A 288358-nucleotide genomic window follows, 5' to 3' on the forward strand; every position below is an offset into this window, starting at 1 on the left:
TAAAGTTTGTGAAGTGTCTGTCTCTTTAATATATGGGTGAGCAATCTAACCTAGGATGCTTACAACACTTTACAGATTTTGTAGGCTGAGACTCTGAGTGTCTCACACTTTGCAACATACCTTGGTCTCTGTGTTGCAAGGACACCAAGGCATTATTACAGGTAACTACTCATATGACTCTTTTCATTCTTAAACTATGCTTCCAGGTTAAGCATGTGGCAGGAAACACCTCTAAGTACATTCCAAAGAGCCTCTAGGATGGTAGGTAATTTGCAAATGGACTAGCCTGGGACTCAGGCATAAGGCTACTGCTTACTATTTCCTGTAGATACTTGATGTCTTAACTCCTATGCAGAACAGATCACAGGGCCTGTCCTCTAAACATTTATATACCAAGACAGTGTGTCAGTATGTATGTCATTTACTCATCTGCATTTATTGAGCCAGTTCTACTACATGTCAGGTCTTGTGCTTGTTCTCAAGAAGCTAATAGTTAGTAGGAAAATAGACAAAACCACAATTACCATTCTATGTGATAACTGCTAGAAAGAGACAAGGTCCTATGGGAGCACAGCTAAGAGCACCTAACCCATACTGGGGTGGGACAGGGCTAGGTGGCAAGCAACAGGGAAGGGTTCAGAAGGGAATTGATGCTTAGTCTGAATAATGAAGGATAAACAGGAATTAGGTAAGAAAAAGGTGGAGGGTCAGGACATAACAAGAAAAAGGAGTAGCATATGTAAACATGACATACATGAGAGAGTATGAGAAGAGTGGAGAACCCAAGTAGTTTGCTGTATGCAGAGTTATTCATTCCACGTAGTTACTATTATGCTTGTCTCCCTCGCAATGTTTGAGTTCTTGAGATAGTGTGTAATGGTTTCTTTGTCCCCAGGTCCAGCAGTAGGCACAGAGATGGAGCACAGTAAGTGATGAATAACAGTATTCATTCAGGACATGACATGAATGACAGGGGGTAAGGGAGAATAGTTAGGAAGAAGGTTAATGGAAGAAGGTTATTATCTAGTGACAGTGAATAGGAAATGGGATAGGTTTAAGAATGACTTGGGAATTAGAATGGATAAGACTCACTTGGTGAAAGTGAATAATGACTTTTCAGGTTTATGTTTGGATGATACATGGATGATACCAGTAATAATGTTGTTAATAATAATAGCTAATATTCATTAGACATTCTGTCATGCAGTACAGCATTTTACATGTACTAAACCATTTGCTCTCTCACGAGTCAGAGAGGTAGATACTCTTATTATCCCCATTTACTGATGAGAAAATTGGTACTATTAGAGATCAACTTGACCAAAGGCACCCAGCTAGCACTAGTGATTTCAATCCCAGAAATCCTGATTGCTATAGTCATACACATAATCTACTCTTCTTTACTGCCTCTAACAGATGTGATCAACATTTAGAATGATGGTCCTGGTCAGTATGTCTATCACATAAATTCCATGTCTTTTACTAAACACAGAGACACATATGGCGATCGCTTCTTACTGATCAGATTTTGGGAGCTTGGTTCTGTATTTTCACTTTTCCTACCCAGAGAACCTAAAGTGCGGTGGAAGTTTGATAAAAGAGTTGACACAAAAAATGAGAGAAGGCGGATACAGAAAGAACATTCTCGAATGCTCTAGCCACTGATCAGATGATGGAATCTGGTTCTATCAGACTTCTCTGCTTCCATCCCTCATAGACACACGCACACGCTGTAAGATACATATGGACGCCAAGTTTGAGGTTGGTTCTAGTAGTCCTCAACTCACATCGAAAGTTCATTTCCCGACTCCTGGACAGTCCAGCACGAAGTTAACTCGAGGCGCCCATAAAGCACAGGGAAACTTGGCTCAGCGCCGCGGGTGCTCGTTCCCAGGGCAACCGCCCGCGGAGGCACCTGGGGCAAGCTCCTCGGCACCTGCGAAGAGCCCCGCCTGGCGCCAGGGGGCGCGGGAGCGCGTCGACTCCTCCCGCCCCACGCCAGCCCCACGCCAGTCCCGCCCCCGCCCCGCCCCCAGCCCCGCCTTCCCTCCACCGGGCCGGGCCGCTCCCGGCTCCCGGCTCCGCTCCCGGCGCAGGCGCAGTCCCGCTCTCCTTCGGCGGCTCCCAGCGCAGTGCGCCCACCTTCGTTGAGTGTAGCGGCGTCGACCGGCCGGCAGTCCTCTTCTTCCTCTCGCTGCCTCAGGACAGGCTCTGTACAGCGCTGCGAGCGCCCCTGAGCGCAGGCAGCGACCGCGGTGGTTTCGGCAGGTGAGGGCAGCCGCGGGAGGGAGAGGCCCCGGACGCGGAGCACCGCCCCCCTCGGCGCCCGCGCGCCCGCCTCTCTCCCGCGAGCCGGCCTGGAGGGGCGGCGGTGGCAGGTGCAAGTGCGGGCGCGGCGCGCGACGACCTGGCCCGGCCGCCCCTGCCCGGCAAGCGCGCTCCCCCATCTCGGCACACGGGCTCGGAGAACGCCGGTGGAGGCGGCGGCGGCGGGGGGCGCGGCGCGGCGCCTCAGGGCGTCTGGGGCCGCTGGGGCGTCGGGCGGCGGCGGCTCCTCCCCCGCCCCCCGGACGCGGGCGCGTTACTCATTAACTGCGCGGTCCCGAGCGCCCGCGACTGTGAGCCGGAATCCCGGTTACCTGTCGGCGGGGCGCGCGCGGCCGGGAGCTGGGGACCTGCGGTCGCGGAGGGGGTGGGGGGGTCTAAGAGAGTTCCCCGAACAAGTGTGCAGCCCCGCGCTGCGCGGGACCTGGAGCAGGGTGAAGCGGTAGGCTTGGACCTGGGGTCGTGGAAAAGGACAAGCGAGGCTCGGTGCCGAGGCGTAGAGGTCACGCTCGGCGGGTTTCGGCGAAACCTGGGCGACCGGAGCGAGCGCCCGGAGTCGCGCGCCTTAGAGTGGCAGCGCATTTCAGCCTGACTTTTGTTTCGGGGAGTTGAGAAGAGCTGCACCGACGTAATTGTAATTACACTGCCCTTTCAGCGTTGACAACTCTCTGACCGCCCTGGGACCAGCCGGCTCTAATGGACTCTAGAAGTGATGATGTTAGGTGGAATCTGCAGCACGTGAAGAGTTGCCAGTTGTTATGGGATTAAGAAAACAAATCTGTAATGGCTAAAGGGTAAGGTCTCGAAAATTAAGAATGCTGAGTTCATACTGGTTCCTAAGAAGCAGACAGTTTAGTTTCGTGGAAATACAGCCTATTTTGAGGCTACCTGTTTCACACTCCTCTGTTTCTCCAACTCCTTCCTTTCAGTGTAGGAAAAAAGCCGTGTAATCTTTTGCCGTGGAATGATTACATAATTGGAGGAGGCCCATAAGCGGATTAAAACAAAACTGTTCTATGTAGATCTGTTGAAAGACCCAGTTTTTGTTCATTATCCTCTTTCTTATTTTGTTGTCCGTAGGGTTTTTGGAAAATGGTGGATGACAAATCAAGGAGAAAAGAAGCAGAATAGATTTGTAGACTGATCACAGTAAATATTTGATACTGTTAAATATTCCACCAGGTTTATGGGGCCTTGTTCTGTTAACATTTGTTATTTATTTACCAGTACTGTGCATTTTGATAGGACTTTTCATGTTCCGACAGACATTGAATCCCAAGTATGGTTTATGTGATCTAATCCTAAAGCCCATGTAGAATTTATAGAAGTTAGTTTAGCAGTTCTACATTTGTACTACAATAGTGCATTTCTTACTACTGGAAGAAAAGCCTTATGAGTTTTGTTTCTTTTTCCACTACAGTAAAGTTACATATTAGTCCATACCTTTGTTAACCAAAGTGGACACTTTAATATAACTCTTCCTTGTGTGTTTGGCAAACAATACTGCTGTGGTATTAGATACCTGTACCCTTTCACTAGGATGGACATTTGCTGTTCAGCTACTTGAGGGGTTTCTAATTACATCTAGTTGTACTTTTTGAATCAGTATAGTTATGCATATGCTTCCTTTAATATTTTTTTCCTATAATTTTCTTTAAACCCTTAGTTCACCACAACACATACATAGACATTGCACAGATAATTTTTACAATGGAAGGTTTCTTAGAAATCTAGGTCCCCATCAATTTTTAATATGGCAGAACAAAAACTTGTAGGTTACAGTAATTTTGCATGTATTATGGTACTTAGTATACCTTTTTTTTTTCCCCCTTCCTGAGAGGGACTCACCTAACCAGTTAGCTAGCTAGCGAAATGAAAAATTTTTAATCTGTTTTAAAGCTTTAGCTTCATTACTTACCGTGCATGTGACCTTGAGTAAATCATTTAACCGTTCTGAGCTTATTTTCTCTATTTGTAAATGGATAGAGTGAATTTGCCAGCTTTCAACTATTTTTACCTATTTATTTATTTTTAAATATATTATTAATTTACTTACTTAAGTAATCTCCACACCCAGCTGGGGGCTCAAACTCACAACCCCGAGATCAAGAGTTTCATACCCTTCCAACTGAGCCAGCCAGACGCCCCTCGATTCTTTTTAATGTCATTCAGCCTGATGTGAATATCATAATGAGGGGATGAGAATCAAATGGGATAGTCCATGTGAGGTATGGGAGTGGGAGAAAGGAACAGATATTAGCTTGGTAGTTGGCCATACACTGTGCTTGTTGATTTACATACCTTCACCCCTTGGTCGTCAGGACATTCCTGGGGTATAGATGGTATTACCACATTATACAGATCAGAGAACTGAGGCTCAGAGAGGCAAACTAACTTGCCTGTGGGTACTTAGCTGTCAGTGGTCCTGTAGATGATTAATGGTAGAGCCAGGGTTAATGGAACTCCTAACATGCTTGCTCTTCCATTCCTTTCTACATCTTCTGTGGAAGAGCTTTGTAATTATAAGGAGACCTCAAATAAAAGGTGTTACTATCATTTGAATTTCTGGCTACAAAGTATCCAGGTTTTTTGGTGATGGCAATACCACTACTGCTACTACTATTATTGAACTTACAACTTACTCTGTGTCAGGTTCTGGTATAAACACTGTACCGAGTCATTTACTCTTACAGTGACTTACGAGTTAGCTACTGTTTTATTCCATTTTATTTCATTTTTATTTTTAATTTTAGAGAGCATGCAACTAAGGACAAAGGGCGGAGGAAGGGAGAGAGACAGAGACAGAGAGAGAGAGAGAGAGGGAGAGAAAATCCCAAGCAGGCTCCACACTCAGCAAGAGCCTGATGTGGGGCTCGATCTCATGGGATCATGACCTGAGCCTAAATCAAGAGTTGGACACTCAACTAACTGGGCTACCCAGGCACTCCTGCTTTATCCCATTTTATAGTTGAGAAGATTGAGACACTGAGAGGTTATGTAGCTTCCTTAAGGTCACACAGCTAATTAAATGATAGGACTAGATTAGAAGTCAGGCAGTTTATCTTTAACCACTGAGAGCAGTGCTCTTAACCACTTTGCTCTGCTACTTCATGTGTAGGTTGTCATGCTGAAGAATTGTTTTAATTAAGCTTTTATGTGATACTTAGCATAATAAGTAATTCTTTATGTGTCACCAGAGATTTTTAAATCAAATATTCATTGAGCATCTACTTTGCAGGTCACCGTGGGGGTTAAAGGAAAGTATTCATGGAGTGTGAAAGGCAGACCTTATAATCATTCCTGTAGCTTTTATAAGTTCCTCAAAATTTAGAAGGCATCTGTGTTTCTCATATATGTGTTATTGTTGTAATTTTTTTTTTAATGTTTATTCTTTGAGATACAGCCAGAGTGTGAGCAGGGGAGGGTCAGAGAGAGAGGGAGAACAGAATCTGTAGCAGGCTCCAGTCTCTGAGCTGTTAGCACAGAGCCAGATGCAGGGCTCAAACTCATGAACCATGAGGTCATGACTTGAGCCGAAGTTGGGCGCTTAATGACTGAGCCACCCAGGCACCCCATTGTAATTTTAACGAGTACCAAATAACACAAAGTGCTAGAATAGTTGGAGAGTGGAGAGAAATGATGAGTTGTGGGTAGAGATACTGTGTGTTGGTTGAGGTAATGAGGGAGAGCTTTCAGGATATTCTGAGGAGGTACACTTTTCAAGTGTAAAAGCTTTGTCTTGTGTAGAGTTTTGGTTAAGGTATAGTTCAATAAAGGATAGTAACTTGGTTACTAAGTTACTTAAGTACACTTGATATTTAAAAATAAAATAACAAAACTTTTGAAAACTCCTGGCTAGCTAATTTCTCCTTTTCTCTACTGATCTCCTTAGCTTTGCTAGGTAGTACTTTTTTTTTTCTCTTTTATTCTTCCAGAGCACTGAGTAAATGCCTCTATTTTGATATTTATTAGTTTTGGTATTCATACTGTCCTGTAAGTTTTGTTGACCTTGAGTTCCCTTCCTCTAGTGTGCACATGCTTTGAAGGCAGGACTTAAGTTATCCTAGCCCTTTTATAGCATTTGAACTGGGCCTGGTATACCTGTAGGTACCGGGCTGTGTTTGGTGATGGGTGTCAGTGGAGGAATGTCGGGATGTATTAAAAGTCATCTAGCAGTAGTAATGGAAATGTGTTCAGAGTGAGAACTGTGTGGGCTAAGGGGAGGAAGAGAGGGATACTTCCAACAGGTAGCATTAACTTGCTCTCTGTGTTTTTCTCTTCTGCTTTCCCTTTCAGTTTACAACAAATGAGGCAGTTTCATAAGCTTCAGCTGTATCTAGTCATGGTTAGAAAGAAGTGAAATAGTAGTCTTGATTTATCTTAGAATATCAGCAACACAAAATTGGATAGCTATAGCCATAAGCTGAGATTACTTAGATCAGAGGAAAAGAATGAAAATTTCTGTAGTTAACAGGATTGTAAACATAAGCATAATGGAAGTTAATAGAATTCTACATATATGAATTGACAATCTAGTATAAAGGAAATCTATGGAAGAATGTGAGAGTACCTTAGAAGTTTATAGGAGCATACAAATGATAGCTTTGAACCAGTTAAGTGCATTGTAACTTTATGTGTCCAGATAATAGTATTGAGTATTTGGGGGCACCTGGTTGACACATCAGGGTAAAATACAAAAAAAGGAAAACAAAATAAATTCAAAAGGCAATAAGTAAATGTGCATTAATTTCCTGTTAGGAAAAGAATTATATTTGATCCCTAGACATCAGAAAGAAAAACTTGTTTTCCCTTTTCTTTCCTTTTTTTTTTTTTTAAGTTTATTTATGTGTTTTGAGAGAGAGTGTGTGAACGAGTGGGGGAGGGGCAGAGAGAGAATTCCAAGCAGGCTCCCCCCTGTCAGCGTAGAGCCCCATTTGGGTCTCTATCTCATGAACCTTGAGAACATGACCTGAGCCAGGATCAAGGGTCAGACGCTTAACTGACTAAGCCACCCAGGCCCCCGAGAGAAAATGATTTATATATAAATAACATACTGTTATATCTATATCTATCTATATATATGTAAATAACATACAGTTTTGGTCTTTTTCCTTATTTATATAGTGTTTGAATAAATTTGAAAGCTCTCTAATTAATGGAGAATTTCAAATAAGTACTTGCAAAAATGTAATGGATCTCAAAGTTCCTGTCATTTAACCCCAGTAGTCAGCAAGAAGAGTCAGTCCTGCCACATCGGTTTCTCCCCTTCTTGTATTATTTTGAGCAAATTCCAGGCATTGTATACTTTCATCTGTAAATATTTCAGTATGTTTTTTTTAAAGCGTGAAGGGCAGTTAGCTACAATACTGTTACACACTTAAAAAAAAATTAACAATAGGGGTGTCTGGGTGGCTTGGTACATTAAGCATCCTACTCTTGATTTCGGCTCAGGTCATGATCTCATGGTTCATGAGTTCGAGCCCTGTGTTGGGCTCTATGGTGACAGCACAGAACCTGCTTAGTATTCTCTTTCTCTCCTCCTCTGCCCCTCTCCTACTCATGTGTGTACTCTCTCTCTCTCAAAAATAAATATTAAAAAAAATAAAAATAAATTAACAATAATTCCTTTGTATCAAATATCCACACGTTTTTGAATACATAATAAGGCTGCTATAATAAAATCAAGTCTCTTTATTTTTATTTATATGCTTCTTTCATTCCCCTAAGTTCTATAAGAGGCTAAATAAGTATTTTAAACCCCACATAGCAAAATAGAGGAGGAAATGGTGATAGCAAAGAGAATGTGGGAAGAAAGAATAGAAAGAACACATTGCAATAGCAAATGCTCATTTTAGTAGCTGTGCATTAGAGAAACTTTAGTTTTTCCCTTTCTAAAAGTAAGTACAAGATTAAACTGTGTTCTTGTTTAGATTGTTCACTTACTTATGGTTGGGTGAGACCTGCCCTAGAGTGCATCTGTCTTGATCTACCATTTATCTGAATCTAGCCTCCCCCCCCCCCCCATCAGTTTTATCTTTTAAGTGATTCTTGGATGTAGTGGAGTCAGGTGTCAGAATCAGACACACCAGGATTGAATCCTAGCTGTTATTTATTGACATGTGTGATCTGGATGAAATTAATTATTCTCTCTGAGCCTCAAGTTCTTTTTCTGTAAAAAAAAAAAAAAAAAAAAAGATACGAGGGGCGCCGGGGTGGCTCAGTCAGTCAGTTAAGTGTCCGACTTCGGCTCAGGTCATGATCTCACAGTCTGAGTTTGAGCCCCGCGTCGGGGCTCTGTGCTGATGGCTCAGAGCCTGGAGCCTGCTTCGGATTGTGTCTCTCTCTTTCTCTCTTCCCCTTCACTGCTCTTTCTCTCTCTCTCTCTCTCAAAATAATAATAAACATTAAAAAAAATTAAAAAAGTAAGAACCAGTTCAAAGGGTTGCTGTGAGGAATAACTGGAATAATGTATATAATGTGTTTGTGTGTGTGTGTATCACACATGCAGAGTATAGGTGTGTATGTGTGTAACGTATATGTGCATGTATGTGTATATAAATACAAATGACGGTGTCCTGAAGGTTTTTCATGTGTGTGTATATATATATATATATGTGTGTACTTCCATTCCTTCCAATATCAAAGTATCGAGATTGACATTAGATCAGACCTTTGTAATCTCTTGGCTAGCCTGTTGCAGTAACCTCTTAACCAGTTGCCTCTAGTCTCTTCTCTCTAGTTAAAGTCCTTATTGCCTTGGGAATTATTTTTTCTAATCTACACTAACTGCACTAATCTTTACTACATCAAAGTGTATCTACACTTGGTAAAATGTAGATCTGACCATCTCTCCAGGATAAACTACAAGCAGCATTTTCCATGTTAAATGAAGCTTTTAATGATCTGTCACATATCTGCCTCTCTAGCCTGATGTTCTGTCCTTCTCTTCTTTGTTAGTTTCATTAGTGCCAGACTGTTATTCCCTGACTGTCCTGTATTATTGACCTGCCTTGTCGACCTATTGAATTCCTACACAGGGTTTAAAATTTTATTTTTTATGTTATATTTTATTTACATTTTATAACTTATATTACTTATCACTTATATTTTACTTCTCCTGAAACATTTCCTTCCCTCCCCCAGCCCTCAGGGTAATCATTTAGTGGCTCACAACAGGCTGTGCACCTTCTCTTTAGTCCCATTTCATTGCACCATTCTTAGAACTTGGTGCCAGGATTTGCCCCGAGGAGTTGAAGCTGGCAATCATCCTTCCATTCCAAATAGAATAGACACAACTGATAAAAAAAACTTATTAAATACACTAATATTATATATGGATAAATGTATTTAATAAATAAAATTTAAATATTGGTGTTTTTTTTTTTAATTTTTTTTTCAACATTTATTTATTTTTGGGACAGAGAGAGACAGAGCATGAACGGGGGAGGGGCAGAGAGAGAGGGAGACACAGAATCAGAAACAGGCTCCAGGCTCCGAGCCATCAGCCCAGAGCCCGACGCGGGGCTCGAACTCACGGACCGCGAGATCGTGACCTGGCTGAAGTCGGACGCTTAACCGACTGCGCCACCCAGGCGCCCCAATATTGGTGGTTTTTAAGGAAGTGACTTGATGGAATTTGTAACACTTTAATTTGTTATACACTGTTGAGATAGCAATCTAATTTTTAATGACAGGCTGTTTCTTCCATAATTCATGCTGAATTGAGTCATTTGGGAATTACTGAAAGCATCTGTACCTTCCTCCCTGCTTTCCATCCTCCAGCAGTCTTTCAATAAGTTGAAAGAGGAAAATAATACAGATGTAAACATTTCTGTATGTTATATACAGTATATATAGTATAATATATAGATGCTTGCTTTGTTGAGGAATAACATTTAGAACAGTATGCCTATAATTTAACAATATTTAAAAAAATTTTTTTTAACGTTTATTTATTTTTGAGACAGAGAGCATGAACGGGGGAGGGTCAGAGAGAGAGAGAGGGAGGCACAGAATCTGAAACAGGCTCCAGGCTCAGCTGTCAGCACAGAGCCTGACGCGAGGCTTGAACTCACGAACCGTGAGATCATGACCTGAGCTGAAGTCGGACACTTAACCGACTGAACCACCCAGGCGCCCCGAACAATATTTTTAAACCAAACAAAACAACCGTTGTTTTTTTTTTTCTCTTGATGATGTTTGTGCTGATATTTGTCAAGTATTAGATTAACACTGGTTAATTCTTCCCATCAGAAAGTCAGAATCTGGTCTTCCTTCTGGCCTACAGATACACTCACCCACCACCTTATAATCAGGATCATTGGTTCCAATTCCATCGCTAAATAGATGAAGATACTGGGGCTCAGAGAAGTTTAATTCACCTGCCCACGTTTGCAGGTGTAAGTTAGAGGTTGATCAAAGCTAAGACTTGAACTTTCTTCTTTAGGTACTGGTGTTTCTGTTCTGCTGGGGTGCATATAGCTTGGAGGAATTTTAGTAAATATAGAATTAAAATTATTTAATTTTCAGATATTGGTCTAAAAAAGATTAAAATTACAGCCTTAAAGTTTTCTTTCCTTAGAGGTAAATCTTTTGTTTCTTGTTAAGTAAGTCAAATAAGGGGAATATGCTTTTTGTGAGAAAATGGATTTTATTTGTTCTTTTGGACTATAATAGAAATTGAGTTTCTCGATTTCATTTAAATTGTGTATGTATATCCATTTTATCCAAGTGCTTTAGTTTTTAATTGAAAATATTGTAGCAGCAATTCATCTTAATTTCTTGAGTTATTCTAGGGATGTTTTTTATTTTCAGTTAGAAAATTCACTTTAAATAGAAAAAAGAATTTTTATGACAAGTTACTGGAAATTTTCTAGGCATTTATTAAATAAGTTAATACATACGAACTTTTTAGCAAAAATATCTGACACAGAGTTAACTTTAAATATTGGCTGCTGTTTTAGCTGTGATAATACTGACTTGTAAAAAGAAGAAATAACATGAAATACATATGGCTAATCAGAAATAAACTGTTTTGGGGTGCCTTGGTGGCTAAGTTGGTTGAGTATCTGGCTCTTGGTTTTGGCTCAGGTCATGATCTTGCCATTCGTGGGTTTGAGCCCCGGGTTGGGCTCTGTGCTGACAGTAGGGAGCCTGCTTGGAATTCTCTGTCTCTCCCTCTCAAAATAAATAAAAACTTGAAAAAAAAATGAAGTACATTGTTTTGGTCAACTTTTCCTTATGATTCAATGTCAGCTTTATTGCTTTGAATTGAGTAATAATAAACCAGATAGGCTGTGTTGGTAATTCACCCATAAGAATTTAATGTCGACTTTTTCACACATTGGTAGTGGTCCTTAACAGGTTTAGTTTATGGATTAGGGTACTCTCCAAAAGAAATTAGTTTTTTTGAATTACTCATTACTTGATGCAAGGAATACTACTGCTTAAAAATAGCAGCTTATTTTACTCATATAAAAACTTTGAATTTAAGATAAGTCTTAAAGCTTCCATACATTTTATTTATTTTGTTTAAATGTTTATTTGTATTTATTTTTAATTTTTTATGTTTATTTTTGAGAGAGATAGAAGGGGGGGAGAGAGAGAGAGAGAGAGAATGAATGAGTGGGAGAGGGGCAGAGAGAGAGGGAGAGACAGAATCTGAAGCAGCCTCCAGGCTCTGAGCTGTCAGCACAGAGCCCAACGCTGGGCTCAAACTCATGAACTGCGAGATCATGACCTGAACCGAAGTCAGCTGCTTAACCAACTGAGCCACCCAGGCACCTCTTTAAATGTTTATCTTTGAGGGAGGGAGGGAGGGGGGGGGGGAAGAGAGAGAGAGAGAGAGGTGCGCAAGCGAGGGAGGGGCAGAGAGAGAGGGAGAGAGAGAATCCCAAGCAGGCTCTGAACTGTCAGCAGTGAGCCCAGTGTGGGACTGGAACTCGTGAACCTTGAGTTCATGACCTGAACTGAAGTGGGATGCTTAACTGACTGAGCGACCCAGGTGCCCCAAGCTTCCATATATTTTAAAGAGCAAAAGATTTTCAGACCAGTGTGATTGGTGGCTGATTACTAGCTAAGTTACATTTTATGGAAATTGTATATGCTTGAAAAAGGCACTGAATTTAATCTTAAAATAATCTTTTTCAAAAAAGTGACTTGAATTTAAACAAAGTTTAAATGTATCCTCCAGAATTAAAACTTGTAGGTAGATGCCCTGCCCAAGGGTGCTGTCCCAAGTGTTATGTACTTTTCTTTTATTTCTCAGCATATAAGGTAGAAAACCCAGGCACAGATTTCCAGATGAGAAACCTAGGCACAGGTTGGCCCAATAATTTGACAGAAGTGAATTCAAACCTGCCTCTCTTTGAGACTTGCATTTTATGTTTGTTACTTTTGTTTCAGTTTATAGTCTATTTGTATTCTCCATAAATGCTTTGCTTTCACACCTCAGACATGCCTGAAAAGCCCTTCAAAGAGCTTTATCTTTCTCATTAGTTTCTTGTTCTTTGGGTCTTTTCTTCAGCTTTACTTTTTCTGGAAGTCTTTCTTGTGATTCATTTGCCCCCTCCTCTCTGGTCTCTTAATACCCTTTGTGTCTTCTATGGCATTTATTACACTGTATCATTGCTTCTACTTGGCAGTCTCCTACTTTCTTCAGACTATTTGGGAGCAGAGACAATTTTTCATCTTCTTTCCCCAGAGCCTGACACATAGCAGGCCCTCAAAATACTTGTTGAAAGAATAGCTGAAATAGTATGTATATAGGTCAGAAAAATAAGATGGATGTTGCAGGGATGATGGATTTTATTCCAACATAAGAAACATTTTTACTCAAACATTCTAACACTGGAATGGCAAAGCAGTTCAACTGGTGGTAGTATGTTGTGGTTAAGAGCTCGGAGTCTGGAGTTCAACAGATGGAGGTCTTCGTCCTGGCTGTCTTAAGCTGCAGTGTCTTTATAAATGCACTGGAACTACGCTTGATATTTAGTAAGTGCTCAAAAAATACTAGCTGCTATTCTGAGAGAAACTGCCTTACCATCCTATATGATTGGGACTGGTAGTTGGATGGCTCAGAGTCCTGGTCCCTCCTTCTCCCTCTGGGTTATTTTGAAGCAAATCCAAGTAATTTTCAGTACATATATCTAAAAGGTAAGGATTTTTTTTTATATAACCGTAATATCATTATCCCTAAAAATTGACAGTAATTCATAACATCAGTAATATCCAGTGCTCAAGTTTCCTTGTTTGTCTCATAATTTTGTTTTCTAGTTGGCTTTATTCAAAAATTCAAACAAGATCCTCACATTGTATTTAGTTATATCTGTTAATTCTCTTTTTAAATTTGTAAGTTCCCTCTACCTTTTTTTTTTCTATTTTATTGAAAAAACCAGGTGGTTTGCCTAGTAGAGTTTCCCAAAGTCTAGATTTTGCTGTTTTGTCCCTGTGGTGTTATTTAACATGTTTGTTTCTTTTCTGTATTTCCTACAAACCACTGAAGACCTACCTACAGGCTTGATTTATTTGGGATCCCCCCCCCTTTTTTTTGAGGGTGGCAAGAATGCTTCATGGATGGTGGTGCTGTCCATTTCTTACTTCACCACATAATCCCATAATGTCTTAATTTCTTTTTGTGATAAGATGTCATCAGTGAGTTCAGGTCCTGTTGTTCTGATCCACTAACTGTAAAGTTCCCCACATAGCTTTTTACCTTATGGCTTTAATAGCTATTCATTATTGATGCCTAGACCCATTTTATTAGGATTGCAAATTCATATTTATTAAATGGAATTCTTTTTTTTTTTCAACTTTTTTTTTTTTTTTTTTTTTATTTTTGGGACAGAGAGAGACAGAGCATGAACGGGGGAGGGGCAGAGAGCGAGGGAGACACAGAATCGGAAACAGGCTCCAGGCTCTGAGCCATCAGCCCAGAGCCTGACGCGGGGCTCGAACTCACGGACCGCGAGATCGTGACCTGGCTGAAGTCGGACGCTTAACCGACTGCGCCACCCAGGCGCCCCTAAATGGAATTCTTTTAAAAAGAGCGTTTTCTCATAAACTGTTTAGTTCTCTGATGTACAAGAAAATCAGGGTAAGTACCTGATTCTTTATTTTACCAGTTTTCAAAATAATGAATCGGCTCCCTAGCACCAAAGGGGATCAGTGAGATTTTGTTTTTATTTAAGATCATGAGTTTCATAAATTTAAAAATATTTTTGTTTTCGTTCCTTACAGATAATATCTTTTTGATGTTCAGGTTGTCTCATCTTTGGTGAGTGGGAATCCTTTTGATGCCACTCCAGTAGTCTTTGATGGCCTTCTTGCTTCCTGGTATAACAGGATGTTCCAGGGTCTTTTTGTACGTTACTGCCCTTGGCCTGGAAATCAGCCATTCCTCTGAGGAGCCCTCGTTCTTTTTTTGTAGGAAATGGTATTACTCTGGGCATTACTCATTGCTCCTGAGTGGTTACTGTTGTTACACCACCTCAGTGGATACATTTAGGAATTTTTGTTTTAATAGAAATTTTTTTTCTGATTTTTCTGATTCAAGTGTAGAACTTCAGAGTTTTTGCTTTGATTTTATATTTATAGCTCTTCTCATGTGCTGAAAATCTTAATTCTGAATGACATTAGCATAATAACTTATCTGCCTGATATTATATAAAATAGTTTCAGAATAGGGATATCAACATTACTAATACGATTACTGAAAATAGTTTATAACTCTTTTCACATTTTTTATCTTTAGAATATATTCTGTATAGTTTTAATGTTTTAAAATCATTTGCAGTAGCTCTTTTCTATGTTGGTAAGCTACCATCTCAGTACATAGCCTGAATCATTTGTTTTATTTTTAGAGATTCTTTTTTAAAATTTAATCTTGGTTTTTTGTTTATGTGGTTCCAAGGTCAAATTCAAATACAAGGCAAAATCCATTTGGAAAAGTCTAGTTTTCATGCCTATCTCCTCTTCCTATTATCTCCCTCTTCCTATAGATAACCATTTCTATTAGTTTTGGTTTATCCTTCCACTTTTAAAATATAAGTATGTATACATAGTAATACATCTATATGTCATATATACATAGAAATTAATATTTATTTTCTCCTTTTTTAGGTAAAAGGTAGCTTCCTGTGCATAGTGATTTATTTTGTTTTTTAATGTTACTGTAGCCTCAACATCCCCTCATAGCAGTATGTAGATATTATTTATTTTTTAAGCTGCATAGTGCTTCATTATGAGCATGTACATTATTAGCTCATTCAGTCTTTTGCTGTAACAAGACTTTTGCTAATGTTGCTAGCCTTATGCATTTATCTGTTCTTTTTTATTTTGCCAGTTTATCTTTGGAATAAAGCCCTAAAAGTAGGCATGTTGGGTCATAGGTTTAATGAATATGTCATTTTGCCAGATATTGTCAAATTTTCCTCAGTAGGGCTTGTACCATGTTGCATTTCCAGAAATGCAAATGCTTTCACATTCTATGATTCCATGAACTTCCAAGGTGTAAAGACATGAATTAAAGGTATATGGGATGGTTGAAAGAAAGTATCGAATGGTTACCGAGAACATATGGAAAGGTTAATGAGAAGACCTGTTTTCTGCTTAAAAGTGAGTGTGATTAGTAAACCGTATTCAAATGAAAATGAAATTTTCAGGGTTAATGTTTGTTTGGTATATGCATGTATTATGAATAGGGAATGAAAATATTCTTTTGGATGAAAAATAATAAGTATTAAACACTTTAAATTCCTTGTTAATAGGACCTTTCATTTGGTGTAGTGAATATTTTGGGTGAAAAAACAAGAATTAGTTTCATTTTGAAGACTAAAATTATTATTTGCTACAACAGAGAAAATACTGGATTTGAAATTTGGCAGTTGCAGATATAATAGCTATAGCTTTCATTGTCCGTATATATCTTTGAAGGTTTGTGACATGTTGTAATTGCACTTTTGAGAGATTATATTAGGTCACCTCTCTTCTTTGCCAATTTTACTGCGGCCTTTTTGTTTTCTACTTGTTTCAAACATTTTTTAAAGGATATAAAAGTATAATTTTTCAGTTTAATGAAATTTTCTGCATTTTATGAAGAAATTAGGTACTATATTGGTGCTTGCGTTTGAGAATTTTGGTAGGGTATCACTCACGATTATCAAAGTTTTATTGTAGGAAGGAAAAAATTGGGAAGAGAGGTTGGGCTCAGATCATAGAAGACTTGGTTTCCAGGCTGTTTAGTTTGGACTGTATTCTGTAGACAGTGGAAAACTAATAAAGGATTTATGAGTTCTTCCACATTCAAGTGAAAAATTTGAGTGGTACAGTTTTTAGTTTTAATGTAAACTTTGTGATGTAATTGAGTGGTTATATGAAATATTTTTTGATTATGTAGATGCAGAAGTATACATGTTATTGTTAATGGCCAGTTATGGTAACAAATGTTTTTTGAGGCCATACTGTGTACCAAGTACATAGTACACCACTGAGTACTTTATTTGGATTGTCCCCATTAATCCTTACAGCACCTTGGAGAATGGAGACAATGTTGTCATTCTCATTCTCATCCTATCAGAGGAGAAATTTAAATTTTTTTAAATGTTTATTTATTTTGAGAGAGAGGGAGAGCAGGGAAGGTGCAGAGAGTGAGGGAGAGAGAGAATCGCAAGCAGGCTCTGAGTTGTCAGCACAGAGCTTGACGTGGGGCTTGATCCCACGAACCACGAGATCATGACCTGAGCAGAAATCAGCCTCTGAGGCTTAACCAGCTGTGTCACCCAGGCGCCCCAGGAGAAATTGAAGGCTTAGAGAAATGCAACACATTATCCTAGATTGGATCCTGGATCTATAAGTAAAGCCATTATTGGGACAATCAGTGAAATTTGGGGCCTGTTGAATAGATTGTAATATCAGTGTTAATTTCCTGCTTTTGATGGTTTTGTGGTTAGGAAAATGTCCTTGTATTTAAGATACATATATTGAGATATTATGCAGTAATGGGCATCATGTCTGAAACCTATTCTCAAGTGGTTCCAAAGTGTTAACAGTTTCATAATCTGGGTAAAAGGTATATGAAAATTCTGCAGCTCTTACCTGAACTTGAATTTATCAGTTGATCCTTGGCCAACATGACTTTGAACTGGATGGGTTCACTTTATGTGGGTTTTTTTTTTTTTGGATAAACACAATACAGTACTATAAATGTATTTTCTTTTCCTTATGGTTTTAATATTTTCTTTTCTCTAGCTTTATTGTAAGAACACAATATATAATACATATAAGTACAAAGTATATGTAATTGACTGTTTATGTTATCATTACGGTTTCTGGTCAAGAGGAGGCTAACAGTAGTTAAGACGTTGTGGAGTTAAAAGTTACATGTGGATTTTCAGCAGTTGGTGCCCCAACCCCAGTGTTGTTCAAAGGTCAACTGTATAGTATAATGTATATATCTCATTTTAAGTGTGAGTATATATGTATATATGTGTGTGTATATATATATAAAGATATGTATAGATATGTATATAGATATACATGTATATAGATATATAAAGATATATAGAGATACGTATATATATCTTTATGTATATATATCTTTATATATATACATACACATACATACACATATCTTTACTGCATCTTCTATTTACTCTAACCAATATCATATGATAGAAAAGTTAAAAATATCAAAGAAATTTTTATTTATTCCTCATTGTTACTTATTAAATTACTCAGTTTGACAACTTTAGCTATAACTTTCAAGTTTATTCCAAATCAGATTGTTTGTATTTTGTAATATTTATGCTCTGAGATCACTTAACAAATGTTAAGTGATAATAGTGTTTTTTTTTTTATATTTTTATTAGAAGTTTATTCTTTATAATGGACTGTTGTTAAAAACACATTTTATAAAGGGGCGCCTAGGTGGCTCAGTCAGTTAAGCGTCTGATTCTTGGTTTTGGCTCAGGTCATGATCTCATGGTTTATGAGTTTGAGCCCTGTGTTGGGCTGTCTGCTGGCAGTGTGGTCCTTCTCTCTGTCCCTCTCTCACTGTGTCTCTCTTTTTACCCCCTGGTTGTATGCATGCTCTGTCTCTCTCAAAAATAAATAAACATTAAAAAAACATTTTACAAGTTATATATTTAATTTTAATTTAGTTTTATTTTGTTAATATAATTTTAAATGGCACTATCAAAATAACTCCGCTTTTTGTTTTAACATAGGTTATCTTATGATGAGGCTTTTGCTATGGCTAATGACCCCTTGGAAGGCTTCCATGAAGTAAACCTTGCTTCACCTACTTCTCCAGACCTTCTTGGTGTGTATGAATCAGGAACTCAAGAGCAGACTACCTCACCAAGTGTCATCTACCGGCCACATCCTTCAGCTCTGTGCTCTGCCCCCATTCAGGCTAATGCCTTAGATGTTTCCGACCTTCCTACACAACCTGTGTATTCATCCCCCAGACGTTTAAATTGTGCAGAAATATCTAGTATCAGGTAGGAGATCATTAAGATACTTATTTTGGAGTATCATGTTAAACAAATGACAGCTTGCTTGTTTGCCTTATTTTCAGTTTTAATATTTTAGAAAATTTAAATAATAAAAGCATGTCCATGAAGAGAGCAATACATGTTAATGTTGAAGAGCAGGGGTCAGCAATCTTTTTATGTAAAGGGCCAGGTGGTAAATATTTTAGGCTTTGCTGGCCATACAGTCTCTGTTGCAGCTATTGAGCTCTGCCTTTAAAATGTGAAAGCAGCCACAGACAGTACATAAATGAAAAAACTCCAATAAAACTGTACGTATGGACACTGAATTTTGAATTTTATATAATTTTCCCATGTCACAAAGTATTTTTATTTTGATTTTTCCCCCCAACCATTTGAGAATGTAAAAATGAATCTTGGTTTGTGAGCCTTATAAAACAGGTAGCAGGCTGAATTTAGCCTACATTTAATTTGCCGACCCCAGTTCTAGAGTAGCACTATCTGATAGAATTTTGTGATGATGAAAATGTGCTAGCCATTGGCCGTATGTGGCTATTAGACTTGAAATGTGTTAGCTTTGACTGATTTTTTAATTAATAAATAATTTATAAATTACCTTAGTTTTAAAGCTAAGGCTATTAATTAAATATTAGTGCCATTCCAGACTTTTTGTGTTTATGCTAGTTTTGTATGAGCATATGCTGATGTTTCCTGAACTCTCCTTTATAGCATCCATGTTACAGATCCAGCGCCTTGTTCTACCTCTGCAGTCACAGCTGGGTTAACTAAATTAACTGCGAGAAAGGACAACTGTAATGCAGAGAGGGAGTTTTTACAGGGTGCTACTATACCAGAGGCTTGTGATGGCAGTGACGATATATTTGGGTTGAGTACTGATAGTCTGTCCCGTTTACGAAGCCCATCTGTTTTGGAAGTCAGAGAAAAGGGCTATGAAAGATTAAAAGAAGAACTTGCAAAAGCTCAGAGGGTAAGCAGAAAAGATGCTTTATTCTTCCATGTTTTGTATTTGAAATTAATGTTTACTCATGAAGTGGGGCAACTCAAATGAAATCATTGTAGTTTTATACCTACCTTCTCATATGTGTAGCCTCAGCTCCTGTTGGGCAGCATCTGGGAATCTCTGAAATTGGTGGAGTAGTAGTAAAGAAGCTCATCTAAGATTACTAACTGGAAAAATGAGAATCTGAAACCACTACATTGCCTGCTCCCTGTCTTACATTAATATTAACACAGATTTGATGGGTTATGTTCCATGTGTGGGTTTTCCCCTTCTTGTATATGGTTGACTTTATGGTCCTTCACTTGAAGTCATTTAGTCCAAGTCATTTTTTTGGGGGGGGGGGCGGGAATTGTTTTAGTAATAATTCCCTTTGCCATTCAGCTGGGCTTGAATATTTTCTGTATCTTGGAGAATTTTCCTTTTTTGGTAATTTGTTCTGTTTCCCATTTGGTCATCTTTAAAATTTCTGCTATTTATTCCCAGATTTGTGGCTATGTCCTGCTCTTTTTCTGTGACTGCAATTAAGTTTCAGAGGGAAATTTATAGTGCTAAATATTTATAATTAGAAAAAGGAAAAAGTCTCAAATCAGCAATCTTAAGCTCTCACTTTAAGAACCTAGAAAAAAGGGGCACCTGGGTGGCTCAGTCGGTTAAGTGTCCGACTTCAGCTCAGGTCATGATCTGACGGTTCGTGAGTTCGAGCCCCATGTTGGGCTCTGTGTTGACAGCTGAAAGCCTGGAGCCTGCTTCAAATTCTGTCTCCCTCTCTCTCCCTGCTCTTCCCCCACTCGTGTGTGCTCTCTCTCTCTCTCTCAAAAATAAATAAAAACATTTTTAAAAATTATAAAAAAAGAACCTAGAAAAAAATAGCAAAAGCAGAGCAAGCATAAGGAAGAAAATAATAAAGATAAGAGGAGTAATCAGTGAAATTGACAACAGAAAAACTAGAGAAAATGAATGAAACAAAGTGCTGATTCTTTAAAAAATAATGAAATTGACAAACCTCTCACAAGACTGACAAAGACACAGATTATTAATAGCAGGAATGAAATGGGATATCACTACAGATTCTGTAGACATCAAAAATACAATAAAGGAATAATATGAACAACTTCCTATATAAATTTGACAACTTAGGTCAAATGGGCCAATTCACATTTAGAAACTTGAGAAGATAGGGCATATTTTAAATATGTAATTTTTAGCATGTTATGACATTTCACAAACACATATTCCTTCTCTCTTGCTACCAGATTTGTCTCTTAAGAGTGTAAATTGTTGTTTGTATCCCTAGTGCTTAGCAGAATTCAGTATGATGCCTGACATTTATGCTTCCTTATGAATGCTTCAGTGAATGGCTGATAGCTAAAATAGCCACACAGATATTTTAAAACATTTCTGGTTAAATATATTTTATCGAAAAGAAAAATCAGTAGCCTTTTTATCTTTTTTCCAAAGGGAAGGGATATGTGATTGTATTTGGCAGAAGCCATCTGGATCAGACTCTGTTGTCTTAATACACAGTAGTAAGTGCAATTACAGTTTATGTAGAGCTGAACTATTGAGCATATATATCTATCATTGAGAATATGTTGTGGTTACTTATTGATGAGAACAGATTGCTAATTTCTTAGCTCAAGTTGAGAATTTCTTTTAAAGTCTTTTATTTGCTGTATTTAGAGGTCCTGTTGAGGTAATTGAAATAGTAATGACATGTGAATGTATACATATGGTGAATTATGAATGTACAAGATAGTATTAATACTTAGAGGTTAAGTCTTGAAAATGTCTTGAATATGAAAATATTTCTTGATTGTATCAGCCTGTGAATTAAAATTATGTCAACGACCATTCTCTTTATTCTGATTATTCTTTTAAGAGACTACAGAGAGTTACTGTTTTTCCATTCTTTTACCTTTAACCTATTTTTATCTTCTTCTGTAAAGTGATTTTTTTGCAGGTGGTATATAGCTATCATTTTGCTTTTTTATCCATTCTGTTAATCTTTGCCTTTTAATTGGTGTGTTTAGACCATTTACATTTAATGTGATATTAATATGGTTTTGTTTATATATGCCATCATTACTGTTTTTGTTTTGTTTGTTCCATATGTTCCTTTTTCTTCTTTTTCCTTCTTTTATGCTTTCTTTTGGATTAATTCCATATTTTTGCTGATTTCATCTTGTCTCCTTTGGCTTATTAGGTATATATCTTCGTTGTGCTAACTCAGTGATTGCATTAGGGTTTATAATATACATAATTAACTTATCCCTGTATTTTCTAATGACGTTATACTATCTCACATATAACGTAAGAACCTTACAAAAGTGTACTGCCTGTCTCTTCTTTTCCTGCCTTTGTGCTATAATTGTTTTTTGCTCATGATTGTATTTTGAACGCATAATTGGTTTTCAATACGTTTTGTTGATTAAATGAATGTATATATATGTATGCAGTTACATCATTGTATGAATAGACACTTGTTAGGTAGGGACATGCTAGCTGCTTATAAGCAACCCCTAAATTTTAGTAACTTGAAGTTAATTTTTATTTATTGACATTCTGGAATAGATGTGCATAGTTGTTAGGCAGATCTTTATGAAATAATTCAGGGCTCCTTTTTCTTCTGTCTTGGATGTTTGTAATCTTTTGGAATTTTATTATCTATATCTAACCAGTGAGATGAGGGGAAAAGAAATCTTGGAGAAGGCACGCTGGCTTCTAAAGAGCCTTGACTTAGAAGTGACACACACAATTTTTGCTCACATTCCATTGCAAACCAATTTCATGCTGATACTTAGATGTGTGGTGGGCTAGGAAATGTAGTCCCTACTGGGCAACCACTTCCCAGCAACAAATCCATACCATGTGTAGGGGGAATACTAATGTGATCATTGATTTTGAGGTACAGAGTTGCCAGAAATGATACGGTAGTTCACTTGTTTGGCCTTCTGTAGGTCATTGCTGAAGAGCATTTTTGATGGAATTCTGAAGTAGAAGTTGGGCTTTGGTTTACCTTTTTTAAATGTTGCTTCTTGGGTACTAACCAAAGCAATCTACATATTTACTGCAATTCCTATCAAAATAACGCCAGCATTCTTCATGGAGCTAGAACAAACAGTCCTAAAATTTGTATGGTATCAGAAAAGACCCTGAATAGCCAAAGCAATCCTGAAAAAGAAAACCAAAGCTGAAGGCATCATAATTCCAGACTTGAAGCTGTATTACAAAGCTGTAATCATCAAGACAGTATGGTACCAGCATAAGAACAGACACATAAATCAATGGAACAGAATAGAGAACCCAGAAATGGATCCACAAATGTATGGGCAACTAATCTTTGACAAAGCAGGAAAAGAATATCAAATGGAATAAAGACAGTCTCTTCAGCAAGTGGTGCTGGGAAAATTGGACAGCAACATGCAGAAGAATGAGCCTGGACCACTTTCGTACACCATACACAAAAATAAACTTAAAATGGATGAAAGACCTAAACATAAGACAGGAAGCCATCAAAATCCTAGAGGAGAAAGCAGGCAAAAACCTCTTTGACCTCAGCTATAGCAACTTCTTACTTGGCACGTCTCCAGAGGCAAGGGAAACAAAAGCAAAAATGAACTATTGGGGCCTCATAAAGATAAAAGCTTTGGCAAAGGGAACTTCTGCAAAAGGAATAATCAGCAAAGGTAAAAGGCAACTGACAGAATGGGAGAAGATATTTGCAAACAACATATCAGATAAAGGGCCAGTATCCAAAATCTATAAAGAACTTATCAAAATCAACACCTAAAAAACAAATAATCCAGTAAAGAAATGGGCAAAAGACACTAATAGACAGTTTACCACAGAAGATATCTAGATGGTCAGCTGACACATGAAAAAATGCTCAACATCACTCATCATCAGGGAAATACAAATCAAAACCACAATGAGATACCACCTCACACCTGTCAGAATGGCTAAACTTGACAACTCAGGCAACAACAGATATTGGCAAGGATGTGGAGAAAGAGGATGTCTTTTGCACTGCTGGTGGGAATGCCAACTGGTGAGCCCCTCTAGAAAACCGTATGGAGGTTCCTCAAAAAATTGAAAATAGAACTATGCTGCAACCCAGCAATTGCACTACTAGGTATGTATCCAAGGGATACAGGAGAGCTGTTTCTTAGGGGCATATGCACCCTAATATTTATAGCAGCACTGTCAAGAGTAGCCAAAATATGGAAAGAGCCCAGGTGTCCATCGACTGATGAACGGATAAAGAAGGTGTGGGTGGGTGGGTGGGGGAATACTATGTGGCAATCAAAAAGAATGAAATTTTGCCATTTGCAACAATGTGAAAGTACACTGTATTATGCTAAGCAAAACAAGAGAAAGACAAATATATGATTTCACTCATGTGGAATTTAAGAAACAGATGAACATAGGGAAAGGGAAGCACAAATAAGATAAAAAAACAGAGACAAACCATAAGAGACTCTTAAATACAAAAAACAAACAGAGGATTGCTGGCAGGGTATTGGGTGGGGGGAAGGTCTAGAAGGGTGAGAGGCATTAAGGAGGACACTTGTTGGGCTGAGCACTGGTTATGTAAGTGATGAATCACTAAATTCTGTTTCTGAAATTATTACACTATATGTTAACTAACTTGGATTTAAATTAATAAATAAAATAAAGTGTTGCTTCCTGGACTCGGTCCCAAATTCTGCTGAAATAATATTATCATGCTGAGGCTTGGGGATATGCATTTTTAATAAACTCCCTCATTGTTTCTTATATTTACCAAGTGTGAGACCCACTGGTATAATGTGTTACTTTCAGCTTTTAATTACTCTTCCTTAAAAGAGAGTGAAATAACTTGGAAAATAAAATTCAGTGGAATGACTTGCAGCCAGATAAAGTCACTCAAAAACACGTACCTGTATCAAATCCATATTCAGCATGGTTCTACTAACTGTGGCCATGGATGTTCATAAACATGTACTATGTTCTTTTATAAACAGATATATTTCTTGAGTAACCAAAGTATTAACAGCATTGTTCAAAGCCCTGTAGGGGGCAAAAACAAATTAGACTTGACCCTGTCTTTAAGGTGTTTACTAGTTGGGGAGAAAAGACATGTATACACGGTCATGTTTACTGGTACGGAGTTGTACATTTTTTTTTTCCGATTTTAACCTTCATGACACTCATCATTGCCTACTTGTGTGTGAACTTGGTTGTAGTTCATGTGATTAATTCAGTTGAATTCTGTGAGTTGGGTTTATTTGTTGGTCTTAATTACTGACTTAAATGTCTTCAAAATGACCTCATTATGATAGCATTGAAACAGAAAAATATTTAAAATTTTTTTTTTCAACGTTTATTTATTTTTGGGACAGAGAGAGACAGAGCATGAACAGGGGAGGGGCAGAGAGAGAGGAAGACACAGAATCGGCAACAGGCTCCAGGCTCCGAGCCATCAGCCCAGAGCCTGACGCGGGGCTCAAACTCACAGACCGCGAGATCGTGACCTGGCTGAAGTCGGACGCTTAACCGACTGCGCCACCCAGGTGCCCCGAAACAGAAAAATATTTAAAAAAAGAATAAAAATCTCTGTCTCTGTCAGCTTAAAAGAGTTCTTCCTATAAGTGTAAAATGAAAAGTCTAAGTGGAAAAAAAACATAGTTTCATTGACAGCACTTTTTCTTTCTTGATGTATTAAATGTTTATCTTAAATACAGTAGTCTTAAGTTTGGAATATACTTGATCAGAGACCTAATGTTCTGTGGTTTGAGTATCTCTCAAATTTCTTTTCTTTAGTACTACCACTCTAAATTTGTATCTGCTGCCTAAAGTATACCAGTGATCAGTGAACTGTTTTTCTTGTATCTAGTCTTTTTTAAACGTCTCTACACTTCCAAGTTACCACTTTGAATTGCAGATCTGATTGTTGCTATCCTGTTTAAAATCTTTCAGTGACTTCCCATTTGCCTTTGAGATAATTTCCCTTTGTCTTTAAAGGAAATCCTGATTTCCAAGGCAGTGCTTTTCAGGACAGGTCATAAACCTAAGTTGCTGGCATTATCTTTTTGTGGTAGTTATCCCTCCTCGTCTTTAGCTACTATAAAACATACTCTTTTATTTCTTCCTCTGCATTTGGCAAACTCATACTTTTTCTGGTATGTATGCATCACTATAGTCCTTATTGAATAGCCATGTGAATCTGTTTAAAGATTTGCTACGCTGAACAGGAAAATCATTAATGGGGGTTTACTCCTTTTCTAAGTGTCCCCGGCACCTAGATGAATGCCTGATGCTAACAGAAGAATCAGCACTCAATCAACACAAAATTAATGTTTCTTGAAGGAATGAAGTTTGAATAACTGTTACGGTATAACATTCTGATAATGAAAAGTACAAATTCTGAGAAATAGTCACACGAATTACAAATTCAACTTCACATAGGTAGACTGAGAATAGACATTGAGGCATAGAGAGAAAGTAGTCAGACATTTACGTGGAAAAGGTTAAACCAGATGGATGGGCTCGGATGGGGAGTGAAACGAGTGAATCAGGCCAGTTTTACTCTAGCTTTAGAGTATGGATCAAGGGAGATAACTCGAAAGGGAAATTGAGCACATGTTGTAGAGGGCCTTTAGTATTACAGTGAGGTCCGTGCCACTTTGGTAAATGATAGGGAGCTATTCAAGAATTTTGCCTTCATGAACGACAGTGTATTGCTCTAGTGGATTGGAAATTTCTCTAGGGGCAGTATCTTAGCTGGTTTTGTATCCTGAGGGATTACCATAGGGACCACCTAGCAGGAAATGTTGAATAAATTGGCTTAGTTTTCATAGGAAATTGTAAAATAGTGAAATTTTAGAGTTTGAAAGAATCTGGCATTAGATTTATGCAGTTACAGATTTAAAAATTAACTCAGGGAGAATTGGCATCTTTATGATATCTTTCTACTCAAAAACATGGTGTGTCCTTCCTGTTTGTTTAGGACTACTTCTGTATTTTTGTATTTGGCAGTATTTTAAAGTTTTCATTTTGCATTGTGGTCTTTAGCGTTCTGAAGTTTTGTCATCAGTGATTTTTGCCCTGTATTCTGTCTAGTCTGATATCAAGATTCAGATTCCTATTTTATTTTTATTTGTATTACGTTTTAAAGCATACTTCACCCATTCTTTTTTTTAATCTGTCTGAATCACTTTGTTTTAGGTGTGTCTCTTATGTATAGAGTACAGAGATAGATTTTGTTTTTTTAAGCCAACCTGAAAATCATTTTCTTTTAATTAGGTGAGTTACGCCCATGCACCTTTATTGATAAATTTGTTACGTTTGGGCTGGTTTCTGTCACATAGCTTTCAGATGGCTCCTGGGTGTGTATGCAGACCCTTATGTGCTCTGTTTTCTTCGTGTCTTCTTCCTTTTTGGTGTTTTGGAAGGTTTGATTTCCGTTCTAGTTGTTACTTTCCTTTAATCAAAGATGTATATATCTCCCAGCCTTTCTTGAGATACTGCCTTTGTTCCCTGCCATAAGCAATACTGAAATTATCTAGCTCCTGTTTATTTCTCTTATATCATTGAATTTTAAAGTTTTATCTCAGTTTTAATCTCTTGCTCTTAGATATGTTTAGGTTTATATTAAGTTGTGAGTCTCAAGTTGTATACTTTTGCTCCCCATGAATATTTGAGAAGTTTATGACTTTAATTTCATCTTTCTCTTATTTGTGTGTATGTATGTGTGTTATTTAAAAAAAATTGTTTTTAACATTTTTATGTTAAGAGACGAGAGACAGGGTGTTGGCGGGGGAGGGGCAGAGAGAGAGGGAGCCACAGAATCAGAAACAGGCTCCAGGCTCTGAGCTATCAGCACAGAGCCTGATGCCGGGCTCGAACCCATAAACTGCGAGATCTGAAGTCAGATGCTCAACTGACTGAGCCACCCAGGTGCTTAATGTTTGTTATTTTTATATTCCTAAAGCTCATAACATTTAAGTAGCTGTTTTGTCAGCTCTATCCCTTTTTAAAAAATAGACTTAATTTTTTTAGAGCGGTTTTAGGTTCACCTAAAATTGAGAGAGAAATACAGAGTTCCCATACACCTGCATGGTCCCTCAGCACTATCCAATCCCACCCCAGGATGATACATTTTTTATAATCAATGACCCTATATTGGCATATCACTATCCCCCCAAATCCAGAATTTATATTAGGGTTCCCTTGGTGTTCTGCATTCTATGGATTTTGACAAGTGTATAATGACATGTATTGACCGTTGTAGTATTACCCAGAATAGTTTCACTGCCCTGAAAATCCTCTAAACCTGTTTATTCCTCCCTACCCCCAAATTCTGGCAACGATTTATATTTTTATGGTCTCCATAGTTTTACCTTCTCCAGAATGTCATATAGTTGGAATCAGAGTATGTAGCCTTTTCAGATTAGATGCTTTTATTTAATAATACGCATTTATTTTCCTCCATGTCTTTTCATGGCTTGGTAGCTCATTTCCTTTTAATGCTGAGTAATATTCCATTATCTCAATGTACCACAGTTTATTCATTCACCTACTGAAGGACATTTGGGTTGTTTCCAAGTTTTGGCAGTTAGGATTGTATAAACATCTGTGTACAGGTTTTTGTGTAAACCTGTTTCCAACTCCTTTGGGTAAATACTAAGGAGTGCAGTTGCTGGATCATATGGTAAGAGTGTGTTTAATTTTATAAAAAGCGGCCAAACTGTCTTTTAACCTAGCTGAGCCATGCTAAATTCCCAATGCATGGGAGAGCCTGTTACTTCCCGTCCTTGCCAGCATTTGGTATTGTCAGTGTTCTGGATTTTGGCCACTCTTGATAGGTGTGTGATGGTATCATTGTTGTTTTAATTTGCATTTCCTGATGACCTATAATACAGAATATCTTTTCGTATGCTTATTTGCCTTCTTTATATCTTCTTTGTTGAATTGTGTCTTCAGGTATTTTGCCCATTTTTTAATCCGATTGTTTGTTTTCTTACTGTTGAGTTTTAAGAATTTATATATTTTTGATAATAGTCTCTTATCAGATACGTCTTTCGCAGAAATTTTCTCCCAGGCTTGTCTTTTCGTTCTCTTGATATCGTCATCTTTTAGTTGTAGTTCTACAGTTAAATATGTTTGCTTCTCACCCTCAGTCCTTAGCGTTAAAGCTTCTCCAGCTTCTCCTGGATTATCTGAATCTCATTCTTTATTTGGTCACTCAGTCACTCATAGGAGAGAGATTCTCTGAAGTTTTGCAGGTTTATAACTCTTTGTCTCTGACTTTATACTTTGGCTAAATATAAAATTCTCATTTCACAGTGTTTCCCTTGACTATCTTAAAAATGTTATTCTGGGGGTACTTGGGTGGCTCAGTCAGTTGAGCATCCAACTTTGGCCCAGGTCATGACCTCATGGTTCGGGAGTTCGAGCCTCACATCTGGCTCTCTGCTGTCAGCACAGAGCCTGCTTCTGATCCTCTGTTCCCCTCTTCCTGCCCCTCTCCCACCTGCAGTCTCTCAAAAATAAAATTAAATATTAAAAAAAATGTTATTCTGGTGTTTTCTAGCATAAACTGCTGTTGGCATTTTAATCCCAATCTGATTACCTTATAGGTGACTTGGATTGTGTTTAACTTTTTTTATAACAGTAACTTCACATATCTGTGTTTGTTTTCCATATTTAAATGAATTGGATTTTCCTGGACTGTTAGGAGGAGGTTCCTGTGAAGGAGGAGGATAAACCAAGGAGTTTCATGTTCAAGAGCTTTCCCTTCTGTTGTTATTGGTGTATCTGTGTAACCACTTCTGTCTTTCAGAGGTAAACCTTGTTCAGGAAGGTTTTCTCCTCTAGCCCAGTGCCTCTGCAAACTTTACAAGCTTAACATTATCTCTAAAAATGGTATTTCTAGTAGAAATATAAGAAAAGATAATTATTTTTTCTTACACTACTTTCTGCGATCTGTTTCCTTTGGAACCTTGCCACCCTCTTTCTCCTTTGATATCTTAGCCTTCTTTCTCTCTATGTCCATTATTCCTGTCCTGCAGTTTGGTTTCAGATTCCAAGCGTTTTTCCCTTGGGGTGGGCTTTGTACTAGAAGGGTCTCTTTGCTGGATGCTGCGTGATTCCTCAGAGTTTAGAGCATTACAGCACTGTTTGCTGTGTCAGGACTACATACACATTTTTGCATTCCACCTGCAACTTGGAGCCTGTGAAAACCTTTTCCTTTTTCTCCATTTATTCTCATACTTGTTCTCCCAGTTTTCAGAGAGGCTGAGTCCTCTCCTTTGGGGTATTTGTAATGATTTTTGGGTTCTGAGGCTTCATACGATACCTCTGTAGTCACTTCCACTTCCTGCTGTCCCTTCCACATAGCTGCTGATTCTTTGGTGTTGGTAGTGTAGCCACGTTCTCTCACAGTCTAAGATTTGTGGGGATTTCCTTCCATAGTTTTGTTGAAGGTGTACTCATTGGGTTCTTCTGACCTTCCAGTTGGTATATTTGATTTTCAGGAGTTGCCCTTGGGGGATTCTATGCTGCCACCACAATTACAACACAACAAATCCATTATTTCATTAGTGTAATTGTGACCAATATATAGGAAGGTGGGATTTTATGTAGCCCTAAATTTGAAAGATTAATTTAGGACAGCATATAAAATTGCATATTATTTACATCTTAATAAGAGATTTTTTAAACATCTATTTGATACCTTTTGAGAACTCATGTATAAATATTAGGAAGTGATTTTGTCGTTAACATTTTTCTTAGTTTTAAATGCAAATATGTTTCATTCACTTCTGGTTGCAGGGCTAAATGGGTATAGTCTACTAATGGAAATTTTAGACTAATTGCCATATGGTACATAGTTATCTATAAGTGAACAAATTTTAAAATAAACTTGAAAAAACCACACTGAACTTTTACTGAGATGGATAAGCGTAATTAAAGAAATTCCCTCCTGGATGGAAATAAATATCTTCAGAGAACAGTTAAGGGAAAAAAGAGTGAAGTTATTGAATTGTGTATTTCACATATAATATATAATCTTAATCTTTGTATGTCTCATGACGGAAACATTAAAATTTAAATATGTAAGTTGGAAATATTTGTAACTTTAGACTTGCCTCATTGTCTTCCACACAGCAAGTGCTAGATCAACATTTTCAGTGTGAACCTTAGGAGGGGACAGTATTAATATTTTGTAATTTTATTAGTAAAGATTATGTAGTCTGCTGAATCTAACTTCAAACTATGGAGATTCAAAGTAAAATGATCAATTTCTCATAGGAACTGAAGTTAAAAGATGAAGAGTGTGAGAGGCTTTCTAAAGTGCGAGATCAACTCGGACAGGAACTGGAGGAGCTCACAGCCAGTCTGTTTGAGGTTGGTCTATTTATGTCTTGGCCAAGAGCAACGTCTTGCTTTTTTTATATTCATAGAATTGTTCTTTGAGGGAATCTTGGAAAAGTAATGCTTAGCTTTACATAGTTTCTAAGTCATCTAAGAAAAATGAAATCTTTAAGATGGAGTCTACAATTTCAAATGATGGGAAAAGGAAAAGATACCGTAAGCTACCAGTATCAATCAGGTTGTTTAAAAATGCCCATGTGGGAAGAAAGGTTGTAAATTTTAATTCTGTTTTTATCAAGTATTTAGGGGCTACTTTAAGATAATCTTACAATGTGACTCCAGAACAAAGATGGGAAACCCTTGAGGTAGCTATCTGATAGGTGATGGTTTGAGGATTGTTAGAAAGCACACCTACTTGTTAGACGGCACACTTCACCTACCTTTCTTTCTTTCTTTCTTTCTTTCTTTCTTTCTTTCTTTCTTTCTTTCTTTCTTTCTTTCTTTTTAAGTTTATTTATTTTTGAGAGAGCGATTGGGGCGGTGGTGAGGGGGGAAGGATCCCAAGCTGTGCTATCAGCACAGAGCCTGACATGGGGCTCGATCTCAGGGTTCACAAGATCATGACCTGACCTGAGATCAGGAGTTGGATGCTTAACCGACTGAGCCACTCACGCATTCCCACACTTATCTCCCTCCTGCCAACAGGACCAAAATTTCTGCCCAGTTCTAGCAGTGTTTCTCATTAAGGGTTCCACTGACATTGTCATTTTGCGTTTTTTGACATATTAGTCAGGGTTCTCCAGAGACACAGAAACCAATAAGATGTGTATATAGAAAGAGATCGATCTAAGAAATCAGCACCCGTGATTATGGAAGCTGGCTGTTCCCAAAACCTGCAGAGTGAGTTAACAGGCTGAAGACCCAGGAGAGCTCATGGTGTAGTTACAGTCCAGGTACACAGGTCTGAGAAACCTGAGAACTGATGGCGCAGTTCTAGTCCTAAGGCTGACAGGCTTGAGATGCAACAAGAGCTGATGTTTCACTTGGATTTTGAAGGCAGGAAGACTTTTCTTGTACTCCGTGGGGATCAGCCTTTTTGTTCTGTTCAGTCCTTCAACTGATGGGATGAAGCCCAACCACAGTATGGAGAACAGCCTGCCTTATTTCACGTACCAATTCAGATGTTAATCTCAGAAACACTTCCACAGAAACACCCAGAATAATGTTTGACCAAATATCTGGGCATCCAGTGGCCTAGTCAAGTTGACGCATAAAATTAACCATCGTACTTAGTGTTGGCCCTAAGATAAAAGTTCCTTATTCAGAAAGGTTGTTGTGTTACTGGAATGACTACTGTCATTATCACATCAATAATTTCTTTTTTTTCCTCTAAAAATTTGTTTTTAAAACTTTGTAGTAAAAGATTTTAGAAAAATTTCTTCCGTTTTTGTTTTTTTTATGCAACATTTTTTTCAGTTTTAGAGGTATGCATATTTTCTTACATAATTGTAATCCTAATATATTTTGTATTTTTTCTTCAAATAACACGTTTTTGTGTTAACTTGCATGGTCATTGCAGTGATAGTCCTAATCTATCAACTTGCATACTCCACCATTTTTAGTGTTGTAAGTAACATCATAACAGGTTAAATGGGGGTTTCTTCAGATGTGGACTTTTCTGTGCCACACACCTTTGGCCCCTCCTCTGTCTTTTTTGGGATCATTTTCTTTCATGAACATTGGAAAACTGATCTATTATTATTTTTTGTTAGCTAGTCCTCAGAGATGAGAGGAAGATAAATGTAAGGATGGGAAGAGTGGGGAATTAAAGCTCTAGAAGACAAGAGTTATAGGACTTGTCACATTTTTGTTTGCAGAAGGGGTATGCAGAAACCTTAGACTTTTTCATCCAGTATTGTCTGGCCAGAAAAATTTCATAATGATGTATAGGTACCAGATAAGAAAGCAAATGTGTTAAGTTTCTCACGTGCCTGCCCATAATTTTAGCCTTGCTTAGTTCCTCTTGTTTGCACTTGTATGTATATTCTATTAGATGAAGTAGGAGGAGAACAAACAGGAGAAACTTCTCCCTCTCCATAGTGGGATGTGAAGGAACAGAAATGCTGGTTTTGCAATGAATGAAAAAGTATACCAAAAAAAGGTTTTGGGTCCCTGATCTATCCCTGACCCGACAATGGCTAATAACCTTGATACTATGTATTCTTTCTGGGAAAGAAGTTACATTAATTAAAGGTGATTTCAGTAATGAAGAGAATTGTCTTCAAACCAGTTATTTATGAATTTTGTGAAAAGGTGCTAAACATTTTTCTGTGGTCTTTTTAATTATGCCTTCATGATCTCAGTTTACCATTGTATTATGAAAAAGCTTTTTGCTTGCATTTTAGGTATGTGTACATATAGTTTTTTAAGAATTAAATATTATTTTGAATAAACAATTTGTACAACTTTGGCAAACTTAACATGTAACTTCAAATTAGGAGTTTGTTGTGTATGAATCATCTTGAATATAATATACTTTGTAGCAAAGTTGTGTCTTAAAAAAAACTATCAAAAATAAGAACTCTAAAGTTATATAGATGTATTCCCACCTAGTATCTCAGATTTTGAGATAATATAGAATGAAATCAGTTGAAATAATGCTTTACAAAGAAAAAAAGAGGGGTAGCCTTAAGATTTTTCTTTTATTTTTTTTTTTACATTTTGTCAACCACTTTTAGTAAATGTCTGTAATATGCCTAGTTTTCTCTCTGTAATGCCATGAGGCATATAATGAAAATTATTGTCATTTTATCGGTGAGGAAAATGAGGCATAAGAGGTTAAGGAGCAATGTTGGGATTCAAATTCATAACCCAACCCTTACTTTAAGTACTATGGAAATCATAAATGGGACTTCTGTTCGTCTGAAGCCACAGAAAAGGAGTCATCATTGAGGACTCTCCTTTTTCTCACATTCAGACTGTCCGTATTTTACAAGCCATTAGTATTTATTACCTAGCCCAGTAGATGCCACATTTTTTGATCATGTACTCAATCTATAAAAGAACAATTTGAGCATGTACCTTTATTATGATGAAGATATGTAATATTGAGAATTACCTATGTGACAGGCACTGTTTTAAAAGCATATATACTTACTTATAAATTACATGTATATACTAATATATATAAATTGTTATATAAATTATAAAACACCAGTTTATAAAGCAACTCAATCATAAATGCTTATTTTTTATAATAGTACAGAAATGTTTTATTCTCACTAAAATATGTTGTGATATGTATATATTTTTTTAGTGAAAGTAGTACACTTGCATATGTTACCTTGTTCTAGAGAATTTTAATCTTAACAATTTATGATTCAGATGAAGTTCTGGTCTAAATTCCATATTTTAAATTAAATGTAATGCAGCTAATAACTCACAAATACATGGATCCAAATGGAAGAAATACATCTTTCTCTATATTAAATCATTATACTGAATTTTCAGTTCCATGCCTGGTTATGTGAAACTTTTTCTAGAATATTCTCTAGTGAATTTGTATTCTCTAATACCAACGATGTCTTTGTGAATTAATCAGCAAATGTTGAGTTTAAATGTTATTTGAAAGAAAGAGTAAAAACACCTTCATTTGAATCACTGCTAACCAGATAGGAAAAAAATTCTGTTTTCAAATTCTGGAAGTGTATAGACATGAATGTTTATATCAGGTCTGCAAACTACAGCCTGTCTTTACTTTTGTGCAGCCTTATGAGCCAAGATTGGTTTTTACACTTTTGAGTGGTTAGGGAAAAGAATCAAGAGAGTATTTTGTGACATGAAACCTGAAATTCAGATTTCAGTGCTGATAAATGTTTATTGAAACGGCCACGTTCACTGTCCACGTGTTGTCTGTGGCTGCTTTCACACTGCAGTAGCAGGGTTGAGTATTACAGCAGAGACCGTATGGCTCATAAAGCCCAAACTGCTTACTGTGTGACCCTTTACAGAAAAAGTTTGCTGACTCCTGGTGTACCTGATACTTGCATTTTTTTCAGCTTTCAGAATGGCAGAGTGATAGAAAATTTTCCAACTTGTTTTGAAGCTACTTTTTGATGTCTTTTGTCACCTTGCAAAACCCTATACGTTATCTTTTTAGCTGTTGCTTCTGCCTCCTTCTAGCTCTCTTACCTTCCCATTTGGGACCCCAGGGACGCTCTTTTATTGTATCCCTCATATCACTAAGGGAAAAGGCACCCCAAATTCCAGCTCTCTTTGGGTTTACATCTTCTCCTGGATCTTGGTCCCCTAGTTCTTTACTTTTGTTAGTTCTCTGATGCCTTCAGACACATTTAAAAAAATTTTGTCCTTGTCCAGCTTTTCTGTTTATTCTCCATGTGAAGTTTGGTCCAAATTGCATAGTCTGCTGTTAAGGAAGGCAGAGTGCATTTCCAAACATTTAAACAGATAATCTCTCCTTCACATGAGTTACTTTTGCATTTGTAGTTAAAATGTCACTTATCCTGAAGGGTCAGATGAGATATGTTTATTATTTTGAAAATATCTTCCAAATAGAGATCTGTTGACAGCCACTTGTCAGAAGAATTCAGGAAATCTGGAACGTTTATTATTTTTAAAAGAAAAATGCATACCTCATTATTAAATTGTCAGCTGTTAAGGACTTCGTTACAAGATAACCAGCGTAATTGTGCTTGGAAGATTTTCAGTTAATCTCATTTCATTATAAAGCATTGATAGTAAAGCATCTCTTATTTAAGCTAATGTGATCCTGTAAATTCATATTATGGGCATGTAAACAAACTGCAGTTCACTACAGCACTGGAAAAGCAAATGAACAAACGGGCATGCTGCTGTCAACTCTGATGTGGAGAATGTCTACTCTTCCACTGAAAAGTTGACAGACTTAGTAAGGATGCCATTGTCAAACATGTATTAAATGTCTTTGAAGCCGATTTCCTTCCTTGCTTCCTTTCTCCTTTCCTTCCTTCCTTCCTTCCTCCCTCTCTCTCTCTCTCTCTCTCTCTCTCTCCTTTTCATCCTTCTCATAAACTGCAAAATGTAGTTCTAACATATGTGTTTTTTAAATCCCAGGGGATTATCTCAAGCACCCTATGTACTGTTCCAGTCCATCCTTAATCCTTTATGGGATTATTCCATACAGCAGAGTAATTTTTTAAAAATAAAGATCAGTGACTGTCTTCCTTACAAGATCATAAGGCTTCATATTGCACTTAGAATAAGAGCCAGGATTCTTCCTTGGACATTTTATTTGATTATTACAATGTAAACTGAATGTAAGCTCCTTAAGAGACAAGGACCCGTCTCTTTTCCCAGTAGGTTATTAGCACCTGGAATAATACCTCACAAAAAGGTGTCATGAGTAAATGTTTGATGAATAAATATAAGAAAAGAAAAAGGAATTAAATACCCAGAGTTTCATAGTTATTGTACAAAAAATTAAGACCTTACTAAAGGATAATCTCTGATTTGTCCTTTTAGATTAACTCTGCACAGAATTGTCACTTAATATCATTTTGTGAATGTTTTCATTGGAAGCCCTAAGGCTTTTCAGCTGTCATTCCTACAAACTGCAGCATTATTGATGTATTAATATTTTTACCTGTCCCTTCAGTATATGTTTGCTATGACTAATAACATGAGTATGCATATTGTGACCCGAGTTACAGAAACCTAACCACTGAGAATTTGGGTTTGACATGTGGGATGTTTATTCTTTCACACAGTCTTTTTACACAAGCATTCACCAGGAGGATTGAACTTGGCTACCTCAGTGATACTCGTACTAAAAGAAGGTACCTATTCCTAACTCCTACTAGTTTCTCTGTCAGACGACTGTTGTTATGTCAGGAGTTGACATGGAATACTTCATTTTCAGGTTAAAAGTTGGTAGTACATTTTTGCTACTGTTGTAGATACTTTTTGAGAGATTTTTGAAAACAAATGCTCAATACGTTTCCGAAATTTGAGATTTCACCTTTTTCAGGAAGCTCATAAGATGGTGAGAGAAGCAAATGTTAAGCAGGCAACAGCAGAAAAGCAGTTAAAGGAAGCACAAGGAAAAGTAAGTTTTTGCTGCTTTCATAGTAAAAAAGTACAAAGAAATCAGTGATTACTGTTTTAAGGATACTTTAACATCGATTGGCTTTTGTTCCTATTGTAAACTAGTGTTTATTTTAGAAGATTTGGAAACTGCAGGAAACTATAAAATAGGGAATAACCACTACACAGATAGGGTTAATAGTGAACAGTTGGGGTTCACTGATATTAGAACCAAAGGATTTAAAGTCTTGTGAATCACATGTATTCTCAAAAGGACTAGACAATCACATTTTAAAGTTAATATTTTTCTTAATTCACTGAAAAAAACTCCACCAAACTGTTATTTTATTATTTTAGGAATGAACCACAACTAATCATAAACTATTCTATTTGGAGATTTTCAAAATTCACATGAAGTTTGTGTTAGACATTTTGATAATTTGAAAAATTTCCTTTAACATTGTGAATAGCAGCTGAATCTAAACTGTAAGAAACATTAAAAAACTTGGTTTTACTTTTTATTAGTCCACAACAAATACCAATTAAACTTATATTCATCTTTGAAAGGAAAGTGTTTTGATCAAATTGCTGACATTTAGCTGAATCTGTCATAAAACTTAGTGTATGGGACTATGTTGATTTCTTTTCAAGATTGATGTACTTCAAGCTGAAGTAGCCGCATTGAAGACACTCGTATTGTCCAGTTCTCCAACATCACCCACACAAGAGCCTCTGCCAGGTGGAAAGACACCTTTTAAAAGGGGGCATACAAGAAATAAAAGTACAAGCAGCGCTATGAGCGGCAGTCATCAGGACCTCAGTGTGATACAGCCAATTGTAAAAGACTGCAAAGAGGTAACGCGTCAAGGACTGTCCCCTCTGACTCTATTGATACTTAGTAATTCTCATCACTGACGTGTCAGTTATGATTTTTGCCAGCAAAACTTTTAGTACAAAATATGCAATATTAAGATGGGGGAGGCTTTATCTAGAGCTGGCTGCTTTCAGGGAATCTCCAGTTCCATTCTCTACTTGGCTGACCTTGGAGTACCTGCTAGAAACTTGGTAAGTTTCTTCATCTTGCTATTTCATTTAGGGAGCAAACTGTCTTGTCTTATGTAAAGCAGAGTGGGTGGCTTTAATGATCTGGCTGGTCAGAATTTGTTGGTAGGATGCTCTAACAAAATATGAATTAAGAAATGTGTGAAAATAAGGTAATTTTCTTGAACAGAACATTGTTTTTACTTAAATTCTAGGAGAGGTAGAATTTTGTATTCTTTCACTGAGTCTTAGAGTTAATTCAGATAATTAAGCAACAAAAAATAGAACTAAGCCGTCCCTCCCGCCACTTTTTTAGAGCTCTGTTTTACATTGTTTTATTCAGGTTCATCATTAATCTTTAAGAAGTTGTATTTGCTCATTTGGTTATGTTTTTGCATGGAAGCCAGGAGTTTATTAAATTGAATAACCAGGGTTGTTACTTACTTTAATTGAATTGCATTTGTTTACTTATTAATAAAAAGGATGCTAGTGAGAGAGAAGTTCAATATGTGGCCAGATCTGAATGTGACAGAATCTAAAATCCATGTTCATGAAATACTTAAGAAACTTTTTTAAGTTATAACCTTAATTTCTTTGAATTTAATTAACATTTTTAATTGCTTGGTACAACTTGCATTTTTGCTGCAGTTTCTCAGTGTGTGTGATTATATACCTTGTTTTCCATTGTTTACACTAACGAAATTTAAATGTTTTCTCATGGAACGTTTTAAAGTTCTTAGTTTATGAACTCTTAAAATGTGAATAGGTAACATACAACTTTTTGCTTTGTAGATATCTTCGGTTTTCTAATGTTTTGTGAAAACTTATCAAAAAGGTTTTTTTTTTTAATGTTTACTTATTTATTTTTAAGAGAGAGTGAACGAATGAGAGCACATGAGTAGGGGAGGGACAGAGAGAGAGGGAAACAGAGAATCCCAAGTGGGCTTGGAGCTAACGTAGGGCTCGAACTTACTAACTCACTAAAGGTGAAATCATGACCTGAGCCGAAATCAAGACGCTTAACTGACTGAGCCACTCAGGCGCCCCTCAAAAAGTTTTATTGGACAAAGGAAACACACAAAGTTGACCTGTGTAAGCCTTAGAAGAAGGTAAAACAGTTGGAGAGAAAGTGAAACATGCCCACGTTTCTGTAAAAAAAAAAGTGACAGTCACGATATTTGCAGCATATCTGCTGAAAGCACTTAAAGCACACGGGCGTGCGTGTACGCACACACATTATGCAAGACTTTGCAGTCAAGTCACTTAGACACGAATCTGAACTTGTACTGGTTTTTTGATTTGTAACCTTAGGCAAGTTACTTTTTTCTCTAAGCCCTAGTTTCCTCTAAAACAGTGAAGAGCAGAATGTCTGTCTTGCACAGCTGTGAGGATTAAGTGTTTAGGAAGTGCTTACCCCGTAGTTCCTCGCACAGGGTCAGCTCTTAATAGTTTAAGTTACTGCCTTTAAACTAGAATCTTTCCTTAGAATACCACTTAACCTGCTTTGGGGTTTATGTCCATTAAAGGGTAGACTTTACAAAGAAAATGAATTTGGAAATGTAAGTATTGTTATATACCTTAAAAGAAAGTCTGTGGGGAAGCTTGGGTTTCAGACTCAGCCTTTCATTACTTCCATGGAAACCACCTGCACATGTGATTAAGCTGTCCTAGAGGCCAGAGCTGTAGTCAGTGTATCGTTTGTGGTGTGTCCAGTGCTTCTGGACGAGAGTGGCTTAGAGCTGGATGAGGGGCACTACCTTGAGTGGGCAGCCGGGGGCAGGTGTGGCTCTGTATGTGACAGGTGGTATTGAGCTGAGTAGAGGGCATCTGGAGGGAAGAATACTTGGGGAACAGTTCATTTAAGAGAGGAGGGGGAACGAAGGACAACTGAAGAGTGTATCGGGAGGCAGGTGCCAGCCTGGATTATTGTTGATAATTCAGACAGTAGTCATTGATGTTGCTGTGGCAAAATACGCCTTAATAAATGTTATGTTTTACGGTAGTCAATTTAGGAGGGTATATATATGCTGCTTTTAGACCTGCTGCTTATACAAGAAACATTTTCAAAATTCTTTTGAAAGTGACTTCAGGTGATAGCAGAACAGTTAGTGTCCCTTTTGATCCAAACTAGGTTTCACAATTTAGTCAGTCTCCATTTAGTCAAACACTTTATTTAATTAACTTCGCTCCAGATTACTTTTGGATTATTTTCAGAAAAGACTTCTCATTTGTTTTATATTCAGAGCAGTGTGCACATGTGTCTTAAGAGGAACTCCAGCACTTTTGAGGGGTGGGGTGGAGACAATGGTAGCATCATTGGACACCATAGTGGGTCCGTTGAAAAGGGCTCATTTGGATTTGTTTGAGAGCTTGAATTTTTTAAGAAAGTTGGTACTGTATTATAACTAATCAAGAATGGTTGAATTCATTATTTTAAATGAGGAGGATTTCTTTTTCAGTAATGTTTAAATTAGGTTTTAGTTTTATAAAGTGATTTTATGTTTTGTACCTTTAAAAAGATTATTTTATGTTTTTTTGTTTTTTTGTGTTTTTTTTGGTTTGTCAGGCTGACTTATCTCTGTATAATGAATTCAGATCTTGGAAGGATGATCCCACAATGGATAGATCGTGTCCTTTCTTAGACAAAATTTATCAGGAAGATATCTTTCCATGTTTAACATTCTCAAAAAGTGAGGTAATTTTTTTTATTTTAATAGGAATGCATTAGAGTGGTTCCTGTACCTTTTGCTAAATCATGCTGTATGTTTTCTATTATGTAAATAAATTATTCTAACATGTTGTGATTTACCATTTTCTTTATTCCGTATTAAGATCATGATAATTTCCTGGCATTCAGTTACTGAACATCTTTGCTTATTTGAGCAGAGGATCATTCATAGAGTGAAGTGTTAGTTACACTGGAGTGAAGTATTAAATGTGCACTGGGGGTAGGGATTAGTTCTTGATTCTTACTTAGCCCAACACTCAGGGTAAGGGAAGTTCTCTATACTCTGAGGTGTTTATTAGGTTTATGTATACATGATAAAAAAATCATAGTTTCTTCATCTTTAAAATGGAAAAAAATGCCTTCCTTGCCTATGTCACAGGGTTGTTAAGAGGTTAAAATGAAGCAAATTAAGTACATACAAAAACTTTTTTAAAATGTAGGGTACTATACCAATGTCAGGTCACAGTTTTAATTTGTACGTATGGAAGGTTTGTCTATAAATATCCTGTCAATCAGTGTCTAAGAAATGTAATCCTAAGAGTCTTATGTTAAGTCTTCAGAGGATTTAATTATAACCTTACTTGTCAGGAGAAGTTAAAATGAACAGTAAAACACTTTTGATATGTAGGTATGTTTCTCACTGTGTCTCTGTGTCTGTTTCTAGGTAGGCCATATTCCGTATTAGTAATCTTGCCAGACTGAAGCAACGTGCTGGTTTCAGCTGTTGTTGATCAGTTGCTACCATCTCCATCTGGGCATTTAATATTTGATAATTCAGCTAGTTCTTTTGTGCACATAAGTACAAGTTCAGAAAATACATAGCTGTAATTAGTATATATTGCTGTGTTATGAATGACTAGTATTCAAAAATATGCATAAATTTAGCAAAATGAGGCATTAGGGTATTCATCTTGAAGTGGTGTTAATAGTGGATGCTAATTGTGGGTAAGAGATGGACAGAGATTGGAATTAATGCCTTTCAGTTCTCTTCCAGATAATGAGGTAAGTTACTTAGCTATAACTGAATTGCCTGCCTTTCATAATAATATTTCAGTTGTAAAAATACTCAAACCAAGATTGTATAGTTTCTTTCTTTTTCATTGGCTAAGACTAAGCTTACAGTAGAGCTTGGGGAAAGAATAATTTTGAAGATTAGTTTATTATAGAATACAATTTTAATATTTTTATGCCAGCATAGCTTCTGATACTTTCTGTTTTTTTTTAAAGTTGGCTTCAGCCGTTCTGGAGGCTGTGGAAAACAATACTCTAAGCATTGAACCAGTGGGATTACAACCTATTCGATTTGTGAAAGCTTCTGCAGTCGAATGTGGAGGACCAAAGTATGTTTTTAGAACTGTGTCTTGTAGAAAACACTGAGTTTTAAAAATGTTACATTTGTAAATATTTCGTTTTCCTACTTTTAAATGGTTAAATTTCTTGTTAGTTTTCTATTTTGTGCAACTAAAGACAAATCCTCAGTGCAAGCTGTAGCATTTCAAATGTAGCATCAAAGGGAGAGCCCTTTTAATTCAAAAGTATACATATATGTTAGCTTAGGTGTTAGAAACATTTTTTTAAACCGTCTGTTGTGACTCATTAACTGATCATAAAATCAGTTTAGTGGGTCATAAGCAGAATATTTGTTATACATATACAAATAGCTGTGTGTAGTAGGTTTTGGTGTAGAATATTTCTTCCTAACGTTGCCATTAAAAATAGTTTGGAAAGACAGTGTATTAGACCAGGTCTTATCAAGCATGAAAACAGGACACCAGAAAGACTTGAATAGTCCTCCCGTTTCATGCTGTCGTATAAAGGATTCTCACTTTGGTAAATAATCGGTTCTGTCTTACATGAGAGCTACTTGGCAATTATATACCTTCAGAGGTAAGACTCCCACATTTCATAGCGGAGCAGGCTTTTTTCTCTCCAGTCCTAGGAGGAGGAAAGACTGAAACCAGTGGTACCTAGAACCTTTGGCATAGATGTTTGCAAAGTGACTTGGAAAGATTTGGAGGAAGCTGCTTACTTGGTGGTTCAGAACGATGTATATATGTGACTGGAAAGCCTGAGAAAGCTCCTGGAAAGCAGTAATTGACTCCTGTCTGAGTCATTTTGAAGGCAGAGGAGGAAAGGGCTTTTTGAGATTAACCAGTAGGTCTGTGTTAAAGCCTGCTGTAGGAGTTGTGTGCTTCTTCTCATTTCCTGTTGTGCATATTGCCGTTCTTAAATTTTTTTTAATGTTTATTTATTTTTGAGAGAGAGGGAGAGGTCGGGAGAGAGAGAGGGAGGGGCAGAGAGAGAAGGAGACACAGAATCTGAAGGAGGCTCTAGGCTCTGAGCTGTCAGCACAGAGCCCGACGCAGGACTCGAACTCACGAGCCATGAGATCATGACCTGAGCCGAAGTCAGACACTTAACCAACCGAGCCACCCAGGTGCCCCTGCACATTGCCATTTTTAACAGGATCACACAATGTTAGTATTCAGATAGTTATTTGTGGGGAGTGCCTAGTCAAGTATTTGCTCTGTGAGCCACACATCCACCTAGCATTGTGTCCTGTTTTATGCTCCCATGTGCTGGTAGCACAGCGGCCTCTGAATTTCTAAATTTACATTTCTAAATTCTACTCTTTCAACAAACACCAAAGTATTTTTATCTTGATCAATTATAACAGTTTTTGTGCTTTGAAGGTCTATATGTACCTTATTTTAAATGTAACATATAGCAGTTTTTATCACAGAATTTAAATTTCTACTTGCGTTATATAGAACACATATTATACATGTGCAAATATCATATGATGACAAATGAGCATATCAGAGCGAATTTATGTAGTGTTTTGGTAAAATAATTATAGATGTCAGGTTTAGGGAACACTTTACATAGTTTAGGGATATTGTGCTTGTGGCAGTGGGGTTAGATGTCAGGTGTTTGGGAGTGCATGTCGTGTGACAAAACTTAAGGAAGATACTCTCTTCTGTGAAGTGTGCAGTATGGCCCCAGCCAGGGCTCTCCTGGACTAGGTAGTGAAGGTAATCCCTAAGTAAATGGCACATGCTGTAGGAACGTTGAGAAAGCCAGGACCAGTCTTGTGATGGTGATGAGGGGCTGTTACTGGAGGCGGGGAGATTTGATCTGGGTTTTCGAAGCATGGGTAGAATTTGAGTTTAGAAAAGTACATGTGATTGGAGGCCTGGAAAAATCAGAGAATGGTGAGTGTGTAGATGGGAAAGATGTGACAAATCTGAAGAGCATTTTGGAGGGAAGAGATTCAGGTGGGGGCTGGGAAAAGAAGAGCTAGAGATGCGTCAGGTTTCCATATAGACATGTTGACCTCCCCAAGTGAAAATGGCAGGTGTGGGTTTGAAATCTGGGGACTAGAGCTGTTCAGACATACCAAGGTCCTGTAGCAGGCTGACAAAATGCACTTGGAGGTCAGAAGACTTGGCATTGGGGGCGCCTGGGTGGCGCAGTCGGTTAAGCGTCCGACTTCAGCCAGGTCACGATCTCGCGGTCCGGGAGTTCGAGCCCCGCGTCAGGCTCTGGGCTGATGGCTCAGAGCCTGGAGCCTGTTTCCGATTCTGTGTCTCCCTCTCTCTCTGCCCCTCCCCCGTTCATGCTCTGTCTCTCTCTGTCCCAAAAATAAATAAACGTTGAAAAAAAAAAATTAAAAAAGAAGACTTGGCATTGGATCCTACCTCAAATGAAAATGTATTGGCTGTGACAGTTCACAGGTGGCTTTATAAATGAGATAAGAAACACTGTCATTATTTCAAAAGTTGATACTTGAAACCACTTTAGCAAAGCACTTTCAAAATCAAAGTACTTGACAAACAGGTGTGTGTCTGTTTCTGGAAGAGTAGTGTATCAATTGACTTTTATCAGTTCAATGCAACTTTTCCTTCTTGTGTAAATTACCCCTTTGGCAGTTCCAAGGACTCTTGACACTTGTGCCTGAAATTTCTTGATCTTCTATCCCTCCCAAGCTAGTAATTAGTATTTTTAAATTATTTTTATAGATCATTAAAGGAAATTTCTTTTTTTTAGTAAAAAAATTTTTTTTAATGTTTATTTTTGAGAGAGGCAGGACAGAGTGTGAGCAGGGGAGGGACAGAGAGAGAGGGAGACACAATCTGAAGCAGCTCCAGGCTCCGAGCTGTCAGCACAGAGCCCAATGTGGGGCTCGAACCCACAAACCATGAGATCATGACCTGAAGTCGGACAGTTTAACTGACTAACCCTCCTAGGCACCCCATGGAATTTTCTAAGAAAGGAGCAATGAGGCAAACTCTCTTTGAAAAGATGAGAATTCTTTTGTGGGTGGAATGGCCATCTCCAAAATTATCCTATTTTAAGTACACATTCTCCATTTGTTTTCTTAATATGGAGGTGCATTTGTATCATATTTCTTACAGGTATAGCTGAAGTTTAATGTTCGTGTAACGTAGTTTTCTTTATTATATAATTTATAATGTCATTTCACATGTTGGCCACTTTATCTTAGTTACAACTATATTCATTTTGCCTTGAGAGGGAGTGGTAGTTGTGTTCAGCCATGGTCCTTGCTTCGGAGGGTACCAGCTGGGCTGCTGTAGGTCTGCTCTGGTAGACAAGCCAGCATCATTGTATTGAGCTGTACAGTGACCAGGGGCTCATCACTTAGCCAGCAGTTATTGAATGTCTGCTGTATGCCAGGCACATGCTTGGTGCCTGGCATTTAAAGATAAATAAGATACAGTCCCATCCTCGAGAGACTTACAGCCTCATTCCAACTGGAAAGCCTTCATACCAAACCTTAAGAGTCCATGGTATGCAAACAGAAAGGATGGTATGTTTGAATATAGCGTACTTTGTATAATTATTGAGGGTCAATATTTTTGTAAGGTGGCCTGTTCCTCTGTATTTCTCAGGCCTGGAGCCACATTAAATGCATATACTGCAACCAGACCCACTGAAAAGTACCACATCTAGAAACTTATCCTGCAAGCTGTCTTAGTAACATGTTTTGAGACTTGAACACTCATCATCAGGTTTTTTTTGAAACTGAGGAAGTAGTTGAAGTCCTGATGGGAAACTCAGAACTGCCCTGTGGCTGGTTACTCATTTGTAAATTTGCTTCAGGATAGGACATATATTTGAAACATTTAGTTTCTGTTGGAAAACCATGGTGAACGTTCTGTTGTTGAGCTTATGTTAGAATGTAGGCCCCAAGGGGACAGGGTCTTTGTCATTTTCATCATGATAGCCCAGCATCTATAACAGTGCCTGATACACAGGTCTGAAATATTTGTTGTCTTAGCAAATGTAAAACTTGTACAGAAGATAGGAGCAAAATGTTTTTAATTAAAAAAACAACAAACTAAAATTTGTCATTATTTTACAGAAAATGTGCTCTAACTGGCCAGAGTAAGTCCTGTAAACACAGAATTAAATTAGGGGACTCAAGCAACTATTACTATATTTCTCCCTTTTGCAGATACAGGGTAAGTAACTTAACCATGAATTTTAATAAAGCTCGCTTTGATAGGACATTTGACTAATGACTTTTTTTTTCCTTTTGGCCTAGATCACCTCTGTATGTAACTTCTTTACATACATTCGATATATTCAGCAGGGGCTCGTGAAACAGCAGGATGGTGAGTGTTCTTAATTGGTTATAAAATGTTTACATAAGACTTCAGCAAAAAGTATAGAACATAGTAGTAATGCTCAAGTTTTATTATTGGTGCATTTATATTGAAGCTCTTACAGTTCTAATGTGTGGAGAATTTGGGAACTGATGTCTCTTAAAATGATTCAATCATTGTATTTGCCTCATTTTACTCCAATTTTGAGTTTTAAGCAGGATCAGTTATAACTCTTAAGAGATATATGATAAACCATATGGTAAATGTGAGGGGACTAGTAATTAGCTCATTGAATTTACTCCTCTAAGAAATAAAAATACTCATTTTTATTATTCAATTCAATAATAAATTCACTTTTATTATTCAATTCAATAATAAATTCATTTTTATTATTCAAGCTCTAGACATGGTCAGATTTATTTTAATTGGTGGAAACCATGAGGATCTAACAATAATTTTTTTGTATATTTCCTACTTTTATGTATGAATTAATAAAGCAGTCATGAAGATAGTTCTGAATGGGATAAAGATTACTGTATTGTGAATCAGCAGAAACACGTAGATGATATATTCAGGAGAGCCAACATCATGCAAGTGTTTTAATACTTTTAATACAGTCTTTCATGATTACTGATGATTCTGTAGCCAAGTGTCTTAAATGCCAGGCATAAAAATGAATAAGGCCCAACTGCTCTAAAGCAGTGTTTCTTGAGTACATGTGATTATTTTAAAACAAATAGCAAATACTAAGCTAGGGATGAGTCCATACCCATTTTGTATTCGATGTTGTTAGGGGAATTTCCTACTCATATTTTTTTTAGGCACTGAAAATATTTTTATATTTAAAAACTGGAAGAAACGTATTATCTTTCGGTCATGTAAACCAGTGACTCTTAATTCTGTGGAAAAGTTAGTTATGCTGATAAAAACTTAGTTTAGTATTTCTAAAGCTCTGGTATGTTGAGAAGAGACATACTGATTTAGAATCCCATATAATTAGGTTTTAATGCCTAAAAGAATGAGGGTGAAACCTCTCATTAATGTTTAATTTCAACCTGAGCAGCAAAGCCTTTAAACTGTACAGTACTTTTTATGACTTTTCATAAAATTGAAATATTTTTGAAAACCTGTTGGTAGATCATAGGATTTAAGCCACAGAACAGATGATTTATGTTAAGTTAAATTGTCCATGTTTTTTTCTCGTTAAAATAAAAAAAAAGGTTTTCTGGGGAAGATGAAAGATAATTTCCTTTATGAAAATAGTAAGAAATTGTCATGGGTGGTAGTGGGGGTGATGGTGATAGGAGTGGTCTCTTCTCTGGTTTCTGTTACTTTTCCACTTCATAGTACTTGGTACACATCATATACTGTGCGAGTTTGTAGCAAATAAATATCATTAATTTTAAAATCTGTTAATTGTCTGTGCCTTTTGCCAAAAAGGATTTAGGGCAGCTAAATCTAAAGCAGGGTTTCTGAGGCTTGGTACTATGAATATTTTGAGCTGAATAGTTCTTTGTTGTGGGGGCTATATTGTGCATTGTAGGATGTTTAATACCATCCCTGAGCCTTACTCAGTAGAAGCCAGTAATGAAAAATGTATCCAGACATTGTCAGATGTGCCCTTTAGGACAAAATCTCCCCTAGCTGAGAACCACTGATCTAAATCAATCTAATCGGATGATGTGTCTGTCAGAGGGAGACCTTTTGTCTGAAATACAAAGCCACTTTTTTCAAGTTACAGGAGTGGCTTGCCAAAGTAGAGATAATTGAAATTTACAGATCAACCTTTGCATTTATTTTTATTTCTAATTTGAGCCATATATAAAACCTTTCTTATTATTACAAAGAATGTTACTGAGTTTTCTGGACTGTCTTTTGTTTTCCTTTTTTTCCTGTTTTACTCTCTGTTGGTGTTGATAAACAGTGGAATGGCCAAGATGTAGCAAACTAGAGCAAGAAGATCCATGAATTTGAATAATTGAGGACTGAGTGTAATTACTTATGAAGGCGCTAGGATTGCCATTTATTCAGGACCCTGAAAGTGTCTGCCTTCTGTTGGGCTAACGTGGTCATCTATGTATCTAACAAACAGTTGTGATAAAAGTGGGATGCTCACAAATAACATGAAAAAGTTTCTGTTGAAATAGCAATAAAATGTCGAGGCATTCGGTACATCATTCAGAAATGCCCAATTGGCATTTCAGCTAATGTTAAATACTCAGTGAAACAGTTAAAAAATAATGAGGATGGTAATTTATGATTTATGTGTCTCCTTTTCTATTTGTATAGTTGATCAGATGTTTTGGGAAGTTATGCAGTTGAGAAAAGAGATGTCATTGGCAAAGCTGGGATATTTCAAAGAGGAACTCTGATGCTCTCTGCCTGGGACCATGCATGAACCTCCCTGAATACCTGGAAAATGGCTGAATATTTTTATGGTTACTTGATATTTATTACCAAGGAGTGGGCCCAAGACTTTTTCCCTCTTTTGCAGATTACACTAAGAAGTACTGTGATTTCTTTTAAATTGACCTATGCTGTGTTTGCTTACTCTTTAGTTGAACACACTATAGAGAATTACAGGTGTACTAGTGATTGTAATTTATAGTTGCCCAAAAGACAAAAATAAAAGCTGAATAAATAAGTACATAAATGTTAGATTGAATATGTTTTTGCTTTCTCTTCTAGCTCTGACATGGTATGTAGGGTAAGCTGAATGTATTGAATTGTAGCTTTCAAACTGCACAGCAGCCTGTGACAAGGAAGAAGGCTGAGTGGACAGGATCATCTCTTTACCCCCACAAGAATGACTCTGTTTTTGTCTGTTTTGTATATTGAGCCTCAAAGAAGGATTTTATTTAAAGAAAGAAAGAAGAAAAAAAAAAAACACTTCACTGTATCCATCTAGAGAAAGCTACTGTTAGTATTTCTGAAGAATAGCTTTTTGGCTTTCAGATGTTTTCTCCCTGCATATGCATATTTCTGAAACAAAAAGACTTCCTTTTTTTTAATGTTTTTTTAAATGTGTATTTATTTATTTTGGGAGAGAGGGAGAGAATCCCAAGCAGACTCCGTGCTGTCAGCACAGAGCCCGACGTAGGGCTTTAACTCACATACTGTGAATTCCTGACCTGAGTGGAAATCAGGAGTCACATGCTTAACTGAATGAGCCACCCAGGTGCCCCTAGACTTACCTTTTTAAAAAAAAATTTTTTTAACATTTATTTATTTTTTGATAGAGACAGAGCGTGATCGGGGGAGGGGCAGAGAGAGAGGGAGACAGAGAATCTGAAGCAAGCTCCAGGCTTTGAACTGACAGCACAGACCCGGACGCGGAGCTTGAACTCATGGACCATGAGATCATGACCTGAGTTGAAGTCAGACACTTAACTGAGCCACCCAGGTGCCCCCTCTAGACTTACTTTTTTTTTTTTTTTTTAATGTTTATTCACCTTTGAGAGACAGAGACAGAGCATGAGCTGGGAAGGGGCAGATAGAGAGGGAGACACAGAATCCGAAGCAGGCTCCAGGCTCTGAGCTGTCAGCACAGAGCCCGATGCAGGGCTTGAACTCACGAACTGTGAGATCGTGACCTGAGCCGAAGTCGGATGCTCAACTGACTGAGCGACCCAGGCACCCCCTAGACTTACTTTTTTAACTTAAATATTTTTTCTGCACCTCTTAATTACTACATGGTTTGACTATAGGATGTTCATATAACTTGTTTGCAAATTAGGTTTTAAATTATTTTTTGCATCATAATGCTGTGATCAGTATCTTTATGCATACTTCTTTGCACATTGTTGGGTTGTTTCCTTCATGTAGATGCTTAGGTGTAAAATTGTTGGGTCAAGGTGTATGTATATTTTAAAATATTTGATCTGCTTTGCCACATTGCCCTCTACAGCAGTTGATTGTATTTTTACAAATACGATCTGAAGATGACCTTGTTTTCAATCCTGTCTTCAAAGACTTGGTCAACCTTACCTATGGAAGATTCAGTCACCAAAATGGATGGGACTCTACAGACAAACGGATATTTGAGTATGGAATGGTACGGACTGGTAGAAACCATCACTACCCTGCCCAGTTCAAGAATCTGAAATTGAGCATGAAAAGATCTTTGAAAGTAGAATTTTCTGTCCTGATAAATAGTTACTCAAATGTGAAGGCATAATAAACATGTTCTCAGACTTTGAAAACTTCAGAAAATTTTTCACACAAAGATGCAAGTTAAAAGCACTTAAAAAAAGAAAAAAAAAAAAACTTTTGGAAAAAGTACCTAAGGATGAAGATAAACAAATCCAAGGGATGCTACAAGATATTTGGGCGATAAAAAGAGATACTTATGAGGTTTGTTGATGACTTTAAAAGAATAAAAAGTAAGGCTAAAGAAAATAAAGTATATGCACAACAATGTAGAATTAAAATTCTTTACAGCATCAATATAGTGGGAGTGAGAGGAAACCAGAGATCTTGAGGGTAAAGTTCCTATCTTGTTAGAAGGAAGAGAAACATACTAATTAAATAGGAAAGAAAAAAGAAAAAAAGACCAACTAAAGAAATGAATAGAGTGGTAGGGAAATAATATATTTATACACAAAGCATAAGGACATGGAAAGGTTGAAATAAAAGCATGGAAAAAAGATAGGAAAATACTAAAAGAAAGCTAGTGTGGTTATGCTATTATCCAACAAAACAGACATTAAAATAAAAGCATTATTAAGGATAGAGATAGGTGATATATAGTGCTAAAATTTGAGTTCAAAACTTAGTAAGAAAACCAATAGTAATAGAAATAATTGAAGAAACTTAAAAATACTAGGGTGACTAATACCAAACTTGAAATATATAAAGAACTCCTACAACTCAGCACTAAAAAGCTAATAATCTGATTAAAAATGGGCACACGTCCAAAATAGACATTTTTCCAAAAGAAGCCATAAGGATAGACACACGAAAAGGTGTTCAATGTCCCTAATCATCGGGGAAATGCAAATCAAAACCACAGTGAGATAGCACTTTACACCGGGCAGAATGTCTAGTATCAAAAAGACAAGAAATCATGAGTGTTGACGTGGATGTGGAGAAAGGAAAACCTCATGTACTCTTGGTGGGAATGTGAATTGGTGGAGTCACTATGAAAAACAATATAGAGAGGTACCTCAAAAAATGAAAAATAGAATATCATTCAGTTCAGTAATGCCACCACTGCTGGGTATTTACCCAAAATAAATGAAAACACCAATTCAAAAAGATATATGCACCCCTATGTTTATTGCAGCATTATTTACAGTAGCCAAGATATATCCTAAGTGTCCATCAGTAGACAAATGGATAAAGAAGATATGGTATGATACATTACTCAGCCATAAAAAGAATGAAATCTTGCTATTTGCAACAATTTGGATGGAGCTGGAGAGTATCATGCTAAATGAAATAAGTCCGAGAAAGACAAATATTGTATGATTTCACTTAAACGTGGAATCGACAAAAACAAATGAATAAACAGAAACAGACTCAAACACGGAGAATAAACTGGTGGTTGCTAGAGAGGAGGGGAGTGGGCTTCCAGCAAAATGTGAAGGGGATTAAGATAAATCATGGGGATGAAAAGTATATCATAGAGAATATAGTAATATACAATAATATTCTAGTAATATTATTACAATAATAATTATACAATAATAATATTGTAGTAACTTTGGTGACTGATAGTAGCCATACTTCATGTGGGGAGTATTGAATAATACTATGAAATTGTCAAATTGCTATGTTGTACACCTATAATGTAAGTCATATATATATATACATATATATATATATATGTCACATATATGTTATATATACTTCAATTGAAGAGAAAGTGTAGAGAAAGTAGTGCTTCAAGGAAAATTTTGTAGCTTTAAATCTTTATATGTATATGTATATATATATATATTTTTTTTTTTTTAAATGAGCTAGTGTTCAATTGAAGTTACAGAAGGACAAGATAAAGCTAAAGCAAGAGATAAGAACAGAAATAGAAAATAGAATAGAAATAGGATCAACAAAGTCATATGTTGACTGAAAAGATGAACAAAATGGACAAAAATTTCCGGTAAGTTTATTATGGAGAAAAAGAAAATGCACAAATAACCCATATCAGGAATAAAAAAGGTTATGTCACTATCAATACTGCAGATTTTAAACAGCTGAATATTGTGAACAACATGCCGATATGTTTGAAAATTTAGGCAAAAGGGCAAAATTCTAGAAAATGTTGTCTAGAGAAAGAAATCAGAAACCTGAACAGTGCCATTACTATTCAAGGAAAGGAAGTAGTTTAAAATCTCACAAATAAAACTCTAGGCATAGATGATTTTAACAAACTTTAAAGAGTTAAGAGTTATTCTAATCAGATACATTTTTCCGGGAATAGGATTAGTATGTCTTGCACATCAAAAACCAATATAATCTTGATAGTAAAACCAGATTGGGAAGTTGATACAAGAAAGGAAAATTATAGATCCATTTTGTCATGAAGATATCTGCAAAAGCAAACACTGTAACACACTGAGTGGCATTTACGCCAGGAATGCAAAAATGGTGTATTAGAAAATTTATAAATGGAATTCACATTTATAGAATAAAAGTGAAAAACTGCCTGCCTGATCAATAGATGCAAAAAAACATTTAATGTTTTCAGCTTGATGAAGGATATCTTTAAAAATCTTACAGTAAACACCATCCTAAGGTGGGAAACAGTAGAAGCATTTTCTTTAAAATCAACACTGGGACCAAAATTATTGCTCTCTTCACTTTTATCCAAAATTGTACTGTAACTGTGTTCGTGCAACAAGATGAGAAAAATAAAGTTACAGTGATTGGGAAGAGACTGTCATTGTGATGTGATTGCCTACATAGAAAATCAAAAGTCTTCCACCAATTCGACATAATTGGAGAGTTTAGCAAATGCCTAAATATAGGATCAATGTCTAATTGTGAATTATACTTATATACAGCCACAGTTAGAAAATAAGAGTTTTAAAAAGACAGCAAATAAGGGGCACCTGGATGGCTCAGTTGGTTAAGCATCTGATTCTTGGTTTCAGCCCAGGTCATGATCTCACGGTTTGTGAGTTCGAGCCCTGTGTCAGGCTCCACACTGAGCATTGCAGAGCTTGCTTGAGCTTCTCTCTCTCGGCCTCTCTCTCACTCACGTGTGCTCACTCAAAATAAATAAACTTTAAACAACAAATAACTGCAAAAACAATTCTGATGTATCTAGTAATAAAGCTAACCAAAAATGTGCCAGATCTGTGTACAGAGAGTTCTAAAAGACGTTAAAGAAGACTAGAGTGCCCTGTGTTCATTAGAAGGACAATTAGAAAATCTTTTCAAATGAATGTATGGATTTATTAGTGCATCTCCAAACTAAATCCCAACATTTCTGCTGGAACTGACAAAGTGTTCAAAATTTACATGGCAGATTTAAGGATGAATAATGACCAAGACACTTCTGAAGAACAAGAAAGGAAGGAAACTTCATCCTACTAGAAGGACTTTTTATGAGGTTGAAGTGTTTAAGAAAGTCTTACTGTGCAAAAATAGAGAAAATGACCAATGGATAGAATAGAGAGCCCCAAAACAGGCCCACACGTATTTGTAAATTTCATATTGACAGAGATGGTATGGTAGGTCAGTGACAGGACTAATAATTAAATGGAGCTGACAAAAACAAACAAACGTACAAGATTGGATCTTTTCCTCATACCATACACACACACAAAACAACTGTTTAAATGTCCCAAAACTTTAGAACTTCTGATGTAGAAAATCTAGTTAAAATTGTAGGTGAAATATATTTTGAAAATACAGAGGGATACCTTCCTGATCCTGCTTCTAAGAACTTCGTAAACTGCAGGCAAAAGAAACCATAAAAGAGAACCGTAAAAAAGTGTGCTACTTATAAATTGTTAATTTAAAACTTCTGTCCCTCAAAAGGCATTTTAAAGACAAGCTACAAGCTATGAGAAGATATTCGCAAAACTCATAACCAATAATAGGTTAGCATCAAGAATATATACAGAAATTATACAAACCAACAACGAAAAAAACAAACACTAGCAGAAAAATGGGCAAATGACTGAAACAGGTACTCCACGAGTTGGCAGTGCAGTAAACCTATTAAATGGTTTTCATTTATTAATATTCCGGGAAAGCAAATCAAGAGTGCAGTAACAGGTTTACATTCATTCAACTGGCAAAAAGTCCAGCAAAGCCAAATGTTGCAGAGAATTTCAATAGGATTACTCCTATATTGCTGGTGAAAGTGTCAATTGGTATAACTATTGTGAAAAACCATTCATTTGAGAACTTGAACCTTCCCCATGGCCCACCACTCAATTTGTAGGCATATACACAAGAGAAATACTTGCACAAAGTGCCCCAGAATACAAATATAAGAATGTTTTAGAAGAAACCCGATGTCCATCTAATAAAGTGTGCTCACATAGTGGACAGTCACATGGCAGGCAAGATGAATGAACGTCAGCTGCAGGCAGCACAGCAACTTAATGTAATGGATTGAGTGAAAAAGCAAAATGCTCAGAAGACAACATGACCTAATGCTTTTCTCATAAAGTTCAAAAACTAAAACTGAACGAAACTAAAAAAAGTCCAAATAGTGATAAACCCAGAGTTCAGGATAGCGTTACCTCTGGTATGGAGGAGGAAAAGGGAGAGAACCGGGGGACTAAATATAAGAGTAAGTCATTGTAAACGTTCTCGTCCCTGGGTTGGATGATGGGTTCATTTGTTATTAAGAGTAAATATGTGGATGGAGAGAATCATGCATAGACCACTGATAGTGTGTTACGAACCAAGAGTTAACGATGAATCCAATTATATGCTCCTGCATTCAGAAACAAAAAACAGGACCTGTTGATGAGTTGGATTTGGGACAGAGGGAAGAAGAGAAATCAGGTCTGAATCCTAGGCTTTTGGCTTGAGCTGTTACTGCAATTTATTGATATAGAGATATCTGGGGTAGGTTCAAATTATGTGTGCATGAAATGGAGACAAGAACGCCTTTTGTGACTCATCGAGATGCCCATGAAGCATCAAAGTGGAGAATTAAGTTGGTATCAATACACAAGTCTAAATTCAATGATAAGGTCAAGGTAGGCCATACATTTGGGAGTAGTTGGCCATAGGATTAGATAGGCACTTAAGGGATATGGAGAAGTATGGCACTGGGCCCTGTGTTACCGTGACAGGGAGAGAAAAATCCTGAGAAGACAGGAGCTAGCAGAAATGGCAAGGCAAAGGGGATGGAATAATTTGTGTGTTGATTAACTTTGGCTCTGGAGAGTATATCTGGACAGAATTTAATTGCCTAGATTTCCAACTCTAAAAAAGACGAAAAGACTTTTTGATAAGTTTCTATAAATAGGTTCAGAGCTGAGGAGAGAGCCTGGCCTCATGGAGAGAAGTTGGATTAGGAGTCACTCAGGAGACCTTCGTTCTTCAGGCTTGGCTCCCAAAGCTGATCAGTTAGGCAGGTCACCACTCCCTCTGGTCTTCTCAATAAAGGCTAAACCAGGTGTCCTCTGTTGTGTTTCCAGCTCTAGGACAATCCACAACCTTTGACTCATCGTTTACACTGGAAGAACAGAACAGAGATTTGGTTTCCGAGCATTGGATCTCAGCCCTTAACTTGCCACCACCCACCTACCTACTTAGCACCACCACCATATGAATTCTGTGTTTTTATTTTGTGCAGCCAGTCTACAGTAGATGTGCTTTTATTCAAAGCTTTTGTTTTCGGAGGTTTTCTTTGTTGTGTTTTTCCCTCAGTAGTTTTGACACAATGTTTAAAACGAAGAGAGGTCAAAGCAGTGTGAATTTATATTTGTGTCTAACTTTTGTGCTAGAAAATAGTTCTTTGGGGTGCCTGGGTGGCTCAGTCAGTTGGGTGTTTGATGATCTCAGTTTGGGTCAGGATCTCAAGGTTCATGAGTTCAAGCCCCATATTGGGTTTTGCACTGATGGTGTGGAGCCTGCTTGGGATTCTGACTCTCCATCTCTCTCTGCCCCTCACCTGCTTGTTCTCTCTCTCTCTCAAAATAAATAAATAAACTTAAAAAAAAGTAAGAAAGGGATGCCTGGGTGTCTCAGTCGGTTAAGCGTCTGACTTTGGCTCAGGTCATGATCTTGCGGTTTGTGAGTTCGAGCCCCTTGTCAGGGCTCTGCACTGACGCTTGGAGCCTGGAGCCTGCTTCGGATTCTGTGTCTCCCTCTTTCTCTGTTCTTCTGCTGCTCGCACTCTGTCTCTCGCTCAAAAATAAACCTTTTTAAAAATTAAAAAAGAAAGAAAAATAGTTCTTCGTTTTTTTCACAGAGTGCAGTACAATTACCATCTCAGCAGACAAGTTTCTTGTCTCTGATATATAGGCAAATAAGGACCCAGTAGTTTCTGTAAATTTTGTGCAGAACTTCTAGAGAGAATTCCACCTCATCGTCCACACACTTGAGTCTCATGTGTGCCAGCTGCGACTGCAGGTGTTGGAGATACAGCAGTGAGCAAGACTGGGGAGCTCCGTGCTCATGGGGCTAGCTCTCGGTTCCGTGATGAGTGGACAAAGAGACTAATGTTAGAAGATGAAACAGGTGCTCTGTAGGTACTTAAAAGGGGGTAATGGGCTAGAAGGAGCATGGATGACTACTTCAGATTGGGTGGTCAGGAAAGGCCAAATCAGGAGGTGACATTTTTCAGCTGGGCTCTGACCAGATCCAGGCCTATGAAGAGAGGCAGGCAAGGGAGAGCACTCAAAGCTGGTGGGAGGCCCCTAAGGAAGACCTGCACTTGACATACTTGAAAAATGGCAAAAAGACCTAGTGTACAGTTGGTGGCGGGGAGATTGGTAAGAGAAAACTGGAGAGGTAAGCAGGGGTCAGACCTATAGGTCCAATAAGCTACGGTGGGGAATTTGGAAGTTTTCTGTGACAGCTGTGGCCACAACTCTACCTGGCTCTTTCTTAGCTCTGCTTTTATTTTATTTTATTTTATTTTTTAAGTTTATTTATTTATTTTGAGAGAGAGAGGGAGGGAGAGAGAGAGAGAGAGAATGAAAATGCCAGTGGAGGAGAGGCAGAGAGGTAGGGAGAGAGGGAACCCAAGCAAACTCTGTGCTGCTGGTACAGAGCCTGGCACGAGGCTGGATCCCATGACTGGGAGATCATGACCTGAGTCAAAATCATTAGTCCGATGCTTAACTGACTGAGGCACCCAGGTGCCCCAGCTCAGCCTTTCAATACTGGAATCACTATAGAGTTTTGCCTGAGCCCCCTTATCATTATCTAAATATTCTCTTTTTAAAAATTTTTTTTGAACGTTTATTTATTATTGAGAGAGAGAGACAGAGCATGAGCAGGAGAGGGGCAGAGAGAGGGGGGAGACACAGAATCTGAAATAGGCTCCAGTCTCCGAGCTGCCAGCACAGAGCCCGACGCGGGGCTCAAACTCAGAAACTGTGAGATCATGACCTGAGCTGAGTCGCTCAACCAACTGAGCCACCCAGGCGCCCCTCATTATCTAAATATTCTTTAGATCATCTCATCTGGGTCCCTGACCTTGAAAACCAAATATCAATTCCATATAACTCTATATTTCCAACCCTGACATCCCTTCCCTAGCTTTAGGCTATTGTATTCATTTGCCTATCGGCCCCTCCACTTGAAATTTTAATGGGTGCATCTCAAACCTAACATTGACTCTTGGCCCAGTTGCTTAAGCTACAGCCTAGGGCTTATTCTTGGTTTCTGTTGCCACCACCTCCAATCCAGTCCATCAGCAAACCACATCAGCACTGCAAAACATACCTCGACTAGGTAGGTCTACTTCTCTCCATGTCCACTACCACCACTGAGTTCAAGCCAGCATCTTTTTAAAACTAGAAGAAAAATTACAATACCACAAATGAGCAAAGCTGCTGAAGTAAAGAGAAGAATAGAAACCCTAATTGCTCTCAAGGAAGTACAGATCCACACATGGTCTAACATCAAGATGAAGCACCGTGTTGTGAATACTAGCATTCTGGAGCTGTAGACCTCAGGGACAGACTTGAGAGAGAAAAGGTTCCCATCATTACATTCCCAACTTGAGCCACGTCACCAGATTTAACCACAGCAGCTCAGCTCCTACCTACTTATTTATTGGAGTTCTCTAGGAAACGTCAATACCAAAACAAATCTAAACCACAGCTACATTAGATTACTTCTCAAGAAACTAATCTCCCCCAAATTTGTGCAACATGGGATGCCCAATAGAATTAGAAGATACTAGAGATGTGGAGACTAAAGACCATAATCAAGGAAATATGGATGGTATTTGTTATTCTCTGAGAGTGAAAAACCTTAAATCCCCATGGCCACCAGCTGGATTGCGCCTTTGGCTATGTGCTCTGGACTCATTCATTAATACAGATATATTGTCCAGCCATTCCAACAAATTTCTTCCACATTCTCTTTACTTGCCTCAAACCATGTTGGTTGTTCTAGGTTAGGCTCTAACCCAGAGATTGCAAACTGAAGTCCTGCAGGCTGAATCATGTTTTCACATATATGCTATTTGCCCTTGACAGTGTTTTGGTTTACTTTTATGTTTGTTTTATTTTAAACAAATTAGTTGCAAAAACTAGAAGATGAATTTCTTTAAGCAACTTGTTGACTTGTCCTTAAAGGTCTGGAACCCGATGTGAGCTTCGAAATAGGATTCTAAGCCTCTCCCGCCCCCCCCCCCCCCCCCCCAGTATAGAATTAGCTTGCCTGTTTTCAGGGAACCATTTATATGTATGAAGTTTTAAAATACTTACTAGGAAGCATACCACATCACCTGTACTGAATCTAACAATAACAAAACAGACAAATTCAGAATTGAGACATTCTATAAGACAGTGGGTCTAGATTGTTAAATAAGTGTCAATGTCATAAAAAGCCAAACAACTAACCAAAATGACAAAAGGAGAATGTTCTATATCTTTTAAAAAGATATAACCAGGGGCACCTGGGTGGCTCAGTCAGTTAAGCATCCCACTCTTGATCTCAGTTCAGGTCATGATCTCATAGTTCATAGGATTGAGCCCTACATCGAGCTGTGCACTGACAGTGTGGACCCTGCTTGGGATTCTCTCTCTCCATCTGTCTCTACCTCTCGCCTGCTCATGCTCTCTCTCTCTTTCAAAATAAATAAATAAACTTTAAAAGTAAATAAATAAATAAACAAACAAACATGACCAAATGCAATGCATTAACATTCATTAGATCCTTGACCAGGAAACAAAAAGTCATGAAAGATGTTTTGGGGGACAAAGGTATTAATACTAATGAGATATTAGTATTAAATTTCTATTATATTTCTTGGGTATAACAATACTGTGGTCATGTGGGAGAATATCCTTATTTGTTAGGAGACATATACAGAATTATTTCTGGGTGAAATGTCAAGATGTCAGGAGTATTTTCAAATGACTCAGCCAAAAGTGTATATAGCAAGTGAGAAAAAGCAAAAGTGGGAAAATATTAACTATAAATCTGGGTGAAGAGTAGGTGGGTATTGCATGGTATTATCCTTTCAGCTTTTCAATAGGTTAAAGACTTTTTCAAAATGAAAAGTTGGGGAAAAAGAAAACGAAGGGTTAAAGAGCCGATTGAATATCCTAATTATATTCTTAGGCTATGAAGTAAATTAATAGTTAAGCAGTGAAAGCAAAACATTTATTTGCATGTAGTTTTATATTTAGGAGTGAAACCAGCTAAAAGTGAAGTGTATACTCAACTGTAAGAATTACTGAATCAAATTTGCTCCTCAGAGGCACTTCTCATGCTTTCTAGTTTATACTTTCAAAGAAAATAAAATCTGGAGGAGACAGACTAGGTGTGTATCAGGGAATGTAAGTTTTCATTGTGATTAAATTTAGAAATACTTAACAAATCCCAACTCTTCATTATCACAAGTCTGTCTAAATTATCTGCTCCTCTAGGTATCTATAAAAGTGATTATTGATTTGCCCCCTTTCTCTAGGTAAACACACACACACACACACACACACACACACACACACACACACACACTGTATATTTGCCTGGTTATGGCTAAATTGACCTGGTTGACAGAGGGGGAGATATAAATATATTGGTGTAAAAGGACAAATAAGAGATAAGACTATGTATTTATTGCCCATTTATGTAATTACATGTGTCACTAAGGACAAAGGTCCTTAAAGACAAAAGGCAGAGTAGAAACAGTTCCCTACAGTAAGATAGATTTGTTACCACTTCCCTATTCATAAGGTTTTTTTTTTTTTTTTTCCTGCATGGTCCCATAGCCTGGTCTTACAATCATTTGGAGAATTTAACCATCTTTCTGGACACAATTTGTTGGCAGAAGATATGCTTTACTCCAATAAAAAGAAAATGAAGACTTTTCAAGAGCATTCATAGGCGTCAAGTTGAGAGGACGAGCACTTAGTTCCTGAGGTCTGAGAACCCTTGTTCTATGAGGAAGCGTTACTAGGACCGCGGCACCATGGATGTGGTAGGGGAAAACGAGGCCCTGCAGCAGTTCTTTGAAGGTAAGTGCCCACTTTCCAACATGCAGTCCCTGCTTCTGAGAACTGGCTCTGCTTGCAGTCACTGTTTTGCCTTTTTGGAATTCACTTAAACTTGGACTTGGAAGAAATGCCATCGTACTAACTGTCCTGAAATCTGAAGTGGAGGTTTATTTGCTCTGTTCATAGGAAAAACCAATGGTATAGGTAGTGACTTAAAAGAATACAGGATTTCCATCTTCTAGCTTGGTTGTTAAAAGAGTCACAGGGTCAGCGTATCTGTGTGGCTAGGGTTTGTCTCTGTCCTGTGCTAGATTATATTTCTTCTAATCCCCTACATTTCAAAAATTACAGATTTGTCTTGTCTCTAAAGTTTTTGAGTTTAGCACCAGAAAGGTGTAAGATTTCATTTAAAATAGTTTTTCTCTTAGTAAAATTAAATATAAAACAGTAAAAGAACACCTCCTTCCCCTTCTCATCTTTGTTTTTCACAACACTTTAAAAATGTGCAACCGAATAATGATTGGTTTTTGAAAGGAGAGCCATACTACAGAAATGAGTACTTCTTTCTTAAGGGAGGGGCATATTATAGGACATGGTTACAGAGATTTTCTTTCTTTTACAAATCTAAACTGGCAGTACGGCTTCTATTATTTAATTGGGTTGATATTCTAATGGCGGGTCTGTTGAAAATGTCAGCAAGGACTCGCCATCAGAGACTTCAGTCTTTGGTTCTTTATCAGCAATGCTCAGACTTCCATGTGAAGGGAAATGTGACCATAGCTTTTACACATTTCAAAGGTATTTCTCAGGAGGAAGTATGAGAAGAATTGAGGGTAGACCTGTTTATTCACAGAATCCAGAGGGCAGTTACCAGCATATAGAGGAGTGCTTTTGGCATTTCTGGTGATCAGTAAAGTACCTGACAAATTCTAGATGCAAAAAGGTTGAATGGAATTAACCCAACACCAAACAGTACGAAATAACGGAGTGGTCGTACTAAAGAACTAGTGAGATTCTAGGTCACCATCAGAAAGAATCACATACAATATGGTAGTTTCTGTGGCTTGGATTTTGCCAGAAGTGACAAGAAGAAAGCTAAGACCAAGAGAATTATCACATTATCTCAGTCGTGATCTATCCCATTGAATTTTCTGTCTCTGACAGTAGCCAAATCGGTGTGTCTACCTGGGTCAGGCTGTGTACACGGTAGGCACGCTAACGTTGGATTGCTCGATTGTTATTGCCTGATTTTATATTCTGTGTAACTTTCATCCATACATATGCTTTATTTAAAAAATTTTTTTTCTTAATGTTTTTATTTATTTTTGAGACAGAGAGAGACAGAGCATGAACAGGGGAGGGGCAGAGAGAGAGGGAGACACAGAATCGGAAGCAGGCTCCAGGCTCTGAGCCATCAGCACAGAGCCTGATGCAGGGCTCGAACTCACAGACTGTGAGATCATGACCTGAGCTGAAGTCAGACGCTCCACTGACTGAGCCACCCAGGTGCCCCATATGCTTTATTTTAGAGAAACCACCCATTCATTTTATAGAAGCATAAAGTCTTGGTTTCCTTCTGTAACTGGAGAAGACCTGAAAAGTGAATGTGGTCTACCTTCTGTTCTTTGGAAATTCTGCTGTACTTAGAGGATTCCTATACTATCTTTGTCTTATTTTCAGAAGTCTCCAGGGATATAGTTTCCACCAGTCTTCTCTGTCACTTGCTACAATATCTGATTATTATTTTAATAGTATTTTTCTTAGCTTAAACCAAACTCTGGTCTTCCATTTGAAACCTTTTTTTTTTTCATGAGGGAGGGGTCATTTCTCTTCATTTTTAGAAATAAAAAATGGAGACACCAGCTTAAATGATTCTCTTCCCCCTGAAAACCACACAGCTCATTGTCAAATGTTTATACCTCCACTATTCAGCAAATATTGAGTACCTGCTGTGTGCCTGGTCCAACATCACCTCCCTTAAGTGGTAGCTTGTAAGGCTTTGAAGTCTTTCCCTTAGATTTTAATGATTTCCTTTCTCAAGTATTCCTTAGACTGAGGACAGCAGTGATATTCTAGTGAGGAGGACCAGTTGTCGCTCATCGTTCTCCTGTTGATGTGTCAGTTCTAATTAAATGCGATCTTGTATAAAAAAAAAAAATCCAGGGGCGCCTGGGTGGCTCAGTCGGTTGAGCGTCTGACTTCAGGTCAGGTCACGATCACGGTTTGTGAGTTCGAGCCCCACGTCGGGCTCTGGGTCACCGCTCAGAGCCTGGAGCCTGCTTCCGATTCTATGTCTCCCTCTCTTTCTGTCCCTCTCCCCCTCACGCTCTCTTTCTCTCAAAACTAAATAAACATTAAACAAAATTAAAAAAAAAATCAAGGTCTGAAAAATCAAGAAAAGTTTTGGCAATTTGTTACCCAGCTGAAAGCTATTTTTCTGTTTCCTCAGACCCTTTGTTCTAAGAAACTCAGCCCTAGCTGCATTTTTCCTTATGAACGCATTTGTATGAAAAAGTATCTGGATTGACAATAAATGGCCTTGAGGGTCAAAGCTCAGGATGATCTTAGTTTTTATTTTAAATTTCAAATATGTCTAAATCTTTACGATGTGTCTCAGGAAAATGATAAGAACAAAGGGTGGTTTCGGGTAGCTGGAATTCTAATTCTAATTCTAATTCCCGGTCTGCCCCTGATGCCACAGGTAGGCCCATTAACTAACTAAAGCAGAGGCAGATCAGGTGTGCTAGGGATCCCAAGATCCTCTGGAGACTGATACCATGTGAAATGTTTGGCTTTTTCAACAAAGCTGGTACCACTACAAGAAAAAGGGTGTCAGAAGAGAAGCATATTAGTTTCTTTTTAATAACTAAAACTTGGTTACAATCTAAATTTCTGATGGTGGTGGATTAATTAAATGAATTATGGTTTTTCCATATAATGGAATATTTTATAGCTATTGAAAATGATGATAAGGAAAAATGTTTATTATATAAAGGGGAAAAGTGGTTTGTAAATTGGTAGATACAATTGAATATTTTTATATATGTAGCTTCCCAGAACAAAATTTATTATTAAAACTGATCTGAAAATATTTAATATATACACATACACGCTCACACATATACATAGAAACAACTGGATGAATACACTTCAAGCATTAATACTTGTTATCTCTTAGTGGTAAAAATATGCCGATTTTCATTTTCTTCTTTATACTTTATTATCTAAGTGCTTCATAATTGAAATGTATTATGTTATAATCCGATTATCTTAAATAGAGGAGAATGAGTTTTAATTCAGCAAAAGTCTTGTTTAAGATCCACGTCTAAAGAAACATTACAAAAGACACTGACACAGATGAAAAAGATTATGGACATCTTCCGTAGAAAAGATCACATCCTTCTGGGCTACCAGATTCTGTGGGATTTACACCTTTTATTGTCTTAGAGATATATTAAAACTCTATACATTGTAGATAACTGATATCAATGCAAATGACTTTTGTCTATAGATATGCAAATGAATTTACTTTTAGTGGGATCAACAGTTCTAGTAAAAGACCGTTTTGCTTTTATTTGGAAATTCGTTGCATGGTGTAGCTAGATAGATACAGATGGGGTAGATATAGATCTAGATCTGCCGTTTGAATTCTCCTTGAGCCAGTTGTGACATCTTCCTGCCTCCTTCATTAATTAGGTAGCTGAATAAAATCTTTGATATGCATCCATCTTATATTTGTAGGAAAGTCATGGTTTTGGGGCACCTGGGTGGCTCAGTCGGTTGAGCGTCTGACTTCGGCCCAGCTCATGATCTTAGGGCTCTTGAGTTCGAGCCCCGCATCAGGCTCTGTGCTGACGGTTTGGACCTTGGAGTCTGCTTCAGATTCTGTGTCTCCTTCTGTCTGCCCCTCCCCGCTCGCGCTGTTTGTCTCTCTCTCAAAAATAAATAAACATTAAAAAAAATTGTTTTTTAAAAGAACGTCATGATTTTATCTTTAAAAAGAGATGGTTAACTATTTTAAGTTGGTTAACTTGGAAACTTTATCAATTTCACCTTTAGTTTGACCCTGATTACTAACAACATGTATTAAGCATTTACCATATGCCCACCCCTATGCTGTTGCCTTTACGTTCATTAATTCATTTAATTCTTACAACTCTCTGAGTAAAAAGGAATAAGAAAATGAAATACAGTAAATCTCAGTTCTTCAGTTTACTTCCTTTGTTTTTGAAAGCTGTGACTTCACATTCTTAATTTGTTTTCCTCATTGGTATTTTTGGGGACTGCCATATCAGAGGTCTCACTTTTTATTCCCAGGCTTTTTAGAACATTTTATAAAAACTGATTTGAGAAGACTATTTAGTTTTTCATTGTATCTAATTTTTAAAGAGGAGGTTTTCTGAATTGAGAAGATATTTAGCTCATGCTCTTGGTAACGCCCTGAAGTAGGTTCTCAAATGCCTGTTGGCTTATCCTGAAAGGAGAAGAGGAGATTCATTCCTGCCCTGATTGAATGGAGTGGGGAAAACCACCTACTAGGAGCAGATAACAAGAAGACACAAGAAAGACACTGAGGGACTGAAACTCCAGCACACTCACTGAAGTTTGGGGGGACAGGGACCCCCAAACTCTAATTGGTTGGTGACTCTGAATTCCCGTGAGAGGAATCAGAAGCTCTGAACAGCTGAAAGCAGGACAGAAGGCCGACGCTGCAGTGCCGGGACTGGCCCTGGGCAAGGCAGTCTTGTGGGTAGAGGGTATCTTTTTTTTTTTAATGTTTATCTATTTACTTATTTTTGAGAGAGAGAGAGACAGAGAGAGAGTATGAGTGGGGGACAGGCAGAGAGAGAGAGACGAAAACACAGAATCCGAAGCAGGCTCCAGATTCTGAGCTGTCAGCATAGAGCTTGAGGTAGGGCTTGAACCCACAAACCATGAGATGATTACCCGAGCTGAAGTCAGACTTAACCGACTAAGCCACCCAGATGCCCTGGGTAAAGGGTATCTTTGACCTCAGGCCAGCCTCTTAATCCTTTGTCTTTCTTGCATGTGGGGACCACCACTTTCTCACCCTCCCAGCACCCTTATGCCCTCCTCTTTCTGTCCCAATAAAACCTGAGCTTGCACACAAGGTACAAGCAGCAGATAATCTGATGCCACCATACATCTCTATAGAGTCTTACACTCAATGTACTTCCAGAGAACACAAAGATGTTTGGTCAAATGAATAAAAAAAAGTCACCTTCTCTAAGGGTAGGTTTGGTTGCTCTCTAATGATGGAATTTTAGACATCCTGTTGTGTCCTAGCAACATCCTCCAATAATAACTAGAAATAAGGACTTAAAAAAAATTTTTTTTAACGTTTATTTATTTTTGAGGCAGAGACAGAGCATGAATGGGGGAAGGTCAGAGAGAGAGAGACACAGAATCTGAAACAGGCTCCAGGCTCTGAGCTGTCAGCACAGAGCCCGACGCGGGGCTCGAACTCATGGGCGAGATCATGACCTGAGCCGAAGTCGGACACTTAACAGACTGAGCCACCCAGGCGCCCCAAGGACTGGTTTGTTTTTTTTTTTATTGAGCATTTACTATGTGCTAGATATAGAATTTTAATTAGGACCATGGCTTTGGAGTCAGTAATCCTGGATATGAATCCTGGCTGTGCCATTCATTGCCTCTGGGATGATGGAGAAGTAAACTTCTGCAGGTCTTAGTTTCCTTGTTTATAAAATGCTGATAACTGTATCATCTCGAAATGTGGTTGTAAAGGGCTATGCCTGGCACAGAGAGCTCAATTAATGGTAGCTATTATAATTCTCATTGTTACCCTGTTATCATTTTCTCTGTGTAACATCAAAAGGGCCCTGTGAGAGATTTTTTTTCCTCCCATGAGAATCTTGAGGCTGGCAGAGGTGAACTTGCTTGAAGGTCATCCAGGTAGTAAGTGGCTACAAGTTTGTCATTCATTCCGATCCTTTGTTTATATTAACCAGCCAATCAGATGCTGCCCTAATGGCTGGGGATTCAGTGGTGAACAAGCAGAGGCCTTTTCCCAAAGCAACTCCTCTTCTAGCTGAAGAAAGAAGACCATAAAGATATAAGCACGTGAATAAAATGATTTCAGATAGTCATTAATTATGAAGAAAATAAAGCCAGATAGCAGTGCAGAGAGACACTGAGGATGGGAGGGAGAGCGGGTTACATAAGCTAAGGTAATCAGTGAATCTTCTTAGGAGGTGACATTCGAGCAAGTTTCCCACCAGTCATGATCCATCATCCATCAGAAGAGCATGCCAGGCAAAGGGAACACCAGTGCAAAGTCCCTGAGCTTGGAGTGGGCAGGTGGAGGTGGGGTGCGGTGAAGAGCATGCTGGAGGGGGCAGGGGACAGTGTTAACTGACAATGAGGAGGGTGGTAGGGGATGACGTCAGAATTTGAATATTTATTCTCGGTGTGATAGGAAACCCTTGAGAATAGGCAGGACTTGCAGATGGGTAGGATGTGGGGGATGAAAAGGCAGAGAAGTCAAGGATGATGCCCTGGTGTTGGCACCAATAATTGGCGGATGTTGGTACAATGTACCCAGGTGTGCAAGACTAGGCAGAAGTGCTGGTGTATATGTGTGTGTGTGTGTGTGTGTGTGTGTGTGTGTGTGTGTATGTGGACACACACACATATGAAATCAATAATTCATTTGTGGCACTTCAAGTTTTAGATACCTTTTAGACAACAAAATGGAAAATATGAGAAGGCAATTGGATGTTTGAATTTGGAACCCAAGGAAGGGATCAGGGATATGCATATCAGTTTGGGGGTCATCAGCATATGGTTGGTATTTAAAGCCCTAAGACAAGATGAGATCCTGAGAAGGGAGACAGACTAGACCAGGGAGACCCATGATAACACTTAAGGATGCGAGTGAGAATAACTAACAAAGGGATGTTAAATGAGGTAAGAGGGGAGCCTGCGGTGTTGAGCTGGGAAAGAATAGTGTTTCAAAGAGAACATGATCATATGTTTTAAGTGTTTCTGAAATGCCAGATAACTGAGCATAGAATGTGGGAAAGAAGGTTTAAGTGACTTTGACAAGTGGTTTCCATGTAGTGGAGGAAGAAAGCCCAGTCCATGGGGTTGAAGAGGCAACAGATGGTGAGTGGCTAATATGGGTAATGTTTTTGAGAAGTTCTTTTGTCCCATGAGCCAAGGAGTTGAGCCAAAGCCAGAGGGGGTATAGAGGCAAGAGTTGTTGATAATTTTGTTTTTTGAAGATGGGAGATACTGGGGCGCATGGGTGGCTCAGTCAGCTAAGCGTCTGACTTCGGCGCAGGTCATGATCTCACGATTTGGTTCGTGGGTTCAAGCCCCATGTCAGGCTCTGCGCTGACAGCTCAGGGCCTGGAGCCTCCTTCAGATTCTGTGTCTCCCTCTCTCTGCCCCTCCCTGCTTGCACTCTGTCTCTCTCTCTCTCACAAAAATAAATAAACATTAAAAAAAAAACGTTAAAAAAATAAAGATGGGAGATACTGAAGCATGGTCTGCTGGTGGGAATGATTGAGTGTAGAGGAGTACGTGCATGATGCAGAAGAGGGAGGGGGCATTAATTGTGGGAGAGGAACCTTGAGAAGGTGGGTCAGGATGGGATTCAGAGCACCTGGAGACGCTTGCAACTCTTGCTGTCTTGTGATAGCAGCAGAGGTGGAGTATCTGAACAGATGCAGGTGGTGTGGCAGATTTCAGGGTGGAAACCCATGACAGGTTACTTCTGCTTTGCCTATGAAGTGTGAGGTGTATTAGGAGGGAGCTGGTGGCTGGAGTGTGGTAGGGGATGATTTGGGGGCATTAGAAGGGAGAATAAGTTGTGAAATTCTTTTCTTTGAGAGTATATTAGTCTCCTAGGCTGACATAACAAACAACTGCAACATTGATGGCTTAAAACAACAGAAATGTGTCCTCTCACAGTTCTGGAAGTCAGATGTCCAAAATCAAGGTGTTGGCAAGGTTGCATTCCCTCTGAAGGCTCTAGGGGAGAATCTGTTCCATGTCTCTTACCTAGGTTTTGGTGACACTGACAATCCTTGGTATTCCTTGACTTGTAGACTAATAACTCCAATCTCAGCCTCCGTTTTTACATCATCATTTTCTCTGTGAGTCTCTTCTCTTATCAGGACAGTCATCATTGGACTTAGGGCCCACCTTCATCCAGGATGATCTCAGCTCGAGATCCTTAACTTAATTACCTCTGCCAAGACATTTTTTTCCAAAGTTCACATTCAGAGGTCGTGGGCGGTCAGACATTTCGGGGGGGGGGCATTTTTCAACTCACTACAGAAAATAAAGAAGCAAATATGCTAGGAAATAGGATTGCTGGTCACTGCTGTGTCCACTTAAGATTTGTGTTCAATTACTTTAAGTGAGGCCAGTCAGTACACTTGGATGATTTTCTGAGCAACGTTCAGATGCTTAAGTGCAGGGTTGGGGTGGGTGAAGAATTGGGTTTTTACAAAGTTGAGGTTTTCCCAGATGAATCCTGTAGATGGAGAGAAGGGAAGAGAGTGACTAGTCTTTGCAAGGGAGTAATTAGAGTGATGGGCCCTGACATCTAAGCTGGGTAAGAAGGGAAATGGGGATAGCAGGGGCGTGAGGAGGTGTGCAAAAGTGGTAATAAGGTTCATGAATAGGGGATCCCAGTGGGTGAACTGATTCGAGTAGAGGCATAAGTGTCAGTGAGTGGAAAGGATGGGCCGGTCAGAGAATACAGCAGGTGGAAATGAGATCTCAGAGGTTGATGCAGTTACTGGGTTGATGCCAGGGTTTAGCAGCGTGTCAAGAGAGGAGGTGTCTGAGGTGAGTTGGAGTAAAGGTGGTGGAAGTAGTGAGGAGTTTACGAATTCAAGAAGCTGGGAAGTATCGGGTGGATGTTGAAGCCACCAGCAGTGATGGCAAGAGTGGTGTTGCAGGGAGGAAAAGAGGGAACCAGACGGTGAACAAAGTGAGCGACCAAGAGGTTGCTAGATGCTACTAACAGGAGGTGGCCCAGTCATGTGGGATCTGCTTCATTTGAAGAAGGGAGGAGGGAAGCTAATCTGGAAATAGCAGTGAAGACCAAAAACACCTCCCATTTTCAGCCCCCAGGGACATGTGGGAGAACCTCTATTGCGGTGTTTCATAAATGTTTTCAAAATTTATTTATTTTGGGGGTGGGGTGGAGACGGAGTGAGAGGGAGAGAGTATCCCAAGCAGGTTCTGCGCTGACAGCCCAGAGCCCGATGTGGGCCTAGATCCCGTGAATCCGGAGATCATGACCTGAGCCAAAATCAAGAGTTGGACGCTTAACCGATGGAGCCACCCAGGCACTCCGAAATGTTCCATAATTTAACCAGTTCTTATTGCTAGCCATTTGGGTGTGCTCTAGATTCTTACCTGTGAGAACCTTTAGTTATTTGCTTTGCATGAATTTCCTCAAAATAGAGTTGCTGCCATATAGAATTTTTTTTTTCAATGTTTATTTATTTTTTTGGGACAGAGAGAGACAGAGCATGAACGGGGGAGGGGCAGAGAGAGAGGGAGACACAGAATTGGAAACAGGCTCCAGGCTCTGAGCCGTCAGCCCAGAGCCCGACGCGGGGCTCGAACTCACGGACCGCGAGATCGTGACCTGGCTGAAGTCGGACGCTTAACCGACTGCGCCACCCAGGCGCCCCTAGAATTTTTTTTTTTTTAATTAGCTCTTTGATAAATATTGCCCAATTATCTGCCAGGAAATTTTTTTTTATGTTTATTTATTTCTGAGACAGAGAGAGAGCATGAGTGGGGGAGGGGCAGAGAGAGAGGGAGATGCAGAATCAGAAGCAGGCTCCAGGCTCTGAGCTGTCAGCACAGAGCCCGATGCGGGGCTCGAATTCATAAACCGCGAGATCATGACCTGAGCCACCCAGGCGCCCCTCTGCCAGGAAATTTTTTAAAAATTAATCTGTAGACTCTCACTGTTACGGCTGCCTGATATTTTCATTTTTTGACTTAAAAAAGTTACTCTATTCCCAGAGTCCTTAACCTAGGGTAAGATTCAGGTGGGCTCCAAGCCTCTGGCAGTGAGTGGAAGTAGGTATTTGTGTAGGCTCATATGTTAGGGAAAGTCTCCACACCTTTTATCGGAGGCCCAGTGAGCTCTACGACTCAGAAGATGTGAGGAACCCCTGCGCTGGTTTCAGGCCATTGACAGCTCCTCTCACCTTCCCCTCCTGAAGGAGCCAGAGCCTGGAGCCACCCATGGTGGAGAGGACGTACTTTGAACCAGTAGAAGATCCTGGACTGGAGCATGTTTCAATGATCAGAGTCTAGAAACTTATAGACCCTACTTAAAATGTGGTTAAGAGATGGGAAAGGGAGGTTTGATGACATGATTAAAAGCAATGATGAAAAAAAAATAACTGTTTCATCTCTATATTCTGAGTTGTAACTGTATCGGAAAACACTCCTACCAGAATGATACTGTAACCTAAAAGGGAGTGAATTCTGAAAAGTCTGCTCTCAGTTTCATCGGTGGGTATAGAAAACCACGTGACTTCTCCCCTAGCAGTTGACGTGACCAGAAAAGGGTGATTATTTCCTCTGCACTGGGCTTCCTTCTATCCCTGGGGGCTGTTCCAGAAGTACTTGAAGAGATGCTTCCGGAGGCCCAGTCAGCCAGGAGGAAGCTCTTGGCAATGGATTGACATTTGTTGATTATTTGTGCCTAGCCTGCTTTTGAAAAGATTCTGGGAATACTTTACATTACAGGTTACCTTAAAAATTGGTATAATAAAGTCCCTACAAGGGAAAGGCAAGGGTAACAACATATACTCCCAGGGGGCGGGGAGTAATAGCAAAATTCAGGTATCAATGGGTCAGTGAGGAGATTTAAATCTCTTCTCTCAACTCTATCCCTCCTTCCAGACATTCACTTCTCTTTCCCCTCTCTTTCATCACCAAACTCTGAAAAATACCCATTCTCTTTATTCTTTGCATCTCAAGCCCAATTAAATCTGGCTTTTGCTCTGACTTGCTCTTCTGAAATTTCTAATTGCTAGATTGTATTAAAAAAGCCTTCAGCGCTCATCTTCCTGGTGTTGTCTCTGGGATTGGTCACTATCACCCATTGTTTCCTCATGGAAGCTCTCTCCTATGTAATTCCATGGCACCTTCACTCTGGTTCTCCTCCAGGCTCTGTTTCCTCTCGGATGCTTTCAGTAATTCACCCCCTCCTTGTCTGCCCAAGAGTCCTGTCTCAGAAACTCTTTTATTTGAACACCAAAAGCTTACCCTGAGTGGGCATTCCCATGGGTCAACATAGCCCAAGTTTCAGACCTGTATTTGCCAGGTTTCAGACCTATATTTATAGCTGTTTAAGGTACATATATATGTATGGATGGATCTCCGTTTTCCCAAATCAACACATTCAATGTGGAACTCATTCCCTCCCTGATTTCAGTCTTCATTGCCTCCTCTGTTCTCTTCACTCTCCAACAGACCTCCCAAATTAGAAATTGGGTATCACCCCTGACGACTCCTATACTCTATAGCTAATCCTTTATCAAATGGTTGCTTCCACCCTAAGGTGAAATGTCTCCCTGCTGCAACCTCCCCTTTGTTCAGACATTCATCTCTTGCCAGAGCCTCCTAACGTCTGTCCCTGTGCTAACCACCTTCCACTTTGCCATTGGCTCATGTGGATGCCATTGCTTAAACATTGCTGTTGAATCTCCATTGTCTGAGCTCAGTGTAGTTGTCCCAATATAACATTCCGGGCATCCTTACACTGGGGACTCCCTCCATACTGATATCTATTGCACGTGGTTTGGTACAAGTGGTTGAGAGCATGTTCCAGGGCCAGAGTTCTAATCTTGACTCTGCCTCTTGCTAGCTGTGTGATTAAGCTGTACTTAATCTCTCAGTGCCTCAGTTATGTATCTATAAAACTGGAGTGTTACTAGTAACTGTCTACTAGGGTTATTGGGCAAGTTAAATGATTCAGTATACATGAGAATAGTACCTGAATAGTACTCAGAATAGTACCTGGATTCTGTATGCCTGTTATTACTATATTATCTTCAGTATCGTTCTTACTCTTATCTATACCTCAGCTACACAGCTTTTCATGGTTTCTTGAAAACATTCTTTTACTCTCCCTTTCCTAACGCTGGGTCTTTGTGCCTTCTGCCCAGAATGTACTTTCCTACTTCTTTATCCAGCCAACTTCCTTGGGCAAAGTTAGAGGTACAGTTCTCCATGCTTCTGCAGCTCTTTGTCCATACCTTTGGATATGCACCCTTTACATTAAAGTTCAAGTTGTGTGTTTACATGTCTGTTTCCCACAGAAGACACTTTAAGCATCTCCGTGTGAGGATTTGCCTTTGGGTCGTTCACCTCTGCAGGCTCAATGTCTTGCATGGAGCACTTACTTAGAAAAATGTTTGTTGAATATGTGTTCCGTGAATGAGATTCTTGACCAGAATTTCTGGTGGAGAAGCAGGGCCCTTATTTTATTACACATAGTGGTTCAGTTTGTGTTCATTTTCTCACCGACATTTTAATATCCAAACCAGCTCTGGAGAGGAAGTCACAGCTCTTCATCAATACTGGCTATGTATATTACTGTTAGATCCATGACCTATAGTAATGATCTTCCTCTAGTATATGGTAACTCTGTTTTCCTTAAAAGCAACTATTAGTAGGGAGGGAATGAGGGTGGTGTGGCACTCAGTAGAAAACATGGTGGAGGTGCTGGCTGGGGACAGGCAGATTCAAAACCCTAGTCCCTTTATAACAGGTTAAGGCTTTAACTCAAACTGGGTCATAAGCTGAGAATCAGAATCAATACTTAGAAGTCACTAGGAGGGGGCACCTGGGTGGCTCAGTCAGGTAAGCATCTGACTTCGGCTCAGGTCATGATCTCATGGTTCACGAGCTCAAGGCCTGCGTCGGGTGAGCTCAAGCCCCACTCCAGTCTCTGCATCCTCTCTCTCTCTCTTTCTCTCTCTCTCTCTGCACCTCGTGGGATTCTCTCTCTCTCTCTCTCTCTCTCTCTCCCTGTCTCTCTGCCCCTCACTCACTCACACTCTCTCTTTCAAAAATAAATGAATAAATTAAAATAAATAGATCTTAAAAAAAAAAAAAAGAAGAAGGAGAAGTCACTAGGAGGCTTTGCAGTCAAAATAGACAGGTGGAGGGGCGCCTGGGTGGCGCAGTCGGTTAAGCGTCCGACTTCAGCCAGGTCACGATCTCGCGGTCCGTGAGTTCGAGCCCCGCGTTGGGCTCTGGGCTGATGGCTCAGAGCCTGGAGCCTGTTTCCGATTCTGTGTCTCCCTCTCTCTCTGCCCCTCCCCCGTTCATGCTCTGTCTCTCTCTGTCCCAAAAATAAATAAACGTTAAAAAAAAAATAGGTGGAAGCTGCAGTCTGGAGAAAACTAAAGGTCCAAGCACCAGGAAACAGTCAAAGTAATGGCCCTGGGGGTTGTGGGAATGATCTTGGGGGGACTGTCTGATTACACAGCTTTCCCACCCACATCACCCCTGGAAAGTGGGCACCATTACAGATCACACACATTAACCCCAAGCTCCTGACTCCAATGTGCAAGTGTGGTGATGAGTGACATAGTGGTTAGAGCACAGGTTTGCATCCAGATTGCCCTGGGATCAAATCCCACCTGTACTTACAATGGACTTACAATGCAATCTTGGAAAAGTCTCTCTGAGACTGTTTCCTCATCTATCAAGTGAAGTAGATATTATTTCATAGGAGAGGAGTGAGAATTCAGTAAGCTGATATGTGAAGTACTTTGCATCGTGCCTGACCCAGAGTTACTGCCCAGCGAAGTGGTATTATCAGTAATCTATAATTAAGAAAGTGTTTGTTCTTTTAAAGGAGGTCCCTGTAGCAGCCTGTGTGATCGGGAAGAAAACCACTACCATTTAATGAACACTTGACCTTATGTTAGACACTGTACTAAACTCTCAGGTGTATTCTTAGTTTGTACAATAAAATGAGCAAGGAGATAATATTATCACCACTTGAGAGATGAGGATACAGATTCAGAGAAGGTTTGTACCTTGCCCAAAGCAACACAGCCATTATGTAGCAGAGCTTGAAGTTGGATAGAAATCTTTCTCTTAAGGTTTGACTCCTAGTCACTGTGCACGGTGTCTTCTAGACAGGTTGCGAAGGAACATCTGTAGAGTTGGCTGTGGAAATTATGGCTCCTGTTCAAATAACCAGGGTGGTGTGTGTGTGTGTGTGTGTGTGTGTGTGTGTGTGTGTGTGACAATTTGCACGTAATTCCATTCCTTAGATGAAATTATTCTGGAGTGTGAGTGCTTGGTACATTAGTGCTTTCTGGCGTTTTTTTGGCAAAGCCCAGCTCAGGTGTTAGTGGTAAAAGGGCAATAGTTTATGTTCATAGAGGAGGCAGCTACAGACACTCAAAAGATAAGGCTACAAGAATACAAGGATATAAGAACACCAACGCTGGCCTACAGTACTGCTCAGTGCAAACCAAAACTTTATAGAGAGAATTTAGGCAGCTGGGTTGCTCACAAGTGTAATAGCAGATATCAATTCTCGTTGGCTTTTGGAAACCAGAGTCAGGACAAATAGTCCAGTGAGATGATACCCTGATATTTGATACCCTGATGTTAGCAGCATACGAAACAATTGTTGGGGGTGCCTGGTAGCTCAGTTGGTTAAGCGTCCGACTTCGGCTCAGGTCATGATCTCATGGTTCATGGGTTCAAGCCCCATGTTGGGCTCAGTGCTGAACGCTTGCTCAGAGCCTGGAGACTGCTTCGGATTCTGTGTCTCCTTCTCTCTCTGCCCCTCCCCCATTCATGCTCTGTCTCACTCTGCCTCTCAAAAATAAAAAAATGTAATAAAAATTTTTTTAAAAATAAAAAAGAAACAATTGTCAGGTATAGCCATGTGGGGTCATGTGTTCTAAGGAGAACATTAAATGACTTAATAGTTGGAAATAGTGTCACTCCCGTAGGGTTAAAGTGACCAATAGCCTCAAATACTAGGAGCCGAGAAATATGCTTCCTATGAATCTATGGCTGTGGATGATGGCATAGGCCTTGGTTCAGGCATACTTGGGTTTGAATCCTGGTTCCTCTGCTTCTTAGTTATGTGACCTTGGGCCAGCTACTCAACATTTTAAAATTTCAGTTTTCTCTACCTGTAGGATGGGTATAATAATATCTGTTTCTTAGGGTTGTGAGGATTAATGATGAAATAAATGACAGTTATTGATTTTATTATAACATTTTCAAGGTGAAGGAACCAAATTTCTTTCTTTCTTTCTTTCTTTTCTTTTCTTTCTTTCTTTCTCTTTCTTTCTTTCTTTCTTTCTTTCTTTCTTTCTTTCTCTCTTTTGAAATAAGAATGAGTACAAGCTATATACAAACACACACACACACACACACACACACTTTTTTTTTTTCCCAAAGAAACACTTCTGTCTCCAGGGAGTTATTACAACTTTTACATGTTCACATTAATTCCTGAGCCTTTATAATCATAAAATCCATTTATAGCCCTTAGTTGCCAAGCAACATAGGACAAAGTACTGAGTATTTCCTTTTATTGCAAAAGGTTCAGCTTTTCCATATTGGTCTTGAAATCAACATTTTTCAGAAAAGACAGAACAGTGAAAGTACTATATTTCCAAGGTTTCATGAGCATTCCTTGTTTGGGGATAGAATCAAAACTGAAAGGAATATATTGTTATTATTGTACTGTTCTTGAATAGCCTAAAGAATTTTGTGCTAATTATACAGTCCGTTTGTGAGAAATTCTGAAGACGGGAGACTGCAAATTTAGTTTAAGGAGAGAACTTGCTTTGTGTAACCTATGTTCTGAGACACTCTCACTGTAGGAGAACTAGATCTTTGATCTGTCAGTGTCTTTCCAGAAAGGCTCGGGGGTGGAGGGGTGGAAAATTCATATGAGAAGTGTTATCTGCTGACCTTGGTAACCACTGACCTCAAACAGGTCATTCAACTGGGCATTGGCAGGGTTTGGGGAAGCTGGCTTTGAGGCACATAACTAAATTCTCTTCTTTGAAAGGTATTAATGCTTTTAATTGTTTTTGTTGTTTTTGCCTGTGGATAATCAGCAAGTAAAGGTTGGAAATCCAAAGAAGGGCACTGTCTGATGTCGGCTCATGTCGTGATCTTGCTGCTTGCTGGTTCGCGCCCCACATCGGGCTCTGTGCTGACAGCTAGGAGACTGGACCCTGCTTCAGATTCTGTGTCTCCCTCTTTCTTCCTCCCCCGCCCCCACTCATGCTCTCTCTCTCTCTCTCAAAAATAGATAAGCATTAAAAAATATTTAAAAAAAGAAATCCAAAAAGAATCAAAAGAGTATATTACTGTTTAACATCCTATAAAGTACCCCAGTACAACTTATATTTTTAAAAGCCCATAAAAGCATGCATAGAAACAGTTTTTAAATTCACATAGCTATTTTTCTATTTGTGTGTATTAAAACAGTGCAAAAGCAGATTAGAGTATCTCAATGGGAATTCTACCATGCAGTGGGATTCTATAGACGGAAAGAATAGAAGCAATGTTCCTCTTTCCTTTCTTCCCTTGTTGGGTTAGGCAAGCTTGTTGCTTTGAGACAAATCTGTTAAGTCACGTACGATGTATTATATGCAGGAAGAGGCAGAAAGGACACCTACAAACTATTTCTTCTAAATTTTACAAGGTAAGAGCTAGTCAAGTCTCTTCTGCTAAGAGTAAATGTACTTTGGGATGACTCTGTGTGCGGGTATAAAAGAGTAAGATCTGGCTGTTAGCATGACTAGGCTAATTCCAATCGATCGGTAGAAGGGCACTTTAAAATCTATTATCCACACATCTCCAGAAGAGTTGTGTCTTAAGAAGCATTTGGAAAAATTCCATTTCTTCTTTTTATCTGCATGGGGATAAGACCCAGACAATAATCTGCTCCTCTCCCCAGGGGGCAGCAGGCTCATTGACCTTTCATGGTAGTGAGGATGTCAGGGCTACAAGCTGTGCTCAGGACTTGGTCTTCCCTTTGCTGGTTGTTTATGGAAATGTTGGGAAAAAAATAAAAGTCGCTACTTGGCCACCAAATTTTTACATTTTCTTATTTCGCCAACTCCTTCCTACCCATCTTCAAAGTTTTCTTCTCACCCTTCCATTTGTATTATGCTTGTGGATAATAGAGTTTGACATTTCACAGACTTTTTCATTTCCGTCACTCGTTGGTCCCTCTCACAACCCTGGGAGGAAGGCATTTTACAGATGAACAAAATGGAACCTTAAAGAAGTTGAAAGACGTGTCTAAAATCACACTGGTAAATGCCAGTGGTCGTGGCAAAATCTTTGTCTTCCCATTCCCAGTCCAATGTTCTTTCCATCTTCATACCACTTTGGTTTCCCAAAGGAAAAAGAGATAACACTGGCCATGACTCACTGGCTTCCATAGTCTAGGGTAGATGTCAGACAAATACTTCAGTAAACTTAGCAGGTCTTTGGAAAACGCTCCTCCATTTTATCGTCCTCTTGCTTCCTGAAACCCAGTTACCACCTTGATTTCCCACAAACTGGCCACTGGCTACCCCACTACACCTACTTTCCAGAGCAGGGCCAGCAAGTTCCTGTTATTTGGGCCTTCGCTTAACCCCCTGCTTTGATGAAACTGATCTTCTCTGATTTCAGCAATTGGTTCATTGTTCTGAGTCCTGAGTTTGGGAGTTGGGGGCAAGGAGCAGAGAAGGAACAAGAAAGGAGCGAACATTTATTATGTGCTGAACATTAGTAGTGTTAAAGAAAAAAAAATCAGTGATATTTGTTAAAGCCTAGTAAGGATGACTTTATTCAAGGGAAGGAGTGTCACAACAGGTATAGTGACAGCTGTGATGGAATTTTGCAGTAGGGGAGAGAGACTGGGCTCAACCCCTCATGGGTATAGCCAAGGAGCAGGGTAAGGGGGGATTCTGGCTAGACCAACCTAACAGGATTCTTTCTGAGAGCTGACCAAGGTGACCAGACACCCCCTGGGGCAAGGTGGGGGTAAGGGAGCTGATCAGACAACAAGGGTGATCAGATGAGGATGGGGGATTCTGGTTAAGCTGATTTGTCAGGATTCTTGCTCAAATTGGACGATACAGACAGAAACATGAAAGTAGGCCTTGTTGAAAAGGTCAAGGGGGCCTGAGTAGAGTTTGATCTGGGAGTCAGTCTGACAGCAGCAGGATGACACGTCACATTTAGTCTGTGAGCAGTGCTCTAAGGTGCTAAAAACTCATCTTTTTTTCCCACCTCCTCCCCCACCCCCTCACCCCCACCCAAGATAAGGAAACAGGCCCAGAGAGGTTCAGTAGAAGTGGAATTGACCCCAAGTCGACCTGATTGTGGTTTTCCAAATCTCGTTCTTTCCTTGCCTGCAGGTTACATGGGGCTGCCTCCTTCTGGAATGCCCTAATCTGCCCTGTTCACCTGGCTGATTGCTGTGCACTCTTGAGATTTCCACTTTGGCATCATTCCCTGAGGGCTCCTGTGTATTCCATAGTATTTTGTACTTCACCTCTAAAAGCATGTATTGCCTTTTTTTGTGTCCGTCTCCTATGGACAACAGGAAGGAAGGAAATCTGTCTCATTCATTCCTTCAGCCTCAGCAGCTAGGACTGGCACATAGTAGTCGCTGAAACATATTTATGAAACCAATCAATAAATACCCCAAGCCTGACCTCTTTCCAAGTCTGCTGGGCTTCCCTCCTTATTTCTCCTACCCAAGAAGACATGAGCCTTCATCCTACACTTGACTGAAGACTCAGCCCTCAGTCAGTGCTCTGCTGGGCTGTCCCTTCCATATCTGTCTGGCTTGGCAGGAGGAAGGCATTGCTGCGGCAGGACAGACACGCCTGAAAGCCACAGGGTGGGCAGCTTCCGCGTCACATTTTCCTTAATTTGTGCCATGCAGGGTCTGCCCACTGGGGCATCAATTTCATATTCAACACTGTGCATTCCAGAGGAACCAAACCACCCGCAAAGACTGTGGGTGGACATCCCCACTTTAGCTGACCTTCCTGTGGGGTGTCTTCCTCTTCATCTTTTTCCTTTTTCCTCTTCTTCCTCCTTTTTGGCCCTTGGCAACATTAGACCAAAACAGAACAATAATTCTTCAAAATCTTCAACGTAAAACAAATGGGATTCCTTGATGTGTTCCTATACCATTTAAAAGAAAGTTTTCAGGGCACCTGGGTGGCTCAGTCGGTTAAGCATCCGACTTCGGCTCAGGTCATGATCTCACAGTTCTTGAGTTCAAGCTCTGCATCAGGCTCCGTGCTGACAGCTCAGAGCTTGGAGCCTGCTTCAGATTCTGTGTCTCCCTCTCTCTCTGCCCTTCCCCCGCCTGTCTCTCTCTCTCTCTCTCTCTCAAAAATAAATAAACATTAAAAAAAAAAAGAAGGAAAGGTTTCAGCTTCTGTTTCCCAAATGTATCTTCCACAGTTAAAAATTAGTATTGGTTAACATGCAGTTGATCGTATTTTATTTATTCCTGTATATATTAATGTTAGTATATGCTATTGAAGAGAAAATTGACAAAGCATAAAAGTTTAATCCTCATGGTGAAGGGCTAGGAGGAAGTTCAGCTGTAAGGTTCCAAAACTCCTTGAAAAATGGATTCCCGGACCCCCAGAAAGGCCAGAGGATCTTGCCTAATTTATATTTCCAATCACTAATTTGAGAGGAAAAGAAGTGTGAACTTGATAAGCAACTAATGAAGACATTGAAATACTTTCATGAAAACTGAGGTCACGTGATGCAATAGACGGACCATTTTCACCTCCTACTTTAAAATCCCAGGCAAATTTTTAGAGTATTCACTGAGAAGCTATGCAAATCACAAGGGCAGCTCTCCAGAGGTATTGAGCAATCATTTATTATTTACACTGAATGGCTCCTGAGTTTGTGAAAAAGCAAATTGGGCACATTCATATGGAATTATAATAACGTTAGTGCTGAAAGATCATAGATCTATTACATTCTTAAGCTGTATATGGCAGATGCTATAAGCTGCCTTCCCAGTAGTGGTCCAGCCACCTTCTTTTCTGCGGGCAGAAGCTTAATCTCTTTAGAGAGAGGAGAGTCCTTGAGCTGAGGAAGGGTAGGCTGTAATGTAATTGATTTAAACCAGTTATCACAATCTCAAGTTCCTCCTCTCTCTCCCCTTCTCTTCATAACTCAGCAGCTGTAACTCTTTTTTTTTTTTTTTTGCAACCTTCTTCCATCATCCTTTTTATAAAGGGTAAGTTTCTCTATTTGCTGAAGCACCTAACAATATTAATAACTTGACATGTCCTTTACATTTTTATTAGGAATGTTATTATTTTTGTTAGTTTTTGAGTGGTTTGTCCCAACCCTACTTTCCTACATTCTTTCGCATGATTTTGCAGAAAGCAAGGTTGTTCAAGAACACATTCATTATGGTAGAGTAGAAAACACCTGAGTCCGTGCAAGAACAATTTGTTATTGCAACTTGAACAAGTTATGTAAGTTGGCTAAGAATATTTGCTCTTCTGAAAAATGGGGATAATAATAGGACCTATTTGATAGAATAAAATTATTATGAGGATTGAATGAGAAAGAAATGTAAAATTGTTAGCATGTTATCAGTACCCAAAAAGTGCTCAACAAATTTACCAAGTATTTATTATTATTATTATTATTATTATTCTACATTGACCATCTCTCATGTGGCTTGATTTGTGATTCTTTCCCACTCTGTTGGATCTCCCTTAGACACCCTGTTTGTCAACATTCCTCTGAAATTATGGGGCCCAGGTCATCATGGCTGGACCTATGCATTGAGGAACAGGGACCTCACCATCCTACTTCTGTACTCAGTGATTTTATTGGTATAATTCAACATTAGTTTGTCTTCCCAATACTTCCTCATGATGACCCAACGAAAGGACCTTTGTCTCACCTATTCACTCATAAGCCAAGTTTCCCCATCTCCTATTCACATAATTTAAAAAGTCAATGTAGAGCTGAATGCTACACCTGCTGAATGTCATCTTGTCGAAGTTAGCCATCAACCCAGTCAGCGAGATTCGACCTGACTCTTTCAAAACATATTGTGCCCTGCCTACCTCCTTTAGGCCATCTGCATACTTGGCCATTTTGCCTTCTTTATACTTCTAAAAATCACAAATACCCTTATTGACAAGGATGAGAGCCGAGTCATTTTGTGCTGAATTTTAGGATTTTTCTCTCGGTTAGCATGGTGGGGTACAGTTCTCCCAGGTATGAGTTCACCTAACGCTAATGTAATTTCCACACCTTTCTCCATCTTAGCTACAAATACAACCATCTTTGACTGCCCCTCCCCACGTTGGATTGGAAGCCCCCCAGGTATCTCCTTGGGCCTGACTTACCACACTATGTTGGTGCTGCCTGTTTTTTGTTTTCTTTTCCTGTGCCCCTCCCTCACCTTGAGGGTAAGATTGAGTGTTGCTCGCGATTGCATACCCAGTGCCTAGCATATACACACTTCATTAAATATTTATCAAATGCTGAATGAATTAAGAATTCTGTTAAGCGTCCAGTTGAAGTCAGGATACACATTTCCATGGAGAGTCTCCTGATCTGCCAGTCTCAGGCAGCTGGACAGGCAAGAAAATGAAGTTCACCCACCTGGCTTGTTTTTGGTGGGCACATGAAGACTCTTCAGTGTCTTCTGCTGTTCGTAAGAGTCCGGCAGCCAAGTTTTTAGTGATCCTTTCTAGAATTTTGCATCTGTGACAGTTCTGGAAGCCCCGTGTGGGCGTTGCCATCCTGTTACACAATGTGCTGAAACTATTTATTTACTCAAGTTGCATAAAGGTTAATTTTTATTTTATCGTTTGATTATCAGGCACATAAATTTCAGGTGATTCATATCATGTTAAAGTCCAGACAGTCTTTTAATTTGGTCACGTTTCCAACAATGGGTCATGTTCCCTCTGGTTAAAAGAACTGATTAGATTCTTCCTGGATCAATGTAGAACTTCCTGTGCAAGGGGAACTGGGGAGACTCCAAGGATTCTAGGTCATTAGGTGGAGTTTTTCTTGGGAGCAGTGCCCTGCTGCTCCCTTCTGTGTCTGAGTGCAAAAACAGGATGATATGACACGAGCAGATGAAACCTCCAAGCTCCTTCTCAGGCTCCTCACCCAAATCTCTCATATTTCTTACCTCAAAGCATGAGCACAACCTCCCACCCAATCACCAAAACTAGACTAGACTAGAGAATTACCTAGCTTCCTTCCAATCAGTCACAAAGTCCAGTAGGTATTCCTTCTCAAATACTAGTTTCATCCAGTGGTGTGCTGGTGAACATTCAACAACCAACTCTTTGGGGAAAGAATTCCCAATTTGTAGTGTTTGCCAATTTCCATTGTGTAAACCCTCCCTCGTGGCCAATTGCAAGCTGCTAACACAACACAGCAAATAGGGATTTGGGAAGAGATGTGCACACGCTTTGTACAAGCTGGCTCCAGGACACCAGGGATTTTCCACCTTCCCGACACCCCCTCCCCACTGCTGCTATCCTGGATCAGAGTTTCATGGCATTTAAGACCCCAGGATCTGTCCCTGCTGACAATTCTAGCCTCATGGACCCCTATTCCTGGAAGCTTTGCCTGACACCTTTTTGTCCTTGTTAGGTCATTTAGGGGACCCATAATGCCATGTGTACATCTCTGTTGTCATATCACATTGCTGTGGTATGTGTTTATGTCAGTCTTTCTCACTAATCTGTGAACTTGCTGAGCACAGAAACTGATAGTACTGACAAAGGGTGGTAGTTATTGAGCTGGGAACTATGCTAAGCATCTTAAATGCATTATCTCATTTCATCTTTGGGTGCCTGGCTGGCTCTGTTGGCTGAGCATCTGATTCTTGATTTTGGCTCAAGTCATGATCTCATGGTTTGTGGGTTTGAGACCCGCATCAGGCTCTGCGCTGACAGTGCAAAACCTGCTTGGGATTCTCTCTCTCCCTCTCTGACCCTAACCTGCTCGTGTTCTGTTTTTCTCTCTCTCTCAAAATAAATAAACAACCATGAAAGAAAATTTAATCTTCAGAACAATCCTATGAGGTAGATGCTCTTATTATCCTCATTTTATAGGTAAGGAAATTGAGGCACCGAGGGGCTGCATGATTTGCCCAAGGTTGAACAGCTGGTTGCACAAATCTACAGCCAGAGTTGATCCCAGGCCTGATTGTAGAACCAGGACCCTTAACTACTAAGGCCTCTTCGTCTTTGTGTCTCTAGCAGTTGGGACTCTTCCTGGTCCGTAGAGGGTGTGTTGAGTGATTTAATGAGGGAAGGCTCATGTTGGCAGCATCCGTGACTAGTCTCGCTCAGCTTCAGGCCAGTCTCCCAACAGCAAGAAACTATAAACCTGCTCACATTACCCCTCTGATGGAAATGTTGCAATGTCTCCATAACTTTCAAGATGAATTCCTTACCTTGGTACCTATGAAGCTTCATGATCTGGTGTCTGTTAGTTTCTCTAGATACCCCTTCCACTCTTCATCATCACATTTATTCATTCAAATTTTATTACTTATCCAACAGATGCAATATTTATTGAAGAGCTAGGCCTAACAAGGTTCCAGCCCTTGTTCTAGGATGTATACGAAAGAGGCAGTTTATCCCCTAGAGAGGCTTAGAGGTTAGTGAGAGAGACAGACACACACCACACAACCACAGGGGTTGGAACAGAAGTGCATTCAGCTTTCACCAGGGTCTGCAACAGGCATTGTCTCCGTCTCTGACGTGTTCTTTACCTGGCTCTGGCCATACTATTGGCACATTTCCACAGGAGTCCTGCTGCTGGTTTTATAAATTCATCTGCACATGCTCTTCTCTGTTCTTAGAATTTTTCTTAATAACTACCTACTTATCTTTAAAAATTCCTCTCAAGTGTCACCTGCAAGGAGTCCTTCCCCTCTCCCACCCCTGCCAGCCTAATTGAAAGCTCCCATAGTATTCATGTCTACACCCATCCTAACATTTAACACGTATGGCTCTAGCTGACTTTCTTGTCCCTCTCACTGGATTGTGAACTCATTTCTGATTTTATTCCCGGACACAAAGTGGACACTAAGTGTATATTGAATAAATGAATGGAAAAATTAGTGAATTAATGATTGGAAATACCATCTTTTCTCATCTAACTCTGAATTGGCTGTGGCTCTAAACACTGACATTAGATTTGAAATCCAGCTTTAAAGACATCCAGATGGCCAACAGGCACATGAAAAGATGCTCAAGGTCGCTCCTTATCAGGGAAATACAAATCAAAACCACACTGAGATACCACCTCAGGCCAGTCAGAGTGGCTAAAATGAACAAATCAGGAGACTATAGATGCTGGAGAGGATGTGGAGAAATGGGAACCCTCTTGCACTGTTGGCGGGAATGCAAACTGGTGCAGCCACTCTGGGAAACAGTGTGGAGGTTCCTCAAAAAATTAAAAATAGATCTACCCTATGACCCAGCAATAGCACTGCTAGGAATTTACCCACGGGATACAAGAGTGCTGATGCATAGGGGCACTTGTACCCCAATGTTTATAGCGGCACTTTCAACAATAGCCAAATTATGGAAAGAGCCTAAATGTCCATCAACTGATGAATGGATAAAGAAATTGTGGTTTAGGGGCGCCTGGGTGGCTCAGACGGTTGGGCGGCCGACTTCGGCTCACGTCATGATCTCGCGGTCCGTGAGTTCGAGCCCCGCGTCGGGCTTTGTGCTGACATCTCAGAGCCTGGAGCCTGCTTCTGATTCTGTGTCTCCCTCTCTCTGACCCTCCCCTGTTCATGCTCTATCTCTCCCTGTCTCAAAAATAAATAAAACGTTAAAAAAAAAAAGAAATTGTGGTTTATATACACAATGGAATACTACATGGCAATGAGAAAGAATGAAATATGGCCTTTTGTAGCAACGTGGATGGAACTGGAGAGTGTTATGCTAAGTGAAATAAGTCAGGCAGAGAAAGACAGATACCATATGTTTTTACTCATACGTGGATCCTGAGAAACTTAACAGAGGACCAGGGGGGAGGGGAAGGGGGGAAAAAGTTACAGAGAGGGAAGGAGGCAAACCATAATAGACTCTTAAATACTGAGAAAAAAACTGAGGGTTGATGCGGGGTGGGGGAGAGGGGTAAGTGGGTGCTAGGCGTTGAGGAGGGCACCAGTTGGGATGAGCACTGGGTGTTGTATGGAAACCAATTTGACAATAAATTATATATATATATATATATATATATATATATATATATACACACACACACATCTATATCGATGTATATATACACACACATCTGTATAGATGTATATATACATACATATGTATAGATGTATGTATATATATATATATATATACATTGATATAGATGTACATATGTATATGTATGTATATATATACATCTATATAGATGTGTGTATATATATAATCCAGCTTTATTTTCAAAACAAAATGTCCTTAGCAAATGAGAGAATTTGGTTTCTCCTCCTCTCCTCCATCTTCTCTTCTCCTACCCCTCCTCCTCCTCCTTTGGAGTACTCATTGGCATTTCTGCTTGAATTTCTCATGAACACTGGTGTATCATAGGGAAACTATCTTTATGTTTAAACCCAAAGGGCAACCATTTAAGGGGATCCTCACTGTTGCTTTTTAGAATCTTTTAAAAACCTAGGGGCACCTGGGTGGCTCAATTGGTTAAGTGATCAACTCTTGATTTCAGCTCAGGTCATGATCTCATGGTTCATGAGATCAAGCCCTGCCTTGGGCTTCAGGCTGAGCATGGAGCCTGCTTAGGATTCTCTCTCTCCCTCTGCCCCTCGTGTGCTCTCTCTCTCTCTCTCTCTCAACTAAAAAAAAAAAAAAACCTAGAGTTGTTGTAATAGACAAATGTTGTCATCTTGGCTGTTGTCTGAGTGCTCTGGGCAGGGATGCTGCAGGACAAAAGGTGAAAGAGTCAGTAAAAGAAGGGACAGGTAGCATCTGGGTTAAGGAAAGTGATGTGGGAAGGGAGTCTATCAGAAGGTAACAGGAAAGGACTGGTGGGTGGTGGATGGGCAGGTGGATGGAGAAAGCAGAATAAATAAAAGGAAGGTTCTTGCTCCCTACTCACACCTCTGGAGAAGTATTGTTTCCTCAAATGTATATATATGTCTATTAACAAGTCCTGTGTATTCAACTTGGACTTGTCTGTGCTAATCCCTAGTGGATTGATCCCCTATGTGTTTTTTTCTTGTCTGTCCAAGGCCGAGGGGTAGCAGGACAAGTTACCATGTGTCAGCTGTCGCTGTGCCTAGAAGGGGAGGCAGAGACCTAGGGTGAAGAAGGGCTTTCTTTCTGAGAGCAATAAAGAGGGCAGTTCTCTGGCATTCCCAGGAGGCCTGGGCAGCTTCTCCCGTCTGAGTAGGATGGTGACAGCCACAAAAGACAAATGTAGAAAAGGGTAGAATCCAGGCTTGAAAGTGAGCCTCCCTGACAGGGGGTGGGCTGCCTAACAATGCCATCTCTGCAGGCTTGGGTGTAATAAATAAGTGTTTAAGACATTTATAGCAAAGTGATTATTTTTAAAAGCATGAGATTTATTTAACAGTCATTTAAGAGTTTCCCTGTGTGCGTGTAAAGCCTTCTGAAAACAATTTTATCTGACAGTATGGATTTATCTTGTTGAGTAATTTCCTTTGAGTCTGGAAGGCATAGATGTGATTTTAGAGTCCTAGAGAAAGTTGGCTACTGCGGGGATCAACTCTCCTTGTTCATTAAAGTGTTTGGACAGGCTACATGGGGCAGGTCCTGGGAGCTGTGGACCGTCTCCTATTTCTGCCTGGGGGATGGAGGTGGGGGAGCATGGGTCATAGAAAGCAAGTGATACATTGGTCAGGTCTTAGCATCTGTTGTCCACCTCCAATTTTTGTCAGGGCATTGTGTGTGTGTGTGTGTGCGCGCGAGCACACTGTATAAAGCAGATGGGACACCAGCAGGGGCTTCAGTGGGAAATTAAACAGATCCTTCCCTCCATCTGCTTCTCTTAGCAATTGGCTTGACCAAAGCCCAGTGAAGTAGTAGAAGCAAGTCAGTCCTGCCTGCAATTTGGAGCATGGGATGGGGTGGTGATGGTGGGGAGGGGAGTGGGCGCATGCTCAGGAATCAGGCAGCCTGCTTGGATTCCCTGCGTACCACTTACTAGCTGTGAGACCCTGGACAACCTAGTTACCTATGTAACCACTTTGTCTTCTGTGTAAGCTGGAAACATTAGTGTCCACCTCCTAGGGCTCTTATGAGGATTAATGAGTTAGGTAAAGTGGTTCTCTTTGCCTTGGCTCAGAGTCAAAAATCCAAGCTACCTCTGAATGTCCCTGGACAGCTATGATAGCTCTGGACTTCATTTTCCTTCTGTTCTTATCCCTTTATAGTCCTTTCCCACAAAGCAACCAGAATGGCCTTCTTTTTATTCTTTTTGTTTATTCATTTATTTTTTGTGGATTCCACACATGGGTGAAATCATATGGTATTTGTCTTTCTCAGTCTGACTTATTTCACTTAGCATGGTACCCTCTAGGTCCATCCATGTTGTCACCAATAGCGCTATCACATCCTTTTTGTGGTTGTGTAATATTCCATTGTAGATATATACCACATCTTCTTTATCTATTAGTCCAGTGATGGATACTTAGGTTGCTTCCATATCTTGGATATTGTAAATAATGCTGCAGTAAACATAGGGTTGCATGTATCTTTTATTTATTTTTTTTTAATGCTTATTTTGGAGAGAGAGACAGAGCGATCAGGAGGGTGCAAAGACAGAGGGGACAGAGGATCCAAAGCAGGCTTTGCACTGATGCAGAGAGTCCAACGTGAGGCTTGAACTCACAAACTGCGAGGTCATGACTTGAGCCAAAGTCGGATGCTCAACTGACTGAGCCACACAGGTGCCCCTATAACTTTTCAGATCAGTGTTTTTATTTTCTTTGGGTAAATAACCCGTAGTGGCATTGCTAGATCAGATGGTATTTCCATTTTTAATTTTTTGAGGAACCTCCATACTGTTTGTCACAGTGGCTGTAGGGAGGAAAACTTTTAAAGATGTCAAGCGTATCATATCGCTTTCAAAAGGCTTCCCATTGCCCTGACCACCTCCCCTAGCCCCTTCCTTGTGCTCCTGTGCTTTAGCCACCCTGGAATTGTTTCTCAAACCGGCCCTGTGCTTTTGCCCTTCCTGTTCTCCTCTGCCTTCCATGCTCTGCTCTTGGTCTTTGCATGGCTGGCTCTTTTCTGAGATGCCCTTCCAATCAGAAGGAACTCTTTCCTTCTGATATGGTAAGCTGCAGCTTATCATATCACTCTGTTTCACTTTCTTATGAAAATATCCTGTTTACTTATTGTTTCTTATATGTTACATTGGTCCTCCCCTGGCCCCCATTGATGCCACTTTTCCCTCCCTTAGAATTCAGGCCCCCTGAGGGAATGAGGGAATTTGTCTTTTTGTCTGTTTTACCCCCTCTTGGTAGGTGCTTTTTTTTTTTTTTTTTAAAAGAGTGCAAGCAGGGGAGGGGCAGAGAGAGGGGGACAGAGGATCCGAGGCGGGCTCTGCACTAACAGCAGCGAGCCAGTTCACCAACTGTGAGATCATGACCTGAGCTGAAGTCAGACATTCAACTGCTCAAGTGACTGAGCCACCCAGGTGCCCCGGGTAGGTGCTTGATAAATATTAGTTGAATCAGTGATAGAACGAATATGTCTTCCCCTGCTCATCTCCATCCTATTCTTTCTTTAACACCTCACTCAAGACTAAACTCCAGTATGTACTATGAGGTCATTTCTCACCATTGCAACACTTAAGAATATCTTCCATCTATTTCCCTCTTAGTTTATGTCACTGAAAAAAGTGGGTGATCTCTCTTCTCATTCCCTCCTCTTCTCTTTCTCCCTCCCTCTCTTCCACCTGTCTCTGATATCCATCAATGTTTCCCATTTGGGAGGTGCTCAAGATTTTAAAAATTTTGTTTTAATTGGTGAAGTAGAAAGCCAAAAGCTAAACATATAATGGTCCTCCTGTCACTAGTGCTGTGATCTGAATGTGAGCGTCCCTTGCCCCTGGAAGAATACAAGGAACTGGATTACATGAGGGATATTGGTGTGGGGGCTAGACAGTTGATGTGTTATATATTAAATTTTGCCTAGGAAAAAACCCACGAAGTTAATAATTGGTGAATATAAGTGAAGGGTGCAAGTGAGTTCCTGTAGCTTCTCTTTGGGTTTGAAATTATTTCAAAATAAATTGTTAAAAATTCTTTCCCTCTCAAAAAATGCACAAAGTTAAATTTATCAATCTTTTTCAACATAATTTTTGGCTTTTAGGCTGTGTTTGGAGAAACCTTTATCTTAAGATCATAAGAATATATTCTTTAAATTTTTTTAACGTTTATTTATTTTTGAGAGAGAGATTGACAGAGTGCGAGTGGGGGAGAGGCCGAGAGAAAGAGGGAGACACGGAATCTGAAACAAGCTCCAGGCTCCGAGGTGTCAGCACAGAGCCCTACATGGGGCTCGAACCCATGAGCCATGAGATCATGACCTGAGCTGAAGTATGACACAACTGACTAAGCCACCCAGGCACCCCAAGATCATAAGAATATTAACTCACACTTCTTTCTATAGTTTTATTTATTTATGTTGGAATTTTTGCTCTATCTGGAATTTTGGTGTGGAAGTAGGAAAATAATCCATATTTTACCCCTCATATGACTAACCAGTGTTCCCCAAAACTTTTATTGAATAATCACTCTTTTCTCACTGCTGTCAAAGGATTTGTTTATTGTGTACTTAAAGTCCTAATATGTTACATGTATATGTGATATTTCTTGATATATCCTGGATATATCCTACATCCTTTGATGTGTCCTTGCGTGTATTTCTCAATATTTATTTACCTCCTCCTCCATAATTTTTCTGGTGATTTTTGACTATTTATTCTTCTAGAAGAACTTCAGAACACTCTAATTCGGGGATTAATTTCAGGCAACACACAAACCAGTTCAAAGGGGTTAATAGGGTATATGCAAGAGTTTGTCATGTAATTGGAGTAAAAGTCAAACAACCAGGCTTTAGTAAGGATTAAAAAATCAAGAAGGACCTGGGTTAATGTTATGGAGATATTTAGACTATTACTCTAGTTTGCCTAATAATTATACGACTTAATCTCAATCATCAGCTCTAAAGTCTAGTTCGGGGCACCTGGGTGGCTCAGTCAGTTAACCATCTGACTCTTGATTTTGGCTCAGGTCATGACCTCAGGGTTTGTGAGATTGAGTCCTGTGTTGGGCTCTGCATTGATGGCACAAAGCCTGCTTGGGATTATCTCTCTCTCTCTCTCTGTCTTTCTCTGTCCATTCCTCATTTATACTCTGTCTCTCTCAAAATTAATAAGTAAACATTTATTTTTTTATTATTTTTTTCAATATAGGAAATTTATTGTCAAATTGGTTTCCATACAACACCCAGTGCTCATCCCAAAAGGTGCCCTCCTCAATACCCATCTCCCACCCTCCCCTCCCTCCCACCCCCCCCAACCCTCAGTTTGTTCTCAGTTTTTAAGAGTCCAATAAGTAAACATTTTAAAAAAATAATAAAATCTAGTTCAAATTCTTAAGAGAAATAATTGAATTGGTCACTGGCTAGCCAATGGATTGGTTCTTCCTGATTCAGGTGCCTGTAGAGGTTGTGTTACAAATATGGCTGCTAGAGACTATTTTCACAAGGGTAAAGTTCTTAGAAAATGAATATATGGGTTTGGCAGATGTTATCAATAATGTCTAGTAAAAGTTTTATGATACTGAATCCTTTAGTCTAAGATCAATGTCTTTCCATTTGTTCAAATCTCTTCCTATGACCCCTCATAGAGTTTTTTTTTTTAATATTGTCCCCAAATATATGTTTAGGTATTTTATACTTTTTGTCATTTTGAATGGAATCTTCTGCACTATATTTGTCAGAATTGTTGATTGGTTATTTTTTGTGTGTAAGGAGGTAATTATTTTTTTTACTTTTAATCAACTACTCTGTTGAGTTTTCTGGTTATTTTGAATTGTTGTCACTTTTTTCTCCTGAATTTACTAGGTATAGAGTCATATTTTCTACAAATATTGTTCCTACAAATTGTTCTACAAATATTTCTACAAATATTGTTTTGTTTCTTTATTATATATTCCTATGTTTTATATTCTTTTTAAATTCTAACATCTTTATTATTATCAGAAAGAAACCAGTAAGTTTATTTTCATTTTTTTAGATCAAGGAAAAGGATAGAAATATTGTGTTACATTTTGTGAAGTCTAACAAAAATGTGAAGCAAGATACTGAACTTCTTGTTGAGCTTAACTGGAAATAATCTGCCCAACCATCCCACCTTCCTCCCTCCCTTCCTTCCTTCCTTCCTTCCTTCCTTCCTTCCTTCCTTCCTTCCTTTACTTCATCCATCCATCCATCCATCCATCCATCATCCATCCATATATGCATACATCCATCCCATAAATGTTTATTGCTGCCTTTTTTATACCATAGATTCATGTGGCTACTTTAAGAAGGACAACACCCCTGCTCCTAAGGACTTTAGATGGAGAAACAGCCACAAAGGCAAGCAATTATAATAGTATATAAGGCAAAGCACAGGGTGTTAATGGAGGCACATAAAAAGGGTACCTACACCAGCCTTAGACAGGCAGGGAAGGAGAGTAAATCTAAAAAGATTTCTAAGGAAATATTTGAATGGAAGAAAGATCACACTCTCAGTAAATATATTATGCCATTTAGTTGCTTTAAAATTCTTGGGTGTAGCCATGTGAATATCTTTAGCTGTTAGCCATTCTGAAATCTTCATGAATCTCAAGATTTTCAATTTGCCTTCGCAGCTCACGGGACCAGTGACAGTCTGGGGAACCCGACGCTGGATACAAGTCTGCTGGAGGAATTCTTGGGCAGTGATTTCGATCTGGGGGCCTTGTAAGTAATGAAAGTATTGCTCTCCATTTGATGTTTTAAAAGTTATGAGATAGTTAAGTGAACTAGGAAGTGTTCTCTCCTCTTCTGTTTTCCAGAAAGGCATGGATGGAGTTGATGTTTCTTCTATAAATCTTTGGCAGTTTTCACTGAGTGAGGTCAGCTGGGCCTGGAGTTTTCTTTATAGGAAGGTCCTCCCTTTCTAATTCAATGTCTTTACTAGATACTGGGCTATTCAGGTTATCTATTGGTAGTTGTCAGCTTAGGCAGTTTATGTGTTTCAGTGAATTTACTGATTTCATCTAAGTTGTCAAATTCACTGGCATAAAGTTATTCATCATATTCCCTTATTTTACTTTGAATGCCTATAGAATCTGTAGTGATGATCCTTTTGCTCTTCTTGATATCAGCAATTTGTGTCTTTTTATTCTTGATCCATCTGGCAAGAGGTTCATCAGTTTTTCAAACCCTTTGAAGATCCAGCTTTGGTTAAATTTATGTTCCTAATCATTTTTCTGTTTTGTATTTCATTGATTTCTGCTCTTATATTCTGATAATAGCATAGCTACTTCAGCTTTCTTTTATTTTTAATTTACATACAGTAATATTAAATTTTTATCCTGTATATAGTTTTGTGAGTTTTGACAAATTCATAGAGTTGTAGAGCTGCTATCATGATCAGCACAAACAATAGCTCCCTCACCTGAAACATTTCACTGATGCTTCATAAGGGAAACTTATCACCCACCCCAAGACCTTAGTGACAGTTGATCTGTTCTCTGTCCCTATAGTTTTGCTTTTCTGGAATGTCACATAAATGAAATCTATGGTGTATAACATTTTTAGTATGGCTTCTTTCACTAAGCATAAAGTCTTTGATCCATAGTTCATTCCTTTTTATTGCTGAGAAAGACTCTGTTGACTGTTTATAATACATTTTGTTTATCCACTTGCCCATTGGATTATTTCCAGTTTGGGACAATTACGAATAGCTTCTTTAAATATTAATGCACAGTTTTTTATGTGGTCAAGAGTTTTAATTTCTTTTTTTTTAATGTTTATTTATTTTTGAGAGACAGAGTGCAAGTGGAGGAGGGGCAGGGCGAGAGGGAGACAGAATCTGAAGCTGGCTCCAGGCTCCGAGCTTTCAGCACAGAGCCTGATGCGAGGCTCAAACTCACAAGCTGAGATCATGATCCTGAGCCAAAGTCAGACACAACTGATTGAGCCACCCAGGTGCCCCAAGAGTTTTAATTTCTATAGGGTAATATTTAGAATAAAGACTCCTGGGTCGTATTTTAAGTGTAAGCTTAACTTTATAGAAATTGCCAAATTTTCTAGCGTGGACATACCATTTGCCATTACCACCTGCAGCATATGAGACATCCGATTGCTTCTCTTTATTGCCAGTTCTTGGTATTATCAGTTTAAAATTTTTTTCTTATAGCTGTTCTGTAATAAAAAGCTATTCTATAGTGGTATCTCACTGTGTTTTAACTTGCATTTTCCTAATGATGGATGATGTTGAGTATCATTTAATGTGCTTGTTTGCTATTTGTAGGTTTTCTTTGGTAAAGTGTCTGTTCAAATTTTATGCCCATTGAAGTTTTCTTACCTTTGAGTTTAGAGAATTGTTTAAATATTCTGTATATAAGAACTTCGTTGGATTTGTGATTTGTGAATATTTTCTCCCAGTCTGTAACTTTTCATTCTTTTAACAGTGTCTTTCCCAGAACAAAAGTTTAAATTAAAAAAAATTTTTTTTAACATTTATTCATTTCTGAGAGACAGAGAGAGACAGAGCATGGGCGGGGGAGGGTCAGAGAGAGAGGGAGACACAGAATCTGAAGCAGGCTCCAGGCTCTGAGCTATCAGCACAGAACCCGATGCACGGCTCGAACTCACGAACTGTGAGATCATGACCTGAGCCGAAGTCGGATGCTCAACTGGACTGGGCCACCCAGGCGCCCCTAAAATTTTTATAATGTCCAATTTATCCATTTTTTCCTATACAGTTTAAGCTTTATATCTATGCAATATAGATACTGCCTACTCTAAGTTCCCCCAAATTTTCTTCTGTTTCCTTCTAAAAGTTTTAGAGTTTTACATTTTACTTTTAAGCCTATAATCCATTTTGAGTTAATTTTTGTGTAAAGTTTGAGATATAAGTTGAGATTAATTTCCTTGTGTATGGATGTCCAATTATTCCAGATTTATTTGTTTAATAACCATTCTCCATTAAATTACTTTTAGTAAAAAATCAGTAGTATTTTTTATCTAGCAAAAAATCAATTGGCCATATTTATGTAGATCTATATCTAGACAAATATTCTGTTCCATTGATCTATGTGCCCATCATTCTGCCAATACTACACTATCTTTAAGAGATATATTTTCTGGCTAGAAGTCTCCCCCCTTTTCAGCCCTGAGAAATAGAATAGAAACAGATGAGGGAGAGGGAGAAGATGAGAAAAAAAAACAACTCTGTCACACAGTGAAGATAAATCAGACATAAAATGAGGCAGTGGGAATATAGGATATGACTATAGCTTGAACCCACATTCTGCAAGATCATGACCTGAGCTGAATTTGGGCATTTAACCCAGCTGAGCCACCCAGGCACCCCAGGGAATTTCTATTTTTAAGGGATATATTTTCTGCACATAAAAATTCCCCCCTACTTTTCAGCCCTAAGAGACAGAATAGAAACAGATGAGGAAAAGGGAGAAGATGAGAAACAAAACAAAACTCTGATTTCTATCTTGGTTATTGTGCTTTTATTATAAGTCTTGAAATCATATAGTGTAAGTGCTCCAAATCTGTCTTTTTCAAAATTTTGGCTATTCTAGTTCCTTTGATTTCTCATATAAATATTAGAATTATCTTGTTGGTATCTGTACAGTCCTGCTGGGATTTTGATTAGAATTGTATTAAGCTCAGAGATCCATATGTAGAAAGTTGGTATCTTAACAAAATTGAATCTCCCGATCCATCAACATGATATATCTCTCCATTTATTTAGGCCTTCTTTGATTTCTTTCATCAATGTTTTATACATTTCAGCATGTAAATCCTGCACATATTTTGTTAGATTTGTGTCTAAATATTTCATGTTTCTCTTTGAGGTATTATAAATAATAGTTTTTTTCCTCAGTTTTAGGTTCCAATTATTCATTACCAACATATAAAAATAGTATTGATATTTATATATTGGTTAGGTCCTGCAACTTAATGAAGTCATTTATTAGTTCTAAGATCTTTTTTTTTTTTTTATAGATTTTTGGGGATTTTCTGTGTTTACAATGATGTCATATGCAAATTAGGACAGTTGTATATCCCAAACTCTATGCCTTTACTTTTTTTTTTTTTTTTTTTTTTTTTTTTTTTGCTTTATTGCACTGGGTAGGACTTTGGGTATAATGTTGAATAGAGAAGTAGAGACAGCAGATGTACTTGCCCTGTCCCTGATTTAAGAGGGCCATTATTCAGTTTTTTAAAATTATTGAGTATGGGGCGCCTGGGTGGTGCAGTCGGTTAAGCGTCCGACTTCAGCCAGGTCACAATCTCGCGGTCCGTGAGTTCGAGCCCCGCGTCAGGCTCTGGGCTGATGGCTCAGAGCCTGGAGCCTGTTTCCGATTCTGTGTCTCCCTCTCTCTCTGCCTCTCGCCCGTTCGTGCTCTGTCTCTCTCTGTCCCAAAAATAAATAAACATTGAAAAAAAAATTAAAAAAAAAATTATTGAGTATGATACAATGCTTTTTTCCCCCTTTAAAATGTCTTTTTATTTATTTTGAGAGAGAGAGCATAAACAGGGAAAGGGCAGAGAGAGAGGGAGAGAGAGAATCCCAAGCAAGCTCTGTGCTGTCAGCACAGATCCTGATGCAAGGCTCAAACCGACAAACCATGAGATCATGACCTGAGCCAAAACTAAGAGTCAGAGTCAGTTGCTTAACTGACTGAGCCACCCAGGTGCCCCAGTGCTTTTTTTTTTTTTTTTTTTTTTTTATTTTTAACTGAGGGAGATTCTCTTCTGCTCCTGCTTCCTCTCCTTAACTTTTAAATTTTGAACAAACCTTATATTCCTGGGATAAACCTCAGTTTGTTGTGAGGTATTGTCTTTACACGTATTGCTAGGTTCAATTTACTAGTATTATGTTGAGGATTTTGCACCTACATTCATGAGGATATTGATCTGAAGTTTTCATAGATGGTGTTTTTCTGGCTTTGGTGTCAGGGTAAAATAGCTTCTTAAAATTATTTGGGAAGGGTTCCACCCTTTTAAATTCTCTGGGTAAGATTGTGTGGAATTGGATTTATTTCCTCTTTAAATATTTGGTAGACTTAACCAGTGAAACCATCTTTGCCTGTAGTTTGCTTTGTTGGAAGATCTTAACTACAGATTAAATTTATCCAATAGATATAAGACTATTCATGTTATCTCTTTCTGCTTAGTGATTTTGGTAGTTTGTCTTCCTTCTCTGTTGCCCCCAAGGAGTAAGTCCATTTCAAATATGGACACAGTTCAGAGTATTTCTTATTAGCCCTTTACAGACTCTGAGTCTGTAGTGATATTTCCTCTTCTGTTCATCATATTGATAATATGCTTCTTTTATCTTTTTTTTTCTTGATCAATCCGGTCAGACACTTAAAAGTTTTATTAGCAGCTTTTGGTTTCATTGATTTTCTGTATTGTGCTAGTTTTCAGTAGCACTGATTTTTACTCTTTATTTCCTTCTTTTGCTTGCTTTAGGTTCAGTTTGCTCTTCTTTTTCTAGTTTCTTTGGTGGAAACTTAGTTCCTGATTTGAGATCATTCTTTGTTTTCTAATATAAGCATTTGATGTGTACGTTTCCCTCTCTCTATGGCTTTAGCTGCCTGCTTCAGTTTTTGACATATTTTAATTTTCTTCAGGCTTAAAATATTTCCTAATTTTCCTGAGGCCACCTCTTTGACCCATGGGTTGCCAGAACTGTGCTTCTTAATTTCCAAATATGTGTGATTTTTTTCTATGTTTTTCTGTTACTGATTTCAAGTTTATTTCTCTTATGGACAGAGAACATAATTTGTATGATTCTAATTCTTTTAAATTTGTTAAGGCTTGCTTCATGACCCAAGATAGAGTCTATCTTGGTAAATTTTCCATGTGCACTTGAAAAGAATGTGCATTCTGCTATTGTTGGGTAAGATCTTCTATAAATGCTAATTAGGTTAAGTTGGTTGACATTGTTGTTCAGGTTATCTCTATCCTTGCTGATTTTTTACTGCTTTCATCTATTAGTGTGAGAGGAATATTAAGCCTTCAAGAATGATTGTGGATTTAGAATTCATACTTCTTTCCCCAACATTTAAAAAATTTTGACCTACTGTCTTCTGACCTCCATGGTTTCTGATGAGAAATAGACAGTTATTTGAATCATTTTTCCTTTGCATATGTCATTTTTCTCTGACTGTGAGATATTTTATCTTTGGTTTTCAGCAGTTTTATTATGATGTGGCTGGGTAGGGGCATAGTTTTCTTTGAGATTATATTGTTTGGGATTATATTGTTTCTGAATTTGTAAATTTATAGCACATTTGTATGCAGATGGTTCACCTGCTTCTTTTCTTTTCTCTAAGTGTGGGTCAGGGAGCAGCAGCACCCGTATCACCTGTGAGCCAGAAATGTAGCATCTCAGACCTTACCCTGGAAAAGCTGAATCAAAATTTGCATTTTTCATGAGATCCCCATGGGATTCACATGCACATTATAATTTGAGAAGCCCTGCTTTAGGTCACATAAACATGCCTCCTTCCCCATCCCCTCCTATGTTCCAATCCAAATGATTTAGCATGGTTTGAGTATGTGTGCTCTGTGGGGGTCATATCGTATCAGGCTTTAAGCTGGCCTTGGGGTCCTGATTGTGGAGTAAGAGAGAACTAGCTGAGGGCACTGAGGTAACACCTATTCACAGGTTTGAATGGGTGACTTCACAGGAGGGGGACCTTAAAGGCACATTAAGTCTGTGAGGAATCAACTGCAATCAATATTTCGTTCTAATGATGGAGCTTATTCTGGGTTTTACTTAGGACTTGGCTCATTGGGGTTGGACGGCAAAATGAGCTAGGAGTCAATGACCAGCTGCGTGCTTTCGTTCTGCCGCCAGTGGAGTGGGGCTGATAAGCTCTTTACTGTGGTGTTGTGAAAGGGGTGAGGTAACGTGTAGTTCTGTGAGAAGAGCTTGTCAAAGGCTGTGTGACCAGCTTGGCTTCTGGGTTCAAACTGATGCAGTAGGAGAAGGCTAAACAGAATCCTGTGCTGAAACGTTACTGGCAGTGTCTCCATTCTAAAGATATTTGTGGGAAGTGAAATCACCTATAGTAATTAATTTGATTAGGAGAGTCTGTATTTATTTAATTTATTTTAATTTTTTTTAATGTTCATTTATTTTTGAGAGAGAGAGAGACAGAGTGCAAGCAGGGCAGGGGCAGAGAGAGAGAGACAGAATCCAAAGCAGGCTCCAGGTTCTGAGCTGTCAGCACAGAGCCTGATGCAGGGGCTCAATCTCATGAACCACAAGATCATGATCTGAGCCGAAGTCAGATGCTTAACCGACTGACCCACCCAGGCACCCCAGGATAGTCTGTATTTAAATCACTGTGTTCGTTAGAGCATTAACTCTGGTGGGAGACCGTTTGACTCCAGCTTGACTACTTGCCAGATGAATAACCTTGGGCAAGTTATTTAACTGCATCAAGTCTTAGTTTCTTTGCCTGTGGAATAGGGGCATAGCTTTTCCTGTGATGGTCCAGAGCTTCGATAAGATAACACATGCAAAGGGGGAACTCAGTGCTTGGACCAGAACAGGTTCTCCATAAAAGTTTATTTCTAAAGCAGCAGAGGAGTGGTGGTAAGAGGCTCAGGGTCCTTGCAGTTTGCCAATAAAGGGCTGAAGGGGTGGGGTGACATCATACTTCCTTTGCCTTGTCAAGAAATTATTTTCTTGGGCTACCTTATCTACTGACAACATTTCTGCCAAGACTCTTGCTCATCCCAACTTCCAGGTAGTGGGTACAAGCTCTAACCAAGCTCGATCAAGTATTTATTGTGTGCCTATGACACGTTCACTACCGGGGCACTATGCAGCGCGCACACACACACACACACACACACACACACACACACTCACACATATATACACACAGTATTAAGACATATTCTTAATGCAGATATCCATGTGGGAGGGTAAATCACATACTTAAAACATTGGAGAAAGCATTTTCAATAGCAGTTATTTCTCTAGTTGTTTGATGGGGTACAACAGTGAACCAAACAGATGAAATCGCTGCTAATGGTTTACCAAGGGCAGTGTGTTGGGAAGCAGTCTTCCCTGGCAGGACACCCAGGAATTTTTCTCTGAGTTGGTGGTGCATGGTGATGATAAAAAGCACACTGGCTTTTTGTAGGTTTAAGTATTGTTTTTAAGTTCCCAACAGACAATGCATTTCCTTATTGCCTGTTCCTGGGGTGAGCTGTTCCTCTGCCTTCACTCTTGATGCTCCACTGCTGTCATTCTGCTGTAGTGGGAAAAGAAAGACAATGGCATATGTCAGAATAAAGGCAGAATTTAGTGTAAAGTCATTCAGTAAGATGAAGAAAAATAAGCATTAGAAGGTGAAGGAATAGGTAAAGGGGGTAGGGAGGCCATTATTTTTGATTGGGTGGTCAGGAAAGCCATCTTTAAATATATATATATATATATATATATATATATATATATATATATATAAAACACCTAGGTTATATATAACCATATATAACCTAGGTTTTATATATATATATACATATATATATATGTATATATATATATATAAATAACATGTTATATATATATAACATATTTATGGTCATATGTTGTATAAAAAAGCAGTCATTCATATTTATTAAGTACCAACTCTGTACCAAGCACTGTGCTGAGTTGAGATCACTGTGTAATAGAGTTTAAGAGAAGGCGCAGTTGGTGTGTGAAGGCACTAGGGGAGTCATCAAAGAAACTGGGGATTGGATTGTGAGTAATCCCAGCTGGGCATTCACATGAAGCCCATGTCTCTACTGTATTTCCCACGCAGTGCCTGGTATAGTCATGAGCACATAGTAGCCACTCAATAAAAACTTGGTCAAGCCTGGTTACAATCTGAGAGAAATATTGGCTGCTTTGGGCACAGTATGCAGTTGTCATGGATATACATATAATCTCACCAGCTGGAAAGAAGAGTCTATTTTGCACTCCCTCCTTCAGTTTGCATAGCATTCAACCCCCAGGAGACCATATTTATCCATATATCCTCCCAAACACAGAAACAAATTATATATCTGAGAAGAGGAGATTTAGAAGGCAAATTATTCATTTTTTATTAGTAGCTAAGAATCTCTTGATTATTACAACTATCTCCTACAGAAGGTGGAGACAAAGATGGCCACTGAAGAAGTGATCCATGATTCTGTTCCTTTCCAAGTCCACTTCATGGAAATCACTTTAGCATAGTAGGCAAATTCAGAACACAAAGGCCAGAACAGTCTAATATGCATGACTGGGTGTAAAGAGGAGATTAACAGCTCATTAACAGTCCCAAACAAAAGTATTTTTCTTAAAGTTAACTATTGCCTTTGTTTTAACAATTTGCTCAGTTTCAGAGGTAGCTGTCATTAATTCTTCCTTCAGATTCTCTTTTTTTTTTTTTTTTAATTTTTTTTTTCAACGTTTATTTATTTTTTTGGGACAGAGAGAGACAGAGCATGAACGGGGGAGGGGCAGAGAGAGAGGGAGACACAGAATCAGAAACAGGCTCCAGGCTCTGAGCCATCAGCCCAGAGCCTGACGCGGGGCTCGAACTCACGGACAGTGAGATCGTGACCTGGCTGAAGTCGGACGCTTAACCGACTGCGCCACCCAGGCGCCCCCAGATTCTCTTAAAAGGACTGTAAAATTTTTCTCAATACTATAAAATGCATCAAGCATGGAATGCAATGAAATAAAGGAGTAGCTGTGGTAAGTTTTGGAAGGGAGAGTAAACTGTAAGGAAAGCATTAAAAAATGTCAATGTTTTCATCTTGAAACCATCACCATATGTTGCTGCCACTCAACACAGGGACCTTTGATTCTCCATGCCTGTATTCCTACATAAAATATTCCATGCCATATTTCTCGAGTGAATTGATAATTTACTTCCGATTTTTAATTTTTATTAACGTTATTGAATTCGGTGGTGCCACTAATGTAGAGGTAACAACTGCCTAGAATCTTGAATGTGGAATTGTGAAATCACAGAGCCAATCAAAAAATTTAATTTATAAATCTATAGAAGTGATACATGTGCAGAATTTAAGAAGTCAAATAGAACTGTGGGTATATGGCTTATAATGAAAATCAGCAATCCTCTGCCCTAGTTTTCACCATGTTTCTGAGTCTGGCTCTCCTAGAGGCAGATACTTTCCAACTCTTTTAGAGATTTCTACCACTTTATATCGGAATGGTGTTTTATATTGCTATTCTTGCTTTATGTGTTTTAGAACTTAATATCATCTTCAGGGAGGATTTAACTTTCTTATACCACATCTGACATCCACTTCTAGCACCAGCCTCCCAATATCATAAAGTTGTATAAAATTTTTGGTTAGGTCAGTAGCCAGGACTTACATTATTATCACTATGTGTTCACATATTATTTATTACAATTATATTTTCTTTCTTGAACTTATTGTTTTTCTCAAACCTAGTCTTGTTTTCATGATTTTCTTGACTTTGAATATAACTATCATTAATTCTTCCCACAAATTCTCTGAAGAGAATTGCCAAATTCCTCTCAGTATTAAAACATATCAATTCCTGCATTCAAACCCTTTCCAGACTCTTCCCAAGGCGTCTGATCTGGCCCCTCACACTGGCCTCACTAAAACACAATCAGTAGTGGGGGTGCCTGGGTGGCTCAGTTGGTTGCGTGTCCGACTTTGGCTCAGGTCATGATCTCACGGTTTGTGAGTTCGAGCCCCGTGGTAGGCTCTGGGCTGACAGCTCGGAGCCTGGAGCCTGCTTTGGATTCTGTGTGTGTCTCTCTCTCTGCCCCTCCCACGCTCATGCTCTGTTTCTCAATAATAAATAAACGTTAAAACAAAAATTAAAAACACACACACACACAAAAAAAACATATCAATTCCTTTTCTCCCTAAAGAAATTTCTCAGATGATCTTTGTCATTACTGACTTTTTTGTTCTATCAATTTGTACTACCTATTTCTATCAATTGATAAGAGAGGGATGTTAAAATCTCTATGATTGTACAATTATTTATTTCTCCTTTTATTTCTGCAAATTCTGCGTCATGTATTTTGAAGCTATTAAAGAAGCAATCATGATTGCTATGGCTTCTTTTTAAAAAAAATGTTAATGTTTATTTATTTTTGAGAGAGGCAGAGACAAAGCATGAGTGGGAGAGGGGCAGAGAGACAGGGAGACTCAGGCTCCTGTGTCCAAAACATGCTCCAGGCTCTGAGCTTGTCAGCACAGAGCCCGACGCGGGGCTCGAACTCATGAACTGTGAGATCATGACCTGAACCAAAGTCAGACCCACTTAACTGACTGAGCCACCCAGGTGCCCCAGCTATGCCTTCTTAATGAAAGAACTGTTATTGTGGAATGAGCCTCTTTATTTTTAGTAGTGCTCTTTATTATGAAGTCTATTTTACCTATTATCCATGAAGTCACTTCTGCCTTCTCATACACTTTTTTCTCCATTAATTTTCAACTTACCTGAGTGTTTATATTTAAAGTGTTTCTTGCAGGCAACATAAAGTTGGGTCTTGCTTTTTAAAGACCCATTCTTACAATCTCTACCTTTTATTGGAGTCATTAATCCATTAACATTTAATGCAATTATTGATGATGTATTTAATTTTGCAATTTTATTATTTGTCTTCTTTTTATCCATTTCTTATTTCTTTGTAACTACTTTCCTACTGTATTAGAATTCCATTTTATCTTCTGACCTTACCTATATACTTCTTTGAATCATTTAACTTTTCACTGTCTACTTAGAGTTAATGAATTAATATTGTACCACTTTACATAAAATGTAGAAACCTTCAACTGTATAATTCTATTTTACCCCCGACTCCCTTCCTCTATGGTATAGTTATCATAAGTGTTATACTTTCATACATTGTAAATGCTACAAGATAATGTCATAATTTTTGCTTTAAATAGTCCTATGTATTTTAAAGAAACTGAGAAAAAATGATTTTTTATTTAGATATATATATTTTTTTATTCTCTACATTCCTTCCTAAAGTTTCAAGTTTCCATCTGATATCATTTTCCTTTAGCCTTAAATAATGTCTTTAACATTTCTTATTGTGCATGCCTATTCATGGTTTTACTTAAAATTTTTTTTAATCTGAAAATGTCTTTATTTTGCTTTTATTCTTGAAGGATATTTTCATCGTATTTGAAATTCTAGATTGTCAGTTTTGATTTTCTCCAGCACTTTAAAGATACTGTTGTACTGTCTTCTTGTCTCTGGAGATTTTGATGAGAAGTCATTGGTCATTTGAATCACTGTTACTCTACATGTAATATGTTTTTTTCTGGTTACTTTTGAAAGTTTCTCTTTATTTTTGCTTTACACTGATTTGACTCTGATGACCTATGTGTGGTTTTCTCTATATCTTGCTTAGGATTTGTCGATCTTCTTGAACCTATAAATTTATGTCCTTTGCAAAATTTGGGAAGGTTTTGGTCACTATATCTTTAATTATTTTTCTGTTATGTCCTCTCCATGGTTCATGAATCTTTTTCTCTCCCTCTTTTTAAATTCATTTCTCCCTCTCTGTTCTTTAGGTTGGATCATCCCTGTTGATTTTCTTCAACTTATTCTGCTACACCACCTAGGGATTTTCTCATTTTCTATTTTTATTTTCATTTCTAAATTTTTTCAATTCTAGAATTTCCATTTAGTTCTTTTTTTAGTTTCTATTTATTGGCTAAGATTTTGTATTTTTTATTCTTTTTTAAAAAAAAATTTTTTTTTCAACGTTTATTTATTTTGGGGACAGAGAGAGACAGAGCATGAACGGGGGAGGGGCAGAGAGAGAGGGAGACACAGAATCGGAAACAGGCTCCAGGCTCTGAGCCATCAGCCCAGAGCCTGACGCGGGGCTCGAACTCACGGACCACGAGATCGTGACCTGGCTGAAGTCGGACGCTTAACCGACTGCGCCACCCAGGCGCCCCTGTATTTTTTATTCTTTACAAACACATTATCCTCTCCTCCATTAGGCTTAGTTGTAACAGCTGTTTTTATAATAGCTGCTGCTAAAATCTGGATTTGTGTGCTAATCCAATATCTGAATCATCTCTGGGTTGGTGTCTTATAATTGTTCTTTTCCTCAAGGCTAGGCCATATTTTCCTGGTTCTTTGTTTGTTGAGTAATTCTTAATTGTATTCTGGAAATTGTGAATGTCTGGCTTTTTTTTTTTCCTTTTTACATTCCTCTAAAAAGTATATATACTTTTGCTTTCCAAGCGGTTACTTTCTTTAAACTCAAATATAAACTCTGTCTCCTGTGCAGCAGCTCAAATATTTGTTCAGTTATTTATTTATTTTTTGTCTTGTTTTGTTTTTTTTTTTGGTTGGACTGTGTATAGTCAGCCCCATACATTGATGGCTCAGGAGTCAGCCAGACATTTGGCCAGAGTTTTTATACAGAATCTAGGGTTTCTCCTCTCTGAATCTCTTTTCCCCAAGATTTCCCTTTCACTTTAAGCAGCTGTTTGCCCCCAACTCTGTTCTCTGGTTCTTTAGGTCAGAAAGTTTGTGTGTTTCTATCAGAGTTTTAGCTGTTCTGTGATTCTGCCGTCAACTGGGCCGGAGGCTAAAAGCTGTAAATAAGTAATTTACCTTATGCTATTTCCTTCATCCAAGTTTCAGTGTCCCTCCAGAATCTTCTTGCTTTTGACCACTTTCCAGTGTTTTCAGGCAGATTGTTTTTTGTTTTGTTTTGTTTTGTGTTGTTGTTGTTGTTTTAAATTTTTCAGAGTTCACAGTTTTTATTTATGGAAAGGTCAGGTCTGGTAGGAGCTTACCAGTCATATGAGAAGCAGAAGAGCTTTTTGTGGATTTTTTTTTTTTGCATCCCTTCTTTATCTATTTGCTTGTTCTTTGTGTTTAATGTTAACGGTTTCTGGAAATGTCTAGTCCTTCATCTTTTGTTCCCGTTTAAGACGTTCTGTTTGCAAACCATTATTTTCAAAGGATGCGTTTCATCATAGAGTGATCAAGCGGGGATTGGCTATGTTGGGGGGGGGGTAACTTCAAAATATCCTTTTTTCCCTTGAGGTCATTCAACTTTTCTGGGGAACAATCTTTCAATTTCCTACGGTAGGAAATCTGCTCGGATGCCTACAAAGTCAAGTTGAAGAAGGCTCTCAGGGTTCGGTATTTAGACTTTTAATGAATCCTTCCATTTTTAGCTCAGTAGTTTTACGATCTCCCTGGATCTGTTTCTTCAGAGAGTAAAACTTTCCAACTTGCGTTGCAGTGATGGAGGTAGTTGTCTGGCTGTACAGGTTGGGAAAGCTACTCTTAGGATCCAACCATTCTTTAATCAAGGTTTCAATCAATTCTTTTGTTTTCAACTCCACCTTCAGCCTGAACTCAGAGGTTCCTGGTGACTCCAATGTCTTGGGCTTTTCTGAAGTTGTATTAAAATTGGATAACTTCTTGTCGGCTCCTATGTCCCTTCTGCCATCCCCAGGCAGTCTTGTTTTTGCCTTTTCCATTCTACTAATTCAAGTTACCACCCATCCTACTTCAGTGTGCCACAATGTTATTAAAATATAGTCTTGTTGTACACTCTCTCTGCACATGTACTCTATGTCCTTTCGTGTTTATGCCTCTTTATTCCTTTACTTTCATTTTTGGTGGCATTTTTGGAGGAAGGTGGTGTTTTTGGAGGAAGGTTTTCTGTTACTCATAAAGAGTGAATAAATTATGAAAGACTAATTTGAGGAGAAAGCCTAACTTTTCTTTTTTTTAATGTTTATTTATTTTGAGAGAGAGAGAGAGAGAGAGAGAGCGTGCAATCAGGGGCGGGGGCAGAGAGAGAATCCCAAGCAGGCTCTGTGCTGTCAGTGTAGAGCCCAATGTGGGGCTCAGTCTTAGAAACTGAGATCATGACTTGAGCTGAAATTAAGAGTCAGACGCTTAACCAACTGAGCCACTCAGGTGACCCGAAAACCTAACTTTTCTAATAAATAATAAAAACAGACTTTTCATTGTACGAGGTTGAAATCTTAATCAACCAAGAAAAACACGATAGCTTACTCTTCCAGCAGGAGAATCAAGTAGAGGGTGGTAGTGCTTATGAATGACTTAGAATCATGGAGTTTCTGAGCCATAAGGGACTTGTAGGTTTTTTGGAACAGAAGATTTCACACTTTTTTAGTGGTGGTACTCATTTTTTTCTTAAATGAAATTTTACTTGCACCTCAATATATAAAACAAAAAGTTATGATTTTTTTCCCCCAGGCATTTAAATTTTTTCTTTTGTAAAACCACTGAGCTCATTCCAATCTCTTTGGGATTTCCCAGAGCACAGATGGAAAACCATTGCTTTAGTGGTGACATTTCACAGCGCTTTAGCCTAAACAGTGTGCTCAACCTTCTCTCTGGTATAAGAGCTTCAAGAACGTTAAGAAGTCAACAATACGGTTAATTAAACTGTATTGAGCATGCACTACATTTGGGGGTAATTATGTTATGGGTTTTACACATAGTATCTCATTTAATTCTCAACAGTGTTATGAGGAAGGCATGATGATTATTTCCACATGGTAGGTGAGGAAACGGAGACTAAGGTCTTGTTCATGAACACACAGCTAGGAAGTGGAAGAGCTGGGACCCAAACACAGGTCTGTCTGACTCAAAGCCCATTTACTTAACACATGACACCAGGCGTGGCCTGGTGGGCTTTGGTCCCCATGGTGCACTGTGTGTTGTACCCAGCGGTGCCTCCCATTTGTGGCCAGGGTATAATGACCGCACAGGTTACAACAAAAAGCAATGCATGTCTCTAATCCTCAGGCAAGGGCAGCTTCCGGATACTCCACCGTATTCTGCGTCAGACTCCTGTTCTCCTCCGCAGATCAAAGGTGAGTGCCATCTGCCTCGCGCACGCCTTGCAGCGTCCCTCTTCTTGGACTCTGGGTGGTCAGAAGGAGAGCTCTTCTCACCTGTGTGTTCCCCCAGGTGCATGCTGCCCAGCGGTGAGACCTGCAGCCGGGAGGACTCCAGCTACTTTTCTCCACTCCGCGGCTGCACCTGACTCGCTGCCTGCGCAGCTGCCGCAGAGCTCGCGTGAAACGAGCAACTCTGCTTGCACCCACAGCGGCGTCCACAACTGCTATCCAGGCTCCGGTCATCTTACGACCCCCCCGGACCATTGCGTGTCCTGCCGTCCGGGGATAAGCCGTTCTTACCATCAGCAGCCTCTGTGCCACAGCCCTGGGTAAAGGGCAAAATATTTAGTTATGAAAGACCTCAGAGCAGCCAGCACCCCCCGCAGTGCCGGTAAAGAATGAACAGTGGCGTTCTCTCTCCAGGAGATGGCGGTGTTGAGACATATATCAGACACGGCAAGGCCCCAGCGCTCTCGGCTTTAGGCCGTCTTTTAACTAACAACCCGCTAAACCCAAAGTCCTCGTTCGATGGAAAGTGAAAATGTCAGAAATAGAGAGAGACATTCTGAGTGATGGAGAAAGCACTATTTACATTTGCAGTCTCAGCTAGAATACGCAAGTAATTTGTGAATTACTTAACACATAGAGTCCTCAGATAAATATTAAGCACGAACTAATATGCGTTTTAATTTTCTCTCTTTTCCTTCTTCTCCTCCTTTTTTTCTTGCATTCTTCTGAATCTACAGAATGGCAAGGAAAGTAGAGGTCATCAAAAATTGTAGTGAAATTCCATGTGAAAAAAAATGTCAGATGTAAAATGGATACATATTTTATATACTTATATTTATAAGTATACTATAACACTATCTTGTCTATACTGTATTTATATATATAAGTTCATATACTATATTTTAACTTCTCTGTCTCAATATCTTCTCTGCCTTTGGAAACATTGGCAGTTTATTTTTCAGGTAGGTGAGTCTCCGATCCATTGGATATTGGGAAACTAAGTTTCAGACTCGCGGGTTTCTGGAACAGAAGCTTGTTCTTTCCACTCATGCACAACCTAGTGTTGCACACCAGTAGGGCTCAAGGAATCTTAGCTAACTGGAATTAGTCTTAAGAAGTCTGAGAGAAGACACCTGGGAAATTGAATCTGCTTTAATGTAACATGGAGAGCACAAACTCCTGACCTGCATTTTGGGTTCTTGATTTTAGAGCCTCGTTGCCACCAACCAAGAAGAGGAAGTGCACACAGGCGCTGGAGGACTCCGGGGACCATCAAGTGTGGGCCCACCGCTCCAGACCAAGTGAGCCAACCTGGGGCCCATCTCTGCTTTCGCCATTAAGACCAGGATTTTGACCAGTCTTGCAGTAGCCCTACAGGATAATTTTCTCTCTCATAGAAGGGCAAGGATAGGAGTTTCTTTCTTTCCTTTTGACATACAGTTTTGTGCAGTCTTCGGTGGGGTCATGTAGGTCCTTCTCTCCTAGGAAGAGGTGCCATTGTCTCTCTCTTTGGTGGAGATGAAATGCCGGTCCTTTCAATTTTAGGGGCAAGGTTCTGATTCAGTAGGCTTGAGGTGGGGTCTGAGATTCTGCCGTCCGAACAGGCTTTCAGTGTTGCCTGCTCATGGAGGGTACTCTGAGAAGCAGACTTGGGAAGATTTCTCCAGTGGGGCAGGAAGGTAGAGAGCTGAGCTCCTCTAGCATCTGCTTCAGGTTAGCGGCTCCCAAGTAGGTCTTTGAAATTTTGTAAGATCATTTGCGAAGTCTTTCAGCAGACTCATATGATGCCCAAGTGGTGAGACTACCTTATTTTTTGCCTTCTACAATATGTGACACATCGTGTTTCAAGCTTAGAGACCTTTTCAAGTTATGAACAAATTGGGGATTTGGAGTCTGAAGGCTTGAGCTTTCAGAAGAGATGCTATGGCACTTATCGGGTGAAAGGAAAATGCTCCATGCCAGTTCTGTTAGCCCCTGTAAATAATCAGATGTAGGCAATGTGAATAGAACCCCGGATTCAGGGTACATCTCTTTTATCCCCACATGCAACAGCTTGATGGGAAGGTCAAGATTTCTGTCTTCCAGCTCTCCCTCCCGTTATTGTCCCCCAATTCCAGAGGTTTATACTGCCCTGAAAGGTGATGTGGTGGCTTCCTCACCTGCTTGAGTTGCTGCCTTTGTCTTTCACAGCCTTATGACAAGTGCTGGTCCTCTGTGCCCATGGAGCCTGCTGGTGCTTTCAGGGATGGCTGGCCTCCGCTCCAGCATGGGCTGGAGGGTCCTTCAGCCAAGGCCCACACGGGGCCATTCCCTGGGAGTGCTGTGGCAGAACTGTGCTGGGTATTGGGCCCTTGCATGAACCAAACCTGTCACTGCCTTTTCTTTCACATGGATCCACTCTGGCCAGCAGGGTGCTTGGTTTTTCTTATTCAACGCTTGAGACACAAAAGGCTAAAGTCTCCTTTCTGGATAATATAGAGTTCACCATCCACCTTCCTGTGCAAAGCTTACTCTAATTTCTTCAAGAGTCCTTGCATCTAGCCTGCAACCCCTTTGTGATCCTCAAACATAAAAGGCTGAGTGAATTTCTAGCCAGACGAGGGAACCATCTGTTCACTTCCACAGATGCACCAGCTCACTGAGAGGACTGGGCAAGCCACCCAAACCTCCCCAGCGTTTCCTCATCAAACCAGATTGCTGCTCAAATCATCCTGGCTGTCTCAGAGTTAAGCCTCATCCTGTGATGATTTTCTGCTGCCTGTCTCTGGAGAGGCCATTGATTTTTCACCATCTCCAGAGAAAATCATAGAAGAGTAACTGAAATGTCTCAACAGATAGGAAATCTTGAATCCCGTGTTTAAGTCCTATTCCAACAAAGGTCACTGAAAAGCTGACTAAAGATAATTGGCCCCAGACAACTGGGCCAGAATGTAAATGAACAGGTGCCCAGGGCTGGAAAAAAAAAAAAGACAAAAATCCAAATGCCATGTTTTCCTTACAGCTTATATTTTTAGCAGAAGTTTTCTAGTAGAGAACTCATAGTTGATGTGGCAGAGGCCGAGGGTGCTTACAAAGTTCCTGGGGAAATGGTACAAGGGCAGAGGAAGAAGGAGCTTATGCAAGTCTTATTAGGCAGGAATTTTGATGGGAAGAGATGTTCTAAATCAATCAGTAAGGCTTTTCTAGTGACCGTCTCCTGAGCGCTTTATTTTGCCCAAGGGGTTCCAAGATCCCCATTTATAGGCCTCACGGTGTAGACTCACTGGTTTGCTGTGGGCAGATGTGAAATGTTGCTTAGAGAGAAAGCAGCTGGGGGATAGGCTCTTGCTAGCTGGTTCCAGCCTCACATGGCCTAGATCCCAAATATGAGGGGGTTCTGCTTCCATCTGATCTGAACCCCAACTATGAGAGGATTCATTGACTCACGTAGTTTGGACCTCAAATACAAAAGGACTTTTGAGCCCCAGAGTTATGGCCTTTGGCTCCCAGTGAGAGGTACACTGGCTGGATTCACACTGTAGAGTCAGAAAAAGTATCTGTCTCGTCTCCTCAGCAGTTGGGGACTTTCTGAGCCTGACTTCTTGATTGCCAAATGAGAATCATAATTTCTATTTCACCCATTTCTAAGATTTTTTTTAAGTAATGTAGAAAAGAATATTTTGAAAGGCATTAAAATGCAAATATGAGTTTTTCCAAAAGGGTTGGGACTTGGGCAGTTTGCTGCCTTCGCACTTCTATTTCTCTTCTGCTACATTTTCTGGAGAAATCCTCGCTGTAGCATGAAAAGAAGAGGGTGGTTTGAATCCTGTCTCTTCCACTTACCAGCTGTGACTCTGGGCAAGTTATTTCAGGTCTTTGAACCCCAGTTTCTGCATTTGTTAAATGAGATTAGGAATCCTTACTTCAGTTTGGCTGCACCTCCTAAAGCATATCCTGTGACCCAGTAATTCCACTGCCAGGACTGTGTCTAACAGGAATGTGTACATATGCCCACGAAAAGACATTCACAAAAAAATACCCACAGCGGCATTACTTATAATAACCACAAACTGAAAATAACCCAAATGGCTGTCAAGGGCAGGATAAATTGTGGTATAGTCATACAGGGGAGTACTTACTCTACAGGCATGGGAATAAACAAAACGCCTGCCATTTGCAACAATATGTGTATGAGTGAATCTCATAAACATGATATTGGGCAAAAGAAGCCAACACGCAGGAATATGTACCATATTATTCCATTTCTATGAACTCCTCTATGGTATTAGGTATCGGACTAGTGATTTGTCTTGGGTAGGGGAAAGTAGTAACTGCAAGGGGGCATGAAGGTGTCTTCTAGAGTCCTGGATGTGTCCTATTTCCAGGCCTACTGATAGTTACCCGTATAATTCACTTTATTAGAAAGTATCAAATTGTGTACTAATGGTCTGTGTATTCTTCTTTATGTATATTAGACTTCAATGAAGAAAGGTTATTGAAGAAAAGGCGTTCTTACTTTGAAGACTGGGTGAGAAACTATGTCAAGTGTCTTGGTACAGACAGGACACAGGAGTAGTAGACATTATTATTAGTGTGAATAATAGTAAGTCCCAGTATTGGGCTCAGGCTTGTGCCTGGCATTTCAGTGTGGGCCTGGGGTCCCTGGATGTCACCAGCGGATGGCCAGCTCCCAGGGAAGCCATGACTGTGTTGGTGTTGTTGGAGTGACTGCCCCTTAGCTTTGCTGCTATAATGGGAAAAGGCAGGAACTGCTGTTATCCTTGACCTGGCCACCATGCCTGAGTGGGAAAGGGCCCACATTAGCTGATATTCACTCAGGCACTCGGTGTTAGTTATTTCACGTCGGATAGAATTACCACAGAGGCCAAGAATGAAGTATTCCTCAAGGCTTCTTGGGAATAACTGAGTCATCTGAGCCAAAACAAGTGCAGGTGGTGACGACAGTGCCACTAACATTCACCAAAAGCGCCATAGTTTACATCCTTGCTAGCGACAGGCCCTGTGCTCAGCACCTACAGTCATAACTCATTGCGTTATGAGTGAATCTCATAACACAGTGAGCCCGGGAGGTTTCATACTGTTGCCTCCATTTTGTAGATGAAGAAACTGAAGCCCAGAGAGCTGAACCCATTTTCCTAGATTGTACAGCTATGAAATGTACAGTTGTGCCTCAAGCCCAGGCCCATCTCATTTCAGACTCCAAGCTCCTGAACTTCCTTTACCCTCTGTCCTTTGTAGGACAGAGGAAGGAAAGAAGGAAGAACTGGTCTCTCCTCTTCTCTGAATTTGGTATAAGCAGGAGAACCGTGGAAGGTTTTTGTCCGTTTGTTTTAAAAAGTTTTTAGGTCTGGTAACTTTTGGAGGAGTGATGGCATGAGGAGGTCCTTGCATTGCTGACCCCCTGTAGTCTTAGCCGAGGTGGCAGGGGTCGGGGGTGGGGGGGAAGGTTTTCATGATTCTGAGAAATCTTTTCAAAATGGTTGGTCACAAAAACTGGAAAAAAAAAAAAAAAGAATGTTTTGCTTAGGTGACGTGTTGATAGGGACACCCCAAGAAAACACGTTTTGTATGACATTTGAGATCAAAGACAACTTGAAGCAGTGTGTTGTTTATTTATGTGAGCAAGTCTGCAGTGCAAGTATAAAGAAAGAAAGGTAGGTAGGTGAGTGAAAGAAAACCCTGCATTTTCTAAGCTCTGGGCTAAGTGCACGCTCCCCAGGAGCCCATGTTGTGTCTCTCTGTTGTTGCTTACAGCCTGCACCTGATCTTATGAACGCCCACTATTTCCCTTTCACTCCTGATGTCAGGCATGAGTGATAGTAGGGGAGTTAAAAGAAAAACAGAAAACGTACCAATAGAATTTACATAAAAAGTATCCGAGGTTGAACCACACGGTCTGGAAGCATACTCAAATTAAGACAAACAATTTACAAGGATTATGCAAAAATAGTAGCTCGGGTATGTGAAATTGCTGTTATTTTAACACACAAAAGTGGCAATTTCATATAGTCAATACTACATACGGTATTTTGTTACTTTATCTTGGCATTAGCTTCTGAGTGCACTTGTACTATGATACTCTCTGCTTGATGTTGCAAGATGGGCAAGACATCTGTTTTAATTTCTATTGTGCAGTTGAGGGAAGTAAGACACTAAGTGAATAAATAGCTCCTCTAAGCTCAGAAAGCTAGTGCCACAAGGGACCCGTAACAGAGTAGAATGTATGGGTTGCAATTAACAAAAACAAAGAAACAAAGGACAAAACCCCCACACCTCAAACTGCCTTAAGGAAAAAACAAACCAAAAAACAAAACTGGAGGATTTATTGGCTCCTATAACTCAAGAGTTGAGAATTGGATCCCAGAACTCAAATCACGCCATCAAAACTGGGCGCCCTTCATTCTCAACTCTGTGTTCTGCTGCTGTGGGGCTTCATTCCTAAACATTCCCAAAATGGTGCCAGCAGCTCTTGGGGTTATATCTCAGAGGTTTAAAGCTCATGGAAAAGAGTCGGCATCTTTGAACCCCTGTCCGCTGAAGTGCAGAAGTGCACTGTGCTTGGATAGGATTGGGCCATGAGTCTACCTGATGGAATTATTGATGCAAGTAGTGAATGTTGTGTTTTAACTGATGCGGTCTGGGTCCCCATACCCTCCTCTGACTGGGAGTAGGCTTCCCTGGAACCACGTTGGCTGGAATGTGGCTATGCAGGAAGTAGGGTAGACAGATACTGAGGGCAAAATATCCAGCAAGTACCATTGCATCTTAGGGATCACTGACCCCAAATTGCTCTTTTTGCAGATGAGGAAACAAGGCTAGCCACACATCTCCTGCCTCCCAACACTTGTTACTTCCCACGTGCTCACTCTACCTCATCCATGGCCAGTTCATTGGCTCCCTGCAGCTGTCTGTGAATCTAGGAAAAACAGCCTTGGAGGAAGGATCTAACATGCCGATTTCTTTGCAGTGACAAATAGGAGTCACAGCAGTGAAGTGCAAGGCTACGACGGTGAGGGACAGAACATGATGCCTGTGGACCAGTGTTCTCCTACTCTGAAGTGGCAGCCGTATCAAAGTGTTCCTTGGCACAGTTTGTTGAATGGTCATTACGAGAAACTGTAAGTGGCCCAGGGATGCCTGGTGCTGTGCTGGAGAGTGAGGGAAGGAAGGCAGTGCTACTCTTTGGGACTAAATCCAAGTATTTGGGCTTTGATGCCACTCCTGATTGAATAGGATGGGCCAATGAGAAAGCGTGCTTTACTCCTTATGTTTTGCGTTCCAACTAGGGAATAGTTGAGACGTGGATTTCTGGCTGTTAGGACTCCAAAGTTAAAATTCTAACTCATTATAATTTGCCCACTAAATGATGGAGGGAGAGCGAATCTTTCTGAGATCAATACCCAGTTCACCTAAATGCTGGAAAATGGAGATTTCCCAAATCAGTAACATTTAACCCTGCAGTTAATTTAAAATTCCATAAAATACTGTTTTAGGGGGCCACATTAAATTGCTAGCTGGTGACACCCCTACTTCCCCAATATTTATGCTGTGAATCAGTATTGTCAAGTTCATTGGCAACATCTACTGAAGCAGTCACAGTTGGTGGTGGCTTTGTAGTAAGAGACTGAAAGTAAAACATAGAAAATATCTTTAAACCGGAAAAATTTTCATCCTAATCTTGTGACATTATAGTTTCAAGAAATAAATGTGAATGTACATATTATTACTCTTAAACATCCTCTGAGCCTTCTCTTTATTCCTGAGGATATGTTACCCACTTAAGTCTTCTAGAATTTTTAAGATTAAAAACGCCTTCTTGAAAAACCTAAAACAATGTTAATGGATAAAGAATAAGGTTTTCAAGTAATACATATAACATGAAATAAGAAATGTTGGTCTACAAATGAGGGCCTTCGTGGTATTTTCCAAATTCAAATATAGCTTATTTAAGAGCAAAACTTATCACTAGGACTTTCATGTTGGATGAACTAGAAGGAAGAAATCTTTTCCTTCAAGCAAATTCTAAGGACTTAAACAGACTTTGGGAGTTGGTATGTTGAATGGGAGGCAGAAAGAAGCAAATTGCTAATTGTATCATTGAACTGTCATAACCTTTGTCTTTGCCACTGAGTGCAATTAGAAAAAGAAAGGAAGGGTCCATAGGTCTTGGTTTTGAGTCTTAGTCCGCATTTAGTTATCCTTCGGGGAGTATTTCATAGGCTTTCCTAAATATGAGTACCAAGGTATGAAACCTCAACTTCTTGAGGTAACTTCTCTTTCTTCTTACTTGAGTAGATTTTTTTTTTTTTTTAATTTATTTGAATAGCCAATCTAAACTCCACTGATCTGGAAAAAAAGGAGAACATGGATGGTATCAGCTCAAAGGTATAGAGGCAGATGTATTTTGAATGCTTAGACATAATTCACTTTTCTTAAGTGCAAGAAAAGGACAATATTAATCTACATTAGAATTCAGGTCATCTTAATTCCACTACTCATATCATTGAGACAGAATATCACTTGTCTCAGATTATTATGTCTAATTTGATACAAAAATATTGTTTCCTTAAGTTTTCCTGAAAGCACTAAAGTTAGGGAATTGAAAATTTATCAAAAACTTTTTTCTGAGTGATATTTAAAACTTGTGTCAACAGAGCTTTTTAAAAGCCAGTTTAGTTGACTTTATGTATATCTTTTGATACCAAAATCAGAATCACTATTTTTAGGTAAATAAATTTCTATAGCCAGAGATTGGTGTTTAAGATTCACAGGAATCTTCAACATTGTGATTGTTGGTTGATTCAGTTTCTGCTTCTAGCAATCTTTAAATTTCAGGCTAATGCTCATATCTGAGCTACAAACCTTACCTTCTTCGGAGTTTTTGATAGTGAAACATGGAAGATCACAAAAAGATATTTTACAAAAAGGTATTTCCTATTTTCTCAACCAAGACCGTTCTTATTACCCTCTGCAGTAAAATCTATACGATTCAATTCATCTAGCCTTTAGATGAGCAAATTAGAAGATTAGTTCTAGAAACCTGAGTCAATATGAAGTTCCCAGATGGCATAAGACATGTGGTCTTTATCAACTCCTTCATTCAGTGACTGTTCCCGAATTTGCTGCTGGCAGCCGCATGACTGTGGAGACTTTGACATGTCAGCTACTTGGAGGTGATCAATGGCCCAGTGACTTGACCCATTGGGAAGGAGCTTAACTTGCAAAGAACAGGACCACTCTTTTCCCAAGAGACTCATCCATATTTTCTGTCTCTGGAGTTAAAGGAAAATTTAGAAATTCAGTGTTGTTCATTATACTGGCAGCCATCCAAACTGAGATCCCGGGAAGCAGAGAACCACATACATAGCCGCAGAGAGCCGGCAGAGCTCTAAGTCCTGCTCGCCTCTGCTTGTGGTCCTGGGAAGGAGCTTCTTACCTGAGGGAAACCCCACATTTAGGAATCTTGATGAATTAGAAATCATGTTCCGTATCTACAATATGTATGGGAAAAACTCGTGAAAAAGTTTTCACCTTTTATATTCTCTTCTCTATTCATTAAGGATGTTTTATTTTCCTTAACATTGGAAGTAGTTAATTAAACATGTCATACACATAGCATTGATATTGAACGTAATTTTATGGGGCAAATAAAACAAGAGTCTGATTAGCCACCGCACCACTTCTGTTCCCGGCGAAAGTAACCAGCATAGTAGGTTTTCAGTGCTATTACCAGAGCAGGAGGCTAAGAAGGAAATGACTAAACTCTGGTGAAAACAGGTTTTCGATCAGTGTTCTGACTGACTCTGGTTAATGTGGTTTAAAGCTATTCCTAGTAATTCTGACCAGTCTGCCTTTTTCTTATGACCACCAACAGGCTGAATCTGAGGCATTCACTCATCTGAGGGAGTATTTGAGTGTGGTGTTGCTGATGACATTTAGAGGCTTTTTTTTTTTAAGGTGGAAAAAGATGAATTTTATCCCAGATATTTCACAAGTCTGAGTAATGTGGTGATTTCTCAACTTCTGGACTACGTCTTTCTATTGTGTGGTGGGGTCAAATTAGAATTCTGGAAAGCACAAAGGGAAAAGGCAGGCCAAGGCGACAGTGCTTCCATTTGGCAAGAATTGTGCTTCTTCCTTGTGAGAAGATAAAATGCTGTGAGAAAGCCATCTGTGTTTTGAAATAGCATTTTCACTTCCTCAGCAAAAATTCACCAAATGGATTCAATATAGCAAAAATCACTTTCTACAATATATTTTCTTGAAATGTTTATACAATTGATATTGTTAGTGAGAGAAAATGTGTGGATAATGTTTGTTAAACTGGTTTCTTGATTCCTCTTTCCATAGACCCGATGTAGGTTATCGAGTTATCACAGACAAAGGATTTAATTTTTCACCAGCAGATGAAGCTTTTGTTTGCCAAAAGAAAAACCATTTTCAGATAACCATCCATATCCAAGTTTGGGGAAGTCCAAAATTTGTCCAAACCCAAATGGGCCTAAAGCCAATAGAAATGTTTTACTTGAAAGCTTTTGGGGTTAAGGTAAGTTTTGTATTTAGCTTGGTTTAATTAAGCTAACTTTTATTAAGTGTTCCTGTTATCTGTTGCTGCCTAACAAACTGTCCCCCAAACTTAGCAACCTAAAATAATAACAGCCATCTATTTGGGTCACGAATGTGCAGGCCAGTTAGGGGTTGGCTCTAGCAGTTCATGCCTGTTCAGGAGTCCTCAGCTAGGCCTGGATCCAGTGTCAAGATGGCTCATTTATATGTCTGTCAAGTTTGGACTGGCCGTTGGCCAGGAGCTCAAATGAGACTGTGGCTGGGAGGCCTTGGCTTTTCTTCACACAGACCTCTCTGTGGGATAGGTTGTGCTTCCTCACAGCATGGCGGATGGGTTCTAAGAGTAAACGTTCCAAGACATAGGAGGCAGAAGCTGCTAATTTCTGAAGTCTGAAACTGGCTCAGAACCTGGGACAGCATCACTTCAAACCACATTTTGATAGTTTTCAGTATATAAATCTTGCACTCCTTTGACTAAATGTAATTATTTTATTCTTTTTGATGCTGGTGCATTTTCAAATGCAATAGATTCACAGTTTTCACCAAATTCTCAAATAGGTCCCTGACTTAAAAAACCAAGGAACTGTTAATTTGGTCAATGTCCCCTTTTTTCCAGTTTAACAGAGGAGAGACTGAGTAAAGTTACACAATTCATTCAAGATAAGTGGATGAGAGAGTTGACTTTAGAATGCAGGTAGGATGATTTCTGAGTGGTCAACAACTCTTTCTTAACTTGTGACCTCAGATCCAGCTTCTCAGGGGGAAAAACATCCATTATCTGCATATTTTGTTCTGATTATTAACCTGAGCTTAGCACTGAGTCTCCCAAAATGAGGCTTGACTGCTGAACACATCAGCTGCTCTTGCTCCAAACTGAGTTGCTTGCTCCAAACCAAACCCAGAGTAAATACAGATAACAAACAAACAAACAGCAACAAAACATATTTTTCTGATCATGGAAGTAATGTGAATCCATTGTGAAAATTTTGGAATGCAAAAGAAAACTATAAAGAAAGAAAATTCATTCATATTTGGGACCCACCATTTGTTAGTCTAATTTTTCTGTTATTAAAATTAATTTCGGGGTGCCTGGGTGGCTCAGTCAGTTGAATGTCTGACTCTCTATTTTGACTCAGATCATGATCCGAGAGTCGTGGGATCGAGCCCTGCGTTGGGATTCTAACTGGGCGGACAGCCTGCTTAAGATTCTCCATCCTCATCCCCCTCCTCCTCCTCCTCCTCCTCCTCCTCCTCCTCCTCCTCTGCCCCTCCCCCTGGCTCTCTCTCTCTCACTAATAAAAAGTTTTTAAAATTCATTTCATATTGTTAATAGCATATTATGAAAATAACATGTGATATTAAAGATTCTATAAGGTATTATTTACAAAGATGATACAGTTTCTATTGTATAAATGTATCATATTCCTGCATTATTATAAGTTTTGCTTGTTTTCAATTTTTTATTGTTAGTTAAACTTCAGTAAACACTCACGTATACCTGTCTTTGCATGAGGATACATTCCAGAAGAATTTATACATCAAAGGACAGATGTTATTAAAGCTCTTGATGTAGATTGCCCAATTGCTTTTCAGAAAAATTGTTATTATGCTAATACCCACAAGCCATATATGACGGGGCAGATCTCACTACCCCCATGCCACTCTTCATTAAGAGCAAGAAGAGTTTTGTAACAAGTACTGAAAAAATACCATTCTCTGTATTTTATTTATTTTTATTGTTTATTGTTATTTCTTCTTATTCAAATGCAAGCTCTTCAAGGGCTGGGATCTCTCTTAATTTTGTCCACTGCTCATCTTCAATGCCTCGGGCAATGCCTGGTGCATAGCAGGGGCTCCTACATGAATGAATAAATGAATGAACGAATGCAGGTATCTATGGAATGAATGGATCAATGAACGAATGAATGCTTGCATCCTTTGAGCTGCCTCGCTGCTGTGTTTTGCTCCTGGTGTTTTAATCACCTACTAGCTCAGACTATAATCACCGCTCACCTGAAGTTTTCTGTTGTCTTGTGTTTTCATTGTTTAGTTTTACAGATAATTGTTTCTTTTCTCCCCAATAGCATACTGCTTAAGGTTGGGGCCATTGTCTTATATGTCTTTTCAGTGACTTGTTCCTCCTACCCAGTGCCTATCATGATGCTTTGGAAAAGTTTTAAAGCGCTTGAATGTTGTTTACTAATGAACATTTTTATTAATAAGTTTATGTAGTCAGTAACTAATTTATTTTTTGTTGTTCCAAACAGGTAGAAGCCACCAGTCAAATAATTGCTATTGAACAATCCCAAGCAGATAGAAGCAAAAAGATTTTCAATCCTGTTAAGTAAGATTTCTTTTCTGAATTCCTTTGTGAATGCTATGGTAAAAAGACCCATTGCCCAATATATTTTGTTTATTAAAAATGAATTCCACTGACCATGCGATTTCTCTTACATGTGGAATCTAAAAAACAAAACAAATGAACAAACAAACAAACAGAAAGCAGAAACAGACCTATAAATACAGAGAGCAAACTGATGGTTGCCAGAGGGGAGGGCTTGGGGCATGGTCAAAATGGGTGAAGGGAAGTAGGAGATACAGACTTCCAGTTATAGAATGAGTAAGTCCCAGGAATGAAAGATACAGCACAAGGAATATAGTCAGTGTTATTGTGATAGCATTGTGTGGTAGCTACAGATGTGGTGAGCATAGCCCAAGTAGAGAGATGTCAAATCACTATGTTGTACACCTGAAACAAACGTAACATTATTTATCAACTATATGTGAATAAAAAAAGTAATAAAAAATAAAATGAATCCCACTGCAGAAACTACATTGGTAATAAGATGTTAATATTATGAACACATGCGTATAAACAGAAATAAAATAGGTAAAATGCATTGAAATAATTTCAAACAAACTCTTGTAAAAAGCTTCATTTTTAAGTCATTATTTTCTTTTTTTTTTTTTTTTAATTTTTTTTTTTCAACTTTTATTTATTTTGGGACAGAGAGAGACAGAGCATGAACGGGGGAGGGGCAGAGAGAGAGGGAGACACAGAATCGGAAACAGGCTCCAGGCTCTGAGCCATCAGCCCAGAGCCTGACGCGAGGCTCGAACTCCCGGACCGCGAGATCGTGACCTGGCTGAAGTCGGACGCTTAACCGACTGTGCCACCCAGGCGCCCCATTAAGTCATTATTTTCATAACCATTTATTACTGACACCTTTGCTAACTACCTGGGTTCCTTGACATAGGTTATGATGAGACCTTTCTTTTAAGTTACGCTGTGCTTACAATTCATTTTTTCTTATTTTTCAAAGCTATGTTGATAGATTGCCTAATGGGTTCCAAAATAGAAAGTGCACAGCCCTGGGATTATCCCAAGCAATATGGCAGCCCAAAGTGAGCATTCAGCCTGTGGAATGACTTGGAGTGTGATTTGCTTTTCGACTATTTGGCTGGGACGTAGTTGAGATATCCCAGTGTTCTGACCCTGAGGCAATCCCATTCGGGGTGGCACAAAGATGGTCCTACCGCCTGGAGAGACCAGGCGGGAGCTTGGCCTGACGCTCTGGTGGGAGCCATGTGTACAAACACAGCAGTAAAGTCGCCTGGTGCATCTGGTTCTCCCTCTCCCGCCTGGGCAGTCTGGGTGTGGTCTTCCTTAGGGGCCAGGCCCAGAGAGGGCAAATACGTGAAGGGGGAATACAAAGGAGTTCGCGAGGAACCTAGAGAAATTGCTTGTCAGGAGGCAGTTCTAGCAGCAGTGGCAGAGGCACAAAGGAAATGTCTTTTCTCCCCATTGTGGAGTTAAAAGAACCCATATGTGGTATGGGGAGCATACTGCCCTTATGGGTCAGAAACTCCAGGCTCGAGCTTTTGCTGAATGAGCATATCTTACCTTTCAAGAATTATTCCCTGGCAGCCTTTCCAGGCCATGTTGTGGAGAGTTTATTAAAAATCAGCAACTGGAATAAACTGTCCTCTGCAGTGTGATGGGAATGGGGGACTGAACATACTTGAGACTCTCAGGATGAGTTAGGTATGATCGAGGAGTCTACGTTCTCTCACAGTCTCTCGGTATTTCTGCTGTTTGTTTTAGAATCGACCTGCTGGCCGACCAGGTCACCAAAATTACATTGGGCCGCTTACACTTCAGTGAAACTACAGCAAATAACATGAGGAAGAAGGGAAAACCAAATCCTGACCAGAGGTACTGGCATCCGTGTGTATGCCCCACGGTGGCCGGGTACTCGATCTGACTGGCCAGTGCCCTCCAGAGGCCCCTCTGGTCCTCTTGGTGCTGCCAGCCTGCCACCCAGGCTTCCCTTGGCCACTTCCCCCTTCTTGAACTCTTCCTGTTTCTTAACACGTCTCATTTACCCTTACTGTCTTTCCATGCTCATCCCCCACAGTGCCTACTCTCCTGCCCAACCTCAAATCTGCGTGCCTTGACTGCCTCCACGATTCTCTAGAATGACCACATGCTTATGCCTCACTGCTGTCCAAGGGTTGAGGACCAACTGCCCTGCTGAAACCTGTGTGCTGGTCACTAGTGTAAAGCCCCGATTCCTGGAGTTCTGCTATAGCCTCTTTTTGATTAAAAAAGGAAAGGAACTCAGATCAATGATTTACACCTGTGGTTCTCATAGTGTGGCCCCAGACTGGCAGAGATAGTGTCACCAGGATGCTTGTTAGAAGTGTGATCTCTCACCAAAGATCTACAGAATCGCAAGCTCTGGAGCGGGGCCCAATAACTTGTATTTTAACAAATCCTCCAGGTGACTTTGATGCATACTCAAATTTGGAATCACTGGTTTTAGAACATACGTTTTGGAGTTGGAAAAAATTGAGTTTAAAATTTGAAGCTGCCGTTTACTAGCTGGGTGACCTTAAGCATGTGACTTAACCCTCTGAGACTCATTTTCCCATTCTCTAAAATGGGGACAATGTTCATATCCTACTCCAATGGGGTTGTTTTGGGGTTCTAAATGAAATACTATAGATAACCTGCTTAGCCCAGTGTATGACACATTTTGAGGACTCAGATGATAGCTAATAATTATAATGAAAATAACAATTATTACTATGACTGTTTTACTTTAGAGATAAGGGACAACTCCTATTCTCTAAGGATTAGAGGATCTGTAGAGTTGCAGAGGAAGTTGGCAAGGTTTTCTCATGTGGTTCTTAAAACTAAAGCTACTCTCATAGGGATAGTTTTGTTTTGGTTTCAAAAAAATGAGCTGATGTTAAAAATGCCTCATCAGTGTTACATATGAAGAAGCTATTAAAATAACCTTGATGAAAATTCATTGGGAGCAATTGGAGGGAAGGGTCCAGGTTTTTGACTAAGTCACGACATGGGGGTATGTAGCATACAGGGCCAAGAGCAGATGGGGTGGGAAGGGCCCGGTGTGGTTGGGCAAACCCTGCTGTGATAGGGTAGGTGGCTTGGGCAGCTCTCGGTAAGGGGACCTCTAAGATGGCTGCCTGTTGTGCATTTGTTTGTGAGCAGCGCTGTGCTGTGGGGCTTGCGGAACAGCTCGCAAATACCTCAGACTGGGCAGAGGGTAGACCCAGACCAGTACCGAGTGAATCCACTGCTATTTCCTCTCACAGGAGGGGCAGCTGCAAGCAGAGTAGAAAATCTTTAAATGTGCAAAGCTGCCGAGATAAATTCACCATTGATGAACTGTTGTGTGGCATTTGATCGCACAAATTATGTGTCTGTTTCCTTACGCGTTGGCCTTGATCTGCTGTTTTTGACTTAGGTACTTCATGTTGGTGGTTGGACTGTATGCTGCTAACCAAGACCAGTTCTATCTATTGTCTGCCCACATCTCTGAACGGATCATTGTAAGGGTAAGGTTCAGCTCTTTAATCTTTCTGGATCCCACCTGCTTTTCTCGGCTGAAGTGGAAGTTGCATTTTCATTGGCATGCTTGAAGTATGCAATTTCTCAACTGATGATAGTAATAGCAGATATTATTATTTTAGTTTTCACATAATGGTTCTCAACTAGGAGACCTTTTGTCCCCCAGAGGTCACTTGGCAATGTCTGCAAACATTTTCTGGTGGTCACAATGGGGGGAGATGCTCCTGGCATCTCGTGGGTATAGGCCGGGGCTGCTGCTCAATCCCTTACAATGCACAAGATAGCCCCCATGACGAAGAGCTACCCCTTCCAAAATGTCAGCAGTGCCGCAGCTGAGACACCCTGGTTTAAATGCTGTATTCCAGGCACTGAGCTGAATAATTTATATATGGCGTCATTTTACATTGGGCCACATTTACGTTACCTTCTTTACATGCAGAGGAGCTGAGGCTCAAGGAGGTGAGAAACTCATCGTGATTGCACAGCTTGTGAAGGATGGAGCCCGGGTTACAACCTAGTTCTCTCTGATCCCAAAGCCCACAGGGTGGGGGGAGTAGTAAAGAAGGAATTTCATACCCAAAAATGATTGGTGACCCCAGGAACCATCTGGGCCACTGCCTAGCACATAGTCATGGTTCAGCACATTTTGCTGAATGAATGATTGGTCACAGCTGTGGACAGGCATCTTGGCAGCCACAAAAGCGTAAAGCTGTTGGCAGCTGGAAATGCAGCTGTGTGAGGCCAGGCTGGCCACCGTTGAGAATACCAGGGGCATAAGGTAACGGGTCACCACGGGCCTGGCAGCCGGGGAGGAGCTAGCTGTCCTGTGACACAGGGAGGGCATGTGAAGTCCAACAGGAGAAATCGTCCAGTGTGGGCGTACGTGGCTGTGACTCTTAGGCCTGGGGACCAGATTGGCCTGTTTGGGGAAATGAGTCTTTCCTCTCTTGCCTCAAGCTGTTCTGAAACAAAGGGTCTTCTGTGTAATTCTTCCAATCAATTAAAAATAATAAGCTACTTATAAGTGGAAATCCTTAAACTGCATCTCAGACTTTTAATGGGGGGTGAAGTAATGATGGAAATGAGGTAAAACACTTGTGTTCAGATGTCCCAGAGTAAGGGCTGGACTATGTGCCTGCCGTTTTTGTGGAACCCGATCTAATCTGTGGCAAACAGGGTGCCACTGGAGCAAAAGCTGGTGGAGCCTTCTTCTTTGGTCATGGAGCAGGGGCAGTGGTTCCCCATCCTTCAGCGGGGGGTGGAAGGGTGGGGGGTGGTTCGGGTTCGGGGCCCAGGGCGTGATGCGATCTGGGATTGCTGTGCTGCACTAACAAGTGTGATTTAAAGTAAAGTCACTTATTGTTGCTGGTTTTTCATAGGGAGAATAAAGACAGATAATGCCATTCTTTTCAGAGTTAGCATAGATTAGATATTCTGAAAATGTTGCTTTGAGCTGGGAAACTCATGCTTGAGTCTGGCAGCCTGCTAGTCACCTGCACACCTTGAATAATTTACCTGGTGTCGGATTTCTCCATTTCCTGCTGGCAGGTCCCTACTCCAGCAGAGTGGAGTACAATGGGGGGGGGGGGGTGAGAAGGGGGAGCACTCTACTGTCTGATGTTCTATTTCCAGAACTCTGTTAATTGGTGCTTGCTCGTATCCAAAACACAATTATCATTTAACTCATGATGGTAACTTTGAGAAGGTGTTTCTGCAATTCATATTTGTTATAAATACTAAAAAAACATTAAATTATACTTAGTGAAGATTGGGTGCCATGTTATTCACTAAATTTTTATTTTTAAAAAGTGATTCCATTCCAGACTTGATTGCTTTCTTCCAGCCATAATTGTTGGTTAAAGAGAATGCCCTATTTTAGAAGTGTGCTGGGCAACACAAGGGTTATCCTAACAACAATGAGAAGAAGAATGGTGATAGGGAAAACCATTCTGCCCCTCCCCCGAACTGGAAATATCTTAGTGATACTATTTTATTCTGACCCCAAATGCAGAAGTGAAAATGCATGCACTTTTGAATCTGCTTAATTGTTTAACGTTGAAACCAACCAAGAGAAAAAAACTGAATTTCAGAAATGATGATATGTTTGGGGCACCTGGGTGGCTCCGTTGGTTGAACGTCTGACTCTTGATCTCAGCTCAGGTCTTGATCTCGGGGTCATGAGTTCAAGCCCCACATTGGGCTCCATGCTGGGTGTGAAGCCTACTTATAAAAGAAGAAAGGAAAAAGAAAAATGAAAAAAAAAAAAAAAAAGAACTGGTGATATGTTTGAATCAGTGAGTTTTCAAAATGTCCACAGAAAACATTTCCTGCCCCTAAGTTTCTAGAGAGCTCTATATAGGTATATGCCTTGGATATATATAGTTAGTTAGTTAGTTAGTTAGTTAGTTAGTTAGTTAGTTAGACAGAGCACAGACCAGCTTACATTCTCCAAAAAAGCCAGAGGTGCCCTCCTAGGTTATGGCCTGGGTCTGTTAGTTTGAGCTCCAGAGTAAAGAAAGAAAAAATTGACAACTGAAGATGTTACAAGAGCAGACTACGTTATATGGAGAACTGAAAACTGCACGGAGCAAATGCAGGTTCATTTCGAAGCCTAAGAATCATTCTTCCCAATAGCAGAGATTAACATAAAGGGCAAATGTATGAGGCTTGGACTAGATGAGTTTCAGGCCCCCAAGAGGGGTTCAAGAGACCACAACTGTTAGAATTCTCCTTGGAGAGAGAATGGTGGGCCAGACCCAGTAATTGTTCATTTGGATTGTCAATCGGAACAGCTTTAGAAATATCTTATGGTCCTGTAGTGTAAATTGACCAATTTCATGGAAATTAAGCTTTACTACAAAGACAGGTTTATTTCCCAGGTCTTTGTTTTTGGGAGCATTCTGCAGTGGAGTTCCTTCACATTCTCTTGTTAATGACTAGGTTTTCATTCAGCTCCACTTTCCTTCTAAAACATGTGATTAAACCTGGTTTGGAGTGCTGTGTTGTAAGCAGGAGGGATGATTACTTTTGTCTGCCCTTCAAAGGCGCACTGGGGTTTCCTAGTTTTGAAAACTAATACATTATTCCAGTTTCTTTTCCAGAAGAATATAAATGGGCACGTCCCCAAGAAGTCCCCCTTTACTGCCCTGCAAACTGCACTGCCCTAAGATGGAAAACTGACAAACAGGGGCAGGGAGAACAAAAGAAATAGTGCAGCTGCAGGGATGGAGAGGGATGGGCGTAGAGTAGGGCATCTTCATTGCTACCAGCTCTCACCCTTTTCCACAAAACCCCCTTCCCTCCCCTAACACACACACACACACACACACACACACACACACACACCTCTTCTGGAGTTCAGATGAATTTTTTATTTACCCAGAGGAATCAGTGTGTGGAGCAGTGTCCATTTCACCCTGTAGTTGGGATTCAACTTGCTGGTTAACTATGGAAGAGATAACTCGACCAGGCGTGTATGGTACAAAGAATCTCCTGGAGAGTAGAACAGAGATACCTGGGTCCCACCTCCACAGTTGTTGGTTTTTTTGAAATGTTTATTTATTAATTTTGAGGTGGGGGGCGGAGAACTTGAGCGGGGGAGGGGCAGAGAGAGAGAGAGAGACAGAATCCCAGTCAGGCTCCGCTCTGTCAGCACAGACCCCAACACAGGACTCGAACTCATGAACTGTGAGATCATGACCTGAACTGAAAGCAAAAGTTGGACACTTACCCGACTGAGCCACCCAGGCACCTCCACAGTTTTTGATTCAGTAAGTTGAATATACATTTCTGACAAGTTTCCAGGAGATGCCGATGCTGCTGCCTACTGACCTCCAGACCACACGTTGACTAACACTGGTAGGGAGCGTTTCTGGGCCCATTTTCCATAGCCCTTTCAAAAGATACAAAAATTGATTTGTTATTAACTGCCTTCCTCAACTCAGGCTCTCCTATTATGCTCTTTGGCTGCTGCTTTAGAAGCCCAAACAATGGAAAGCAAAGAAATTCCAGCTTTCCATTCCAAATTTAGAACAAACCTCAAATTACTGTTAATTGCTATTTCCTATTCCAAGCACCTGCAGAGGGCGCCATTTACATTTTACTCAGTGAATGGTGCTCCCTGGCAGAATTTCATTAACTTTGCCGCTGTGTTGCTGAGGAGAGCAGATTGAATGATTACAGGCATATTTCAGAGACATTGCGGGTTCGGCTCCAGACGGAACCTTTTAGAGATGGCGGAGGGTCCTGCCTCAAAGTTCATGGCTGCTGACTGATCAAGGGGGTGGTTGCTGAAGGTTAGGGTGGCCCTGGCACTTTCTTAAAATAAGACAACAGTGAAGTTTGCCACATCAGTTGACTCTTCCTCTTATGAATAGTTCCTTATAGCATGTGATGCTGTTTGACAGCATTTTACCCACTATAGAACTTCTTTCAAAATTGGAATCAGTCCTCTGAAACCCTGTCGTTTTATCAAATAAGCTTATGTAATATTCTAAATCCTTCGTTGTCATTTCAACAATCTTCACAGCATCTTCACCTGGAGTAGATTCCACCTCAAGAGACAACTTTCTTTTCTCATGCATAAGAAGCAACTCTCATCAATAAAAGTTTTAGCATGAGATTTCAGCAATTCATCATATCTTCAGGCTCGATTTTTCATTCTGGCTCTCTTGCTCTTTCTACCACCTCCGCTAAAGCTGTGAGCCCCTCAAAGTCATCCATGAGGGTTGGAATCAACTTCTTCCAAACTCCTTTAATATGAATATTTCCACCTCTTCCAATGAATCAGGAATGTTCATAATGGCATCTGGAATGGTGACTCCTAGGGGCACCTTGCTGGCTCAGTCAGGAGAGCATGCGATTCTTGATCTTAGGGTCGTGACTTCCAGTCTCACATTAGACATGGAGCCTACTTAAAACAAAAATAAAAAGAAATATAGAATGGTGAATCTTTTACAGAAGGCTTTCAATTTACTTTGCCCAGATCCATCAGAGAAATCACTATCCATGCCAGCTGTAGCCTTCTGAAATATATTTCTTACATAATAAGACTTGAAAGTCAGAATTACTCCTTGACCCATGGGATGCAGAATGGATGTTGTGTTAGCAGGCATGAAAACAATGTTAATCTCATTGTATATCTCCATCAGAGCTCTTGGATGACCAGGTAAATTATCAATAAGCAGTCATACTTTCAAAGGAATCTTCTTTTCTGGGTGATCTCTACAGTGGGCTTAAAATATTCAGTAAACCATGTTGCAAACAGATATGCTGGCCTCTGGGTTTTGTTCCATTTGTAGAGCCCAGGCAGAGTAGATTTAGGGTAACTTTTAAAAATATATATGTTTTTAATGTTTATTTATTTTTGAGAGAGAGAGAGAGAGAGAGAGAGAGAGAACAAGGGGAGGGGTGGGGCAGGGAGAGAGAATGAAACAGAGAATCTGAAGCAGACTCCAGGCTCTGAGCTATCAGTGCAGAGCCTGATGCAGGGCTTGAACCCACGAACCGTGAGATCATGACCTGAGCCAAAGTTGGACACTTAACCGACTGAGCCACCTAGGCATCCCAACTTAGGGTAGCTTTTTAAGGGCCTGAAGCTTTTTGGAATGGTCAGTGAGCGCTGACTTCAATATAGAGTCAGCTTGTCCTTTGAAGTTTGGAAGTTAGGCATTGACTTCTCTGTAGCTACAAAAGTCCTAGATGGCATCTTCTTCCAATAGAAGACTGTTTCATCTACATTAAAAATCTGTTGTTTAGTGAAGCCATCATCATTGATTGTTCAGATCTCCTGGAGAACTTGCTGCAGCTTCTATATCAGTACTTGCTGCTTCACCCTGCACTTTTATGTTATACATATGACTTTTCCCCTTAAACCCTAGCCAACCTCAGCTAGTCTCAGACTTTTCTTCTGCAGCCCCCTCACCTCTTTCAGCCTTCATGGAATTGAAAAGTTAGGGCCTCGCTCTGGATTAGGCTCTGGCTTAAGGAAACGTTGTGGTCGGTTTGATATTCTATCCAGACCTCTAAATCTTTCTCCATATCAGCAATACGGCTTTCACTTTCTTATCATTCGTGTGTTCACTGGAGTAGCACTTTTCATTTCCTTTGCATTCACAACTTGGTTATCTGGTACGAGAGGCCCAGCTTTCAGCCTATCTCAGCTTTCAGCATGCCTTTCTCACTAAGCTTAATCATTTCTAGCTTTTGATTTAAAGTGAGAAACATGCGTCTCTTCCTTTTACTTCAGTACTTAAATTCCATTGTAGGGTTATTAGTTGGCTTCATTTTAATATTCTTGGTCTCAAAGAATAGTGAGGCCCGAGGAGAAGGAGAGAGATGGGGAAATGGGTAGTTTGTGGAACAGTCAGAATAATACATATAACATTTATTGATTAAGTTATGCCGTCTTATGATTTGTGGCATGGTTTGTGGCTCTCCAAATTATAACAGTAATATTAAAGATCACTGATCACCGATCACCATAACAAATGTAATGGTGATAAAATTAAAAAGTTTGAAATATTGTGAGAATTACCAAATTGTGGCAGAGACATGAAATGAGCAGACACTGTGACATCCATAGTCTAGGGTGCAGACAGACTGGCTTCATGCAAGGTTGCTACAAACTTCAATTTGTAAAAAAAAAAAAAAAAAAAAAAAAAAAATGCATGATCTGTGAAGTGCAATAAAGCAAAACTTAATAAAAGGAGGTATGCCTGTATTGGTTGGACAGTAGTTGTTATGCACAGCAGTGTTTTAAGGATAATTTGAGATTATTCCTCCTCATTTCTGCAAAGTATTCCCATATATGTGATTTCAGTAAATTCCCACAACGCTGTGAGATAGGTAAAGAAGTCATTATTATCTTTATTCTTCAAAGAAAAAAGTCAGCACAGAAAGGTTAAGTGACTGCCCCAAGGTCACACAGCCAGTTTGTGTCATAACATAGATTAAAATGTTCAGGTTTTCCCTACATATATGGGGCTGTGGGATAAATAATAAAAGTATTTGGAGACTTTGATTCATTTCAGTGTTTGATATCAATGAACCACCAATGGACCATATGGGAACACAACTTCATAATTCCAGAAAGAGCTAGTACGTTACAGTTTGTTTTGACACATTAAGATTGCGGATACCAGAGAAGGGGGAAGAAAGTTCGCAGATTTTATGACATCTCCCATTAATGACGAGGAGGACTCCTCCATAGGTCTATTTATTTGGCAAATTGCAGATATGCGGCCCTTTCCCAAATGATCTGAACATATTTTAGGGATCTGAGTTTTCATCTGATGAAAGCCAAGTGAGATTGTTATAATTGTTCCAAAAAATTGAATCTACCTTATCTGCTATTCCAACATGATATCAAGTTTATGATAACAATTATTCCAAAGCTCATTAAGAAAAAAAAAAAATCCATCACTGTCTATTTTGTTTTCTTGTAGTGGCTCCTTATGTTCAAGGTAGAGCAAAATACATCAACATTTATATGATACACCGTTGGTTTTAGTTGACTGCTTGCTATAGAAGGATTTGGGTCAAAGCCAATTTGCCATTCACAACCCAGGAGGATCTAGGGACCTTGCAACAAAGCTCTTTGCTTAACTGACACAAAATGATGTTCAAAGTTTTTACTTCTTTTCTGCTTTCGCCTATCAAATGTCAATGGTTGACTCTTCCAAGTAGCTTGGGGTTCAGACAGGTGAGAATGAAAACCTTGGAGACTCCTACACGTGCTTCAACTGAACCCAAACTAAGAACTAAACTTTATGGGTTTTTAAAAAATTATTATTTTAAAATCAGTAGCACATGCTTGTGGCAAAAACATTGAAACAATACCAAGAGAGTATAAGTTGAGCAGTGAATCTCCTTCCCAGATCAGTTTCCCATCTCCCAGTTCCTGGCCTTGAAGAAACCACTGTTACTGGTGCCTCAAGTATTCTCCGGAGATGATCTGTGCATATTCAGGTCCTGAGTTTGCAATGTCCCCTGGGCTGCCCAGAAAGGCTGAAAGTCAAGACTTTGGTGTCAGCGTTGACTTCTTAGATGATCAGGGTCTATAGTGCTTGTCTGAATTTGTGACAGCCTGCCTCAAACACACGAAAGTTTCACATTTAGAAGAATAGGCCATCATGTTAAAAACATTAATTCTGTTGTGAGGATTTGGAGGGATTCAGAGATCCCTACTTAAAGATATTTGGAAATATGTTCAGCAGCCCCAGGAGGTGGGGAAGAGGGAAGGCAGTAGAGTGAAGAATCCCTCAGCAAAGGCTTTCATTTAAGAGCAGAATCTCCAGAACTTTGTCTAATCTCAATAGTTTCACTTGGATTCTCGTTGAAGACTGCTTTTGGCCAGGGCTACTTCTGATAGGAGAAGTCAGAATCATTATTTAATAATTAAAGGAAGTATAGGTCCAGCTCCAGAACTTACTAGCTTTGTGGCCTTGGGCACAGAGTCTTTTCGATTATCTGTAAAATGAGGGGAATGGTACACATCTCCTAGAATGGGGATGTGGACTAGACGCAACAAACGTAGCTGTTGTTATCCTTTTTCAATGTCATCTGTGTTTGGGGAATCATTGAGGTGTAAAGTATATTTGTCCTGTCATTTGCTTGTCAATTGTGTATGAAATCATAAATATTAAAGTGTTTTGAAAGTATAAAAGGGCTAACTAAATGCAAAGTATTTTTATTTATCTGGGCTTTAATAAACTCGTAGTATCTTCTGATGTAAGGTTCTGGTTTTAAATCCTTATTAATATTATCATCCCTGAAAAGAAGGTCGTTTTGAGTTTTCTTCTTCCTTATCATCCACCCAGTATAACTTACACGTTCTCAACTCCACGTAGTTGCAATAGAGACTGGGCGTCCCAAACCATGGCATGCTGAGCTCCTGCTCATGGGCAGCAGAGCAGTTAGGGGCTCTTCTGGTGCCACAGTTATTTGGATATGTCAGAATGTCCCATCTGATATATGATTCGCAGGTGAAAGACTTACATAACATTCTGTTTTCCCCTGCTCTGAGGAATCAAGCAATCATCTATTTGCTACTGTAACTTCAATGGTAACATAGTTCTGTATTTTTTTCCAGGCCTCTAACCCTGGGCAGTTTGAAAATGACAGTGATGCATTATGGCAGCGAGGACAAGTTCCAGAATCTGTTGTTTGTCATGGTCGAGTGGGAATCAATACAGATGCGCCGGATGAGGCCCTGGTCGTCTGTGGCAACATGAAAGTGATGGGGACAATTATGCATCCCTCTGACAGCAGGGCAAAGCACAATATCCAGGAGGTGAGCACAGGGCAGGCCTTGGGCGCCTCCGCTGACACCTGAGTCAGGTGTGCTGGGCACTCCTGGACTCTGACACACCTCGCACAGAGCGTCTCTATATGTCACCTGTTTATAGGGGATGAACACAATGCGTAACGGTTATGGATGTTGGAGCCGACAGGCATCTCTGCTGAAAGGGTAATGTAGCTCCTACCCAGGAGAATGGATTCACCTGCCAGGAGCAGTGGGCAGTGACAGCACAGCACTGGCTTCCCAAGCAGAAGTCTCTCAGCTATTTTCCATGGGCCATTGCCTTTCCTTCCACACATTGTCAGCCATTGAAGCTTGCCTTTTCCTTTCTGTCTCCAAATGTCCATTTCCCTGTTCATCTGAGCACTGTCTCAGTCCAGTCCCTGCCTGTATTTCTACTAGACCCCCAGCCTCTTCCTCCCAGAGTCCCTGGGACCAGCCCTGCCAGCCATGGTCTTCCCCATTCATTGTCCTTCTCTGAGGAGCAGTTGGAGAAGCTCCTCTTCCCACCCCTAGCCTCCACCAAGGTCAATCCCCGTCGCCTGAGGCTCTAGACCAAGACCTCCTCCCTCTGTGGAAAGACAGTTACCTAGTGGAAGGCAGAAATCAGGCTCATGAATCAGGTGGTGCTTCTCCACTTTAGGCTCGCCCTGGGCGGAACAACCCCGCCCCAACCCAGTGCTTTTATCTGTAAGATGGAAACGGTGCCTCTCTGCTTGACCCCGCCAAGTCCTTTATTTGTTTTTACACATTGAGATAAGAAGAAGTGAATCACCATGGCAAGTTACAGCTGCTATGAAGACCTAAGAGATTAGGATTAAGATGCTAATCCCTTAGCCTGGCCACTCCAGGTTCTAGCTCTTCCATCCTTTAAGTCTGTTTCCCATTCACTGCTTCTATCACTTCTCCACCTTTGCACTCACACTGCTGCTCCCGTAAGCGTTTTTGAGGCTGTGGCGGAATTGTGTTTTTAACCTCCTTCCCTTATTCTTTTTTAGTGAATAGGAGACACAATCTGTAAATCATTGGCCATTCTTCCAGACCGCATTCCTTTCCCAGTGCAAATCTGCACTGGTGTTTCCAAACCGGCCAAGGAATGTCCTCCTTTGCTGAGTGCATTCCAAAGAATGGTTGTAATTGTAGACTTTTATACTGATTGCAAAGCTGTGGTTCATGTTCGAAGAGCTGTGACCTGCTAGCCGGATGGGAACTCTTAGGGCTAGAAAGTTCTCACGTATATTTCCCGATTCCAGTCCTAGATACTGTGCTTTTTTGACTTCTAGAGAGAGATAAACTGTCTGCGTTTCAGATCACACCAACTCAAACTTACTTTTGCAATTGTCTATACAATTCCCTACAGGTCTTATCTAAATGCAAATGGAAGATAACAAGCTGGGAAAGTCCTCCACAGCTCCTCTCGCCACTATTAGGCTTTCACAGTTCACTTACCAGATGTCTTCGGGCGCTGCCCCTTGTCCGAAGAAAACATATTGTCTTAAAATAACAAGCTTCCCTAGAACTTCTCAAATCCCTTCCATGACACCTTCTTGTGTAAATAAAATGTCACCCCAATCCAGGCTCCAAATGTGGAATTTCTGTCTCCCCTGCCTGCTCACGGCAGCGTGATGGTGGAAGGAGGTTTAGTCCTGATTCGGGCAAGCGCTGGCCCAGGAACCTTGGCCCAGAGATGTCCTGTGCTTCTGTTTATTCTCCTGTGAGCAGGGAAGGCTCATGTTCAATTCACTTGTGTTAAGGGCTTCTTCTAAGCTCATATACGTGAAGCATTCTTTAGCGGGACAAATAGATATTATTACTTACTTGTATAAAATGCAAATTACATGTAATTCATTTATTAACTTATTTCATATTAATATATTTGTTTTTAATAGGTCTATCCACATGTATGAAATATAGATCTCTAGAAATCTTATCGTAGAGGCTGCTTTTAGGCAACAGACTTGAGCAATGGAATGTAGAAAGGGCTCACAGAGACCATGATGCTGAACACAGACAGACCGACCCATCAGGTGACCCACCTCAAAATATCCATAGGCCTTAAGTAACCAATGGGCTACTTACAACCAGGCATGGTTACCAGGAAAGGGAAAATTCCATATGTCCCCATGCCTCCTTGCCTTCCCCATCCAACTACAACCCCCATCCACCTACCTCACTGCAGACAGCCTCTCCCTCACTGCCTGCCCCTCCTCCTGTGGTATATTCACTAAACTTCTATCTCCTTTGTTCTGCGTTGGGTGAATTTTTTCATAGCCCGTGCTGCCAGCCTCCACCCAATCAAGGGGCCCCACATTTGGGGGCCCCCATCCAATGGGGAGAGACGCACTTACCAGTCCTGTTCACCATTACAGACAAAAGAGGCGATGATAATGCTGATGATGGGGCTGACAGATGTGTGAACTTTGTCTTCACCTCCTCCTGACTCAGTTTGCCCAACTTTTTTTTTTTTTTTAATTTTTTTTTTCAACGTTTATTTATTTTTGGGACAGAGAGAGACAGAGCATGAACGGGGGAGGGGCAGAGAGAGAGGGAGACACAGAATCGGAAACAGGCTCCAGGCTCTGAGCCATCAGCCCAGAGCCTGATGCGGGGCTCGAACTCCCGGACCGCGAGATAGTGACCTGGCTGAAGCCGGATGCTTAACCGACTGCGCCACCCAGGCGCCCCAGTTTGCCCAACTTTTAAGAATAGCCATTCCTCCAAATGCTCTGGGAAGTGGGCCCTTGGTTGATCTGATTACAAGCATAGGACTTGAGGCAATTTCTCATTGTTAAAGGATGCATGATAACCAGAGCTGGCTTCCAGATGAGCTGTTGCAAAACATAGTGGCCAAACACATTGCCCAGTACTGTAATGATTGGGGGAGGGGGAAATAAATATAAGTTGCTTCCTTGCCCCAGCTCTGTGCATCTTCACTCAGGGCGATGGAGGTTGTTTTGTAGGTATTAAGCACATGAGCACTCTGCATAGAGAGTCCTGGTGGAGATCCCTGTGCTCATCTGGACACGTCTACAAGACACGGAGAAGATAAAGCAGATGTGACCGAAGCCCGTGCCCTGGACCCACTGGGAAAATGAGGTCGGCCTTAATGAGGAGCAGCCTAACATATCCCAACATTGTGTTTACTGATGTGACTACAGACTGCAGAAGGAAATGTAGCTCTTTCAATGGAAACAGCAAAATTAGGGTGGAGATGATATGCTGGAAAACAGAAGAGCGTGAAGATCATCAAGGCCAATGCAAAAAAAGTGAGGAAGCTGAAAGTTGAACGCATCAATGCAATTTTATGATGAAGGCTGAAAACAAGGTTACAAGAGATTCCAAAATAAAAACCAGGAACGAAATCAGTTAAGATGAAAGTCTCCAAGGGCCAGAAGCCAGATGCAGAAGTTCCTCAACTTGGGGTGAGCCAGTGTTACTCAAGCTGCTCCTGATGCGAGACTAATAGTCTAGGCTGTGGCCAGATGGTGGATAACAGGATCTCCCTCCCTGGACAAACTGTGGAGTCCCACAGACAAGAATGACTTTTCTGTGGTGCAGTTCTGGGGTTAATGATAGAGAAGCCTTACAGACGTCACCCGCCACTGCAAACTGAGTGAGTCCCTTTGATCTGGGCAGCACAGGGGCTGGTCTGCATTGTCTCCCTCGCTGAGGAGTGCACCTCTGAGCCCACCGAGCTGGGAGTGGTGAAGAGATGGGCACAGCCCTAGGCAAGAATGCCATGGACTCCTACTGTTCTTACCCAAAGTCCAGCAGTTTTTCAAGAATAAATGCTTCTCAGATTGTAAAAAGAAAGAAAGAAAGAAAGAAAGAAAGAAAGAAAGAAAGAAAGAAAGAAAGAAAAAAGAAAGAGAAAAGAAAGAAAAGAAAGAAAGAAAGAAAGAAAGAAAGAAAGAAAAATGATAGAGAAGTCTTGGGCTTGAGGCAGCATGACCACAATGGCCATGTACATTCAGGGTCAAAACTTTCTGAAACTGCTGTGGGCAAGGTCACCTCAGACACCTGAATTCAGCTTCTAGCTTCTTACTCAACCCACGTGGATGAGCAAGGTGTGGTGTTAAGTGTTGGCCAGTGTTTGGCTCCTGGAGGAGGATTCTGAGAAGGCACAGCCCTTGCCTCGAGGGCTTTCCCTAGGTCAAGTGTACACAGAGGGAGTGTGCAGCATGGGCAGTTTATATTTAACTTTGGAAAGTACAGCCCCACATTAGAAACCAGAAGAGCATTGTCTTATAGAAACGTTGTTGTAGAAGGGGTTTAGATCCCCAAACCAACCCTGAAAATTTTCTTCAGCCAAAAATCTCTCTGAAGCACAATGGTAATAATACCATCAAACCCACAATATGCTTCGTCCAGCAATATGCCTTCGGGGGAAAATGCATTAAAGGATCCAGCTTAGTCACCAGGGGTCATGTTCCCTCTGGGTAGCCTGGACAGCCTCAGTGAGGACACAGCCTCCTCTGCTTCCTGTTGGCAGCAAAGGTCACCCATGAGGGCTCGTGCAGGAACCACGGGGATAATGAAAAGTAGGCAAAGCAGCCACAGGATTCCCAAGGGTGCAGGGAATGGGGAACTGGGTGGGGCCTGGCTAGTGCAAGGCCATGCCACGCTGGCTCCTGATTGACAGGGATTGTTCTGCTGTTTCACTACCTTCATTCTTTCATGGCTTTTTCTTTCATTGAAGGTTTGGGGTGTCTATAACATGTGAGCCACTCTGCTGGGCACTCCAGAGGTCCTGAGATCAACTAGATGTGAGACTTGCCCTCAAAAATAGAACTTTAAAAAAAAAAAAATCTAAACTCTGAGTAAGAAATATTCATTGCATCTCCAATGCCTAGGATAGCACCTGGCACACAGTAGCTGTTCATTAAATATTTGCTGAATATAGGAGCTCACAGTGATAGCTGTGTGCACAGGGCAATGTGAGATTGTGACTGCCCCTCCCTAGCATGGCCTGCAAGGCCCTCCCTGCTCTGGCCTTAATCTTTACAGTCTAGTAATGCCAAACTCCACCCTGGTTGGGCAGACATTCAGGGAACTTACTCCCTTGGCACTTTACTCATGGTGTTCTTTCGGTCTAGCATTGGGTCTTGGCCTTACTCTTTCTGTCCCTTCTTTCTACCCTGCATCTTTCCCTGACGAACTCCTTTCTTAAATTTATTCGTATGAGGTTTATTTATTAAGTTATTAATTTATTTAAGAAATGTTAGTTGAGTATCAACTACATGCAAGGAATTGTACTAGAAACTGGTGATTTGGTGGTGAGCAGAAAACCATGGCCATAGATTTGTCCTCATCCTCAGGGGGTATATATCCTATAGGGAAGACAGATAATGAAGGTGACACAACTTTGGTGATAACCGTGATAAGCACTATGAAGAAAAACAACAGCTCCCATTGGCACACAGGCAAAGGGACCCTTCCTGGTGTTGGAAATCAAGAAATGCTTCCCTGGTGAAGGGATGTTTAAGTTGGGGGAGAAGGTAGGAGTGGGAAGGAAGAGCTTTCAAGGCTGGGAAATGCCCTGAGCCAAAGGCCTGAAGCGAAAGGAGCAGAACTTATTTGAAGATCGAAATAAGCCAAGATCTCAGTGGGGTTTTGCCATCTCTAGGAAGTCTTTCTTTATGCTCCCCTAGGAATATTTTGGGGTCCTCCTTGGAGCTGCCAAATTCTCGATCCATAGTTCCATTTTCATCCTGCATTTCTCACATTTTCATTTATGATGGGTCTGCCTGTCTAGTCCACAGACATTTAGAAAAAAAATTTTTAATGTTTATTTTTGAGAGAGAGAGAGGCAGAGTGGTGTGAGGTGGGGGGTGGGGGGGATGGTGCAGAGAGAGGAGGAGACACAGAATCCAAAGCAGGCTCCAGGCTCTGAGCTGTCAGCACAGAGCCTGATACGAGGCTCAAACCTACAAACTGTGAGATCATGACCTGAGCTGAACTCAGTGGCTTAACCGACTGAGCCACCCAGGTGCCCCACAAACATTTTTTAAAAATTTCATTTAATAGGTCTAAATTTTAGGAAACTTGGAATGTGTAATCCCAGAGAAACAGTATGCTACAAAGTCAAGACAATTAGAAAACTTATTTATTCATTTTCATTTTGTTTTAAAGTTTTTCTTAATTTTTATTTTGCTTATTTATATTTTATTTGAATATAATTAACACACAACGTTACATTAGTTTCAGGTGTACAGCACAGTGATTCAACAATTCTGTGTGTTATGCTATTATCATCACAAGTATAGTTGCCATAAATGGCTATTACAACCCCAGTGACTATATTCCCTGTGCTGTACCTTTTATTCCCATGACTTTTTCATTCCATAACTAGAAGCCTGTATCTTTTTTTAAAATTTTTCTTTTAGCATTTATTCATTTTTGAGAGATAGAGTTTGAGTGGGGGGGGGAGGGTCAGAGAGACAGAATGAGCCACAGAATCCAAAGCAGGCTCCAGGCTCTGAGCTGTCAGCACAGAGCCTGACCCGGGGCTCGAACTCACAGACCGTGAGATCATGACCTGAGCCAAAGTCGGATGCTTAACCCACTGAGCCACCCAGGCGCCCCTGGAAGCCTGTATCTTCCACTTTCCTTCACCCATTTTGCCTATCCCCACCGTCCCTGTGGCAACCATCAGTTTGTTCTCTATACCTGCTTTTTGCTTGTTTATTCATTTGTTTTGTTTTTAATTGTGTTTGTATTTAATTCCACAAGTAAGTAAAACCATATGGTATTTGTCTTTGTCTGACTTATTTCACTTAGTATAATACCCTTGAAGTCCATCCATGTTGTCTCAAATAGCAAGACCTCACAATGTTTTAATGGCTGAGTAATAGTCCATTGTATGAATATACTACATTTTCTTTACCCATTCATCTAAGATTGGACAGTTGGGTTGCTTCCATATCTTGGCTATTGTGAATAATGCTACAGCAATCACAGGGTGCATATATCTTTTTGAATGAATGTTTTCACTTTCTTTGGGTACTCCTCAGTGGAATTACTGGATCATATGGTATTTCTACTGTTAACTTTTTGAGGAACTTCCATACTGTTTTCCACAATGGCTGTACCGTTTTAATTCCCACCAACAGTGCACAATGACTGTACCAATTCACATTCCCAAAAACACTGTACCAATTTACATTCCCACCAATAATACATTTTTCTCCACATTTTGGCCAACACTTGCTATTTCTTGTCTTTTTGATTCTAGCCATTCTGGCAGGTATAAAGTGATATCTTACTGTGGTTTTGCTTTGCATTTCCGTGATGATTAGTGACACTGAGCATCTTTTCCTGTGTCTGTTGCCTCTCTGGATGTCTTCTTTGGAAAAATGTGTATTCAGATTGACTGCCCATTTTTAATCAGATTATTTGTTTTTTTGTATAACTTCTTTATATATTTTGGATATTAATCCCTTATCAAATATATCATTTGCAAATATCTTCTCCCATTTAGTAGGTTGCCTTTTTGTTTTGTTGATGGTTTCCTTCACTGTGCAAACGCTTTTTATTTTGATGTAATCCCAATAGTTTATTTTTGCTTTTGTTTCCCTTGCCTTAGGAGACATAAAATGTTGCTGTGGCTGATGTCAGGGAAATACCTGTGTTCTCTTCTACGAGTTTTATGGTTTCAGGTTGCACAATTAGTTGACCACAAACTTTTAAAAAGCAATCACTTTTTAAAGTCCCAGCACTTAGTGTAGTGCATGGTATGTTGAAGGTGACTGTTAAATGTTAGTTGAATAATACAGTGAATAAATGAATTGAACCAGACTTTTGATGACAGCAAGTATCAAAATAACAGTGAGCTCAAAATTATACTTCCCAAGAAGTACCTGAAATAGAGTTTGCACAGTTAGCCAGGTAAGTGTCAAGCCACAATTTTTCACAATCAGCCAAACTAGTGAAGGACAGGGAACTTTTAATGATATCGGAGGAGCTTTCCAACTCACCCAACAGAGTGGGTCAAGGGAGGAGTTGAAGGCCATTTCAGGGTGTTCATAAAACAAGAACAACAAAGCAATTTTGGTTACTCTAATACATGGATGAATGTCAAGGCAGTATAATTTTAATTGCCAAGAGACCACTGGTTTTGTAATCATTATATCCTAAAAGAAAATTATAGCCTAAGAGAAAATCCTAAAAGAAAAAGGGTGGGGTGCCTGGGTGGCTCAGTCGGTTAAGCCTCTGACTTCGGCTCATGTCATGATCTCGCTGTTTGTGAGTTTGAGCCCTGGGTCAGGCTCGGTGCTGATAGCTTGGGGACTGGAGCCTGCTTCAGATTCTGTGTCTCCCTCTCTCTGTTCCTCCCCCACTCGCACTCTGTCTCTCTCTCAAAAATAAATGAAGATTTAAAAAAATTTAAAAAAAAGAAAAGAAAAGAAAAAGAGCTACCAGCATTTTACTTATAGAATAAGGTCATTATAAAAATTGATTCTACTATTACCATGAATACATTAAAAAAAAAACTCAAAAGGAAATCCTTTGAATGAAACATATTTAGCTTTAGGAAAAATTCACTCTATTGTGTATTACTATCATTTTGCTGGGACCCAGTGACATTATTTTGAGGAACTGGCAGTGGAAGTTGGGAATACCTTCAATAACCTGTAAAAGAAGTGAGCTCAGAGAAGCACACCATCACTGACCAGAGTGGTTTGGGGGAGAAGCCGTCTGTAGGAGAGGAAAGTCTGGATCTTGGAAGGTCCAGCAGGTGAACAATACAGCCTTGCAACCTGCCACTTGAGGAAATTTTCTCCAGTGAAATGTCCAAAAGCAAATCAATGATATAGTAGTTATATCCATTCCTCAAAGGTTGTTACTTGAACTAAGCATTTTCAGTTTGTAAATACAAGGTTGGCCTATATTTATTTGGTGTTTATACCGTATGTCCATTTGGAAATGATCCCTTGCAATCCTGAGTGGCGATTTTTTCTCTCTAACGTGATCAGTCTCCATTCTCAGAAGGAGAGTTCACCCCTCAAAGGAGAGAAAAAATGCAAGAGTAGTGAATGGGGGAGCTTTCACCCTGTAATTTAGACATAAAAACTCTGTCTCAGTTTGTCAGTGGATGGAAGTCATTGATATGGACCTTGAAGCTTTGGTTTCTCTGAGGAGAAAAACATAAACTTTCCTTAAAATAGTTCGGACAAGAGGAAAGAACCCTGCTGTCAACATTCCTAATTTCTCTGGGTCTCTTTGGGCATTGATTTGAATGGGAAATATCTAAATGGGTGAAATCCGCTCTTCTTTAATTAAATTAGGTTGACACAAATGAGCAGCTGAGACGAATAGCCCAAATGAGGATTGTTGAATACGACTACAAACCAGAGTTTGCATCTTCAATGGGAATAAACACTGCCCATCAAACAGGTATGCACACAAATTCCCTTTTTAATTTTGTGTTGTCAACTCTTAAAAGTTCAATTCCCTCTTTATGTGGAGATTGTGTGCTATGGCATTGATTTCCTCTGTGAAATCCGTAATCACTAGAACAGGAAAGGTGAGAGAAATTTCTGTGTCATCTTGACTCAACACCCCCATCCTTACTCCTACACTCCAAGGTACTGGCAGAATATTTTGAATATATTGTTTCTTTTCACTGGAATCATCTTGCTCAGAGCTGGGGGGCAGATCACAGCTCCAGCTGTAAAAGGCAGACCCGGGAGAGGGAGAGGTGTGGAATAGGTCAGTCTAGGTCAGAGAAGGGGCAGAGTGGTGTTTGTACTCCGATCCAGGAATCCTAGAGAAAGAGGGACCATTTAGGTGGCAAATCCTCCTGTAAGAAAAGAAAGGAAATCAAGCTAACGCCCCACCCTTACTTCTATATACAGGGATTTGAAGGTATTTACTCCCTCCTTCCAAAATCCGGCCCAGAGTCTCAAGGAAAAGTCAAGAAAATGACACCCCTGCTTTTAATCCTATGGTGGTTATGGGCTCAAAATTCCTTCTTTGCTTCAAATGTATCCTAGATCAAAGCGAAAGCTGTGAGGGGATAAGCATGTATTTGCAAAGATGTCCTGGAGGGGGCTGTCAGCCTTCCATTTTGATGTAGGCTAGGGAGGATGTTCTCCAGAAAGGTCTTTTCCTCACTAAACCTGTTGGGAGTGTTTGTGTCTAGGAATGATCGCCCAGGAGGTACGAGAGATCCTGCCCAGAGCTGTAAAAGAGGTCGGTAATGTCACCTGTGAAAATGGGGAGACGCTGGAGAACTTCCTCATGGTCGATAAGGTAACCACTGAGTAGATCTGCCATTGGAGCTATGACCCCATGGTGAACCCCTTTCTGTGGTACCACATGAACTGAAACTTCCAACCAGGAAACGAGACAGTAAAAAGAAAGCTTCACTCAGCTATGGAGTAATTGGTATCAGTTATGCTAAGCTGTTCAGAGGTACCAAAAAGAAGCCCCGTAAGGCAAAAAAGAAAAAGGAATATGTAACAGTGACAGTAGAGTGGAGCAGGTCTTAACTGTCGGAGAAAAACTGGCCTGGGGGAAGTCCACTTAACAGGAGCACAACTAAAATGTGACCCAACGTCATGTGAAATAGTGACAGCAAGATTTGATCAGCCTTGTCTTAGAAAATGGAACTCAAACTTGAGGAAGTGTAATTTATCTCATCTAATATACTTTAGGTCGTCATTAGGATCAAATAATTAAATTCTTAGCCTGATTAAAGGCTGAATGGAGTGTTGATTTTTCTTTTCAAGCATAGTTTTTCAACAAAGTTGTATGTTCCATTTTCATAACACATAAAGTGGGTCAGTCTTAAAAAGATATTCATGAGCCTCATCGTTTTTTCCCAAGGGCCCATCTGAATTCTTTGATATTCAAATCATTCTCTTTTGAAGGAATGTCCCCATCTTGTAGATGAGCTCCCCTTCTCTTGGTAAGGGGTCTAAGGCTGTCATTCCCTTGCTTGCCATTGCTCTGTGTGTGTGTGTGTGTGTGTGGGTGTGTGTGTGTGTGTGTGTGTGGCTTGAGTGGTTCTCCAAGCTCAGGTTTATGAATTCTGTGAAATCCTGCATTTTTTGCAAGGTTGGCAAATTCACCCTGCTGCTGACATGCTGTACATTGCACTGTTATATTTGATGCTGGAGGGAAAACTGATTGACATGGGGATGTTATAGTTGTAGGGAGAGATGTCTGAGTTGAGACTAATTTGTAATCTGTCAGTTCACGGGGGCAGTGCTTCTCGAACTTCAAAGTGTACGTGAATCAGTGAAGGAACTTAAAAAATACGGACTCTGATTCAGCAATAATGGGGTGAGACCCAAGATCCTACATCTCTAACCAGCCTCTAGGTGATGCCAATTTTTCCACCCTCTCTGGTCAGCAAGCCACACTTGGAGTAGCAAGGTGGATAGATGGTGCCTTTCCATGCTGGGTCCTTCCTCGGTCTTCTCCCTACAAGTGCTTGGACAACAAATACTTAGATAATGGGCTTGGATGGCCTGCTCTGCCCCAAGACTGCAAGGACAGAGGGGCAGAGGTCGAGTTACTTACTCCTGCTTCCCAGACCCATCTCGAATAGAAGCAGCTCTTGGGTCATGCCCTCAGACCTGGGCTACCCTTGAGAGGTTTATCATGAGAAATCTATTTTTAATAATAAAGTACTGAAGTTTCCCAATTATTTACTTAAAATATAAGATAAGGGTGGGGTACCTGGGTGGCTCAGTCGGTTATGTGTTCAACTTTGGCTCAGGTCATGATCTCGCGGTTCATAGCCCTGCATTGGGCTCTGTGCTGACAGCTTGAAGCCTGGAGCCTGCTTTGCATTCTGTCTCTCTCTCTCTCTCTCTTTGTCCCTCCCCTGCTTGCACTCTGTCTCTTTCTCTCACACATATCATATATCATATATCATACATATATGATAAGGGATATTCTGAGGGATTCATGTAATAAGGTCATCCTCACTGTCTTGCATTTCTAGAAGCTTCCTGGGTGAGAGAAAAGTATGTAGGCACAGCCATCAAGCTCAGGGTGCAGCCTTGGGAATGTGTCATTAGGCTACCAAGGTAGGGTTCTTGGGGTTACTCATTTGGTAGCAGCCATATCTCTTTTGGCTGTGGTCCTTTGCTGGAACACCCAGGGAAGAGATTTCTGTGTTTTCTGTGTAGGTAACATCCGTCCAGGGCCTTATGATTGTCACTCTTCAGGAAAATCGTTAGTTCTCCCCTGGCCCCGTGTCTTCCCATTCCCAGTTGAGTTGAATGAGGATAGTCAGGATTATTAGCAACAGCAGTTCCGAGGGCTACCCACTCCCTCAGTCCCCCACAGAGGCTACAACCCAAATTCATTCCTAAGAAGGCAAGCCTAGAGCCCTGGGAAAGTAAGGGTTGGTATTCCTATTGCAGGCAGCCAGGCTTATTTGTCATTTGAGAAGCAATCCATGCCAAGGCAGCATTCAGTTTATAAGTAAATCAAACTGACAGGAGTCCAGAATGGACAGATTGTGATTCTCTGAGTAATAGGATCTTGTAGTGATTCAATCTATGAGGACATCACCAAGACCTCCCTCGTTTACAGAATCTGTAACACTAAGAGCAGGTGAACACCTCCATGCTCTGAAGCCTGGCCTTCCACCTTGGTTCACTTCTGAGGATAGATTTCAATTGCTGGTTTAATCCTCAACACTGTGAAATATCCCTCCACTACATTATAAATACTTCACAGAATATCTCCTTTATTCTTTCTTATTAAGAACATGGGTAATGTGACTCCTATTGCCCCATGCTGTTTGTTAATTGTACAATGGACAAGATATACAGGGAGCCTCTTGGTTTCCTGGCCTCCTACCCATTTGTGTGGGTGCCATGTTGGCCTTGGTTGCCATATCCAGGACTGCTTGTTTTAAGGAACTTCTCTAGGACTTCCTGGGCTTCGTGTACCATAGTAATAGGTCAGGTTCAGTTACAGTTTCTCCCTCTACACTCTATTTCTCTTCCACTGAATGTCCCATTTTTATTTTTTTATTTTAATTTAGTTATTCTTAAATGTTTATTTTGAGAACAAGCATGAGTGGGGGAAGGCCAGAGGCAGAGGGAGAGAGAAAATCCCAAGCAGGCTCTGGGCTGACAGTGCAGAGCCTGACATGAGTCTCGGTCCCACAAACCATGAGATCATGACCTGAGCCAAAATCAAGAGTTGAACGCTTAATCGACTGGTCCACTTAGGCGCCCCTGAATGTCCCTTTTTAATAAAGAAAATTTTGTTGAAGCTGAAGCGCAAACTAGAAATGCACATGAAAATGTTGAAATGTTGCTCTCCGTGACCGCGCTATATTTTCCATATGCACGTTTTGCAACGTTATGCCCAAGTAAGAAACAGAAATGGCTGGATCTTTACAGACTGCCCATGTAACCAACCAGAGCTGGAGATTAGTGCTGTCGGTCAAAGTTGGTATAAGTCACCTTTGTCTCTCAGGACAGATGACTGTGCACGATGAACTTCTCTTACCTGGGATAATTTGCTTCTTCTTACAAAATCCTCATGGTTCGTGTACCCCAGTGAAAGCTCAGTGATGGGAGGGGGCTGGTCCTGAGAGCCAGGAGCCATGGCAGGTGACCACCGCAGTCTAACCCTGCATTAGACCGTGAGGGCTTCGCTGTTTGGCTTACTCATCTGTCTCTTCGCTTGGCAACTTTATTGATTTCTGTGATTATTTAGGACCAGATGGCTACATTTCTTGAGCAGTATTATTAGGTGTGTTTGGTGTAAGAAAAATGTGCTCAATAAATGTAAGAGTGGCCTGAAGTGAATTTACAACTAAGCTTCTATAAAGATGAGGTTCACTCTGCGAATAACTAGGCCTTGAGTAATGTGTGTGTGTGTGTGTGTGTGTGTGTATGTTACAATAGCATGATATAAGCCACCCTACTATGCCTTAATATGTAGTTACTTTTCATTGGTTCTCTTTTCCTTCAACTGTAACGTGGCAGGAACTGTCTGTTTGAGTCATGCAAAGCTCAGTAAGACAGGGTTCCTATCTTCAAGCAGCTAAGCGGGGTGTCTAAGCGGGGTGATGAGATAGGACGTAAGAATAGAACTCTGAATGACAGTGTGACAAGTACTGTGGGATGCTCAGTGCTCCTGTCTGTGGACACTAGGCAGGGGTTCACAGATGAGAAGGAAGTGGGGGACTGAGAGACAAGTGACAGAAGACAGTGGTGGACCTTGGGGTCCAAAGGTGTGACTGAGGGTGGAGCATCACAGATGGCCTTTCAAAGTTTCCTTTTTCTCATGCACAGTATTTGATTAGACACCAAGTGCTGCTGTTCTAACTTTGGTGACATATCTTGTCTATTATCTCCCTCTTTATTCTCTTTATGTTTCTCACTTTTCTCCCTAAAACAAAAACAAAACTAAGCACCTCTAATCATACGATCTCCCTTTTCCACTTTGGCTCTTCACTGGTTTATTGCTAACCCTCCACAATCTGGATGGAATCTTCTGTTTCTAACTCATTTCCTAACACTCACACCCACTCCCCCCAACCCCAAAACACCTTCATAATACCATGTCTCTGCACACATGGGCACATCTGGTTTGCCTATCCCCTCCCCTACAACTTTTATTTTCTGTTCTCATGCTCACCAAAGTTTGTTGCTGCCTCAGAGCTGTTCTGTTGAGTGTTCTCTGCCCTTAAGATCCTTCCTTTAGATGATCTCATCATTTAGATCTCACTGCCAAGACCTTCCCTGACCACCTCATCTAAAATAGTCTCCACATCACTTGGTTTCACTGTTTTGTAAGATTCAGGACCACTGAGAGGATACGTGATGCCTTTGCTGTAATTAGAAAAAGGTGCCTCCTCTGGGCTAGTGCAGACCCCATCCAGCCCCTCAGCTGGGCTTCTGTGAAGGGGGCACATTGCAAACTTCTTCACAACAGCCTGGAGACTTCTGTCCCTAGCTGGAATTATCTTATTTGCCTATTTATTCTTTGCCAGTCTCCCTGGTTAATTGTGTGACTCCAAAAATCTTCTATATTTTTCAAAGCTATATCTCTTATACTTTATTTGTGGATTCAAGCCCAGGGCTTAGAGTACTGTAGGAATTCAACAAATACTGGTTGAATGACCTAATGAATTCTGTGATGCCTTGATTGATCCTGTCTCTACATTGGTTTAGGCTTCTGAATATAACATCTTCTAGAATGTTTATCATATTGTGTTGTCATTCTGTTTCTATTCCATATCTATTCCACTAGACTGTGAGCTTCTCGGGGTCAGAGAATGTGCCTTGTCAGTCTTGTGCTGTTTAGTATGTATTTGGTATATTGTGGGTTCTCGTAAGAATTTGTTTATGTTAATGGCTGAGTTTCTGAATCTCAAATAAAGAAGAGAAGTAGTTCTATTAATATAAGGAAATCTGATGGGAGAAGTGGTTTTCTAGTGGAAAAAATGAGTTCAATTTTGAGTTTGAGATGTCATCTGAACATTTGGATGAAAATGCCCAGTGGCGAGTAGGAGTGTGGAGACTGAGAGCACAGTAGGGCTTGAGGAGAAGCTGCAGACATGGGTGAAGATGTTAATAAGGGAAAGGTTACGGATGCTGGTCACAGATCAGAAGCCTGTGGCCAAGTCTGGCTTACACTCTTCTTTTCCTCATGGTGTGTTAAAATTTTTCAAATTTATTGCATATCTGTAAAAATTAGGAGATCTTAGGGGCACCTGACTGGCTCAGGCAGTTAAGCATCTGACTCTTGACTTTGGCTCAGGTCGTGATCTCACAGTTTGTGAGTCCCGTGTCCTGCTTAGGATCCTCTCTCTCTCCTTCTGCCCCTCCCCTGCTCGCTCTATAAATAAATAAATAAATAAATAAATAAATAAATAAATAACTTTAAAAAATTAGGAGATCTTCACGCAAATTTTGGATTTCTGGCTCCCTTGAAATACCAGATCTGGTGACATGATGCTTAGGAGAAGCTTCCCTACAAGGGCTTCCTGGGACATCCCACCCCTACTTCCTGCTACTTGCCTGGTCTATAGGCTTTCAGTTCTTACGGAATAAGAAGCAAGTTGACTAAAAGCAGCAGATTTCTTCTAGCTGAGGCCCAGAGAGGAAGGAAGAGACCTGGGAAGGCTGAGAGGGTTTGGCTAATGCAGGAGACTAAGGGGCAAGCACAGTGTCAGAAAGCCAAGTGAGCAGAGAGGATGGATGAGGACATGGGGAGGAAAGAGACGGGATGGGAAGAAAATGAACGTTAACAAAATATTGTTGATTTTGATGACTGAAAAATCACCGATTGTATATGGCAAGGTGGTTAAGAGCATGGATTTCAGCATCAGATAAGACTTTGTCCAAAACCTGGCTCAGCAAGTTTGGGGGGATTATAAAGTCACTTTCATTACTATACAGACCAAATTACTTTATTCTTTATAGTTCTCAGTAAATACAACTTTAGTATAGCAACTTAAAATTCTACCTTAATCACTTTTTCCCCCATGGAAGCAATTGCTTTTTTTTTTTTTAAACGATTTTTTTAAATATAAGTTTTCTTAAGACCACAACTTTTGGGGTGCCTGTGTGGCTCAGTCTGTCAAGCAGCCAACTCTTGATTTTGACTCAGATCATGATTTCACAGTTTGGGAGTTCAAACCCCGCATCAGGCTCTGCTCTAACAAGGGGGAGCTTGCTTGGGACTTTTTCTCTCTCTCCTTCTCTCTCTACCCCTCCCTAGCTCAAGCTCACACTGTCTCTCAAAATAAAGAAAGAAACTTAAAAAAAAAAAAAAAGACCACAACTTTTAGGTCTGTAATGTAGGATTAACCTAATAAATGGTTAATTGTTGATAATTTTTTTCCAGATGCCACTCAGAGATGGCTACCACATTAGCTGTCTTTGAAATGATTGATGTTTTTTTGACAGAATGACACATGCTATGTTTTTATTCAGAATAACTGAGTTGTAAAAAAATTGATATTAGTTTGAGTTCATATGGCTGGCCCAGAATCCAAACGTAGGCATTTATTTATTTATTTATTTATTTTAAAATCATTAACTTTTGAAGAGAGTTGATGCGCAATGTCACATTAGTTTTAGGTGTGCAACACAGGGATTCAACAAGTTTATGTACATCATGCTACGCTCACCACAAGTGCAGCTGCCGTCTGTCATCACACAACACTATTACCCTACCGCTGTATACTGACTGTATTCCCTGTTCTGTGCCTTCTATTCCCCTGACTTCTTCATTCCGTAACTGGAAGCCTGTATCTCCTGCTCCCCTTCCCCCAAAATGGGGGCTTTTAAATGTCCTAGTCAGCAGCTGGTTTAAAAATCTAATCTTTTCTCATCAAGGGAGGTAGCAGAACTCATTTACTGGCAGTGGCGATAAGTTTCCTGTCGGAGGTAAACGTTCTCTGTTGCACTCACATGATTGATTTGACTCAAAGACTGATGATTGCCTTACAGCTAGTATGTTATTAAAAGCAACCCTGGATATTTTAACAACTGATCATTTGTTTGTAGGCCATCTTCTTTCCTAAGAGCTCCTCACACTGGAAGCAGGAAGAAAAATCCTCTTGTTTCTGGTAGTAAACATTCAAAAAAATTTTTTTTAAATGTTGACTCATATTTGAGAGACAGAAAGAAACAGAGCGCAAGCGGGGATAGAGCAGAGAGAGAGGGAGGCACAGAATCTTGAAGCAGGCTCCAGGCTCTAAGCTGTCAGAACAGAGCCCCATGCGGGGCTCGAACTCATGAACAGGGAAATCATGACCTGGGCCAAAGTTTGACACTTAACTGACTGAGCCACCCAGGCTCCCCTCTGGTAGTAACAGTTTAAAGAGAAACATGACATTTATTGTTTTCTTGGGAAATTGGTTTTGTAGGAAAATTTCTTTTTGTAGTTACGTCTTCTTTTAAAAAGTTACTGCTCATTTTTTTCATGTGTCAAAAGTTCAGAAGTAACAGAAGTAAAACCAATGGATCACCAAAATAGTGATTAGTAAGTTTATTGTGCACACACAAAAAAGATGGTTTGCAAACTGGGAGCGCTGAAGCCAAAACATGGAATAAGGATCCAGGGTGTATTATTATGAAACAGCTTATATAGAGAGAAGGCAGTGACTGTTTATTTTTCACTCTGATTGGTTATAATATTAGAATTTTCTTAAATCATAGGAAATTAGTCAACCTTGGGAAACAGTTCATGTTTTGCTGCTGATTTCCAGGGGCACAAGCAAGAGATGACCTATGTCAAGTTGGTTGTGCAAAATAAGTTAAATTAAGCTTTGTTAAATGAGTAAACTAATTTTGTCTACTCAGGGAATTTTCAAGTCTAGTCTCCGTTTGTTTTTTCTTATTTTATTTATTTATTTTTTTAAATTTGCTAATAGTTATCTTTTTTTTTTAATATGAAATTTATTGTCAAATTGGTTTCCATACAACACCCAGTGCTCATCCCAACAGGTGCCCTCCTCAATACCCATCACCCAAATCAGGAGCTATAGATGCTGGCAAGGATGTGGAGAAACGGGAACCCTCTTGCACTGTTGGTGGGAATGCAAACTGGTGCAGCCGCTCTGGAAAACAGTGTGGAGGTTCCTCAAAAATTTAAAAATAGATCTCCCCTATGACCCAGCAATAACACTGCTAGGAATTTACCCGAGGGATACAGGAGTGTTTTTTATTTTAAAACATGTATTTAAACAAGATGGTTGGATAGATGGAGATATGTGAGAAAGTATGCTAATTGTGGAATTTAAGTGGTAGGATATATGGGCATTTACCAAACACTTCTGAAAACTGTTCTGTGTGCTTGAAAATTTTTGTAATGAAATGTTAGGAAAAGAAGATGTTATTCCAGACACCTAAGACTGCAATTTAAATATTGTGGCAGCAGGTGGTGGCAATACTTTGAAAATCAGATAGGCCTGTTTAGTCAAGCCACTGATTTAATACCTGGAATTTTATGCTTTACTAAAGTATAACTCAGCAGCCTGCTTTTCTGGTTTAGGGATTCTTTTTTTTTTTTTAGTGTTTATTTTTGGAGAAAGAGAGAGATGGAGCAAGAGCCGGGGAAAGGGCAGAGTGAGAGAGGGAGATACAGATTCCAAAGCAAGCTCCAGGCTCTGAGCTGTCAGCACAGAGCCCGATGCGGGGCTCAAACCCATGAACCGTGAGATCATGACCTGAGCCAAAGTCGCACACTTAACTGACTGAGGCACCCAGGTGCCCTGGGATTCTGTTTTTTAAATCCGTATCAAGGCCTGGTGAGCTATCTACAAAATAAACTCTTGGACAGAGATGTAAAGCTGAATTTATTCAAAGGCCAAATAATTGCCTGGCACATCCATTGGCTAAAGGTTTTTCTCCCATCGGTAGTCATTTTCACGATGCTCAATTACAGGCTACTTTATTCCCATCATTTTATTATAAAACATTAGTTCATGCAACATCAGATGCCACCAGGAGAAATTTTCAAGTCTGTGACTGTCTCTGGGAAAGAAATAAGAAGAGCCTGTTTCAACTTCTCAAAGCTTGCTTTGTGATCAGACTTCATTCCCCTTATTTAGTGTTCAATAGAGGACAAGTTGCAGCCCCCCAGAGAGAAAAGGAATGAGCTCTGCTGCCTGGCTGCTCCTGTTGTAGGCTCCTTTGTCATCAGAGATGCGGGGGACCCGGGAGCCTGCAAACTGTGTTCTGCAAGGGTTACCTGGGGAGTGAGGAGGCACTGAAGGACTTTTATCCATTTCCTGAGCCAAACCCTCCCAAAGAGGAAAGGACCCAACCCAAGTGGAAACCAGTTTGCTGGATACTGTCCAACCAGTCGCCCATTGAGCTGAGGGTGTTACACACTAGTATTTCTTTGTTTAATTCACCCACATTTCCATGGACATTTCCTAACATGGAAATGGAATTTGGACCTCAGTCTTTTTCCTTTTCTGAGAGCAACCTCAGACAAAAGAATAAACTTGAAGTTTGGCCACTCTTTATTTCACTAGAGAATGGTGCTATGACCTCTCAATGCCACATGACACGAACAGTCCTGGTAAGAATATTCGTTCATTTAATCATCAAATCCATACTGAGTTTCTGCCTGTATTGGAACATCGACTATGGACAAGATGCGGCCCTATCTCTAGGTGTTTACAATATAGGTAAATATGACAGTAAGTGGAAGGAGAGTGGGAGGTGGGGGAGGACAGGTGGTTCAGGTAGAGGGAGCAGCCTGTGCTGTGCTAGCCCCAGACACTAGAGAAAGCTTGATATGTTCATCAAAGGGCAAATGGTTCAATGTGATTAGAGCACAGAGAGTGAAGGGGGCTATAGGAAAGGATAGGGCTTAAGTAAGTGACCTCCTCTAAGCTCAGCATTGCTCTGATTTCATATTGCTCCTTGTTGTTTTCATATGCACATATACGTGCCAAACTGCCCCACGTGTCTTTTCAGAAAATATGTCATGCTGTCCATTTGTACCTTCACCCCAAAGCGAGTCTTACACGGGCACAAGATTCTTGTGTGATTTGAAGCAGTTTCTGTTTTCCCCCAGAGTCTCCCGAGCAATTATTGGTGGCAAGCTGGCCTCATGACTTTTGCATCACAGTTGTAAAGCTACATTTCAGCTGAGATAGTGGGTCCCATTAATATGGTTAATAATAACTGGACAGAGTTGAATAATTAAATTAGGTTCAATGATAAAATAGTTATGAACCAACACTGGGTATTAGATGGGGAAGCTTTTCAAAATGCCCCAGACTTATGCCCATCCGAGTCCTAATGAATATAAACCTTTACATAGGACCTGGATGTGTGTATTTAGATAAAGTTCCTCAGGGATCTAGGTGCATGTTCATGGTTAAAGTGAACTCACAGAGACCTTATCACTTGCATAGAAAAGAATATTTTCAGAAAATTCTGGATTATGTTTTTGAACATATTTATACTGGCTTCAATATGGTGATAGAGGATAGAAGTCAGAAGTATTTTAATCAGAGTCAGTCCCTAGAACATGTCCTAGAAATTTATTTTTTGGTAATTTTCTATTGGATCCATAAAGTCAGGGCCATAATTACAACGAGGAAGGTAGTAGTAAATTCCCTCTCCATCTTTATTTCCTCTTAAGTAGGAAAACACATGAATTATCTTCTTGCCTATTGGATCTACTTAGAAGATGTATGGTGCTAGTAAACTTGAGTTGGGGAGATCAAAGCTGGCTTTTTATCATTATTTACAAGTAACTGGACAATTGCAGCCAATCGTTCATATCTCGTGAGGCAGCATGAAAAGTCCCATTGGGTAGATATTGCAGAATGAAATTACTGTGTTTAGAGGGGACTTTAGTATCATTCTCCATGGCCTGCTCTCAGTTGGAATCAAATTCATGGATCAAGCAAGCATTAAAAAAGAAGAGGAAGCTGGTTGCCGAGAAAAATAGAAAAGAATATTAGGTATAGTAGTGCCATTGAAGATGGATAAAAGTGGGTGGATTCAGGAGATTTGGGACATTGAACTGACAGCACTGCATGGTGGGATCGCCTGTGGGTAAGCGGATGGAGGAGGAGTCAGAGATGATGGCTGGGAATCTGTCTGGATTCCCAGTGGTCTGGGACCACTGCTTGGACATAGTGACCAGTTATAATTATAGTATAAAGCTTTCTACAATGTAAACATAGTGAATGGTCATAGGACATTTACTGTGATTTAGAACCATAGAACAATATTCTTGTCTTCGTGATTGCTGCCTTATTTTTATTAAAATAAACTTAGAAGTAAGCAAAAATTTGTAACAGAATTAGAAAATTTTAAAGAGCTTTTGTCGGGAGATTTTTTGTTTTTGTTTTTGCTTTCCGATTTATTTGTTAACATTTTTAATGAAAAACTTCAAACATACACAAACTGAGATTAATAGTGAAATCCACGTATATACTTAGCAAATTCGACAGTTTTCAATTTGTGTCCGATCTCATTTTATTTAAACCCCCCACCAACTATCCTACCTTACCAACTGAATTTTTTTTGGCTTTGTTGAGGTATAATACAAGTTTAAGGCATACAACATGATGATTTGATACACATACTTATTGAAGAGTGATTCTACAATAAGGTTAGTTAACACATTCATCACCCACACAATCATTTTTTGTGTGCATGTGGTGAGAACATTTAAGATCTACTCTCTTAGCAGCTTTCATGTATATAATACAAGATTGTTAACTATAGTCATCATGATGTACATTAGATTCCCAGAACTTACTCATTTTAAACTGAGTTTGTACCTTTTGACAAACATCTCCTCATTTCCCCCATCTCTCAGCCTCTGGAAATTACCATTTCTACTCTCTGTTTCTCTGAGTTTGGCTTTTTTTAGCTTCCACACATAAGTGATATCATACAGTATTTGTCTTTCTGTCTCTCACTTATTTCACTTAGTATAATGCCCTCAAGGTCCATCCGTGTTGTCACAATGGCAGGATTTCCTTCTTTGTTATAGCTAAATAATATTCCATTTGTGTGTGTGTGTGTGTGTTTGTGTGTGTGTGTGTATCACATTTTCTTTATTCATTTATCAATCAATGGACACTTAGATTGTTTCTGTATCTTAGCTATTGTGAATAGTGCTGCAATGAGCATAGGGTGCAAATATCTCTTAGAGACAGTAATTTCATATCCTTCAGACATATACCCAGAAATTTTTTGAGGTACCTTCATACTGAGTTCCATACTGCCTGTACCAACTGACCTTTCTAACAAAAGTGCACAATGGTTCCCTTTTCCCCACACCCTCACTAACACTTGTTATCTCTTGCCTTTTTCAAAATAGTCATCTTCACAGGTATGTGGTGATATTTCACTGTCGTTTTGATATGCATTTCCCTGATAATTAGTGATATTCAACATCCTTTCATGTACCTTTTAGTCATTTGTATGTCTTCTTCGGAAAAATGTTTATTCATGTCTTTTGCCCATTTTTAATCAGATTATTTTTTTTTTGTTTTTAGTTTTTTATTTTTGCTGTTGATTTGTGTGAGTTCCTTATGTACTTTGAGTATTAACCCCTTATCAAATATATGATTTGTGAATATTTTCTTCCATTCTGTAGATTGCCTTTAAATTTTGTTGATTGTTTCTTTTGCTGTACAGAAGCTCTTTCATTTGATTTAGCCCCACTTGTTTATTTTGCTTTTGTTGCTTGTGCTTTTGGTGTCATCCAAAACATGGTTCCCAAGACCAATGTCCAGAAACTTTTTCCCTATGTTTTCTTCTAGGATTTTTATGGTCTTGGGTCTACATTTAAGTCTTTAATTTATTTAGAGTTACTTTTGTAGAATAGGGGTTCAATTTCATACTTTTCTTGTGAATATCCAATTTTCCCCACACTGTTGAAGAAACTATCCTTTCCTCACTGAGTCCTCTTGGCTCCCATGTCAAATTTTAGTTGGCCATATAGGTGTAGGTTTATTTCTGGGTTCTCGATTCTATTCCATTGGTCTATATGTCTATTCTTATGCTAGTACTATTTTCATTACTGTAACTTAATAATATAATTTGAAATCAGAAAGTGTGATTTGTTCTTTCTCAGTGTTGCTTTGGATATTTGGGATCTTTTGTGGTCCCATATAAATTTTAGGACTTTTTTTCCTGTTTCTATGAAGGATGCCATTGGAATTTTGATAGGGATTGCACTGGATCTGTAGATGGCTTTGAGTAGTATGCACATTTTAACAGTATTAATTCTGCTGATCCAAGAACATAGGATATCTTTCCATTTTTTCATGTCTTCGGTTTCTTTCACCAACGTTGTATAATTTTCAGTGTACAGGTCTTTCACCTCCTGGTTACATTTATTCCTAAGTATTTTATTGTTTTTAATGCCCTCGTAAATGGGGTTCTTTATTTCTTTCTCAAATAGTTCATTGTTAATGTATAGAAATGCAACTAATTTGTGTATGTTGATTTTGTATCCTGCAACTCTACTAAATTTATTAATTCTAATAGTTTTTTGAAGGAATATTTAGGGCTTTCTGTATATAAGAGCATATCATCTGCAACAGATACAGTTTACTTATTTCCAATTTGGATAACTTTTATTTCTTTTTGTTGTCTAATTACTTTGTGTAGGACTTCCGGTATTATGTTGTGTAAAAATGGGGAGAGTGAACTCCCTTGATTTGTTCTTGATCTTAGAGGAAAAGCTATCAGCTTTTCATCGAGTGTAATATTAGATATAGACTTATCATATAGGGCTTTTATTATGTTGAGGTATAGCCCATCTACACTTTGTCTAGAGTTTTTTTCAAAAAGATGCTGAGGGGTCCCTGGGTGGCTTAGTCCTGAGACCTTTGTCTCAGGTCACGATCTCATGGTTCGTGAATTCAAGCCCCACATTGGGCTCTCTGCTCTAAGTGCAGAGCCCACTTTGGATCTTCTGTCTCCCTCTCTGTCTCTGCCCCTCCTCTGCTCTCTCTCTCTCATCTCTCTCTCAAAAATAAATAAACATTAAAAAAAAAGATGCTGAATTTTGTCAAATGCACTTTCCACATCTATTGAGATGTTATGATTTTATTAATGTGGTGTATCACATTGATTGATTTGCATATGTTGAACCACTTTTGTATCCCAGGAATAAATCTCACTTGGTCATGATGTGTGATCTTTTTAATGATTATTGAATTTGATTTGCTGATACTTCATTGAGAATTTTTTATCCATGTTTATCAGGGATAATTGCTTATAATTGACTTTTTTTTGTAATGTCTTTATCTCACTTTGGTATCAGGTTAATTCTAACCTTTTAAAATGAATTTGGAAGTGTTCTCTCCTCTTCAGTTTTTTGGGAGAGGATGAGAAGGATTTCTATTGATTCTTCTTCAAGTGTTTGGTAGAATTCACCAGTGAAGCCGTCTGGTCCTGGACTTTAGTTAGTTGGGATGTTTGTTTGTTTGTTTGTTTGTTTTGAAGCTTACTTATTTATCTGAGAGAGAGAGAGAGAGAGAGGGAATGAGAGACAGAGCAAGTGGGAGGGGTAGAGAGAGAGAGGATCCGAAGCAGGCTCTGCACTGCCAGTGCTGAGCCCAATGTGGGGCTTGAACTCATGAACCGTGAGATCATCACCTGAGCTGAAGTCAGACACTTAACCAACTGAGCCATTCAGGCACCCTGATATATTTTTGATTATCGATTTAATCTCCTTTCTCTTAATTGGCCTGTCAGATTTTCTATTTCTTCATGATTCAGTCTTGGTAGGTTGTATGTTTCTAGGAACATCCACTTACCCAATTTGTTGGAGTACAATTGTTCATAGTAGTTTCTTATGATCCTTACTGTTTTTGGGGTATCAGTTGCAATGTCACCTCTCCTTTCTAATTTTATTTATTTGAGTCTTCTCTCTCATTCTTTGTTTTCTTAATCTAGGTAAAGGTTTGTCAATTTTGTTTATCTTTTCAAAAAATTAACTCAATTTTGTTTATCTTTTCTGTAGTGTTTCTGGTCTCTTTTTCATTTATTTTTGCTCTGATCTTTGTTATTTCTTTCTTTTTACTACCTTTCATCTGAGTTTGTTCTTTATATAGTTCCTTGAGGTATAAAATTAGGTTGTTTATTTGAAATCTTTCTTTTTTCTTCTTAATGTAGGTGTTTATTGCTATAAACTTCCCTCTTAGGACTATTTTGCTATATCCCATAAGTTTTATTATGCTGCATTTCCATTTTTATTTGCTTCAAGATATTTTTTATTTCCCTTTTGATTTCCTCATTAACTCATTAGTTTTCCAAGTATGTATTGTTTAATTTTCACCTACTTGTGGATTTTCAAGTTTTCCTCCTGTTATGAATGTCTAGTTTCATACCATTGTGGTCAGAAAAGATACTTGGTACAATTTTAATCTTCTAAAATTTGTAACGCAGTTTTGTGACCTAAAATATAATCTAGATTTGAGAATATTCTGAATGCATTTGAGAAGACTGTATTCTGCTTTGTTGGGTGGAATTTCTGTATATGTCGGTTAGGTCTATTTGGTCTACAGTATAGTTCAAGCCCAGTGTTTCCTTTTTGATTTCCTGTCTGGATGAGCTATCCATTGTTGAAAGTAGACCACTGAAGTCCCCTACTATTATTGTATTGCTTCTATTTCTTCCTTCAGGTCTGTTAGTATTTGCTTAATATTAGGTGCTCTGATGTTGGATCTCTCTCTCTCTCTCTCTCTTTCTGGATATAGATATACCAATATCTAATCTATATATAGAGAGAGAGATAGAGAAATATATATATATGTGTGTGTGTGTGTGTGTGTGTGTGTGTATACACACACATAGAATATAGACATATATAGATACATATTCTCTTGAATGAATTGGCCCCTTTAGCATTATATGACTTCCTTTGTCTCTTGTTACAATTTTTGACATAAATTCTATTTTATCTGATGTAACTATAGCTACCCCTGCTCTCTTTTGGTTTCCATTTGCATGGAGTATCTTTCTTCCATTCCTTAAGGCTACATGTGTCCTTAAAGCTGGTGTGAATCTCTCTTGTAAGGAGCAGCATATAGTTGGGTCTTTTTAAAATTCATTTGCTCTCTCTATGCCTTTTGACTGGAGAATTTAATCCATTTATTTTTAAAGTAATTTTTGATAGGGAAGGACTTATTAATGCCATCTTAATCATTGTTTTTTGGCTGTTCCCTTGTTCCTTTCTTCCTCTTTGACTGTGTTCCTCTGTGAACTGATTTTCTGTGGTGGTATGCTTTGACTCTCTTCTTTTTATCTTTTGTAAGTTTTAGCTTTATAGTTACATGAGGCTTATTTATATAACATATGTTATAGATATAACAGCTTATTTTAGGCTGATAAAAACTGAATTTTGATCACATACAAAAACTCTACCCTTTTACTCACATCTCCATATTTTATGTTTTTGATGTCATAATGTACCTCTTTTTTATGTATGCACCATTAACCAATTATTGTAGCTGTAGTTACTTTTAGTACTTTTGTCCTTAACTTTTTTTTTTTAAATTTTTTTTTCAACGTTTATTTATTTTTGGGACAGAGAGAGACAGAGCATGAACGGGGGAGGGGCAGAGAGAGAGGGAGACACAGAATCGGAAACAGGCTCCAGGCTCTGAGCCATCAGCCCAGAGCCCGACGCGGGGCTCGAACTCACGGACCGCGAGATCGTGACCTGGCTGAAGTCGGACGCTTAACCAACTGCGCCACCCAGGCACCCCTATCCTTAACTTTTATACTAGAGTTAAGTGAGTTACACATCTCATACTACAGTATTGGAGTATTTTGAAATTGACTATATATTTACCTTTACTGTTGTGTTTTATACCAGTGTGCATGCCTTTAAACTTCATGAACTAAGCTTTAAGTTTGTAATGTTGAGCTTTTGAGTCCTTTCTGAGTGGTTGCTTTACAGTGTTTGAAACCTTTAAAGCTTCATTTTGCATCATGAGAATCTCAAAGACACATAGCCCTGAGTTTGATCCCCCAACTACAAAACAATCTTTCTCTCTTGGCTTTGACCTCATCATTTTACCATAGTGGATCAGCTTCTATGAGCCCCAAAGAATTCTTTGGCATTCTGAACTTGTAAACAGAGAGGGGGAAAGGAGGGGAGGTCACAGGATCAGTATATGGGTTGATGAGAGCTTTCCAGTGTTTTTGTTATGGCTGAGAGACAGACACACATGTTTCTATGACAACTACAGTATGTGGGTTGGAGAAGAGATGGTTTGCACACTCTGGCTTTGGTTAGTTTCCCTTTCTTGCTCTTTCTGATGTGTCAGTGACCTTCCCTGAACAGATAGAATTAAGTGTTATTGTTTTAAATTTTGTTTGGGAGTTAGGCTAAATTTAAATTGTACATGGTAGATCATGAGATGTTAAAGCAGAAATTAACACTTCAAGAATTATCTTCTCAGTATGAAGAAACTGAAGCTCAGAGAAGTTGTTTTGTTTTATATGGGGTCTCACATCTAGTAAGTGGCAGAACTCAGAGAAAAGCCCAGGTCTTCATTCCTTTCTCCTTCACCTAAGTAATTTGATGCATTTTACCAGGAAGAACAAGAATCATTTCTTATGAGGATTTAGTGATGTACACACAAATCAACATTCAGAAGCCTGTTCTTTCTTTTTATGAGTTTTAAATATAGTATAATGGCCATACAAAATAAATCTTCAGATTCCAAACTTGACAGTGTCCTTCTGCTCCATTTTCTCTCTTGGATTACAAGGACATATTTCCATTTTATTGCAAATTGAACACAAGCAGTTTGACTACACAGCCAGCAGTTTAGCAAGATCATTTCAAGTTGCAAACCTCTCCAGTTTTGTCTTGAATGAACTTGAGGTTGGGTGTGTATATAACTATTTTCAGTGGTATACTTTAACTGTCTTCGAATAGGCTCAGACAGTTCCCTGGTGGTCTCAAACTGCAAATTTATGCCCTCTGTACTATCTTCCTTTCCAGGACCAGATCTTTATGGAAAATGTGGGCGCAGTGAAGCAGCTCTGCAAACTAACAAACAACCTTGAAGAAAGAATAGAAGAGTTAGAAATATGGAACAGAAAGCTGGCCAGGCTAAAGCGGCTCAGTAGTTTGAAGTCTTCAGCCAGTGAGGCAAGCTCCCTCAGGTATATCCAGGGGCACCACAGGAGAAAGGAGACAATAGGGCCTTTCCATAACCAGATCAAACTAGATGGTCTTTCTGATCAAGCAGCAACCACTACTTTCTGCTAATGAAGTCCCTATTCTGTTTTTAGAATGTTTTGGGACACAATTGCCTTATGTGATAATGTTCTTATTTTTTCTGTTGCTGCTTTGAAAATGAAACAAACCGTGAAGTGTCTGTTTAAGAGCAAGGTGTTTTAGGAAATGTTGCATTTTACAAAGGATGACTTCTCCTTTAAGGAATAGAAGTGGCCATTTCTAAATTTAGAAAATTGTCTTTGGTTCTCAGGGAAAAACTTCTATTTTTTTTTTTTTTCATTTAAGGAGGTAAATGCACATTTCCTGGGGTCTAATTATGAGAAAAAGAGAAATACAACATTTAACGCATTCATTTACGCTTACTAAGGTTCTTTTTCTCAAAAGGAACTCTCAATTGCCTTGACTTTTCCTTTGTAAAATTACCACTGTATTACAGAAAAAATCATACTGCTGTGTTAGTGGCAGCCTGGGCTTTTGTCGTGTAACTCCTGGAGAGGCATTTGAACGGTAATTAACATTCTCTCTCTCTTTTTAAAGCAAATTTAGCAGAGCTGTTAGTGCATCTTCTCCAAGAAAGGCCATTCCCAAAAAAACCAACAAGGTAAATAGACTCATTTGTAATGCACAGTGATAATGTTTTGTACATATATATAAAAAAAGAGTGTTTAGAGAAATTGATCAAAAATGCTTCCCTTCATTTATCTGTTGATAGACTCCCTTGTTTGCATCTTCATGCACTTTAGGTATTTAATTACTACCCCTTTAATAGTTTTTTCAAAAAGATGTTTAGAGAAATAAGTACAGAACATGTTCATTTCAGAAATACTATTCTGCCGGTTTTTTTTTTTTTAATATATTGCCTCCATCAAGTGAAATTCATCAGCTTCCACATGCATATGGCCTTAGGCTGCAAGATCTGTGTGGATGCCTTAACTCAACCTCATTCCTTATCTATGGCTTCAGAAGATCCCAGGGGGACTTCCATTAATCCCCTAAATCCCTTTTTTCCCTTTTGATAGTTAGTACTCTACGTGCGAATGGGGAAATAGGTATTCACTTTCTTGCAAAGGTTAAAGTGTGATGGTTTTATTAATGAATAAAGAGAACTTTCATCAAATAGGGTAACATTTACCTTAAAAAGTGAAGGCTAATCATTTATTGATTTAAAGTACACCCTCTTCAATGAAGAGGACTGTCAGTAAGGGAGAAGCTGCACTATTCCCTTCCTAGTACAATTCATAAATGCCATGAAACCCAGCTTGTTCCCTCTGACCCACCAGTGTTCCCGAAGGTGGCCCTTCCCCGGGAAGATATTCATGACCTTAATCTATATCTTATTAAGGACTGATCTGGTGTTTGGGCCATTGCCCCCATTTACTCTCTATTCTTCATGTTATACTGCATTGACCTATTTTTTTTTAAGTTTATTTTCTTATTTTAAGAGAGAGAGAGAGTAGGGGAGGGGCAGAGAGAGAAAGAGAGGGAGAGAATCCTAAGCAGGCTCTTCACCGTCGGAACAGAGCCAGATAGGGGGCTTGAACTCACAAACTGTGAGATCATGACCTGAGCTGAAACCAAGAGTTGGATGCTTAACTGACTGAGCCACCCAGGTGCCCCTGCATTGACCTATTTTAGAAGAATTCAGAAAGAGTTTAATATTCTACTAAAAACTGCTAAAAATGTTATGTTGCTGACAAGCTACTTGGTGTACAAATAAACATAAATACATGGGTAAATATATATGTAGAAGTGTCCTTGGGCAAGTTACTGAATTGCACTGAGAAATAAATATAATAATAGGCTCTATCTTGCAAAGATTGTTGATAGGATTAAAGAAGGTGAAGCCCTTAGCCACAGTGCCCAGCACATAGCAGTTTGCTCAATAAACACAAACTATTAAACATGTTGTGTGGGAAGGGTACTGTTTGTACTGACCAGTTTGCAATGGGATGGAGGAAATGCTACCTACATCCATGGCGGCACTGATTGGTGCAATTCGGTTATGTGCAACCTCTGTAGCTCTCACTCTGCACTTGGGGAATTTCTTTTATTTTGCAGTTATGTCAGAATAATAACTAGAATGTGTGATTCATGAGAACAGGCCCCATGTCTGCCTTCCCCAGGGACTGGCACATAGTAGGTACTCAAGCAGTATTTGTTAAATGAATGCATGAATGGAAAACCAGGTCTGATCATCTTCCCTGAAGGCTCACAATCTAAATTAAAAACATTGGGGCACCTGGCTGTCTCAGTCAGAAGAGCATGCGACTCTTGATCTCAGAATCGTGAGTTCCAGTCCCACACTGGGTGTAGAGATTACTTAAATAAAAAACTTAAAAACATTTTTTGTTAAATTAAACACATTGAGTAGTTTGGTCTCTTGGGTATGTGGGTGGGGAAGGGGATTGGCTTGTGGACACAGAGTAGAGGATTTATGTGGGTATTGAAGAGCACCCATTCAACTCAGAGACCTCTTGCAGTCACTGTTGTAAGTGGGAGGCAGACAAAAGTGAGTAAGACATGGCCTCTTCTCTGAAGGAATTTCTAGGTGGCCAGGGAATATTGGAGAACAATACAAGAACAGTTGTATCTGGATGTGGTAAATATTGTAAAGGCTCAGAGTGCTGCAGAGCATTATGGGGCCAGCCCTTCTAGGAGGAGTAAGCTCTGGCTAGATATAGGAGAGGTTCCAGAGAGGCTGGCAGAAGCAAAATCTGGGGGCCAGCACTGGCTTCATTAAAGGATTAGGTGAGAGTCGGCTGGGGGGAGAGTAGGAGGTAAGGCTGAAAATATAGGTAAGGCTCAAATTTCCTGGACCACCTGTTATGGAATTCCCTTGGTAGGCCATGAAAACCTTTTGAATAATAACAATAACATCTAAGTTGTATAGTGTGCTTTTGTTTTACAGACAGGAGAAGGGAGGCAACATAGCATTGTGGTTAGGAGCACAGATTCTGGAGCCAAATATTTTTTGGTTTAAATCCTGGCTGTATGACTTACTAGCTGTGTGATCTTGGGTAAGGAACTTAGCCTTCCTATGCTTCGTTTTTTCCCTTCTCTATAAGATGGGGATGATAACAGTACCTGCTCTGAGGGTTGTTGAGGATCATCTGAGCATTAAATAAATTAGTATATATAAAGCACTCACAAGACAACATGGCACATAATAAATACTATGCAAGTGTTCACTCTTATTAGAACTTGAGTGTTCTCATACTTTGGCATATTATGAGTCTTCCAGGGAGCTTGATAAAGTACAAATAATGGGGATGTTTTCCTTCCCTTGTGTTGTCTTTGCATGAGGTCTTGGCTATTTCTCTGAGGTTGACTTTCCCTTCCATGACATCAACGCCTAGGTATCCTCTGTTCCCTGGAGCCCCCATGATCCTTGGGTCATTGAAACACATGCGTGTGGGTGGAATGTGCTACTCTTAGGACGGGTGGCTGTGTTAATGAGCAAAGTGCTGGTTGTGAGCAGTTGGTGGACCTTAGCAGATGGTAAGAGGCCTGGCTGGGCCTTGCCTTGCCTTGCCTTCCACATAGCTGCCGATGGTGGCACTTGTTCTGGAGGAAGATTGAGGTCTCCTGAGTAGCTCTCCTCCAATCTAGTGTTCCTCTTCCTTCCTTCTCTTTCTCTACCTCCAAGAGGTAGATGGGTGACCCCCACTGTGTATTGATGGTTGTAGTGAGATGGGAAGGTCTTCAGTCCTTTGAGCAGAATTTTCCAGGACCTTTAGGTTTTTAATAAATTCTGTAATAATTCTCATGCAGACCTAAATTTGAGAACCATTGCACTGTTAGTTGGACCCACCCAATAACTCTGAAATGTTGGCAGGTATTATTTTATCATTCCTATTTTCTTGATGAAGGAAATGAGAATCAATGACATTTAGATGACTTGTTCAGGACCCAACTCCAAGCCCAACTCCATGTCTTAGGTCATTTCCCTACACTAGGTCAAAGGATTTGGAGCAAAAGCACGGAGATTTAAAATAATTCAACAGCCATGGGGAGTAGATTGGAGGGGAAACTCTTATCCTGAGCCTAATGCTGTTTAATTACAATCAATTCAACAAATTTCATTGAGTTCCTTCTCTGTACAGCACATTTTTAGGACATCCTCTGAACAGTTCCAGTGAGATGTAAGAATGGTAGAAACTATTCACTTCTTAGTATTCAGAGTGGCTTCCAGCTGCCCTTATGGGTGACTCAGTTACGAGAGTCCTAAGAGTTTGTATATTTGTTAAAAACTTGTATAATTAATCCCACCCCCAACCTTAATATAACATTGAAGAACATTTTATTGATTCAGATAACCAACCCAAGAAATTTAAATACAGACGAGTTTCAAACTATTTCTTAAGTACCGCCATCCTTCAATTCTTTTCCAACCAAAAGTATGATTCTACCCTCTACCCTCCAGAAGGAAGCAAACGTAATATTCTCTATTGCATTCATAGAAAAACTCCTATTTAAGGAGCACCGTATTAAAATGGGCAGAAAACCTCTGCTATCTTTTCAGCCAGATTCAACAGCAATTACACAGCTCTCTATTCTATAGTTCTTGGCCCATTCCTTATATGCAAGGTTTTATGCCAAAATGCATCAGTCTTAGAGGTTTGTCTCCTTTACTTCCTAGAAACTATAACTTACTTATTTTTAGAGCCCCCATAATGCGATACACAATCGTGCTTAATGAATATGTAAGATGAATATGAATATGCATTTATAAGAATAAATAAGACACAGGCCCAGAACTGTCCTTAAAAATAGGTAGCAAAGGGGTGCCTCAGTTGCTCAGTCAGTTAAGCATCCAAGTCTTGATTTCAGCTCAGGTCATGATCTCCCCATGCATTGTGAGATCAAGCCCTGTGTTGGGCTCCACCCTAGTCATAGAATCTGCTTAAGAATTTCTCTCTCTCTCTATCTGCTCCTCCTCCACTTGTGCACATGCACAAAAGAAGAAAAAAGAAAAAGAAAGAGGTAGCAGAATGGTTTTTCCATGGTTTGTCATGGTGCCTGAACTTCTTCCATTGGAATTGATTCCGTCGTCTCTTGAAGACTTTATTTTCAAAAGTGTTCTAGTGAAAGAGATGAACATCTGGGTTCTGACACTATCTTGTCTGATAGGTCCTCTTCTCTCATAAAACTTGAAGAATAAGCACTAAATGAACGGCATAGACACTTGTCCTGGATTCAGGGTGCTAGGGAAAAGAGAGCTTACTGTAGCCTGGAGTGTCAAGGAAAGGGAGAGGCCTGAGGCAGGCTTTGAAAGAACTTCATTTTCAGGAGGCAGAGAGGAGGGAAATATAGGCTGAAGAGAGCACACTGGCCAACCCACGGAAGCAGCAAAGATCCCTGCTGGGAGCGAGTCTTCAGGGATCCTTCTCCCAGTTAGCATTGATGGTTTATCACTGCTCCTTACTGAATCTTCTTTTACAGGTTTATTTTTCGGGAAAAAAACAATTGTGTCCTAATTGGATTTTCCAGACCTTGGTTATAACTCTCATTGCTGTGATGGCCTTTTGGTAAGAAAAACGTCAGTGTTATGCTATGTCAAGCTCTTTTATCCTTCCCATCTTCCTTTTCTCATATATGAACTGGGGACTGACCTATTTACTTTGAAGACAAGGGGCTTTTTAACTGAACATTGACCTTTGATTTAACTTAGAGATAAGGGAGCCCTTTTTATTTTTATTTTTAAAAATTTTTTAAATATGAAATTTATTGTCCAAATTGGTTTCCATACAACACCCAGTGCTCATCCCAACAAGGGATGCCCTTCTTAAACTCATATTCTGAAGAAAAAAGCATAGGCTTTCTGTACTTAAATGTGAGAGGAAGGGGTTTTTTTTTTTTTGCAATTAACTGATACTTTTTAGCAACTCACTGTGCCTTTCCTGTGTGTGTGTGTGTCTTTTTCAGTCTCGCAAATAACTCTCAAATTCTTCGTTCTCTTTCCTGTCTACTTGGGGTAATGTTGTGAGAGGGCAATCAGGTACAATGTATTCTCCCCTAGACACTCATATTTATTAGGGTTCTTCTAGATTCTTCAGTGAAGACTTCACACCAAAGGGACTATGAGATAACCCCGAGAGGTACGATATTTTGAAATTGCAGCCAAATTTACTAGGCAGTTAAAGCAGGCAGACACAGTAAGGAAAAGCATTTGCTGTGCAAGCAGTGGGTGATTTGACTGCAATCCATCCTCTCTCTGCAAGGAAGTCGGGGGCATCCCTCAGTGGCATGCAGGGCGTCTTCCTCAGGGCCCTGGTCTGTAGGCTCTGCTGATGCAGTGATGGCCCCTCAGCCTTTGGGCCTTGGTCACCTTGCCTGTGTCCTCTGGGCCTTCTTGTTCTTAGGCTATTTGCATGGCCAAAGGGGTATTTATCTATCTCTCAAAAAATGCTTGGTGAGTGTGGGAAAGGACTCTCTTTGGGTCTTGCCTCAAGGGAGACAGTCGTTTTCAGAAGCAAAGTGAGGGAAGGTGCCAAGGTGTATCTAGTTCCTTGATCTATAGCTTCCTAGCTATAGAAGGTGATGTGAGTCTCTCTGTATCCTTCTCTCCCCTCAGCGTCTTGTCGCTTGCTACAGCCCACTGCACGAAGCATCCCCAAGTGTCTGACACCAGGAGACAGAATTCCCATTCGAAGCCGTTGTCCTTTTCTCACGGTCCTAAGTGAGCCTTCTTCTGCTGGGATTCCCAACGCAGGAGAGTGTGAGAGTCTACTTTAGCAGACATATTTAGCATTCTCTAGAGATACAGATTCCCATGAAAACCCAATGGGAGGGTTGTACGAAGTCTAATTCTGATGTAAAGAGACTGCTTTTCAAATGTGCTTATCAGAATTATCTTATGAATTCCAATACTGTTGACTGCTAAGATCAAAATCGGGAGGTTATTAGGCTTTTATCTTGTTTCTGGCCCGTGGTGGCAAGAAGGGTCAAAACCAGAATTTGCCCCCAAAGAAAGGAGCAGATATGTCCATTTCATCCTTTGATCCTAGAAGTTCTCTGGGCCATGCATTGAAGTAGATGCCAGAAACAAATTAGAAAGAGTATTTAAGGATTAGTCCTAGGGAGATAGAGAGTGGGGGATACGGGAGAGCAAATCAGGCAGACTGGACCACCGCAAGCAGTTGCCAGGGTGATACAACAGCTTCTGTCTGATGGCATCTTTGGGACTCAGCACCACTTTTCCCAGTCAGGGTTGTGCCTGCTGGGCAGTTGTGCCAGCTACTGCTAAGAACACTCTGGAAATTTTTTCTTTATGAGTAGAATCCCAACGTGTGGCACATTTCTTCGTGTGTATTTAATAATGGTAAACCACCACCTTTGATGGGGGAAAATATAACAAGGAGCCAATGTAGGGAACCAGGTGTGAAGTCAAGCGGGCAGGATGTCAAGTGAGGTCACCCTGTGTTAGACCCCGCACACAGTGGAATTGTAATGTCATGGCAGACTTTCTGGTGCGGCTCATGCGAGAGGGCTACAGAACCCCCCAAAGAAGACAATGCTAAGTGAGCTTGGATGCATGAGCATGGTTAAGAATAGCTTCCCAAAGCTCAGAACCTTTAAGAAAAGCTTCTATTTGAATATATAAGTTCTGATCATTGGAGGAAAAGGACATAGTCATTATTTTGAAGTCACACAGTGTGGAAATGAAGGTTGTATTGCATTTATTTTCCTTCCTCTCCCCAATTTGGTGTATTGTGCTCTGAAAAGACAGGCAGCCGGAAGATGTCAGAGCAGCAGCTAAAGGGTTTGGCATCTACAGCTGATTAAATCTGTGCCTCCTCTCATCTTCCAGTGCCACAGTGTGGACGCCCTCCACCAGTGGGATGCGGACTCTGCTCTGCCTTTTTCCTGCAAGGAGCAGAGGGCTGCCTCTAGTGATTTACAGCTTCCTCTTATAATCTTCCACTGGTGACAGACGCTGCTGAGGCAGCTTGCCAGGGCCAAGGGGCCGCTCACTGGAAAAATCCATTGGTGCAGAGTACCCCAGGAGCCTCTTTGCTCTAGGAAGACGAGGGTTTTCTCTCACCAGGGCAGAGAAGCATAACTGTGCTGTTTCCATGGTGCTTCTGTCAGCCATGGCTGCCCCTCCCCCCCTCCCATCTGTGTGGCCTGTGAGAACGTTGGCCAGCTGGTTGTGTGAGATATATATGAACTCAAATCTGTCACATAATGCTTTCTTCTTCTTCTTCTTTTTTTTTTTTTAACAGTGCCTTGACGATAGTCTCCCTTTACATCCTTAGCTTAAAAGATCAAGACCGACATGCCCCAAATCTCTCTCTGAGGTGAGAGTTCTGGTCTTGTTTTCCTTTGGGGAGAAGTAGTCTTGAAGGCCTCCTTCATTAATCATTTTGTTTTCTTCCTCCAGCAACATCACAAGCTCTCAGGAGCCAGCCCTGCCACCCACAGCCTCCCCCTCAGGTAAGATTTTCACATTCCTCGCTCTCAAACCCAGCCCGTGTTTCATGTGAATTGTCAACAAAAGAACCAGCCTTTCAGGTTAACCTTGTTGCTTCCCTCGGCTCTGCCCAACGCTTTGCAGCAGCACCTAATACATCTCTGGCAACCACACAGTCCTCCTTCCGAGTACCAGAAATCACTTTCTGTGAGATTCTGCCTTGTCAGGAGACTTACTGCTGCCCCATCTGGGGAAAGAGAAGAGTCCTCTCAAGTCTTGTGCAAAGGCGTTCCAAGGAGGAATACCATCAGAGGCCGTGGGCAGGTAAAGGATGTTCAAAAAGAAGCAACCAGGGCTCTGAACCTGAGGTGTTTTGTTTTTTTTTTCTTCTTTGCAAATATTTACTTGCATGATCTGTTAATGGTTCCAGACAATCGTTTTCTATTGAGGTGGCAAGATCTTTAAAAACACAAATACACAAACTTGCAGTCATCTGTAATATTAAGTCCCCCACCCAGGGATGAAATTTTGGTTGATTCAAGTGAAAAAGTCTCATCTGTCCATTGCTAGCAAAGATAGTAGTAGTAGAACATGTAAAGTAATCATGTGTGGATTGGGTAGATTTTCTGGCTCACTTAGAACTTATAAAATGATGTCGTAGCTGGGCTTTCTGCCCAAACCAAGTAGGGAAAAATGTAAAGGGCTTTGGAGATCCAGTGAGTTCAGGGAAAGCTGCCAGTCAGTGAAAATCACAACCACTTTCAGAATATCTTCTTCTACATTCTAGGGACACACACACACACACACACACACACACACACACAGAATGTTTTTGAGTAACAGAATTTTCATGTTAAAAACATTATGGAAACTTGAGTAAGGGCTAAAAGTGTAATTATCTCTATGAAACCATATGTAGTACATCCAAATGTATACTAATTCATTATTATTTTGGAAATCTTCTGCATACACACAACAAGTATATAAAATAATAATGCTGATAATGCTGATAATAGCAATACGTACATATTAGTAGGGATTATATATCAGGATGTTGTAGCAACAACTTCCAAATTACAGTGACTTAATGTGGCAAAAATGTATTGCTGATTCTCTTTCTATGTCAAATATGGGTCAAAAGAGGGTTCTTGCTCATCATGTCATTTGGAACTTAACTAATGGAGACTCCATCTCAATACATATTTCTACCACCTCTGTAACAGTAGGTAAGAGAAAAGGCAAATTGTGCACTGGCTCTTAAAGTTCCAACCTAGGTATAACACATGTCACTTCTGCTTACGCTTTATTGGCCAAACCAAGTGACATTGGTCATGTCTAGTTTAAAAACGATTGATAAAGTGCAGACCTAACATACGCTTAGAAGAAGATGAACCAGAATATTTTTGAGCAGTCCAAATGACTGACATGTAAAATATGGTCAGTGGTTGAGGTTTTGGGGCAGCAATGTAATTTCTTTTTCCTTTTGACATTATTTTATATCGTAGAGTTGAATAAATAACTTGTACAAATCATTGTCACCATCACCACCGCCATTATCATTATCATGTAATGAGGTAGTAATGTATACAAAAGCACTGCCATAAGTAATCTACATGAGTAAACCATTCAAGTCCTCACCAACCTAAAAGACAGGCACTGTTATTATCCCCATTCTTTCCAACACGAAGGTGAGACATAGAGAGTTTTTCCCTGCACCCATAGAAGGCAATGCTTGCACTATTTTTCCCATGAAAGCAACTTTTGATTGAACTTGGCAAGAGATGCAAGACTACAGGGCAAAGATGCATCACTACTTTCACAAAGATGTGAAAGGAATTCGTTTGAGTCAGCATATTCTCCATAGTTTCAAACATGGAAAAATCCAGTATGGTTACAAAACTCCCCCAAAGCCTTCATCTCTTGTGAAAGCACATGGAAACTTGTGGCTGGTAAACTCTTTTCTTACCTCGGGGTCCACCTTGGATATGCCTGGTGTCCTCAGAAGAGACTACCTCACCCACGAGAGACGTGTAACAACGGATCCTGTACAGGAAGAGGTCATGGACAGATCCAATCTTCATTTGCAAAAAGGTTCTTGACCCTTAAGCAAACTCATTCCTGTGGCAACCAGCTCTTCACATGGAGGGAAGAGAAGCCTTATCAAACCAGATGAGGGTTTATTGCTCTCTTCTCTGGAACAGTGGATATCTGCAGGTCTTATATTTCCATGAGTATGGGAGACACTGAAGAGACTCCTAAAAAAAAGAAGGTCTGCCCCACAATCTCTGGCTGTGTTCTACTAGACACAATTATCAGCGTTGTCTGGCTAAAAGTGAAATTGAGGGGCACCTGGGTGGCTCAGTCAGTTGAGTATCCGACTTCAGCTCAGGTCATGATCTCATGGTTTGTAGGCTTGAGCCCCACATCACGCTCACTACTGTCAGTCCCCCGTCTCTGCCCCTCCCCTACTTGCATGCTCATGTGTGCATGCTCTCTCTCTCTCAAAAATAAATAGACATTAAAAAAAGAGATGCGTCTTTCAAATAAATAAATAAAAATGAAATTTAAGTCCTGCCTTACCAGGCTCCCTGATACACTGGGAAAGTTGTTCCCTCTTCTCTCTTTCGGCTGGGGAAAGATGGAAAGGATTTTCTTCACTTCACTTCACAGTTCTCTTCACTATCCTGTTGAGGAAAGCCGCACACTTTGGGGGATTTCGAGTCGTAGAATGTCAGAGGGCAGTACACCAGTGGCACCCTAACTTTTTGACCCATAGAATCCACTATTAATTCATTATTCTTTTAGGATCATTTGACTGAGAAAACACCTAGAGGGAGAATGTTACTGTAAACTCAGTTAAGCTTGTAATCAAATGATTTTTGTTAGTCCAAAGCATAAGAGACTCTTAAAAACTGAGAACAAACTGAGGGTGGATGGGGGTGGGAGGGAGGGGAGGGTGGGTGATGGGTATTGAGGAGGGCACCTTTTGGGATGAGCACTGGGTGTTGTATGGAAACCAATTTGACAATAAATTTCATATATTGAAAATAAATAAATAAATAAATAAATAAATAAATAAATATTAAAAAAAACAATTTTTTTGTTAGTCCAACAGCAATACTTGAAAAATAGTACACATCTGTGGGAGAGTTGTTACTTTTCAAGTCCACAGACCCCACTGACCACTTTATGCCATCACCTGGGGTTCCAGAGTCCCCAGGTCAGGAAAACCTCTGATTTATACCAGCTTACCCATTTTACAGCTGATGAAATGGAGGCCCAGGACCTTGCTTAAGGATCTGCAGTAAGCTACGGGCAAAGTTGGCATTGGAATTTGAGTCCTCTGTCTCCTTGTCCTGGGTTCCTTCCCATCTACCATTGTGCGTCCATTTATTTGGGCACAGTGTGTACATGTACTCGGGATCAGCTTTAGAGGACTCAGAAAGTATTCATTCTATGGTTCTGGAAAGCCCCTTCGGCATCTGCCTCCCACAGGTTAGCCTATAGCCATTGAGATGTCCCTGTTGTGGGATACTTCTGGGGGATACTTCTGCTGGTCCATCCTCCCTCTTTGTCCTGACCACTGTATAACACCGGGGTTCCTAAATCTGAAAGTGGAGAAAGCCAGGCAAATTCTTTCAACCAGATGTTTCTGAGGCATTGAAGACTAATTAAAAATTAAGGACTCAGGGCACCTGGGTGGCTCAGTTGATTAAGCATCCAACTGCAGCTCAGGTCATGATCTCACGGTTTGTGGGTTCGAGCCCCACATTGGGCTCTGTGCTGATAGCTCAGAGCCTGGAGCCTGCTTTGGATTCTGTGTCTCCCTCTCTCTCTCTGCCCCTCCGCTACTTGTGCTCTGTCTCTCAAAAATAAATAAAGATAAAAATTTTTTTTAAATAATAAAAAAATAATAAAAATTAAGGAATAAAAATAATAACATTCAAGGGTTAAGGGGAAAACAAAAAAACAACAATTTGGAATAACTCTGTAAGATGAATTGTAATATCTAGCAGTTTACCATCACATTTTTATGATATGCTGAGCACAAGCTATTGTTCTTCTTTTGGGCCTAAATTGATTGTGTAAAATGTCGTCAGAAAGTTTATCCCCTCTTCCCACTTACTATAAAAGGTTTGGGGAAGACTAATCAGGATGTGGAGAGTGGGTATTTTGGAACATTGAGCTTCTAATCTGAGGCACCAACTGAGTGTGAGGGATTAGATTTTAATCTATGGAACCGATAAAGATTTAAATAGAGTTAGATATTACAAAGTAATGAGCTTGTGAGGAAAAAAAATCTGTGGATTCCACAGAGTTTTGGTGAAGATTTAAAAAATCTCATGAAGCTAAAAGGCATGGGAATTCCTGCTTATTTTGTTTTGGAGTTCAGTACTCTGAGAAAAGCAAATGGTTGCAATAAAATGGTTCCCTGTGTTAAAGGACTCAGTCATCAATTTGTTGGGCTCATTGACTTTTTCTTGGCATGAGTCTGGTTCAATCAGGAAAGAAAAAGGTATGCTGCTTTGGAACTTAGCCATAGAGCACAATTTTATAAGTAATGCTATATACACATTCTACCACAAGAGGATATGCTTTGGTTGGACGCCATCTTAAATCTCTCCTCTCCACAAGTTTCTAATTTAGTTTATTGGGAGATCTTTCCCACTGATTGTGAAATATATCTCCAACTTTACAGGGAAAACCACTAGGAGTGTATATTAAGTTTATAGTGAATATTACTGGAAGGCATTTGTAAAATGAGAGTCACCCCTATATGACTACAGGAGAATTTATGGTTTTCCAATAACCAGCCTTTCAGAATTCAATAGTCTTGCCTCAAAGAGGTGAGAACTTAGAGGTGTTTTATAGGAGATTTAAAATTTATTTCCAATCCTGCCATTTTCATAATTCTAATCTGCAAGATTATCTCTCCTCAACCTTACCTTTTAATTACTGTTTTAAAAAATACGGTTATCCCATAAGATACTACATCCTATCTTAGGATTCTATGTCCAGGAACCTGAAAACATGCTTCTGTGGAAGTGAGGCAGCTCTGTAGTTCTGTTGTCAAAATTTATAATGAGCCCTTTTCTGCAAATTCAGCGGGAAAGTAAAAAAAAAAAGGTAAAGAATAAAAACATACAGGATGGAGAAGTTCTGGTTTCCTCTTCTTTTTAAAAAACATTTTTTTTAACATTTATTTATTTTTTGAGAGACAGAGAAAGACAGAACAGGAGCAGGGGAGGGGCAGAGAGAGAGAGAGGGAGACACAGAATCTGAAACAGGCTCCAGGCTCTGAGCTGTCAGCACAGAGCCCAATGTGAGGCTTGAACTCACAAACCATGAGATCATGACCTGAGCCGAAGTTGGACGCTTAACCGACTGAGCCACCCAGGCACCCCCGGTTTCCCCTTCTTTTCATGCCTCATTTGCTTTATAAATTCACAGCCTTCTGTGGAAGCAGTCATAAGCAAAACTCATAGCAGGGGATGTGTACTGACAATTATTATTGAAATAGCTGGAATCCAAGAAATCTAGAGGCCTTTTAGGCAGCACATATATTTATATCTAAAGGGAAATATATATTCAATTTTCTAGGAAATCCTCATGTATCATGATCCATTTCTTCTTAATGAAAAGGATCATATTAGGCAAGATCCTGAGGAAACCTGCCTCTCTTTCAAGTTCTATCTCACTCCCGTTTGCCAATGGGGCAAAGGAGCCCAGGTTCCCATATCCATTCCCAGCATCGTCTGTACCCATCCGCTGGCAATTTCCCCTTTGAGTGTGTAAGAGGAAACATTTTTCTACAGGGTACATGATTGGCTCTTCTTCTTTCCCTGCCTCTCTTCCTTCCATCCTCCCACAAATATTTGTTGAGCATCTGCGGAGAGCCCAGCATTGCCTTGCCTGGGGCTATGGCAGTGCACAGGATGTGTGTGATGTTCCAGAAGCTCACGGTTGGTTTTGCTGACAGGCAAACAAGCCTGTGTGCCTAGTGTAAGAAGTAATAACTAGGGCAGATTTACTTAGGAGTGATGGCCCCCAAGTAACGTGCACTCTTGTGTTTGCTTTCTATCCTGAAATTCCATACAGAAAGTTGAATAGATCTTGTCTCTCTTTTCTTCCTGAGAGTAGCACACATTGTATTAACTTATGTCTCTTCCTAATTGAGGTTACTGTCTGTGTTTTTCCCAAAACGGTGTAGAGAGATATACACATAGTATTTAATGCAAATGAAGGAATACAATAAAGAGTACACATACTTGAGAAAAATCAGCAAAATTAAAAAATGCAAAAACTTTAAAATTCTTTTTAAAAGCTTGTTTAGCAACCCACTAAATAACTGCTTTCACTATTCACTTTAAGGATATCTGGGGTTTTTTTTTCCCCAAAGCTTTAACAACAATCATCTGAATAGTTACCTTTCCAAAATTGCTTTTAAAATGACTTTTCAGCTATGACGGGGTCAAAACCACTCCCCCACTTCCTTCCTCACAAGCGAGCTCTGGCCCTGCACCAGTGATCTGACTCTTCTCTTCAGCTGCAGCACAGTCCTGACCTTGAGTTTTAAGTGTTCTTTTTTTCCTGTGTGGATCACATTATGGTAGGAGTTACAGAGGAATCAAAGAATTTTAATAGAGGTTCCCTATTCTGGAGTTGTCAAGAAAGGGCAAAAATACATACGAGTTAAATAATAAAACAGAGATGACAGGCTTTGGATGTGGAGACAGATCTATCACTAATTAATCACCATATAGATGGTTCAGTAGTAATGCTGTGACACTGGAAAGGAGGGGACTGTGGGCCGCAGTGATCTGATCTGCTAGGGCTGCCATAACAAAATACCACAGACTGGACAACTTAAACCACAAAATTTATTTGCTCACAATTCTGGAGGCCAGAAGTGCAAAATCAGGGTGTTAGGAGGTCTGGTTTCTTCTGAAGCCTCCCTCCTAGACTCACAGATGACCACCTTTGTGCTGTGTCCTTGCAAGGTCTTTGGTCTCTGCACACCCCTAGTGTCTCTGTCTCTTCCTATGGGGAGGGATACCAGTCAGATTAGAGTAGGGCCAGCATAACAGCTTCGTTTTAACTTCACGGCCTCTTTAAAGGCCCTATTTCCAAAGACAGTCATATTCTCAGGGGTGAGGGCTTCACTGTAAGAATTTGGGGAACACACATCAACCCAAAACAGATGGCTTCTTGGAAGAAGGTGAGAATATGCTAGATAGGATGGGTTGAAAGGTGGGAGAGAGAAAGTGAGGGGAAACATTCAACTGACAGAGACAAAGAGGGGCTCCTACTAGGTTTCTTCTCATCCTGACCAAGCATTAAAGATTGACAGAGTATTTTCTTCTTCAGAAGACAGAAGCATGTCATTCCTGGCAAGAGATGCGCTAACCAGCCCTGACTGGGGGACTGACTGTGAGTTTACATTTACGTGTCTATTCTTTGACTTTGTGGAGCCAGGTAGAGTAACAACAAGCCGTAAAAGCATCACTGGAGTGAGGAACAGGGATGAAGGCTGCACCCCGCCAGAACACTCATAGGGATCATGTTTTTAGAATCAACGCCCACCTAACCATTAAGGAGACATTAGAGTTGGTCTCTCACTACTGGACATGTTGAGGTTTATCTCCATGGATTTGAATAATTTATTTGAACTCTCTGCCTTTTTTTTCTATTCTAACTGAATTTTTAGCTTGTTTTCTGTTTTCTGAGTTTTTAAAAGCCATCTTTATTGGCCAGATGGCATTTCATATTGTACTCTCCATTTTCAATAAATGTCAATTTAGTAGGACTTCCAGGGTCCAGAAATTCTTTTGCATGCGATGAGGCTGCCTATTGGAACCTGGATTTTTATTAGTTTTCTTAACATTTACTATAACAACAACAACAGAAGCCTTCTCCCTGCCCTTCTCCTTCTTTTTCCATTTAAATGCAAATGGAACCCATTTATCTAGGAAACTCTTATTTCACATTCAGTAATTTGGAGACTTTGCTGGAGCACAATACTCTTGTCCTCTGCAGAAGAGTTTACTTTCTTTTCTCTATTTCTTCTCAATTCAGGGATTGACACAACCATTAGTTCTATTCAGATTATGGAAATCCAGCAAGTAATAGATCATCGGTATTGCAATGGAGACCACCAGTGCAGGTGGGTAAGCCTCCCCATGATACCTCGATTGTTTCTGGAATTTACTCAGGGCTCTGGGTTTCTGAGACTGGAATGAAAGCTAGAACGACATGGTAAAATCGATGTGTGCTTACATTGCTCCTTAAGTGAAAACACATTTGTTACATGGTGGACGAGGGAATCATAAAATGGTTGGTATTAGCAAATATCAATAAACCAAGGCTCCCACTATTCCAGTCTCCCGCTTTAATGGGTAAAGCCAAGGCAAAAAGCTTAGAGGGCAGGTCTGTGGCTGACTCTCTGAGGACACATACCATAGGCCCAGAGCTGCGGGTTAATTTTATAGACAAGAAAGACATTGTTACTGATGGCTCCAAGTAATGAGTGAGCTGACATTTACACATTTTAATAACAAGGAATACCATTGTTTTAATTGCTAAATAATATAGCTTATTTTAGCTTTTTCAGTTAGGAGGAAAAAAATCCAGATACTGAAAAAGTTATCAGCAACATCCATGTCTGTCGTGTGCCGTAAGGTAATGACGCATTTAGGAGCATAGAGTACAAGTAGCTTCAGAAAGCACAATATGCAAGTTGAAGGCATTAAGAGTGGGCAGATAATTTTCTTTTTTTGATAAATATGTACTGCTTTCTTTTCTTTGCTTTTCTTTTTTTGATAAACAGGTGACTGCTAGGTTAAAGGCAAGGCCCTGTATTTGGAACTGGTGTCACAAATCCTTTGCATTCTCAGCCTTATTGCTTTTTTCAACCTAATGTAATGTAGGCTTCAGGCTTCAGGCTTGATTATACTGAGCTTTAAAAATAAGTTGTCTGGTGCGTTATGATTTGTTTATGGCTTTGACATTCGTTATGTCATCGAATTCTCACAAAGTCCCTATGAGGTTGGTCTAGTTGATCCCCATTCTGCCATTAAGGAACCTGAGCTTCAGTGAGCTTAAACAATTCAGAGACAGACATTAATTACTGTGTTAGGGTGACATAATGAAGAAGAGTAGGATGATTCGGGTTCAAATACCAGAACTTTGACAAGGTAAGTTCATTCCCCCTGAGTGTCCATTTCTCATCTGTGAGATGCTACTGCATGCAGATGCTGGGGGGCATGTGGTAGGAAGTAAATTCCATTTATCTAAGCTTCCTCTGGTAGAACAAGGCTCTCCTGATCTCACTTCAGATCAGTTTTAACAACTGCTTCCTCGTTTTTAACAACCTACTTTAGTGTTATTAAAGAGAATCTAAAATGACCCTGGCTCTTTTTCCAACTTATCCGGTTTTGTTTCTCCATATAATTCAAGGTATGGCCCGGACATAAGAATTTGTGTTAGATATAATATGCTTTTCTGCTGGGGTTTTCATTCCAGTATGAGTCCCAGGAAGTCCCGCTTTCTCCCAAGTATCTCTCTTAAAGGGGATGTGTGTGTGGGGGGGGGGGGGGTCTGGGGGGTTGGGGGCGTGTCTCTGTATAAGTCCTTCTGTGGTGCAGTTTTCTCCCTTATGAAATGGTGATTCAGACTATAATAACACTAGTTGATTCAAGTTCTGAACGTGCGTGGTATTTCCTGCTAATGTTGCCTAAAAGGGAGCGATTCAGGATAGAAAAGCTGGTATTCATTATTTCCAGTCCTCCTTTCCAGAGGGATTGTTAGTTTGCCTTTGCCTCATTTGTCTTCCGAAATCTGTGTCTCCTTAACAGGGACTGGAGTCATTTCCGGTGTGCTCAGTTTTATGCATTTGGCCTGCGATTTGGCTTCCTGTCATTTTGTCTGTGTGTTCTAACAAACCATAAATCTCTGTGGTATATTTTATATATTAAGACCTAAAAGAGATCACTTTGAAATTTGACAGGTACATCTCTGGAAAACATAGAACTCTCCTGTGCTAAATTTGATTTTCTGTGTTTGTTATAGAGCATTTCACAGTTCACATAGTATTCAATGAGTAACAAAAGGCTTTTGAAGCCTTTCCTGTGTATTTTGATTTGTGGTTTTATTTTTTTCCATAATTAGCTCTGGAAACTACAATTACAATATTCCTGTTAATAAGCACACACCTGCCAATGTCAAATTCTCTCTGGAAATCAAGTAAGTGCATAACTGTAGAAAACAATTACGCTTCTATCATTATCTGAATAGAAAGTCTGAACTTACTTCACAGTTGATCAGTAAGTTAGAAGGTGGGAAGTTATCAGTCCATGCCGGCGGATGGTAGTTGGGTTGAGAGGTGGGCCAGCTCTAGGGAGTTTTCAAAATGAAGGCTGGGATCTTCCAGGCTCCTCCAGTGAATGGAAAGACCCTAAGGATTCACACTCAGCACCTGTAAAATGGGAGCAGTCTTGGGTTTGATGCTCTCAAGTTGCAGACTCCCCCCGACTGTGTCCCTTTGAATTAGGGTAGGAGCAAGAGTAATAGCACAGTCCCTGGGTTGGGGGGCTGGGCAGTTGGGCAACTCCCTGGTAGCAATGCTGAGGCCGACACCACCCCCTCTCCCCAGGGGAGTTCAAGGAGTCAGAGTTTGGAGTTGGGCAGACCAGGGTTCAGATTTTGTCTCTGCCACTTACTAATTCTGTAACCTTGGAGAAACTACTTATCCTCTCTGAGTTGTTTTTGTCTGTAAAACAAGTTTGAAATAAGACCGGAACAAGTAGAGCTGCTGTGGGAACCGCTGTTAAGAATAGTGAAATTAATAACTACCATTTGCTGAGCACAGAGCCTATGCCACACACTCTACACTTTAATGATGGGTCATATAATCCTCACAATAACCCTCTGAGTTCGGTATTTCTCTTCTAGTTTGTATTTTTCAGATGGGAACACTTAGGTCTAGGGAGGTCAAACACACTTGTCCTGAAACTCGCAGACAGTAAATGGTAGAGTTGGGTTTCAAACTCAGCCCATCCTTTAAACCATCACTTTCCTGCCTTCCCAGTGAGATGAGAGATGTAAAAACGTTGCCCTTTCCTGGCACATATGAAACACTTAATAAATGATAGCTCTTTTTTTATATAAAAATTCTAAGTTATTTTATTTTGTTTGAGAGAGAGACAGTGTGAGTGGAGGAGGGGCAGAGAGAGAGGGAGAGAGAGAGAATCCCAGGCAGGCTCTGTGGTGGCATCACAGATGTGGGGCTCAGACTCACAAAAGCGTGAGATCATGACCTCTGCCAAAAGTGAGAGCCGGACACTTAACCAACTTGAGCCACCCAGGCGCCTCAATTGTAGCTTTTATTATCAGTACCTTTCCTTCAAAATCACAAAGCTCTAATTTAATCTATTCGTACCAAATATTTAAAATAACTATGGTACTTCTAAGACTTTCGACCCACTTCATTCAAATTATGCAATGAGCTGCTCATCGGGAAGATAGATGGTTTTTATTTTGTGTCTCTTGATTATAGTCTCTCCTTTTCTCCCCCCTCTCCACATTTCCTCTCTTCTCCCCTTTGTTTTCTGCCTCTCTTTTCCTTTTCTCTGTCCTCCACGCTCCCTCTCTGCTTTCCCAGCTCTGTTACTCCTCCAACATCTGTCCCTTCTTCTGTTTCACTTGGGCTTCATACTTCTTCCCTCATCAACTTTGCTTCTACAATGAGTTCATGACACTCAACCCAACGGCTTGCCTTGGAAAGGTTTGTTTCAAGCAGCAAGTGTTTCGTGACTCAGAGCCCATCACATTTCATGCAGAGCAAGAGCTAAATGTACTTTCTAGCACTCCCTGAGTAGCCTGGAATAGCATTTCCTCCTTCATTCCTAGCTTCAATGGCAGGAAGTAAGCCGACACGGTATGTCCCCTGAAGTGGCAGAAAACCATCTTGAGCCACTAAATCAGGCTTTTTAGGTGAAGAGCCATTTGTCCAATATGTGTGATTTAAAAATAACACACATACTCAACTGAGATTGTAGGTTGTCCCACTTGTGCAATAAGATCATTTCCAAGGACAGATGGATCTCAGCCTCTTGATGATAATTAATGGGCTAACCTCCAGAGAAGAGTCATTCTTTCTGGCAGGACTTCTACTCTGATAGCTTTTAAGGGAGGTAAATTCTAATGGGGCTCACCCCCGCATCCCTTCCTGTGTTTGTGCACCTTGCTGCTTCAAACAGTATCTCCTCAGATCAGGGGTGTGTAGAATCTGAAATCCTGGAAACTTCAGGTAGATGCAAATTCAGTTGCCAGAGAAAAGAGAATGGATATCTTCAAAAAGTATTTTCTAATCTGTGGGGATGAGAACTTCTGATGCTGGGGTGATTTAAGTCATGAGATTAGATCTTAGGGACTCTATCATATGCTACCCCAGTAGTTGTTTTAGTCAATTCAGGCTGCTATAACAGAAATACCATAGGCTGAGTGCCTTAACAAACATTTATTTTCCACCCTTCTGGAGGTTGGGAAGTCCCATATCAAGGCACTGGCAGATTTGGCATCTGGTGAGGGTCTGCTTCCTGTTTCATAGAAGGCATCTCCTCACTGTGTCCATATAGCAAAGGAACAAGAGAGCTCTCTGAGGTCCTTTCGATAAGATCAGTAATCCCACCCATGAAGGCTCCATGCTCAAGACCTAATCACTTCCCATAGACTCTACTGCCTAACACATCACATTGGAAGTTGGGATTTCAGCATATGGATTTGGGGGAGGGGAACACAAACATTAAGTCCATGACAGTAATCATCTGAGACTGAGTTTCTTTTTGTAATAATGAGATGGGAACGGGCATACTGGCATTGATGAGCTTTGTGTAATAAAATGCGTGCAAGAAACTTTGAATAGATTTCCAAGTTACGTTCCCATTCGCACCTCTTTTTATCAAGGTATCGCCTAGTGGAGCTGGTAACTGCTTTCCATTTGCCCTTTCTCTCCTTTGTCTCTTGAAGCACAACAGAACCATTGATAGTCTTCCAATGCAATTTCACCCTTGGAAATATATGTTTCCATAGTAAAAGGGAAGCCAAAGGGATACAAAGCCACCAAGAGGTCTCCCAGGAGATGACACAGGTAATGTTTTCCAGCCCCTGGGAATTCCCTCCCTGTTCCAGAAGAAGTGTGTCTAGAATTGCGGCACAGCCTCTGTTCCCCACCAGGAGAGGGATGCCGCGAGCCAAATGCCGCTGTTTCTCCTTGCTGGCTGACCCTGGTCACAGGGCTTTGCTCAGCATCCTCCATGTGTCCTTCAGAAACTGCAGACTGTTTTAGCGACTCCTGTCAAAAGCTATTGTCATGGATACCTTTCCTAGAGTAGTCAAGGAAATGCTTTCTCAGACTATAGTCTTTCCAACTGAGTGTAAAATGTGGTTATGAAATGGATCTCCCTTTCATTCATTATTTAGGGCTATCAGCACATTTGGAGCCTCCCTGTAGCCCCATTCTTTGATAGCACATACCACTTCCGTGTAGCTGCACCGGTAAGCTTTCTTTCTTTTTTTTCCCCCTTTTTCTTTTTCTTTTCCGGTGAGAAAGAAACAGACCATTAAATCAATCCATCGATCAATTCAATTCAGTCAGTCAATTACTTTAACTCATTTTTACATTAGTCATTCTCCTTTTTTCTTCTGTTCTGACAGGATTTAGCTGACTGTTCAACGGATCCTTATTTTGCTGGGATATTCTTTACAGATTACTTCTTTTACTTCTATCGGCACTGTGTCTGATGTATTCGAATTTGGTTGAGGACTTCGCCAAGGAAAAATACTCAAAAATACGGCGAACAGAAACATAACTTCTTGCAATCTCTTTCTTCTCTTTGTAAAACATTCACATTTATTGCCATAGGGCTTTTTCAAGCTTTGGCTTCTGACAGTTTTGAGACGTTAATGAGGAGAATAAAGTGCCGCAACTTGAGATAGTGTGGTTTTTGATTTTCCCGTGACTATGAAGAAAACTCTTCCTGGAGTAAACAGCACTGTTGGGCTTGAAAATACTGCTTCTGGTATTAAGGAATCTGTGAGGCCAAAGACGCAGGTCAGAGTCTACTTTGTGTTATGTATTTCTTACTGTAGCTTTCGAGAAAAAAAAAAAAAAAAAAAACGTGGGCCCACTAAACACAGACTCTTAACAGTGTGTGATATGGTGTGTGTTAGGGGGACGGATGGGTAGTGTCTCACAGATGAGCTCACATTTAGGCAAACCATTGCTATGTGTTTATGGAAGAGAGGGAGAAGAAGGGAAGGAAGGTGGAAGGGAGGGAGGGAGAGAGAGAGAAAAACGACATATACTAGAGTGCAGAATGTTGCTTGTTAATGATTTGGATAAGAGAAATAGTCGCAATTCTACCCTCTAATGCCTAATGCCTGATGGACACTAAGTTTTGTGTGCTCTCTTATGAAGCACTAACTTGTGACAAGTTTTTTAAGATAACCCAGATAATCTAGGCCCAGGTTATTTTCCAGTTTTCATTGGTTTTGTTTTCTTCTCCCTCTACATATTATGGCATTATGACCCATCTCTATTGTTTTCAGCTAAATTAGCTCTTGGATACTTCTGCCTGGCTTATGAGTACATTCATATGCCTTTCCCAATTTAGAATGGCCAGAAAGCCTCTTAGCTGGAGTCTATCAACCATGTTTTTTATTTTCTGTATTCAAACATTTTGACATTTGGGGGTCTTACTGACCTTAAGGGGACTCTACCTCCTAAGGTTAGCCAATTCCTAGAAATAGTAAACAACTTGTCCGTGAGTGCTTTTCAAATACAAGCCAAACAGTCCAGAGTCCACACTGCAACCCACCTCCTTTATTGGGCTCTCACACTCCACCTGCCCTAACCACGCCAGGGCTAGGTACCAGACAGCTAGGCACAGCCCCAGAGCCTGCTGAAGTTATTCACATGAGCCAGTCCCCAGACTGTCCACCCTGCCTCGCTTCTTCCTTCCCATACAAACCAAAACAAAGGCTCTTGCCCACAGTTCGCCCCCACTTCCTCTGCCTCCTGACTGACCCTGGTGCTTCCCAGTGTGGCCCCCAACATGTGGCATGTCCCCTTCTCTTGGGAACTATCACAAACTATCTTCTCAATGGCAATCATCTCCTGATCTGTTGGCCTTCCTGTACCTCAAATTCTCTATTAATACACTGTATTTTAGGACATGGATATTTGAGCCACTGTAGCTCTAGTTCTGGGTGACAAGGCTGCTGAGTGGCTGGACTTCTCTTATCTTACTATTGGCCTGGGAGTCAATTAGGAGATGAGAGTTGTTTTTTTTTTTTTTTTTTTTTTTTTTTTTTTTTTTTTTACCTTGACAGTGATAATCAGTAGTAATAATACATCCTCCTCTTCCTTGTTTTCAAATATTACTACACCTGTGCCATATGAATGGAATTGTGAGACCCCATCTATTAAGAAGAGATACGGTCCTTGCTCTCACAGAAGGCATTTTGAAATAAACTCAGTGACATAGAAGTAGTTTAGCCCAGTAGGACCTGAGACTTCAGATCCAAACAGTCCTTGCCTTGAATTCAAATCCTGACTTTTCTCTGTGTACCCTTAGACAGGATACTTAACGTCTCTAAGTCTTGATTTCCTTCTTTATAGAAGAGGACAATGAGTATCTAGATAGGATTAAATGAGATAAAATATATAAAGCACAGATAGGCTGTGAATAAATATAAGCTATTATTGTTTCAACTGCACAGAACAGAATCATTACAATGATTACAGTGGGATTATAAGGAGATTGAGTCACAAAACACTCACACATACATCAAGGCATGTTTGTCGACTATAAAAACCAAGCTACAGACAGAGCATATGCATGTGTGTTACATAATGTTTATGTTTTTTTCTATATTTGGAAAATTGTTTTACCTTTTACTAACAGCATAGCCCTTGTAGAAAATTAAATAGAGTGGTTAATTCTTGGGAGGAGTATTTCAGGAGCCCTGCAATTTCTTGGATTCAAATTCAGACTTGGTTGTCCTGGGTTGTATACTATCAGCCTGTCCCGGTATGACCTGCGTCTAGAGACTGTATTTTCCATTCCATTTTTAAATCATGTCCCAGGTTCGTGGTGTGGGAGAGACTTCATTAATTTGACCCTTCCACTGGAAGGAATGTTTGTGAGAAGCAGGGTTACAGAGTTCTTTCCAGCACATAGACCCCATGTTCTCATTCATGCATTTATGTTTGGGATAACATGGAGTTTCAGATATCTAAGGTAGTCACTGACATTGCCTATAAGAGGATTTCTCTCAAATAAACAGTTTTCAAGTTAAATTCTATTACAAAACTGAAAGTCTTTCCCCCCAACAAAACAAAGCAAAACAAAAAACAAAACAGAAAAAGCATGCTACAGGAGACTGTGTTGAAAATCTTCAGAAAGAAAGGATTTAACATAATGAAGAGACCTGTGGCAATCTGTGGCATCCTAGGATTAGTTAAGCCTACTAAACTTTGCTGGAAGATTCTCTTTGTATTTTCAGCACTTTCCCAGTTGTGAGATATCCACCGTGGACCATGCTGCTTCAGGCCAAAAAGATTTTTCCTTGTGCCAGAGAACTGTCTGACTCTCTACTGGAATAGCCCCAAATTTAAGTAGTGTCTATAAATCTTCCTCCCCAAAGCTCATAACCCCAGTCCAACCATGAGCAAAACATCAGACAAACCAAACAGAGTGCTATTCTACAAAATACCTGACCAATACTCCTTAAAATCATCAAGGTTATCAAAAACAAGGGAAGTCTGGGAAACCATCAAAGCCAAGAGGGGCTTAAAAGAAACATGACAGCTGAATGCACCGTGGAGTCCTGGATGGGACGCTGGAACTAAAAAGGAGCAACAGATGAAAACTAAGGACTTTTGAATAAAGTATGGACTCTAGTTAATAATAATGTATCCATGTTGGTTCATTTGTTGTGACAGACATTAACAATAGAGGGAACTAGGGGCGCCTGGGTGGCGCAGTCGGTTAAGCGTCCGACTTCAGCCAGGTCACGATCTCGCGGTCCGTGAGTTCGAGCCCCGCGTCGGGCTCTGGGCTGATGGCTCAGAGCCTGGAGCCTGTTTCCGATTCTGTGTCTCCCTCTCTCTCTGCCCCTCCCCCGTTCATGCTCTGTCTCTCTCTGTCCCAAAAATAAATAAACGTTGAAAAAAAAATTAAAAAAAAAAAAAACAATAGAGGGAACTAGGTATGGAGTTTATAGGAACTCTGTGTCCTAGCTTCACTATTTTTCTATAAATCTAAATCTGCTCTAAAATAAAAAATATATATATTTCTAAAAAGTCAGAAAATAAGTCCATAAGAGCTGGGCTTAAGTATCACCTACTGCCACCAGGTGCCATTTGTGCTAACATAGGATAAGTTCAATCCTGAAAAACAGGTACCATTTTTAACCTCAGGTCATTTATATCTTAGTTACTGTATTTCATACCCAGTATATATGTTCATGTAACTAATTATTTGCCAATTATTTGTCAGATTCTGTATATCAGCATCCTAGAAAATCCCATATAAGATATAAACACTATAAAATATAAAATAGTCACATAACATAAACAAGTAGAATTATAAGAATTTTGAGTTCTAATAAACTCAAACAAGATTTTGAAAGCTCTGTCAGATTGTTTTTTAGACAACCAAACCATAAAAATTCCCTTAAAACAATTTGCTTGCATGAGTTCAACCTTCCAGCACTTAAAAAAAAAAAAAAAAAAAGTAGAGCTCTTAACCTACCTCTTTTCCCATTTCCCATATTTTTACTTCTTTTGCCTAAGCAATTTTTGGATTTCAATTTTAGTGGCAGATTCCCAGCAAAACATCATTAAAGACCTCCAACAGAAGAGCAATTCTGTTGGCAGTTTACAAACCTCATCTCTCTGGATCTAGTGATATGGGGAGTGAAGGGACTTCTAGTTCCCCATTGTATAGATAAGGAAACTGAGACACAAAGAGGGTAAGCAAGGACAAGAGTTGACACAGGTTTTGTGGTGCTAAATTTCATCCCTTTCCACTATATGACATGTCTTAATTCAAGGTGGCTGCTTTCCAGAACTTAAGACCGGGTGGCTTATTTCTCACAGTGCTGGGGTCTGGAAGTCCCGCAGGCTCAGTGTCTGCTGGGGCTTCTGTCTTGGAGGTGCAGAAAATTGTCTCCTTGCTGTGTCCTCATATGGTCTTTGCTCTGTGCAGGCAGGTGGAGAGAAAGAGGGAAGAATCAAGCTCTTTGGTGTCTCTATCTCTCTCTCTCTTTTTTTTAATGTTTTTTTTTTTTTTTTTTAATTTTTGAGAGAGAGGGCGACAGAGTGAGAGTGGGGAGGGGCAGGAAGAGAGGGAGACCCAGAATCTGAAGCAGGCCCCAGGCTCTCAGCTGTGGGCACAGACGCAGGGGCTCCAACTAACGGACCGTGAGATCATGACCTGAGCCGAAGTCAGTCACTTAATGGACTGAGCCACCCAGGCGCCCCCGTCTCTTTCCATAAGGGCACTAATCCCATCATGAAAACTGTCTCCTCATGACCTCATCTAAACCTAATTACCTCCCAAAGGTCCCATCTCCAAATACCTGGAGTCTAGGGTTTCAACATATGAATTCCAAAGGGAGACAATTCAGTCCTTGGAAGTACATCCCCTACCCTTAGGAATTTTATTCCTTTTTCTTCACAACCCACCCAAAAGGCATTAACGTGTTAATGGCGCTGCTAAGTGATGTTTACACTGACCAGCTCTCCGTAAACCGACAGGATTTATTAGAGGATTTAGTCATCACACAGAATGGAGGGAGGGCAGAGGGACAGAAATGAGTGGAATCCCCATCACCAGCCACGAAGTCACAACTATTTCTATTGCACCAGGGCTTAACAGCTCACTTAAGAATGCTCCACACCAACCTCATTCCGGGGAACGCTTCAGGAAAATCTTCACTTGGCAAAGCTAAAAGTGTTTTTTTTTTTGGCTTTCATTTCTTCAAAGACATGTGTCATTGATTTTTGTGTCTGATTCTAAAGAGCCAGATGAGCTCTTAAGAAGCATCCAAGGATTTAGAATCTGGTGCATTTTTCACGTGTTTGTTCAAAGCTTGGGGCAGCGCAGCCGCAGAGACCTCCCATTTACCAACAGTGTTCTGCGTAGACTCCATCTTCCCTTGGCTGGATTCTGTGAATGGGAAAGTCTCTGCCACATAATTGGTGGAAAGGATGGGTGCCGAAAATCACAGTCTCAATCCTTCAATTTCTTATGGCTCCACACAAATACGTGTGAGATCACATTTTAGAAAGACTCTTGACAACACGTCTTCGCCAAAGTTGGGTCCTCAAGCCATTGTTGGCTGCACCAGCCAGACCTCCTGCTTAAATGCGGAGTAACTGGAAAAAGGACTAGAGTCAGAGCTGGGAAGCTTGGTTTTGGTCCCGGCTCAACCGTTGGCCTTTGGTGTCATCTTGGGAACTTTACTTTCTGGGTTGCAAACTCGGACCCGTGATCATCCTGTCTGCATGACAGTTACTGTGAACACTGAAAGCGATATATACATGAGGCCTCTTGTAAAGTGGAAGGTGCTGGGTGAACGCTACGGGAATACAGTTAAGAACGGTCCTTGGGAAGACATTATTTTGAACAAATAAATGAGAAGTCGGAAATTCTTGCTTCTTGTAATGAGTTTCAGTTCATGACACTTAGGGTAAGTGACTTACCTGTCCATTCACCATCTTCTTCACGTGGAAAACATGTCGCCTAGCACTCAGTAGATGTTCAGTTAACATGTATTAAGTGAAAGGTGGGTAAATAAAAAATTTCCTTGCATTTGCCAGGAGTATGGCAAGATGGCAACAGTAAACCAGATTTGAACTGTTCTCTCTCTTCCGCTGTGATTTTTTAAAATTGGTATTATTTGGAATAATAGGATGTTATTACCCTCTTCTCCAAACACATTTAAAATGTCTCTACATGGCTTCTGATAGAAACAAGCAAATCCATGGCCTGTTGTCTTTTAGAGGGTTTCAAACCCTGATAGTCAGCTACAGCCTATTATTCATCGTTTATATTTATACTGCTGATTTTTTTTTCCATACAGCACAACTGCATGAAAATCTAAATTAATTGCAGATTAATTATAAAGCACTCAGTGAATGTTTCATATTATATCCAAACATGGAGCATGACAGTAATTAGGCTGCTGCAGTTTTCCCCTGAAGTGAGTTGTAAGACCTCGGGCCTGTCATCCTGTACAAGTCCCGAAAAAACATTCCCTTTTAGTGTGGATATTCTTGGCTCTTTTTTTTTTTTTTTTTAAATTTTTTTTTTCAACGTTTATTTATTTTTTTGGGACAGAGAGAGACAGAGCATGAACGGGGGAGGGGCAGAGAGAGAGGGAGACACAGAATCGGAAACAGGCTCCAGGCTCTGAGCCATCAGCCCAGAGCCCGACGCGGGGCTCGAACTCACAGACCGCGAGATCGTGACCTGGCTGAAGTCGGACGCTTAACCGACTGCGCCACCCAGGCGCCCCATATTCTTGGCTCTTAAGAGCAGTCTCTGGAATTATCTGTAGTACAGAAGCTACTCAAAATTATGCTAAGAAGCAAAAGTCTTCATGACTTCACGAAGGGCGCCTTTGCCTCTGAGAAGACACTCCACGATAGATGATCTTTCCCGCATTCAGCCCCCAGTGCAGTTAACAGCTTGCTCATTTTCACTCTTTTGCTGAAACCTGTGGGGAGGACTTTCCGTGAGCCAGACTCTAGGGAACGAAAGGAGCAGCACATCACGGGTGACCTCTCTGAGGCATCCCCCACCCGGTGGAGGAGCCAGACAGCCACACGGCCATCACACCACACGAAAAGCCCTGTGGCTGTGGCATTGATGTTGTGCTGTGAGCAGACAGGGATGGGCTGATAAGGCTGGCTCTCAGGTAAATGAGAAAGAGGATGGAAGGGAAGGAAGGGGGAAGGCTTCAAGCAGGAAGAGAAGTCTGAGCTGTTCTGGTTCCAAAAGAATGACAAATGTTTTTTGGTTTTGTGTCTGGTTTCTTTTTTTTTTAAATTTTTTTTTTCAACGTTTATTTATTTTTGGGACAGAGAGAGACAGAGCATGAACGGGGGAGGGGCAGAGAGAGAGGGAGACACAGAATCGGAAACAGGCTCCAGGCTCTGAGCCATCAGCCCAGAGCCCGACGCGGGGCTCGAACTCACGGACCGCGAGATCGTGACCTGGCTGAAGTTGGACGCTCAACCGACTGCGCCACCCAGGCGCCCCTCTGGTTTCTTTTTTAAACGGAGAAATTAAAAGAAGGTAGAGGTTGCCTATGAATCAATTCTTTATAAGAAAGAAGGTGATTTTTAAGTGCGCCGGGAACTGCAAAGAGAATAATTACCACCCCCACCCACCTGAGCCAGCCCTTCTGCGAGCTTTGCTCACAGGAGAGGCACTCCTGTTTCTAAAAGACACCCGTTCTTTCCTTCGGCTCCGGCAGCCAGCCATCTGTCCCAGGAGATTCGAGGGAACCGTGGGAAAAGCAAAACACGCTGGGTGGGGCATGGGATGACTCAGGGAACTGGCAATGAGACTGTGGGTGGGGAGGCTGAGCCTCAGGACAGTGACTGACTCATCCACAGGTACCCGGCTCTCTGTGGTAGGGGCATGATAAGTATACTCGTGCAGTGGGCGAGGGCTGGCTCCCTAGGGGCCATCTGCCTCCCAGTCTTTTGGTCACTCTGCCCATGTTAAAGGAAAGAGGTTTTCCTTCCTAAAGAAAGTTTACTTCTCATTTTTCCACCTCAGGTGTTCATGGACTATCTCTTAAAAGTTCTCCAGGTATGACTTGCCCCTTCTTTTGGCAACACTACCCCCCCTACCCCCGCCCCGATTTTCTTTTGGCCAACTCTGTTCCCCCAGGTCTCCATCTCTGTGAATCAGGTGAGGCCGATACCACTCCCTCACTCCAGGGAAAAACGTGTGACCCAGGCCTGAGTGAAGAAAAGATGGCATTTCCTTGGCAACAGTGGTTGGTTTAGGGGTGACTGTATGACCCAGTTCAGGCTGATCAGAACCATCCCTGGGAGTTTGACCGGAACTGTAAGCAAAGAGGGAGTTTTCTGTGGGACTTATTAAGCAGGTAGGAGTAAGCCTGGAGCTGCTGGGGGCCATCTTACCATCATGGCGGACTGCCTGCCTGAGTACGAAGCTCACCCAAAGGGAAGTGGAGCTGAGGTATGAGGAAGGCACATTTCTGACTGGCCGAGCCTGGCTCAGCTGTCCCCCTGGGCTTTAGTGAGCTGTGGCCAGGTGAGAGGGTCATGCAGTTAGCAGCGCTGCCTCTCAGGCGGGGTGTGGTGGTGGATAGATTCCGCACGTACGGAACGTGGAAGGGAAGGGAATCATAAGCATCGTGGGTATAGCCCCTTTGTCCCCTATGGTCCCTATATTTCTGAGACACAGAAATCATTATTATTTCCATTTCACATGAGACTTAGGGTAAGTCAGAGACCATGCAACTGGTAGGTGACAGATGTGGAATCTTCAACGCAAGAACTTTCCATTTATGATCCAAATTGTTTCCTCAGCGCAGTTCTGTCTACTGCGGAATTACATAGTCTCCCTTTCTCGAGCCTCACAATTGCATCTAGTTTTCATGTTCAAGGATTTAATAGTACTAACACAATGGTTTAAAGAAACAGTTGGTGGTGATCCAGAAAGAGAAGATCAAGCAAGAGAATCTGAACCGTGGGTCTTGAGCGATACGCTGCTGTCCATTAACGAAGCAGCCAGCGAGGGTGAGGATTCTGTTAGCAAATGTTCACGGAACGGCAGTTGGATAAAGGTGGGCCCTGTGCCTGGGACACCTGTGGGGTCAGTGGCAGCTGCAGGGGTTTCGGCAGCAGCTGAGGTGGCTGCGAATTTGATTCTTAATTTATAAGTTTGAGTAGCAAATGCCGCTAACCCAATAGTGGTATCTTGTTATAAAGTGCCCCATCTGGGGGGCCCCTGGGTGGCTCAGTCAGTTAAGCATCTGACTCTTGATTTTGACTCAGGTCATGAGCTTACAGTTTGTGGGATCGAGCCCTGTGTGGGACTCTGCACTGAGCTTGGAGCCTGCTCGAGATTCTCTCTCTCCCTCTCTCTCTGCCCCTCCCCTGTGCATGCTCTCTCTCTCAAAAAATGAATACACTTAAAAAATAAAGTGGCCCACTGGGCCTTCTGTAAGCACGGGTGGCTGAATCTCAGATTTATAGCTTATGCTTCCACAAACTTAGACTTTTCTGTTCTATCCTTTGTTTTCTATATCCCACCAGTCTTGGGGCAGGCGGTGGGGGAGGAGGAGGGAAGGAAGCGTTCACTAATACAATCACAAAATTGTGTTTCTTCGTCCCTGCGGTGACCTGCTGTGCAGGACTCCCCCCCCCCACTCTACCACCCCCCTTCTCCAGTTCTCAGTGTCCCTGAGGGTATGTCATTCATATACAGCAGTGGTCCTTAGTTGTGATGTGACAGTTGCCATTCTCCTTTTCTCTTTTGTGGCTCTTTGAGGCGTTATCTCTGGTCACTGCCACTGCCCGATTTAGCGACTCACCCACTGATACTGACCAAAGATGCCACAAGGAGCTGCTGAAGGTACTGCTGTTACTGTCCATCAGTGTCGGTGCCTTGGCAGAGGGGTTGAGGGCTTTGTCTGCCAACACCACCACCAGAGGTGCCGGGTCTGCTGATGCCAGTGCTTGTCCTCCGTGGACCCTGGGCTAAGGCAGCTCTGTTTTGGCAGCCTCCTCTTCCGACGAGTCGGCCTTGATTGAACTCATGCCAGTTGGATCAGGGGATGATCTGAAAGTTGGATTTTATTACATTAAGTGTTTATTTATTTATTTATTTTTATTTCTAATGGTTTTTTTTAAAATTTTTTTTTAATGTTTATTTATTTTTGAGACAGAGAGAGACAAAGCATGAATGGGGGAGGGGCAGAGAGAGAGGGAGACACAGAATCTGAAACAGGCTCCAGGCTCTGAGCCGTCAGCACAGAGCCCGACGCGGGGCTCGAACTCACGGACCGTAAGATCATGACCGGAGCCGAAGTCGGCCACTGAACCGACGAGCCACCCAGGCACCCCTCTAATGTTTTTAATGTTTATTTACTTCTGAGAGAGAGAGAGAGAGCACGTGCATGAGTGTGGGAGGGGCAGAGAGAGACAGAGAGAGACAGAGTGAGAACAGGGGAGGGGCAGAGAGGGAGACACAGAATCTGAAGCAGGCTCCAGGCTCTGGGCTGTCAGCACAGAGCCCGATGTGGGGCTCGAACTCACAAGACATGAGATCATGACTTGAGCCGAAGTCAAACGCTCAACCGACTGAGCCACCCAGCTGCCCTAAGGACTTTATTATATTAGAAACACCTCCCAGGAGGCTGCATTTTGTCCTAGAACCTAAAACTTGTGGACCTCTATCCTTGCTTCCCTTGGTCTGTCATTTTTTTTTAAGTTTATTTTTTATTTATTTTGACAAAGATACAGAGAGCAAGGGGAGAGGGGCAGCTAGAGAAGGAGACAGAATCCCAACCAGGCTTCACGCTGCCAGCACAGAGCCCGACCCAGGGCTTGAACTCACAAACCCTATGAGATCATGACCTTTGGTCTGTCATTTAAAAGACCCTGGGGCCTCACCCCATAGCCAGACATGCTTGAAACCTAAGTGAATATAGATTTTAGACCAAAATGTAAACAAATACATGCAAATGTAGGGACACCTTCTGACAGACTTTCCACGGTTATCAAATAGTGCTTTATATAATTTTACCCCTGAGGCAGAGTGAAACCAACTCATATCGAACCTTTTTAGAAATGCAAATGTATCACACACAGCTTTACCTTAGCTCCTGTGCTCTTGGATGCAGAAGGATCTTGAGGACAAAGTCCTCCCAGGCAACTCTCCATGCCTTATGCAAACCAACTGGTGCTTGCGGCTAATCTCTCAAGGAGACGGTGCTCCCGACCCTTGCAGCTTGCTGGTTTCTGTTTCCTTTGTGGCAAGAGCAAAACCAAACCAACAAAACATGGAGAATAGCACTGCTCCTGAGAAACACATAAACCCAACTGGAATATTCTCCGGGGGAGACATTTTCTCTCCCCTGACCCAAAGTTCTCTGACCTTTGAAGTTTTAGAAAAATGCACAATTATTGAAGTCTGCGCAATAATACTTCTTTAATGTGTTTTAATTTTTTTATTCAAGTCTTAGAGACTTTCTGGAACAGACTGTTTTTTTAAACAAACCAAATTTAGGACATCTATTTAAATCTCTTTTGAAATGCAAAGAATTTTTTTTTTTTTTGATAAATAGTGATTTACAAATGGCACCATTCCATTTCCATTATGACACTTTGACAGGTTATTAAAATTATGTGTTCACATGGTTATTTTTCGACCAGGGGACTGGAAGATGGAGAAGATGATAACAGTGGTGAAAAGAAGGAATAATATGTGTGTGTGTGTGTGTGTGTGTGTCTATGCCAGAATAAGGTAGTGAAATGTTTTCCTCAACCCACTTAAGATTCCTGGCTGGGTCTCAAAATTAAACTGACAAAGACAGATTATCAGGGGAGAAGCACGCAAATTTGTTTAGTGCAAATTTTACATGACACAGGAGCCTTCATAAGGAAATAAAGACCTAAAGAAACAGATAAGCCTGAGTATTTTTATGCTATATTTGCTGAAAAGTGGACAGTCATGTAGAAACACGATAGGCCAAAAAGTATGAGGTAAGTGTAGTAAACTGGGGGAAATTTAGTGAGGCCCGTTCAGATTTTTGTTGGTGGTGTCGCTTTGTCTTCAGAGATAAGAACACTCCTTTCCTCCGGATACAGGGAGAAGATCTCTTAATTGGGGATTTTATAATCTGTTTCTGAAGAGAAGAGCTATACGAAGGGGCCCATTTTGCTGTTTCTCCAACTCCTTCAGCTTAAAGTATTCAATAGGGGGTTCCGGTTCAAGATGGCAACCCACAATTGGTTGGGAACTCAAAACCTGGGGCTTCTCCCTAAGGATCAAAGGGTTCATACCCTACATTTGGCACCCCAACTTTTAAAATCAGCATCTGAGAGACAAGCCCCCAAAATATCTGGCATTGAAGACCAACAGGGTGCCTATCCACCAGACCTGCAGGGCTATGGCAAACCGAGTCTCTTAAAGGGATCGTGTGTTGACTCACCCGATCCTGGGCCAGTGCAGAAGCAGCCCTCTGAAAAGTGCCCAAACATTATGCAAAACTCATTTCTTAATTTTAAAGTGTTGGTCTAAGGTGGCAGGAGCCTGCAAGAATACCCTCCAGGGAAAGAAGTTGTTGGATGCCATTTTGGTGTTTTCCCTCAGCCTTGCTAAAGCCAACAGGAACCATTTTTTTTTTTTTTTTTCCTTTCCCTTGGGTGTGGGCTCTATACTCCAGCTGGCAGGGGCCATCTTCCATGCGCTCCCTCTTCCTTGCTGAAGCTGGCAATCACTATCTCTCTCTTAAACTTCCCTCCTTCCTCCTCCTCTTTTTTTCTTTCTTTTTCTTATTTCAAACTTATTTTCCGTGAGTCTTATCTTTGAACTTCCTCTCTGTCTCACTCCAGCCAGTAGTTGCCATCTTTATGCTCTCTGCCTGTCACTCTCAAGGGCCAGTATCTCACAGAGGGAAAAAGGGGAGCGTCTGGTGCCTTGGTTTTTACATCTGGTGACCTGGGTTTCGTCGCTGCCACCTAGGAGATGCCCCGTGATTGCCTAGATCTGGAAGCCGTGCAGGGGTTGGGGGGTGTGTGATCCTGGGTCCCATAAGATGTAACAATGGGGGAGACAGTTCTTGGCAGGCCACTACTCCTAGGGCACTCCGCAGACAGCAGACTGAAACACACCTCAGTCTTCCTGAGAATGAGGCATATTTGCTTTTCCAGGAACTTTGGACTGAGGGGCAGGCTTCTGGTTTGGCACACAGAAAGGTCTCAGAGGGGCTCTTGGTGAACAGAATCTTTGCATTCTCCCTCCGCCTTGCCCTGGCTCCCCTCTATCTTACAGAAAAGAGTTTATACCCTTCCCTGGTGCCCTGGTTTTTGTGGCTGCTGCCTAAGAGATGCCCCTTGATGGCCTGGCTCTGGTGGCCGGGGGGGATGTGTTCCTGGGTCCGACAGGCCTATAACAATGGGAGAGACCGTTCTTGGCAGGCCACCACCCCCAGGGCACTATCCAGACAGCAGATTGAAACACAACCCCAGCCTTTCTGTGAAAGAGACCTACTTGCTAGTCCTGGAGCTTCAGTTTTAGGGGGAGGCTTCAGGTTTGGCACACATTTGGAGGCTACAGAAGTGCTCTCAGGGAGTGTAGCCAGAGGGACGCCATTTTTGCACTCTCCCTCTACAGCCCACTGATAGCTCAGAAATGAGCTTGTATGCTTGTCTGGAGTCTCGGTTTTTGTGACTGCTGGCAAGGGGACACTGGACACCACCAGATCACCTGGCTCTGGGGGCCAGCTAGGCTTATGTTTGTGGAATGTATATATTTGCCTTCTTCAGAAGCCTGGGGGTCCAACTTCCAATCAGCCTGAATGTAGGTGCTGATTGAGATTCTCCCCTTGGGACACTGACGGGTCCTGGCACATCCTCAACTACTGGGAGCTATTAAAAATAAAATAGGCTGCTTGGACAATCACAGAAGTTTGAGAGACAGCTAATAGCTAGGAAGATAGGTCAGGGTCGAATGACAAGGCTTATCTCCTACTCGAGGCCACTCTTTCAAGACCATGAGAGGTGGCTGTTTCCTCTACTGCATAGAAACGGTGGTTGCCAGAGGCTGGGGGTTGAGGGTGGGCAAAATGGGTGAAGGGAGTCAAAAGGCACAAACTTCCAGTTATGAAATAAGTAAGTCACGGGGATGCACGGTGACTGTAGTCAATAATACTGTGTTGTATATTTGGAAGTTGTTAAGAGAGTAGATCTTAAAAGTTCTCATCACAAGAAAAAAAAATCCTGTAACTGTATGTGGTGACAGATGTTAACTAGGTTTATTGTGGGGATCATATCTCAATATATACAAATATTGGGTCATTATGTTGTGTGCCCGATACTAATATACTGTCATATGTTAACTATACCTCAGTAAAAAAAAAGGAAAAAAAATATTCAAGATGCCATATTTGAGGGTAGTGTATCCTAAACCCCATTACTGGCCAAACATCAAGGGGTCCTTATATTCTATCTATCTGACACCCCCATGTCTGCACAGGCTCACAATTGTATTTAGGATCTTTTCACAGGAAGCTGATAAGAGTATTCAACCCAGTCTACCAGGTGTTGATGAAGCACCTTTTATGTGTCTCTCATACACAACAGGGGTCTAACAAAACACAAATGCTTTCGAAAGCACCCTCCCACTCTGAGTTGCTTCCCTTAGCTGTTGCTCCCAAGGACCCTGAACAGGAAAGATTAAAACCCACTTCAACTCCACTTCGGCTGCAACTTACATTCAGTCTTGTATTTAACCAACTTTCCCAAGGCCGAGACGATTTTGTATACGTGGATTTGCATTTTATTGGCTCCGTCACCTCAAAAATCGCCCAGGATTATATAAGGCAGTGTCTCTCTCTCTCTCTCTCTCTCTCTCTCTCTCAAGTGGGCCTATCCTGAGCAAAGGGAAATGCTCGCCAGGAGTAACCTGCTCGGTCATACCTGCTGAATTCAGTGGGATCCGGGAAGAGCATATGGGAACCTTTAAGAAGGCCCCGTCCTTTAAAGTTGGCCATGTTGTATTTCACTGGCAGTATATGAAAGGAAAACAGAGCTCGAATAACTGGCTGCATTTGTTTAGTGCCCCAGAGCAGGACTTCTCAAACTTTAATGTGCATATGACGAAGGGATCCTCTTGAAATTCTTGTTCTGATTCAGTAGGTCTGGGGTGGGGCCTGAGAACTTGCCTGTCTACTAAGTCCTGCACGATGTTGATGCTGCTGGTCTGGGGACCCACTCTGAGTGGCAAATCTTTAATTTGCCAAGGGTTTTCCTATGTCATCCCATTCAATCCTTAGGACAGGCCTGTAAGGTACAGGACACATCCCCATTTTACAGAAGTGGAAGCAGCTTCAGTGAGGAAAACAGGATTGCTAGGGTATGCAATCAGTAGGACCTATACGCAGTCATCTAAATCCAAAAGTCCAGTGCTTCCTCCCCCCGTGACTGTGACCCTCCACCCATGACGTCCCCCGGGTCACTATGCATCAAGCCTTTTGATTTCAGAGAGCTGGTTCTGCAGCATCCAGCCGTGTGTTCCTAGTCCTTGAATTGTTAAATCTGCTCCTGGGGCACCTGGGTGGTTCAGTCCGTTACGTGTCTGACTTCGGTTCAGGTCACGATCTCACCGTTTGTGGGTTTGAGGGCCTCTGCCCCGACAGTGCGGAGCCTGCTTGGGAGTCTCTCTCTCTCTCTCTCTCTCTCTCTCTGCCCCTCCCTGACTCATGCTTTCTCCCTCTCTCTCTCTCTAAAGAAACTGAAAAAAAAAAAAAAAAGCTGCTCCTTGCTTGTTAGCATGTTTTGGTTGGTGACTCTGTCATCCTGCATGCTATCCCTCCCTACTTTATACTTTATCCACGGGTAGGTCTAAAATTCCTGGTTTCTCATATCTGAATCATAAATATAGGCTTTTCAGTGATGTTTGGAGGCTCAAGTATCGATGGATACATAGAGGACTGATCTATGGTAAGTAAAACAGGCAGTATATGGAGAATTGCAATGAGAGATTCGACATCTTCCTATTGATAATAACAACAGAATAAGAATAATAGTATATGCTAGAAGTTGACAAAAGCATAATGGGTAAACAGAGGGGCTTGGGAGTTGGTTTAAAAGTTTATTTATTATTTTGGGGGAGAGAGAGAGAGAGTGCGAGCGAGTAGGGGAGGGCCAGAGAGAGAGGGGGAGAGAGAGATTCCAAAGCAGGCTCCTCACTGTCAGCTCAGAGCCCGATGCGGAGCTCAAACTCATGAAGTGTGAGATCGTGGCCTGAGCTGAAATCAAGAGTCAGACACGTAACTGACTGAACCACTCAGGTTTCCTGGGAGTTTGAGTAACTTTGGCTCAGTCATTTAACTTCTCTGCGCTTTGATTTCCTTGTAGCTTAAAAGAAGATAATACGGTTTTTGTGACAATTAAAATATTTAATTCACAACTATGCCCAGCACATACTAAGTACTCAATAAATATTAATGAGCATCATTATTACCAGTCATACCAACCTCCTTAATTTTAAGATAGAGCCACAGAGGCCCGAAAAGCTCAAGCTATTTCAACATTCATTAGGAAACAATCATGAGGCTTTTGCTATGCAGCAGACATTTACTGGTTGATGGCTAGACTTCTGTTATAAAATGGGAAGTCGGAGAGCTGCTAACCAAACACAGACCCGCCGATTTCTGTTCTATTTTGGAGAGTGTGAGCAAATGATCACCACACTCACTGCCACTCTGGCTTTTTAACGGGGTTTTGATATTCCACACGGTTCCTTGGGTGGCAAGCATCACCAAATGAGTAACCTGGGGTCAGTTTCTTCCTCCATTTGTCTTCTTGGCATGGAGGGCCCTGCAGTGTGGACGGAAAGGCATGAAGCCCGGAGCTGAGCCGCGGGGGCCGCAGAACCAGCTGACGGGGTGCGGGGCGTGTAGGTCAAGAGTGCTCTCACAGCCTCGTGCGTGGGGTTGCTCTTCTCACGCACACGTTTCCAACCCCACCCAGAGACTGTTGGGTTTAGAATCAGCATCGCTTACCTGGCTGAAGTTAGTGCTGTGGGCATCTCTGTCCCCAAGGACAGTAAGGAATCTAGTTACCCTGGGCTGCGGGGCAGGGGCATCGGTTTGCAGCTGACCTGCTGGCCGCATTATACAGTTCTCTATTGCAAAGCCTTTGTGTCCAGAGAATTCTCTGGCTCTGAACTTCGCTACTTTTGTTGGGAGCAATCTCGCCCCAGTCTTCAAGTTTCAGGCAAGGCACCTGGCGTATAACTAAGGGATAAGCAGAAGAAATAAAAATCTTTTATTACTTGAGTGAAGCCAGGTATGTGCAAATAAACAATGGAAAAGTGCAAATGACCTCAAGAGAGGAATTGTATAAACTCCCAAGGGACTAGTCCCCATCTTTACAAACCAAGGGTTGCTTAACATTTCACTACTTTGTTTCCCTCTTCGTGCCGAATGCAAATTTATGCTCATTGGCAGCAATCTAGGGGGCACATTCCCTTAAAAATTAAGCCTCTTATTTCAAATATTTGTCTCACTGCAAATTATTTCAATGTTATCAAATAATTCTTCCTTCAACAACAGCTCCTGTATGTGAAGCCTGTGCATGCAGAAAACCCAGACATGTTGAAAATAGACCTTCATAGACAATATAGCCCAGGGGAGTTCACTGCCCCAGTTACAGTGTTTTTGGATTGCACAGGATAAAGGGCTCCAAATTGAGGAATGTGCAAGATGGGAAAAACTGCGATCTTTTGTCTTTATACAGGGAAGGAGGAATTAGTGATACTGACCTCCCAATGCACTGAGTTATGGAATTGGACAAAATTCAAATTTTTTTAAGTTTATATTTGAGAGAGAGGAGAGCGTGTGAGCCAGTGGGAGAAGGGCAGAGAGAGAGAGGGAGGGAGAGAGGGAATCCTAGGCTGATAGCACAGAGCCCAATGCAGGGCTCGAACTCACGAACCATGAGACCATGACCTGAGCCGAAGTCAGATGCTTAAGTGACTGAGACACCTAGGCGCCCTCAAAATTCAATGTTTCTAAATGTGGTTTTCTCAGAGCAACATGTGCAAGTGACTTCAGAAGTTGAATGGGACTGGTAAGCTCATCGCTGAGGCCATGGTTCTCTCCTACACACCCATTTCACTGTCCAGTGGCAACTATTTTCTGCTCTTTTAAGCTCTTTGTTCTTGAACGAGGCCCATGCTTCTAAAGAATATGCTTATGCTGCTGTTGTCCATCAATTTTAGACATTACAGTAGATGAAGATTTAGCTCAACTGCCTTCCATTTCATCCTGCAAGATGTTTATACCAAAATTCTGTAAGTTTATGTTCTGTTTTCATTATTCTGAATGCAACGTCATCATTGCCGAGCTTAGAAGAATGATTGCACTTTCTCTAAGTTTTATTGTTGTTGTTTCCTACAGCAGTGGGGACATTTTCCACCAGGTACACATTTCCCTTACTTCGTCAGGCCAGTGACCAGAATTTGCCAGACTTGTGGTTGACAGATGTCTCCACTAACAGCACACCTTCAGGCAGTGTATTTATCTGGATTGATTCCCTCCGGCTCCTGCCTAACCTCGTTGAACAGCAGAACACGAGACCCCACCATGACCTAAGCTTCGTAAGACTTAGAGATGGCAAGGAGAGAGAACAGCATAAGTAAAGGCGAGAGGCAACCATGAGGATGGCATCATCTAGAAAGGATTTTCTGAGATCTTTAGATGCTGCCTGCTATAAAATCTTACTACAACATGGATGTCGATACCAAGTCAGGGGATAGATAGCTTTAGAATCGCTGTGAGGGTTTTCCATTCTCTTCATAAATATGACATGTACATCTGGACAGCCTAAAAGTCTATTTCATTCGGAAATGTATTAATTGGCTCATGAAACCTGGAAATCACTCACCCCGTGTTTTGCCAGCAAGCCCCTTATGGCTGTGTCTTCCTCCTTCTCCTTTCCTTGCCACTGTTGAGAAAGACAAGCATCTGCCTGCGGTTGCATTCCAGCCTCTGAACAGATCCCCCGGAGTACCAAGCATAAAGGGATCGAAGCCTGTGCAACCACACACAGGCATGCACGCAATTACACACATCCCCAGAAGTAACAAGCACACACAGACTCACACACACACACACACACACACACACTGATCTTCACTGGATTTCCATTTAATCCTCCCTGATTCTTTTAAAGCCTTTTTTCCCCAGGAAAAGAGAAAGAGACTAAGAAACAGACTCTGAATTATAGAGAACAAACTGATGGTTATCAGAGGAGAGGTGGGTGGGGAGATGCGTGAAATGGGTGATGGGGATTAAAGTGTATTCATGATGGAAAAAAATAGGAAAGGTAATAATGAATGGACGAACTGGCAGGGAAGGGATGATGGAAAGCTCGAAAAGCATTCCTGTTGCACTCTCGCTTTGAAATCCAAGATATAGAAAAACATATTTATAATAACCAGTGCAAGTTACTGCAGATGGTAAGCCAAGGGCATGAAAGCGAAATGCTGGTTAGTAATTTTAATAAAAACTGAGAATTTCTCTGTTTCAGTTTCCCTGTTAATGTCCCTGCTAGGGATGGGACTAACTGAAAAGATTTATAAAGTGGTCGGTCTTCTCATGACCAGTGGAGACTCCTAAACTTTCTTCCAGGCTTGTCACTGGTATTTAGTCCAATACAACATGAATTGAGACTTTCTTTCTGAAACTTCCATTTTATTTTATTTTTTTTCATTTATTTCTTTATTTTTGAGAGAGGGAGAAGAGAGAGAGAGAAAGAGAGGAGGAGGAGGAGGAAGGGCAGAGAGAGAGGGGGAGAGAGAATCCCATGCAGGCTCCTCACTGTCAGTACAGAAGGGCTTAGATGCAGGGCTGATCCCATGAACTGTAAGATCATGACCTGAGCTAAAATCAAGAGTCGACCCTTAACCCACTGAGCCACTCAGGATCTTCTGAAACTTTCATTGTAAAAGCCATGAATTCCAAGCAGGGAAAGCAAAGCTTCAATCTGAAGCACAGGCCTTGCTCTTAACTCCCCTTCCTCTGACTCCACATTTGCCAAGAACATGGCTGACTATAATCTGGTTTTCCATATAGAGTTTCCTATAGGGAGCAAATATTTGATCAACTGACATAAACATCCCAGTCTGCCTGGACGCTTTGGTTCTCGTTGTGAATGAACTGGCCTTTGGGTTTTTTTGTTTTGTTTTTTAACGTTTATTTATTTTTGAGAGAGAGCACACGCGTATGCCTAGGGGAGTAACAGAGAGAGGGACACACAGAATCCAAAGCTGGCTCCAGGCTCTGAGCTGTCAGCACAGAGCCCAATGTGGGGCTCAAACTCACAAACCTGAGCCGAAGTCAGATGTTTAACCAAGTGAGCCACCCAAGCGTCCCTGGCCTTTGGCTTATATGCCACTTGCTTGAGAGGTGGGTTTACATGAGGCTGACAACCAAAGAGCTGCTATGTTATGGTGCTCTAATAAAATCAAATTAATTAACCTGCACATACATTTGAGGGGATCCATTCACTCCCTTTCTGCCTACAGGCCTACTCCTGCCATTTGCAGAGCCCAGGACAGAAGTACAAATGGAGGACTCAAGCTTATGTCTTATTCCCCTTTTCTTCCCATCGATGGCTTTATCCTTCACATTAGGGGCCATGTGAGCATCCATGAGGACACCCCAGTCACCAAGTCAAAGGACTGCCCCGGTCCCTGCCTGCCCAATCGCCACTCTTTGGTCATCTCAAGGGCCCAGGGGTGTGCGTAGAGTAATGGCTACCTTTGGGAGGACAGACCCAAGACAGAAGCCCAAGCAAGATCTGCTGCTTGCTACAGGCCATTTGATGAGGATGGTCTACGTGTGGCAGGTTGACTTCAGAGAGGACCTGTCTCCTTGACTTTAGGGTCTCCTCACTATGTGGAAAGGGTTTTGCAAAAGGAAGGGCCTGGGGAACCTAGTTGCCCAGTTCTAAGGATGATACTGCCTACGTGGCCATCCTTTCCCCACTCTGAGGACATTCAGGAGTGAATGTATTACCTTGTTGGATGATCTATCTCAGCTCACTGAACCTGCAATACTTCCTACTAGAATGTAATTTGCCAAGTTGTGGCCGAAGGGGAATCTGACTCAGGCCTGTGGACCATAAGCAAAGCCATATCTTGTTTGAAATTGCTCTCTAAAGACCTGGAAGAAACTTTGGGGTTTCCTATGAATATTTATAGAGGTTCCTCAGGCAATTGGACTGAATTCTGAACTATGTAGAAATGCAGTCAGGGGTCAAAGTCTCATCTGTCTTAATTACAGGGTCAAGGACAGAGAAGACTTAACTGCTAATGGAAGCCCTTAATCTGACTGAACCTGAACCGTTTGGCCCAGAGAAATTAGCAAACAGTGATAGCTAATGTTATTCAAATAGTTTTAAAATAATCTAATCTTCCAGAGCTCTGTGCCTGGCTGATGGGAAAGAGAAGGTGAAAGGAACGACATGGAACTTACTTGCTTATAAATATGCTTTGGGGCAGAATGGTTGCAGGAGCGATCTCATTTTGTTCCAAGAGATTTCAGTGCTGTTTCAAAAACACTCCATTCGGTCTGGCTAATAGAACCAAGCCACAGAGCTGCGCTAAGAGAGGGGCAGAAAAGGATTTTAATCTGCGTAGCCAGCTGGTCTGTCCTCTAGATTATACAGAGGGAGGAGGAAGAGAAGAGAAAAATGTAAAACACAATGTGACACACAGAGCAGTGTGATGTGATTACCCGAGAGAAGATGCCTTAAAGGTAAATGGATGGGAAATCAATATTTATAAAGTTCTGGGTGGGGGGAGGAGTTGGCCCTTTCTGCTAATATCGAAACGGCTGAAGAGCTGTGGTCAGGAGGACTGGCCTGTTTGGCTGCTCACTCAATTTTATATCTGGTCAATCATCCATTCATTCAGCAAGTATCTAAGTATCGGCCACATGCAAGGCACTGTTTAGCAAGAGATCATTTCTAAGGACCCTTATCTTTCACCTCCTTTCTTCTACTCTCCATCCTCAACCTCATCCGGAGGGAGGTAGCGTCACACAATAATCAGCCACTCAGGCCATGTAACCATTATTTTGCATCCTGGAGCCTTGGATTCTGCATCTGGAAAACAGGGATAGTAATAGTGCTTAGCTCGCATTGGTGGCTTGGCACACACTGAGCTCCCAGTAAGTGTTAAATACGAATAACGTTGTGAAAAGGATAATAATAAGTGGCTTCAGAGGCTGTTGAGGCTCACTGGGAACCACCTTTAGGAAGAAGCGGAGTTTGCCAGAAATGAATCGAGAATGTTTGTAATGTCCAATGTTTTGCATTTCTTTTTTTTTTTTTTATTTTTTTTTAACGTTTATTTATTTTTGAGACAGAGAGAGACAGAGCATGAACGGGGGAGGGGCAGAGAGAGAGGAAGACACAGAATCGGAAACAGGCTCCAGGCTCTGAGCTGTCAGCACAGAGCCCGACGCGGGGCTCGAACTCACGGACCGTGAGATCATGACCTGAGCCGAAGTCGGACACTTAACCGACTGAGCCACCCAGGCGCCCCTGTTTTGCATTTCTTGAGCCTGAAGAAAACACCAGCATTAGTTGGGCGTGTAGTGTGCTAGGATATAAGCAAGGCTTTTGAATCTGTGATATTTGTTGGGGCCAGAAAATAAAACAGTTTTTCATTTACCCTTTTAAGTTGAGGGGCGGAGGCCCTGAAAAATAGAGCGATAAGAGGCAGATTGGCAGGAGAAAAAGGTTTATTTCATATGACTATGGCAAGTCTGACAGGAATGAAGTGAAAAGTCCAAAGAGGCCAGAAGGCTTACGTACTATTTTAACGAAGAGTGATAAATGCGGAGACGGGATGCGACAAATGAAAAAGAATCTGAGCTTGTGGGAAGTTAAATATATGTGGGAAACTAAGGGAAGATAAGGGTTGTTCATTTGAGGCAGGTTTAAAATGCAGATTCCTCTCAGTGCCATCTCTAGGCTGATAAGAGTCTTGAGTTGTCTCCGATGATTGTCATTCTGCCCTTCCTGGTATTAGAGCGAGGAGCAGGGGGGAGGCCAGCGCAAAGGGAAATTCACGCTGTGCTTTGAGGCAAGGCAGGGCGAAGGTAGAAAGCTTTGTTCTGCGTCTATTGTTTCTCAATTCCTTTAGTTCAAAATAACCCTTCTGCCAAAATGCCGTATTTTGGGTGGCATATTATTATCCACATCGTAGTATTTAATAACTCTCACACGATACTCCATAAATTGGGTACTCTGGTGATGTCCATTTTATATTTGGGTAAACTGAGGTTTGGAGAAGTACAGTACTTGCCACGTTTACAGAGACGGTAAGTGGTCGAACTGGGAATCAGTTCTGGAAATCCGGGTTTCATGAGTCTTGAATCAGCCCCCTCAGCCATCAACCTTCCTGGAACTCTGTGGACCCAGCAGTGGCAGAGATCCTGAAACAGCCAGGATGACAAATAAATTCCAATTCTAACCATTAGATGAGGGAGAAAACTGCTCAGGAGTTGGGCACTGTACTCTGGTTATTGTTAAAAGGAATTCATCATAGAGTGTCAGATGACAGACTTCTATTATAGGAAGAAGGGAAGCAAGTGCTGAAATTCTGAAGGAAGCCTCCAAGTCACTTGTCACTGTGGTTCCATAGTGACCAGTCATTTCTTCCTCCTTGGTTTGCATTGGCACTTGGTAGAGTCCTTGGGCATTTAAGTGGCTCCTTGTTTGTGGAATGAGAACATTTTGGTAGATTGGTGCTCCTCTCTGTAAATGTGACAGAAACTGCTCTGCTGCTGGAGAAAAAACAATTAGGGCCGTCAAGACTCTTTAGGCTTTTATTAGGTAATCATTGTGTGCAAAATGAGCATGGAGAAACTAGTTGTAGAATCTGGCCATACAAAACAGGTTGTTTTGTTTTATTTTGTTTGGTTTTAACTCAACAAACCTGAATTCACGAAGCCTAACTTCAACCCCTGAAACTCAAATCTCAAACAATTGGCTCTTTTGCTTTAACTGCAAATTTATCCCAAGTGTTGATTACTTGGTCTGCCTTCCTACTCGAAGACCTCCACAATTCAGCCACATGTCCTTTGGTTTCCCACTGAATGGCTGTCAATATGCTTCCTCTTGGGGGATAGGAATTCTGAAGTCATTCTCCATTGGTGAGCCATTTGTAGACTGATTCCTGGTCATACAGATTCAGTCCCCATGTACCCACACAGTCGTATAGGCCAAAGTAGCATGATGCTAGAGCAAGTATGAGGGGAGATTCCGACGCCTAAATACAGACATGCCAACATACAGGCAACTGATGTATTATCTCCACACAAAAACGTCTCTGCTCAGGATCAAACGTAAGCTCCTTCACACAGAAGAAAGTCCGGGCCAGTAGTTACAAATACAGTCCTGGAGACAGAGCTTAGAGAAACCAGGTCCTGAAGGTGCCGCAGGAAATCCAAACACTCCATCCCGAAATACGTCACTTTGGTAAAGGGATCATTTTGAGTTGGAGGAAAATGAGAATCAACAGATGCAGAAAGAAGCCTTCTTGGAACCCCCATCATCTGACTAAAAGCAGAAACTTCTGAGAAATGAGGACTGTCCTCTCCTGGGGAAGTTTTATGGCAATGAGGTAGATGGGAAGTTGGCACCAAGATGAACCAGCACGAACAAATCTTCCTCTGTTAATTTTCCCAATAGATTTACCTTCCCACCGTTGGCTGCCCTCGAAGCCTAAAACCCTTTCCTTTCTCTTATCACTTCTGTACACACTTATTCTTCTTTGTTAAGATGCTATATAAGCCCCAAGTTCTAACCACCACTTTGAGTTACTTGTCACGGAGTTTCTCCTATGTATATGCATGCTGCACATGTTAATTGGTTTTTGTTTTTGTTTTTTTTTTTCTTGTTAATCTGCTTTTTGTCAGTCTAATTTGTAGGGCTCCAGCCAGAGAACATAGGAGGTAGGAAAGTAACAGAAAAATTTTCTTTTCCTCCCCTACAATGCCACCAGGAGCCCTGATCAAGCTGAGCTGAAAGCCAGAACTATGACTAGATTTTTCAGACACGTACGTCAGAACACTTTTGTTCTGCCTAAACCATCTTAGGTGGGTTTTTCCATCACTCACATTCTATTTCCTGGCTATCAGAATTTTCTCCAATATCAAAGCCTGTTCAAATGCACCTCTCTGTGAAGCCTTCCTTATTCTCTGAAGTTTCCTTATTCCCTTTGGTCAGAGTGGTATCTGTCTGCCTCTCTCCCTCCTTCTGTTCCCCTGTAGGACTCAATCGGTGCTTCTCTAAATGTCCTTACCAAAGACACATTAAGTGCTTCGGGACTCTGGAGCTGGATTGCTTACATTGCAATTTTGGTTCAAACACCTACTGGCTATGTCGTATAATAGAATGTAACTTCAAGCCAAGATCTCTGTCTTGAGCCCTTTTCCTATTGTGCCACACATCTTGCTGTCCCATCCCCTGTGAGCAGGGCCCGTATTGTAGACCTATCTTAGAATTCCTGTGTTGTCGTCTGCCCTCCCTCTCATCAGAAGAATGATATTCCCTTGGCCTACTTACTATGCTCAGACTCCAGGTCTTTGCCTGGTCCTGCAAATATGTTGGAATCCCAGACTTCCTAAATCTTCTCCATTCTAATGATGCCTGGTCAGGATTACGACATAAACCAACCATCTCAGTGACTGACCCCTTCTTCTGGATTCTGGAAATGTCTGGTGCTTAAAGACAGATAAGTTTGATCTAGCAGTCTATCTTGACTATAAATAATTCATTCCACAGAATTAGAAAGTAAATTCAATTCCCTGACTACTATAAAATGTATTTTAAATCTGTATAGTCGGTCTTGCTTTTTTGTTTGTCTGACAGGCAGTCTGAAGGGTTAACTGTTGACAAAAGCCCTTCATTCAAATGAATAGACTCTGAAGAGTTTGTGGAAAGAATATTAAATCCAGATGTTCTACTAAGATGTTGTCCTTGAGCTAATGGGAAAATAAAAACAATATAATTTAACAGAATCAAAATGTACGTAAACAGAGAACAGAAAGGATTAAAGGCTTTTTAGACAATAGCCTGAGTTATGGTCCCATTTCTTCCACTTAATAATATATGACCATGGGCAAATCACATAATTTCTCAGTGTTCCCTTCTGCATAATGGGATTAATAATAAGCTATTCTATCCCTATTATTCTGGGCTGGGATGATAATCTAACTGGCTGACATATAGTTGCTTTGCTACACACAGAAAGTATTGTTGTTATTATTCCTATTTCCCAGCGACCCAGGGTGTAAAATCTAATTTCTGAGTGAGACTTTTACACAATATTTGGTAACTATTAAAGTACAGCATCCTCAAGAAATTCAAGCTTAATTCTTTGTGGAATGGCCATATTTGTTTTGTGCACAAAGAAAGTCATGTCTTAACTTAAGGAGTCTATTCCTGCTACTTTCGTGTTTAGATTGACCACTCTAATTAGATTAGGTGACAATAATATGATATAACTACATAATTATAGTTCTTACGACAGATGGATAAAAAATAGAGCAGAAAAGCAAGTGGGAGAATTGAATCCAGGTTTAGATGTTGGGTTAAAGGTTCTTAAGGTTTGTTGTTGTTTGTTGGGCTTGAGCTTACCCCGTCCTAATCAACTTTGGGTTTCTCTGCTTTAACATCATATAGCTTATTTTCAGACTCCTCATCATTGGTGTGAACTTAGATTCTTAGGTGTCATGGAATTTGTTTCCTTAAAAGTATCCCTTAGCAAGATTAATATCACTGAGGTCTGCCCCTAGATTGTCACTATGTTGACATTTGCACTGATGTTGCCAAAGCAATCTGTGTAAAACTGACAGTTCCTTAGCGGTAATCAAGGGAGTGACACCAAACTTTACTAATAATCATTGATTTTATTCTTATCCACCATTAACTTCTAATCTTGACTTCCTGAATACCTCCACGTAGGAAAAGCCTCACACAGGATGGCCACATAGTGTCTGGGATGCTGGACCACTGAGGCACTGAGCGCATACATGTCAGGGAAGTCAAGAACATCTGGACTTTGGTTTGGGCAACACAGGAACTCAGGATGAACTGGGACAAACGAGAGATTAGAGGACCTTCTCCTGGTTCTGGGCTCCAACCCAGATTCTGGACAGATTCAAGCTCTAATAATGTCTAAAATGAAATTCTGCCCCAGACAGGTGGGATGGGAGCTTCGAGAAAAAAAAATGAAGTTGATTTAAAGGAAATGAGAAAATGCCAATGGTATAATTCTGGCACATTTGAGTTTGTGGGTGGAGATGAATATCTGCTACTACGATAATGTGTGCTGCATTTATATTCTCCCTGTTTAGGGGACAGCTTATTTTATGGAAGATGCGTCATTGTGTGGCACTGCTTTTGTCCTAAAGCCAAGCTGAAGTTTATTATGCTCTGCTGAGACACTAATGTCTTGCAGAGTGTTTTTAAGGCAACTGATGACACCCCGGAAAGAGCAGGATCAGAATTTGGAAAACCTTTGGCACATTCTTTGGAGAATGGACAAATATAAGAAGAAAGGAGTCTAATAAGGGAAGAAACAATTCACTAAAAGAAGAAAAATAAATGGGGGTAGAGAAAGTTGAGTTTGAATATGACATTACCCACTTAGTCACTGGATCAGAGGACAAACACAAATCAATAATTCCAGTCATCTCCTGGAATAATTCTTTTTTTTTTTCTAAATAACACTCCTCCTCTCATTTTAAATCCACCCAGATCAGAATTTTCCTTTTGCTCCCAGAACCCACCCCATCCTAGCAAACCCACTTCATTTATTTCTTCATTTGGAAAATATGTTTTGAATACTTCCAGAGGTGCCAGTCATCACATGCATAAAGAAAATACTACACAGTCTTCACCATAGCCACAAAAAACAATCCCATTTAAGTTTATTTCTTTCTCTTCTAGGCACAAAACTAGATGCAAACAGGCTAAGAGAAGATTAAATAAGTAAGTTGCCTTGATTATACAGCTAGTAAAGTTGCAGGGTGGGATTTAACTTTAGGGTAGGCTAAGTTCAAATGTAGATGACAGGCTCAAAAACAGACCATTCGCTGACCATTCCCTGTATTTAAATATTTAAATCCCATGCCAATCTGAATTTCAGAAAGGGTTTCACTACCAGGAAAAGGCCTGGCAACCTTCCCTGCAGTTAAGTAGAGTCAGGTGATGGTGTAAGCCAGTAGAATGTGGGTGGAAGTGATGTACGTCACTTCCGGGCCTGACCCCTAAAAACCTCTCTCACAATCCCCCAGTGGGCTCTATTTTTCCTTGTCTGCCAGCCAAATGCTAATAAGCTAGTAGAAGATTTGGAGGACGGAGGGGATGAGGAGATCACAGGATGGAAGAACCTGAGACCTTAAATGACTGTGGGGAGTAAATCAGCCCTGACTAACTCCCACTGGACCAGACATGAGTGCGAAAAAACCTACCCTTATTATTTTAAGCCACTGTGAGAGTTGAGGCTTGTTTCAGGAGTTAGACTACCATGAATAATGCATGCGTCCTTACATAAAGTGCATAGTCCAGTAGCGAAGACGGAAATATAAAAATATCACACCCCACAATAAATAATTACATCCCTCAGATATATAATGGTGTTTGCGAACTCTCTTTGGTAACAGATTCATAGAATTGCAGCCCTAAAAGGAAGTGTGACAGATCTTCCCACATGTGATGCTGGAAAAAGGAGTAAAACACACAAATGTTCCAGGGGCCAGGCCTCACACGTGCAAGCGTGAGAATATTTGAAAAGCAGTCAAATGTGAGACAATAGGGCGTCACGGGAAATGGGTTTCAACTAGAAAATGGCACGACCATACCAAAAAGCAATCATATTGACTCCCAAAGACCTTACTGGCTAAATAATAAATGTCTACTGGTTAATTTGCCTATGGAAGCCACAGTTATCATGTGGGAGATTTCACTTAGGTGTCTGTAGATGGCCTATGCAAGCTCTGATTGCCAAGAAGTTCTTGCGTATATACTATTTTCTTATCCATTGTCCCCAATATCCATATTGTCTTATCCATTGTCCCCAACATCCATGATATTAGGAATATCATCTGAAAGAAAAACTTCCAGTCCAAGATGCCACGGTTTCTTGATCTTCATGCTTTATTCCTTTGAGACCTAAAAGTTCTGATTTCCGAGAGTCCAAATTATTAATATATAATACATAACTCTTGACAAGATCAGTTACATAATTTGTGAGGCCCTTTGCAAAATGAAAACGTGTGGCCCCCCCATCCAAAACGCAGGAAAGAAATGCGATTAAAAAACACTAAAATATTAAACCTTCTCTTTTGTGGTTTCTCTCTTGATATGTCATGGTGTTTTATTTAATGTGTGTGAGAAGTCAGTGAGATGACTCATTTTCAGAAATACCAAATAAAACCTGTGCTGTCTAGTTAACAATAGGTTTACAACCTGTTGGAAATACGTACGAACACCCCAGCCCCCAACAGTGGAGTCCCAAACACTTAGACACTTCACTTCCTCGTTCTTTCTCCCCCTTCTCCATTTCGTGGGCTTATTTTTTGCGGGCTTTGCAACGAGAACGCACCAAAGAACTGGAGTCTCTGTGTCACCTCAAGTAATGTACATTTGTTCCAATCAGACTACTTTGTGCCTTACGTAGGCATAGGCGACTTCCGGGTACGGCTGTAACCTCTGAGGAACCACGGGAGGGGCTTGCACGCTAAGAGATAAATTGCCTGCTGTAACTGCCCTGAGTGTGCCTGTCCATCAGACACCCACTCTTGCAAGGACGTTGATGAAAGCCTCGCTTCACTGTGCTCCGCGAGTCTATGCGTCCCTTCTTCGATTGGGTCAGTGGGCTTATTTCTCACAGTGTATATTTAATGTTGTTAATTTAATTTAAACTAATCTGATTTAATTTTGTCATTTAATGGCATGCTCCCTTGGGTACTAGATGCGCCTGGGGAAATGCTGATCTCTGCGGGAACCTGGGGCCCCATTCCATGACTCACTATGTAGCGCTGCGTCTGATGTGCTGGGCCCTGGCTGGGGACAGGCAGGTCCTCCAAAGGCACTGCAGCCTCCACACCAGGATGCACTTGGTTCCTGGATCAGGTGTGGTGAGAGGCTTGCCATGGTGGAGTCACCCACTGAATGCATTTGTGGAGCTGCCCGTCCAGGGTGGGGTGGCTGCTGCCATGCCCATCCAGTAGATGCTGCAGGGCACAGGCACCCAGCGGCAGCCTTTTGGCATCCATGCCTCGGCCAGAGTCACCGTCTGCCTACCCCGACCACCTACCTTACTTGTCACCCAGAGCACTACAGGTGGGGAGTGTGCAGCCAAGAACCCAGAGAGGCGGCCGGTGTGGAGGTGGTGGGAAGAGGGACCACATCTGAGCCGAGCCTCAAAGTGCCCCGCCCATGCTCCACTGTTCCATCAGACTTCATCCACAAAACACAGATTCAAAGATACAGTCACTAAGAATTTCAAGATGGTGACTACAGAATAGTAACACCAAGCAAGTGTGGAGCCCTTCCGAGTGGGGGGCCCTGTGCCACTGCCCTGCTGGAAGACCCATAAAACCAACTTTGATCATGGACCGTCTACTGCCTGCTGAGCACAGGGATGCAGCTATCACCAAAAGAGAGCAAATTTCTACCCTGATGGCGTTTACATTCTAATCAAGTCCTTATGGAAATGCAGATGAGCATGGGAGGAGTCACGCTTCAATGAACAGTTTAATTACAGGGAAGGTCAGCAAATGGTCAACATTTGAGACTTCCTCAAAGATGTGAACTTTGCACCGCCCTGGGTTTGGACCCTGCTCTTCCACTCTTACTAGTGTGTGACAGTGGGCCATTTACTCAACATTCGCTAAAGCTATTTCCTCATCTGTAAAATGGGAATGATAATAGTACCTATTTCTATAGGCAGAGAGCCTAGAGGGGAACATGCTCATGTTCATTCTTAGTATTTTGTAGTAGTGGTGTTGATGGTAGCTTTAGGTTAAGGGAGCAGAAATAAAGCACATGAAATTGGAGACAGCAGGAAAAAGGAGAGTAGTCAGATGGAGGAGGCGTTTATCTCATTGCAGCTAACTGACCCAACGTTGGGTTATTTTTCCTTATTTAAAGCTAGCTGAATTAAATTGTCTTCTTTTTTTCTTCACAGGATCGACTGAATGATTTGGCACTGTGTGAAAAAAATGTAACGGTACAGCTTCCTTTTATTTTTTGTTAAAGGAAACTTGGGTTTCTAAGTGAAGTGAAGCAGTTTCTGGTTTCTAGAGGCAAGGAGATGATCGTGTGTAATGGGCCTCTCACTATACCATGAGTCATGAAATTTGGCATTTATGGTTATTTCCACCACTGGCCTGCTAAGTGCATTCTCTTCAATCTCTGGAGAATCGTAGTGGTACTGCTTGTCACATTTCCTTCTAAAGTATTTTGAGGATCAGGTCAAATTCTTAAAATACTAGCAATTTAATGAAAGGTATTTGCTTAAAGAGGAGGCAAATCAATGCAGACACTCTGTTTCCTAATTTTAAAAAGAATCCAGGAATTGTCCGAAATACAGTTGGATTTCTACACATCTTGATTGTGACCTTCCAGAAAAGCATTCATAAGTCTGGAATTTCCCAGGATTCTTTGCCTGGAATTAGTGTTAAATTACCAGAAAATCGATATGACACGTAGTATCCATTTATGTAGATAGTAATTCAATACACCCGCCCCCCCCCCCACACACCTCTCATTGTAGTGCTCCAATTCAGGAGAAAAGGGTGTATCCTAACCAGAGATGGAAAGGATTCATTTCACAAGTTGTTCTATATAATCATCCCTAGTTGGAAACATACGTTTATTCATGATAAAACAAAATTTCTATAGTTTTTATACTCATCCCGAAAAACAGATCCTGTATTTTTTTCAGCTTTAAAAATTTTTATCTTAGATTTATTTTCATTACTCATCATGCAATTCCCTCAAGCCCTGCCTAGTACACCATTAATATGAACTGCACCGGATCTAACTCATCTCCATTTTTTCTCTCCATCTTCCTTTCTCCCACTCCATGTGTGTGTGTGTGTGTGTGTGTGTGTGTGATTTCAGCAATCTTCCTTTCACATTTCCACAGTCAGAAGTCCTTTCTATGCCTGGCTGAAAGCCCAAGATATCTAGACCATCTTATAAAATAAATCCTTTCTATCTCTGGTTAGTGCACTCTCTGAAAATCCACGTGCAAGGAAGAGATCACAGGGTTAAAAACTCAAAGAGCTGGGGGAGGGGGAGAAAAAGAGAAGGGAGCCTGGGAAGAGTGGATAGAAAACATTTGGTTCTTCATCTGGACTGAGTTACTTAATCACTGTACCTTCAACCAGAGCCTCAAGACATCCCAAGAGAATTCCTGGAGTCTCTCAGGAAACAGATTACTCCATCTGAGTGAAATATCCCTTGGAAAATAAATTACAGAGAGAGGGAGAAAGAGAGAGAGAGAAGGAAAAAGAATGCTTCAGGCTCCCATATGTCTATTTCAAATGATTTATCCTCTCTCTGGAATACTTGAGCCTCTTTATGCCTTGGGTGTATTTTGTTTAAAATAAAATCCAAGTGACTATATGGAATTCAGCGACCTAGATTCTGCCCAATTTTTGTATTCCTTTAGAAATTCCTTTAGAAATTAAATAGGTAGTAATTATCAGGTACCATAATGGAATTTTCCTACTTCTTCAAGGGAAGATGAAGAAGTGACTCAGTATCTCCTCATTTAAATTACGTTCAGTTTTAAACAAAGCTTTGTTTAAAATCCCTTGATATTTGTCATAAAGGTCCGGAGCCAGAAGTAAGCTGGCACATTTCGTTGTGTCTGTTTAGGACCAGTTACAATATTTATGGCCTGCCTTCCACATGTGACGGAAATGACTGTAAGTTTCTGTGTATGTGTGTGCATGTATACAGAGGAACACTTAGATGCCCTATACTATCACTAATAGTTCTGTCCATACTTGAAGGCCTTTATGAAGTTTCTCATTGCTAAGTACTCCTCAAGAGAGGAAAACGGGAGGCAGGGAGATGGGCGGGAAGAGAGGCTAACATGTCTTTGGAGGCCTGTTGTGTGTGAGACACTGCCCTTGGCATAAAGCGCAGAGGCTGATCCTGTGCTTGTTTGATCCTGCTTCCGCCCTTTATTGGATAATTGAATTTGGGTAAGTTAGTTAACTCTCTGAGCCCCAGTTTCTTCATCTGTAATATAAGAATATTTATGCGATGATATCTAACACTTAAAACGTTTTTTTAATTTATCTGGGGAGAGAGAGAAGGAGAGAAAGAATCCTAAGCAGGCTCCGAACTGTCATCATAGAGCCTGATGCAGGGCTCAAATTCACAAACTGTGAGATCATGCCCTGAGCCAAAATCAAGAGTAGGACGCTTAACCGACTGAGCCACCCAGGTGCCCCTAATATTTTTTGAGTGTGTTTTTTTTGTACCAGGTGCTACTCTAAGTGCTTATGTGCACACAGAACCCTACAAAGTAGGTACTAGGGATAGAAGAATAAATTTAAGTAAAGTGCTTCGCAAATAAGTGTTTAGCAATGGCTACTATTATTATAATAATGTATTTTATTATTATCTAGTGTCTTATAGATATAACAGATCTCAGTTAATTTTCTCAAAACCCCTATAAATTTTTTTTAACGTTTGTTAGAGTCAGAGCATGAGCAGGGGAGGGGCAGAGAGAGGGTGACACAGAATCTGAAGCAGACTCCGGGCTCTGAGCTGTCAGCACAGAGCCCGACACGGGGCTCGAACTCATGACCTGAGCCAAAGTCAGATGCTTAACCAACTGAGCTTCTCAAAACCCCTATAAAGTTGATATCATCCATTTTTTTATTCATGAGGAAGCTAAAGGAAGTCAGGGAATTTGTAACGTTTACTTAGCTGCCAAGAGATAGAGCAGGAGATTCAAATTCAGGTCTCTGTGGTTTTAAACATGTTCTTTTTTTAATATATTACCAAATTTTTTTTTTTTTTTTTTTTTTTTTTTTTACCAATCTGTGCTATAGAAACATTGTCTTCTGCTCTGTGGCTGCAGGATTTCCTCTCATCTGTGCCCCTGCCTCACAGGTCTGGACTTGGTTCCAACAGCTTCATTGAGAAGAGGGCTCAGCTTTCCAGGGCACCTGTGCTTGAGGTGGCATGTGAGAGTATTTGCACAGATGTGTTTAGGTGTTGCTGACATTATGCCCCCATCCCTGACGCCTTACCTGGGAGAGCTCCTGGAACCTCCATCAGCATCACCACCACCATCACGTTGCCCTAACTCACCCTCGCTCAGCTTCCGAGGCTTAGTTTGGGCGTCATGTCCTTAAGGAGACCTGCCCTACCCGCGGACCCTCTTTTTGTCTAGTCACTTATTCAGCAAATATTTGAGAGGGCCAGCTGTATGGCAGGCATTCTTCTAGAAGCTGGAGTACAATATTGAAACTCCCTGCCCTTGGGAGGCTTTCATTCTTGTTTAGGTTAGTTTCCCCGCAGCATCCTGAAATTCTCGTTCATAACCTCGTGTGCTTGTGGTGATATATTTGGAAGAATTTAAATCAAAGCTATTCTTCCCCATTAATTTCTTCTTTTTTAAAAAAAAACTTTTAAAAATATTTACTTATTTATTTTGAGAGAGAGAGAGAGAGAGAGAGAGAGAATGTGAGCAGGGGAGAAGCAGAGAGAGAGGGAGAGAGAGAATCCCAAGCAGGCTCCATGCTGAGTGTGGAACCTCACGCTGGGCTTGATCCGGTGACTGTGAGTTCAAGACCTGAGCCCATATCAAGAGTTGGGTGCTTAACTGACTGAGCCACCCAGGTGCCCCTACCCATTAATTTCTAGATACAAAAAAAGGCACAGACCACATGAGATTTTCTCCATTAGAATGGAACTTTGCACACAGTAGACACTCAAGAAATATTTGCTGAATGACTGACTCACAGTGGGCACATTAATTCATCTTTTTTTCCAGGAAACCCTAGCAATGGGCGTTCTCAGTACCAACTCCCAGGAGCTTCTCAGGTGCTCTGAGCTCAGACATCCAGCCTGGGAGTGAGACACAAAAAGCCCATAGTCTCAAAGAGAGCTCCCTATTGTGACCCATTTCTTGTTGGTGATCCCTCCCCTGGGGACGTGGAGACAAAGGAATCTTCACACTGTGCTAATGCCAGTATAGATTGGTACAGCCATTCTGGTAAGCAATCTTGCAGAATTTAGTCAAATTAAGTACACACACATCCAGTGTTCCAACAGTACAGTTCCTGGGTGTATATCCCAGAGATGTTCTCCCGCAGGTCTGAGAAGACATATGCATTAACATTAACTACAATATTATTTGTGGGCACCTGCCCATCACTGGAGTGCAAATGGGTAAGGTGTTGTGGAGACGCACAATTGGCCCATCATGCAGCAGCCAGGAACAACGAATCCCAGATATAGACAGCAGTATGGAATCTGGCAACATATAGCCACACTAATGTTGAGTGGAAAAGGCAGAAAACAGAATGCGATGCTCAACATAACCATTGATGTAAGTTGAAAATCCATGAACACAAAACGTTACATGTTTTGCAAAGCACTTGCAATTAAAATATCCACACTAAACACATTAAAATGATTGCCTGTGGTGAAAGGAGCATGGGGGTGGGGATGGAGGGATAAATGGAAATTAATTTATGTAATAATGTAGCTTATTACATAAATTAATTTTTTATTTTAAATTTGTTTAGTGTTTATTTCTGAGACAGAGAGAGAGAGAGAGAGAGCATGAGTGGGGGAGGGGCAGAGAGAGAGGGAGACACAAAATCTGAAGCAGGCTCCAGGCTCTGAGCTGTCAGCACAGAGCCCAACGTGGGGCTCAAACTCACAAACCATGAGATCATGACCTGATCCGAAATCGGTCGCTCAACCGAATGAGCCACCCAGGCGCCCCTACATAAATTAATTTGTAAGTAAAATAAGGGAGAGGGCTTTCAGAGACTATTGATGTCACTGAATAGAAGATTCGAAAGCAAGCAAACAAAAAATGCTTGTCAGCCTCTCTGCCCTGTCTGGGGCACCGCTTGCCGGGCTTGTCTGTCTGTTGTGTCCATTCCTGATGTCACCTGTAAGTCATATGGCTTGCAGAGATACTTTGAAGTGTTTTAGATTTGTTTCTTCTTCATTGATGGTCACCCTTGCTCAGTCTTTGCTATGGCGGCTGCTTGACGACTCTGAGTTCCCAGCGGATGCTTCTGTCCAGCTCTCAGAGGAATTTGGCAAAACAAGCCATCACTGCAGCCGGCTCATCTGGTTCAGCTCCAGGAAGTCGCTGTGAATGATCTCTCTCTCTTGCTGCGGATGCTGAGGTCTAGCCTGCTCATTCAAATGTGGCATCCTGGCAGGGCCCGGTCTCTTTATGTAGAAATGTTGACGTGACTCCTGCTTTTAGTCTGGATCTTGATGTCACATCGGTGGGGCTTTGGTTCTTGGGATGTATCTGGAGTTTCCTCAACAAAGACAGGTGTCTAATGTTCCTTTGTCCACTCCCAGCACTGCGGTTGATATTGAAATTGACATTGTTGTCTTGCCACAGCTCCCGAATCACTATTTCCAGAACCCTCTCTGGTTACATACGTGTGCCTCTCCCTAGTAGAATCTGAGGACCCAGTTTTCCTCCACTTACTAGTATATGAACATCTCTTTTTCCACGTTTACAAACATTAGAGCCATATCATTCTAGTGCATGGCTTCATACTTTTCATTGTATTGATGTCATAATTATGTAACCAAATTCCTACTGATAAATGTTCAGGTCATTTTAATTTATCAGTACTATAAACTCTCTGGTAATTAACATCCTGTTGTTTATTTAATTAATTTTTTTAAAGGTTTATTTATTTTTGAGAGACAGCATGCAAGGGGGGGGGGTGGCAGAGAGAGAGGTGGACAGAGGATCCAAAGCCGGCTCTGTGCTGACAGCAGCTAGCGGGTTGTGGACCTTGAACTTACAAACTGCAAGATCATGACCTGAGCCGAAGTCAAACGCTCAACCAACTGAGCCACCCAGGTGCCCCATTTGTTTATTTTAACACGTTTATCCAGTTATTTCCTTAGGGCTAATTTCTAGGGGTGGGACTTCTAAGTCAGAGCCTTAAAAAAAATTTTTTTTTAATGTTCATTTATTTTTGAGGGAGAGACAGAGAGACAGAGCGTGAGCGGGGGAGGGGCAGAGAGGGGGAGACGCAGAATCTGAAGCAGGCTCCAGGCTCTGAGCTGTCAGCCCAAGCCTGACATGGGGCTTGAACTTGTGAACCACAAGATCATGACCTGAGCCCAAGTCAAAGGCTTAACTGACTGAGCCACCCAGAGGCCCCAAAGGTAGAGACTTTTAAACAGGCTTTTCTACATGTTGCCAATTTTTTCTCCAGGAAGGTTCCACCAATTTAAACTCCCATCCAAAGTGCATGCATGTGCCTCCCTCCCCAAAACCTCACCAGGACTTGGCATCATCAGTATCAGTCTTCTTGATCATTCCCATTCTGACATCTGGTTCTTCTTTTGAAGCCTGGGCTCCATCACCAGTAGCTTGACCTTTTTCAAGGTCAAGCAGGCATGGATGGCACTTTATTATTTAAAGAGCTAGCTTCCCAAGGGGACACATCAACTTTCTTCATAAGCCAGTATCTGTTCATCCTGGTTTTCAAGGTTGAACTAAATTTCCCTTTAAACGTGTGCCTGGATTTCTGAGTTTTACTGGCAAGGATAGATTGGGCCTGTTTCAAAGCTGAGTAAAATTAATGGCCAAGTGAAGGATCGTCTGTGGCCAGGGCTGACCTAAACTGGAAAATCATTGTCAGGACACCGCTCAACTGCACCTAGGTCACCATCCCTCTGATTTATCTTAGAACTTGAGGTAAACAACATATTTCTGTTCTTGAAAAATCTGTCTCTTGTTCAATCATGCTATTTGTTTTAAGGGGTTTAAATTTTTTGGGTGAATAATGAAACGTCTCACTTAGAGCTAACAATATTAACACGCTTCATCAGATTTTTTTACTGAAGTAGTGAGATAATTACAGAAATTATGACATTTAATTTCCTAGAAATAATTTAACCTTATAATTTGTGTGTTTTTTTCATTTCAGAATATTACTTCCATAAATACACACACACACACACACACACACTAAATAATTTTTTTCCCTCCAGGACTCACTGTCCTCTCAAGAGTTAATTTTCTGTGCCTTATTTAAAATATGGTCAAAACAGAGCTCCTGGCTTTGTCCTGCCAGCTCCTGAGTTGGAGAAGACATTTGTCAGCTTGCACTTGCTCTTGTGTCAGTCGAGAGTGAAGTCCAGCCCAGGGCTCCACGTGGATCCTCATGTGACCCAGGTGCCTCTTTTTAGGCTGATTTTTGGAAAGAAGTTACAAGTGTTACTCAACCTATGTGCACATTTTATGGAGTTCTTTCTAAAAGATAAAGTTATAAATGTGACTTTGCCCGTCCTAAGGCAAGTTTACCGGATGACTTCTAGGACCCGTGAATGCGGAGAAGGGTGGTTCCAGAAAGATGGGCTGGCTGCAAGCGATGGCTGAAGGAGGATAGATGTATGAGCTGGGGGCGAATGATCAGGGTTATTTCCTGCACACAAGACCCAGGATTTCAAATTGGGGCAGCAGAGGCTGAGAGCACAGACTTTAAATGAGGCAAAAATGAGTCCAAATCCTTAGCCAGCTCTGCCATGTTCCCACTGTGTGACCTTGACCATGCTATTTTTCTTCTCTCAGCCTTAATAATGTTATTTATTTTTGGACTGCTTTAAGGATTAAGTGAGCAAATGCATATAAAGCTCTTAGGCTGGCACTCGGTGCAAAAACTTGTCAATAATGAGAATTGTCACCACTATTCATTGAGACATGGGGGTCATCTCTCTCCCAAGACAGTGTTAGGCAAACTACAAGCCCACAGGCCAAATCCTGCCCGCTGTCTGATTTTGTACAGCCTGTGAGCTTGGGATGGTTTTTACATTTAGAAATGGCTGAACAAAGATCAAAAGAAGAATGATATTTTGTGACATGTGAAAATGATATGAAATTCAAATTTCAGTGTCCATAAATAAAATTCTGTCAGAATACAGCCACAGCAAATGTTTACGTATTATCTACGGTTATTTTTGTGCTACAAAGGCAGACTTGCACAGTAGCAATAGTGACCAGATGGCCAGTAAAGCTGAAAATACTGACTCTGGCCCTTTACAGAAAGTTTGCCAGCCCCTCCCTTGGGGAGTTGGTGAGCATGGAGCCTGTGAGGACTTTGGTCCTTGCTTAGGGTCAAGGAGGGTGCTGTTCTCTGTCCCTTTCCACACGTGTTGTCTCATTCTCGCTAATGGAACCATTTGCTCAGAGCTGTTCCCTGCAAAACCCAGAAGGATCGTCCTTGGCAATGGTGTGCTAGTAAATGCTCAAAACTGGCTTTACAGGAGAAAAAGGAGCCGTGATATGTACCATTGGCTGGTTTGGATGGTTTGAATAATCACACCACGGTTGACTTCAAGCCACCAACATGTCATCAGCTGGCTTGTAAAATTCTTAAGACTTTAATCACCCGTTCTCATGAGCCATGCCAGCCAGCAATAGCACAGCCTTGCCCTTGACCTCCACTACTACGCTGCAGCCTGGAGCTCCAGGGGGCCATGTCTTTACTGCACAGGGGGACCCTGATTGGTGACTGAGTAACAAGGAGAGGGCTTGACTTAGGTTTCGGTGAGGGGCTTATCCCAGAACACATGTTATTTAGAAATACTGACCATCTATGAGAGATTTGGTATGGAGGAAAGCTGACCCACATATGAGGAAAGTACTGTGAGCAAAGTTGGTGAGTAATACAGTAAGAGATTTGGTACATTTGGTTGGATCAGAAGGTCCCAGGGATGCTACAAACCCTACAGATTCATCTAACTTTCTTTCCTCCCTGATGCTGGCTTTTTTCTGAGCATGACTGAAGGAGTGAGCCACAAGGATATCTCCAGAGACAGCTTCCAGCTGAGGGAGAAGAACAGGTGCAAAGGTCCTGGGGTCATTGCCTCTTAATTCACTTCCTCCTTTGCTATTTCTGTGGGCCCTGACTCTTCAACTTGGTTTTTACTTTGGGGAAGTATTGGGTTGTTTACACATTGACTAGACTGGGAGCTCCTAGAGGCTAGAACTCTCTTACTTGTCTTTGTATCCCTAGTGTCTAGCACAATGCTAGTTATACAGTGAGTGTGCAATAAACAGGGCACATGATGCAGCACCTGATTAATCTAATTCCCTCTCTACACCTCCTCTCTATATTCTTTCCAGCAATTTGTTTAGGGGTTCTGAGAGAGAATCTTACCTCCATGAAGCAAGCACTTCCACAGTCCCACGGAATCCCTTTCCTCCTCTTTGGGCAGCCCATACCTTCCCCTTTCTGATATTCTTATGTGTCAGGACTGAATTTTCCTCTTCACACATCCCAGGCACAGATTTGGAAGTTAAGACAGAGAAGCATAGCAAGGGTTATTAAACAAGCGTTTGCCAACAGAGTGCACAGAGCTTTAGAAGAGGCTTGAGGCCCTGTGGCAATTTTCCGCTTTCAGACCAAGTCAGAGGATGGAGGGTGGAAAGAGACAGACAGCAGCTCCCCCCCCGCCCTGCCCCCACCATTTGACCAGTGGGTGAAACTAAAGAATAGCAACCGTGGCCAATGAAAGCTGTCTGGAGAGTTTTCACCTAGCCCTCATTCTCCTTCAACTGCCAGTATGTCTCTCACCTATCTTTCTCTCTGCCCTCTGCCCAGCCACTCATCACTTTCTTGTGGTCACTGATTTGATACAGAGACAGGCAGTGTTGAACCCGCATGATGTGGAGTCAGTCCCAGGCTGTTCCCCACGTGATCGGGGCTGTGCAGGGCCAGCTACAGTGAGAACTTATTTGGGGCAGGAAATACATGAACTCATAAAGAGTTATTTTTGCATTACTTGTTTTTCTGATTATAACTATACTCCAAAACATATTTGGATTGAAGCTTTAAAAAGCTTGATGCATAAAAGCCCGCAGGGTGTTCTGAGCACAGGATAATTTTAGTTCAGACCACCGGTCATGCTAATAAGTGAGGGCACTTTTCCACTTTAGGCTCTCATTCCTGCTCCGTTTGAACAGAAAGCAAACTTCAGATTTGCCTGTGGTTTGTGCGCTAGCTTACTTTGCTCAGAATACTCTGGAAGGCTTTGCTGGGTGAGGGAGGTTAGCTCTTGGTCAAAACAGGCAGACTAAACCAAATCAAAGATTTATTCATGGGAGCCAGTTTCCAACTCTTGGCTTCCTCAGGGACCCTTGAATAAGGATCCACACAGGACCAGGAAATGGTTTTCTTCTTCCTCACTTTTCCTGTTTGTGTGTGTGTGTGTGTGTGTGTGTGTGTGTGTGTGTTTAGTGTTGCTACTACAGAGGAAGGGATAAAGAATGACTATAGATTCACCCAAGTGTTACCTAAAATTCACCATGGTTCACTGTAAATACTATATTTCATCAATTCAAAGGTATACATTTTTTCACATTTTAATATTTCTAATATCAAAATAAGCCCCATGATCTATAATATACCATAGTTTAATTGGTAGTAGTTAGTAATTTTCTTAGTCATACACAGAATTAATGATGTGTGTGACAATCAATGGTATCTTAGATTCAATGACATATGGGATCTGACTTGGATATTTTATCTGTACCTGTAGCTGTAAAGGCAGAGCTCACCTGTCAAAGTCCTCAAAGGTCATAAAATCAAGGTATTGCACCATGAAAGCCCATTTCTGCCATCTCCAGTATTATTGGCTTAATGTTCTGCTGTGTCTCTCTATATTATGTAGTTCACAGCTACTGAGTTCTTAACTGCAGTCAGGCAATATTCTAAGCACATTAGGGATCTAGTCTCACACTTTCGTGAAGTAGGTGTTACTATCCTGTTTTAATCAGGGTCCAGGCAGGAGAGAGAAACCATGCTAGTTATTTAAACATAGAAAAGTGAGGGGGGCGGCAGGGGGGTGCCTGGGCGGCTCAGTCAGTTAGGCTTCAGCTCAGGTCATGATCTCACCATTCATGAGTTCAAGCCCTGCATCGGGCTCTGTGCTGACAGCTCGGAGCCTAGAGCCTGCTTCAGATTCTGTGTCTCCCTCTCTCTCTCTGCCCCTCCCCTGCTGGCACTCTGTCTCTGTGTCTCTCAAAAATAAACAAACATTAAAAAAAAATAAAAAAATAAACATAGAAAATGGAACAGAAAGACTTGTTAACCAGGTATAAAGCTGATAACTGGTAACTAAAAGAGTAGGGAGAGAACTCTAAGGTATCCAGGAGGCAGTAGCTGTAGGAAGCAGGTACCACCCCTGCTGGGGGAGCAAAGGGAAGAGGCTGGAATCATTCAAACTTAGGAATGTGGAGGAGGCGAACTCAGACCCAAACCTTAGGCCCGTGCTGGCACGGGGGTACCTGAGGGGGGCCCAGGGAAGCTGGGAGAACTGCAAACTGTATAAAAGAATTGCTGTGGCTGTGGTGAAGAAGCCTGGGGGAAAATGAAGCTCTCAGGAACAGGAAGCAGGAACAAGCCCTTTCCTCCTTCTCAGCCAGCTGGCAGAGCCGAAATGTAGTCGTAGCCCCAGCATTGCAGAGCAGAGTACAGAGGGCTGGTTTGAAGAGGGAAAAGAGCTAAGTATCTGGAACCTGGCCTTACTTTTACATAGGAAGAAACTGAAACTCAGGAATATTACAAGTAGCGGGCATATTACTCCAAATCATGCAAATCTGAAGATACAAAGCCAGGATCTGAAACCAGATCCACCCGACTCCATACTCTATACACTTAAAACTAGCCAGACTTCTTTCCTATCTGTTGTCTTCTGTGTGTTTCTTTGTCTCACTTTTTCATGTATTCAGACAACGGTTATTTCTTGAGTGTCTACTCTCTGTCAGGCACTGTGCTTGGCTCCAGGGAAACTAGCAGCAAATGAAACAGACACACTTGTCCTCAGGAAACTGACAATCTAGCTCTATTTCGGTGGGTAGTATTTTGTCTTCCTGTGGCTTGCTCTCTCCCTCTCTCTCTGACTCTGTCTTTTTGCCAGTGCCTCTAGTCTGCAAGGGTATATTCCTTTTTTTCCCATAATTTAATATCTGCTTTTCTCTGCCTTGCTGTCTCGATCTCTTTCTATGTTTTTTTAGTTTGTCCTGGTCCCTTTTTCAACTAATATTACCTGCTTTTTCCTTCCTCATATTTCTCTTCCTATTAGTGGCCAAGATGTAGACCCAAGTGTAAATTCTGTTTGTGTTTTCTCTTTTGACAATTTTCATGGGCTTTGTTATTAAAAATTTTTAAGCTGGGGCGCCTGAATGGCTCAGTCGGTTAAGCATCCAGCTCTTGGTTTTGGCCCAGCTCACGATCTCACGGTTTGTGGGTTCCAGCCCCACGTCGGGCTCAGCGCAGCTGGTTCCCCAGCGGAACCTGCCTGGGACCCTCTCTCTCTTCCTGTCTGTCTCTGTCCCTATCCTGCTTTGTCTTTCTCTCTCTCATAAACTTTTTGAAAACATTTGAAGATTTTTTACGTGAATGAATGAAATAGTGTACAGTTCTTTATCTTACAACGCAAACAAATGTAATTCAGAGGCTTTTGCTTTTTGGACTTTCATTTTCATATGTGGCTAGCTATCCAAGGGAATCAGTCATTAAGAGAATAATGCAATAGATCAAAGGAAGCACAACATTTATAATACTTTTTACAGGCAGGACTTCCAAGCCACCAGTCATGCTAGCAAATTCCTTTATGTTTAAAGAGTGACCATGGGTGTAGTGGTTAAGGGTGGGGAACCAGACTGCCTGGAGTCTGGACCGTAGGTCTTCCATCTCTTAGCTGGGTAGCATCAGGCAAGTTACTCATCTTTCTATTCCTTGGTTTTCCTCATCTGAAAAATGGGGGCAATGATATTAGCACCTACCTCAGTGGGTTTTGGGGAGAGTGAAATGAAATCATACATAAAGGCAGTCAGAAGAGTATCCTTTTTGTAATAGATGTAATTAGCTGTCATTATTATTTACAACACAAATTATATCATGGAAATAATGGCCCTTACTCCCGCAGTCCTCTTATTCTGTTTCTCAATATTCTAGAGTACTGTTCTCCAGCAGGTTTTGAGTTATAAGCTCTCCTTTCTGTGGTTCTTCTCACATAAGTATGAGGAAATACATGATATCAAAAAACTACCAACTCCGTCAGTTCATTCTGGTTGTACGTGACAGAAAACCAACTCAACTCAGCTTAACCACAGAGGGTTACATAACCGGGAGTGGAACTGGCAGCCATGAGCAGTTTCAGGCCTTCCAGTAAGATCATCGGGAGGCTTGCCCCGTGTTAGTCTCTCGTTGTGGTTTCTATTGGCTTCATCCCCTCCTACTGCAGTCAAGCTTTTGCCAGTGGGGCACTCATGTCCTCTGGCAGCCTATGCTTTTCATCTTCCCGGTTGCCCTGTGATGTCACACTCAAAAGCACTCCCCCCATGACATTCTATGAGTCTCTCAGGCTTAGGCCCCTCCCGGTAAGTCCCTGCTGCCCTGGATAACTCTCTACCCCTGGGGATCGGGGCAGCCTTGTTCTTTTCTGTGTATCTGGAATACTAATCCCAGTGTCCTGGCCCAGATAACAAATGTCCCCATCACCATTTTTGTCAGGTGGGCCTGGGTATCATCATATATACAGGACTCTTGGTGGCTCAGTATTCCCAAGATTGGCCAGTGTATTAGACCCTTGCCGTGACCTGACCACACAGCACAGATACTGAGCCTGCCTAAGGATGGCTTGCACTTTGCAGATGGCCCTGTGTGGCAGCACTGGACAGGAACAAAGTGACCGATTTGTAGGCCCTGGGGCATTTTTTGCCAATGGGATTTTAGTGTCAGCAAACATAATATCCCATTCCTGCCCATGTCTTCCCTCTCTTCATATCTACCATTTTGTCCTTTTTCAGAAACTCTTTCTTCTAGTAAAGCAGATGCTGGATTTCTGGTGAACATATTTTCCAAAGATGTATTCTAATCTCTGAACCTCTTTACTCACTGAGTTAAGCAATATAAAAAGTTGTATTGGGGCACCTCAGTAGATGAAGTGTCCAACTCTTGATTTCAGCTCAGGTCATGGTTTCACGGTTTGTGAGATCGAGCCCAGAGTCGGGCTCTGTGCCGGCAGTGCAGAGCCTGCTTGGGATTATTCTGCCCCTCCCCTGCTTGCTCTGGCACTCCCTCTCCCTCTCAAAATAAGTGAAAGCTTACCGAAGCAATACATTTACAAAATTACATGAAATGCCCCAATTTTCTAAAATCGTATGGAGACTTGCAACGTGCTTACACAGTTTCCATTGTTTATTTTGAAAAGTAGTTATCAAAGGGCAAGCGTTAGACTATATAAGTATCTAGTCACACAGCTCTTAGTTTTCAAAAGTACCCGAAGAACAGGCCACCACGGTGCTTCTAATCCTAAGGACTACTTGGACGTGGGGGGCATGTGACGATCTCCCGTTCTCTATCCTCACGTCTTCGCTGACACAGTCTGATCCCAAGGCCTGAGCTACGGCCCAGCGGTTCCCTCAGCACAGTGCACAGAGCTCTGGCAAAGGAGAGAGGCTGGATTCCTTAGAGTGGGGCCCAGCCCTGAGAAACTGGGCGGAACTCAAGGAGCTTGTCAAGCACCCCCCCTCCCCTATTTCCTGGGGCTCTGAGAGCGGTGGGGACCTGGTGTGAACTAGCCAGCAGGAGTGCTGGGCTGGGGGCATCTCTGGAAGGCTGCAAGCCTTGGACACCAGAGGCAGGGAGTTCTGCAAAGGCCTCTGGCTGAAGGAATGGGAACTGGGTGGCCAGGACAGCTGCTTCTGAGCTCTGAAAAGTTACGCCTTGCCAAGGATCATGCTGTGCTGCCCTGGAAATGCGGGCGGAGGCTCCCATGAGGCCCTCTGGGAAGCTGTTTGGATGAACTGCTCTGCGGCCATGTGTTGATGCTTCTGTGTCCATTACTCCAGTGACGCCCTGGAGGGATTTTTTTTTTTTTTTTTCCTGTCAAGGCGGAGACTGACAAAGGCTGCTTGTCCCCAGGATGTTACCCCTTCAGGAAGTCCGGGAGGCTGGGAGCTAGTGGCGTAGGAGGAGGATGGAGGGGTAGAAGGCCCTGTTTTCTGACCTAACTCCGCCACGTAGGCTGGTGCAGTGTTTATGCAGCGGGTGTGTGTTGGGGGAGGGGAAGGAGAACGCCTGCCTGTCTTGTCCCCTCTCAGGAGGTGGCAAAGGTGCCTGAGGAAAGTCGTGTTTCCTTTCTGACCAAACTTGGTCTAGGGCCACGAAAGTAATTCATTTTGGGGATCATTTTGGAAAGGAGAAATACAGAATGTTCTCATTTATCTTCTTTAAAATTAAAAGCAGGGACCATATGAGTGTCCAGGAAAAACAACGATTAATAAAAAACACATATAGCAGTTCCCCATCTATTAAACTTTGGACAGGGATGATATGTCAAAAAAAAAAAATTTAAATGTTCTATTTAAGTGTCAATGTTTAATTGTTCAATTAAATGTTTGATCTAAATGTTCTATGTTGGTTCAATTTAAATGTTCTATGTTTGTTAACATAAACAAATGTTAAATGTTCTTTTAAAAACAATTAAAAGTTCTTTTAACTTTCACATGCAGATTTTTCTCTGCCTGCTGAATCTGAGCATGGGGAGTACCCTGGAGTACTTGAATCATCTTTTGGTGAATCGACATTGTCCTTATCGATATCAGTTACAGGAAATATCTCCAGACTCACACTTTTCCTAATTTTCTTTCCCTCATCTCTGTTGGTCTTTCACTTATTGCTGCCATGAATGTTCTCTCTTCCAGAAGCAGACTACATTCCCTCTTTTGTTTTTGTTTTTGTTTGTTTCAGTTTTTTTTCCCCTACTGTAGGTAGGAAACTAGATGAGCTTATTAGAATTCTATCTAAAATTAAGGGTTAAGCAGGATGGATCGCTCAGACCCTTTTAGATACGACAGAGATGTCTATAAACACACATGGATATGTTTGTTTTTTTAAAAATTTTTTTTAATGTTTATTTATTTTTGAGACAGAGAGAGACAGAGCATGAACGGGGGAGGGGCAGAGAGAGAGGGAGACACAGAATCGGAAGCAGGCTCCAGGCTCTGAGCCATCAGCCCAGAGCCCGATGCGGGGCTCGAACTCACAAACCGTGAGATGGTGACCTGAGCTGAAGTCAGACGCTTAACCGACTGAGCCACCCAGGTGCCCCTGGGTTTTTTTTTTTTTTAAGCTTATGTATTTATTTTGAAAGAGAGAGAGCATGCACACAAGTGGGGAGAGGGCAGAGGGAGAGAATCCCAAGCAGGCTCCGTGCTGCCAGAGGAGAGCTTGACACGGGACTCGAAGCTGTGAACTGTGAGATCGTGACCTGAGCTGAAACCAAGAGTTAGACGCTTAACTGACTGAGCCACCCAGGTGTCCCTGGATATGCTCTTTTGAAAAAATGCAATTTAGATTCACTCATTACATGTTTATGGACCTCTTTCTGTGTGCCAAAAACTAGGTTAGACACTAGAGGTCAAAGGAAATATCTTTGACCCAGTATCTTTCCTTGAGATCCATTTAGTTCACGGGGGAGACAGAGATTGGTGACTGTCCCTGACAAAATAATCAGATGTCATAAGCAAGTGCCAAACTACTTGACTATCAAGGAGGGGCCTTGACAGCCAGATCTGAGCCTCTGGGGAGGGCCTCACGTAGGACTCCTCCTCAGATTGAGTCTCAAAAGATTATAGGGCCTAAAGGCCTTCCCTGTTTTCCCTCCCCTACTGCAGCAATTTAATTTAAAAATTTATAATGGGGTTTTCTCCCTTTTGCCCCTAAATTAGCTGAAGGCTGTAGGTCTTAAATTAAAAGCAAGCTAATGCATTTTTAATATAACTTGGCAGTTGAGTTTAGACACAAATGCCACATTTAAAAACTAAGAGTATAATTGGCATTTAATGAGGCAGAATGAACTCATGGCCCTTATAGAGAATGGTTAATGATTAAGGGGCAGGGTGATCATACTGAAGAAACCCACCAAATCCTTAAAAATGACATTGTCAAATGTCAATTCCTTCTTCCTCCAGGCTGGTTGTTCCAATTCTTTCCCTGATTCAGTGATCCACTCAATATGCATGCAATTATGTTCAGTTAAAAACAAAACAAAATAAATTGAAATCAATGTAGTCATACCACGCTCTCATTCTTAAATTGCCAAAAGATAACAATGGCATATTCATAGAAGAAGAATTACAAGTCATCTGTGGGTATATTAGAAGTAATCAGTACTACTAATAATGAAAGAGATGTTTCTCCTAAGAACAAGGGTATTTTCCTTAGCAATCATAAAGGCTATGATAAATTTGGGAAGTTCAATGTTGATTTAATACTATTATCTAAAACACATGCTGTGTTTAATTTTTTTTAAGTTTATTTTTTTATTTTGAGACAGAGATCATGAGCAGGGGGGCGAGGCAGAGAGTGAGGGAGAGAGAGAATCCCAACCAGGCCTTGCACTGCCAGCACAGAGCCCAATGTAGGGCTCAAACCCATGAACCATGAGATCATGACCTGAGCGGAAAACAAGAATCAGATGCTTACCCGACTGAGCCACCCAGGCGCCCCCTGTGTTTAGTTTTGCCAGTTATCCCAGTAACACTTTTAGAACATCCTTTCCCTTCTAACCCAGGATAATGCATTACATTTAGTTGTCATGAGTCTTTAGCCTCCCTTTATTTGGAATACCTCCTCAGTTTTTGTCTTTCGTGACATTGATATTTTTGAAGAGTATATTTCAATTGTTTTGAAGGATGTCTCTCAATTTGGTTTGTTTTCTTTTGATCAGATTCAAGTTCTTACTTTTGGCAGGAAAGGGTTTTATGTATTTTTCTGAAGATGAAAATCTGTGTCATTTCTCTTTGTCCAACACTGTGGGTTCTGGAGCCCCACGAGACTTGGTTTGAAATCCTGCCTCTGCCATTTCTTGCCTGTGTCATCCTGGGAAGGTTACTTACCTCAGCCCAACATCCATATTCCCCTGGTGAAAAGGATATAAAGGATACCTATGTCTAAATGTTATGGTAAAGATTAAGAGATTTAATGAATTTAAAGACCCTGAAACATTGTTTAATCCCTAGAAAATGCTTAATAATTTTTATTTTAAATATTAAATGACCATGCAGTAGACTAATATTGCAAAAATTGAGCAGTTTTGAAAGAATTTTTTTGGCAATGGTAACGTTTGGAGGTAACAAAGTCACCTAATATGGGAGAGAGTCATGATACCACGAGCTAATCCTTTCCTGAGATCCTCCTGTATATCTCACTATTCAGATCCCTGGCACTCTTCCCAGTACACAATTTCAAGCTGATATGCACAGGGTCCTAGTGAAGATGTTGACAGATTCCAGATAGGCAGAGAGTGGCTGAATGAGGTGACCTTGTTATTCAAAAGGAATGGAGGTAATTGGGAATATTCTGACACAGTACTTGAATGTGTGCAACTTTGCTTTTAATTGATAATGCATGAGGCCTTGACGGAATTTTCTGAAATAAGAAGAAGAATAAAAATAGACATAATAAGGAAAGGTATATAAGTAGTTATAAAAAACAGAAAAACTATTTTCAAAAAAAAAATACATCATTCACCACCCATTTTAACTAAACATGCCTATGCCCTCTGTGCCAGAAATTCCACTTCTAAGAGATACAAGAAGTCAGAATTAAGCCAGATGTCTATCAGTGTATGAATGGGCAAGTAAACTGAAATTTATCCAACAAATAAATATCGTAACGTCATTAAAATGTTTACTAGAAAAGCTTTTGCAAAAAATATCCACAGTATGAATGCACTCATGTGAACTTTAACATAACCAACTCCATACATGTTTATTGGGCCACCTAAATGGAGCGAGAGAATTAAAAATATAAACAGAGGGAGACACAGTAACTTGAGAAGAATAGTGACCTCTGGAAAAAACGTCAGGAGAACCAAATTAGGGAGAAGTTTAAAGGACTTACGACTCGATATGCAGTCTTTATTTCCCTATTTAAAAACATAAAAAAGAAATGAAGTAAATAGGCCAGCGTGCTTAACAATCGCTGAATCCAGGTGGTCTGAATATATTTTCTATTTTGGCTCTTTACTGCTCAAAACCCTTCATAATAAAATAGAAAACTTGAGGGGGGGGAACCCTTTGTATTCAAATATAAGACTGTTCTCCCAATATCAGGGTCTTGGAACGTGGCCATATAGTTCACTCAGCTGAGCTGTTACTGCAATGTGGGAAGCACTGCTATTTATATGCGTCTGGCTTTTGGGGTGGGTTTATTTATGCCTGGATCATCTCTTCTCACTCATTGGATGTAACCCTTCAAAATCAGGAAGCAGAATTATTTTGCACACAGTGGACTGGCTCCTTCAGAGCAGGTCCCCTTTTTGTTTCCAGAACTAGCGGTATCTTGCTCGCAGTCGGAGTTCCATGAAGATGTGTTGGATGAATGAGTTCAAGCCAACTTTCCCTGAGCTCGGCTACTGCAGGCTCATGCGGAGCGCTGCCCTCATGGAGTTTACAAACTGGTACGGAGATAGACACAGGGACCTCAGTGGACTGGACAAAAGAATGACCTAGAACAGCCAGTGCAGAGCCCAGGTTGTTAATTTTGACCAGGATGGCAGGAGAAGGGGATACGGTGATTAAATTTCCCACATGTCGGTGTGGGTCGGTGTCTCTTTGCGGTGAGAGATTACTTGCCCTGGAGACTTGGTTAGAATATGAATCTCTCACCTGGAGAGAATAACAAATACATCAAGCCATCATCCTCCCATCGGCAGGTTGACTTTATCAGACTGGCCCCAATTCTTAGGTAGACCAAGAAAATTCAGACTAGTAGTGCCAAGGACTGGCTTCTGAGGCACGGGTAAAGTCTGGATATTTGAACGGAAGCCGGGAAGAATGGTTAGGCGGCAGGTTTGGGGAGGTCCTGACCACTGAAAGGCAGTTTGAGGCCACCAAGTAGGAACCATGAGAGGGAGGAATAAGGTAGACGAGAGCAGGAAGGTGGGACAAAGCCCCAGGTGTGGGGCACAGTGTGGGGAAGACAAGCATTGGCTGGTTTGCCCATCAGAGCCTACACGACGTGATCCTGCACAAAGGCCTCGACAGTGTAGAGGGTAAACTCTTAGGAAGTGCCCACACCCTGCTTGGAAAAGACGCCGGTGGTAGCAGTGACAGTGCCGCCCCAGGAAGCTTCTTGGTTTCTGCATTACTCCCGGTGATGGAGACAGCTGTCCCCTAGTTGGCCTTGGGAACTCTCTGTGCTGTCCAGTGATTGGGCTCAGAATTTACAATCTAAACGTGCCTCCAGTTCACAGTTCTGTCTGACATGCCTTGCTTTACAGCTGTCTTGTCCACGTGGTGGGTAAAAACAGCTTCGCCAAGTATGAGCTGGAAGGAACTCATCGTCCCGCTCACCCTTCGTAGAACACCTCACACACACTTTGAGTCCTTCCTTCCCTCTTTTAACTTCTTCTTGGAGAGTTGTGTCACCTTCTCAAGGAAGTCTTTGCCATGTTCCCTTCATTCTTCCTGGAGTCGGGTAGGAGGACCCCAGCAGGGGCTCCCACAACACCCCTGGTATTGCTATCCTTCCACTTACAACACTGTATAGTATTTATCTGTTTGTGTGTCTGCTTGTCCAGTCCCCTGAGAGCAGGAGGACCCTCCCTTAGTCAAGCTTCATCCATGCCGCATGTAGTACATGGTACAATGCTTCTAATATTAGTTCAGTGGAATCAAGCTGATAATAAGCTGGAGACTCCTGCCCTCTAATCGCTACAATCTGCCCACTGATTTTCCTTTCTCTCTTTGTTTCATTTTGTTGTGTTAGCTACATAAGCAATACTTGTAAATGTTCTTGTAGAAATCCAAGAAAAAGTACATAGAGTAAAAGGCACAAGTCTACATGCATTTCCCCTACTCCATTCCCTACCCCCATTCTCCTCCCCAAAGGCTGCCACTGTTATCATCTGGGTTTGTGGTCCCTGCGGAGTTTTCTATGCATTACAAATGTATACATGCATGAAGAAATATGACATTTTATTCGTGAGGCTGTGTGTTTGCTTTTATCGCATAATGATGATGTAGGCGGTCCAGGTCCGTGTGTATGACCTACTGAATCCTTTTTTAACTGCTACAGAGCAATCCAAAGAGATTAGGTAAGGGGCTAGGATTGGTTTAAATAAGAAGAAACATATCAAAAGATATTAGCCATTCACAGAATTTGTGGGAGGGCGGGAGAAAGACAGCCTGAAGCCATGCATCCAGGAATGCCCAACCACACACGTGTGTGAGTGTTTTCAGGGTGGGGAGGACTTCTGTAGAGAAGATTCTATTGCCACCACTTTCCAGTCTCCATGGTAACTCAGGGCCAGACTTCCAGAGCTCCTCCAATGCCACACTGAAAGATCCAGATGCCTCTACCCCATATTTGCTAGAAAATTGCTCCCCCAACCCCCAAGGAACCTCCTCCTCTGCCACCATAACGGTCACATTTTTAAAAATGTTTATTTATTTTGAGAGAGAGAGAGAGAGAGAGAGAGAGTGCGAGTAGGGAAGAAGGACAGAGAGAAGGAGAGAATCCCAAGCAGGCTCCACACTCAGTGCAGAGACCGCCACGGGGCTCAATTTCAGCACTGTGAGATCATGACCTGACCTGAAGACAAGAGTTGGTTGCTTAACTGACTGAGCCACCCAGGCACCCCTTCATGGTCACATTTCTACCCTTTAGGAGACTGAGGAATAGAGTGATATTTAAGAGAAGATCACATCTTGGCTTGCCAAAACGAGTCAAGAAACTATAGTGGTTTGTGTTAGCAGTAAAGAGTTAACCACTAAATGGAAAAATTAGATCTCATGCACAATAGCAACAAAACCCATCAAATATGTAGGAACAAACTATGTAATTTAATTAGGATCCTGGCTTCTGGTGTCCAGGTCCCATATGGAAGCAGAGTGGGTTAGCCAATAACCATTCAGTTCATCCTCCTTTGCTATCATGCCAGGGAAGGCGACATAATTCCACTTTAGCACCTCTCATAGGTACTAAAACTTGTTGACAGAATCATAATTAAAATGACAGGTGTTCTCTGGAATTAATTAAATGCTCACTTTTATGGAGGATATACTATGACATAGAGCCTATTTCACTGTCTACTCATGCTGAGTATCCCTCTACTAACCTCCACCCCATTTAATTTTTTTTAGACTTTTTTTTTTGAGAGAGAGAGAGCAGGCATGCATGTGCATGTATACACGTGAGCAGGGGAGGGTCAGAGGGAGACAGAGAATCCCAAGTAGGTCCATGCCCAGCTTAGAGCCTGAGGAGGGAGTCAATCCCACAACTGTGAGATCACGACATGAGCCGAAATCAAGAGTTGGATGCTCAACCAACAGAGCCACCCAGGCGCCCCACCTCCACCCCATTTAAACACACACACACGCGCACACACACACACACACACACAGGCAGAGAGAGACTGGCATATGGCTCTTTCAGTATGACAGCATGAATAAAACCTCAATTTTAAGAAGCATTTAAATAATTTCCCATTATCATATCTATAGAGATCATGTATTTTTAAATTTTTAAAAATGTTTTATTTATTTTAGAGAGAGAGAGAGAGAATGAGCGCATGAGTGGGGGAGGGCAGAAAAAGAGGGGGGCACAGAATCTGAAGCAGGCTCCAGACTCCGAGCTGTCGGCACAGAGCCCGATGCTGGGCTCCAACTCACTAACTGCGAGATCATGACCTGAGCCGAAGTCGGATGCTTAACCAACTGAGCCACCCAGGTGCCCCTTAAAACCAACATTTAAAGGACAAGTGTTAATATATATTTATTTTGGTTTTCTTTTCTTTCTTTTTTAAATGTTTTATTTATTTTTGAGAGAGAGAGAGAGAGAGAGAGAGAGAGAGAGGGGAAGGGGCAGAAAGAGGGAGACAGAATTGGAAGCAGGCTTCCGGCTCCGAGCTGTCAGCACAGAGCCCACTGCAGGGCTCGACCTCACAAACCGTGAGACCATGACCTGAGCTGAAGTCGGACACTTAACCGACTGAGCCACCCAGGCGCCCCTATAGTGATATTTTCTGAACCCTGACTCAAATGCATGCTTTCAGAAAAAAAATTTTGAGGATTTTTCTCTTGGTCTTCCTCCCCCATAGCCCGGAGTTCAGTAATTTGGTAACAATTATCTGTATTGAGAGTATTTCGCTGTGATATACATAACCTTTGAGTTATGTTCACTTGAAGAACATATGTTCCAAGTTAGATGTGGACCTAGGACAACTCCTTTGGAATCTCTTTCTTGGAGATTAAAAAAAGTATACATACCAAGCAAAAAGGAGAGTTGAGTGAGGTAATATAGAAGAACATGTTTTGGGGAACAGTGAACTAAGCTGTCTGTGTGCAAAATTTCTCTTTGGGCTGCGCTCCTGGAGGTCTGGAGAACAGTTTTGTTGTTATTGTATCTGGTGGTCTCTCCCACTGACCAGCCCAGAGCCTGGTGCAGAAGCAAAGCTGAATAACAGCACCCACAGTGGCAGTGACAGACGTTTGTGACGCTGGGCTAGGCGAATGCGCTATCTCACTTTAAGCCTCAAAAATTCTTTAGTGTAGATATTATAACCCGCACTTTATGGATTTTAAATGATCTATTTATTACATTAAAATTCTTTTTTTAAGTTTATTTATTTGTTTTGAGAGAGACAGAGACAATGTGAGTGGGGGAGAGGCAGAGAAAGAGAGAGAGAGAGAGAGAGAGAGATCCCAAGCAGACTCTGCACAATTAACTTGAAGCCCGATGTGGGGCTTGAACCCATGAAACCCATGAAACCGTGAGGTCATGACCTGAGCAAAAACCAAGAGTCAGATGCTTAATGGACTGAGCCACCCAGGCACCCTTATTAAATTAAAATTCTAAACACACAGGGAACCTCTCCCTACAAACTGCTGCAAAGAGAGTCTCTTTCTACTGATACCTGAAATTACACAATTAGAGATTGCTTTGGTTGACGTGAAGCTTTGTTGCCTCTTAAAATGCAAACACTTTGGGAGAGGGATAGACTGTGCCTCTTCAGGGCCAGCTGGCTTGTCAGATCTTCGAGGAGCCAGGCTTGGTAAGGACAGAGACAGTGAAAGACTAAAGAGCCTCTCACAGTGGGGAAGAGAGATTGCCTCTGAGGAATTTGGGGGGATTGATGGAGAAAGAAACAGAATTTTCTCAGAGCTCATCAAATAACCAAGCCCACTGGCAGAAACAAAATGGGAGAGTGGGAAGGGGGCCTGGAAAACAGGCTGGGCTGGGCAGAGGCCAGATGTTGAGATGCCCTGTGGAATAGAGACAAGAACCAAAGACACAAGGACAGAGGCACACAGAGAGCTAACAGTGCAAGCCTATAAACACACACTGCATGCATACAACCGCACATGCGTCTCTGAGACACAGGCCCGGCAGAGCAACCCATCCGTCTATAGCTCAGAGGCCTCATTCCCTCAACTTGGTAAGGACTTAGGCCTTTGTTTCCTGCTCACAGAAAAATATTTTCCTCTCCTCCCCTTTGTACTACCTTTCCATCATCTGTCCCTTAGCCAGCCGCAAAACAGGTTGGAGGTGGTAAGTCAAGTCTTATGTAGGAGTCGTATTTACACATGCACTAGGCCACCCGTAGGCCACTGATCTGCCTAATGAGGGAAGCACAGTTAAAACAAGTTCCCACATGAGTAAGAGACACACAGGCTTGCCTTGCTCAACCCATTACTCAAGAGGCCGGTTGCATGGGAGGAGTTCGTCTTTAACCCAAGCTTCCCAAGTGAAAGGCCTCCTTTTCCTGTTAAGCTTACACATTCGATCTGAAGGTGCCTCTGTCATATCTGAAACAAGGCAATGCTCATCATACACTTCAAACTGAGATGACTAGATCATGGGCATTAATTTAAAAAATAAAATAAAATCTAGAACTTTCTCATGAAGCACACGATCTCACTGTTCCTTTTTATGATAGTAAAAAGCATTAATTTAACAAATTAAGTTGTTATTATATTTTTATTATATTATATATTATATTATTACAATTATATTATAAATTGCTATTTAACAAATATTAAAATGAGTTTGGTAAAAGAACTACAATATGCCATACTGTTAAAAATCTCATTTGGGCATTTTTCATTTTTTCTTATCCAGAGAGCCTCTCCAAGAAGCCAGCACAATACTTTGGCTGGCTTCACTGTCCACTTTAAAATTAGGAAAGTGGAGAGATTGTTCATTTGTTTGTTTACTATTTTTATCACAGTGTTTTTAACATTTCTTCTTTTTTCAAGTTCTACAATTATTTTATTATTTTTCTTTTTCCACCTACAGCTGTCCCAGGCCATTTTCACATCCTACCTAGTCCAGGTGTGTTCTTGGTTGTTAACTAGAATATATGTATTTAACTGACTTTTTTTTAAGTTTATTTATTTATTTTGAGAGAGAGAGAGAGAGAGAGCGAGCATGAGCAGGGGAAGGGCAGAGAGAGCGCGAGAGAGAATCCCAAGCAGGCTCTGCACCGTCTGCGTAAGCCCAGTGCAAGACTTGAACTCATGAACGGTGAGATCGTGACCTGAGCCTAAATCAAGAGTCAGAAGCTCAACTGACCCACCCAGATGCCCCCAACTGACTTTTTAATACTTCTCCCAATCTTTTTGGAGAGATTCCGGAGTCCTTGTGCATTTGCTCCATTCATAGTCTGGAGTTCTCATTCTCTGTCCCCTCCTTCCTTCTTGCAGCCCTGCTGGCCTCCTCCTCTAGAGCCTGGAGCTGAAGGGTTGATGAGAACATTACTGAACTGTGATTTTAGTGTTTGCTGTGCCAGTTGAATAATTTCACAATGCTCAAAAACAGAAGTTCCGTCCCGTATTTTGAAGCCATTACATCACTCTTGCAGGAGAAGCAAGCTGAATAAGTTAATTAACAACGGCTGTTGCTGAACCAAGTATGAGTACAAACATCCTCTCTGGAAGGCAGTTCAGGGCACCCAGGGAGGACTGGGAGAGGGAGTTGGGACCCCGGATGCCTATGGAGTGAGGACGGAGGGTGAGAGAGGGTGAGGACGGGTTTCCTATCTCAGAAAGATTTGCGGGAGTATTATAAAGCTAAATACCTATTTGTCTAATTAGCTGCTGAGGACATAGCTAGACTAGGTGGGTTGGTTGAAAATGGACTGGGGCAGCCTCGGTGGGAGAAGGTAAGAAAATAATATTTGAAGGTCTTAAAAGAAGGAGATATTACAAGTTCAATAAGAACAGTAAAGAAATAAAAGGTAGTTCTCCTTGCTATCCTAATTATCAAGTGGACAATGAAGTTAGCCAAAGCGTGAGGGGCTTCTCAAAGAAGCTCTTTGTATGAAAAAGTGAAAAAATGCCAAAACAGGATTTCTAAGGATGTAGTCTATTGTAATTGTCAACATTTAACAAATGCAAGACTACCTGCACAAAAGATTAAAGAGGAAATGGAATCTTGCAATGTAGTACCCAAAATGTCCAGGGTATAAGTGAAATCACTCATCATACAAAGAACCAGGAAAATCTCAACTTGAATTAGAAAAGACAAATCAACAAGTGTCAAAAAGGAGATGACCCAGACCTCAGAGTTATCAGACAGGATTTTAAAACAGCCATCATAAAAATATTTTAACAAGCAATCGTGAACCTACCTGAAACAAATAAAAAATACAAAATCTCAGAAAAGAAATATAATATAACAAAGAATAAAATGGAAACATTAGAACTAAAAACCACAGTAGCTGGGGGGTGTGTGTGTGTGTGTGTGTGTGTGTGTATAAATAAAACCCAATATAGCAAGCCTATTTCCTTTATTGGGGATGTGGAGAATCCATGAATATACAAAATACTAAGAGATAATGGGGAAATAGCAGGATGTACCAAGACAATTTAAAGAACTACAAGGAAATGCTTCGGCTAATACAAAGCTTGGATAAAATAAATTAGTTCCTAGGAAAATACAAGTTACCAAAATTTTCTCTTAAAGGGAGATAGAACTAGACCAATAACCTCAGGAAAAAATGGCAATTGTTTCAGATCCAAGGAAAAGTTTCAGATGTCAAGAAAAAATGGACAATTAGCTTCAGAATGTTTTCCAGGTGAATTGTTTTTAATCTTCAAGGAACAGATGCCACTTTAATCTCTACATCATTTTCACTATGCAAGAATATAAGGAATGCTATAAATACTTCCAGACTTTTGGGGCATCTGGATGGCTCAGTCGGTAGAGCACATGACTCCTGATCTTGGAGTTCAAGCCCCACATTTGGAGTAAAGTTTACTTAAAAAAAAATACTTCCAAATTTTTTACTGTGATAAAAAATACGTAACACAATTTACCATTTTTACATGTATAATTTAATAGCATTAAGTGCACACATATTGTTGTGGAATCATCACCACCATCTATCTCCAAAACTTGTTCATCTTCCCAAACTGAAGCTGTACCCATTAACCAGTAACTTCTTATTACCCTCCCCACACATGCACACACGTAATCCTTGCCCCCAATCATCACCATTCTACTTTCTGTCTCAATGAATTTGGCCACTCTGGGTACTTCATATAAGTGGAGTCACACAATATTTGTCTTTGTATGTCTGGCTCACTCACTTAGCATAATGTCTCTGAGGTTCATCCTCACTCTAGCATATGCCAGAACTTCATTCCTTCTTAAGGCTGGATAATATTCCACTGTATAGTACTACCACATGTGGTTTATCCATTCATCCATCAATGGACATTTGGGTTGACTCCACCTTTTGACTAGTGAATAATGTTGTTATGAACACTGATGTGCAAATATGCCTTTGAGTCCCTGCTTTCAATTCTTTTGAGTATACACCCTCCAAATTAGTTTTCAATATATTTTAAACCCACCTTCATGGAAAACATCTGTAGAATTCCTATTAAAGCTGGAACAACACAGGTGGCCACAGTTAAACGTATACATCATGATTGTTCTAGAAGTCCCAGACAATGCATGTGGACCAAAAAAGAAAAGAAGTGTAAATACTGAAAAAGAAGAGAAGGAAGTTGGCAATATTGTCCGTATGTGGTGTTTATTTGTATAACTGAAAAACCTTAACTTTATCCAGTTGAAATTATTACAGAAAAGAAAGTAGATTTTCAGTATGTGAATGATAATAGAATATATAATGAAGAAAAGTAGGCTGTGGATGGTACTGGGGGGAAAACTTGAAGTGTGTTTAAGATGGGGATGATTTACATGATAACAGGTAGAATTCTTGACTGAGTGATCGTATGACACCCATTTCAGGACTTCTGCCCGACTTGACCAGGTGGTAAATTATGGTTCCACAGCACTGCTTAGCTCCCAGTGCAAAGCCTATGGCACCAAAGTTGTTTACAGGTCTGTCTCCTCCAATGGTCTGAGAACTCCACGGATACGGATGGATGGAGTCATACTAGTATTTCAATTGCCTGAATCCAGGAGTTTCAAACTAATTGAAGGGCCAGATTTGCTTAACAAACGTGTTAAAGACCTGCCCACTTTTTTTTTTAATTTTAATTTCTTTGGATAAAGTATGCATTCTGAATTTCACCATGAGGTTGACCACTCTCTATTACAGCCTGATTCAGTCTTTTATATTATCAGCCTTATCTCTATAGGAATTTTATTTCTCTACCACTGCATGAATCTGGTACATTCTTTTATATACTGTATATATGTTCAATAAATTTTTGTATGTATTAATTAATTAATCACTGTTTTCAAATGGAATGGCTCACAGACTAATTCTGCTATTCAAGTAGGTAAATTAGACTTGGAGTTCTGGAAGAAATTATTTCCAAATCAGATTTTTTTTTTGCATTACCAAAATTATGTAACTTTTTTAATAAAAAAAAATTTTTAATGTTTATTTCTGAGAGACAGAGCATAAGCAGGGGAGGGGCAGAGAGAGAGAGGGAGACACAGAATCTGAATCAGGCTTCAGGCTCTGAGCTGTCAGCACAGAGCCTGACAGGGGGCTCAAACCCACAAACTGAGATCATGACCTGAGCTAAAGTCAAGTCGCTTAACCACCTGAGTCACCCAGGCACCCCAAGTAATTTTTGCTTTTTATGTGGTCTTTTCCAAGTTACATTTGTGGGGACCAAACACCAAAATAAATGGACTATGCCACACAGTCTTACTCCTATTCCTTCTGGGTTTTAGTAACTCTTTTTTTAAAATTACATTTATCATGTTACGTATATAAATAACTTCACCATGATTGAAGTCTCATACAAACAGTCACTAGCATATGTATCTGTTTATATAATTGCCCTTTGGTCAAAATCCCATTGATATAAAAAATCAATTGTAAGATTGCTAAACTCAAGAGGATATAGCAATTTGTCTTTTTTGGAAACTTTCCAAGCTCTTCTGGCCAAAGAAAATCACACCCTCTGCTGAGTTCCTGAAGTAATTTGCACATATCTTTACACAATTTATATTATATTATACTGCTATAATTATTTCCTATATCAGCCTTCTCCACAATGACCTTTCTTATCTTCTAGTATCTAGCATAGTGCTTGACGCCTAATAAACATACAATATTTGTTCAATGAATGAATTAAGGAACTAAATGGATGAATGAAAAAAATCTTTTGGACACAAGGGAAACAAGCGACAGCATTTTTTCCATTTTCTGATTTGGTTATGTAGCATATCTGCAAGGGCAGAGATTATCTAAATATTTTTTATAAAAGAAAGTTTGTCAAACCGAAAAGGTGATGGAGTCATAAACGCTGTTAACAAACATGAGACTTAAAAAGGCTGGTAGATCTGAGTCCTGTTTGGATTAACAGCAGCAACTGAGTTATTATTTTAGAAATATGTTACTGCCACACAAGTGCGTTGAGGTGAATGTCTTCATTAAACAGAACCCTATGGGAATTCATCATAGTGAAAACAGCTTCAGATGTTCCCTATGTTATTAATGAAAAAGGTCACTGTTAGCCTTCACAGGACCCACCTCAATAAGGCTATGAGAACATACTGGCGAATACGAAGTTCTCTATCCTCAGCTGTTGCTGGGAACGATGAATGTATGGTGGTTTTACAAATGATGTGGGTGCTGGGTTTCAAATACAGTGGAAAAGGGAAAACCAAGCCATATCAAAATTGTTCTTGAATTCCTTAAACCATCCATGATTTGGGGTAGATAATCATCTATCATTATATATATGTATATGTGTACACACATATACATATATATATATACACATATATGTATACATGTATATGTGTGTGTGTATATACTATGCATACTAACATACATGCTGGGATTTTAGGAAATAATAACATTTCTTTTCCTTTACTGACTTCAGAGCCAATTAAGATACAAACCTAAGACGATGATCAAACATTACCTTACTATTGAACTGATATTTGAAAACCCAAGTGTATGGTTACAATGGACTTCCTAATACATTCTCCTTAATTAGACGATATACACACCCAATCACAAACAGGATGGACAAGTTATCCACCATGGAGATGAACTCGTAAATATGAGGCACAGAAAGGATTAATGCAGCATGCTTCTTGTGGCCAGGCTGGGTGCAAATGAAGAGATACTAGAATGTGAGGAGCTGAGCATGCTCAGATCCTACTCATAAAATTCACCAGTCACATAATCTTCCTCCTAAGGGAAGGGATAAGTAAACACAGAGAAGAGAGGCCAAGAATATTACTCTAGCTGATATTCTCCACATGGGAAAATTAGGCCAGGAGAGAGTTGGTTAACTCTTTAATAGCACAGTATATAACTGCACAGATGGGTTCTTTTTAAATATTAAACAACCAAAGCATTTGATGTTTAGGCCACTTCAGGAAATTTATTAATATCTTAACTTGCTGATTGTACTCATTCACAGTCATCATTGTTACCTGCCAACAATTTAATCAGTTCTCTAACTCATCCTTAGTGAACGCTATCCTCTGGCATTCAATTAATACTTTAAAAATGTCTTACTCAGACATACAATACAACACAGGACTAACGGAATTGGAGTCTCCAGATTGAAAGGGCCAACTGAGTGGATGGAACTAGAGTGTATTATGCTAAGTAAAATAAGTCAGTCAGAGAAAGGTGATTTCACTCATAAGTGGAATTTAAAAAACACGACAGATGAACATAGAGGAAGGGAAGGAAAAATAAAATAAAAAGAGGGAGTGAGGCAAACCATAAAGAGACTCATAAATACAGAGAACAAATTGAGGGTTGCTGGAGGGGAGGTGGCGGGAGATGGGCTAACTGGGTGATGGGCATTAAGGAAGGTGTCTGTTGTGATGAGCATTGGGTGTTATATGTAAGTGATGAATCACTAAACTTTACTCCCGAAACCATTACTACATTATATGTTAACTAACTTGGATTTAAGTAATTAATTAATTAAATAAAAATGGCCAACTGAATGCACGGTGCAAGGAATGATAAAAGCCACAATGTGATAAGCATCCTTATGAAGAGAGAAAGAAGACAGCACGGGGATGGCTTAAATTTTCTGATTGAAAATTCTTTCTTTCTTTTTTTAAGTTTATTTATTTATTTTGAGAGGGTGAGTGAGCAGGGGAGGGGCAGAGAGAGAGGGGGAGAGAGGATCCCAAGCAGGCTCCATGCTGGCGGCACAGAGCCCGACGTGGGGTTCAAACTCACGAACAGTGAGATCATGACCTGAGCCGAAACCAACAGTCAGATGCTTAACCAACTGAGCCACCCATGTGCCCCTGAAAATTATTTCTAAGCTAGAATTCTATTTGTAATGTGGTATGAAGTTACAATAAGACGTTTGCAGACAGCAAAAGATTCAGTATGTATCTTCCATGCATCATTTTTCAAGAGGCTGGTCAGAGCATGTGCTCCAAAAAAGAGGATATAAACTAAAAAGTTAGAAAACATGGCATCCTGGACACAGCAATCCCAAATGGAAGAATAAAGAGCCCATGACATTAGCTGTGTGGCAGGCCTGGAGAGGAGGTAGTCTGGACTGGAGCAGAAGGAGGAATGTGGGGGTGAGAGGGGAATGGAATAGATATTTTCTGGCATGTTTGAACATTTTAAAAATTATGTATTCAAGTATGTAATCACGGACCAAACAAAGTAAACAAAAGAATTTATAAAAAGTTGTACCCAAACTAACATACTGCTTGACTCCAAAGCAAATAATATTTACACTGTCATAATAAGAAAACACTAACTATTGATTCAATTAATTAAAATTATGCGGTGTGGGGTGCCTGGATGGCTCAATCGGTTAAGCATCCGACTTGAGCTCAGGTCATGATCTCTCGGTTCATGAGTTTAAGCCCTGCCTCGGGCTCTGTGTTGACAGCTCAGAGCCTCCAGCTTGCTTCGGATTCTGTGTATCTCCCTCTCTCTCTGCCCCTCCCCTGCCCACACACACCCAGTCTTTCTCCCTCTCTCTCTCAAAAATAAACATTTTAAAAAATGAAAAAATATACATACTGTGGGATGCCTGGGTGGCTTAGACGGTTAAGCGTCTGACTTTGGCTCAGGTCATGATCTCACTGTTCGTGAGTTCAAGCCCCCTGTCGGGCTCTGTGCTGACACCTCAGAGCCTGGAGCCTGCTTCGGATTCTGTCTTCATCTCTCTGCCCCTCCCCTGCTCACGCTCTCGCTTTCTCTCTCTCTCCCAAATAAAATAATAATAATAATAATAAATTTTTTTAAATTAAGAAAAAATTACACTGTGAATATAGGAAGAGGAGATTCTGGGGAGAAAAAGGAAGAGAGTTTAGTCTTCATCTCCCATGGTAGGATGTTAGTAGATAATGTCTAATACCAACAAATCCAAAATGACAATAAATTCATACTATTTAGAAATATCAAGGTAAATATCAAGTTAAGCAGCTGGAAGAGTTCATTGTGATTACTTTGAAAATAAAACAACTGGGGGCACCTGGGTGGCTCAGTCAGTTAAGTGGCCGACTTCGGCTCAGGTCATGATCTCGCACGATCCGTGAGTTTGAGTTCCGCATCGGGCTGTGGGCTGACAGCCCAGAGTCTGGAACCTGCTTCAGAGTCTGTGTCTCCCTCTCTCTCTGCCCCTCCCCTGCTCACTGTCTCTGAAAAATAAATAAACATTAAAAAAAAAAAGAAAAAAGAAAAGAAAAGAAAAGAGCTGGAAAAAAATTAGAGTGAAAGACAGCACTGTACGGACCAAACGAAATACTTAACAGAATCATTTAACCTGAGGTCTACCATGTGAGACTCCAACCCCTTGAGACTTTCAGGTGCTGTTCCAGGTGGGGGAGCAGGGGTTGAGGAACACTGAGCAGACAGGGTTCCAGACCCTGCACCTACATCAACCAGAGCAATAACCTTTTTATCTAGTTTACCTTGTAGGCGACCATGTAAGATTATATTTGAAGAGAGTCTTGCACCACCTTAACATATCAGTGTTTGAAAATTATTGGTTCAGAAACGTGGCACTGGAGAACACTTCCAAAGCAAATATACAAACCAATAAACCACCCCAGCTTTTATTGCTGCTTTCTGGAGTGGAGGCTTAGATCGGCTGGGGATACTAGTGGGGAGAAAATACTGTCAGCTTCAGACAATGCCCCTGGCAGATAGAGGCAATAATAGTCACAGGATGTGACGCTCCGATGAAATAATATCCCGGCCCTCGGAGTTATCATCCACCAGGTTTGGAAGTCTGGCTTCAGCAACGTGGGAGAGCAATAGCCTTAGGTCCTGGAATGCACATGCAAAACATGCCAAAACTACACACGAAAAGAGAATCAGCATCCACACTATATAGAGGTCAAAAACTCATAAATATAAGGGAAGCTATGGGAAGAAAGAACGATCTTTGAGATCCTAAATCCAAGGGCACTGGGAAATATTTATATTCATGGCATAAATAAACGTTTTTAATGCAGTCAAAAGTAGAAAAGGCCAATGTATACGATGCAGGTTAAACCAGGACTGAGTTAAAAGAGCATATTTCAAATTTAAGTTAGGAATTTGGAAGTTTCCTGAGATAGTCCCAATTTCATGTAACTTACTCTTTTTAGCAAAGGTGGTTTATGAAAAGTACAATAACGTGACTTAATTTTTATACTTTCATAGGATTTTTATATAAGTAAATTCACAAATTTGGGGGAAAAATCCTTTTATCAGACTAAGAGTTGGAAGTCCCCCGATACTCATTTCCTTTAGGGGCCATAGCAGCTAGAACCCAAATAAACAGGAAGAAAACTTAATACCCTCTATACACAATAAAGCTAATTCTTTTAGCATTAATGCTTCCATGAGTGGTGAGGCTGGCACTGGCTATTTGAGTTGGAGAGCAAAAACAAACAGCAAGTGAAACTGCCAAGGAGGGAAGGCGTTTGCAAGAGAAGGATTTATGTGAAGGTGGTCAAAATACAACTTCCAATTATATATAAATAAGTTCTGGGGAGGGCCTTCGGGGTGGCTCAGTCAGTTGAGCATCCAACTTCGACTCAGGTCGTGATCTCACGGTTAGTGAGTTCGAGCCCCGCATCCGGCTCTCTGCTGTCACCACAGAGTTTGCTTCAGATCCTCTGTCCCTCCCCTACTTGCATGCACATGCGCACTCTCCCTCTCTCTCAAAAATAAAGAAACATTAAAAAAAAAAAAAGTTCTGGGGATGTAATGTCCAGCATGCTGATTATAGTTAACAACACTGTATTGTATATTTGAAAGCTGTTAAGAGAGTACATCTTAAAAGTTCTTGTCATAAGAAAAAGATTACAACTGTGTGAGGTTATGGATGTTAACCAAATTTATTGTGGTAATCATTTTGCAATATATACATACAACAAATGTATGTATATACAACTAAAACTTCTATGATGTTCTATGCCAATTATATCTCAATAAAACTGGAAAAATTAAAACTAAAAGGGACAGTCATCATGCATTCAATATATGTTGTTACTATACACTTTTTGAAAAGATTTTCAAAATAGTTATAATTTTAAATTTTGCTCAGAATAAAACATTCAGTTTGTTCTTATGGGAACAACAAAAAAGAGGATTCATAAAATTCATGTGACAAAGAATAAACTCTATAGCTGGTTCTGTGGTTGTGGAAATGCAGAAAGTTGAAAGTCCTGCTTTTTTTTTTTAAATTTTTTTTCAACATTTATTTATTTTTGAGACAGAGAGAGACAAAGCATGAATGGGGGAGGGTCAGAGAGAGGGAGACACAGAATCTGAAACAGGCTCCAGGCTCTGAGCTGTCAGCACAGAGCCCGACGCGGCGCTCGAACTCACGGACCGCGAGATCATGACCTGAGCCGAAGTCGGACACTTAACCGACTGAGCCACCCAGGCACCCCAAAAGTCCTGCTTCTAAAAAGTTCCCCTTTCCTGGGGCGCCTGAGTGGCTCAACTGGTTAAGCATCTGATTCTTGATTTCAGCTCAGGTCATGATCGCACGGTTCCTGAGACTGAGCCCCACGACGGACTCCATGCGGAGTGTGGAGCCTGTTTTGGATTCTCTCTCTCCCTCTCTTTCTGCCTCTCCCCCCCTCTCAAAATATATAAATAAACATTTTTTTAAATAAAAAATAAAAAGCTCCCCTTTCAGATAAATTTTGTGATAATTTCATATTCTTCACATGATCTGTGCATCCACTCCAGAACTCTGAAACCTCCCAGATGCATCACAAATTAGGTCAATTCAGATTGTGTGTTGTGAGAACTTACTGATTTTTTTAAAGAGAGTATATAGAAATTGTGCTACTGTGATATTTTTTAAAACCTTAATCCTGAAAATACCACTTGGACTCCTAATGCGTAAGGAACATAATTTTTCAATATTAAAAACTATATTGATATAATTTATTAAATGGTTAAAGGAGAAATAACATGACTATCTAGTTAAATAAATTGACCAAATCTTATGTATATTCTATTAAAACCTTAATAATAGAATTCTGTATATATAATTGTTCTTAATATATTTAAAAAAGCTCTATCTCAAATCAACAGCTGTTATGCTTCCTGGTGAACCTATAAGCATTCCTGTTATGTGCAGGGACAATTTACTATTATTTTGTTATAGTCTATAACTAAGAGAGATAATAGGAAAGATAAAAATACACCTAGAACCTACTATATCTCAAGTTCTCCATTAAGATCTTTTTCTGGGGTGCCTGGCTGGCTCAGTCGGTTGGGTGTCCGACTTCGGCTCAGGTCACGATCTCGCGGTCCGTGAGTTCGAGCCCCGCGTCGGGCTCTGGGCTGATGGCTCAGAGCCTGGAGCCTGCTTCCGATTCTGTGTCTCCCTCTCTCTCTGTCCCTCCCCCATTCATGCTCTGTCTCTCTCTGTCTCAAAAATGAATAAACATTAAAAAAAAAAAATTAAAAAAAATCTTTTTCTGGATTACTCATCTCATTGAATCTTCACATTTTTATGAGATAAACACCAAGTCATTGATGAAAAAGGAATCTGAGAATAAGGAAATTTAACTTAGAGTTGTTAGTAGTCAGAATTCAACACCAGCTAGTCTGACTCCAAAGCCTGGTTCTTAATTATTGCACTACTAATTTAATCAACAAATGTATATTGAGTGTTTACCACAGGTCTGGCCTATGGGTACTAGAGATACAGTAGTATATAAAAGAGATCAAATTCCCTGCTCTTGTGGAGCTTACAATATAGAAATAAAAATTTCAAACACTGATTTTGGAAAGAAAGGCAAAATTATTATCAGTTCACGATATAAAGAAGACCTATACATTTCAAATGCATAATTATAAGAAGTAAGAACTTTCAGTCACTGAATAGTTTGAAGGAAATTTACAAGCCAATTTATTTCCTGTATTCAAGCAACAATACACTGGGAAAATAGAATACTAATTTCTATTTATTAACAGCAGAAAAAGGAGAAAATATTCATGTAACTTATTCATGTAGAATTTTCCAAGGACTTATATAAAGAAAATCTTAAAGGAATGAGTTTCATCAAAGAAGATAAGTAAATGAATATTTCCCTCTAAACTTTCTGTTAATTTTTTCAAACTTTGGATTGAAATGTAATTTAGTCCCAATGAAAATACTAATAGTAAACTTTTTGGGGTGCCTGGGTGGCTCAGTCGGTTAAGCGTCGAACTTTGGCTCAGGTCACGATCTCGCGGTTTGTGATTTCGAGCCCCGCATCGGGCTATGCTGACAGCTCAGGGCCTGGAGCCTGCTCCAGATTCTGTGTCTCCCTCTCTCTCAGTCCCTCCCCCCTGCCTGTGTGTGTGTCTCTCTCTCAAGAAATAAATAAACATCAAAAAAAATTTTACAAAATACTAACAGTAAACTTTTTGTTACATGTCAAAATTATATAAAACCTCGTGTGAAAATGTACACAATGACAGAGGCATTCTGAAAAATGAGAGACACGATAGTATTACCTTTACTAGGTAGTAAATATTTCATAAAACTACTGTAACAAACCACGTTGGAACTGGTAAGTGAATAATAGATTATTAAACCATAATAGAAAATTAAGAAATAGGCTTACAAAAGAAAACTGAAAGTTTGATAAAGGTAACAATTCAAATGAGTACAAAAAAGATGGATTAATCAAAAATCTTGGGGGTAACTGGATAACTGTTACAGTCATGTACGGATATATAACAAACTACCCTAACACAAATGGATAACCATCACCATTTTGTTTTATCTTGTGATCTTGGGGGTCAGGAATTTGAGTAGGATTTGGCTGGGTGATTATTTTGCTGCACGTGGCAATGACTATGTCACTTAGTGGTATTCAGCCAGCAGCTGAGCCAGTCTTGCGTGTCCAAGAGAGCTTCACTCACACGTCGGACACTTCAGCAGAGAAAACTATAAGACTGGGCTCCTCTTGGCTGCTCTTTCTCAGGTAACCTCAGGACCTCTCCATACAACTTCTTTATCAAGCCCATGACAACCTAGGGCTTCGAGAAACCAACATAGAAATTAACACTGCCATCAAATCCTAAGTCTGGAACTGACAAGCATCATTTCTGCTGTACTCAACTGGCCAAGGCAATCACGAAGCCAGATCAAATTCAAGAGGAGGGGAAATAAAGTCCACGTCTCACTGGACTCACAAATTTGTGGATGTCTTTAATCTTCCACACTAGCTAGCTAAAATCAAAACCAAAACAACAAAGCTATAGACCACCCTCCCTCCTCACATCAAAATAAATACAGAGAAACCAAAGATTTAAATGGAAATGAATGAAGCAATCACTAAAAGAAAATGGATGAAATTGTACTATTAATTTATTGTAATTGAAATAGCAATCCATAGTGTTAAAGGAATCCAAAAAGTTTGCTAAATTTAACTTCTTTAAAAAATTTTTTTTAATCTCTTCTCGGACTTTTGGCTAAGATCAAGTGTAAAAAAAATATTTTTTTACACTTATGTATTTTTTGAGACAGAACACAAGTTGGGGAGGGGCAGAGAGAGAAGGAGACACAGAATCCAAAGCAGGCTCCAGGCTGTCAGCAAAGAGCCAGACACGGGGCTTGAACTCACAAAGTGTGAGGTCATGACCTGAGCTGAAGTCGAACGCTTAACCAATGGAGCCACCCAGGCGCCCCACTAAATTTGACTTCTTATAACATTCTTAAGCTTCTAGGTGGCAAAAAAAAGAAAAATGCCATCAGAAAATTCACAAGACAAAGGATAAACTTCTGTTTCTGTCTGTGATGGAGTAAGTGGTACCAAACTATCACTTCCCAAATAAACAACTGTCTTCAGACTCTGGACTATAGGCAGCCCAGAACTATATTCCCTGGGGGAAGCAAACAGATCAACTTGGCCCACTGGGCCCAACAACTGTCCTGACTTTCTGCCTGAGCACCTTTTCTGGGTACAGCTGCCAGATTTAGCAAATAAAAACAGAATGCCCAGTGAAATTTGAATTTCAGAGGAGGAAAAGAAATTTCCCGGAGTGATGCCTTTGCCTATGCGTGAAAGGGACTGGAGGCACTGGCCTTAGATAGATGCGTGGATAGTGCATCCGAGGAAGAGGCACAAAGGCAACATATATGTGTACAGATCCTGCCACAGGGTAAATGTGTAGCAGGGGTTGGAAGAAATTCGCGTGTGAGTACTTCAATGTTCTTAAGGAAGTAAGAAGGAAGGGGATCAACAGAGGGCGGGGATGGAGAAGGAGGTTTGTTAGGGATTTGAAGAGAGAGGAGAAAGTGGAAAAGAGTGGTGTAGGAAAGCTGGATGGTGGATGGAGCAGAGAAATACAGTGAGACTGCCAGGCAGCATTAGGCCATTTGATGTGTGTAATTACGAATTTAAAATGGAGCTAATAGCAGGGCAGAGTGCTTTCTTTCAACCACAAACTATGAAGAGTTAGTAGGTAGGGAGTTAGATTTCATCAGAGTTGTGTTTTTCCAAGTTAATGTGAGAGAGAGGCAAAGGAATTGAGGGTACGTGCACAGAAATGAGGATAGTGGTTGTTACAGACTTGAAGACAGGAAGGGATGGATGTGAAGGACAGGGAAGATGTGCCAGATCAATGGGCTAGACATCCTAAGGGGGGTGGGTGGCACCTTGGTGGCTCAGTCAGTTAAGCTTTTGACTTTGACTCAGATCATGATCTCACAGTTCGTGGGTTTGAGTCCTGCTTCAGATGAATCCTGCTTCTCTCTCTCTCTTCCTGTGTCTCTCTCTACCCTTGCTCACCTGTGCCCTCTCTCTCAAACAAAAACAAAAACAAAAACAAAAACAAAAACAAAAACAAAAACAAAAAAAAAGAAAGAAAAGAAAAGAAAAGAAAAAAGAAATCCTGATGAGGTGAGAGAATTGTTAAAGTTGAACTTTAAAGGGAGTGAACTGGAATGACAGGAAGTGGGGATGTTAAATTCAGATAATAACTAAGTGGCAATTATTGGTAATGATAAGATTTACGACCTGATTGTGGGAATGGCTGGCTGAGGTAGGGTAAAGGACAAAATCAATGGAGGAAAAAACCTCAGAGGGATTGAGCAATCAGGCTACTGGAAGAAATATATCTGCTTATTATCAAACTACCAAGAATTTACACAGGAGAAGTGTGGGAGAGAACGACTCTGAGCTGCGAAATAAAGGCTTTTTATTTGATCGATTTCTTTTGATTGATAGGATGACAGTGTAAGTATCGGCCAAGATACTTGATGTGTTGGACGAAGACCCAGACAAACACATTCTACCGAGATGTTCTCCATTCCAGCTGGTCCTCAGAGGGCTTCAGGTTTATGCTGCACTGAGGAGTAAAGGTTAATTTATCTGGCGCTTCCCCCTGGAAGGCCTCCCAGGGTGAGGTTGGCTTCCTGCAGTGTGGGACTGCTTGGCAAGCATCCTGAGAAAGTACTGAGGTGGAGGGGCATGATGGGAGGCCAAGGCTCCATACATCAGACACCTGGAACTGCAAGATTTGCACCTGAGCTCCTGTTCACACCAGGGAGGGTCTGGTCACACTGCAAACAGGAATGCTGAGAAGGCCTGACGGCAGAAGTCCAAGGCTTGGACCGCAGGCCCTCGTCATATCAGAGCTGATGCCTACCTTCCTGCGTGCAGTTTATTCGCCCAGAGTTTAGATGGCGGTCTCACCAGATCACTGTGCACTGTCTCAGACAGCAATTGGCCAAGAAGGGACCTCACACCTCCTCCTCTTCCTGCTTCTGTAAGTTTCTCTGAATAAATGCTATTCTGGGTCTTGGGTGTATGATGTGGAGTCATTCTGCCTGTGTGTACTCTCTCGGCAGCCATTACCAAACTCCCCTCTTTTCTTCTTCCTAGCTTTGTATTTCAAAAACAAAAAGAAAGAAACAGATATATATTTCCCCTAACCATACATACAGTGCCATGCACTGTAATGACTTGTGTTGTGAGGGTTTGAGGAGCTGGACTGGGAAGTCCAACAGAAGAAGGAAACTCAAAGCAGGGAGGCATTGTCAGTATCACACATGGGTTGTTACGGCAGGGAGAGCAAGTGTAAATTTCCCCACGCATCGATCATACTCCAAAGTTATGGTGGATGTCAAGGCACTCTGTTCTGCTGATTCACTCCCGGAAGAATTTTTGCACAATACTCCAGAGAACCACTTGGTTAGTTGTAGTTAGCACCAAACATCCTCACATATGCCTTCTGTGATAAGGAATGCGTTGATTATAATATTTGAAGAACATGGATCCTGGGCAGCAAACATTGGCTGGGGGGGGGGGCAGTGCAACACATCTGAAATGTTTATTTAAAACAACAACAACAACAACAGGAGCACCTGGCCCACTCAGTCAGTAGAGCATGCAACTCTTGGTCTTTGGGTTGTAAGTTCAAGCCCCATGTTGGGTATAGAGATTACTTAAAAATAAAATCTTTCAAAGAAACAACAGAAACAAATTTTTAGAAGATCTACTGGCTTCTCCAATAAATGCATAAATCAATAGGATCTAACGTCTTTTTTGCTTCTACTTCATTGTCACCAGTCACATGTTAGCAGACCTGGGTAAATTACTGATGATATTTAAAGCTGAATAGAATCCATACCTTGGTTTTATAATCCTCAATTCCACGGTGCAACTGAGCTCTTATGAGATTACCAACAAAAAGGAGATACTATAGTGTGGCACAGTATTATGGATTTTAAAGTCAAACAGATGTAGATTTGTATCCAGTTACCATCACTTCGACCTTAAGTTAAGCCTTATGATATTCCTAAGCCTTAGTTTCCCTTCTACAAAAAAGAGAAAATAATACTTACAACCTTGAGGGTAATTGTGATGTATCATGAAAATTCAATATTGTTTGTGAAGTAACTAGTACAGATGCTAGAATAGCATTAGTGCCTAATTAATAACTATTATAATAAATATATAAGTAACATACATGCAACTCACTCTAGGTCATGCGCAATTTTCTTATGCTAAGGGTAGACTACTCACTCTCATTAGCCAAAAAGAAAAAAAAAATTCAGGCAGCTGCTTCCATGTGGATTTCTGATCATGTGAATCACTGTTAAAAACCTTGGCTGCCCTGACCAAAACTGTAATGACTTTGCAAGCTGTTCCAGAAATGGGTCACAGGGTTTTTTGTTGTTGTTTTTTTTTTTTTTTTTTAGTGGGAAAATGGACAGGGCTTTAATCTGTGAATGCTGCAATTTGTTAGCCTTTCTATTTCTTATAAACTTATGACCTTCTAGAAGGAAGCAACTAGGTTGATTGTAACCACAACTACACCCCTGTGGACGAGGAGGTGCCATTAAACTGTAAAGAGTGTGTCTCTAGCCAATTATCTTAGTTCCAAAATAAAGGACAGGGGTTATCACGATGTTTTACCCAAAGCCAAAAAAGTTCTAAAGCTGCAGAGAAGACATCACCACTGCCAGAAAGACTCTCCTGGGCCAGGAAAAAAAAAAAGAAAAAAAAAGGTAGAAATATCTTAGCTTCTCCCTTTTGCCTACCTTCCCATCTCCTACCAGTTCTTTCTGTTGGTCCTATTCAATAGAGCCACCTGACCAGATGGCTTGACCCAACCTGCAGCATTCAGGGCCCTGTACTGCATCCCAGGGCTAGGGGCAGGGGCGGGGGCAGGAATTAGGGGAGGACCAACAGGAAAACAACCAATAGGCGGCCTTCTTTCAGTTCCTTATAAAGGCCAAACTCTTTCCAATGTCAAGATATTTATATATTCTGTGGCCTCTGCCTATAATTCTTTCCCCACCACTATTCACCTCGCTGCCTCTGCTCATTCTTTAGGTCCAGCTTAAATATCATTTTCCCAAGGAGGTCTTTCCTGATTATCAGTCTAGAGTAGGTCTCCCCTATTACTCTTTTTTAAAAATCCCCTCTTCTTACTAACCTTTATAAATTATACACTCTCTGTGTAATTATCTGTTTAATAGCTACCTACCCAGGGGCAAGACAGAGCTGTTTTGCTTCCTGCTGCATGGCTAGACTGTAGCACAATGCCTAGCATATAGTCAGCACTCGGTAAAAAGTAGCCACAATTATTATTGCCTACTATTTTTAACAATAATCAATAATCAGATGGCAGTATCAGCCTTTTCTAGAGTGTGTGTTAATTTCTTTCTGAGGCCCCTTTCCATTTTTTTCCTTCCTAATATTTAGTTAATGCAAGTTGTGTGTTCCAGTTCCATGAATACTTTCTAAACATTGCGTACAAAACCAAATTTCTACATCATGAGTCTTCACAGGCCATTAGGAAAAGTTGATACATCCCTTGAACTGTCAAAACAAAAACTATGTTGGCAAACTTGGAATAAACAAATTCTTTCCATCACATGATCTGTAACTGAAAAGAGAAAAATGTGTATAGGAGAGCAATTCATCGTCTGCAAAGTCTGTTTATGTTTCACACATTCCTGGTTTGGACCTTTTGATTTTTGTTCTTTAAAACTATTGAATGATACATTTTCCCTGACACCTGCTAGGAGATCTTCATTATTTTCCTTCTACAATCAATTAATTTTTTCCTCAGTAGCATTCAGCTCCCTTTTCTTTCTTAGCGTTTTATTCTATGGGCTTCATGTGGAGTAGAGGAATGTCCCATCCTTGGTAGGTAAAATAAATCTGGACTCGACATAAGGAAGGGCTGTTTCATCTTCAGAGACGTTGTCTCTAAGGTTCCCAGGCTTCTTGACTCCAGGCTTTCTGACCCCATCTGCCACACTCTCCCCATGTTATCATATGCAGAAACAAATGCCTGCAAGCTCAAGAAAGGAGGGGTTAGGAAGGTCAACAGGCTGGTGGGGGGAGCAGGAGCACTAAGGTGACCATCTTGGGGCAAGCAGCATGGATGGAGCTAAGGAGTCCACTTCCTGGTTCAAATTCACTGTCGCTCTAAGATTTAGCATCAAACATATATTGAATGCCTACTGTGCATTAGACACTGTTAAAGTCAGTGACTGAAGTTCCTGTGCTCAAGGAGCTCACTGTGAAGAACAGGGAGACAGGCAAGTAACAACAATTTGTAATTCATTGCCAAATGCTCTGAGAAAGGTAAACACAAAACACTGCAGGGGGGAAAAGGTCCTTAACCCAATCTTGGGCAAGTGAGAAGTGGGGATGCTACAGCAAAGGCTTCCTGGAGAAAGTGATGCTTGAGCTGAAAGATGAGTAGGAGTTGTCCCAACAAAAAGTAAAAGAATATTCTAGAAAAAGAGAAACAGTATGCGCTGAAGTCCACAGCAGTGTGTTATGGAAGAGTTGTAAGTAATTTAGGGCCAGGGCCAGGAGAGAGAAGGGAGAGGGAGATGAGGTGAAGAGATAAGCACAGGGCAGGGTGTTGACACGCTTCCCGTCAGGTGAGAACCTCTTCCTTATGATCAGGTACTTCTGAATTAACTCCAGTTAAGAGGACCTGATGACAGACAGTGGATTTGAAACTTGGTCCTGTCACTGGTTTGTGACCTTGGGCAAACTTACTTCCTCTCTTTAAGCCTCAGTTTGTTTCACCAATGGAATGGAGATAAGAATATCTGCTCTAAAGAGCTGATTATGATAAAATGATATGCATAGTATCCAGCACATTTCATGCTATCATGTTAAACCTCAACTATTGTAGAATAAACTGCTGTAATCGAGAATAACCATGCAAAGCCTTGAGTCACGGAGTTAAGGGAACATGAGGTAGACTCTGGGGTTGTCTCTAGTTACCAGAGAACCATTTGTCCTGTCTGGACTTGTTTGGATACTTTTGTTTAGTCTCTGGCTCTTTTATTTTAATGGTAACATATGTATTTCATAATTTGGTGCTATTTCACTACCTAATAAATGAGCTGTTTGGAAGTGAGTTATTATGTCCTCAGATTCATATTCATTTCATTTTCTTCATGCCACAGAAGTTTTGAGGTAAATGGCTGTACAACTCACCCATGGAAATGGGGAACAGAGAACTACATTGGAATAGAAACATGGCTAGCTGCAAACAAACTAAATATCCATCAGTAGGGGAGTGGCTAAATAAACTTGTATCTCTGTGTGGCAAAATACTGTGCAGCAGCTAAAAGGAAGGAGCTAGCTCTCTATGTACTAGCTAGAGCTCCAAGACCTACTGTTAAATGAAAAAGCAAGCTGCAAAAAGACATTTGCAGAATGATGCCATCATTTTTTGTAGAAAAATACACACACAGTCACATACACATATAAACAATATTATGTGCTTTCTATAGTTACATGTATAGTGTATAAATGCATAGAAAAGCTCACACTAAAATGATAAGAGTGGTTATATATGGTGACATGAGAAAGTCTATCAGGCTGGAGTGGGGTGGGACTTGGGGAGGGATAATAGTCTAAGGAGACATGAGCCTTTTCAGAAACATTTAAACTTTTCTACAAGTAATGCTCTTATGATTTCTGTGATTCTAAATGTTTTCCAAACAGAAACAAAAAAAGAGCAAGGGCTTTGAGGGTGGATGAAAGTGACTCAAATCCTGGCTCGGCAATTTGTTAATGGTATGATTGGGGGAAGACTTGGCCCCTCTGTCTCAGTTTGTCAACAAAATGTCTTGCAGCTTTTTGTAAAGACTGAAAGTAAAACTCCTGTACACTACCAGTACTCGCATGTGTTAGTTTCCTTTCCCTTATCCTTAATCCAACTGCTTTTTCTTCCTTCCCTTCCCTCCACTTCCTTCCTTCCCTCTATTTCCTTCCTCCTTTCCTTCCTCCCTTCCTCCCTTCCTTCCTTCCTTCCTTCCTTCTTTCCTTCTTTCTTTCCTTCCTTCCTTCTTTCTTTCTTTCCTTCTTTCCTTCCTCCCTTCCTTTCTTCCTTCCTTCTTTCCTTCCTTCCTTCCTTCCTTCCTTCCTTCCTTCCTTCCTTCTTTCCTTCCTTCCTCACCCCCTTCCCTCCTTCTCTTCCCTTTCCAGATTAAGCAATCAAATACAAAGTAATCAAGCCATTTCCTCAAGGTCACACAGTTGGTTGATGTGAGAGCAAGGGCTGTAACTCAGGTCTCCTATATCTTAATATATCAGCATTAACTCTGCTGGAGAGGTGAATAACTGTGATGTAGTTGTTTCTACTAATGATTCCAATTTTCAGAATCCATGTGGCAGGTTGGTTTGAAGATTTGAAATGCAAAGCACCATATGCTGAGCTTGGGCAGCTGTTGGACCAACAAAACCAAAGAAGTCCAGACAAGGAGTGTTGGGTAGACCTGCAAGGTTATTTCTGCCATGTCTGTTCTTTTGGCCATGCTAGCTATCAAGGAGGTCTAGCAGTAAATATCAAGGACGTAGCTACAAGGAGAACATGGTACCAGGCAAAGAGTCAGTTAACAGGAAAGGGGAAACGGGGCAAAAATGGATGCGACATTCTTTCTGGCTACCTAGAAAGTGAATGCTCTTCCTATGCTTGGGTAATTCTTCTAATTTGTAAGAAAGATATTGCCATTTAACTAACTATATTAGTTTAAAATGACAGATGCTTTCCCAGTTGCCCTTGCAGTTAGGGCACAGTCAGGTGGCTTAGGCTCTAGCAATCAGAAGACCTTCCTTTTCAGGGTCCATTTTCCTTAGGACTATAGGGATTAGTTCCAGCCTATGGAAATTTACCCACTAAGGGCTTTTTATCACTAAGAGCCCTGAATTTAAATTTTAACCAAAACTAATTTTAACTGAAACCAGGTGTAGTATTTTGCTGAGTCCAAAACAAAGGGAATTTTGTTTTCTGAAGCCATTGCGCAGAAACAAGACATTTTACCAGACTCTAGATCAGGGAGCATTCTATATAGTTCAGTGGTCTTAACCCAGGTGGTCCAACCCAGATGAAATCACACTCTCGTTGGTTGCACTTCCCACCCCAGAAAAGAGGGTAAACTTCTTGGGAAACTCCAGGAACTGATTGGACACTTCCTGGTAATTTTCTGGGAAGAGTATTTTCATATTCCTCTCCTCCACTGTTAGATATTTTTGTGCTTTGTAACCGCTGTGGTTCGAGGTGCCTGAAGACTCTTGCTTTTTGGGCTACGGCCTGAAAATTTATTTCAGCGTCTACATGCTAGCTTTCTTCATCTTAGTCATCAGTAGGCATCCCAGCCACCTGTAGTATTCTAGAACTAAGTTGCCTCTTTCTATCCTGCAGAAAAAAGAGGCACATACGTCTGAGACACTTCTGAGAGAACCCCTCAGATCCCCCCAGCCACATCTGTCTCTTGTTTCAGTCGCAGCAGTTCTACGTGGGCTCTTGCCGACAGTGCCTCCACTCAGGCTGCAACCACTGGCCTCTCATCTCCCACCCCAGGGAGGCGTTAACGCCTAGACACAGAATGCCACAGGAGTCTGTTTGGGACTCTCACATGTGAATCACTGAAGTGCAAGGAGTTAATGCCCCATGAGGCAAGCATTTGACAGAAGGAGATGACTAGTAGATAAATTCTGATCCCTTTCTCCCTCCAGATCGACTTTTTGAAATGCAGTTTATGTACCTTCCTGGAGGACGAGCCTGTGGATTTGAACAATCAGTCTCACTTGGCAGCCGCCAACTTGATAATCTTGTCTCATATTGGCTCCTCCTTTTCTGTTCCATAAGCCTTGGCCCTCACACCTGGAAATGCATTCCCTAATGGAGTAGACTTACCATAAGCTCCTTGCTTCAGGCTCTGCTTTCTGGGTAACCCAGACTAAGACAACACCATGGGATTCATAGACAAAGTTATACCAATTACACGATTATTGCTGGCTTTCCTCATTTGGGAATCCTTTCTGGCTAGTCACTCAGTTCAATCCTGAATGTGTGACATTGCAAGTTACCTAATCTCTCTGAGCTGGATATTATTCAAGATAATATGGAGATAATAATATATAATGCTTATTTCATGCAGAGTTAGAGGAATTAAAAGAAAAAAAGATTGTAATCAATATACACAGTGCTTGGCATGTCATGAATGTTCAATGACTGTCAGTTGTTAATATTATAAAAATCAGTTTCATTTGCAACTGATAAAGGTCTAGTGGAGATGGAAAAAAGGAAGGGAGTTCACTTACAGATACTTTGGGGAGGTTGGAAACATAGGTTCACACGTCTGTGAGCACATGTGATAACACTATACAATAAATTCTCTACTCTCCGTTCCATTATCCCCACCATCCAAAAATGATTCAGATATGGAACTGTAACTCCTTCCAGAGTTAGACTTTTGCAGCCATGCTGAAAATGATCATTTTGAGCATTTAGCATTTTGAAAGGCTTAGTAAATTTAAACTGAATTAGAACCACAGTGGTCCCAGGTTTTATTTGACATTTTCATCAGTGGCTTCTCTCTCAAGGGGCCGGCACAGCCAAATGATGGTCCAGACTTCTCTCATTTGAAGCTCTGTCCATTCATCCTGAGCTGTGCCCGGGACTCCTGACAGTAGATGGCCTGCCTTTCACATCTTGCCATTCTTTGATCCCAGAATTTCAGTTGTGTTGCTTTTGGCTTTTACTTGCTGATGAACAGATTTATGTGGATTTAATTTTCTTTAGTCTCTGGCTGCCAAAGATTTTGGTGTTTGTAATTTTCAATGGGAGCTAGATCAACTAAAACCTGTTTTGTTCTGTTTTGTTTTGTTTTGTTTTGTTTTGTTTCTGGGTGTAGGCTTTCACAGTAGCGGGAAGTCAGAAGTGATTTGTAGGCTACTAAATCTTGGGCTTTGTTTAACATATAATTTTTATGGTCAGCAAGAGTGAATAAGGTCCTAATATTTCAGAACTTCATATAAGAAGTAAGCCAGAATGGAAAATTACACTGTCCACCAACCAAAGCTAGAGATTGCATAATGTATCTTCTCAGAAATCATAATCCTGACCCCTTCCTCCTATCTCATTTTTGTTCTCCAAGTCTGGAATTCTTGTTAAGTGAAGGTTTGGTGCTTATTTTTCTTTGGTAATGCAAAACATACAAAATGTCCCTCCCACCACACAAATGTGCAAAGCAGATGTGGCTTCCTTGAGTACCTCTTCACTGATGTTCTCTCTCTGATGATCCCTTAGCCTGCTAGATAATGAAAAATTAAAAACCCAGCTTTAGTCGAATTATGGAATCTTAGTCTGATCTAGTCATTTAAGATCTCTTTAGGGTTTTCACTCTCTGGTCTCTTAGCTCTGGTAGATACTAAATGCTTCAGTGCTCCTTTCGCTCCACTCCAAGATGGCGTCTGGATGTGGAGAGTAATATAGGTGTGGTTTAGGTGGCAAGGTGGGGGTCCTCAAATCTGTGCCGGTCTCAGAATCTCCCTGGTCTCACATGTTCAGTGGCTGGAAGGGATGTTTCTTCAAATGGCATTCACCAACAGGCTACTGGCGCTATGTGTCTGCAAATCTACTCAGCAGCCTCTTCATCCACTACCTTCTCAATACTCAGAGTCTGCCTCTTTGGGGCTAATAGGAACTTCATAGTTGGGTAAGGGGAATTAGGAACTTTGTGTCAGACTCACAGGGGTAGGCATAAGGATCTCTGCCCAGATCCTCCTTCAATGAAAGATTTGCTGCCTTGGTGGCTGAGAGAGTGGTCAGCAGATGGTCTCTGGTTTACAGCTCCTTCAGGATCTGCTACAGCTACAGAAAGACATCTTGCCTGAGGCCATGCCCTTCCCAGAGTGACCCTCTTCTTATGACTGACATGGGAGTATAAAGGACTGGCCCATTCAGCAGATTGCAATACAATACTGACTGGCAACTCCCCACTCCAGAGTTCTCCTTTGGGTTGGCTAAGACTTTGTTGGGTCTCATCACAATCTCACCAGTTTCTCCCTCTAACCAATCCTGCTTTCTCCCTCCCTTTTTCATAGGTGTAATTCATAATAAACATCTTGCACCCCAAATTCTGTCTCAGCATCTACTCTCAGAGAAGCCAACTTACAACACTGATCTATTCACCTATAGCAGCCTCCCCATATTATGTCCAGACCAGGGAAGCAAGCCATTAGCCTTGATGTTTCTGCCACTACCTTCATGCCATCCCTATACAACGTGGAAATAAACTTTGTGTGAGGAGACTTACCAGCCTCCACTATTGGAATCTGTGTTTCCCATTACCAGTTTCTAGAGTGGAAGTCTCTGCTCTTCGCTGTAACCTTAGACTTCTACCGATCTCTTGCCTCTTTGGTGCCTCTGCTTATTTTCTTGCATATATTTGCCACCTCTGAGTTCTAGGGAACAAAAACTGGTGCTATGGCTCATTGCCCTGGTCTTTTCTTACCACCACCTCCATACCTTTGCTCGCATACCATGTGGATGTAGCAATTAACCCCAAATGGGGCTTCTCGGAGACGTCAGCAGCCTCGCCATATTATGGTCAGACCAGGGAAGCAGGCCATTAGCCTTGATGTTTTTGGAGGCTTCCTACTATTCTGGGTGTTTCTGAAGGTGCTTCTTTCTACCTGCTTTCTTGAGGTGCTTTCTGGGGCTCACAATCTTAAGGAGAAAGGACTGTTACAAGGACTCTGCTAGCTGACTTCCTTAATCTATGCTTTTTCTAATCATCCCTGCTTCCTCTATGCTATGTCCTTATTCTCATCTACACAGAAAGCCAATTGAGAGTGACTTCAAAGAAGAGTCTTCCTTCACCAAAGAAAGAAATTTATATTTTAGACATTCAGGCTCCATTCTCTATGTTAAAAAAGCTTAAAGACATTAAAAAATCATTTCTTTCTTAGCAAAACTTGGCTCTCAAGTCTTGTTTCAATCTCACACAAATAAATAAGCAATGATCTTCTTATTCTAATAGGTATCTATCTTTTTCCTGAAGTATTTGAACCCTATTCTTTACAGGGTGAGAAGTTGCCAGTTAAGATTTATAAGACATGAAAATGTATCTGAATAATATTCAAGAGAATATACCTGTTGTATAGAAATAATAAATTTAATAGTCATTACCTATGCAGCAGTGATTATGCTTTGTGTATATTACTTCACTTAATTTTCATAATGACCCTGTGGGAAAAGTATTATCCAATTTTGAAAATGATGAATTGAGGCCCAAGGGGGCTAAACAACTTGCCTAAGGTCACATGATTAATAAAGGTTGGACTCAAATTCAGGTCTGACTCCAAACTCCTTGTTCTAACCACTGTAATTTCTCCATTAGAAAATTGTTGGCTGGAGTGCCTGCATGGCTCAGACTGCTGAGTGTCCAACTCTTGATTTCAGTTCAGGTCATGGTCTCACAATTGTGGGATTGAGCCCCACATGTGCTCTGTGCTGAGGCCGGAGCCTGCTTAAGATTCTCTCTCTCTACCTCTGCCCCTCTCCCCAGCTTGAGCACTCTTTCTCTCTGGAAAAGGAAAGGAAAGGAAAGGACACAACGGATAAGAGAAAACGAAGGAAAAAGGAAGATGAAGGAAAGGAAAGAAAAACGAAAGCAAGTAAAAGGAAGGAAAGAAACGAAAAAACTGAAGACCCAGTCCCGAATTCCCTTCTCCCTGACTTCCAGGACCATGCACATTGATGGACCGGACTTCACCTTCCATCCTCCCTTCACCTTCCCTGCCCTGAAGGAAAGGGGAGGGAAGGAAAGGGAAGGAAAGGGAAGGAAAGGAAAGGAAAGGAAAGGAAAGGAAAGGAAAGGAAAGGAAAGGAAAGGAAAGAGTTGGCTACAAAACTCTTGGCTATAATTTTGATCACAGACAACTCTCATTTGGTGGTTTAACTTTTCTATTCAGCACGAAACAACCAGGCATAGTGTTTGAGAACCAGGCTTTGAAGATGAGCTGTGTTCTCTGCTTCATCATCTATAAAACGGAGGTAATGCCACCCTTAACCCACAAAATCGTGTGAGGTTTAAATGAGTTAATATATGACAAGCTTTTGGTACAGTGCTTGGCACATAGGAGGCTTTAGTAACTGTGAGCTCCTGCTGTTAGGAAAGCCTCAGGACAGCACTGTCTTTATCACGAGGCTGAAGATTTCGAAATCAAATGCTAAAAAAATGAGTTTTTAATTTTTGACATTCATAAATATTTAAATTGGGTTTTGTTCTTTCTTTTTCCCTTTTATATCTTAGAAATTAACCTCCATTCAACTGTAGGAAGAAAAATCCTGCTGTGAATGTTTAGGGAGAATGGAATCACCCTGTCAGAAATATCACTGATTGCTTTGTTTGTTGTTTTGCTCTATTGTAGAAGACCCAATTGCTTTAATGACACATCTCCATGACTTATTTTTGTTGTCTCCTTATAATTACCATTGACATTAATATTTTGCCTTTGCAGAGAGGCAAGGAGGGAGTAGAGGAAAGCATGTAGCCTTTGCAGTCAAACATAGCCAAGCCTGAATCCAATATCTAATTGATCCTTGGAAAGTGACTTATTTACTTTGAGTTTCAGCTTTTGTCATTTGTGCCTACATCCCTGATACAATTGATATCAGATAAAATGATATAATATGCTCCAGATGCCTAATATTAACTAGCACATTACAAGGGTTAGTGAAAGTTATTTCACTTTCTTACCTCTGCCTTTCGTTTGTCCTTCCGCACTGCCTTTACTTTAGAAAGTTGGCTGTAAGTGCATGGGGGCTGGTGGGTGGGTGGGTGGGGCATTGGAATTCTTGGAGATCTACTTATTATATGGTAAATGGTATAGGTCAAGTTATACTCCCTTCCAGTTCACCTATTGATGTCCTGTACCCCAGAATGTGACCTTATTTGGAAATAGAATTGTTGCAAATATAATTAGTTAAGATGAATTCATACTGGAGTAGGGTGGATCCTAATTTAATATGATAAGTGCCCTCATGTAAAGGAAAAATCTGGACACAGACATACACACAGGGAGAGCACCATGTGGAGATTAATACAGAGATTGGGATAATGCTTCTATAGGCCAAGGAATGCCAACGATTGTTAGCAAACAAGAAGCTAAGTGAGCAGTATAGAACAGGTTCTCTCTAACAGCCCTCAGAAAGTATTAACCCTAACAACATCTTGGTTTTCGATTTTTAGCCTCGAGAACTGACTGAGACAATAAATTTCTGTTATTGAAGCCACCCAGTTTGTCGTACTTTGTTACGGCAGCCCTAGCAACCTAATAACAATGTGGACTAGAACTTTCTCTGAAATGTTCAGTGTAGAGATGCTAAACGTTGTGCTTATTAAACATTTACTTATCTAAAAAATTAAATTCTTCAACCAAAATCGAGAGAAGTTGGCAGTTTATTCAGAGAAGAAGTTACTAAAAGTGAAGAATGACAGATAAATCTGTCTTGGGATTTCATAGAAAACTACTATAAAAAACTGAAGAGTTAACATTTTTAAATGACTTCTGACACAACTTTTACCAATTCTCCACTAAAATATTAGAGGGACGCCTGGATGACTCAGTTGGTTAAGCATCTGACTCTTGATTTCGGCTCAGGTCATGATCTCATGATGGGTTGTGAGATCGAGCCCTGCATCAGACCCCCTGTTGAGCATGGAGCCTGCTTGGGATTCTCTCTTCCTCTCCCTCTGCCCCTCCCCTGCTTGCATGCATGTGCTTTCTCTCTCAAAATAAATAAGTAAACTTTATAAGATAATTAGAAATGATATGGGAAAAAATGTGACAATCACAATGATCCTGTAAAAATCTAAGACTGGCAATCAACCTTTTGCTAAAATCTAGTATACATATAAATCACCAGTGGATGGAACTGAATTGAAAATCCATTTTCTTTTCTTTTTTTTTTTTTTTTTTTTCAACGTTTATTTATTTTTGGGACAGAGAGAGACAGAGCATGAACGGGGGAGGGGCAGAGAGAGAGGGAGACACAGACTCGGAAACAGGCTCCAGGCTCTGAGCCATCAGCCCAGAGCCTGACGCGGGGCTCGAACTCACGGACCGCAAGATCGTGACCTGGCTGAAGTCGGACGCTTAACCGACTGCGCCACCCAGGCGCCCCTGAAAATCCATTTTCAATGGTCGGTAAATATACAGTAAAACCTTGGATTGCAAGTAACTTGTTCTGTGAGTGTTCTGCAAGACGAGCAAACATTTCCAAAAAAATTTAACTTGATAAATGACCAGTGTCGTGTAATACAAGTAGCACGTGATGACAAACGTCACATGATCGCAACTGAGCCAACGGTTCCTGAAACTCGCTTCAATATACAAGTGCTTTGGATTACAAGCATGGTCCCTGAACGAATTATGCTCTTAAACCAGGATTTTACTGTATTCCTCTCTGACACTGAGGACACTGTTGGCCTGAAGCAAAGTGAGAAGACCCTTCATTTCTCCCCCACACCCATCTCCAGGCTATGCTATTCAGGATCTTTACCCATAAGAAAAGTGCACAGCCAGAGGCTATGAGTTTTTATATGTCCAGATTTTTAAAAAATTTTTTTGTTTATTTATTTTTGAGAGACAGAGAGAGATAGAGCACGAGCAGAGGAGGGGCAGAGAACGAGGGAGACACAGAATCTGATGCGGGTTCCCGGCTCTGAGCTGTCAGCACAGAGCCCAACGTGGGGCTCGAACTCACAAATTGCGAGAGATCATGACCTGAGCCGAAGTCGGACACTTAACCGACTGAGCCACCCAGGCGCCCCTATATGTCCAGATTATTATTCACCATTCTCCTCTCCCAATTAGTGTCTAACTTTTCACATCCATTCAGAAAGTGAATTTCTTGAATGCAACAGTGCAAAAAAGAGGTAACAGTAATGGCTCATGAACTCAGGAAACACTATTTACCTTTACCAGTTTATTACAAAAGATACAATTCAGGAACAGCCATATGAAAGAGATGCATAGGGCAAGGTCTTGAGGTAGGGGTGTGGAGCTTCCAAACTCTCTCCAGGGTACCACCCTCCCAGCACCTCAAAGTGTTGACCAGCTCAAAAGCTCATCAAATCTCCTTGTTCAAGAGTTGTTATAGAGCTTAATCTCCAGCTCTGTCTACCTCCCCTGCCCTGAAGTAAGGAATGAAGCTGAAGTTTCAACCCTTTAATCTATTGGTCTTTCTGGTCTCTGGTCTCATCCTGAGGCTTTTAAGGGACACTGCCCTAAGTCACCTCACTAGCATAAACTCAGGTCTAACCTAAAGGGGCTTGCTATGAATAACAAAAGATATTCCCACCACTCAGGAAAGTCCAAGGGTTTTCAGAGCTCTGTGCCAGGAATTTGGGACAAAGATCAAATACATTTATTTTTATACCAGACCCTCCACAGAGGTTGTACCATTTTGCATCTAATATTGTATAAGAGTGCCCTTTTCTTCTTAGCCATGTGAAGCTTTTAAATTTTTGCCAATCTAATGGTTGGGTATAGTATTTCAGTTTTCTTTCAATTTGTTTTTCTCTTATTATAAATAAAATTAGATATCTCTTTATATATTTAAAAGCTATATACACCTACACACATACACATATAAATAGTTTATATCTCATCTCCATTTTTTTTCTATAGGAATTTTGGTGTTTTTCTGTTCAATCTTTACAAGTTTTGGATCTGTTAGGGAAATTAGTATTTTATCTGTGATATATGTTGCAAATATTTACTCTCAATTTGTTGTTTGCTCTTTGACTTTGCTTATGGTGTTGTGGGGTTTTTTATTTTGTTTTTGTTGGTTTTTTTGCCATGAAAAAAGGTTTAATTTTGATTTAATCAAACATATCAATTTTTAAAATTGCATCTGACTTCTAAGTAATACTTAGATACTTTCCCTACACCGAGGGTATAAAAAAATCATCCATGTTTTCTTCTAGCACTGTATAGATCAGTGTTTTCTTCCAGCATTGTATAGATCAGAGATCACCTAGATCTCTGATTTATTTAGAGTTTATTTTGTGTGCAGTATGATGAATTGATCGAATTTTGTCTTTAAAAGAATTTCCAGGGGCGCCTGGGTGGCGCAGTCGGTTAAGCGTCCGACTTCAGCCAGGTCACGATCTCGCGGTCCGTGAGTTCGAGCCCCGCGTCGGGCTCTGGGCTGATGGCTCAGAGCCTGGAGCCTGTTTCGATTCTGTGTCTCCCTCTCTCTCTGCCCCTCCCCCGTTCATGCTCTGTCTCTCTCTGTCCCAAAAATAAATAAACGTTGAAAAAAAAAATATTTTAAAAGAATTTCCAGGGGCACATAGGTGGCTCAGTTAAGTGTCTGACTCTTGATTTTGGCTTGGGTCATGATCTCTTGGAGAGTGGAGCCTGCTTAAGATTCTTTCTTTCTCCCTCTGCCCCTCTCCCCGACTCAAGCATGCGCTCGCTCTCTCTCTCTCTCTCTCTCTCTCTCTAAAATGAAAGGGAAAAAATAATTTTCAAAGATGTGGAGAAATACACCTCCACCAAAGATGTGGAGAAAAAAGGAAATTACAAAATTATATGTTCAGAATGAACTCCACACACATACAAAGAAAACACATTAGAACAAAATACACCAAAATGTTACAAATAGTTACATCTTATTAGCAGATTATGGGATTTAAATTATTTCCTACTAAAATATGCTTTTCATATTTTCTATAATAAAGATGTCTTACTTTAAAACCAGAAAGAAAAGCAGTATGTGGTCTTTAATTAAAAAACAAAAAAACAAACAAAACATTTGGTCCTGCTAGTTTTTTTGGTAGTCTGAAACAGAAATGTAAAAATACATATTGAGTTGATGCAAAGAAGAATAGGATCCATATATACTTCCCCTCTCTTCTTTGCACATGTCTCTGCCTTTCCTCGTGTTTTTTTCTATCCCATTTCCTCCCTCTATGTCTTACATAGCAGTAAAATAACATGCAGAAAATGAGCAAGCCTTTCACAGCGTATTATTTTATTTCTGCAAAAGCTACTTGGGGTTAATTCTTTCATAAAACACCTCGCAAGTTATGACAAGAACGCAAAGAGACCACAATGCTAATGGATAACGTAAAGCCTCTGGCATACAAATCACCCCTTCCCCCTGAGCTAACAGTCCTGAGACCGGCAACAGGGTAACCTATTGCAAAGCTCTCTGTGTTATCCTAGAGGGTGTAAAATTCCAGGGCTTTTTATTTTAGCAGTTGGATGGTCAGAGAATTCTTGCTTCCTTTATTTTATGGCACTAGTGATGTGCAGCTGAAAAATCAATGCCAGATGGCTCAGCAGGAGACAGGGCTGTGTGTTGTTCTCAGTCCCCCCAAGAGAAAAGCTCTGTGCTGGGGACACTCAGGATTGTCACCTCTAGTGGTTAACAATGACATTTGTTGAGTGTTCGTAGTGTGCTAAAGTCTGTTTTACATGCACTGTCTCATGAAATCATCATGGTAACCCTGCAAGGTAGTCCTTATTATTATGTCATATATATGTACCTATCATATAAATAACTGCAGATAAATAACTTTCCCTGGAGGTGGCAGAATCAAAACTTGAACCCAAGCCTGTTAGGCTCCAAAGTCAAGACTTTAAAGGGTATTTTAATGCCATTGGGTGAAGTGTCAGTACCAAGAAACAATAGGTTAACACGTGTCAATTTATCAGTGAAACTTGTGGCACATCCAGATGGCACAAAGCCTCCTTTGAAGATACTTTCTAACAGCATTTCCCAATGCAGATTCCACAAGAAAATTAAACTCCACCAAAAAATGAGTTGAGTACTATCTGATCAATTTCTTCCAAGGATGATGGTATGTAACACATAGTAACATTGTAGGTGCAAAGAAGAAAAGTTAATTCATTGCACAAAATGATGATTTGGTGGGCTTTGGAACATAGGTCTTATTTCTCTCTCTTCCCCATTCTCTCTTCCCTCCCCTATTTCCTGTGTGTGTGTGTGTGTGTGTGTGTGTGTGTTTCCCTCTCTTAAGAAAGGTTGAAAGGGATGGGGTTGCCTGGCTGGCTCAGTCAGAGGGGTATGCAACTCTTGATCATGGGGTCATGGGTTTGAGCCTCACTTAGGGTGTAGAGACTACTTAAATAAAAAAATAATTACATAAAAGAAAGGTTGCAAGTAACAGGCCTATACTGCAATTATCAGCTGAATCCTCCCTGGTTCCGTTAACAATGCCTGAAGAAGGTCTTTTACTCAGGACTTCATATTGATGATAAAAGGATAAATGCTGTATTGTATATTGTTTACTCCACTATCAATCTAAGCAATCATTTGTAACATGACACTACAAATAATACATGGGGTGCTTCTGGTATTTGCTCTGATCCTTCCTTGCTAAGGGATAGATGAATCTTGAGCTGGGAGGACCAAAGGGACACTCCCTGCCCTCCCTTGTCTAGATCTTTATTTGTCTTACTCTTCTTTGCTTGGTGACCCTCTTCGGAGTTTCCCATTCCCTACTGGACTAGGATTTATACACTCCTATTTATGTTAATGCAATTGCCGAATTCAAATTTTAATTACAAAATTTTTACCAATACTATTTTATACCTACAACCAGTGTTGTTTCTAATTTGAAATGATGACGTGACAGCACTTGGAATAGTTTCACTGGTGTGTGTTCTTTAAATAACAACCAGAACTTTCTTTCTCTTTCTCTTTTTCTTTCTCACTGTCCTTCAACCTTGCCTTTTTTTGTTTTTTGTCTTTTTTTCAAAAGAGGTTAACATTTAGGTTCAGTACTAGCTGAAAAAAATCTCTCCTTTTGATACTGATGTTCCCATAACATTGAGTCTCATGGTTCTGGGCTAAATGACAATTTGGTGGCTTCATAATGGCTTTCATTTAAGCAAAACCAGCATTGTTAGCTATCAATGATTGTTTGATGTTCCAGAAAATATCCTCATGTTAGATGTTCAATGCCAAAGTACATCTTTTTTCAAACAGAAATGAAATGTTTCAGTAATGTTTGCCTTTTTTGTGGGAAAGGGAAAAAGCACAACATTCTTGAAGTGTTTTCAGGGAAACTTTCAGATGTCTTGCAGACTGCAGCTTGGACTGAGTGATCTGAATACCAGCAACATTGGTGACAGCATGAGAAATGTCACAAGGCATCCTAAGTTTTCTTGTTTTTCACTCTTGGATAACTGATATAGCAGAATGGTGCCAGCATTCCCGAACTCTTTTTTTTAATAACGTTTTTAAAATTTTATTATTAAAGGACAGAGAGAGAGAGAGAGCATCAGCAGGGGAGGGGCAGAGAGAGGAGGAGACACAGAATCCGAAGCAGGCTCCAGGCTCTCAGCACAGAACGGAACTCACAAACCGCGAGATCATGACCTGAGCTGAAGTCGGTCGCTTAACCGACTGAGCCACCCAGGTGCCCCTCCGAACTCTTTTTTTGATTCACCCTCTCTTAAATCTCCAGTCATAGGGGGATGGTGATTAATAAGGGTAAGGGTGTAGAGTCAAAGGACTCAAGCACAGCTCCACTATTCATAGTAATACTACCATGGGGTGCTGAGTAGAGGAAGAAAGGGTCCATTGAGCAGAAAGATACTAATAATTCTAATTATCATCATCATTGACATTTACTGAGGGCTCAGTAAGTGCCAGATATTACACTAATAGCTTCTATGCGTTGTTTCATTTACTACTCACAACGACCCCATGAAGTAGATACTATTATAATTATTTTCATTTTATAGGTGAGAAAACTATAGTGAAGAGAGGTTAAATAACTTGTCCAAGGTCACATAGCCTAGGTGATGGAGCCTAGATTCAAACGCAGGCAGTTCGATTCACTGTACTACACTGTTCTGATCAAAAAATGCTAAATATTAACAAAATGCGATGTTACCTCTGTGATCCTTTCAAGCAGCCTAAAGCACTGGACGTTCAAGCAGAAATTCCTAACTTAAAGAATTGAACTCAGAAGCCTCTTAATGGTGCTAAATGTTGGGGCTAAGCAGCTACGGGAATATCATCTGTAATCACTTGCCACTATCCTTGAGAAGGTAAAGTTTGACAAAAATTGACAAAAAAAAGTTTCCACCAGGAGCATCAATAAGTTCATTATCTATGAGATTAAAATTGTGAACCACTTAAATCCCCATCAAGGACTGTAATACTTTTCCCTCCTCCCCAATTTCTTCCTTCTTAAGATGGCATTTGGTTGCAAAGAACCTTTAACATCCTAATGGCATTGAGTACACAGGTCTACGATCTATATGTGGCCCTCTGTGTTTTAAAACGTATCAGGACAGGGGCGCCTGGGTGGCTCAGTAGGTTAAGCGTCAGACTTCAGCTTAGGTCACGATCTCGCGGTCCATGAGTTCCAGCCCCGCGTCGGGCTCTGTGCTGACTGCTCAGAGCCTGGAGCCTGTTTCAGATTCTGTGTCTCCCTCTCTCTCTGACCCTCCCCTGTTCATGCTCTGTCTCTCTCTGTCTCAAAAATAAATAAACGTTAAAAAAAAATTTAAAATAAAATAAAATGTATCAGGATTTGTGGGATGCCTGGGTGGCTCAGTCAACTGAGCATCTGACTTCAGCTCAGGTCATGATCTCTAGGTTGGTGAGTTCGAGCCCTGCGTCGGGCTCTGTGCTGACAGCCCAGAGCCTGGAGCCTGTTTTGTATTCTGTGTCTCCTTTTCTCTCTGCCCTTCCCCCTCACATCCTGTCCCTCTCTTTCTCAAATATAAACACACATTGAAAAATAAATAAATAGATAAATAAATAAAATGTGCCAGGATTTGTTTTAATTAGGTACGGTAACACATGCAAACATAGAAATGATTGTCATCAAGGAAAATGTTTATACCCACAGATCCCTAGAAATAAGAGGCATGGCATACCATACAGGGCCAAATGGGAAGCACCAGAGTCGCTCAGAAATCAGAAGGAGCAAAAGGGGAAAGCATGATTGAGAGCTTTCATTGTGCTTTTTGTGGGAAGGAATGGGCCAAGCAGGGTACACAAAGTATACAGGCCTAGGGTTGGCTAGTTTGAATAATTTGGGTGGGTTCTGGAACATTGGAACTGTCCCTAGTTATCTTATACCTGGCCCTGGGATGATTAAGACAGGGGTATGATGGCTCAGCCCAGGGGTATGGGCTCTGGACTGGTTGATTCGCATTTAAAGATTATTCTCTCAAGTCAATGTTTGCTATCTTTAGGAGTTGTCTAACCCTGAGAGGGACAATCTCTACCCATTAAGGCCCCAAGATACCACAGCATCATAAAATACAAAAAATAGAAAAATATTATTAATACACTCTAGTTGAAGTATTTCATCCGTCTCGTCTCAGACATTGTCCTTGGTCTTACTGATTCTATTCCTGAACTCTCTGTAACTCATGGTGCGTTGGCCTGATGCAAGCAAGGAAGCTGCTTCTGGGTAACTCAGCTTTCTCCCTGACCAGGCCTCTCTGTTCTCCTTTGTACCAATGATCCTTTCAGTTTTAACTGTACCTCCTGTGCAACCCCGAGATTATGCAGGTGGCCAGCAAAGGGCTTGAGAGCAATGGCAAAAGAGGGCAGCTTGTGCCTTTGTGGAATCACTAAATAGGCTACCTTTGCAGAATGCCTTAATGCCAGTAGCACTCAGCTGCTGAGTAAACTCAAAATGGAAGCATGGTGTGGTTAGGGAGAGAGAGATTGGGCCAGCACTATCAAATTTTCACTAGCAACTCTTTGACATGAAGATATCCAGAAGTTTGCCAGTGCCCTCTATGAGTGTTAAGAGAGAGGATGTTACCCGAGATAAAGAAACATAAAGTGACTTGCTTTGCACATCTGATATGCAATGTATAAATTGATAATCCCAATATACAGAGCATATTTGGTAATAATAATATTGAGAATAGTAACAAAGTAGACAAACTTCTGGGTAGACTAATCAAGACAAAAGTGACCAAAAAGCAGCATTAGGGATGGCAAATGCAATCATTTTTAAAAATAATTAGGCAGTAGAAGTAATTGTATGCCAATGAATTTGAAAATTTCAACAAAATAGACAATTTTCTAGAAAAAAATTTCCAAATTCTTCTTTAAATATGTCATAACTGTCCCTATTTTAGGATTGTTTAACTTCTGTTTCTTCTGTTTCGAGTAATCTTTCCCCATTTTGCTGCATAGTGAGGTCCTCTCACTTCCTACAGGCCTTTCCTCAGATTCGTGCTTTTATGAACACTTTCTTGCAAATTCTATTTAAAGTCTTTTTAACTTCTATTTAAAGTTAGACTTTAAATGTGAAAGATTTCACATCCCCTTTCTCTTTTAATTCTTTTCTTTAATAGCAATCACTATCTAATATATATTTTACTTATCCATTTTGCTTGTTGACTGCTTTCTTAAATGCAATCTACAAAGGCAAGGAGTTTAAAAAATTTTTTTTTTCACTACTGTACTTGTGTTGCCTAAGTGCCTGGCACATGGGAAGTACTTGATGAATATTTGTTAAATGAATAATATAATTAACTAAAAATCCCCAAATTGCCACATGGAATTGAATAAATAGATATGTAGATGATAGATAATGACCAAATAAATTAAGACTGGGAAGGCAAGAATAATTTAACATTGGAAAAATCTTCAAATTAAATCATCACATTTACTGCATTGAGATTGATAGAGAAAGGATGCTTGGATGGCTTAGTCGGTTCAATGTCTGACTCTTGATTTCAGCTCAGGTCATGATCCCAGGGTTGTGGGATCAAGCCCCGTGTTGACTCCATGCTGAGCATGGAACCTGCTTGAGATTCTCTCTCTCTCTCTCTCTCTCTCTCTCTCTCTCTCTCTCTCTCCCCCTCTGCCCCTCTGCCCCTCTGCCCCTCTCCCCTGCTCATGTGTGCTCTCTCTCTAAAAAATTTTTAAAAAGAGAGAGAGATTGGCAGAGAAATGCCATATACTCCTCTCAGTAAATCAGAAAAAGAAACCAAAAGTGTGCATAGAAGGCAACTTCTACCTAATCAAGTGAATCTATCAAAAGCGAATAACAGACATTAGTCTAAATGGTGAAACTTTAGAAGACTTCAAGTAGATCAAGAACTAAGGTGAGGATGCCCACAATCATCCTACTATTCAACATTGCACTGAAGTTCCCAACCAAAGGAATAATACAAAATAAAAGAGGTAGAAGAGTTGGAAAGAAAAAGGTCAAATTTTCACTTGTACAATACATGATTATTTTTGTAGAAAATTCAAAAGAACCCTCAGATAACTTCTAAAAATCAAGAGAATTCAGAAGAGTATCTAAATTTAAGATTGATAGGCAATAAAAAAAATACCATGCTTATATACTAACAATAAAGATCAGAAGATATAATAAAATTTTTCTAATTAGGCAAGACATGTATGGAGAATATTATATAACTCTGTTAAGAACATAAAAAATACAATACAAAAACAAAAATGTAAATGGGATATGTATACCAGATGATGCTGATCTTTGGAAAGGGAAGATAATGGGCCTAACAGAGAAAATGTAGAGACTTTAATGCTCTATTTAAAAAAGAAAAAAACAACAGAAGGTAATAAAATTTGATATTTGTTCATTTTGGTGGTGAATATTTATCATAGATGTTTATTACATTTTCTACATTTTGGGTGCCCCCAATATAAATAAATGCAGAGAGGGATCTCACTAATCTGAAACAGGATTTTGTAAAAAAAAAAAAAAAAAAAAAAAAAAAAAAATTAACAAAGATGCCTTCATTGGTTACTGAATCAATTACCATCTAGTGTACATAGCTATTTACAAACATTTTTAGAAATATTGTAATATCTTTAAATACCTGCTCTGGGACTAAAGACATGATCCACTTTCTGGGCTTTGAAAGCGTTTGTGACCAGATAGTAATAAACTACTGCAATGATTCCTGGGCTTTATTCTAGTAGATTTGAAAAGTCTGTTCTCAAGTGGGATTTTTGCAGAATCTGCACCCTGGTTTTGAAGCTACAAGTAAAGTGTGAATATTAAATGGCCGAGCAGGACTTGGCACACTTGGACACGTAGGAAGATCTTCCAAAGCTTGCATTTTCTGCCTTCTGCTGACCTGTTTGGCAAGAGATCTCTACCCAAATATTAAAGGAAGCTTTTTACTGGAAGAGATTCAAAATTCTATGGCATAGTGAGGCAGTCTCGTGTGTTTTCAGAATCTTGAATTCTTTCTCCATTCTGAATTACGGGAAGTTCTAGTGAGTGGAGAGGTTTTATTTTATCTAATTGCTCCAGAGTTTACACACTGTTCAGAATATGCCTTATAAGTTCATTTATATGCTAATGACAACCAACCAAAGGGCAAATTTGATACACAAATTATTAAATCATTCTGCCTGCATATTCTCTCCTTTTGGACAATTACTTTTTCCAAATACCAACTGATCAGACAACTATAATTACTTTGTGCTCTGCTAATAGAAGTCGGGTAGAGAGCTAGCAGTTAAAGAAATTCTTATCTGTAGCTGCAAAAAAGGCTGTTCCTTGGAATGTCTTGCAGACCTATGTTCCATTTATTATTTATCTTTGAGAGAGAGAGAGAGAGAGAGAGAGAGAGAGAGAGAGACTGAGCACAAGCAGGGGAGAGGCAGAGAGAAAGGGAGACACAGAATCCGAAGCAGGCTTCAGGTTCTGAGATGTCAGCACAGAACCCAACGTGGGGCTTAAACTCAGGAACTGTGAGGTCATGACCCGAGCTGAAGTCAGTCACTCAACTGACTGAGCCACCGAGGCACCCCAGATATATGTGCCATTTAAATAGTGAAAAAATCACTGTGTTTCTTCATCAGAGAGGTATAAACATTTTGACCTAAAATGCAAACATTTTGCTTTATTTTTAATTCACTGACCTACTTTGTAACAACTCTCAGCTGAAACTGCTTCTGTGCATGTAGAAGTCAAGAAAACTCAGATGTGGCAACAAAGAAAAAACATTCCAAACAGGCATCAAAGTGGGGAGGGGAATAAACTCAGAGTGTATGAGTTTACTAAAACCCTTTAGAAAGTAAGGGGTTTAGCCCTGAAACAGAGACACTGTTTGGCAAAGCTATGAGACAGACAAACTGATCTGAATTTGGTGTCTTTCTCCTTTCTTCTCTTCCCTTATAGTCCAGAACCCCATAGTAGGCAAGCATGCCCTTCACAGTGTGCCATAGCTGCCCAGGCAATGCCCAGGGCCTCCAAATGATCTTCCTACCTCCCTACATCAAAATCCTATTTCCACAGTACTGTGCTCTGGGCAATAGCTCTGGAATAAAGCAATTCCGTACTAAATTGCTAGCGATGAGGGACGACCCTATATGGGTCTGCCTGTAAGAGGGCTATTGTATCATAGCTGTCTGGAGGTCCCCAGTCTGCCCCTCCACCTCTCCTGGTAATCAAGGTCAATTCAGGGACCCGAAAGGCCTCAGGATTATGAAGCAAATTGAGGACCAAATTCAGAGCTAAGCACCAGCTTTATCAAAGCTTGTGCGATGGTTACCCTAACTAATACACCTAGGGATGAGAGTCCCAAATATTGAGAATCGGGTACATGTTGCCCTGGAGAGTGACAAAGGGCCAGCCAAGCCATGTATATCTAAAGCCACCAATTTCTTTGGGGTCTTTCATCATAAATGGTACTGAGTGGAAAGTGTGAGTGTAGTATTAGCCACTTTTCAGATCCAAAAGTTGCCTTCCCAGAACAAAACAAAAAGTACCCAAGAACAAGCCATGCTGACTTTGTCTTTCTGAGTATTTTAGAGGACATGGCAGTAAAAAGATCACAGATAAATTATAATATTGAAAAATACTTTTTGTGGCTCGGAGCCCTGAGAGCACTCTGAATGTCATAATAATTCTATAAAGTCTGTTAGACATTCACAGGGGATTATCCTGGGATTTCAGGGAGGGAGACACGGCATAGTTACTGACAGCCACAAGAAGTCACTCTTTTGCAAATAACATTAGACAAACAACTCCAACATTTGTGAGCATATAACAGTCAGAAAGTGTATGGAAAATATTTTTTAAAGTGGATATTGGAAGATGAGATGGTTCTTTTTAAAATTGAAAACATAGGGAGGAGACATCTCCTAGAATTTGGAATAGAGCCAGGGTACTTAAAGTCTAATTGTGTGTGTGTGTGTGTGTGTGTGTTTTGTTTGTTTGTTTGTTTGTTTGTTTGTTTTTAGCTTCAGTTAAAGACTTTAGAGTCTATCTTTGAGAACTAAATCTAAAGTAAATCCAGCAGGAAGATTATTTAGTGAATATACAGATGTTTGGAAAGAGGATTTTTTTTTTTTTGTCCTTAGAAGTAATTATGTGCAGGAAAGAGGATTGATTTGCAAAAGGACATGGATTTGACCTTAGAATATTGTAGTTTCCTTCTGTAATGGGGGAGGGGGGAGGTGGGGGGGGGTTGGGAGGGATGGGGGAAGGGAAGATACAAATTAATGTACCGTGAAATGAATGGGAATTTTAAAGAGTTTAAGGATTTTCTTTTCCTCTATTAGAAAGTCATGGTCACCTAATTCCCACCATAAACTTTCATTCTGAGATATGAATAAATAAGCATCTAACAGAAATTACCATTAGGGAGCAATAGCCTATGTTTTCTATTGTTCCTTTTGAGAAAAGAGGGTACAGACTGAAAATACAAGAGATTTGGATGAGAGCTTTAAGTTATCTCAGGGAAATTTTCAAATGGGTAAAGTATTGATCTATATGTCTACCCCCATGAACTTCTTATCTTAATAGCATTTTTTTCCTTGTGAAGAAAACTAAGATCAACTAGCTTAAGAAAAAAAAGGAATTTATTGTCTCACATAACTGAGATATACAGTTGGTTTTATTTTTTTATTTATTTTTAAAATTTTTTTTTAATGTTTATTTATTTTTGAGACACAGAGAGACAGAGCATGAACAGGGGAGGGGCAGAAAGAGAGGGAGACACAGAATCCGAAACAGGCTCCAGGCTCTGAGCTGTCAGCACAGAGCCCGACGCAGGGCTCGAACTCATGGACCGCGAGATCGTGACCTGGCTGAAGTCGGACGCTTAACCGACTGCGCCACCCAGGCGCCCCTACAGTTGGTTTTAGACATAACCAGATCAAGGGGCTTAAAAGCTCTCATTGGGACTTAATCTCTTCATCTATCTGTCTTTCCAAATCATGGCTCTGCTTTTTCTCTTTGTTGGTTTTGTTTCTCAGGCAGATTCTCCCTTTATGATGCCAAGATAGCTAAATTAAATCTCTATCAGCACAAGGATCCTAAAGGAAAAAAACAATTCTAGTTTTCAATAGACTATCCCTATAAAATCAGGATTGAATCTCCTTAAACCACTATGCAACCATTCAATTCAGTTCTCTATCCATTATGGAATTAACATAGTATATAGAATACACTGAGTGGCTTTTTAACTGAAATACAAATAAAAAGGTGACTGCAAGTCCTTGATTTGAGGTGGCACACAGCTAGTTAATTGACCATTGATTCTTGGAATTCTGGCATTGTACTTAACAAGGCGACAATATTCAGAGTCTTACAAGGACAAACTTGAATAAGAATGTGTTGACTTTACTTTGAGGCCTTAGGTAAGTCTCCTCCAAGAAGGTTCTAGTTTAACTTGTAGCTGAGCCACAGAGAAGCACACACATCTTTGCTCAAAACGCTTTTCTGCCTCACATCTAAGATAAATGATATCTAGCAATCTGGAGAGGTACAGAAGTATAAGATTGAAAAATATATATTCTCTGTTCCAGACTAATGTGAGTGCCAGGAAAAACATGGAGAAAAAAAAACAAACTAGGAAACAATTCTGGAGAAAACCTGATATCCCAGGACCCTCCTAAATATCTAATGTTTGCTTACTTTTTTGATGGAGTAAAAAAAATATGATTGAGAAGTTGGAAAATATTGTATATGTGATTATGGCTCCCCAAAGATGTCCACATCCTAGTCCCCAGAACCTGTCCATGGCAAAACAACTTTGCAGATGTGATTAAATTAAGCATCATGAAATGAGGATAGTATCCTGGATTATACAGTTAGGACCAATGTAATCACAAGTGGCCTTATAAGAGGGTCAAGTAAGAGAAGGAGATGTGACAGCAGAAATAGAGGCTGGAGTAATGCAGGGTCATGAGCCAAGGAATGGGGATAGTCTCTAGAAATTGGAAAAGGCAAGAAAACAAGTTCTCCCCTACAGCTTCTAGTAGGAATGCAGCCTCACCAATCCACTTTAGACTTCTGATCTACTAAAATGTAAGATGATAAATGTGTGCTATTCTAAGGAACTAAGTTTGTGGTAATTTGCTAAAGCAGCAATAGGAAACTAATACATGACAGAGACAAATAATGCAAATGGAAAAAGAAAGGCAAACAGAAACCCTGGATAAGGGCGCCTAGCTGGTTCAGTCGGAAGAGCATGTGACTCTTGATCTCAGGGTCATGAGTTCTAGCCCCTTGAACTCTATACCTCCTCTACATTGGGCATAGAGATTACATAAATAAATAAACTTTAAAAATCTTTTTAAAGGTTTATTTATTTATTTTGAGGGAGAGAGAGAGGCAGAGAGAGATGGAGAATCCCAAGCAGAGCCTGACATAGGACTCGATCCCATGAACCATGAGATCATGACCTGAGCTGAAATCAAGAGTCAGACACCTTGGCACAAAAACAGACACAAAGACCAATGGAATAGAATAGAAACCCCAGAACTAGACCCACAAACGTATGGCCAACTAATCTTTGACAAAGCAGGAAAGAATATCCAATGGAAAAAAGACAGTCTCCTTAACAAATGGTGCTGGGAGAACTGGACAGCAACATGCAGAAGATTGAAACTAGACCACTTTCTCACACCATTCACAAAAATAAACTCAAAATGGATAAAGGACCTGAATGTGAGACAGGAAACCATCAAAACCCTAGAGGATAAAGCAGGAAAAGACCTCTCTGACCTCAGCCGTAGCAATTTCTTACTTGACACATCCCCAAAGGCAAGGGAATTAAAAGCAAAAATGAACTACTGGAACCTTATGAAGATAAAAAGCTTCTGCACAGCAAAGGAAACAACCAACAAAACTAAAAGGCAACCAACGGAATGGGAAAAGATATTTGCAAATGACATATCAGACAAAGGGCTAGTATCCAAAATCTATAAAGAGCTCACCAGATTCCATACCCGAAAAACAAATAACCCAGTGAAGAAATGGGCAGAAAACATGAATAGACACTTCTCTAAAGAAGACATCCAGATGGCCAACAGGCACATGAAAAGATGCTCAACGTCGCTCCTCATCAGGGAAATACAAATCAAAACCACACTCAGATATCACCTCACGCCAGTCAGAGTGGCCAAAATGAACAAATCAGGAGACTATAGATGCTGGAGAAGATGTGGAGAAACAGGAACCCTCTTGCACTGTTGGTGGGAATGCAAATTGGTGCAGCCACTCTGGAAAACAGTGTGGAGGTTCCTCAGAAAATTAAAAATAGACCTACCCTATGACCCAGCAATAGCACTGCTAGGAATTTACCCAAGGGATACAGGAGTACTGATGCATAGGGGCACTTGTACCCCAATGTTTATAGCAGCACTCTCAACAATAGCCAAATTATGGAAAGAGCCTAAATGTCCATCAACTGATGAATGGATAAAGAAATTGTGGTTTATATACACAATGGAGTACTACGTGGCAATGAGAAAGAACGAAATATGGCCCTTTGTAGCAACGTGGATGGAACTGGAGAGTGTGATGCTAAGTGAAATAAGCCATACAGAGAAAGACAGATACCATATGTTTTCACTCTTATGTAGATCCTGAGAAACTTAACAGAAACCCATGGGGTAGGGGAAGGAAAAAAAAAAGAGGTTAGAGTGGAAGAGAACTAAAGCATAAGAGACTCTTAAAAACTGAGAACAAACTGAGGGTTGATGGGGGTGGAAGGGAGGGGAGGGTGGGTGATGGGTATTGAGGAGGGCACCTTTTGGGATGAGCACTGGGTGTTGTATGGAAACCAATTTGACAATAAACTTCATATATTGAAAAAAATAAATAAATAAAAATTAAAAAAAAAAAAAGAGTCAGACACTTAACTAAGGCATCCCCCCGCCAATTTTTTTTAATTAAAGAGAAAAAGAAACCCCAGGATAAACAAAACAAAATAAAAACACATGAGAGACATGGTCTAACTATGAAACAAATGAAAATACAGCTACTGGTTAATAAAAGTGTAACAAAGAGTATACATTGTCCTTCAAAAATTCACTTTGAATTTATAATGAAGGAAATATAATCTTGGCACAATAAATTCGCCTGGCACTAAATAAAATTTACTATCATAATAATATAAAGATTATGTATAGCTTTTCAACCTTTAGAGTTAACTTATGGTAAAATACTGAAGGCTTCTTTTGTAAGACAAAATGCAAATTTCAACAACTTTGACAGTGAAAATTCGCAGTTTCATTGACAGAGTGTAGGTTATATAAAAAGAATGAAAAATGAAAAAAAATAGATTTGTTCATACCATCATCTTAACATTATGGGGAGCTAAAAGAGGTTGTTGAAAGTCAGTGCAACAAAAAAGTAGAGATTTATGAATATATATGACAGGTATAAAGATGTAGAAAGAAGAACAAAAAATAATATAATTATTAAACATATGAAGGAAAAGAGAAGAAAAAATTGGAATAATGTAAGTGAGGTAAACTCATTTTTATTATCAAGTTATAACTAGTTTTTAATCTATCAGTCTCCAGGAGTATCTATTTATCAACAAATACCTCTTAGTAAAGGTAATATCTAGAAGAATTCAAGTCAGAAATAGTTAAAAGAGGTTAACTGTGATAACAGGGCAAAAAGTGAGATCAAAAGGAAGGAACTTCACTGGTCAATTTTATCATGCATCTAAGGGAGGAAAATGGTAATTGCACACAAACATAGGAAGTAAATAACAAAAGAATACTTCACCACTCTTTTTATGAGGCCACATTATCCTGATACCAAAATCAGAAAGACATTATAAGAAGAAAGAAGTATGAAAATTTGAAATTAAATATGAAATTAAATCTAGCAACATGTAAAAAAGTAAATATATCATGACAATGGGATTCATTCTAGGAAGGCAAGGTTGGTTTAATATTCAAAAGTCAATCCATGTAATTTACCAAATTAAACTAGAAAAAGCATATGATCATCATAATAGATGCTTAATAAGCATTTGACAAAATTCAATAGCTATTGTGATTAAAAAATCATTAGTGATATCTATGGAAAACTTAAAGCTAATATCATACTTACTAATGAAAGACTGAACATTTTTAGACTGTAACTAAGAACGAAGTGAGGATGTTTACTCTTACCACCTATATTCAAAATAGCCAGTGCAAAATAGGGCAAGAAAAAGAAATAAACAGCCTGCAGATTGGAAATTAAAAAAATCTTTTTGACTTCATAAATATGATTGTTTTTGTAGAAAATTTTTAAAATCTACAAAAAAGCTATTAAAATAAATGTGAGGTCAGCATGGTCATTGGATACTAGGTCAATATACAAAAACTCATCATACATATATGCAACAAGCAATTGAAAAATAAAATTAAAAATTAATATTTCAAATAGCATGAAAACATGAAATATTTTTAAGAATAAATTTAACAAAATATGTATAAGTCCTGTACACTGAAAAGCACAAAACACTAGTGAGAGATACTAAAGAAAAATCTAAATAGAGAGATAAAATGGACAGGAAACTTAATACTATTAAGATGTTACTTCTTCCTAAATTGATACACAGGTTCCATACAATTTTATTCAAAATCTGTGGTCTTTGGTAGAAGTTTATATGTGAATTCTTAAATGTGTGTAGAAATGCAGAGTTTGGAAGAGCCAAAACATTTTTGAAAACAAAGACCAATGAGTGAGGACTTACACTACCATTTTATAACACTGTAATAATCAAGACACGTGATCTGGCATAAAGATAGACCTATAAATCAATGACAAAATAGAAATTATAAGTGGACCCAAAGATACAGTTATTTTTTAATAAAAGTGCCATTTTTGGGAAAGCCAGTTGCAAGAAAAATTG

The 288358-nt window shown here is 40.6% G+C and overlaps 2 protein-coding genes across 5 annotated transcripts; both read left to right on the forward strand.

Moving 5' to 3' along the window:
- The first annotated feature begins 2098 nt into the window (after positions 1 to 2098).
- On the forward strand, positions 2099 to 49327 carry LOC115519317 (RAB3A interacting protein). Of its 4 annotated transcripts, XM_030323213.2 has the most exons (12): positions 2099 to 2268; positions 2981 to 3119; positions 18549 to 18824; positions 19545 to 19803; positions 31132 to 31227; positions 37220 to 37297; positions 37927 to 38130; positions 40883 to 41011; positions 42272 to 42384; positions 46431 to 46530; positions 46614 to 46683; positions 48964 to 49327. In XM_030323213.2, exons 2-12 carry the CDS (start codon positions 3109 to 3111, stop codon positions 49044 to 49046), a joined length of 1419 nt encoding a protein of 472 aa, XP_030179073.1. In that variant the 5' UTR covers positions 2099 to 2268; positions 2981 to 3108; the 3' UTR covers positions 49047 to 49327. The 4 variants fall into 4 exon arrangements, with proteins under 4 accessions (XP_030179073.1, XP_030179075.1, XP_030179074.1 ...); XM_030323215.2 differs by lacking the exon at positions 2981 to 3119 and having other exon boundaries at positions 2119 to 2268; XM_030323211.1 differs by lacking the exon at positions 2099 to 2268 and having other exon boundaries at positions 2685 to 3119.
- An 11916-nt stretch (positions 49328 to 61243) lies between these two features.
- Positions 61244 to 185457, forward strand: MYRFL (myelin regulatory factor like). Its single transcript, XM_030322294.1, has 25 exons — positions 61244 to 61289; positions 93250 to 93340; positions 108450 to 108517; positions 108615 to 108873; positions 109763 to 109854; positions 115521 to 115671; positions 118904 to 119099; positions 121387 to 121463; positions 123225 to 123335; positions 124897 to 124987; positions 134092 to 134292; positions 143589 to 143697; positions 144446 to 144555; positions 162748 to 162911; positions 163525 to 163588; positions 168430 to 168515; positions 171213 to 171287; positions 171371 to 171423; positions 171548 to 171724; positions 178769 to 178831; positions 179477 to 179564; positions 181568 to 181642; positions 184427 to 184547; positions 184880 to 184954; positions 185114 to 185457. The coding sequence occupies exons 1-25, from the start codon at positions 61244 to 61246 to the stop codon at positions 185198 to 185200; spliced, it is 2730 nt and encodes a 909-aa protein (XP_030178154.1). The 3' UTR covers positions 185201 to 185457.
- Positions 185458 to 288358: the final 102901 nt, after the last annotated feature.

The sequence above is a fragment of the Lynx canadensis genome, chromosome B4, assembly GCF_007474595.2.
Source record: "Lynx canadensis isolate LIC74 chromosome B4, mLynCan4.pri.v2, whole genome shotgun sequence".
NCBI lineage: Eukaryota > Metazoa > Chordata > Mammalia > Carnivora > Felidae > Lynx > Lynx canadensis.

Bases quoted from the DNA above. Each gene is read 5' to 3' on its own strand.
- LOC115519317 (XM_030323213.2), top strand. The intron at 31,228-37,219 runs GTTGGTCTATTT...CACCTTTTTCAG, and splicing joins TCACAGCCAGTCTGTTTGAG to GAAGCTCATAAGATGGTGAG. The intron at 46,531-46,613 runs GTAAGTAACTTA...CTTTTGGCCTAG, and splicing joins CTCCCTTTTGCAGATACAGG to ATCACCTCTGTATGTAACTT.
- MYRFL (XM_030322294.1), top strand. From the start codon at position 61,244: ATGGATGTGGTAGGGGAAAACGAGGCCCTGCAGCAGTTCTTTGAAG. The intron at 93,341-108,449 runs GTAAGTAATGAA...TCTAATCCTCAG, and splicing joins GATTTCGATCTGGGGGCCTT to GCAAGGGCAGCTTCCGGATA. The intron at 168,516-171,212 runs GTAAGAAAAACG...TTTTTTTAACAG, and splicing joins ATTGCTGTGATGGCCTTTTG to TGCCTTGACGATAGTCTCCC.